At 41.8% G+C, this 264,732-nt stretch overlaps 1 protein-coding gene across 2 annotated transcripts; it reads right to left on the bottom strand.

Moving 5' to 3' along the window:
* Window positions 1-21,346: 21,346 nt before the first annotated feature.
* Window positions 21,347-196,820, bottom strand: VOPP1 (VOPP1 WW domain binding protein). 2 transcript variants are annotated; one of them, XM_061395686.1, is made up of 5 exons: window positions 196,433-196,809; window positions 116,533-116,591; window positions 61,856-61,933; window positions 55,353-55,489; window positions 21,347-23,816 (listed from the first exon to the last, which is right to left on the bottom strand). In XM_061395686.1, the coding sequence occupies exons 1-5, from the start codon at window positions 196,484-196,486 to the stop codon at window positions 23,626-23,628; spliced, it is 519 nt and encodes a 172-aa protein (XP_061251670.1). In that variant the 5' UTR covers window positions 196,487-196,809; the 3' UTR covers window positions 21,347-23,625. The 2 variants fall into 2 exon arrangements, with proteins under 2 accessions (XP_061251670.1, XP_061251671.1); XM_061395687.1 differs by lacking the exon at window positions 61,856-61,933 and having other exon boundaries at window positions 196,433-196,820.
* Between the last annotated feature and the right edge of the window lie 67,912 nt (window positions 196,821-264,732).

The following is a 264,732-nucleotide window of genomic DNA, read 5'->3' as shown; positions in this document are numbered from 1 at the left end:
AGAGCAGCAGCATGGGAATCACCCCACTCAGCAAGAGGGAGCTGCTCATGGAAACCCAGGTTCTGGCCACTTCTCCTGACCAGAAGCAGTGAGGGTGACCCTTATTACCTGGGCATCTTGCCTGTGTGTTCAACTTGCTTCTGCCTAACATACTGAGGGAAGATAGAGCATTTGTGAGGTGAATGGAGGATATGTTATTTACAGGGCTTGTTTGGAAGCCTGCTTGCCTGCTACATGTGTTAACACAGCACAGGCTGTGACTCCTGGTGGTGACACAGGCTCCAGTTCCCAGTTCCCCGGAGAAAGAGAACACCCACAACTGATGTAGTGGTTCTGATAGTGTGTGAATTTGGTTTTCAGAGCATTTCAGTGATTTCTTAGATTTGTTCGTTTTCTCCAAAATGCGTCTAAGCTTTTAAAATAATGTGTGTGCACAATTCCATTTTAAAATTTGAAAGAGAAAAAGTTGATGTCCACAAAAAGTGTGTGGGGTACTCTAGTTCCGTACTAAGTAAAAACGGTTTTGTTGTGACACTTGTGGAGTCTTCCTCTGTTCTCACCTCTCTCTACCTTCAAGAGCGATGGTTGGGAGCCTTGGTCACCATTGTGAAGGTTGCCTTCCTCATAAAACATGTGGCAACTGCTTGTGTTGTGATGTCCTAGATAGCTCACTAGAATAATAGCTCTCTTTTTTGACTCCGAGGCCCTCCAGAACCTGGGTAATACTAAGAGAAGCCTGTCTTGAGCTTGCATGTGTAACAGGCCTTTTCATCCACAGTTGCCCCGAACAGTCAACAGTGTGTCGGCATCACGGCATGGCTGGTTGGGGGGAGTGGGTTATGGCATGGCTGGGGGGTCACTGCATGCCTGCGGGTGGGCACTGTACTCATTACTATTTTCCAGTGAGGAAGCTGATGGCCTGCCATGGTCACAGCGTGGCCAAACTTGTGAGTTGTACTCAGCACTTTCTCTCCTATGTGCCCGATACAGAAGGTGAGAAAGTGAAGCCTGAGAGAAGCCCTGTCGTCTCTCCCCTGCTTTCTGGGCCCCTTGAACCATTCAGTGCAGTCTCAAACTATTCTTAACTTTATAAGGCAATCTTAGAGCTGTTATTTCATTTGCTAAATTCACAAAAGCAATACTCAGGTGTGAAGTCCAGGTTCCCTAAACATTTTTATAGACTGTCTTTACTCCTTCCCAGTCTCTTTGCTGAAGCTTAAAAAGGGCCCTTCCAAGTCTGAATTTTTCCACATCACGTCTGGAGGAGAGCCAGGTGTCATTTCCAGCATGATTGTCACCGTGATGCCTGTCACCCTTCTGTCAGACTGGCCAGTGGCCCTGGCAGGCTGTGCTGCATCATTGCTTTTCCTGATCAGAGGAAGACTGCAGGCTCCTTCAAGGCCCCTGCTCCATGGAGATAGGTCACTGGATCAGGGGGGCTATAAAGGTGTCCAGTCTGCATCCTAAGTGTCACTGCTACCCCCTTCCTTCTCCAACTTGGAGGTGGGAGGCTCAGTTCGTCCCAGCGAATGTTCGGTTCACATGTGCGGCATGCCAGGCCTCATGCTCACTGCTGACAGAGAAGTGCTAACCCACCTCTTGCAGCTCACCATCTCTGTTGAGCACCTGCAGGAAGTGAGCAGGCTGGAGCTCAGGCTCAGTTCTCGCCCTCCTTTGGCAGGACCTCGGACAGCTCCTCGGTGTGTGGGCAGGGCTTGTGACCTGAGTGCACTTCCGGGTCCCAGCAGGAGGGGACCACAGGTAAGCTGACCAGGTCAGTCTTGCAGTCTGATGCCTCTGGCGTGAGGTTAGGCTGGTCGTTGTCATCCATTACCCTGTGGAATGGAAGTCAAGAGCAGACACTGTGGAATCTGGATGTGTGGAATCTGGGCTCTGCTACTTGTATGAATTCGGACAAGGAATTTCCTACTGAGCTTTTCTGTGTAATCAGGCCAACCTTATTTGGTTAGTGGGAGAATTAGAATGAAACAACAAATGGAAGAAGCACCTAGCACATGACAGTGCTCTTGTGATGGGGTTCACGAAGGATGGGTGTGGTGCTTTTGTGTGGAGAAACGGGCTCACTCTCCTGAGTAAAACTGAAAATCCCAAATCCCAAGCCTCCCCTCAGTCCCCTTCAGCCAGCTGTTTTGTACACTGTGTGCGGGTGCCCGCTGTGCCAAGGTCCTTCAAGGGGAAGAGTTGCCACAGGGGCAAGGAGGAGCCAAACCACAATTTCAGGCTTACACCAAACCTAAAAGTTCAGAGAGGCTGGGTTTTCTGTTTCTCTGGCCTGTTCTTTGTTCAATGGCCCTGGAGATCTTCCCGCTTCTGTACCAGGTAGATTCTTGTGGCTTTCATGGGATCATCCAACAGATGCAGTCCTGGTCATGTGTTAACGGGGACCCTACCGCATTCCTTAAAGTATCATTCATGAGAGAATAAAACATGTACCAAAGTGGCATAAACATAAATCTACCCATAATCATGTAAATAACCCCCACAGTCCCAAGAACTGAGGAGGCCTGCTTTTCAAACCGTTTTCTCAGGGAGGCCATAGGGAAGTTACCAAGAGCTTCATGCTCGGCTGTGGGACACTGAAAGGGAGGGTTGTGAACAGGGACAGACTTGCTCCCAGAGCCTCTCCAGTAACAAGGACCACACTGCCTGCAGCTGAATAGAAAGTTCTGAGACCTTTTCTGCCTGAAGCATGTCATTGTTCTGACACTTAAATCAGATTGCTTAGAGAATTCTGCACTGGAAGTCACTTTCCTCTTGAGATTTCAGGGTATCATACGGACTTCTAGCTTGCAGTGTTATCTCTGAGAACCTCAAAGTCACAGTGATTCTTGTTTCTTTGTGCTCAATCTTGTGTTTTGATGTGATTACTTTGCAAGTTGTAGAATTTTTCTCTCTGTCATGATAATGAGCTTAGTCCTGGGTTCTTGGTAGGTCCTTCCCATCTAGAAACTCTGTTTCAAGTCTAAGAAATTTTCTTGAATACTTTCTTTTTAAAAAAATTATTATTTTTTATTTTTTGCTTTTTCTCCTCTGCCTTTTGCTTTCTTTTCTAAGAGATGGCAACTTTGTTTTCAAAGCCTTCTATTGTGTCTTTATTTCCAGGTGTTTTTCTTGTCCTTAGGATATCTTTTGTGTATGTCTTCTTATTTCTTATTGCAGTATCTTATCTCTTTGAGGATGTTAATTTATTTAGCAGATAATCATTATGTGCTTATTCAGTGCCATACATTTTTCTAGGGACTTGGAATCCATCAATGATCAAAACAGTCAAAAAAAATCTCATCTTGTGGAGTTTGTGGTATAGCAGAGAGACAATAAGTCTAGATAAGCAAATTTCTCCTATGTTGTAAGATATTAAGTAATAATAGGATATAATAAAGCAAGAGACTGACGTGGTGGAGAGAACACACATTACTGTTTTAAGCAGGATGGTCAGAGTGAGACTAGAGACAGTGACAGCCAAGACTTGAAGAAGTTCATGGAGTTGGCCAGACGAGTGTCTGGAAAGAGCATCAGACAGATGGTGTGCCCTGCTCAAGAGCAGAGACAGGACAGTGGGGAGGGAAGGCCATTCTAAAGACTCTTGACTTTTACTCTGGGTGAAGCACAGTCACTTGAAGGTTTGTGCAAAGGAAGGATATTACCTAATTTATGTGTTGACTCCTGAGAAAATGCCAGGAGGATACAGGGAAACCAGAATGCTGGTCCAGGAGAGAAACGATGTGGCTTGGCAAGAATGGTGGGACTCTCAGTTCAGTTCAGACCCTCAGTCATGTCCAACTCTTTGTGACCCCATAGACTGCAGCAGGCCAGACCTCCCTGTCGATCACCAACTCCTGGAATTTACTCAAACTTGTGTCCGTCAAGTTGGTGATGCCATCCAACCATCTCATCCTCTGTCGTCCCCTTCTCCTCCTGCCCTCAATCTTTCCCAGCATCAGGGTCTTTCAAAATGAGTCACTTCTTCTCATGAGGTGGCCAAAGTTTTGGAGTTTCAGCTTCAGCATCAGTCCTTCCAATGAATATTCAGGCCTGATTTCCTTTAGGATAGACTGGTTGGATCTCCTTGCAGTCCAAGGGACTCTCAAGAGTCTTCTCCAACACCTTAGTTCAAAAGTATCAATTCTTCGGTGCTCAGCTTTCTTTATAGTCCAACTCTCACATCCATACATGACTACTAGAAAAACCATAGTCATGACGGATTGGACTAGACAGACCTTTGTTGGCAAAGTAAAGTAACATCTCTGCTTTTTAATATGCTGTCTAGATTGGTCATAACTTTTCTCCCAAGGAGTAAGCCTCTTTTAATTTCATGGCTACAGTCACCATCTGCAGTGATTTTGGAGCCTAAGAAAATAAAGTCAGCCACAGTTTCCACTGTTTCCCCATCTATTTGCTATGAACTGATGGGACCAGATGCCATGATCTTAGTTTTCTGAATGTTGAGTTTTAAGCCAACTTTTTCACTCTCCTCTTTCACTTTCATCAAGAGGCTCTTCAGTTCTTCTTCACTTCCTGCCATAAGGGTGGTGTCATCTGCATATCTGAGGTTATTAATGTGTCTCCCAGCGATCTTGATTCCAGCTTGTGTTTCATCCAGCCCAGTGTTTCTCATGATGTACTCTGCATATAAGTTAAATAAGCACAGTGACAACATACATCCTTGACGTACTCCTTTTCCTTTTTGGAACCAGTCTGTTTTTCCATGTCTAGTTCTAACTGTTGTTTAGTGACCTGCATACAGATTTCTCAAGAGGCAGGTCAGATGGTCTGGTATTCCCATCTCTCAGAATTTTCCACAGTTTATTGTGATCCACACAGTCAAAGGCTTTGGCATAGTCAATAAAGCAGAAATAGATGGAACTCTCTTGCTTTTTCAATGATCCAGCAGATGTTGGCAATTTTATCTCTAGTTCCTCTGCCTTTTCTAAAACCAGCTTGAACATCAGGAAGTTCATGGTTCATGTATTGCTGAAGCCTGGCTTGGAGAATTTTGAGCATTACTTTACTAGCGTGTGAGATGAGTGCAATTGTGTGGTAGTTTGCGCATTCTTTGGCATTACCTTTCTTTGGGATTAGAATGAAAATTGACTTTTTCCAGTCCTGTGGCCACTGCTGAGTTTTCCAATTTTGCTGGCATATTGAGTGCCAGCAATAATCATCTTTTAGGATTTGAAATAGCTCAAGTGGAATTCCATCATCTCCACTAGCTTTGTTCTCTAGATGTGTCCTTAGAGCCAGTAGGATTCCTGACAGCCAGGTGCAGAGCATGGAAGAGCCAGCAGAGTTGGAGTGCCCAAGCCTTGAAAAGAACGTTGCCTGCAGCTGAGATGTGGAAGAGGCTACAGGGGGGATCAGAGTCTGCTTAGGCATGTGGAGTGTGAGGTGGCCTGACTGCTGGAGTTGGGAGGGAGATCTGGGAGGGAACTGTCACTTTGGAGTCATTTGCATATTGATTATTTACACCTAAGAGCTGGATGAGCTCACCCAGAAGGTGAGGATAGAGGGAACAGGGAAAGCAGAGCCTACAGCATTAAGAATCCAAAGGAGTTTGCTCCAGCAAAGGAGGGTAAGAAGAAGTCTCTGGGTAGGGGGTCTGTGTTCCTGGAGCCAGTGAGGAAAATACAGTGTGCAGCAGAGTGATTGGCTGTTTCAGATGATCCTAAGTGAAAACCTCAGAATTGGCCATTGCATTCATCACCCCGAGGTCCTTAATGAATTGGGGAGCAGAATGGACAACACTAAAGGGGTTTTGTTGCAAAAGAGAGGAAAGAAATGGGGCCATAGTTTTCAAGAGAAATAGGATCAAGAAAAAAATCTTTTTTATTCAGAAAAATAACAGCATGTTTGTAAATCAGTCTGATCCAATGAGGGCTTCTTTTAAAAGTGATGCAGAACAGAAAGGGATGTTGTGGAGTGATGTCTTCAGGTAAGCAGAGGAGACTGGAGCTAGCACCAGGCGGCTGCTCAGCCAGAGAGGAGCCTGTGGGTAACAGATGGGCACGGAGGCAGAGCGTGGGTGGTGGCGGGGGGAGCTTGGAAGTCCTCTGGCTTCTTCACTTGTCTTGGTGAAGTGAGAAGTGAGGCAGCATCTGCTGAGTGAAGATGGAGGAAGATGAGGTGTAGGATGTGAGGAGAGGAGAGAAAGTGTGAATGTTGCCCAGGAGAGTGGGAAAGGGGAGGAGGGGCTCAGACTTCACTCGGCAGTTCCAGGAAGGGTTTGTTAGGACATGGATTGCTGGGATTGTCTGATTTAGTAGAGCTGGGAATTAGTTTCTAACAACTGCCAGGCTGAGCTTCCCTGGGGACCCCATTCTCCTCTTGGTTGCTTCAGAAGGACCAGTGTGGATGTGCTGCGATGAGTCAGCAGGAGGGGAAGAGCAGTTTTTCCAGCCATGTCCCACTTGCTTTTTAGTTTATCTGAATTACTTTTCCTGTTTGTTGGCTTTAGTTTCTATCTTTCAAGTTAGAGGTTTGGTCTACTAGTTTTATGCTGCAGAAGCTGATTGGAAATTCTGGTCTGAGTTGTGTTGAGTGGCCTGGATCATCCAGTTGGGGAAGCACTGGGATTGATGTCTGGGATCCATCAGTCCCTGCTGAGCAGCTCCCCAGTGAGGAAGAATGGACAATCACCCTCTCTGATGGTACTGCAACCATGACCTAGCTCTCCTATCCTCTGAGTCAAAGGTCAGAACTCTATACCGAAAAGAAGGCTCCAGTTTGTCTCAGGAAGGGGAGGAGCCCACTGCTGGGCAGGTAGGGAGGCATCATGGTATCTGGGGGCCCAGCCTCTTCCCCACCCTCCAGATGCCCTGGTGCTGCTGAGATCCCCGCAGTACGCAGGATCTGGGCAGCTGCCGGGAGGCTTCCTCAGGATGTGGCTGTTTCCTCCCCCTTGACTTCATGCTCTTTGGGCATCAGCTGAGCACAGGCTGCTTGCTGACCCTGGGAGGGCCCAAGTGCTCAGACCACAGCTCCTCTCCCCAGCTCCCCAGCAAGTTTGCAGGGCCCGGCATGGCCCAATGCTTCTGAGCTCACGAGAGTGTTGAGGGACTATTCCTGAGCTATACTGAGCGACTACCCCATGCCATAATCACCACACCCGGAGCAGAACTGAAATGTCCCATTAATGTACCAGCCCCTTTACTACCACCGGTAGGTGTAGGGTCTAGTGAGGGGTGAGTGCTGTTTGTACCCAGACTGTTTGTGGAAGTTTCCTCACCTTGAATTGTCTTACTAACTTATTTTTTATTTTGTCCCATATAGAAAACCATTAGAAAAAATACGTAATGGAAAAATGTTAAGCATTTGTAAAACACCATGGTTTCTCAGTTATTTTACCATCACAAATATTTGCCATCTCTGGAAGAATAGACCTCAAAGGTCACCGAGAGCAGCGGTGGAAGGAGGGAAGAGGAGGACAGAGAGGGGCCGGGCCTGCTGACATGGCCCACGCCGTGTCCGGGGAGAAGTGGGGAGACTGAGTGGTCTCTCACACCAGCCTCACTGAGTTCCAGTCTGAGCTCTGCCACTTTCAATAAAGAATGAAGGGTTGTGGGGAGAATTAAATAATTCTAGCACAGTGCAAATATTCAATAAAATTGTCACTTTTACTATAAGCAGGGATTAGTAACTGACATCAGATCATTTTCCAGGGAAAAAAGTTTGTGATAATGGACTGGCTGCTTCTGTGCTAGCACCACCTCGGAGAGCAGTAGGCAGCCCGGCCACCAGGCAGAGCAGCTTTTATCAGTTCTTCCTGCTGTTGTCACAGGAGGTGCTTGCCCTCCCACTGTAGCATGCACACGTCCACAGCATATTCTAGTAATATTGTTTTAATAACTTTAAATGGACGATCATCTATAAAAATACTGACTCACCAGTTGTATACCTGAAATTATGCTTGGGGCTGGTGCACTGGGATGACCCAGAGGGATGGTACGGGGAGGGAGGTGGGAGGGGGGTTCAGGATGGGGAACACGTGTACACCCGTGGTGGATTCATGTTGATGTATGGCAAAACCAATACAATATTGTAAAGTAAAATAATAATAATGAATAAATGATAAATGGTTAAATATAGATATAAATAAAAATAAAATTGGCACATCTTTGAGTCAGTAGTAGTGTTCCCAATAACCTGCTTGAGGGCTGCAGCAACAGGGTATTCTTCACACTTTTATTCTAGGCTCTCATACATCTACTGGGTTTAATTGCTTGAGTGCATTTCATTTCTAATGTATGATGATGATGGTGATGACATGCTGGGCTGGACTGTATGAAACACTTAGAAGCAATGTCACGTTCATTGACCATCTTTATGATGCCTTTGCAGAGGCTGCTCAGCCACGTTTTTCATGCATGCTAAGTTATTCAGTTGTGTCCAGTTCTTTGCAACCTTATGGACGGTAACCTGCCAGGCTCCTTCATCTATGGGATTCTCCAGGCAAGACTGAGAACAGGAGTTGCCATGGAGCAGCATGTCATGCCCTCCTCCAGGGAATCCGTCTGACCCCGGGATTGAATCCACATCTCTTACATCTCCTGCATTGGCAGACAGGTTCTTTACCATTAGCACTGCCTGGGAAGCCCAAACTATGTTTTACTACAAGGCTTGAGCTGCCCAAGCTATGAGCTACTGAGGTGTGGACAAGAGATTCAACGAGACACAAATTTATGGGTGTTGCATCAGACATTTCAAAGTCAAGGATAAAAATGGAACTGATTTCCATTCTCACTGAGAGGTGAGGGTAGTGTAGGAAGATAGGCCATTAGAATAGATAGCGGAGTGACATCACATTTAAGGTTTAGTGGGCAGAGATGGCAAGGCTGTGGCCAGAAAATGTTCTCCAAATCTAAGCATTTATTCACGCACATGAACTGGATGGTTCTTATACTCTGTTCTTACAAGTGCCGTCCTCAGTGTTCCAGCTTATGATACTCTTGAAGGAATAAGAGAATGAGAATTGTACTACTTTGGCCCTTAATTAATTAGTCTCATCAATGATAGTTGCTATCTGGAGACAAGTGGACATCATGTATCTCCTGATTTGAATATACACCATTACTTCTGAAGCTGACCTTCAAAAAAATTGAGAAAACAAAACAAAACAAAACACTCTGCCTATCAGTTTACAAGAAAGACACACATCACAGAGATACTTGAATCACTGTAATGATGGAGATATGACCAGAAAATTCCAGACTATGGCTAAGCCTGCAAGACAAACAACCTGGTTTCGTTTACAGCATTTAAAAAAAAAAAAAAAAGGCGAAGGGATTAAAAGAAACGGAGGGAAAACCTAGAGGTACAAAGAGATACAGAAATCAATATGATGTGACCTTATTTGGATACAAACATGATTTTTTTTTTTAAAAAAAAAACTGCAAGAAAATAAAAAGAAATGTAAATATTGATTGTACCTTTAACAATATTAAAGAGCTATTATTAATTTTAATTGTGTGATAATGCTACATGTTGTAATACTTATGGACAAAATGTTTGAGATTTACTTCCAAATAATTCAAGGAAGGATCAGAAGAATCAGAGGTAGAGGAAAATAAAATTGGCTGTTGAACTGAAAGCCAATTGTTGATGCTCAGTGATGGCTACATAAGAGTTCCTTATCCTAATCTCTGTTCTTTTGTATATTTCGAAGTTTCCTGTAATTGGGGCCTAATTGAAACCGGAACCATGGGAGTACCATGGTCTGGAAAGGCCCATTAGAACCATGACTGTGGCGTGCAGTAGTGACTGCGCAAGAAGGGCTGAAGAGAGAGCCCTATGTCTTGAAGGGAATAGGAAGAAAGGCAGTGTGTTCAGGGGGCATGAAGTATCAGGGTTCATGCCCTGTGGAATGAAAGTCTGGATTTTCAACCACTTTTAAGGCCATCAGTTCAGTTCAGTTCAGTCGCTCAGTCGTGTCCAACTCTTTGCGACCCCATGAACCGCAGCACGCCAGGCCTCCCTGTCTATCACCAACTCCCAGAGTCCACCCAAACCCATGTCCATTGAGTCAGTGATGCCATCCAGCCATCTCATCCTCTGTCATCCCCTTCTCCTCCTGCCCTCGATCTTTCCCAGCATCAGCGTCTTTTCCAATGTGTCAGCTCTTTGCATCAGGTGGCCAAAGTATTGGAGTTTCAACTTCAACGTCAGTCCTTCCAATGAACACCCAGGACTGATCTTTAGGATGGACTGGTTGGATCTCCTTGCAGTTCAAGGGACTCTCAAGAGTCTTCTCCAGCACCACAGTTCAAAAGCATCAGTTCTTCAGTGCTCAGCCTTCTTTATAGTCCAACTTTCACATCCATACATGACCACTGGAAAAAGGTGGTTGAAAGGCCATACCATTTCCCAAACCACTACTTCAGTCTGATAATCTCTGATTTAAGTTGATTGCTCAAAACAAGCCTCCAAAGCATCATCAGAGTTCTAGACCAGAGTAAATAAACTGTGAACTAAATAAGTAATTTATTCATTGATTCAAGTGTATGGCCTTTCCCCAAGATCTGTGCAGTGTTAGTCTTAGCTGTATAACCAGATACCCCAAACATCAATTAAAATAACAGTAAACATGTCTGTTTTTATAGGACAGAAATTGAAGAACAACCCAGTCAGCATTTCTAGCTCAGAGTCTGTCATGAGGTTATAGCTGAAGGGAGACTTCCAAGATGGGTACCCACTGGGCTAGCAAGCTGGCGTTGGCAGCAGGAGGGCTCAGTTCATCTCTGACATTTCCTGGGGCCACCATACAAAGTTAAACATTCTGGCTTGAAACATTCATTGTCTCAGTACTTGGAGTCGGACGTCTGGAATCACGGTGTTGTCGGAGTCACTCTCTCAGGATCTGGGGGAGGATCCATCTGTTCCATGCCTTTCTCATAGCTTCTGGGATTGCCAACCACACCTGGCCCTCTTCCTCGCTGATACGTCACTCCAATCTCTGTCTACATCTTCACACATGTCCTCAGCTGTATGTGTGTTTCTGGGCTCTTTCTATTCTTCTGAGGATATCAGTCATACTGGATTATGGGCCCACCCTACCCCAGTTATGGTCTCCTCTTAACTAAGACCCTATTTCTAAATAAGATCTCATCCTGAAGTTCCAAGAAGGAGATGAAGGAGGGGAACACTTCCAACCCAGTACACTCACCATATAGCTGCCTGAGAGTCCAAATGACACAGTGGCCAGATGCCCCAGAGCATTTAGGAGAGACCAAGATCATTCTTCCATGCCAGATATCAGTCGTACACCATCACTTCTATAGTACTGTATTCAGAGCAGAAGGACTGGTGAGAGCACATATCTCAGGATGTGGGGGTCAATAAGGCCATCCTGGAGGCTGGCTACATGCTCCACCTGAAAAAATACACTCAGCCCTATCCAAGGCTCCCCAGATGCTCACCCCACATCAATGTCTGGGCTATGGAAGCACAAAGCCCTTTTGTTTATCCGAAGAGTTTGTTGTGGCCCAACTGTGTCCTCTAACAAAACTCTTAGTGAAAGATTTCACAGCTATACACTTGCCTTCATCTGTATCATATTTTCCTGACAGTCCCCTGAGTTTTATCTTTGACTGAAAGCCATTTCTTCGTTTTAGCATCATTTGCCATCTGAGGGTCTGAGAATTTTCAGAACCAGCAACTCTGACTCATCTGTGGTTAAGAGCCTCTCCAAGCATCTCTTCAATCATGCGTTTCGCTGTAAAGAGTGGAAAACAGCCAGATAGCATCTTGAGCATTCTGCCTGGAAATGTCTTGTAAGTCACTCAGTTCAGTAAGTACATATTCTACTTTCTTGGAAGAAGTATCATGCATGACAGGACTGTTTTTAAAACATTTGCCGTATCTGCTTTAGCACTCTCTTTCTCTCTGTCCTCCGCCTGCACCTCTTGCATCATTAGAAAGTTGTCAGCACTATGACCCTTTACTCATACTTCCTCACGCATCTTCTAAAAATAATAATGTGCTGCATAATCACAATAGTAGTGTCAATCCTGAGAAAACTACAATGATTCTGTAATGTTACGCTGCATCCAGGCCATGGCTTGTGCCCCTCCCGACTTAGCAGTGCTTTAAGTCTGTGTTGTTTTCAACTGAGATCCATCTAGGTTTGTGCTTTGTATTTTGTTAATCTTTTCATAACCTTGGACAGCCCCCGCCTCACCTGCTTTTTCTATTTTTTTAATGACGCTGACTTTCTGAAGACTCCAGGACTGCTGTCCTACAAATCTCCCCCTTGAGTCTGTCTCTTTCCCATGGAAACTTGTTCTGCCATCTCCCACTTCCTGCAACTTGAAGGTTAGGTTTGGATTCTGGAGCTACATTGTCCAGCATGGTAACCACTAGCTACAGATGATTATTTGAATGTAAATTAGTTTAATGAAGATTAACTTAAATTTTTATATCCACTTTCTGCATCTCTCTAGCCTCATTTCAAGTGGCTTAGACAGTAAAGAATCCACCTGCATATCTGTGCTCATTTCACATGGTAGCAAGGAGATCAAACCAATCAATCCTATAAATCCTTCAAGGTAGGCTTCAACAGTATGTGAACCGGAACTTCCAGATGTTCAAGCTGGTTTTAGAAAAGGCAGAGGAACCAGAGATCAAATTGCCAACATCTGCCGGATCATAGAAAATGTAAGGGGGTTCCAGAAAAACATCTACTTCTGCTTTATTGACTATGCTAAAGTCTTTGATTGATCACAACAAACTGTGGGAAATTCTTAAAGAGATGGGAATACCAGATCATCTTACCTTCCTCCTGAGAAACCTGCATGCAGGTCAAGAACCAACAGTTAATACTAGACATGGAACAATGCTGCAGCTACTGCTGCTAAGTCGCTTCAGTCGTGTCCAACTCCGTGCGACCCCATAGATGGCAGTCCACCAGGCTCTGCCGTCCCTGGGATTCTCCAGGCAAGAACACAGTGGACTGGTTCAAAATTGGGAAAGAAGTACGTCAAGGCTGTATTTTGTAACCCTGCTTATTTAACTTCCATGCAGAGTATGGAAATGTGAAATGCCGGGCTGGGTGAAGCTCAAGCTGGAATCAAGATTGTTGGGAGAAATATCAATAACCTCAGATATGCAGATGACAGCACCCTAATGGCAGAAAGCGAAGACAAATTATAGAGCCTCTTGATGAAGGTGAAAGAGGAGAGTGAAAAAGCTGGCTTAAAACTCAACATTCAAAAAACAAAGATCATGGCACCCAGCCCCATCACTTCATGGCAAATAGGTAGGGAAACAATGGAAACCATGACAGACTTAATTTACTTGGGCTCCAAAATAACTGCAGATGGTGACTGCAGCCATGAAATTAAAAGACGCTTGTTCCTTGGAAGAAAAGCTATGACAAACCTAGACAGCATGTTAAAAAGCAGAGACATTACTTTGCCAAAAAAAAGGTCCATATAGTCAAAGCTATGGTTCTTCCAGCAATCATGTATGAATGTGAGAGTTGAACCATAAAAAAGGCTGAGTGCCGAAGAACTGATGCTTTCAAACTGTAATGATGGAGAAGACTCTTGAGAGTCCCTTGGACTGCAAGGAGATCAAACCAATCAATCTTATAAAGGAAATTAACCCTGAATATTCTGAAGCTCCAATACTTTGGTCACCTGATGCAAAGAGCCAAATCATTGGAAAAGACTCTGATGCTGGGAAAGCTTGAGGGCAGGAGGAGAAGGGGATGACAGAGGATGAGATAGTTGGATGGCATCATTGACTCAATGGACATGAGTTTGAGCAAACTCTGGGAGATAGTGAAGGACAGGGAAGCCTGGTGTGCTGCAGTCCATGGGGTCACAAGAAGTCAGACACGATTGAGTGACTGAACAACCCACAACAGTATTCTTGCCTGGGAAATTCCATGGGAAGGGAAGCCTGGCAGCCTGCAGTCCATCGGGTCACAGGGAGTCAGACACGACCTAGTGACTAACACTTCAACTAGTGTGTTGGTAAAAAGTGAAAGCTGCTCACTTTCTGACCTATACAGTCTGTGTATAGGTTGTGTTGTGTCTGACCTATACAGTCCATGGAATTCTCCAAGCCAGAATACTGGAGTGAGTAGCCTTTCCCTTCTCTAAGGGATCTTCCCAACCCAGGGATCGAACCCAGGTCTTCCACATTGCAGGCAGATTCTTTACCAACTGAGCCACCAGGGAAGCCCAAGAATATTGGAGTAGGTAGCCTATCCCTTCTCTAGCCGGTCTTCCCAACCCAGGAATGGAACCGGGGGGCTCCTGAATTGCAGGTGGATTCTTTATCAACTGAGCTATCAGGGAAATATACTGGACAGTGGCAGTATTTCCATTCATCATAAAAACTTTTGTCAAATAACACTGCTCCAGATGCTATTATATGAGCTGGACATTTTAGGCAAGACTATTTCTTAGGTGGGATTTCATACTCCATACTGCATCACCTGCAGAGGCCTACCTGGGAGTCCCGGGGTGCCCTGAGGGACTTGTAAACTGCACATGTAACTAGGAATATCAAATTTCCTCCACATCATTCTCTGGTTGTCAGCTGGGATCCCACACTCTGTGATGGCAAGATTTCTAAAAAACGAAAATAAAATCAAAGACTTTTAGATTTGAGAGAAAACTTCGATATTATTTTATAAGCAGCTCAGGAAACTGAAGCCCACAGAGGCTCAAGACTTGCCCAAGGTCACTGATACTAGCTGGAAGTAGATAATGACCTTCAGCAAGCATCTTCTTGCTGCTAACCCCTTAATTGAAAACACCCTGTGATAACTGAGATCAGCTGGTACTAACACTACTAAAATAATTAGAAAACAGCTTTTTTGAGTACTTATCAGTATTAGATACTGTATTTAGTCTTTAAAAAAATTACTTTAGAGACTTCCGTGGTAGTCCAGTGGCTAAGGCTCTGCATTTCCAATGCCAGGGACCTAGGTTTGATCTCATCAGGGAACTAGATCCTACATGCCGCAACGAAGACCGAAGATCCCAAGTGCCACAACTAAGACCAGACACAGCCAAATAAATAAGTAAATAAATAAATATTTTTAAAAAATTACTTCACATGCTTCTTACAACCATCTCACAAGGAAGGCTACTTAGAGAAAATCTCTGATTAACAGGAATTTATTTTTTCAGGTAATAAGAAACCTAGAAATGGTTCAGCTCTAGGAAAGCTGATCTCTCTCTGATCATTGTGGCCTTTCCAGCATGGTTGCAAGGTCGATGCTGCAGCTCCAGTTATCACATCAGTGATAAAAGCAGGCTGAGCCTGCATGTGGCGGTGCCAGCAATCACAGTCTCATTTACGGCAGAAGCGAAATCTTTCCCAGAGGCCCGGAGTGGACTTCTGTAGTACTTATCATGGGCTAAGACTGTACCTGCGTTGCAAAAAGACTGGGAAAATGAGTATGATGTTTGACTCTTCGGGCTTCTGTAGAAGAGACAGGGAAGGGAATGTGGGTCGGATTAAACCAAGCAACAGTGGAGGTGTCCCTATCCTCAAGGTTCAGTTGAGGAAGCCAGTGTGCTCAGGCTTCCTCAACTGCTGAGTAAGCAGCAGAGATGCTTAGACTCCAGAGCCCATGGTGAGTATGACATGCTCACTGAAGAATGCGATGAGGACTCTGATGTTGCCAGCTGTTCAGACACTTCAGAGGTAGAATGTGTGTGTCCTCAAAGAATAGGAGTGAGGCTGCCCTAGTGTGTCACCACCTGAATAAAAAACTGAAGAAAGACATTCAGGAGAAGAATGCCACAGGTGTTTGGGTTGGACAGCTCAGAGAACTTTTACTTACTCCACTTGTAATATATATTTAAAGCTACATTTGAAGTATCTACATACTTAACGCTAAATATATTCAGTGCTTTGTTTATATATCATAAATATATTTATGCTGTATTTCATTTTTCTTCCCAACCTTCTCTTTACCATGGGAGCTTAGTCTTGCCAGCCTGGTCTTGTCAATCACACACCATTCAAGGTGTTTCTTATAGTTGGTGAGAGATCCGTGTAATAAATGATACAAATTAAAGAAAAATGGGGCTTCCGGCTCCTCCTCAAGTTGGCAGCTACACATGGACCCATGATCATAGGCAGTGTGGCAAAGGCTGGTGGGACAGTGAATGCAATCTTGCTAATGGTAATATGTACCAAAAGCCCTAAACATGCTCTGACCCAGCAGTTTAAGATTTTATTCTGAGGAAATAAAGTGGATGAACATTAAAAATGGTCACAAGCAGGCTCAGCATAGCATTGTTCATAGTAGGGAAAAATTAGCAAAAGCTTTGAGGGAGGAGGGAGGAGGGTTCAGGATGGGGAACACATGTATGCCTGTGGCGGATTCATTTCGATATATGGCAGAACCAATACAATATTGTAAAGTTTAAAAATAAAAAAAGAAAGTTGGAGAAATGTATTAATATTATAAAGTTAAAAGTGAAGCAAAACATGTTTGTAGGAAAATTACAAAGAAAAATGTAGGTATTGGTAGGCGGTGCAATGGAGCAGATTCGCAGGGAACTCAGTCCGGTGTCCTAAGTGGGAATGTGTGTTCACGTGGGTATAGTTGGTATACATTATCCACAGTTGTTCCAGCAAACCGAGCGGCATCACAACAGAGCCTGATTTTTCACGGCAGCCATCGTTCTGGGGGTTTGCTGGAAATCTCGGCCGCACAGTCACACAGGACCAGGCTTCCCCAGCCAGGGGTACTTTCCTGAACTCTCGGCGGCAGAGCTGGCGCCGGAGCGAGAGCATCGAGGCCGGCGGGTGTTCAGGGCGCCCCGGCCGGCCCGACCCCGTCCACTCCGACCCCGTCCACTCCTGAGCTCTCTCCGGCATCCACCACACGCCTTATGCAAAAGTCACACTCACGATTCTGAGTCTGTAGAATATTTTGTTGTTTAACAATGAAAAATAAAATGGAACGACCCCCCAAATTTGATCCGACTGCGTGGGTTAAATCAGCTGCTGAGCAGCGGTGTGGCGGGGCGCTACCGAATCCTTGCAGGGAAGAAGCAGGCGGAGGGTTGAATGTCAGAAAAAGTGCTAGAGAAAAGCTGGTGACAAAAGATGGCTCGCTGTGTGTCGTCAGAGCCAGGGACCTAGAAAGCGACGGAAACACGCACCTGCAGAACTAGGATGCCGGGGTCGCAGGATTTCTAGTTTTCCTTTGCCTTGTGCTTTCCTGTAAGGTCTGCAGTTTCTGCAGTGAGCTTGGATTACTTTCGCAATTAGATTAAGAATCAAGTTTAGTTGTGAGTAAAAAATATCAGCAGGGACTTTGCCAAGAAGGGCTAAGCAGGATCCCCTCCTGGAGCCTCTCCGGGGGGCGTTCCAGCCTCTTCACGCGGGTGTGGTGCTTCCGCGGGGCTCCGGGCTGGGTCCTGGGAGAAGTGGGGTCCGAGGGGGCGGAGCGGGGCCGGGGTCTCCAGTCCCCACTCGGGCGGTCGATCTGGGCTCAGAAGCCGCGGCCCCGGATCCCGGGCTCAGCGTGGGGCTAGTGCGTGAGTCGCTGGCTGTCCAACCCGCACCACAACACTGGGCGCCTCCGAAACCCCTTTCCAGACGGAGAGCCGAGGACACCGGACACCGGGACGTCCCGTGACCCCAGTGGTCTGGACGACTCCGGGGTAGAGCCTTCGGGACGGCCATCCCCGTGTATGCACGGTTCCCTCCGTGCCCACCAGGACCTGAGGAGACAGGAGCTCCCTGCCCTCCAGACTCTGTCCTCAGTAGATTCTGTCACCCTACCGCCCCCTCACCCCTCCCACTCCTGCGCCTGCAAACTAGGGCCAGGTCCTAGATTCAGCTGAGACAAGTCCTAGCCGCCTGTGCCTACATCCTGATCACATTTGAGAGGAGAAACTCATTCAAGGGCATGCTTAGCAGGTTTGAAGGGATGAGCACTCTGACCAGAGAACACGACTTATGTATCTGCATCTCTCATACTGCTGAGTTCCTCCTGATAACGACGGGCATGAAAAAGATAATGCTGCCTGTGCTCTCTTCCCTGGCCTGGGAGCAACTCACTCCACCCAGGATTTCAGTTTCCTTGGAGAACTTGGTGAGAACAAAGGAGTGACAGCTGGTAACGGGGGGACATTTGGGGCAGAAGACCCCAGGGCTAGTCCTAGCACCATCTACCAGAGCTGAACACCTGATCTTGGGCACAATTTCCAGGTCCTGCTAGACCTGCAGTCTCTCCCCAGGGGTGTTTTCTAGCAGAGCCACTGGGGCTGAGCTGCAATGGGGGCAGCACCCCTCATGCCAGGAGCTCAGGAAAAACTCTCCCCGGTACTTCTCAAGGCCCTTGACTTATAACCTTAACACTCTTGAGTTTTGTTACAGAATCTACAATATCAGATGTTTTAGAGAATAGGTTGGTTCCCTAGAAGCTGTAGATTGTCACCTGAGGTTGAACTTTACCTTTAACCTTTTTATAATTAATTGCCTTTTAACCTCACTGGATTTTGTTGCAAGTGACCAGCCAGAACAGGAGGGGAGTATTTTCTTACTAACTCACCCCACAGTGTCCCATAAAGCAGCCGCTGGCTGTAGAGTTACTGTGCACTTGGGAAGCAGCTGTTCCAAGTTCACTGTGCTGGTGAATATAAAATCCACATTGGATTTGGAAGACAGTATGGAAAAAGAATGTAACATTTCTTATTAATATATTCTATATTACAGGTTGAAATAATATTTTGATACATTGGATGAGATCAAAATAAATTTCACCTTTTTAATATAATTAATGAAAATTTAGTATACTTAGCTGATATGTTTTTAATGGACAGTCCTGGTCTAGAAAGTGAAAGTGAAAGTGAAGTCGCTCAGTCGTGTCCGACCCTCAGCGACCCCATGGACTGTAGCCTACCAGGCTCCTCCGTCCATGGGATTTTCCAGGCAAGAGTACTGGAGTGGGGTGCCATTGCCTTCTCCGCCTGGTCTAGAACATACAGCTAAAAGCATTTCTCCTTGTAAACTTTAAAGCAAGATGAAAATTTTCTTTCTTCCTTAAAAACATGAGGGATCGTTTATGCCCAGGCACTTTTCAAAGGTACATATTTGGTTCAGTTCAGTTCAGTTCAGTTCAGTCACTCAGTCGTGTCCGACTCTTTGCGACCCCATGAATCACAGCACGCCAAGCCTCCCTGTCCATCACCAACTCCCGGAGTTCACTCAGACTCACGTCCATCAAGTCAGTGATGCCATCCAGCCATCTCATCCTCTGTCGTCCCCTTCTCCTCCTGCCCTCAATCCCTCAAGTATCCACCTCCAATTCCTGTACAATGAGCACCAGGTCTGTGGCAAATATGACTTATGGGCTTCAGGACCTCAAGGCTGTTTGTGGTTTCAAGTCCAGAGAGGAAGAAAATGCAGCGCTCCCATGCACCCCTGTTCCAGCTGAAAGGGTGGCTCTCCTCTACCCTCAGTACACTATTGCTCATCACAAGATCAGGAGCCTTTCCTCACAGAAGGAAAGCCAGTCCTTTGTGGCTGGAGTCAGAACTCGAATCTCCTAGTAGGGAGATCCAACAGGACCCAGCTTTAACGGAGGGGGCTTGTGTTGATAATCATACCCACTCCCATCATACCATTTTGAGAAAGGCTTTGAGCAGGATCTTCCCCGGACACTTTGGCACAGCCGGTGAGGCAGGGGCATTATAATAAACAGCTGGGGTGGGGGTGGGGTCAAGGAATGGCAAAAGATACACCCCAGTAATGATGGACAAAATACTGCTTATCATTCATGGCTGGATCTGGGGCACTCACAGATCTCATTCTACATGTAAATGGTAGGGAAAAAAAGTTGCCTGAGGTTTCTCCTTCCCAGCTCTGGTGGGCTCTACACCCATGACTGAGCAGCACACACCAACATTTCAGGATGGTAAGGTGACGTAGGGGCAGTGGCAGTGAATGGGGCCCTGTCAAGTCCCACCTTCGTATCTTGGATGTATTCAAAGGGAATTTGCTCCTGTCACACCACGGAGCTCATCTCCTGATGGGCAAAGGACTAGTTGGGAACGCATTCTCTCTCTCCACTTCAGTTTCTCTTGCTCAGGGAAATGTGGAGTGAAGAACAGAGGATTTCTAACATTTGCTGAGTGACCATAAAGTGCCTGGCACAAGCCTGGTATAAGCAACAAGTAGTATGACCCTTGGACTGTGAGGAGATCCAATCAGTCCCTCCTAAAGATCAGTCCTGAATGTTCACCGGAAGGACTGATGTTGAAGCTGAAACTCCAATACTTTGGCCACCTGATATTAAGAGCTGACTCATTTGAAAAGACCCTGAAGCTGGGAAAGATTGAAGGCAGGAGGAGAAGGGGACGACAGAGGATGAGATGGTTGGATGGCATCACCGACTCAATGGACACGGGTTTGGGTGGACTCCGAGAGTTGGTGATGGACAGGGAGGCCTGGCATGCTGCGGTTCATGGGGTCACAAAGAGTTGGACATGACTGAGCCACTGATACTGAACTGAGTATGACCCCCGTTTCGCAGTTGAAAAAACTGAGGTTTTGGATTCTTTGAGTCACTGAACTTCTCTTTACAGTTTCAGCTCCCACCTTCTCAGATGTGGGTTTCTTCCTCAGTCCCACACACCACCTTCTGTTTCAGAAATTTCAATTTCTGATCTTGTACTTCTTTTGCCTGGAGGACTATTAACATTATGGACTTTTGGAGTTCGGTGAAATTTGGGTGTGGGGACAGATGAGACTGAGTACTCTGTTGGCTACCTTTAGTCATGACCTTTGATGTGTAAATGACCCTGCTCCCATTTCATTGGGGGGAAGTTGATGACCCGAGGCATGTCCAGTGAGATGTGTGAATTAGCTCTGAAAGTCTTCTACCTGATTTCCTGTCCTATTTTAAGACAGTAAATTATGAAACACTTCTTGATAAATATTATCTCAGTTAGAAATTCATCTAAAATACAGCCTAACTGTAGCAGCTATAGATATGTGAGAGAAATACAGTTTCTGACCAAATAGAGTCAGATTTAAAAATCAAGGCCCCCCTACCTATACAGAGCACAGGCAGCCCCGCAGATAATTAATACCAGTACTACCTATGACTTTATGTAATTAGGGTTTCTGTCGTCCTACTTACTTCAGATATTTTTTCCTTAGCTAGAGTTTTTTAATGTGTCGGTGAAACAAAAGTTCCTTATATTCTCGGAAAGCATATTATTTCCAGTTCTCCTGAGACTGCATTCCCACCTATTCCACCCCCACTCAGCTAACCTCAGAGCCTGCTGTCTGTCCTTCAGAAACTTCATCTTTACCCTCTTTGCTACTCCCCAGCGAAACATTCAAAGCACACGCCCAAATTTATTTTTATTGTGCATACATAGGAAACATGACCCTATCAAAAGAACAAAAAAGACAAATGAGCCAAGTGTTACAAGAGGAAAAGCATGCATAGATCTACTCCCAGTTCACTCCTAGCCATGGACTCTATGGGACTTCACACACCAGAAGTTGGCTTGGACTGGCTCCAAGCAGTGGGCACTGTCCACCGACAGCATGGGGGAACAGTGGGCAGGAAATATCACTGTAGAAGGAATTTCCACACACACTGACCACTGAGTGGGTTCTCACCAATGTTCAAGGGAAAACAGAGTTTATCTCACACAAGCATGAATATAAAATAGTTGAGTGCTACCTAAATCATCTAGTCTCTTAAGATCATTTGCTATAAAAAAAAAAACAAAAACAAAAAAAACCCAAAACAAATTTCATCGTGGACATTTGGGTGCCTATGTAGCTGCACCAACTCCAACTTGGGACGCTTCCTCATCAGAACTGTAAAGGAAGAAACTGGAGCTGAAAATGCCAAACGAATGGCCTGGAGGAAGAGAAACTTCTGGACCCGTGTAGTTATCCTGGGTTGTAAACAGCAAATGTTGTGCTTTGTTGCTCATTCAGATCAAGGAATTGAGTGTGGGGAGGGACTGAAGTTGGGGACAGGAGTTCAGAGGTCACGCTCAGTGGTCAAAAGCACCGGCAGCAGCATCTATGTTCAGACTATTTCCAGTGTTCATCTGGCTCCAAGAGTGTCCCGTGGAGTCCCTGGGGAGGCTCCCAGATTCTCCATCCTGACTCCTCACTCCTACTCCAGCAGAGCAGGGACATGGAGACAAGGAATGGGGAATGAAAACACTCAGTATCACTCTAGTGAGATGTCCTGATGCTCAAGTTCAATGACTGACAACCTCTCAAAAGGCTCTAATTACTTCATTTCAAAAATAAGCACCCCACCCCCACCCCCACCCCATTACTGTACATACATGTCTCCGCTACGATGCTTTGCCCTTCCTACACATGACCCATCAGGTCTCAATCTGGGTTTACGTACATGATGGTGGGCGTAACCTACGTAGAGGAGCAGAACTCCAGTCCCCTAACAATCCAGGACTGCCTGTGATTCGAGGGCCAGAGAGGTTTCTGAGCCAGTTTTGCATTTCCAACCACATCTTTATTCTAATTGTGATTAACTCGTGAGTAAAATCTATTCGTTCCTTTTGGAAGAGATCTATTTACAGTCCCGGGGTTTTGTGTTCCTGTCTTTTTCTTAGCAAGCTTCTCCTCTGCAGAGCCTGGCATACACCCGCTGAGATCAGTCAGGCAGGGCCAAGGCTTGCCCACCCAGGCTCAAGCCACTGGCTGTGCTCCGCTGGGACACTTTTCTCCAGGGGCCGAGGTGGCTTCCCAGCCGGATGTACCTCTCTGCTTTGAAGGTGTCCATTACAACACACTGTCAGGCCTGTCTCAGGGGAGGGTGCAGAGATGCCTGGCTGTGATCACAGGCCAGAGAACTACTGACACCCAGGAAGGACTCTGAGTCTGACCTCAGAGCACGACTCCACACCACCTTCCCCAGATGCACTGAAAACAGCTCCATTTTCCTCCCAGGTCAGACCAAGAGCTCATGGAATGCAATGTCCAGTTTGAGGCAGGAGGCAATTTCCCATGAATTTAAATACCTTCCCTTAGTGATTTTCGGGGAACTACAGACATCAACTTGGCCTGATTCTAGAGCCCCATCTCCCTGAGGTACAGCACACCAGTGCTCTCCCAGCCCTGGCGGTACCAAGGGCAGCGCTCTGGTCTTCAGGAAGGGAAGGGGAAGAAGGGGCTCAGAGGCTGCACCCCGTCATCATTTTTGGAAGAGGAAACTGCTGGCTCTGCGGGGCCTGGTTTTAGCCGGCAGCCTGCCGTGTGCAGGGTGCCTGGGCTACGTGCCCCCCTCACGTTCCCAGGCACTCACCCGTATTGCCTGGCCTTCCGCCGGGGTCTCCCCCCATGGGCCTGGGCAGCCAGCTCAGGGGGGCAACCCTCAGGACTGTCAACTCAGCCAGAGCACAGATTACGTTGGAAACAGAAGCAACAGAGGAGACATAGGGTGAATTGAAATATTGGTCCTCCAAGGAAAACTCGAGAGGAAGCTGTGCTTTGAAGATATCAAAAAGGAACTTGCCCTCAGTGGCTCATAAGACCTTTCCTGGAAGTGAGCAGTGATGGAGCAGGGAGAGCAAGCGACAGCCTCGCCCTGCCTCCCGGCCACGTCACACAGGCAGGTGCTGGCAGCTCCCCCGGCTACTTGGTCTTCACCACCTGCTCATATGGGGGTGGGGGCGTGTTGCAGTAGGAAGGAGGTGGTGGGTAGGCCGTGCTTCCCTGGGATGAGTTGGGCTGGACCTGGAAAGCCATCGCCACGGGGTTCCCAGCAGGATTCATCCCTGATCCTCCGGGGTCGGTGTAATATGGCAGCCCCAGCGGCTGGGCTCCTGAAAGACAAACAAGCAGATGAGAGCACGGCCCGGCCGGGTGCCCCGGTGAAGACCACTGCCTCGGTCATGCACTTAGCGGACGTGTATCGCAGGCCAACAAGCCCAGACACAGGAGGGCACCAGGGTGCAGGGAATGAGCAAAGGTGAGATGCTGGCCCAGCCTCCTGAAGCGGCTCCTTCACAGGGCAGACGGCCAGAAAGCACCTCAGTCCACGAGGGTGCCCGAGTGTTGGAGGGATGATAGCAGGGTCAGGTGCGGTGGAGGCCAACCCACAACTGAGGGACAACCAGAGGAGCTTTGCCAACACTTGGGGACATGCACCAGAAAATTATCAACACAGACGGCCCAGCAGCCCTGAGAGCCTGGAAAACCAGGATGCCGAAAGGTAAGCCAACTTAAGAGAGAACTGAGAAGAGGACCGGGGGTTCCCAGCTCTTGGCTAGAAGCACCACAGGCCCCTCCACAAAGTTTCTGAGAACAGTGTGCTGAAGTATGAGCTGTGCTCACACCTGCTGGGTAACATTTACTCTGGGCAGAGCACCTGTCATCCAGGTGAACCAAATTCCCAGACAGGGAGACAGCCTAGGGGCCTGAAGTCAGTGGGGTGCGTTGACAGGTCTGTGGGCTCTCCCCTGCCCTGGGTGCTGCAGAAAGATGCCGCTCCCTTGTCTCAGGGAGAGGCTGTACATGCAGGCTAAGCCCTGCTGCAGCCCAGGGTGCAGGACACAGGAGGCAAGAGTGCACAGATGGTGACAAGAGGGAATATCTAGCCCCAAATCTCGTTTAACAGTAGAAATACCCGAGCTGCTGTGTTGAGCCTATTTCTTGGATCTGCATTTTCTGATCATGTTGATAATGTGATAGGAAACTGACTAAATAAAGAATCAAGAAAGAAATCGTGGGCTGCGGGCTTTTCGTGGGCTTAGCTAAGTTCACGAGTGAATCAGATGCATCTGAATTAGGCCTCATTCAATCCAGGGGATGCTCGGGCACCAGAGAGGTAGTGTCTGCCTGTATATTATGTGGGGTCTTTTTTTGTGCAAATCTCCCTCTGCTACAGTTTAACTGAATAAAGTTCAGATTCCTGGAAAGATGCCCACCAATGTGTGCAGGATGTCTTGGAAATCTACAAATGTGCTGAAGGAGAGCAAAGGACAGAAACATACAGTCAAAGAGGCATTTGGGGTGTCAGGAGGAGCGCATCAGCCACAGATGGACCTCGATCCGCTCCTCCTCTCAAACAGGCTTTTAGTGGTGCGTCTTCCTGTTGCCAGGAGATGTGTTTGTTCACAAGCCCATGACTAGCCAGGACCGTCTACCTCTCAAGGGCAAAGATAGTTTATTATCTTTGAATCTCTGTATATTTAATACAAAGAAAAAGTTAAAGATAAAAAAGAGAGGCTAATGTAATAGCCTAGGAAAGACACAAAAAAAACCTTTGAATATGAGACAAGAAATGAGGAGAGACCGAGGGGTTCAGGAGGCGTATCCAAGGACCGGGGACCAGCTGAGTGTGAAGACCATGGGGAGGAGAGGCCTGCCTACGAAAGACCCCGCTTCCAGTGTTGAGGAGGGGCCACCTGGCAAGAGAGGGGACAGAAGGGCAGGGTCTGGAGGAGTCCGAGCAGCTCTGGGAGCCTTTGGTATGGAAGTGGTAGCAGAGACGTGGCCGTGGCCAAAACCACCCAAGGAAGAGCGTGTGGAGGGAGCCAGAGGGCGACTGAGGAGAGGACCAAGACTCCGGACAGGAGAGACACAGGTGGTTCAGGTGGACGAGGAGAAGAAGAGGAGGCTGGGCGGAAAGTGGAACGGTGAGGCAGGAGCTTTGTCACCAGGAGGAGGAGGAGAGGGCAGAACGAGCAGTACTACATGTGCTCCCCGAAGAGGACCCTCATACTTCTTGCCAGTAGTCTCAGCACTGAGGCTGGCACAGAGGCCCAGCTGCTGGGGCAGAGAGCTGCTCCAGGGTAAGGGGCAAAGACCAGAGAGGGGATGGGTGTTGGCTAAAGGGGTGCAGGATAAGGGAAGGTGTGTTTCTTTTATTCTTTAAAAACACTTTTAAATTAAGGTATAGTTGATTTAGGGCTTCCCACATGGTGCTAATGGTAAAGAATCTGCCTGCTAATGCAGTAGACTTAAGAGATGCAGGTTCGATCCCTGGGTTGGGGAGATTCCCTGGAGGAAGTCACGGCAACCCACTCCAGTATTCTTGCCTGGAGAATCCCATGGACAGGAGAGTCTGGCAGGCTACGGTCTAAAAGGTCGCAAAGAGTCAGACACGACTGAAGCAACTTAGCATGCATGCATGTGCTGTACTTAGTCGCTCAGTCGTGTCTGACTCTTTGTGATCCCATGGACTGTAGCCCGCCATGCTCCTCTGTCCATGGGATTCTCCAGGCAAGGACACTGGAGAAGGTTGCCATGCCCTCCTCCAGGGGATCTTCCCAACCCAGGATCAAACCACGGTCTCCTGCATTGCAGGCGGATTCTTTATGGTCTGAGCTACCAGGGAGGCTTGCATGCATAGTTGATTTAAAGGTTATGTTAGGTTTCAAGTGTACAACATAGTGATTCAAGATTTTACAAATTAGACTCCATTTAATGTTATTACAAAATAATGGCTATATTTCACTGTGCTGTACAATATATCCTTATTGTTAATTTTTTAGGCAGTTTGTTCCTCTTAATCCCCTCCCCTACCTTGGCCCTCCCTCTGTCCCTCTCCCCACTGGTAAGCACTTATTTGTTATCTAAGTCTGTGAGTCTGCTTCTGTTTTGTTATATTCATTCGTTTTATTTTTTGGATTCCACATACAAGTAGTAACACACAGTATTTGTCTTTCTCTGACTTGCTTCACTAAGCATAATATTCTCCAGGTCTATATCCATGTTGTTACAAATGGCAAAACTTCATTCTTTTTTTTATGAGTGATAAAAAAAAGAATTTTATTTTTATATGAGTAATAGCCCATATTGTGTGGGTACACACACACACACCAGGTCTTCTTAGCCGTTCATTTGTTGATGGACACTTAGGTCAATTCCATATTTTGGCTACTGTACACAGAATATTGGGGTGCACGTACTCTTCAAGTTGGTGTTTTCATTTTCTTTGGATGTTTACCCAGGAGAAGAACTGCAAGGTCATGTGGAAGCTCTAGTTTTAGTTTCTTGAGGAAGCTCCATGCTGTTCTCCATAGTGGCTACACCAACTTATACTCCCACCGATAGTGAACAAGGCTCCCTTTTCTCCACATACTTGTCAACTTAGCCATTCTGACAGGTGTGAGATGATACCTCAGGGTGGCTTTGATTTGCATTTCCCTGGTGACTGCTGATGTAGAGCATCTTTTCATGTGCCTCCTTGGCCATCTGCGTATCTTCTTCTTTTTTTTTCACGTAATTATCTTTATTTTTTAATATAAATTTATTTATTTTAATTGGAGGTTAATTACTTTACAATATTGTATTGGTTTTGCCATACATCAACATGAATCTGCCATGGGTATATATGTGTTCTCCATCCCGAACCCCCCTCCTACTGCCCTCCCCGTACCCTCCCTCTGGGTCGTCTCAGTGCACCAGCCCCAAGCATCCGGTATCCTGCATCGAACCTGGACTGGTGATTAGAAAAATGTCTATTCAGATCCTCTGCCCATTTTAAAGTCAGGTTGTTTGGTTACTTGTTTGAGTTGTATAAGCTCTTTATATATTTTGGATATTAACCCCTTATCAGATATATGATTTCCAACTATTCTCTCCCATTCAGAAGACTGTCTTTTTGTTTTGATGATGGTTTCCTTCACTGTCAAAAGCATTTTAGTTTGATGTTGTCCCATTTGTTTATTTTTGCTTCTGTTTCCTTTGCCTTAGGAGACAGATTCAAAAAAATGTTTTGCTGTGATTTATGTCAAAGACTGTCCTGCTTCATGTTCTCTTCTAGGAGTTGTATGATTTGGGGGTTTACATTTAGGTCTTTAATCCATTTTGAGTTTATTTTTACATATGGTATGAGAACATATTCTAATTGCATTCTTTTACATGTAGCTGTCTAGTTTTTCCAGCATGACTTATGGAAGAGACTGTCTTTTCCCCATTGTATATTCTTAAGACAGAAGTATTTTTAAGGACAGGAAGTGCTTGAACATGTTTATACAGTTAGGGACAAAAATATAGTAAAGAGAGGATTTCTGCTGCTGCTGCTAAGTCATTTCAGTTGTGTCCGACTCTGTGCGACCCCACAGATGGCAGCCCGCCAGGCTCTGTTGTCCTTGGGATTCTCCAGGCAAGAACACTGGAGTGGGCCATCATCTCCTTCTCCAATGCATGAAAGTAAAAAGTGAAAGTGAAGTTGCTCAGTTGTGTCCGACTCTTAGCGACCCCATGGACCGCAGCCTACCAGGCTCCTCCATCCATGGATTTTCCAGGCAAGAGTACTGGAGTGGGGTGCCATTGCCTTCTCCAAGAGAATTTCTAGGGAGAATATAAGCTCAATGAAGGTTAGGGACCTTATATGCCTGGTTCAAAATTTGAACCCCACTGTCTAGCAAAGAGCCTGGCACACAGGAGGGCACCTAGTATTTTCCGTCGAATGGGCAGAGGAGCACAGGCAGTAGCTCAGAGCGGCAGCACAGGGACCCACAGCCCCCTGCGTGAAGGAGGCCCAGGTGCTCACACAGGCAGCCCGTGCACTGCAGGCCATGGGGGTTGGTGATTTGAGCAGACAGATTCCCAAGTCCTCAAAGAAGAGATGGTCACAGATGGTAGCAAAATGGTGTTAGAGAATGGAAGAACCAGTTTGTTTGGGATTCAGTGTGTGGTTTGGGATTCTTGGGACTGTAAGGACATAAAAGTGAAGGTCAGGAGCCAACGGGACACCAGGACCATCCCTCTATCTTACAGGGGGTGGAATGTGGGGGAAGAGAACTAGCCCTTACATTCTGAAGCCTTATGGTAGATGGTTTAATTAGAGAAAGAAAATAGAGAATCTGTGAAGAAGCAGAGTCAGAGGAAGACTATTTCTCCAGGAGACAGAGAGGAAAGGATCAGGAGATGTGAGTAAAACAACTGCAGCCACTCAGTTGCCCAGCTGTCTTCTCAAGTGTTAATGCCAATCTGCATCGTACCTCTATCACGTGGGAAGGGCGTGGTGTGGGCACAGCAAGGGTATTGCTATTGCATCCATATTCTTGAAGACACTGAAGCTCAGCAAGACATAACCTGCCAAGGTCACACAGCTACTATGTGGAGGCACCAGAATTGAACCGAGTACTGTCCTGTGAAGCCCAAGCTCTTTCCACGGTGACACGTTCTCACAACAGGGTGATGAAATGGGCCTCCCTCCAGCTGCAGAGGGACAGCAGACTACGGAAGGCTGGGGATACGCTAGACCTGCATTCTGAGCAGCATCCCAGGACTGAGGGCTTAGTTCAGGGCTGTCACCAGCCAGGCTGCGCTGGGCTGCACTCTATCCCAACCACACTGTGCTTCTCGACAGAGCAGAAGTCATTTTACTCCTTACTGCCATCCTCTTTCCTCCCTGACAGTCTGGGTGAGATCTGAGAGGGAACCCCAGATTCAGCAAACATTAGTCAATTATAGCAGCTCCACCTGAGGGGAACCATTCCACTGATGCTGCCACGCTTTCCTCACAGTGACCCTGCTGCCACTCCACCAAGCTCACTGGCCACTAACGGAGGAGGAGATGAGCCAGGCCAACCTTTTCTTGGGATGCAGAAGAATCCGGCTCGCCATAAAGAAAGGAGGGGTGATGACCACCTGAGAAAGACCAAGTGGCTTGCAAGCCCAGGGCCACCAGGTCTCTGCAGCTCTCCTAAGTGACTCCATCTGTTCCCTGTGTCTGTACAACCAGCTCAGCTCAGAGTGGGCTCTAGTGTTCTCTCCTCCATACACTACCTGCCTCACACAGTTTAATCAGAGCTCAGATCCCAAATTCCTACATCCACCTCCTCCAGCCAGGCTGCTTCTCAAGGTTTAGACAGGTTTCTCAAACACACTCTAGCAGACACGCAGCTCATCTTCCCACCCATGACTTGAACATCCTATGTCACCACAGCCACCAATTCACTCACAGGGCTGTGAGCTGAGTTCCTGTACTAGGGGTGAAAGGCCCTCCATCCTCAGGTCCTTACTTATTTCAGTCTCATTTCCCACTGTCCTGCCAATAACAACCAACTGCTTGTATCCTGCTCACCTCTTCCAGACCCTCATCAGAAAGCAGCTCCTAGTGTTAAAACATGCAGATCATTCCTCCTGCAAAGTCTTGGGCCATCTTCACACCACCATCCCCAACCCCTCAGCCTCTCATCTGACTAATTCCCATTTATCTTTCAAGCCTCAGATCAGAATCACAGCTCACTGACTATCACCACAATCCTGACTGGACTAGGACCCCTGTCCTCTTGGCACTCAGAAAAGAATCCACATATTGGGCACCACTGTGTAGTAGAACAGTTTGAACTTCTGCATACAAGGAGAGGATTTAACTCACCTGGGACTCTTAGAACCCAAACCAGCATCTGGCATTGCGACAGACATCCCATCCATGAGACAGATAAGCGATGGAAGGAGGGAGGGATGGTGCCTGAACTCGCCTCTGCTACACCACGCTGAACACGTGTGGCAGCTTCCTGAGACATGCCTGCTTCTGATGCCCAGCAGGCCTGCATCAAGCCTACCTGCTGCCCCTGAGGATAGAAGCATTCGAAGGGACGACTCCACCTCCCCATCACAAGCGATGGGGGTGGGGGCAGGCTAGGGCTGTGGTTTTTGTACCAGAGATGTGCTGAGGGCATGTCTGGAACATTCGTGCAGCACCGTCACTCACACTGGAGGGTAATGAGAAACGATGACAAGTGTGTCTGACTTAACTGGACAGTTATGTTAGCAGTCTCATCACATGGGAACCGGAAGGGTGGGGTTAAAACATCTGAGCATGGAGATGGAGAGGTACTTAGAATAGTAAAGAAACAACAAATGGGAGGTGGATAAATTCTGTACTTGTCAAGAACATAAACCCTCAAGTGAACAAATACAAGGATGAAACTGCTAGAAAGACTGGTTGAGGGCACAGACAGCAGGAGTGGAGGCTGCACTCTCCTGGGGTGGCATGAGGCTCCTGGGCTAGAGGGGGCATCGGCTGGCATGGAGGATGTGTGTGTCCCAGACGCTCACTACGCTTGCTGATTTGGCTAAAGCAGAACTCCTGACAACATACTGATGTGGCAGAATATCCAGGATCTCGCAGAGAAGAGACACAGAGAGGAGACACACTCAGTTTTGACTCATTCAGGGAGGTGGAGTGACGGAGACGTTGTATATGTGAAAACCACAGAAAAAAGGCCAGGCAAGAACAGGTATGTGCCACAGATGAGAGAGATCATTTCAAAAATGTCCCCCAAACATACACATGATTCCATGGCACATGACTCTGGAGTTCAAAGCATTTTAAAATCATAATTCATCAATGGAGCAGGATAGGAAGCCCAGGGATAAACCCAGGCACCTATGGGCACCTGTGATCTGTGACAAAGAAGGCAAGAATATACAATGGAGAAAAGACAGTTTCCTTGATAAGTGGTACTGGAAAACTGGACAGTTACATGTAAAAGAATGAAAAATAGAACACTACCAAATGCCGTACACAAAAACAAACTCAAAATGGTTTAAGGACCTAAACGTTAAGGCCAGGCACTATAACACTCTTAATGGAAAACAGGAAGAACACTCTTTGACATAAATCTCAGCAAGATCTTTTTTGACCCACCTCCTACAGTAATGAAAATAAAAACAAAAATAAAGCAATGTGACCTAACTTAACTTACAAGCTTTTGTACAGCAAAGGAAACCATATAGAAAATGAAAAGACAACCCTCAGAATGTGAGGAAATACTTGCAAATGAAGCAATGGATGAGGGATTAATCTCTAAAATATACAATGCAGCTCAATATAAAAAGCCCAGTCAAAAAATAGCAGAAGATCTAAATAGACATTTCTCCAAAGAAGACATACAGATGGCTAACATCTCTAATTATTAGAGAAGTACAAACCAAAACTATAATTAGGTATCACTTCACATCAGTCAGGATGGACATCATTAAAAAATCTAAAACAATAAATGCTGGAGAGGGTATGGAACAAAGGGAGCCCTCCTGCACTGTTGGCGGGAATGTAAATTGGTACATCCAGTATGGACAGCAGAATGGAACTCCCTTAAAAAGCTAAAAACAGAACTACTGTATCAATCAGCAATCCCACTCCTGGGCATATACCCAAAGAAAACCATTATTCAAAAAGATACATGCACCCCAATGTTTATGGCAGCATTATTTACAATAGCCAGGACATGGAAGTAACCTAAATGCCCATCAACAGAGGAAAGGATAAAGAAGATGCATTACATATATACAATGGAATATTCAGTTCAGTTCAGTTGCTCAGTCATATCTGACTCTTCAGCCATAAAAAAGAACAGAATAATGCCATTTGCAACACAGATGGACCCAGAGATTGTCCTACTAAGTAAGTCAAAGACAAATACCATCTAGAAAAAGAATACAAATAAAATTATTTACAAAAGAGAAATAGAGTTACAGATTGGAGAAAACAAACATGGTTACCAGGGAGTAAGGGACAGGGAGGGATAAATAGGGAGATTGGGGTGCTATACATAAGATAGATAACTAATAAGGACATCCTATATAGCACAGGGAATTCTAATTAATAATCTGTAATGGCCTATATGGGAACAGAATCTTAAAAAGAGTGGATACACGTATAACGGATTCAATTTGTTGTATAGCTGAAACTAACACAACATTGTAAATCAACTATACTCCAAGAAAAACTTTTAAAAAATAGAAAATAATATAAAAATACCTCAAATCTTATTCTCTATCAAAGAGAATAACTTTCAAACTGAAACAGAGATTAAAAAATGAGAGAAAATGAAACTCCAAGATAAGTAAGGGCTGGGCTTTGGGGAAAGCATTCACATGTCCTGGTTGACATAGTACCACAGTGAAGAAATGAATAAAACCCATACTTAAGCTCTACAGTAATACTTGCTTCCCTGATGGCTCAGATGGTAAAGAATCTGCCTGCAATGTAAGAGACCCACGGTTAGATCCCTGGGTCAGCAAGATCCCCTGGAGGAGGGCATGGCAACCCACTCCAGTATTCTTGCCTGGGGAATCCCATGGTTAGAGGAGCCTGGAGGACTACAGTCCACAGGGTTGCAAAGAGTTGGACATGACTGAAGCAATTAAGCATGCATGTATGCCCGTCATAGTGATACTATACATGCATGCATGCTAAGAGTCGGACACAACTGAGCAACGAAGCATGCATGCACGTGCAGTATCAGAGTGACAGGCATACATGCATGCTCACTCGCTTCAGTCCTGTCCAAGTCTTTGCGACCCTGTGGACTGTAGCCTTCCAGGCTCCTCTGTCCATGGGATTCTTCAGGCAAGAATACTGGAGTGGGTTGCCATGCCCTCTTCCAGGGGATCTTCCCGACCCAGAGATCGAACCCATGTCTCTTACATCTCCTACCCTGGCAGGAGAGTTCTTTACCATTAGTACCACCTGGATACTATGAGATATATATTACTTTTCTCCAATTTATAGATTTTTGGTTGATGGCCAAATGCCAGAGTCCAGCTCCAGCAGCCAGGGATTCAACCTGAAGAGATGGACAGTGTCGGCGATGATATGTAGCCTCTCACTCATAGTACGGGACTACATCTTGATGTAGCCTCTCCGGGACTACATGTTTATTTCAAGTTTCAGGTTCTCTTTTATACTTTGACAAAAGCATTAGGTCAGAGGTTTGACGTTTTTAGTTTCCCCCACCCAGATTTACTGTACTTAACTTGTGATTACATTGTAACTCATGCTACATTCCTCAGTTTATTTCCTATCTTTCTAAATCCTGTTTCCCCCTAGCATCTTAAGATCATTGTCTCCTAAAAAGGCTTCTAGCTATTCTTAATTAATCCTAAACCCTAAACTCAGCAAACTTCTTTTGCCATAAACATTCCCCTCACAAACAGGTCTCAGATAATAATCCTTCCCATGGCCTCAAGCCTACATGCTTATCCTGGAACATTCTTTTTTTGTTTGTTTGTTTTGTTTTTTTCTTTTTTTTTTTATTAATTAAAAAAAATTATGTGTTCCCCATCCTGAACCCTCCTCCCTCCTCCCTCCCCATACCATCCCTCTGGGTCGTCCCAGTGCACCAGCCCCAAGCATCCAGCATCGTGCATTGAACCTGGACATTCTTTGTAAAGATCTTTGAACAGATTATTTTCTAGGCACAACTGAAAAAGGCTTTGTGCTTTCTCATGTTTCTCTCAAGAACAATAAGCACCTTAACATTCTTTCCAGTCAACTCAACCAAAGAAAGGAAAGAACAAGTCAGAATCACAAGGCCTAACATCTTCATCCCGGGGCCGTGCCTGTGAGATGAGGAGAGGGGGTTGGGGCCGTGCCTCCATTTTGTCAGTAAAGCCTAACGCGGCTCCCGACAGCCAAAAACGTTATATATCAGTAACTTGCCTGGGAATCTTTTTCCACTGGACACTTCTGGGTCTTAACCCTTGAGGGGTCCGTCCTGCAGCCCAGGACACATGGATATAGCAGAGCCAAAAGATGGCCAGTGGGGGTGGGGGACCTGAGCTTCTGCATGCCGCTAAGCATGGAGGTAAACCAGGAGCCCCTGTCTTTGTGATTTTTTTGTCACAAGAGGTAACTCTTATAAATGATTTTAACCTGGCTGATTAGGGCGTGTGTTACTTGCAGCCAAAACACTTGAACTAATTCTTGCAGAGAACATTCTCATCATCAACAGACAAGTCTTCCCACTTCATAACTTGCTCCCTTCCTTTTCTAAGCCTTCTGGTTTTTAATTTCTTTTTATGTTGTATCCATTCATTTTCCAAAATTGTCTCAGCTACTAAAAATATTTTTCAGTTCATCCTTCAGGAGTTTTTTAGGTATATATACTGATACATTGTTTACAAAGAGAGACAGTTGTGTTTCTCCTTCCTGATGAATAAATGTTTTCGTGTTAATGCTTTGACCAAGAATTTCTAGAACAGTGTTAAACTTTGTTAGTAAGTATCCTAATTTTAATAGCAATACTTGTACTGTTAAACTAAGTATGTTGTTGGCAGCAGGTCGATGGTACAAAGTGAGCTTAATAGACAACTACTAAACATTTCCATTCAAAAGTCACAGCTGGTAACACTAGGCTTAGGTGTACCACTGAGAACTTGGTCCTCACCTCCAATGACCCCAAACACATAGTCTAAGGCTTCGTTATACTAAGAAAAAGCCTTATTTTGCTAGATATATTACACTTTACATCAGTACTTTGAGTTTTGATAAGAAATGTATATTGAATTTTATTACCATTTTTCTATCATCTACTGAGTTACTCAGTGATCTTTTTAAAAATTAAGAAAAACCTAGAGAGAATGTTTATTGGTTATAAACTAATGACTTAAAACTGAGATTAGTCGATGGACATTTTAGGTTCACACAAAACAGCACGTTCACAGCTCCATGTTTTCTATACAGTAAGACCCCTACATACAAAGGAGTTCCATTCCAAGAGTAAATTATGGAACATGAAATCTGTTTGTAAATCCAACAAGCTCAGGTACCCAACTAACACAATCAGATGTATAGTACTGTACTGCAATAAGTTTAAAATATTACTACTTTTCACATAAAAATACATAAGAAACAAACACAAAAATAAAGAAAACATTTAAATTGAACCACACCTTCAGAAGTTCAATAGTACAGTACAACACCTGGCATACGGGGTCTGGCATCGAGTGAACAGGCAAGAAGAGCTGACTGGAGTAGGGAGAGGAGGTGTGAGATGGCAGCGCTGAAGGGTCATCAGCAATAAGAGACGGAGGGCGAGCTGCACTCTCACCCATGCCTGACGCCGAGGGCATTGGTCTGGTTCTTTGCTGGATTTAATTCTACCTACCCTTCCTACCCTTTTGGAAAAACGATCCAGTGCCTCTTTTTTCTCATCATAGATGACATGGTAGCACTGGATTGAGTTCCAAATGGTTGCTACAAGCTTCATGTTCCATATTACATCTGGGTCCCATGCCTCAAAAACTACCTCTTCAAATAAAGAAAACCCCTTCCCATTTCCCATGTCATGAATCCTTTCAGTTCTTCAGTTACTTCTGAAGAACTAAGCCAGTTGCTTCCAGACAACCTGGGCTTGAAATGAATGTACTGTACTATTGTACTATATGCAGCACTGCAAACTACACAAAAGCACAGCCACTTGTGGAGGATGGACGGACACGACAGTGCACACCAGACATATGAAATAACTTATGTGACTGGACGTGAGAATGAACATTCTCATCTTTGAAAGTTCGCAACTGGAAGGTTTATATGTAGCGGACTTACTGTCCTACAAAGCGCTGACCTCAAGTCTAGTCTCCATCCATCACCACACTGTTGACCCCTTCACCCAATTTGTCCACACTACTTCCCCTCTGGTAACCATTAATCTGCTCTCTGTATCTAAAATTTTGCTTTTTTTTATTGTTTGCTCATTTGTTTCATTAGACTTTACAGGAGTGAAATCATATAGCATTTGTCTTTCTTCATCTAAGTTATTTCAAATACCATACTGTCTTCAAGGTCTTCCTATATTGTCACAAATGGCAGGATTTAATTCTTTTATATGGCTGAACTGTATTCTGGTGTGTGTGTGTGTGTGTGTGTGTGTGTGTGTGCACTTAGTTGTGTCCGGCTCTTTGCAATCACATGGACTGTAGGCAGCCAGGCTCCTCTGTCCATGGGATTTTTCCAGAAAAGGATACTAGAGTGGGTTGCCATTTCCTCTAACAGGGGATCTACCTGACCCAGGGATCAAATCAGCATCTCCTGCACTAGCAGGACTCTTTGTGACCCCATGGACGCCAGGCTTCCCTGTCCTTCACCATCTCCCAGAGCTTGCTCAAAATCATTGAGTCGGTGATGCCATCCAACCATCTCGTCCTCTGTCATCCCTTTCTCCTCCGGCCTTCAGTATTTCCCAGCATCAGGATCTTCTCCATTGAGTCAGCTCTTTGCATCAGGTGGCCAAAATTTTGGAGCTTCAGCTTCAGCATCAGTCCTTCCAATAAATATTAAGGATTGATTTCCTTTAGGATTGACTGGTTTGATCTCTTTGCAGCCCAAGGGACACTCAAGATCTTCTCCCACACCACAGTTCAAAAGTATCAATTCTTCAGTGCTCCACTTTCTTTATGGTACAATTCTCACATCCATATATGACTACTGGAAAAACCATAGCTCTGACTAGATGGACCTTTGTTGGCAAAGTGATGTCTCTGCTTTTGAATACACTGTCTAGGTTTGTCATAGCTTTTCTTCCAAGGAGCTAGCATCTTTTAATTTCATGGCTGCAGTCACCATCTGCAGTGATTTTGGAGCCTAAGAAAATAAAGTCTGTCACTATTTCCATTGTTTCCCCATTTATTTGCCATGAAGTAATGGAACCGGATGCCATGATCTTTGTTTTTTGAATGTTGAATTTTTCTTTCTTTTTTTTTTTTTTCACTTTACAATATTGTATTGGTTCTGCCACACATCAACATGAATCTGCCACGGGCATACACGTGTTCCCCATCATGAACCCCCCCTCCCACCTCCCTTGAGTTTTAAGCCAGCTTTTTCACTCTCCTCTTTCACTTTCACCAAGAGGCTCTTTAGTTCTTCTTCTCTTTCTGCCATAAGGGTGGTGTCACCTGCATATATGAGCTTATTGATATTTCTCCTGGGAATCTTAATTCTAGCTTGTGCTTCAACCAGCCTGGCATTTTGCATAATGTATTCTGCATATAAGTTAAATAAGCAGGGTGATAATATACAGCCTTAATATACTCCTTTCCCAATTTGGAACCAGTCCGTTGTTCCATGTCCAGTTCTAACTGTTGCTTCTTGACCTGCATACAGATTTCTCAGGAGGCAGGTAAGGTGGTCTGGTATTCCCATCTCTTTAAGAATTTTCCACAGTTTGTTGTGATCCACACAAAAGCTTTAGTGTAGTCAATGAAATGGAAGTAGATGTTTATCTGGAATTCTCTTGCTTTTTCTATGATCCAGTGGATGTTGGCAATTTGATTTCTGGTTCCTCTGCCTTTTCTAAATCCAGCTTGAACATCTGGAAGTTGTTAGTTCATGTACTGTTGAAGTCTGCCTTGGAGAATTTTGAGCATTACTTTGATTGCATGTAAAATGAGTGCAATTGTGTGATACTTTGAACATTCTTTGGCATTGCTTTCTTTGGGATTGGAATGAAAACTGGTCCTGTGGCCACTGCTGAGTTTCCCAAATTTGCTGGCTTATTGAGTGTAGCACTTTCACAGCATCATCTTTTAGGATTTAAAATAGCTCAGCTGGAATTCCATTACCTCCACTAGCTGTGTTCATAGTAATGCTTCCTAAGGCCCACTTGACTTCACATTCCAAGATGTCTGGCTCTAGGTGAGTGATCACAACATTGTGATTATCTGGGTCATGAAGATCTTTTTTGTACAGTTCTTCTGTGTATTCTTGCCACCTCTTCTTAATCTCTTCTGCTTCTCTTAGGTCCATATCATTTCTGTCCTTTATTAAGCCCATCTTTGCATGAAATGTTCCCTTGGTATCTCTAATTTTCTTGAAGAAACTTCTAGTCTTTCCCATTCTGTTGTTTTTCTCTCTTTCTTTGCATTGTTCACTTAGGAAGATTTTTTTTATCTCTCCTTGCTATTCTTTGGAACTCTGCATTCAGATGGGTATATCTTTCCTTTTCTCCTTTGCCTTTTGCTTCTCTTCTTTTCTCAGCTATTTGTAAGGCCTCCTCAGACAACCATTTTGCATTTCTTTTTCTTGGGGATTTCAATCACTGCCTCCTGTACAATGTCATGAACCTCTGTCTGGACTTTATGAGGTACTTTCTTTCTCTTCCTAGTTTGCTGAGTGTTTTGATGATGAAAGTGTGTTGCATTTTGTCAAGTGCTTTTTCTGCATCAATTGAATAATCATTATTTTCCTTCATTATGCTGACATGATGTATTACTTTAATTTTTATATGCTGTGAAGTGAAGTGAAAGTCGCTCAGTCGTGTCTGACTCTTTGCGACCCCATGGGCTATACAGACCATGGAATTCTCCAGGCCAGAATACTGGAGTGGGTAGCCTTTCCCTTCTCCAGGGGATCTTCCCAACCCAGGGATCAAACCCAGGTCTCCTGCATTGTAGGTGGATTCTTTACAAGCTGAGCCACCAGGGAAGCCTGTTGAACCATCCTTAAATTCCAGGAAAAATCCAAATTGGTGTATAATCCTTTAAAATGCTGAACTCTGTTTGCTACTATTTCGTTTAGGATTTTTGCATCAACGTTGATCAAGGACAAGGGCCTATAATTTCTTTTTTCTTGTAGTGTCTTTGTCTGGCTTTGGGATCTGAATAATGCTGGCCTCACAGAATGAGTCAGGAAATGTTCCTACCTTTTTGATTTGGGGTGGGGGGTGGGGAGGATTGATATTACTTCTTCAAATGTTTGGTAAAATTTACTATTGAAGCCATTAGGTCCAAGGCTGTACTTTGTTTGGAATTTTCTGATGACTGATTCAATCTCCTTACTAGTTACAGGACTACTCAAAATTTTTATTTCTTCATGATTTAGTCTTCGTAGATTTTGTTTCTAGAAAGCTGTCCTATCTAGTTTGCCCATATTTTTTTGCTCTATAATTGTTTTCACATAATCCTTTTTATTTCTGTAGAATTGTTGGAATGTTTCTACTCTCAGTATGATTTTAGTAGTTTAGGCCTTATCTTTTTTTTTTTTCTTTAAGAAAAAAAATATAGACAGCCTGCTCTTTTGATTACCATTTAAAGATAAGGAATATTTTTTCCTTCCTTTCATTTTCAACCTCTTTGTGCTTTGGGGTCTGAAATCTACGATGGAGTGAAAGTGATACAAATTCAGCAGAAACCATACTTTGAATTTCAATCTTTTTCTGGGCTAGTGGTATGTGATAAGATCTATCATGATTCTGGGTAGTGGCAGCAAACCATAACTCCCAGTTAGCACTGTGATCACAAGGATAAAGAACTGGTTCACTCACAACCATTCTGTACCCAGACAACCAATGTTTTTCAATATAGCAGTCAATAAAATACATGAGATACTCATACTTTATTATTAAATAGGCGTTGTGCTAGATGATTTTGGCCAGCTTAGGCTAGTGTACCTGTTCTGAGCACCCTTAAGATAACTAGCCTAAAGCTAAGATATTCAGTAGGTTAAATGCATTTCCGACGTACACTATTTTCAATTTAAGATGGGCTTATCGGGACCCCATCATAAGTTGAGAAAGATACGTATCTGGATCTTGTTTATCCATTCTGCAATCTCAGTGTTTTGATGGACAGTTTAATCCATTTACATTTGAAGTATTTACTGACAAGGAAGGATTTACTTCTGTCATTGTGCTATTTGTTTTCTACATGCTTTACAGGTTTTTTTGGCCCTCATTTTCTGCATTTTTACTTTTTTGTGTATAGTGGCTTTTTTGAAGTGCAATGTTTTATGCTTAGTGGGTCTTTTGAAAGCAAAGTTTAATTCCTTTCTCATTTCTTTTTGTGTATTCTATAGCTAATTATTTGTGGTTAACCAAGGAGATTACATTAAACATCCTACTGTTGTCACTGTTCAGTCATCCATCAGCTCCAGGAGCCCCTGAAGATATGAACAACTGTGGATGCTCAAAGTCCTTTACGGAAAATGATGTAGTATTTGCATATAACTTATGCACATCCTCCCATTTAAATCTTCTTTAGATTACTTATCATACCTGCTGCTAAGTCGCTTCAGTCGTGTCCGACTCTGTGCGACCCCATAGACGGCAGCCCACCAGGCTCCCCGTCCCTGGGATTCTCCAGGCAAGAACACTGGAGTGGGTTGCCATTTCCTTCTCCATTATCATACCTAACATCATGTAAATACTCTGTAAATAGTTGTCATCATGTGTCTAATCCAAGTTTTGCATTTTGGAATCTTCTGGAAATATTTTTGATCTACAGTTGGTTGAATCCATTGACACAGAAACTGTGGGCATAGAGGGTTCGCTGTAATTTGAATTTATACCAGCTCAGCATCAATTACTTACAAAAACTACTCCTTTAAAGTTCTGTCCCCACCCCATTCAGTGGCTGATGTCACAAAATTATGTCTTCATATGTTGTCTGATCTCCAAAACATAAACTAATAATTCTTTTAAATATATTAGTTTCTTATATTATGTAGAAAAGATTTGGGAGTTAAAAAGCAACATTATAGTAATACTAGATTTATACTAATAACTTTTCTTCTTTATATGTAACAGTATCTTAAGTCAAGTAGAAAACAAAAAGTAAAGTACAAATCACTGGTACATTAATATTGGCTTTATAATTTCCTAAGTACTTACTCTTATTGAGATCTTCCTTTACCCACACAGCTTTGAATAACTATTTATTGTATTTCCATTTCACCTGCAGGTCTCCCTTGAGCATTTCTTGCAGGGCAGGTCTAATGGTTATGAACTCCTTTGCTTTGATTTATCTGGGAATGATTTAATTCCTCCCTCAACCTGAAGGACAGTGTTGCCAGATATCAGATTATTGATGGACAGTTTTTATTCTTTTATTTGAATATATTGTCCCACTTCCTTCTGGCCTCCATGATTTCTAATGAGAAATCTGCTTATAATTATATTGAAGATCCCTTATTTGTGATTTTCTTCTCCTTGCTACTTTCATGATTTCTCTTTGTGCCTGGCTTTTCAAAGTTTGATTATGTGTCTTGGTGTGGATCTCTGAGTTCCTCTTACTTGGAGTGGATGCTTATATGCATGCTTTCCATCAAATTTTTGACATTTTCAGCCATTATTTCTTTAAATATTCCCTGTTCCTTTTTTCTCTTTTCTCCTTCTGAGACTCCCATGATGCCTATGTTGATTTGCTTGATGAGGCCCCACAGGTCTGAGGCTCTGTTCAATTTTCTCAATCTTTTTTCTTTCTGTTCCTCAGACTACATAGTTTCCATTATCTAATCTTCAAATTTCCTGATCCTTTTTCTGTCTGCTCAAATCTGCCTTTGAATCATGTAGTGAATTTTTCATTTTTGTTATTGTACTCTTCAGCTCCAGAATTTTTTGTTCATATCTTCTTAGGATTTCCATCTCTTTACTGATATTTCTATTTTGTTCACACATTTTTTTTTAAGTTCTCTCCACATCTTACTTTAGTTCTTTGAGCATCTTTAAGAGAGTTGCTTTAAAAGATTTGTCTAGAAGATGTGCTATAGGTCCAAAAAATTTATTTATTTTAATTAGAGGCTAATTACTTTACAATATTGTATTGGTTTTGCCATACATCAACATGAATCTGCCATGGGTGGCATTGAAACATGCTATAGGTCTTTTTCAGGGACAGTCTGTTGATTTGATTGTTTACTTTGGATGAACCATACTTTCCTTTCTTTCTATGCATTTTTTGATCACTGGACATTTGAATTGAACAATGTGATAACTCGGGAAATCAGATTCTTCTGGAAATTACTTCCCCAGTGTTCTACTGTTTTTCATTTTTGTTTTTGCTTACTGTTTGGGTTTTTGTTGCTGTTATTGTAGGCTGTCTCTGTGCAAAGGAAAAGCCTGAGGTATAAATTTAAGGTGTTCTTTGGTCTTTTCTGAGCCTTTCCCTGGGGATGTGTAGTCACTGAGTAATTTTTTTTCCATATGAAGTTGTTTTTGAATGTTTTCATCTTTAATTACTGGCTCCCAAGAGGGGGAAAGGTGAAAAACCAAGGCGCGTGGGGAAGGGCACCAGGCATTCACATCTCCTGGAGGTCACTTCAGCTGGAGGGAGAAGGGCTTGCAACAGTGTGGCTGCCCTCTCTTTAATAAGAAGCAGCAAACAGCAACCAGAGCACAGATCCCCGATATTTGGAGGACAGGGTCCTTTTTGCTTCTGGCTCATACAAGCTGCCCCAGGATCATGTGCACAGCTGCCTCCCATATGGCCTAGGGTCAGGGGTTAGGTAGCTGCTACTGTGCCAAGAGTTGATAAAGACCAAAATTAACTTCAGTTTGCCCTCTAAGTCTTCCCCTGGAAGTTCTAAGCCTTCAACAGACTTCTGATTACCAAAATAGTTACATCAGACAGATTCTGCCAGTACAATTTTTGTCTAGGTGAGGGAAAAGAATTCTGGTGCTTCTGATTCCACCTTCTCCCCAGAATTCTCTGCCAATCATTGCTTCTTGATGCAACTTGCACTGTTAACAGCTTGCTCTGTGGTAGACTGATGGACATGGTAGTTTACTTCTTTGACACACTGTTTAATTCAGTCTCTCAAGATTTTTGTATTTATGCTCATTAAACATGATTCAAAAGAATTTTATTTTGGTGTTCATTTCCAAGTTACAGTAGCTGTACAAAATAAATTGCTTTGTTTTTTATATAATTTCTATAATTTTTCTACATTTCTATAATTCTCTATACTTGCAGTAACTCATAAGCACTCAAATGAGCTGTTTCTTAAAAAGTTTCAAAGATACCATATGAATTTGGAGCTGAACATTAACTCTCTGCAAACTTCCTCAAACTCTTGCTTGCTTTTTGGACCACTTACATTTTCAGTATTCTAATGCATCTTTGGTAATATACATTTCTTATCTTACCAAAATTTTCCATTTCAGGTATAGTTCTTTGTCATTTTTAATCTCCTATGGATATGTAATGTTTTCAGTTATCATTTTATATTTTCTTTACCTAGTTTTACCAGTTAGATTTATTGGGATGGGAATGGCATTGTAATTTACTTTTGAAAATTTATTTTATGGATGTATAGACGACAGAGGATGAGATGGCTGGATGGCATCACTGACTCGATGGACGTGAGTCTGAGTGAACTCCGGGAGTTGCTGATGGACAGGGAGGCCTGGTGTGCTGCGATTCACGGGGTCGCCAAGAGTCGGACACGATTGAGTGACTGGACTGAACTGAACTGAGTTGATTTACAATGTAGTGTTAATTTCTGCTGTACAGCAAGGTTTTCCATTCTTTTCATATCTTTTTCCATTATAGTTTATTACAGAATATTGAATATAGCTCCCTGTGCTATACAGTAGCACCCCGTGGTTTATCCATTCTATTTATAATAGCTTGCATCTAGAAGTCCCAAAGCCCCACTCCATCCCTTCCCCATTCACTTCCCCCTTGGGAATCACAAGTCTGTTCTCTGTCTCTGAGCCAGTTTCTGTTTTGTAGATAACTTCACTTGTGTCATATTTTAGATTCTACATACAAGTGATATCATGTGATGAATGTCTTTCTCTTTCTGACTTACTTCACTTAGTATGAGAAGTCCATCAAGGTGGCTGAAAATGACATTATTTCATTCTTTTTATGGTAGAGTAGTAGTATATATATGTACAACATCTTCTTTATCCATTCATCTGTCAGTGGACATTTAGGTTGTTTCCATGTCTTAGCTATTGTAAATAGTGCTCCTGTGAACACAGGGTACATGTATATTTTACAATTATAGTTTTTTTCTGAATATATATTGGCAATACCATTTACTTTTATTGTTTTTTACAAAGCACTAACTTTGAGATCTGCAAATCAATTTTTCTCTTTGCTTTGTTTAACTTACAGTTTTTATTATGTATACATTACTGCTTTTTATGACTTTATTTTATTAATTTCAGAACCTCTTTTAAGAAGGGGGTCAGCTAACTCGCTTTCTTATTTTAAACTTTTAACAAAGATTAAGGCCATGAATTTAAGTTTGAATGCCAGCTTACTTACACTGCATATGTTTCTGTATTAACTTTTCATTGATACTTAATTCACTTGTTAATTACATTAATACTTAATTCACATTGATAATCAAACAAACACTGAAGTTTTACTATTTACCAGTCAAGGCTATGGTTTTTCCAGTGGTCATGTATGGATGCGAGAGTTGGACTATGAAGAAAGCTGAGCAACGAATAATTGATGCTTTTGAACTGTGGTGTTGGAGAAGACTCCTGAGAGTCCCTTGGACAGCAAGGAGATCCAACCAGTCCATTCTGAAGAAGATCAGTCCTGGGTGTTCTTTGGAGGGAATGATGCTAAAGCTGAAGCTCCAGTACTTGGCCACCTCATGCGAAGAGTTGACTCATTGGAAAAGACTCTGATGCTGGGAGGGATTGGGGGCAGGAGGAGAAGGGGACGACAGAGGATGAGATGGCTGGATGGCATCACCGACTCGATGGACATGAGTCTGAGTGAACTCTGGGAGTTGGTGATGGACAGGGAGGCCTGGCGTGCTGCAATTCATGGGGTCACAGAGAGTTGGACATGGACTGAGCAACTGAACTGAACTGAACTGAGCACTGTTATGAACACCTAGGACACAGCAATGATGAAAACAGAAATTCTCAAATCCTTATGGCACTTGCAGTTAAGAGAAATAAAAAATATAAAAACAAAAGTATGTAGTATGTTACTGATGACAGTGTTAAAGATAGAAATTAAGTGGGGATAAAAAGAGAAAACAGAGTACAATTTTTCACTGTTTGCAAAGGGAAGGTCTTTGGGAGGTGAAACAGCTAGAAATAAATGAAGGAGCCAAACTTGAGCAGATGTGTGGGGGAGAAGGGGTTGGAGGAGCTGCTACATGTACAGGGGGAGCAGGTGATGGAGAAGCAGCATGTGTACAGGGGGAGGAAGGTGCAAATGCAGAGGGAATCACAGTATGAAGGCATCAGCATGGCAGTCTGGAAGTTCTGAGGAAAATCACAAAGTCCATGAGCAGCGAGAGTGGAACGAGGGCCAGGAGGACAGACAGCAGGAGACGTGGGTGAGAATGGAGCAGGCAGAGGTGAAACGCTCAGTTAGAAATGGCCTATGGCCACTGTGAGGACTTCTGATTGTGAACTGTGCTCTGACTTCTGTTTTCACTCTGGTTGCTCTTCTGGAAATCCATAGACTGAAGTAGGAGCTGGGGAAGCAGGATGACTAGTTAGGAGGTCTTCTGATCATCTCCATCAGAGGTGCAGCTCTGGAGGCAGAGCTGGTGGAAACCTCAGAAGGGCTCTGAGAAGCCGTGGAGCTGTGGTTCACCCTGATAGGAAGGTGGTGCGGGAGGTCTGGAGTGAGGGTGTGGGAGCAGGTCAGGACTTCGGGGTCTTCCCTCATCCTATACTTCATTTACTCAAGGAGTAATTTAGGGGGGTATTCTTTCATTTCCAAGTGGATTAGAAGATGATTAATTTGCTTATTTATGTTGAATAGATTTCTTAAAACTATAAGTTTTAGTAATATTAGTAGCAGCAACCACTGCCATTCACTCTGAGGTCTCAGGCACTGTGCTAAAGCACGGTGCTGCATCATCTCACAGGCAATCACCCTAGACAGTCGCCTAAGAGCTCAGCCTCACAGTTCAGATGCTGGAGGCTTTGCAGAATGGAGTCACTTCCCAGATGTGCCACAGGCACAGGTTAGAAATGGCCCCCAGAATGTCGTAGTCCAGACACCAAGGTCTGTTGCTTCTGTTCTTGCAGACTTATTCAGATTTTATTTGTTGTGGACAATTTGATAAATTCTTTTGAATACTCCATTCACTTTTGTATTTTGAGCAGATTAATAACAATGCATTGACATTTGACAGTTTCCATCATACTTCCCTATTTCTTGAGTTTTTGTTTTACATACTTTGACGTTATTCAATATATGATGACTCAAGTTATATCCTCATTATCCAAAGTTATTTTTATCAGTATTAAAAAGATGTTCATTTTCATATATATGTTAGGACAATCATGGATAATTTCTTGGAAGATACACAAAAGACTGGTCATACTGGTCAGTCCAAGGAGGGAGCAGGAAGACCTGACCCTTTGCGTTTTCTCTTACAAGGATCAGCGATCACAAAGATGCCCTTCTTTTACTGCTTCGTTGGGAGGAGGGGAAGAAGGGAGTTGCAAGCTGTCTCTGTATTAGGTACCTGGTCTTTCAGGCTGACCTGTCAGTGTTTGTAGATTATATAGCTGAAATTCTGCCAACACAAAGATGAACACCGGGGCCCTCACATCCCACCAAAAAAGGCAAACACAGCTTATCTTCACAACTGAAGCAGCCCTGTGTGTGTTTCAGCTTTGATTTGGAGGGTAAAAAACTGTCAAAACATACTTCCTACTGTTTCCATTCTCCTTCATTTTTCATCATTTAATCAGGCCACTACCATCACTTGCCTAGAGAATCCTAAGGACAGAGGAGCCTGGTGGGCTACAGTCCGTAGGGTTGCAAAGAGTCGGACACGACTGAAGTGACTTAGCATGCACACACGCACCATGACTGCAGGTTGACCGATTTAGTACAGGATTGGGGCACCAGAACAGTCAGAAAACCATCAACAAACTCACTAATGGAAAGGAAAGAAAGTATCTCCCAGTGGGAACACTCCATCTACTTCTAAGTATCTTAAAAATCAGTACCGGTCATATGAAAGGAAACCACTGTTGAGGACAGTTAACACTGCTAAACCATATTAACATCACAGATGTCATTACCAACTGTTCTCTCCGGTCTCCGCACCTGTGTCATCACACAAGGGACCACTCTGTAACAGAGGGCCCAACCTTGTCCCTAAATACAGCTTCATGCTTGTCCTGCCACAGTTCCACAGCCCTCATCTTGACTATCAATTTGAGTGCCACATAATATGCCATAAAGAAAAGAGACCGTAACACCATCATCTTTTTCTTTGTGGCCCCAAACGCTCTCCCCACGTTCAGTCTCAAGAGTACAAGTTCAGGCCCTGCTCTGATCACCCTGAAATCTAGCCCTACTCTCCTCCGGGCCCATAGTTCTGCTGTAGCCAAGGTTTTACATTCTTCCCACTGTTGTAAATGTTCTCCAGTTTTATTGAAGTATTAATGACATATAACATTGCATGGCATAATGATTTGGTAATCATGTACATTGTGATTACCACAAATGAGTTATCACCCATCACCACATAGTTAGACATTTTTTTCCTTTATGATAAGAACTTTTAAGATCTACTCTCTTACCAGCTTTCAAATATAGAGTTCCGCATGGCCACTAGGCTGTGTATGACACTGTCAGTCAGCCAGTGTTTTCTGAATGAACAAAGTCCACCTTTCCTCAATACCCAGAAGGGCATATCCAGGACCCTGCCAGGGGCGTGGGAGGCAGGAGGCTAAGCCTCTTAGGGAGCTCTAACTATCTCCAGTCACACTCTGGCCACCTCTGGACATAAGACAATAACTGGGACCGCTTTTCTTTATGCAACTTCATTTTGCAGACAAGGCACAGAGGCTCAGAAGAGACAGTGCCTAGCCTAGGCCCAACAGACCTCAGTCCTTCTGGCGCCCCATCCAGCTGCCTCTCCCTGGTCCCCAGACCAGCTTCGCTGCACGCCTCTGCTCTCTATGCTGGCAAAGGCCCTAGTGAGCTGATGCAGGCCTCTGCCTTTGACCAACAGCTTCAACCTGTGTTTCTTGGTTTCTGGGTGGTCTCAAAGCCCCACCTCATCACCTCAGCTTTCATACCTAGTTAGGCAGTTTCCTTCCCCCCAGTCCTGTTCCAACACGCAGCAGTCCACAGAACCACGGAGGGGCCAGGCCCACCCCAGCTGTGAGCATCTTGATCATGTGCAGGTCTCTGCTCTTCTGTACTCAGCCTTGTTGGGCTGGGGAGCTGGTCCTGCCAAAACGCTAGCATGTGCCCCTCTGCACGCAGGACATGAGTGCGCCCTCCTGCAGCCCTCCAGGGCAAGAGTGCTGGTTCTTTAAAAGTTGCCTTTTGAACACAACTCTTCAGGCAGAGTTGTTGTGGTGTTGCTGTGGTATTGCTGTGGTGTTGGAGAAGACTCTTGAGAGTCTCTTGGCCTGCATGGAGATCCAACCAGTCCATCCTAAAGGAAATCAGTCCTGAATATTCATTGGAAGGATTGATACTGAAGCTGAAACGCCAATACTTTAGCCACCTGATGCAAAGAACTGACTCGTTGGAAAAGACTCTGATGCTGGGAAAGATTGAAGGCAGGAGGAGAAGGGGATGACAGAGGATGAGATGGTTGGATGGCATCACCAACTTGATGGACATGAGTTTGAGTAAGCTCAAGGAGTTGGTGATGGACAGGGAGGCCTGGCATGCTGTAGTCCATGGGGTTGCAAAGAGTCAGACACAACTGAGTGACTGAACTGACTGAACTGACTTACGGCAGAAATTCTCTGGAAGATAATCCCTGGGTATTCCCAAGCCTTTCTCAGTAAGTGAGATGATTAGAGAAGACAATTGACAAATTCAAAGAGGTCCTCAAGACCCATGGATTCCTATGCTGAGCCCAATAGAATTGACTGTTTATTCTTAAAAAAAAAAAAAAAGAAGAAAACTTGCCTTTTCTTCTTCATGAATAAGCACAACCCACCAGAATCCACTTCCCTTCCCCTAGATCAGCAGCAGAGGGAAAACAGAGCACCTGGCAGATGGGCAGATGTGCCCCGTGCTCCCTTTGCTGATCCCATCTCCCTCCACACCCTCCAGGCTCCTCCAGGGCCTGAGCGCCTACCTCGCGCAGTCAGCACACCCATCAGCGCAAGGCTGCCTTCCCAGTCTGGCCCCGCAGCCTACCCTTACCACCTCCCACCCCACCAAAGCGCACAGCTGAACCCCACCCATGGGAAGAGGTGAGTCTTCAGGCCCCATTAGAGAAACTAACAGATCCTATTTTTTCATCATTATCACTGATTGTAAAAAATCAAAGTAAATTCTTCCCAAACACCCCACTATTAACTAAGGACACAGCCCTGGATCTGGTGGTGAAAGTATGGGAACTGTATACTTCCATGGAACAAAACGAGCCTTCCTATGATGATCTGGTACATTTGGGACTGAACTTTTCATACTGTACGCATGGAGGGGGATGGTAGATCCCTGCAGACTCCCACACCAGCACCTCCCAGCAGAAGGTGAGGATACTTCCACAGGCCCCACAGGTGGCTGCATTATGAGATGGCAGTGGAGGAGAATTAACAGCCCCCATTTCTCTGAGGGCCCCAAACTGCAGGGTAGAATCGGGCCAAACTGAACTACCAGAGAAGTGGGAGACACTCTGCTGGACCTTGATCGTGACCCCCAGTCTCCCCAGGGAGAGTCAGGATTGTTGATGTGGCATCTCTGCTGCATTAGACGCCTACGTCCGCCTTGCCTACAAAAGCAGCAGCCCTTGATGCCGAAGTTACGGGACTGACTAGAGCCACCTGGACTCTGTGGCTCAGAGGTCTCAGTGGGCAGACATGTGAAATTCGGGCAGCAAAGGAAGGTACAGGACCCTTGCTGGCTGCTCCTCAGTCTCCAGCCCTCCTGCCTTACTTCCACTTAAATATACTTACAAACTCTGAGGTTCCTTCCATCCATACAACAGATTGTGCTTCCCATTTACTTGGCTTGCCAGCATCCTGAACTTTCTCCACATACCTCTCATCACAGTCAGTGACTTTACAGTTACTTGTGCAATGACACAGTGTTCCACATATGGTTGTGTGAAGCCTACAGAGCACAGCGGGGTGAGTGAGGGCTGGAACCCAGGCTGCAGTCTGTGTCCCAGGCACCTGCAGCACCTGAGCAAGCAGGAAGTAAATATGGATTGACTGAGGCTCCAAGTGTGGCCATGGAAAATCCTTGCCCCAGGGTGACCATTCACTCAGCTGGCAGATGTAAATCACCCTAGTGCCTAAGGCGTGAGTCCTGGCACTCAGGGCTCAGCCCAGTGGGGAGCCCAAAGTATACATAGAGATTTGAACTCACCATGATACAGGAAACCCTAAGGACTCCAACAAAAAATATTAGAGATAACAAACAGTAAAGTGGCAGGGTACAAAATCAATACACAAGCATCATTGTTGTTTCTATACACTAACAATGAGCTAGCAGAAAGAGAAACTAAGAAAACAATCCCATTACAACAGAAAGAATACAATACCTTGGAATAAATTTAACCAAGAGGTAAAAGGCCTATGTAAGACACTGATGAAAGAAATTGAAGATAACACAAAGAAACTGAAAGATATCCCGTACTCATGGATTAGAAGAATTAACACTGTTAAAATGTCCATATTACCTAAAGCAATCCACAGATTCAATGCAATCACTATTAGAATCCTGATGACTTGGAAGCAACCTAGATGTCCATCAGCAGATGAATGGATAAAGAAAGCAGTGGTACATATACACAATGGAGTATTAGCCATTAAAAAGAACACATTTGAATCAGTTCTGATGAGGTGGATGAAACTGGAGCTTATTATACAGAATGAAGTAAGCCAGAAAGAAAAACACCAATACAGTATACTAACACATATATATGGAATTTAGAAAGATGGTAACAATAACCGTGTATATGAGACAGCAAAAGAGACACTGATGTATAGAACAGTCTTTTGGACTCTGTGGGAGAGGGAGAGGGTGGGATGATTTGGGAGAATGGCATTGAAATACGTATAATATCATATATGGAACGAGTCGCCAGTCCAGGTTCAATGCACGATACTTGATGCTTGGGGCTGGTGCACTGGGACGACCCAGAGGGATGGTATGGGGAGGGAGGAGGGAGGAGGGTTCAGGATGGGGAACACATGTATACCTGTGGCGGATTCATTTTGATATTTGGCAAAACCAATACAATATTGTAAAGTTTAAAAATAAAATTTAAAAATAAATAAAAAAAAGAACAAAAAATTCTAAAATTTATATGAAACCCAAAGACCCCAAATAGCCAAAGCAATCCTGACAAAAAAAGGAACAAAGCTAGAGGTGTATCACATGCCCCCTGATTTCAAATGATACTACAAAGCTATAAGAATCAAAAGAGCATGGTACTAGCAGAAAAACACACACAGAGATCAATGGAATGGAATTAAGAGCTCAGAGATAAACTCACACAGACATAAACAATTAATTTACAAAAAAGAGATGAAAAACATGCAGTGAAGAAAGGATAGTCTCTTCAACAAATGGAGTTGGGAAAACTGAACAGCCACATGCAAAAGAATCACACTAGACTACTATCATATACCGCACACAAAAATTTACTCAAATGGATTAAAGACTTGATTGTAAGACCTGAAAACATAAAATTTCTAGAAGAAAATATGGACAGTAAGCTCTTTGTCACCAGTCTTAGCACTATCTTTTTGGACATGTCTCCTCAGGCAAGGGAAACCAAAGCAAAGACACACAAACACACGGTGAAGGAAACCACTGTCAAACAAAAAGGCAACCTTCTGAATGGGAGAAAATATTTGCAAATCATATATCTGATAAGGGTTAATATTCAGGATACAAAGAATTCTTACAACTCAACAACAAAAACCCAAACAACCTGATTAAAAATAGGCAGAGGATCTGAATAGACATTTTCCCAAAGAAGGTATCTAGATGGCCAATAGGGACATGAAAAGGAGCTCAACACCACTGACCACCAAGGAATGCAAATAAAACCATAATGAGCTATCACCTCACACCTGTCAGAGTGGCTATTGCCAAAGATAAGAAATAACAAGTGTCAACACTTGTTGACAAGGATGTGGAAAAAAGAGAAGCCCATGCACTATCTTAAGCAGGAGAATAACATGACCTATGTGCTTCTTTTGTCCCCAGAGAACTTTCTAGTGGCAACATGGAAGACAGAGAAGAGCTGGCAGAGACTAGTGACTGGAAAATTTTTAGTAGGCATTGCTCGGGGGTGAGGTAAGAGTCTGAATGAAGGAAGACTTGTAGGGTCGATGACATTTTTATTATAGGGGGAATGAGGACTCCAGTCAGAAAGACGTGTGGACTGCAATGCAGAAAAGAGGTGGGGCCGAGGAGAGAGGGTGACAGAGGCTGCAGGGTCTCCGTGTTTGGAAACACTGAAAGGCTGAGGACATTCAGTGGGAGCTGTGTGCCCTAGACCAGCCCAGGCCTGACACCACAGGCCAAGCACACAGAGCACCTTGCATCTCTGGCCACATGGGACACTCAAAATCCATGTTATGAAGGTGGAAGGGAAAGGAAATTCATTAGTCTTTTACCCACTTCTCTGCTCTATTCTCTGCTTCTTGAAAAAAGAAATCAAAGCACTCAAAAGTCAGACTAATCTTGATAAACTTTAGGTTTGGCCTCTCATTTTAAGTGAAACTTTTCACTTTGCCATACGTTGGAGCAGATCTGAAGCTATACAAACATTTCCAAATAGGAAAGAATAAAAATCCACTTATGCATGAAAAGTGGTACTAACCTTGAGAGAAAGTTTAAGGTACAACAACCTCTGAACTGTTGTGAAAAATACATATTCAGATTTTTAGTAACATTTTAAACAATAATAAAGGTGATTTTTTAAAAAATCCCAGAGAGTATCTGGTGGAATAAAACTATAAAAGAACAGATCAGCAAATGACCATCCCCATATCTTTGTCTAAAGCACAGAGAGAGAGAGCTCTTGTCACACTCAGTCTCCAACTTCTTTTTCCTTTGAGGTTTGATCGACATACAAAAAGGTGAACATATTTAATATCTACAACTTGATGACTTTAGAGATAAAAATACACTGTGAAGCCATCACCACAATATATGCCATAAACCTATGGATACCATGAGGGGAAGTGGGATGTGGGGTGGATTGGGAGACTGGGATTGCCACCGCTATGCATGGAACAGATACTAGTGAATAGTGCAGGAACTCTACAGGATGCTCTGTGGTCACCTAGATGGAAAGGAAATCCAGAAGGGAGAGGATATGTGTATACATATGGCTGATTCACTTTGTTGTAAAACAGAAACAAGGCTGTCAAGCGACCATCCTTCAATGGGGGAAAAAAGATCTCCACTTTTAGCAAATTTGTGAGTATATGATAGTGTCATTAACTACAGGCCTCACTCTGGGCAGCAGACCTTATGACTGATGTTATAGGACTGAAATTCTGTAAAAACCCAAGCAGAACTTGCTCCTAGACCTCTGACTCCCTCTACAGTGTATGAGGAATAGAGAAACCCTGCCCCTCACCCTCAAGGCACCAGGGAAGCCATGCAACCCCCAGCCCACCACATGGCGAAAGACAGGAGCTCCAGGAGCATGACCTCCCCAGGCCTGCAGAGCCCCACAAACCCCCTCCTGAAATGGAATGTCAAGACAAGGAACGGGGCCTGTGTCCCCAGGGAAACCGGAATTCACCCACTACAGCATGTCTGAGTTAAGATAGTTAGAGCAGTGTTTTATAAGAATTAAGAAACCACAGATTCTTTTTGACATTGGGGCACCACTCTGGGTAATGTTTCATAAATAGGCCAAATGTAACTTGTGGAAAATGTCTATAGCAGCACAATTAACAGGTACTCGTGATACTACTAATAAATGCACAGTACATGCTTACTGAGTGAAGGAATAAAAAGCAAAACAAAGAAAACAAATGATCAGTAATGACAGACTACTTTTCACTTTCCTGCATTGGAGAAGGAAATGGCAACCCACTCCAGTGTTCTTGCCTGGAGAATCCCAGGGACGGCAGAGCCTGGTGGGCTGCCGTCTATGGGGTCGCACAGAGTCAGACACGACTGAAGTGACTTAGCAGCAGCAACATGATTAATGGGCTTCCCTGGTGGCTCAGACAGTAAAGAATCTGCCTGCAATGCAGGAGACCCAGGTTTGATTCCTGGGTCAGGAAGATCCCCTGGAGAAGGGCATAGAAATCGACTCCAATATTCCTGCCTGGAGAATTCCATGGTCAGTGGAGTCTGGTGGGCTACAGTCCATGGGGTTTGCAGAGTCAGATATGACTGAACAACTAACACACACACACACAACAAGATTAATATTTAGTCCAGAAGCATTAAGAATGGCAAGAATATTACACTTTCTACATAAAAATTTAAATGTGAAATAATTTTTGAGAAAATAACGTGCATATATGAACCACATATGCATGTATGTGTGCATGCTCAGTTGTCTGACTTTGTGACCCCAAGGACTGTAGCCCACGAGGCTCCTCTGTCCATGGGATTCTCCAGTCAAGAATACTGGAGTGGGCTGCTATTCCCTCCTCCAGGGGACCTTCCCAACCCAGGGATCTAGCTGGTATCAACTGTGTCTCTTGTATTGCAGGCAGATTCTTTACCACTGAAACCTGGGAAGCCCCCATGAACTGCATAATCATGCATAAAAGATGCACCAATAATAAGGTAAGAATATGAGGTGATAGACATATAATACAACAGACAATGAATTTCTTATTAGCACAAATGCATCAGAACTTAAATGAATAAATGTGGCCTGAATTTTTTCTTCCAGCATAGTCCATGGCGGTGCTCTTATCAAATGCTTACAGAGGACATGTAAACTGGAAGGAGGACAGACAAGGGCAGAGGGCTTGGCTGACCTGGAGTGGGGTTTTGGGGCTGCCTGGTGTAGGACACGTTGAATGCCGGCTCCTCAATCAGCGGTGGTGGGTACATGCGCCTCCGGATGAAGAAGCCGGCTCCACAGCAGAAAAGCACACCCATCATCAGGAGGAACCTGGGCGAGAGCACAGGGTGAGGCCTGGGCAGACGGCAGGGCTCCCCTGGCTGGTTCTACCCAACCGCTCTCCCCGGGAATGGTCCCAGTGGAGGAACCAGGGAGACACCTGGCATCAGAGCTCTGGGGGCCCCTGGCTGGAGGCCACTAGCATGGAGAAGCTCTCAAAGTGAACATTTTGCCTCAGAAGCTCCAAATGGCCATTGACCTCAAAGGGTTGGTACAGCTCTTCCCTGTCCATGGCCCTGACTTCAACCCAACATTTAGCGAAAACAGAAGATGCCTTTTCAGTCCTGCTTGAAGACTACTGCTGGTTCTCACTGGCCTCCTCCTTCCCCGCCTGCTGCCCACCCCCTGCAGTTTTCTTTTCTGTTTAAGCAAGAAGAGTAAGCATGGGATCCTTTCTAACAGTTTTCTCTCCATTATTATATGAACATCTATAAAAATTTTTTAAAGTGCCCTTTCCAGAGCACATCTTAATTTTAGAGAAACTATAGGAATAGAGAAAATACTCACAATTCATTTTAAAAGCTTACAATTCTATATTATCTATTTCTTCCTGGTCCAGTTTTGGAAAGTTGTACTTTTCTAAGAATTTGTCCATTTCTTCCACGTTGTCCATTTTATTGGCATATAATTGTTGATAGTAGTCTCTTATGATCCTTTGTATTTCTGTGTTGTCTGTTGTGATCTCTCCATTTTCATTTCTAATTTTATTGATTTGATTTTTCTCCCTTTGTTTCTTGATGAGTCTGGTTAATGGTTTGTCGATTTTATTTATCCTTTCAAAGAACCAGCTTTTGGCTTTATTGATTTTTGCTATGGTCTCTTTTGTTTCTTTTGCATTTATTTCTGCCCTAATTTTTAAGATTTCTGTGGGAGAGGGAGAGGGTGGGATGATTTGGGAGAATGGCATTGAAATACGTATAATATCATATATGGAACGAGTCGCCAGTCCAGGTTCGATGCATGATACTGGATGCTTGGGGCTGGTGCACTGGGACGACCCAGAGGGATGGTATGGGAAGGGAGGAGGGAGGAGGGCTCAGGATGGGGAACACATGTATACCTGTGGCAGATTCATTTCGATGTTTGGCAAAACCAATACAATATTGTAAAGTTTAAAAAAAAAAAAAAAAGGAAGTTGTGGTACAGATACACAATGGAATAATACTCAGCTATGAAAAGGAACATAAATTTGAGTCAGTTCTAATGAGGTGGATGAAACTGGAGCCTTTTATACAGAGTGAAGTAAGTCACAAAGAGAAACACCAATACTGTATATTAACGCATATATATAGAATTTAGAAAGACAGTAACAATGATCTTAAATGCAAGGCAGCAAAAGAGACACAGATGTAAAGAACAGACTTTTGGACTCTGTGGGAGAAGGCGAGGGTGGGATTATTTGAAAGAATAGCACTGAAACATGTATATTACCATATGTAAAACAGATAACCAGTGCAAGTTTGATGCATGAAGCAGGGCACTCAAAGCTGGTGCTCTAGGACCACTCAGAGGAATGAGGTGGGGAGGGAGATGGGAGGGGGTTCAGGATGGGGGGACACATGTGCACCTGTGGCTAACTCATGTTGATGTATGGCAAAAACCATCACAATATTGTAAAGTAATTATCCTCCAATTAAAATAAATTAATTAATTTTTTTAAAAAGGAAAAAAAAATAAAAGCTTATAATTCATTTTAAATCTCTAGGTTCTAAGTATGGCTGGACCATTTATTGTGACCCCACAGTCTAATGGACAAGAGCTGACTCCTTGAAGGATTGGATGTTTGTTGAAATCATCTGAGGATTCTCAGTGACTACTGGATCACTGTCATTCAATAAAAAATGAACGAATGGCACTTCCCATCTCACTTCAGCATTCACCTAGTTTTTCTAGCAAAAGGGGAAATCATTTGAAGCAGGGCCAAGTTGACTGTTCCACACAGACATAGCTGAGAAACTTGTCCATCTCTAAACTGATATGATGATGGGACTCACAGAACCTGTGAGAACCTCAAATAACACACACATTCTTGTGAAGGATGCACACACAGCCCAGCTGGCCATGTCATGGTCAAAGGCACCTGTCCACACACGAATGTAATTTAAGGAAAGAGCAGACAATAAAGCCTTTGAAAATATAAACATGATATTAAGAGTTAAGGCTATTAATCAATAAGTATTTACCAGACACCTTGGAATGTTGAGAAGGAACAAAGATCAGGGGCACCAGACAGGAAATGATTCAGAAGTGGACTGAAATCGTGGTTTTCTAATCTTTCGTCTAATTCATTAGTAATTCAACAAAATTTCTGAAGCATCTGCCAGGCTCCCAGCACCAATCTTTGCATTATAAGGAGTAAGACAGGTGGGGCCTCACCTTCACTGAACTTGAGTTGTCATAGGGGAGGAGGACAGTAAATGACAAACAAAATTATTTATTTACAACTCTGATAGTGCCAAGAAAGAAGAGGAAGGGTGCATCATAGGTTGGGGGGAGGAATGCATATAACACACAGCCGTGTTTATCATTTCAAGGGTACAGTTCAGTGCAACAAGAGGTATAAGGAGGGTATCTGCCAGACTAAGGGAGATCACAAAAGCTTCTTTTCCTTCAAAGCAACATCTGAGCTGAATTCTGAATGATGGAAAGAGACAAATTGAAGGGAAGTGAAGATGTTTCTGGGTAGAAAGGAATTGCATAGGTGCGCCAACAGGAAAAGTTGGGTGGGCGAGAGGCCTGAGGAGGACAGCTATGAGCTGCAGATGGGGAAGGGGTTAGAGGGGTGCAGTCCTGGGGAGCAGTAAAAATCCAAATAGTGCAAAACAAAGCCCCCACTCCCAAGTCAGAAGCTGGAATCTAAGATGGACAACTTCGTCTGGACTCCATGATAGTCCTACATTCAACCCTGGGTCCAACTGTAAATATCTGAGCAGAAATGCAAGGCACACAGAGGTGACTGTGCATAAGGTTTTACACCCCTGCTCACTCCCAAAGGTCCAGGCTCCCGGTGTTGGACATGCAGAAGCCATGAGAGATTTTGGTCTCTTCCATGAGATAACCCAAAATGATAGTTTTGGCTTATCTGTCAAACGGAAAGGGCTTCCCTGATGGCTCAGTTCGTAAAGAATCTGCCTGCAGTGCAGGAGACCCTGGTTCATTTCAAATGGAATACACGTTTTTCTGGACAAATATAAGCGATATGCACCTCACAGTGTGGACTGCTGGAGAGCAAATAGGTGCAAGCAAGTAAGAGCACAGTCACGTGGTAGGAGGCCCACTCCCGGCTCCTGGGGCAGTCATCATCACACTTGTTCCTTATTGAAACAGCAGTCTGAGAAGAGAGGGGCAGGGGGAATGAGTTTCTGGTAACAAAGAGGAAAGGGGGGGTCAAGGTAAGAAAAGCAATTCTCGAAGTTCTCTTTCATTGCTGAGCAGGTATGGGGAGCATTCCTGGGATTAAGAGAGGAAGTTTGTGTCTTTTTATCATTAAAAGTAATCTGGCTTCTTCAATTTGTTTTTTAGTCTCTTCCTGCCTTCCTCCCCAGCAGTTTTCAGGTCTCAGGCAGCAGCAGAGCCTCCCTGGGCCCGCATCCCCCAACTCTGCAGGAGCCCCACAGCAGGCAGCACTTACCTGCCAGACTGCACTGTGTCGCAGTGTGCTTTTCAACTCTACAGCTTTCCAAATCCTGGGGCCTACATTAGACTACCCTAGGTAAGGATTACTTAAGATATTAGAGCTGACTTCCAAAAGCATTCTCTGCCAAAACCTCTGTGCTATGCTAAGGAACCCCAAATCCTCCAAAGTCAAGGGGAGCCAGGTTGGAGAACAGCCCTCCATTCGCTCCATGCCCAGCTCCCTCCTCCCAACCTCCTACCTCTCCCCCCAAACTTCCCCCCAACACCAGCTCCCCACCATCCCTCTCTCACCAGGTCCATTCTTAGGGCCCTGGCCCTAAAATGTGCAGGTCCCTTTGCCAGGAGGGCCCTCTTCTCTGAGACCCAGACAGAAGCCATGAGCTTTCCCCAACTTTTCTGTCATCAGAAGTTGCATGCTTTGTTTCCAGAACACTGGCTTAAAATTCTCCATGTGTTTAGACATCTGTTCTACGAGCCCAGCTGCCATAGGGCCTCTCCACAGGACCCTGGTACGTAACAGACACATTACCGAGAGAAGGAACATATGGAGTGAAAACCAAGCGCCCTCAAACTTCAGCTGGGACTTGCATCTCAGGGTGTTCTCTGGCTGTCTCCCTGGTTTTGTTGTTGTTCATTCGCTCAATCGTGTCCCTATAGGTTGCAGCACGACAGGCCTCCCTGTCCTGAAGGAAATAGTGAACTACCTCCCAGACTTTGCTCAAACTCATGTCCATTGAATCGGTGATGCCATCCATCCATCTCATCCCTTGTCATCCCCTTCTCCTCCTGCCCTCAATCCTTCCCAGCTTTAGGGTCTTTTCCAGCGAGTTGGAGCTTCAGCCTCAGCATCAGTCCTTCCAATGAATGTTCAGGGTTGATTTCCTTTATGTTGACTGTTTTGATCTCCTTGCAGTCCAAGGGACTCTCAAGAGTCTTCTCCAGCACCACTGTTCGAAAGCATCAGTTCTTCAGCACTCAGCCTTCTTTATGGTTCAACTCTCACATCTGTACATGACTACTGGAAAGACAATAGCTTTGATTATATGGACCTTTGTTGGTGAAGTGATGTCTCTGCTCTTTAATACACTGTCTAGGTTTGTCATAGCTTTTCTTCCAAGGAGCAAGCATCTTTTAATTTGATAGCTGCAGTCACCGTCTGCAGTGATTTTGGAGCCAAGAAAATAAAGTATGTCACTGTTTCCATTGTTTCCCCATCTATTTGCCACGAAGTGATAGGACCAGATGCCAGATGCCTTTGTTTTTTGAATGCTGAGTTTCAAGCCAGCATTTCCCCTGGTTTAGAAGCTGGTATCAGAATCTCAACCCAAAGAACTAGACCAAACCTTCTGGTATCTGGCATCCCGAGCGTGGAGACATGCCCTCCTTCCACGGCGCTCATGAGATGCCTCTGTATAGGGGCCCATTGGCTTGCTGAGGTGCCCTGACCCTGACAAGGGACACCGGCAAACAGCTCGGAAGCACCAGCTGCCAGTTCAGAGGACGCTTCCAGGAAAGGTCAACAGAAGCTGCTCTGGCAGCCAGGCCTGCAGAGTTCTCCTGGACTCTCAACTTTTCCTTCTTTCTAATCACATAAGACCTAGACTTTGACAAGTTTTCTCCTCTTGGCAGCATTTTCACAGCTTCATCATCATTCTCTGGTGCTTCAGGCCAATGTGAAGCACTGCTGATCCCTTACGGGACCCTTAGCCACAAGTTCTGAGGGAACACGTGGGTGACGCCAGGCAAAGCTCTGAAATGCCAGAGGTGTTTACATTCCAAAAGTCTCAGGCTAAAAGATTTTTTCTTCTACTATAGTTTGAGGTGCTAGCAGCCAGAAGGTGGGGAGAAGCCAGTGACAGCCTGGCACCATTCAGGGCCCCACATGACAGCTGAGTCCAGCCCCCAAATGGCCAAGGCCTGGCCACAAGGCAGTGATGGTCAAATGAAGAGGCTCTCCCATTACAGAAAGCAGCATGTGGAGTCCCCGATGGTGCTGGTTTCCCTAATCAAATATTAGGAACAGTTATCAGGAGGCCAATAGAAAAATCTCACAAAAAAGCCAAGTGGCTCCTGCCACGGGGTCAGGAAAGGCCTGTCTTCAGACATTCATTATGTCTAAAGGCATTCCTTACAGGCATCCTCTGAGGACAGCAACTCACAGGAGGTTCCTCTCCTTACTGGAAACTCTGCACCCATCCTTCCAGGACTCTGTCAGCTTTACTCCCTCATTCTCTCCTGAGCTACAATCTTACAGATGCCGGATGGCTCTTTCAAGTTCCTCCAGTGGATCTGGAAGATGGGCAAGGATGTAGGCTGTCTTGAAAGTTAGGATTCAGCTGACACAACATAAATATGGAAGATTTCCAGGCAGCAAAAACTCTATAGCAAGATCTGCCGATTCTCCAATTAAGACAGGCAGCCTCAATCCATTTCAGACATTGGTGGAAGAGCTGCTGAAGGCTGAAGCTGCTGTACAGTCCAGCTTCCCAAAGAATAACTCTTCTTTCCCAGCCACAAGCCTGAGGAAACAGGGATGAGCTTTCTGCAAACTCTGGGAGCAGAAGCACTTGATACAAAGCCAGCCCAAACATATCTGCTTGCTTGATAGGCCACCCGGAGACCACGACCTCAGGTGGAGGTGATGTCACCCTGGCTGAGACTGACTGGGCAGAGCCCTGGGGAAGGGGGGAGCATCTGAGACCTGGAAGAGTCATGACCTACCAAAAGTACCACAGCCTCTGTATGGAGAGGGCCCGCACACAGCACCTGGAGCCACAGCAGTCCTCGTAAGGGCGGCATCTGTGGGAGAGAGGGCACAGGCTGTCAGCTTCCTGCAGAAGAAGGGCTGGACCAATTGGGAGGTCCAGGCAGATTTCAGTGTGAAGGACAGAACTGCCACCACTGCATTTTATGAAACTAGCAGAGCTGTGGTGGCCCAAATAGTAGGCGCTGAGAGGGACAGTGTCATTCAAAGCATCTGTTTGCTACACATCCCGGTGGGCAGAATCACAGTGGTTTCCTTCTGGGGAGGCCCTATAACTGGATGAGCAAAGACCTGCATGAAACCAGAGGGGAGCATCAGCACCCTGCAGATGCTGGGCAGTGCTGACCAAGTCAGAAGATGGGGACCTGCATCAACAAGGCCAGAGAGCTGAAGTGCAGAGGTCATGAAGCTGGACAAGTTCTGTGCTTTAGTCCTGGTCTTACCACTTACCGGCTGCAAGACTGCTAGCAAGTTACTCAACATCTATGAGCCTGTTTCCCCATAAGCAAAAGGCATGGGAGGGCAGGGCCTCCTTATAGCACTGCTTTAAGTCTGAAGGCCTCACCCTCACCTAAAGTGCTGACAAGGGCCACGGCTGCTCACACCTGTCCTGCCCCCTTGATGCTGCAGTCATGGTGCTCAGCGCCCTTCCTCCCTGAGTAGAGCCCTGAGAAAGGCCCTCACTCTCCAAGGACAGGCCCAGAACAGGGCCAAGGTTCCCAGGGGTCAGCTCGGACTCCTCCAATATCCCCACTCTTCCCCAGACCCGCTTTCTTTAAGAAAAGAGAGAAGCGATGAAAGCTTCTGCACTTTGGCTTTTATAGACACACTTTCACTACAGCAGTTTCAGTCCAAGTGGCAGTGGGTTGGGTGTGTGTTGAGGGGTAAGGCTGTTTCTCAATAATATTAAATGATCACAGAATTATGATATATCAAGTTCCTGCCAATTTTCTAATTAAAAAAAAAAAAACGTAGTTGGGAGAAATACACAATTTGATCCAAGACTTTGGACACTGAATTTTTAGGTAATTACAGTACAAATTGACTTGCTTTATGTAGAAAAATATGTAGAAAATAGCTCCCTATAAAATATTAGCTAAGATGGAGTATTATGAGTTATAACGGAACCCCACACATTTGAGCTGTAGTGCTGTTTCTCCCTGGTTGGCTCCCGGGGCTTCGAGCTCTTTAAACATTCAGCACCCAATCACTGCTATATCCTCTATCATTTCAAGGATAAACTGAGCAGAGAGACCCCCACCAAACCATGCCATCACACACACACACACACACGCCCATTCCTCCTATAGACCACAAACATGAACTTCTGTCTACTAGGTAGAAATTCTTGATTTTGATGGGATGCTCCTACATGCTGGAGCATAAGCTAAAATCTGTTTAGCTTCTTTTATCCAACCAACAGCTAGCAGAGCACCAAAATATGTGCTTAAAAACACTACTGGTTCTCACAACCCAGGCATCCAACACAGAGTCACCGAGCTGCCACTCTGAACTCAGCCTGTGCTGGGTCTGGGGGGAGCCATAAAAACCCTAACAGAAGGACATGTGGGAGCTTTCTTTCTAGAAGAAGGGGACAAACAACAAGCAAGAGAAACATGAATGGGGTTAGATGGCAGTAAGTTCCACATGGTGAAAACTAAAGTAGAAGCTGGCAAGTTGAAAGCAGTGGGAAGGAGTGGTGGATGATACAATGTAAAACCAGGCATTCAAGGATGATTCACTGACAGGGTGACATCTGAACACAGACCACGCAGACATCCAGCCTGGCTGTGACGTGAACTGCACGAGGGCCTCAGTGTTAGGAGAGGATCGCTGGCCCCAGGGCTGCGAGCCCTCCAGCTGCAGTGTGGAGAGGAGGCTAAGCACAGCGAGGAAGACAAAAGGAAACGCTGGGGGCAGGCCAGCCAGGGACTAGGCCAGGGTTGGATGGGCACTGCACGAATAGCATCATCTGCTGATACTACACAGAGCACCATCCACAGTGACTCCTTGGGTGTGTGTGTGTGTGTGTGTGTGTGTGTGTGTGTGTAGGGAGGGGGGCACTCAAAGGAGATAAAGGGCTTCTGCCTTCCAAAGTACATGGAATTCAGACAATTAATTGTACACACAGAGATGGGACCATTTTTGACCACGAATTTGCAAAGACAAGAGTCCTTAGCAACTAAGTTAGATCCAAAGATAAATGTGATGATGTGGTAGAGAGAATTCAAAGACAGCCCCAAGATGCCTGCCCCTCTAGAATGCACAGACTGCATGATTTCCTCCCCTTGAGTGTGGCAGGTCCTGCGACTATGATGGGACCGTCACTCCCATGATTATGAAACATTAAATAAAGTAGTATGTTATGTAAGACAGCTGTAGCAGACCAGGGGGGCCTCTGTGGCTTTGAAGAAGAGAGCTAGGACTAAGGGTGGTCTCCAAGAGCTGAATGTGACCCCCAGCCAACCAACAAGGAAACTGGGACTTCAGTCCTACAACATGAATGCTGTCAACAACTGAATGAATTTACAAAAGGACACAAGCTCCAAAAGAGAGCACAACCCAGCCACCCCTTGGTTTCAGCTTTGTGATATCCAGGACCAAAGGACCCCTCAATGCTGTGTCCAGACTTGTGATCTATAGGAACTGTAAGAAAATAAACACAAATGGTTTCAATCTGCTCACCTGGCAGTGACTAATGACTAAGCAATAGAGAACTTACACAAACGAGAACAAAGGTTATATGCTTTGGTCACATCTTACATTCAAGATGCCAGGTCAGTGCCTCACAACTGTCTTATTTAACATGCAAGTAAAATATTATCAACTCCATGTTTGAAATAAGCTCAGGTAACAAGGCGCCGGGGATGTCACACCTCCCACACACACACCTCCCCAGGCCACTGTCTGCTGAAGCCAAGAAAGGATTTGGCAAATATTCCAGGAAGGTGTTTTGCACAGACACTGATTCTGCAGTAACACTGAGTCTTTTGTCACCAAAGGGCTACCTTCTTGGATCCCACTTGATCTTCCTATTCTTCTGCTTGGACCAAGTCATCACCACGATGGTGTGTCGTGATCATGCTCATGAACAGTGACTGTGTAAGACTCCACAACCGTTTACTCATGCAAATAAACCAACTGCAAAGGACTGAGAAGTAGGGCAGTGGCAGGATGTCTAGGAAAGTAAAGGGGTTGAGAAGGTATAGAGGGGAAGGCGAAGTTTAAGGTGGCACAGTTTAAAGCTTAACGTTTCCCAAAGAGCAAACCAAGCCCAGAAGAAACAGGAGGTAAAGGTGAAAATTCAGCAGATGGTAACAGAAAAGGTGAAGGAAGCATAGACTTCTTGGGCAAATGGTGGGAGATCCCTGTGATGGAGTTACAAACAGAAATTTAGCAACCACTCTTTAATAATAGGGCTTCCCTGGTGGCTCAGAGGTTAAAGCGTCTGCCTGCAATGTGGGAGACCTGGATTCGATCCCTGGGTTGGGAAGCTCCCTGGAGAAGGAAATGGCAACCCACTCTTTAATAATACCTGAGGGAGTTCTTGCTTTAACATGGAACTGCATATTGACCAGACTTCCTATACCATTGCATGCCAAGAACTCTCTACAATTAGCAGATAATGTAACCATAAAGACAGAACTAACATAGGAAGATGAGACACTGGGTAAAAGTACGGTGATGATTTGGGAAGAACTACCAAAGTTCCCGGTTTGTGACACTGTACAGGACACAGGGATCAAGACCATCCCCATGGAAAAGAAATGCAAAAAAGCAAAATGGCTGTCTGGGGAGGCCTTACAAATAGCTGTGAAAAGAAGAGAAGCGAAAAGCAAAGGAGAAAAGGAAAGATATAAATATCTGAATACAGAATTTCAAAGAATAGCAAGAAGAGATAAGAAAGCCTTCTTCAGCGATCAATGCAAAGAAATAGAGAAAAACAACAGAATGGGAAAGACTAGAGATCTCTTCAAGAAAATCAGAGATACCAAAGGAACATTTCATGCAAAGATGGGCTCAATAAAGGACAGAAATGGTATGGACCTAACAGAAGCAGAAGATATTAAGAAGAGATGGCAAGAATACACAGAAGAACTGTACAAAAAAGATCTTCATGACCCAGATAATCATGATGGTGTGATCACTGACCTAGAGCCAGACATCCTGGAATGTGAAGTCAAGTGGGCCTTATAAAGCATCACTATGAACAAAGCTAGTGGAGGTGATAGAATTCCAGTTGAGCTATTCCAAATCCTGAAAGATGATGCTGTGAAAGTGCTGCACTCAATATGCCAGCAAATTTGGAAAACTCAGCAGTGGCCACAGGACTGGAAAAGCTCAGTTTTCATCCCAATCCCAAAGAAAGGCAATGCCAAAGAATGCTCAAACTACCACACAGTTGCACTCACCTCACACGCTAGTAAACTAATGCTCAAAATTCTCCAAGCCAGGCTTCAGCAATATGTGAATCGTGAACTTCCTGATGTTCAAGCTGGTTTTAGAAAAGGCAGAGGAACCAGAGATCAAATTGTCAACATCCGCTGGATCATGGAAAAAGCAAGAGAGCTCCAGAAAAACATCTATTTCTGCTTTATTGACTATGCCAAAGCCTTTGACTGTGTGGATCACAATAAACTGTGGAAAATTCTAAAAGGGATAGGAATACCAGACCACCTGATCTGCCTCTTGAGAAATTTGTATGCAGGTCAGGAAGCAACAGTTAGAACTGGACATGGAACAACAGACTGGTTCCAAATAGGAAAAGGAGTTCGTCAAGGCTGTATATTGTCACTCTGCTTATTTAATTTATATGCAGAGTACATCATGAGAAATGCTGGGCTGGAAGAAACACAAGCTGGAATCAAGATTGCCGGGAGTAATATCAATAACCTCAGATATGCAGATGACACCACCCTTATGGCAGAAAGTGAAGAGGAACTAAAAAGCTTCTTGATGAAAGTGAAAGTGGAGAGTGAAAAAGTTAGCTTAAAGCTCAACATTCAGAAAACAAAGATCATGGCATCCGGTCACATCACTTCATGGGAAATAGATGGGGAAACAGTGGCAACAGTGTCAGACTTTATTTTTTGGGGCTCCAAAATCACTGCAGATGGTGACTGCAGCCATGAAATTAAAAGACACTTACTCCTTGGAAGGAAAGTTATGGTCACCCTAGATAGCATATTCAAAAGCAGAGACATTACTTTGCCAACAAAGGTTCATCTAGTCAAGGCTGTGGTTTTTCCTGTGGTCATGTATGGATGTGAGAGTTGGACTGTGAAGAAAGCTGAGCGCCGAAGAATTGATGCTTTTGAACTGTGGTGTTGGAGAAGACTCCTGAGAGTCCCTTGGACAGCAAGGAGATCCAACCAGTCCATTCTGAAGGAGATCAGCCCTGGCATTTCTTTGGAAGGAATGATGCTAAAGTTGAAGCTCCAGTACTTGGCCATCTCATGCGAAGAGTTGACTCATTGGAAAAGACTCTGATGCTGGGAGGGATTGGGGGCAAGAGGAGAAGGGGACGACAGAGGATGAGATGGCTGGATGGCATCACTGACTCGATGGACGTGAGTCTCAGTGAACTCCAAGAGTTGGTGATGGACAGGGAGGCCTGGCGTGCTGTGATTCATGGGGTTGCAAAGACTCGGACACTACTGAGCGACTGATCTGATCTGATCTGATCTGACCAAAGTTCCCACAATATTATACAACAGAGTGTTTTCAGATATTGTCACCCACTAGTGGATTATGAAATCAAGTTATTGGGTTGTAACATCATGTATTTTACAAAGGTAAAGATTTTTTAAAAATCAGAGGGTATCCCACAAAAAGAATGTTCTGTAAAACTTAGGTTTTGGTCACATACAGCCACATAGATATACACATTGCTTCAAACCTACTGTTGTGGAAGCCCCAGGTCAAAAGTGAACAGGCTCAAGTTTCTGTTGTGTCTAGAAGGGATTCTTTCATCCTCCTGGTAGGTGCTGGGCAGCTGCAGGCCCAAGTCTCCTGACTAGCAGATCACTTCCTGCTGTTAATGGTGCTGGGCTAAGTCTGGTCCCCTATGACTTCTGTCTGGGTCACACTGATGCTGCTCCTAATTCTACTTGATGTCCTGCAATGATCACATTCTAGAACTCTCGTGGAGAGTTTTGTCAGTAAGAGATATCCTTGCTCATCTGCTTCTTATGGACAACCTCTGAATGAGGGTAGGAGGTGGCTGCCCAGGATGGAGAACACAGACGGCAGACACCTGCAGCTTAGGAGCAGTGAGACTGTGACCTTCCAAGCTCAGAACAGTTTCTTTCTCACTGTTCTATCACCTTCACCATCAAGATGTTTCCTGCGGAATTAGCTTGACTCTTGACTATAACTAGAGCTACCCAGCTCTGGGCACATTGAGGGCTGAAGGGTAACCTGTCCAGTGATCACGAACTTGGTACAAAGGCGGAAAGCAGATATAAGAATAAAAATTTAGGAGGGAAAAAGATGGCGGAGGAGTAGGTAGACATGGAGTACATCTCTCTCCACAGATACATCAGGAATACACCTTCAGACACAGACGTGCATGCAGAACACCAGCTGAGAGTGGACAGGAGAACCTGGCCGGTGGAAAAGAATATATAGAACCACACAAAACTCGGTAGGATGAAGGAACTAGGGGGAAAGACTGGAGTGTTAGTAGGACTGGACCTGCCCACAGCAGGTAGGGGAACTGAAGCAGGGGTCCGATCCCCACAGTGGGGCAACTGTCTGAATCAGAGGAGAAATAGTTAAGGCTGAGGGTGAAACAGCTGATCTGCATCAGCCTAAATGGAATGAGAATCAGACAGTCCTTGCTGCAGCCATACATACCCCAGACAGGAATGCTGGTCTCTTGGAAAGCACAGAGGCTGGGAGCTGGAGTTTAGGGAATGTGGAGCAATCCCAGGGCGAGGGCTGCTGTTGACTGCAGACAGATGGATCGAGGGGATGTTAGGGAGGAGACTGTGGCAGGAAATGATGGAAGAGGAAAGGCAGGCAGCCATGGAAGCAAGGCAATACTGCTGAGTCACACCATAGTCTCTCTCTTCCCACACGCCAGCATCAGCAGCTGAACAATAGACAGGCTGGCCCATCAAACGCCTGATGTCCTGAACCACAGAGTAGGATGCCAGCCAGGGTGCTTCTTTCAGTGACTGATGCCCTGAACTCCAGAGTAGGACCCCACTCAGGGTGCCCCTTTAAGTGCCTGACACACCCAAACGACAGACAAGGACTCCAGGCAAGGGAGCCTTCTAAGTGCCTGAATGGGCAGAGCTATGGAGAAAGAGTGGCCAAAGAGGCCTTCTGATTGCCAGCTACAAGAGGCTCAAAAACAGACTCTGACAGGGCCATAACTCCTGCGGCAGAGGCAGTCTGTGCTCCTGCACACTTGGTGCTGTCAGGGTCCCCGCAAGCCAAGCAGCTGCTCCACCTTCAGGCTCAACTAAGTGTCTTATGTCTATGCGCACAGGGTTGCTTCGGTTGTGTCCGACTCTTTGTGACCCTGTAGACTGTAGCCTGCCAGGCTTCTCTGTCAGAGAGGGAGTTCTCCAGGCAAGAATACTGGAGCGTATTGGCCAATACTGGTTGCCATATTCTTCTAGAGCACTATATTTCCTGCTGCCCTAGCCACCAACTCCCCTGAGTACCTGGTGCTGCCAGAATCCCTGCAGACCCAAATCCTGCAGTGCAGCCTTAGGAGCTAAACCCCAGTGGACGACCCACATGTAGAGGTGGAAATAAAACCACAGTTGAAACCCAGGGGTACTGTGGCTAAGGAAGAAGACCCAAAACCTTTCCACTAGCTGTACAAGCTGCAGATTAAATCCACATGATCAACTAAGCAGACTCTGTGTCTAATGGAATATATAAAAGGCCACTGAGAGCTCCCACAAAAGAAAATGCTCTAGCTCTGATGGCTGTGGACACTGAAGGCAAGAACACACAGGAGTAGGACCAGATTAGAATCTGAGCTGCCTCCACAGCAGGTCCAGAGATCAGCACAGTGTTGGAGGGCATCCTAGGGAGGTGAGGGGGACTGTGACTCCCAGCGAGGGAAAGGATTCTGACAGCAGTGACTCAAGAAAAACATTTATTCTTCTTCTTTTTTTTTGACTTGTTCTGTAGATTCTGTTGGATTTTTCCCCCCTTTTTCCTCCTCTGTTGTAGTTGTCAATTTTATTGGCACTAAGACATCCAACTAAGCTTTTGAGCTTTTTTTCCCCCTCAGTTACATTTTTTATTGTTGTCATAAACCTCTGCCTCCTAGTTGGGCTTTTGCAGTTCTGTGGAGTTTTCCTCTTTTTTTTTTTTTCTTTTCTCTTTTTTAATTTTAATTTTTTAAACCTATTATTATTTTTCTACATTTATTCCTTTGTTTGCTTTTCCTACTGTTCTTTTCTCATTGCAGTTAATCTTTAACATACATAAATCTTCTTTATCTACCTGAACTCTGCATATCTATTCTTTCTTTACTTTCTCTGCTTTCCTGTCAATATATTTGCTAGTTTTATTTTCATTGCTTTATTCCCCAATTGGCACCTTGCTTTAGTTTTCTATTCCAGTTTGTGCTTTAATTAGTTTTGTTCTGGTAGATATAATTTTTGGTTTCCTTTGTTTGCTGGGTCAATCTATTGTACTTTATTTTTGTTGGACTGTTTTGATTTTGCTTATGGGTGTGTATATGCATATATGTATATTCAGTCACATTTGCTAATGTTGTTATAAACCTCTGCCTCTACATTGGGCTTTTGCAGTTCTGTGGAGTTTTCCTTTTTTATTCTTCTGTTTTGTTTTTTTCTTTTCTCTTTCTTAGAATTTTAATTTTTTAAAACCTATTGTATTTTTCTACATTTATTCTTTTGTCTGCCTTTCCTATTGTTCTTTTCCCATTTCAGTTAATTTTTAATGTATATAAATCTTCTTCATCTACCTCTATTTAATTTTGCATATCTATTCTTTCTTTCCTTTCTTTCTCTTCTTTCCTCTCAACATATTTCTTAGTTTTGTTTTCATTGCTTTATTCCCCACTTGGCACCTTGCTTTAGTTTTGTTTTCCAGTTTGTGCTTAAGTTAGTTTTGTTCTTAACTGGTCAACATAATTTTTCATTTCCTTTGTTTGCCAGGTCAATCTACTGTACTTTATTTTTGTTGGACTGTTTTCACTGCTCATGGGTGTATATGTATATATGTATATTCCATTATTTTAATTATTATTTGCCTGATTTTGTAACTGCTGTTTGTCTGGGGTTCATCTTTGGTTTCTCACTTTTGGATATTTGTTTTAACCTCACTTAATGCCATAACAAACCACTTGTGGAATCTTTGTTCCTGACCAGAGATCAAGCCCTGAGCCTTTGGAGTGGGAGCACTGACTCCAAGACCCTAGACTACCAGAGAACTAACCCTAGGGAGGATCAAACAGTGAGAACTCACACAAAGGAAACCACTTGAATACAAGACCTGGCATCACCCAACCAAAAGTAGCATCCTATGCAGGATGCCTCACCTAAGTAAGAAACAAAACAAAAAAACAAACCCAATCATCAGCAGACATGATTACCACCTCATTCAACCTTGCCCATAAGAGGAAAAATAAACAAACAAAAACTCAGCACAAATTTCACCCTAAACAAAGCTCACACAAACCACTGGACCAATCTTAGGAGGGCAGAAACCAAAAGGAAGAATTAATTCAACCTTCTTCAAGGAAATAATTCAACTTTCTTTGAAGCCTGCAAAAGGAGACCTCAAACACAATAACTTAAAAATAATAATAATGATGAAAAACCAGAGAAATACTGAACAAATGAAGGAACAAACTAGAAACACAGAAGTCCAAATAAATGAAGGGGAAATAGGCAAACTACCTGAAAAAGAATTCAGAATAATGATAGTAAAGATGATCGAAAATCTTGAAAACAAAACGAAGAAAATGCAGCAATCAATTAACAAAGACCTAGAAGAATTAAAGAATAAACACACAGAGACAAACAACACAACTACTTACATTAAAAATACTCTAGAAGAGTCAATAGCAGAATATCTGAAGCAGAAGAACAAATCAGTGAACTGGAAGATAAAATGGTGGAAATAAATTCTGAAGAGCAGAATAAAGTAAAAAGAAGGAAAGGAGCTGAGGACAGCCTCAGAGACCTCTGGGACCATATCAAACACACCAACATTCGAATTATAGGGGTCCCAGATGAAGAAGAGAAAAAGAAAGGATATGAGAAAAATTTTGAAGAGATTATAGTCGAAAATTTCCCCAAATGGAAAAGGAAATATCAAGTCCAGGGGGCACAAAGAGTCCCATACAGGATAAACCCAAGGAGAAACATGCCAAGACACATACTAATCAAACTAACAAAGATTAAACACAAAGAAAGAATATTAAAAGCAACAAGGGAGAAGCAACAAGTAACATACAAGGGAAACCCCATATGCTTAATAGCTGATCTTTCAGCAGAAGCTCTGCAAGCCAGAAGGGAATGGCAGGATATATTTAAAGTACCGAAAGGGAAAAATCTATAACCAAGATTCTGAACCTGGCAAGGATCTCATTCAGAACTGATGGAGAAATAAAAAGCTTTTCAGACAAGCAAAAGTTAAGAGAATTCAGTACCACAAAATCAGCTTTACAACAAATGTTAATGGGACCTATAGAGTCAAGAAATACAAGAGAAGAAAAAAAGATCTACAAAATCAACCCCAAACAATTAAGAAAATGGCAATAGGAACATATATATCAATAATTACTTTAAATGTAAATGGATTAAATGCCCCAACCAAAAGACACAGACTGGCTGAATGGATACAAAAACAAGGCCCATATATATGTTGTCTACAAGAAACCCACATCAGACCTCAAGACACATACAGACTGAAAGTGAGGATGGAAAAATTCCATGCAAATGGGAAGCAAAAGAAAGCTGGAGTAGCACTCCTCATATCAGCCAAAATAGGCCTTAATATAAAGAAGATTACGAGAGATAAGGAAGGACTCTACATAATGATCAAGGGATCAATTCATTAGGAAGACATAACAATTGTAAATATCTATGCACCCAACATAGAAGCACCTCAATACCAAAGACAAACACTAACAGGCATAAAAGGAGAAATTGACAGTAACACAATAAAGTAGGAGACTTTAACACCCCACTCACACCAATGGACAGATCGTCAAAATAGAAAATTAATAAGGAAACACAAGTCTTAAATGATGAGTTGGATCTCCTTGATATCTTCAGGACATTCTATCCAAATGAGGAAGAATACACCTTCTTCTCAAGCACACATGGAACATTCTCCAGGATAGACAACATCTTGGGTCACAAGTCAAATTTCAGTAAATTTAAGAAAATTAAAATCACAATCAAGCATCTTCTCTGACCACAATACTATGAGACTAGATATCAATTACAAGGAAAAAAAAATGTAAGAAATACAAACACATGGAGACTAAACAACATGTTTCTAAATAACCAACAGGTTACTCAAGAAATCAAAAGGGAAATCAAAAAATTTCTAGAAACAAATGACAATGAAAACACGACAACTCAACACCTATGGGATGCAGCAAAAGCAGTTCTAAGAGGGAAGTTTATAGCAGTATAATCCTACTTCAAAAAACAAGAAAAACATCAAATAGACAACCTAACTTTACACCTAAAACAACTGGAAAAAGAAGAATAACAAAACCCCAAAATTAGTAGTAGAATAGAAATCATAAAATCCGAATAGAAATAAATGAAAAATAAATGAAAGAAACAATAGTAAAGATTAATAAAACTAAAAGCTGGTTCTTTGAGAAGATTAACAAAATTGACAAACCTTTAGTGAGACTCATCAAAAGAAGAGAAAGAATCAAATCAACAAAATTAGAAATGAAAAAGGAAAGGTTACAACAGACAGTGCAGAAATACAAATGATTATTATAGACTATTATGAACAACTATATGGCAATAAAATAGATAACCTAGAAGAAATGGACAGATTCTTAGAAAAGTTCAATCTTCCAAGACTGAACCAGGAAGAAATAGAAATTATGAACAAACCAATTACAAGCATTGAAATTGAAACTGTGATCTAAAATCTCCCAAGAAACAAAAGCCTAGGATCAGATGGCTTCACAGGAGAATTCTATCACACATTTAGAGAAGAGCTAATGCTATCCTTCTAAAACTCTTTCAAAAATTGCAGAGGAAGGAGCACTTCCAAATTCGTTCTATGAGACCACGTGGCATCACCCTGATACCAAAACCAGACAAAGACAACACAGAAAAAGAAAACTACAGGCCAATATCACTAATGAATATAGATGCAAAAATCCTCAACAAAATTTTAGCAAATAGAATTCAGCAACACATCATAAAGCTCATACACCATGATCAAGTTGGATTTATTCCAGGAATGTAAGGATTCTTCAACATATGCAAATCAATCAATGCAATATACCATATTAACAAATCGAAAGATAAAAACCATATGATAATCTCAATAGATGCAGAAACAGCCTTTGACAAAATTCAGCACCCATTTATGATTAAAAGTCTTCAATAAATGGGCATAGAAGGAACCTACCTCAACATAGTAAATGCCATATATGGTAAGCCTACAGCAAACATTACTCTCAATGGCAAGTAACTGAAAGTATTCCCCACTAAGATCAGGAACAAGACAAGGGTGTCCACTTTCACCACTATTATTCAATATAGCTCATGAAGTCCTAGCTAAAGCTATCAGAGAAGAAAAAGAAATAAAAGGAATCCAGATAGGAAAAGAAGTAAAGCTCTCACTGTTTGCAGATGACATGATACTGTACCTATAAAACCCTAAAGATAGTATCAGAAAATTACTAGAGCTAATCAGTGAATTTAGCAAAGTTGCACGATACAAAATCAATACACAGAAATCACTTGCATTTCTATATACTAACAATGAAAAACCAGAAAGAGAAATTAAGGAATCAATCCCATTCACCATTGCAACAAAAAGAATTAAATATCTAGGAATAAACTTACTTAAGGAGACAAAAGAATTGTACACAGAAAATTATAAGACAATAATGAAAGAAATCAAAGACAATATAAACAGATGGAGAGATATTCCCTGTTTCTGGGTAGGAAGAATTAATATTGTGAAAATGAGTATACTACCAAACACAATCTACAGATTTAATGCATCTCTATAAAATTACTAATGGCATTTTTCACAGAACTAGAACAAAATATTTCATAATTCATATGGAAACACAAAATACCCCAAATAGCCAAAGCAGTCTTGAGAAAGAAGAATGGAGTTGGAGGAATCAACCTCCCTGACTTCAGATTATACTACAAAGCTACAGTCATCAAGACAGTATGGTACTAGCACAAAAACAGAAATATAGACCAATAGAACAAGATAGAAAACCCAGAGATAAACCCATGCACCTATGCGTACCTTATTTTTGACAAAGGAGGCAAGAATATACCATGGGGCAAAGACAGCCTCTTCAATAAATGGTGCTCGGACAACTGGACAGCTACATGTAAAAGAATGAAATTAGAACACTCCCTAACACCGTACACAAAGAAAAACTCAAAATGGAGTAAAGAGCTAAATGTAAGACCAGAAACTATAAAATTCTTGAGGAAAATATAGGCAGAACACTCAATGACAGAATTCAAAGCAAGATCCTCTTTGACCCACCTTCAAGAGTAATGGAAGTAAGAACAAAAGTAAACAAGTGGGACCAAATTAAACTTAAAAGCTTTTGCAAAGCAAAGGAAACTATCAGATCAGATCAGATCAGTCGCTCAGTCGTGTCTGACTCTTTGCGACCCCATGAATTGCAGCACGCCAGGCCTCCCTGTCCAGCATCAACTCCCAGAGTTCACTTAGACTCATGTCCATCGAGTCAGTGATGCCATCCAGCCATCTCATCCTCTGTCATCCCCTTCTCCTCCTGCCCCCAATCCCTCCCAGCATCAGAGTCTTTTCCAATGAGTCAACTCTTCGCATGAGGTGGCCAAAGTACTGGAGTTTCAGCTTTAGCATCAGTCCTTCCAAAGAAATGCCAGTGCTGATCTCCTTCAGAATGGACTGGTTGGATCTCCTTGCAGTCCAAGGGACTCTTAAGAGTCTTCTCCAACACCACAGTTCAAAAGTATCAACAAGATTAAAAGATAACCCTCAGAATTAGAGAAAATAATAACAAATGAAACAACTGACAAAGGATAATTTCCAAAATATACGAGCAGCTCATACAACTCAATACCAGAAAAACAAACCAATCAAAAAGTGGGGAAAAGACCTAAACAGACATTTCTCCAAAGAAGATATACAGATGGCTAACAAACACATGAAAAGATGCTCAACATTACTCATTATTAGAGAAATGCAAATCAAAACTACAATGAGATATCACCTCACACCATCAGAATGGTCCTCATCAAAAAGTCAACCAACTATAAATGCTGGAGAGAGTGTGGAGAAAAGGGAACGCTCTTGCACTGTTGGTGGAAATGTAAATTGATCCAGCCACTATGGAAGATGATACGGTAATTCCTTAAAAACTAGGAATAAACCACATATCACCCAGCAATCCCACTCCTAGGCATATACCCTGAAGAAAACAAAATCAAAAGAGACTATGTATCGCATTCTTCATTGCAGCACTATTTACAATAGCTAGAACATGGAAGCAACCTAGATGTCCATGGACAGATGAATGGATAAAGAAGTTGTTGTAGTTAAACACAATGGGATATTACTCAGCCACAAAAAGGAACACATTTGAGTCAGTTCTAATGAAGTAGATGAACCTAGAACCTATTATACAGAATGAAGTGAGTCAGAAACAGAAAGATAAATACTGTATTCTAAGGCACATATACAGAATCTAAAAAAATGGAACTGAAGAATTTATTTACAGGGCAACAGTGTAGAAATAGACATAGAGAATAGACTTATGGACATGGGGAGAGGGAAGGAGAGGGTGAGATGTATGGGAAGTGTAACATGGAAGCTTACATTACCATATGTAAAATAGATAGCTAACAGGAATTTGCTGTATGGCTTAGGAAACTCAAACAGGGGCTCTGTGTCCACCTAGAGGGGTGGGATGAGGTGGGAGATAGGAGGGAGGTTCAAAAGAGAGGGGACATATGTATACCTATGGCTGATTCATGTTGAGGTTTGCAGTAAACAATGAAGTTCTGTAAAGCAATTATCATTCAATAAAAAAGAATTAAAGAATAAAAATTCAGTGAGGCTTTTTCTCTCCTTTTTTTGGTGTGTAGAATTCTGTGGGCTACACTCAGAAGCTGTGGGATGTGATGCAGAGGAACGTTGTTAGGATTGAACTGTACCTCCCCAAAGTGCCTGTGTTTAAGTCCTTACCCTCAGTGTGACTGAATTTAAAGATGGACTCTCTAAAAAGGTAATTACGGTTAAATGAGGCTGTAAGGGTGGGGTCCTGATTTGATAAAACATTTCCCTTCAGAGGTGTATTCATCAGGAAATATCTACTGCTTTGAAACCTGAACTCCTGCAGCAAACTAGCTCCCATTGAAGTGCCATGAAGTGAAAGTCACTCAGTCATGTTCAACTTTTTGCGACTCCATGGACTGTACAGTCCGTGAAATTCTCCAGGCCAGAATACTGGAGTGGGTAGCCTTTTCCCTCTCCAGGGGATCTTCCTAACCCAGGGATCAAACCCAGGTCTCGTGCATTGCAGGCGGATTCTTTACCAGCTGAGCCACAAGGAAAGCTCCTTCTTCCAATGAACCTGCTGGTAAACTGGGGCCCTAAGCATACCCCTGCTGACATTCCAAATAATTTCAATTATAAAAATAATGTTAAATGTAATACGGAGCTTAATTAAAAGTAGCCAACATTAGCAGGCAGTCTAGCTACTAAATCAGTCATCATCTGCCACACCCGGTCTTGTGCTTCCAGTGCACAAGCCTTGAGATGGCATTGGTGTTCCAAAGGACAGCTGAAGACTGACTTAAGCCCATGACCTTCTCTCCGCTGTGTGCAGAGCTGCTTAGGAGGAGACAACAGAACTGTGTTTTCCTTCTTGTCCTACTCTGTGTGCCAGATCTTCAAACTTGCAGTAGAAAGGAAGTCAGTGCTTTTCAGTACCATTAATACATCTACTCCCAGATCCCAGACATTTCGAATTATAGGTCTAAGGCTCTGAAATACACGATTGCTTTAGAAGAGTGAAAAGAGCATGTACATTAGCTGAAATGGGCCCCTGGGTCTGCTTCTTGTTAACCAAGTATTCTCCACTGTATCCCAGGATCCAGCACAAGTTGCTACAAGGACAGAAAAAGAATGGTCCATTCTAAGCAGGTATGAACACATAGGTAACATCAGGGTGTTTCCCTCCAGGAAAATGAAAGGTGATGTAGTTTTGAGGATACTTCTGCCTGCAAGACTGTCTGCCCCAAGTTAGAGATTTGTCACAGCAGGGATTAAATGCAAATATAACAGGATGGCCCTTTGGGAGTTCAAGGAGCCTAAGAGGTAAACACGTGCCATCTCAGCACTGCCCAGGAAGGGAAGGGTCTGCACACCAGACACATCCATTCTCGGCTTTTGAGTCACATAAACCTCAAGAGTAGAGAGAGAGCAACATCAAGTCAGAGAGTGTCCAGTATTTATAAAGTTACAAACTCTATTAAAAAAAATAGCCAACTGTTGGTGAAGAGATTTTTTATTGTGCTGTAAAATGGTAATTTATGTTTAAATTGACTCATGGAAAATCATCCCAGCATTTAGTGCAGCCACTTCAGAGCCACTGAAGACTCTGTGAGAAGAGTCTTCAAGGTAGAGGACTAGACATGGAGTTCATGGGGGATGGTTTTGTTTGTTTGTTTTGGTGTTAAAGAAAGGAGCATGGCTGAAATAAGGACATTTTAGGGTTTTAAGTAAATTCCCATCAATCCCATCTCAAGCACAAGGCCAGCTCTTCCCAAACATGCTGGAATAAATCTCAGTGGGCTATTTTCTCCCTTCTATGTATCAGCCAGAACATTTTTTTCCTCTTAGTTTCTTAGTTTGACGGTTGGTCTGTTCTCCTCAGTTATATACCATATGGATCTTGACACCTGGACCTGCTTCTTACAGGACCATTATTATCTGCATTTTCCCACAGAGCAGAACACAAGGCAGATGCTTAAGGACTTCCTGAGCTAGAATCAGGAAGTACATTCAAGGTTATCAGAGGTTTTCAATTCAACTGTGAGAAACTGGGCTCCTGGAAAACACTCAACACAACCCCACAGTATGAGAGAAAACTCCAAAGGCGAAATGAAACTAGGGACAGAGGCAAGGCCGTCGGTCCCTCGGCATACAATGCCCCTGGCAGGTCCCCACCAAGAACCTGAAGAGCTCTGCTCCCACTCCCATGTATGGAGGAACCCACCCCCCTCTCCCCGCTACATCACTGACTCACCTTCCCTCTCAACTTCCCCATTAGAGGCTGGCTGCCCACATCTTCCACAGCCATTCCAGTAAGAGTACACCCTCCATCATCTGAAGGGGTCCTCATGTTTCTGGAGTCTTCTTACCTCCAGGAAAGCATGCCCAGTTTCCATACAATTGGCTCCCCATCATCAGGAAAAAATGCCCATTCACTCTTACCACTGCAGCTTCAGACAGTATTAACATTTTTAGCAACCATAACACAACTGAGTCATAAAGAACTTTCTGTCAACTAAGCTTCCAAGCTTTTCTCAGTCAGTAAGTTCTATCTTCCCACCCTGTACTGGTACACGGCTCAGGAACCTAAATATAGGATCTTACAGTTATTCATAATAAAATTTAAACGTATGAATCTGGTTCATTATTCTAGCCAGTCAGGAGCTTTGGGAGCCTCATTCTGTCACTCAAGGTATTCACTATTCCTCCCAGATTCCTGTCACTTAAATCAAGAACCAAGTTTTGTTGGCCCCAGGAGTGCAGAATATATCCTGCTCCTCTTCTCTGCAATGACCATAGCATAGCCCCACAGGAAGGTCAGGTGTAACCATGAGGCTTGGGCCTGAACAGACAGGGGGATCTTTCACATCCTAAACCACAGCCCAGAACCTGACATCTTCCACAGTCAGACAGGCTACCTGGAGTAAGAAACTCAACGGAAGAGAAAGAGAGAAGGCCACTCCACATAAAGAGTCTTGGCCTAGCTCATGGAAAGTCAGAGAGGAGAGGGCCAGGAGGATAGGCAGAAAGGAAGGACCCTGCTGGAAGAGAGGGGGCATGTGCACCCACGCACGTTACCCAAACACTATCTGGTGTTCTCTGATGAGCTGTCTTGGACAGATCAGTTCCATTAAAGACCTTCCTTCCATGTTGGTATTTTATTAATCATACTTTTATATGTACAGCTATTACACCAGCCACAAATCTACCTAACTGGCCTGTTTATTTAGACCAGAACTCCCTATCTTATCAGTTGGGATAAGAGACCTGCTATTACATGTCTCCATGCATCTCAGGACTGTCAAATCATAGTCTCGTGATTCCACTGAAACAATGAGTCCAACCTCACAGGATGTTAGCAGGCAAATCCAAATTAGCTCCAAATGATCACAAAAGGCCCCATTAATCATTTTTTTTAGATTCTCCTGAAGCCTTCACATGGGTTCCCTACTATTTTGCACTTAAAATCTCAGTAGTCTTCTTGCTTCAGTAGGCTGCTTGCTTTCTTGACATCCTGGGAATTCCTGCCTCTTCTCTCCTTAAACAAAGTCTTCTGTGATTTTCATGACATTTCAGGTTTCCCACTAATTCCCCGAAGCACTCTTCCTGTTCAGATGGATATCCATGTGTCATATCCATCTCTTTCCCAATATTGAGTCTATCATCCAAAATATATTACTTACCACCAATTCTACCTTCCTATAACAAGGTTTTAAAATATTATTTAATGCATTAATTTATTTTTAGCCTTATTATGGCATAACACAGAGAAGGCAATGGCACCCCACTCCAGAACTCTTGCCTGGAAAATCCCATGGATGGAGGAGCCTGGCGGGCTGCCGTCTATGGGGTCGTACAGAGTCGGACACGACTGAAGTGACTTAGCAGCAGCAGCATGGCATAACATGGCAGATCATATTTCCAGCCTTTCCTCCCAGACCTGCCTTGGGAAAGTTCTTCATTTCAACAAGGCAGCAGTAAGTCCTCCCATGCAGAACCCTTTACCTGTGGGCCTCTAAAGAGGAAAGGAGGCAGCCCAGGAGGAGCCCCTGCAGCTTCAGGTGGACACCCTGTGATGAATGGTCGAGAAAACAGTGGCTTTCCACTCTGGTTCACTCCCAATTACTGGGCAATTTCAGATACACCTCTGAGACCTGTGGATTTGGAATCGCTGCTCAGGTGAGTCCAGAGAAGGCAATGGCACCCCACTCCAGTACTCTTGTCTGGAAAATCCCATGGATGGAGGAGCCTGGTGGGCTGCAGTCCATGGGGTCGCTAGAGTTGGACACGACTGAGAAACTTAGCAGCAGCAGCAGCAGCAGCTCAGGTGAGTCCAGAGCACGGCCAAGATGGGGAACCAGGGCCCTGCGCTGGGAACACGTGCCTTGGTCCTTGCTCTCAGGGCACCCGACAGGAGCACTGCAGGGGAGGAGACAGTGCCTTGGCTTTCTTGATCTGTATTCTTTTTTAAATAGCTTTACTAAAGTATAATTAATATACAAAGAACTGTGTATATTTAATATGCAGTTTGTTGATTTTGTACACATACAAACCCACATATAATACCACCATCACAAACAAGGTAACAGACATATTCTGGTAAGTTTCAGTATTGAATATCTGTGAGAAAAAGTCTTTTCAGAAGAATTTTCACCTCTCCAGTCACAGGCTTTAAACCTTATATGTCTAATATGCTGGCTTATATGTCTTATATGCTGGCTGTCATGTCAAAATCTTCACACACCTGAGGAGTCAACTTCAGCTGAGGAGTCACATGTTAGAATCTTTTCCTTCCTAGTCTGACTTGGTTTCCCTGACAGGCAGAGGTTTGCCCATCTGTGGAGATAGATGGCTACAGTTTGATTACGTTTCAATACCTCATGGTGAAGTCACACATATCTGGGCTGTAAAGAGGGGGGTGCAGTGGCTGTTACAAGACCAACCATGAGCCTCTGGGGTGGGAGGAGGTGCCCTGAGGTGCCCTCCAATGACACATCTTTTACCAGAAAATATTTCAAACCCGAATAAACCAAAATCTGTTGTACTTAGGGTAGCATATGGGCTTTACGTAGGGAAATTCATGCTACTTCCTCCATGGAGAAAACATTATAAGTGCTTATTACAAGACATAAAATATAACAGACTAAACAGGCTAGAAAGTGCTCGTTTCCCTGCCACCTCCAAGCCCAGCTGCAGCCAGAGCTGAGTAAGCAGAGGAGGAAAGATAGCCTGAGTGGCTTCCCCACAGGTACTGGGCTCTGCTGGCTCCAGATTTTGAAACTCTGCCCTTGTGTTTCTGTAGTAGAGGTTTCTCCTCTTCCCTCCTTTCAGTAAATTGCTGATCATTTAATATCAATTCTATCCAAATCTATCCTGGAAAACAGAAAACTTATCCTTCTATAGCTTGGGTAAATTAACTCTCAGATTATAAAGTAAATTCTGACCAGTCAGGTAGTATTGAAAATGAAAATCAGAAGGCCTATTTTAGAATTAAAGAAATCTGATACTAAATTTCATTTCATTGAAATAACACAAGCAAGGCATAAACAGAATGATGAGTGTGACCAAGAGCTCTGGAAAGCAGATAGATTATAGGACCCATCAGCTCAAAAATCTAGAAACTTGGATTCGGATTGACACCCAACTTACTTTCTCAGCTTGACTTTTACTTGAGTTGGTTTAACTCTTCCTTACATGTTCAGAGCTCCTAAATTTATATTCTGTCTCTGGAACCTCCTGAACTGCAGAATCAAAGCCTCCATTGCTGGGATGTTGTGCAAAAACTTCCAACTCGATATCCCCCACACCCTCTTGCCAAAACCCTTACTGAGCCTGTTTTCTTCACACTTGCTCTCACTGTCTGAAAGCAGAGACCTCTAAGTTCCTGACTCCCTTTGTCCCCACCCTGATTCTTCTAAGGTACATTTGAGCCCACTGACCTATTTCTCAGCCCAGCTTCACTGAAGGAGTCAGACCCACCACCCTGTGCCCTCAGTGCAGGGCAATCTCCTTAGCTCAGGGCTGCACTGGTAGCCTTCTCAGAGGCCAAACTGGTGCCGTAGACTCACTTTATGCAGAAGGAGGTCTCAGCTCATCAGAAGGCCACTGACACCCTCTCAGTGTGCCACACCCTCCTTCTTCACTTCAGCCCCTGCCGTCAGCAAGGTGGGCTAAACTCCAGCCTTGTGGTTTCCCAAATACACTCTTACCAGAGCCTCTGAAACTGCTCCTCGGCTGTCAAAGGTCAGCTTTGTGGGGACTTCCTCAGCACCACCCCTTGTTCTCCCCCTAGGACAGAATCCTCCCATTGCTATCTTTCCACTTCTGACCATGTACAATATCTGCTCATTGCTAAAGGAATCTATCCCCCTCAGACCATGAGCTTAAGAGCAACCCTAGCACATTCTTCTATGCATAGCCCAGGTGCTACCACAGTTCCTGGCACATTACAAGTGTTTGCCTTTAGCAGAGGTGATGCCTTTAGCAGAGTTCCCCATGATATAACAACACATAACTAACAGGAACCCAAAGTACAAAGTGTCCTCTGATCAGAGCGTTCCACCCAGTGGTGCTAAGGAAGGTCAGCTGCTCCCACACTCTGATGGCCAATTATATCATGACATTTGGGAGACTAAGAGTATTTAAAATATATATATAAAGCAAGCATAACTTGTGCCTCAGCAATCCAGAGATGGATTTTTTTTCAAATCCATCTCACAACAAAGTAAGTTCCAGTACGTGTAGGAAAATGTTTATTGAGCATGGGGACATACCAGATTCCTTTCTCCAAACTCCTGGGACTAGATATGTGGAGACTGAAAACTGTCTGGAATTACAAATGATAAGATATGTAACACAATGTGCTACATAACACTGCCAGCAAAATCTGCATTGAAATACACAAAACACCTGTTCAAGTGTTCACCTTCACAAATAAGGTCATTAGCCTGAGGTGGGCTCTCATGGCGGGCTGCCAAGCCTAGTAAGCAAGCTGAAACCTGAGCCAGATTCCTGGGAATGCCTCAAGGTTGGGGAGGAAATCAATAGCCAACAGTACTTTCCCAGACTAGGCAACTTCTTAAACTGTAGCCAATCAAATCATTTCTTTGTTTGCTTCTCTATAATAAACACCTGGCCCCTGGCTCCTGGAGGTGGAATGTTCCTCACCACTGCCAGGATGGTGCTGCCCAATTTGAATCGATATTTCCTCCAATAAACTCTTGAAAATTTTAATACATCTCAGTTTATATTTTAGCACATCACAATAAATGGAATTCTAAGAAGAATTTTAAAAGCCTCAAGTTGTTCAAATCCATTCTTGCTACCAAGTGAATTATTTAAAAATTTGTTTATGAGTACTGTTTCAAATTTTAAAATAATAGATAAGGAAAGGCAGACCTTCAAAACAAAAGTGGCACTCCTGAATGTACAATGATTATAACGGAATGTATAAATGAATTATGGTACCTCCTCAAGGAACACTCTGTCACTGTGAAAACCAATGAGGTTGCTTTGTATATTGATTTAGAAGAAGATTTACAATAGATAGTTAATGAAAAAATCAGGTTACAGAATACATATAAAACGATATTTTAGAGGTTGTCTTAGTTTTTTTTTTTTTTTTTGGACAATATAACAAAATACTACCAACTAGTTGGCTTATGAACAACATAAATTTACTTCTCACAGGGGAGCTGGGAAGTCCAAGATCAAGCCTGTGGTTGTGTTTTGGTGAGACCCCTCCTGGTTCACAGCCTTCCCACTGGGTCCTCACATGGGAGATGTGGTGAGGGAGCTCTCCAAGGGCTACTTTCCAAGAGCACTGCTCCTCCCTCATGACCTCAGCACGTCCCAAAGGCTTACTTCCTAACACTATTATCTTTGTACATTAGGAATCAACGTGGAAATTTGGGGGTGGGGCACAAACATTCAAATCATAGCAGCAGTCTAGATATCTGAAAGGAGAGTTACAGTGGCATGTTTCTCCCTGTTCTAAGGACATGAAAATGCCCTCAACTTACACCAGGAGTCTTCATTGAGAAGCCCAACAACAAGAATGAGTGAGAAGAAAAGTTCTTCTTTAGTGTATCTGTCCCTGGACCAGATACCTCCCCCATCCCAGGCTGCTACCAAAGGCTGTGCTCAGCTGCTTCACCAGCTGAAATCCCCTTGCCCTGCCCTATCCCCACCTGGCACAGACCTCAAGCTCCCCAAGCTGCTGGGGGCACTGGGCACAGACAGTCATAATGCAGGGTCCCTGAGCTGATACTGACACCAACCTCCTAGCTGGGTGCAGGCTCTACAAAGCCTGTTTCTGGGATCTTGATCTGATACCTTGGAAACAGTTCACCCACTTGCATCTTTGATTATTTAGAGCAGAGAAATGAACCCAGAGAGGCGTGATAAACCAGGTAAACCAGCTTTGTATTTTGAACAAAGCTTCAACACTCCAACGGGAAACTTGGAAACAGGGTCTGAAAATGGCCTGGTCGAAATCAATAGCCAGAGAAAAACAGTGCTGGAAGTAACGGCCCCTCCTAAAGCTGCAGGAGATGGGCCTCAGTGGTGGTATGCAAATAACAGGTACTCAACAAAGGTTGCAGGAATCCGTGCATGATCCTGATGTGTGTCCTCACTACCTGTTTATGCATCCTGTCTTCCATTTATATTCCTTCTGTTCCCTTTGTTCTCTGCTCTGAGCTGGGTGGGCAGTTGTAGATTCCCTCAAGTCTCAGTGGAGATTTTTAGAGGTTCTTAGTTTGTTTCAGTAGATCACATTCTCTATTTCAATGGTACTTAGAGATGAATCCAAAACCAAAATAGGTACACAAACACAACACCCAGAACCCCAATGTCCTACAGCTCTGTTGGCGGCTGTGTGGTGTGGCGGCTAGAGGTGTGACCCAGTCATACAAAAAGACCCTTGAAGACACTGAGGGCCCAGATGGATAGCTTGGCATCTCCTGCATCAGTTACTTCATTTGGAAAATTAGGCAGGGATGGTCTTAAGGTTTCCTCAGTATTCCACGAGAGTAAAGGTACAAAAAGGAACTTTTGTGTCCGTTCCCACTTGCCAGCTCTACAGAGGGCCACAGGGTCCTGCTGGTTTTAAATCACTGGTGTCTAGTTAAGGGGACCCAACCTATTTCTAACCTACCTTCAATTTTCTGGAAGGAATGACCAGATCCATTTCTATTCATAAAGAAGAGGAAACAAGACATCTAAATCACCAGCTTTCTCTGGCTTGTTTAAAATCAAATGAAAATAGTCACAGTCTAGATAAACATCTATGTACCTGAGGGTCGCAAAGCTCCAGCTCAGCACTGAATAAAGACATCTCAGAAACCTCAAAAACTGGAGCAGTGGGTGATCACAGGCTTGCAGATCCATTCTACCATACGACTGTGTGACTAACATCTCTTCCCCACTGTTGTGTTGGTACTAAGAACTTCAGAAGAAAGATGACTCATGCTTAGAAAGAAAATGTTAGGTGGTTGCTTTCTACTTGTCAAGGAGGTTGCAACTTTAATGCACTGAAATCCATTTCATTATGTGTACCCTTGTCTCTGTTACAACACATTAGCCTGCTTGGTTGTTCATCGTTTGCTCTCTATTTTCTAAATTATTCTGTGTAGTCAGCCAGAGGGTGTCATAGAATTAAGTAGTATGAGGCCTTAGAGATTACCTATCACAGGAAGTTGGGCCCAGAAAGGTTAGGAGATTGACCCAGATCACACAGCAACCTGGGGCTTCCCTGGCGGCCCAGATGGTAAAAAATCTGCCTGCAACGTGGGAGATCCAGGTTCCATCCCTGGGTCAGGAAGATTCCCTGGACAAGGGAATGGTTACCCACTCTAGCATTCTTGCCCGGAGAATTTCAAGGATAGAGGGGTCCAGTGGGTTATGGTCCATGGGGTTACAAAGAGTCGGACAAGACTGAGTGACTAACAACAACAACAACAACACAGCAACCTAATGGCAAGGCAGGACTAGAGAAGGTCTCTGGACATGAAGTCCCTAAAACAATTTCCATGACTGAAGAATGAGTCACTCTGTCCTTCTGCAATACTGCTTGAGGCCACCACATATGTTACTAAATGAGTACAATGCTTCCATGTGCAGGCAGTGTGCCAGCACCGAAGACAGAACGTGTGCCCTCAATGAATACCCAGTTGAGAGAGGAAACTGAATCTTTTCTTTCAGCAACAGCAAGTCTGAGGAAGAAGCGTGGTATACAAGTACCTCAGAGAAATGGAGCGAAAGGAAGGGAAAGGAGGGGGGCCATGATCAAGAGCTCTCTGAAGAGTATACATGTAATAAGCACTATGTGAATGTCAACTGGTATTCTTCTTAGTAGTCCACTGGAGAAGGGAATGGCAAACCACTTCAGTATTCTTGCCTTGAGAACCCCATGAACAGTATGAAAAGGCAAAAAGATAGGACACTGAAAGATGAACACCCCAGGTCAGTAGGTGCCCAATAGGCTACTGGAGATCAGTGGAGAAATAACTCCAGAATGAAGGGATGGACACAAAACAAAACAAAACAAAACAAAAAAACCCACCCAGTTGTGAATGGCACTGGTTATAGAAGGAAGATTCGATCCTGTAAAGAGCAATATTGCATAGGAACCTAGAATGTTAGGTCCATGAATCAAGGCAAATTGGAAGTGGTCAAACAGGAGATGGCAAGAATGAACATCGACATTCTAGGAATCAGTGAACTAAGATGGACTGGAATGGGTGAATTTAACTCAGATTACCATTATATCTACTACTGCGGGCAGGAATCCCTCAGAAGAAATGGAGTAGCCATCAGAGTCCACAAGAGTCTGAAATGCAGTACTTGGATGCAATCTCAAAAACGACAGGATGATATCTGTTCCTTTCCAAGGCAAATCATTCAAAATTACGGTAATCCAAGTCTACATCCCGACCAGTAACACTGAAGAAGCTGAAGTTGAACAGTTCTATGAAGACCTACAAGACCTTCTAGAACTAATACCCAAAAAAGATGTCCTTTTCATTATAGGAGACTGGAATACAAAAGTAGGAAGTCAAGAAACACCTGGAATAACTGGCAAATTTGGCCTTGGAGTACAGAATGAAGCAGGGCAAAGGCTAATAGAGTTTTGCCAAGAGAACGCACTGGTCACATAGCAAATACCCTCTTCCAACAACACAAGAGAAGACTCTACACATGGACATCACCAGATGGTTGACACTGAAATCAGATTGATTATATTCTTTGCAGCCAAAGATGGAGAAGCTCTATACAGTCAGCAAAAACAAGATGGGGAGGTGACTGTGGCTCAGATCATAAACACCTTATTGCCAAATTCAGACTAAAATTGAAGAAAATGGAGAAAACCACTAGACAATTCAGGTACGACTTAAATCAAATCCCTTCTGACTATACAGTGGAAATGAGAAATAGATTTAAGGGACTAGATGTGATAGACAGAGTGCCTGATGAACTATGGATGGAGGTTTGCAACATTGTACAGGAGACAGGAATCAAGACCATTCCCAAGAAAAAGAAATGCAAAAAAGCAAAATGGCTGTCTGAGGAGGTCTTACAAATAGCTGTGAAAAGACAGAAAGCAAAAAGCAAAGGAGAAAAGGAAAGATATACCCATTTGAATGCAGAGTTCCAAAGAATAGCAAGGAGAGATAAGAAAGCCTTCCTCAGTGATCAATGCAAAGAAATAGAGGAAAACAATAGAATGGAAAATACTGGAGATCTCTTCAAGAAAATTAGAGATACAAAGGGAACATTTCATGCAAAGATGGGCACAATAAAGGACAGAAATGGTAGGGACCTAACAGAAGCAGAAGATATTAAGAAGAGGTGGCAAGAATACACAGAAGAACTGAGCAAAAAAGATCTTCACGACCCAGATAATCATGATGGTGTGATCACTCACCTAGAGCCAGACATCCTGGAATGTGAAGTCAAGTGGGCCTTAGGAAGCATCACTACGAACAAAGCTAGTGGAGGTGATGGAATTCCAGTTGAGCTATTTCAAATCCTGAAAGATGACGCTGTGAAAGTGGTGCACTCAATATGCCACCAAATATGGAAAACTCAACAGTGGCCACAGGACTGGAAAAGCTCAGTTTTCATTCCAATCCCAAAGAAAAGCAATGCCAAAGAATGCTCAAACTACCACACAATTGCACGCATCTCACACACTAGTAAAGTGATGCTTAAAATTCTCCAAGCCAGGCTTCAGCAATACATGAACTGTGAACTTCCAGATGGTCAAGCAGGTTTCAGAAAAGGCAGAGGAACCAGAGATCAAATTGTCAACATCTGCTGGATCATCTAAAAAGCAAGAGAGTTCAGAAAAACATCTATTTCTGCTTTATTGACTATGCCAAAGCCTTTGACTGTGTGGATCACAACAAACTGTGGAAAATTCTGAAAGAGAAGGGCATACCTGACCACCTGACCTGCCTCTTGAGAAACCTATATGCAGGTCAGGAAGCAGTAGTTAGAACTGGACATGGAACAACAGACTGGTTCCAAATAGGAAAAGGAGTACATCAAGGCTGTATATTGTCACCCTGCTTATTTAACTTATATGCAGAGTACATCATGAAAAACGCTGGGCTGGAGAAAGCACAAGCTGGAATCAAGATTGCCAGGAGAAATATCAATAACCTCAGATATGCAGATGACACCACCCTTATGGCAGAAAGTGAAGAAGAACTAAAGAGCCTCTTGATGAAAGTGAAAGAGGAGAGTGAAAAGTTGGCTTAAAGCTCAACATTCAGAAAACTAAAACCATGGCATCTGGTCCCATTATTTCATGGCAGACAGATGGGGAAACAGTGGAAACAGTGGCTGACTTTATTTTTGGGGGCTCCAAAATCACTGCAGATGGCAATTGCAGCAATGAAATTAAAAGGCACTTACTCCTTGGAAGGAAAGTTATGACCAACCTAGACAGCATATTAAAAAGCAGAGACATTACTTTGCCAACAAAGTTCTGTCTAGTCAAGGCTATGGTTTTACCAGTGGTCATGTACGGATGTGAGAGTTGGACTATAAAGAAAGCTGAGCACCAAGGAATTGATGCTTTTGAACTGTGGTGTTGGAGAAGACTCTTGAGAGTCCCTTGGACTGCAAGGAAACCCAACCAGTCCATACTAAAGGAGATCAGTCCTGGGTGTTCATTGGAAGGACTGATATTGAGGCTGAAACTCCAAACTTTGGCCACCTAATGTGAAGAGCTGATTCATTGGAAAAGACCCTGATGCCAGGAAAGATTGAAGGTGGGAGGAGAAGGGGACGACAGAGGATGAGATGGCTGAATGGCATCACTGACTCGATGGACATGAGTTTGAGTAGACTCTGGGAGTTGGTGATGGACAGGGAGGCCTGGTGTGCTGTGGTACATGGGGCCGCAAAAAGTCATACACGACTGAGTGACTAAACTGAACTGAACTCATTCTTCTTAGTCTTGATGTTATAATTAATTCCCTCACAATTTCCATGACATAATGGAGAAGGCCCTGCCTCAGCCACAGTCTGGGAAAACTCAGGGGCATGCTCTGCTCTGCCTTGATATGAGGTTGACGTGGTTTGGTCTTGGTGATTCTCAGAGGCAGCAGTAGGGCAGTGAGGCCCTTCCACCACTGTCAACTTTAGAGAAAGCCCAGAGGTTTCTGGTCCCCACACTTGAAAACTCCCACAAGTCCAAGTGCCCAACACAGCCATGGCACCACCACCTTCCACCTGGTTCTGCCTCATAAGCTGCTCCCTTGGCACTCATGTCCTTCCACAGATGGATGATACAGGTGAATGAGTCTCTGGAACAAGCTGAGCAGTCCCGAGCTATAAATCTCAGCAGAAAGGTCGACATTTCTCATATACAGAGAAACACTGCAAATCAGAGAGGCTGCCCCTCTGCCCACAAGAGAGTCAATTACAGCTGTGGTGGAACCCACAAAGGCACCACTGGATCTGCAGACAAGCAGAAGGGCCCTCCCCATTACCAAGAGCTGGCCCAGAGAGGTTTATCCAGCATTCCTGCCCTTCTTTGAGGCAGAAGTCCCTACATTAAAGTCAGGGCACCCATCTGGTCACCTCTGGACACAGATCCACTGACTAAGCCACCATGAAACTGCAAATACTGGTGATGATATACACACTAGGGACATGTAGGGTAGTAACCACCCTCCAAGAAACTGAATGTGGTAGTAACCATTCCCACAGCTACAGGACACTGAAACCAAGACCTAGAGGCCAAGTGATCTGCTGGTGCGTGGGTAGCTCAGTTGGTAGAGAATCAGAATTTTTTTTTTAACTTCTCTTTTTAAAAAAATTAATTTAATTGGAGGCTAATTACTTTACAATATTGTGGTGGTTTTTGCCATACATTGACATGAATCAGCCACTGGTGTACATGTGTCCCCCATCCTGAATCCCCCTCTTACTTCCCTTCCCATCGCATCCCTCAGGGTTGTTCCAGTGCACTGGCTCTGAGTGCCCTGTTTCATGCATTGAACTTGGACTGGTGATCTATTTCACGTATGGTAATATACACGTTTCAATGCTATTCTCTCAAATCATCCCACCCTCTCCTTCTCCCACAGAGTCCAAAAGTCTGTTCTTTATATTTTTGTCTCTTTTGCTGTCTCGCATATAGGGTCATAGTTATCATCTTTTTAAATTCCATATATATGCATTGATATACTGTATTGGTTCTTTTCTTTCTGACTTACCTCACTCTGTATAATAGGCTTCAGCTTCATCCACCTCATTGGAACTGATTCAAATGAGTTCTTTTTAATAGCTGAGTAATATTCCATTGTCTATATTTACCACAGCTTTCTTATCCATTCATCTGCTGATAGACATCCAGGTTGCTTCCATGTCCTAGCTATTGTGAACACTGCTGTGATGAACATTGGGGTACATATGTCTCTTTCAATTCCGGTTTCCTCGGTGTGTATGCCCAGCAGTGGGATTGCTAGGTCATATGGCAATTCTATTTCCAGTTTTTAAAGGAATCTTCACTCTGTTCTCCATAGTGGCTGTACTAGTTTGCATTCCCACCAACAGTGTAAGAGGATTCCCTTTTCTCTGCACCCTCTCCAGCATTTACTGTATGTAGACTTTTTCATAGCAGCCATTCTGACCAGCATGAGATGGTACCCCATTGTGGTTTTGATTTGCATTTCTCTGATACTAAGTGATGATGAACATCTTTCCATGTGTTTGTTAGCCATTTGTATGTCTTCTTTGGAGAAATGTCTGTTTAGTTCCTTGGCCCATTTTTTGATTGAGTCATTTATTTTTCTGGTACTGAGGTGCAGGAGCTGCTGGTATATTTTTGAGATAAATTCTTAGTCAGTTGCTTTGTTTGCTATTACTTTCTCCCATTCTGAAGGCTGTCTTTTCACCTTGCTTATAGTTTTCTTCATTGTGCAAATGAAGTTTAAGTTTAATTAGGCCCAATTTGTTTATTTTTATTTTTATTCCCATTACTCTGGGAGGTGGGTCATAGAGGATCCTGCTGTGATTTATGTCAGAAAGTGTTTTGCCTATGTTTTCCTCTAGGAGTTTTATAGTTTATGGTCTTACATTTAGACCTTTAATCCATTTGAGTTTATTTTTGTGTATGGTGTTAGAAAGTGTTTTAGTTTCATTCTTTTACAGGTGGTTGACCAGCTTTCCCAGCATCACTTGTTAAAGAGATTGTCTTTTCTCCATTCTATATTCTTGCCTCCTTTGTCAAAGATAAGGTGTCCATAGGTGTGTGGGTTTATCTCTGAGCTTTCTATTTTGTTCCATTGATCTATATTTCTGTCTTTGTGCCAGTACCACACTGTCTTGATGACTGTAGCTTTGTAGTAGAGCCTGAAATCAGGCAGGTTGATTCCTCCAGTTCCATTCTTCTTTCTCAATATGGCTTTGGCTATTCGAGATTTTTTGTATTTCCATACAAATTGTGAAGTTATTTGTTCTAGCTCTGTGAAAAATACTGTTGGTAGCTTGATAGGGATTGTATTGAATCTATAGATTGCTTTGGATAGTATACTCATTTTCACTATATTGATTCTTCCAATCCATGAATATGGTATATTTCTCCATCTATTTGTGTTATCTTTGATTTCTTTCACCAGTGTTTTATAGATTCTATATATAGGTCTTTTGTTTCTTTAGGTAGATATATTCCTAAGTATTGTATTTTTTTGTTGTTGCAGTTGTGAATGGAATTGTTTCCTTAATTTATCTTCCTGTTTTTTCAGTGTTAGTGTATGGGAATGAAAGGGATTTCTGTGTATTAATTTCATATCCTGCAATTTTACTATATTCATTGATTAGCTCTAGTAATTTTCTGGTGGTCTCTTTAAGGTTTTCTATGTAGAGGATCATGTCATCTGCAAACAGTGAGAATTTTACTTCTTTTCCAATCTGGATTCCTTTTATTTCTTTTTCTTTTCTGATTGCTGTGGCTAAAACTTCCAAAACTATGTTGAATAGTAGTGGTGAGAGTGGGCACCCTTGTCTTATTCCTGACTTTAGGGGAAATGCTTTCAATTTTTCCACTGAGGAAAATTTTTCCATTATCCTTTGAGGATAATGTTTGCTGTGGGTTTATCATATATGGCTCTTATTATGTTGAGATATGTTCCTTCTATGCCTGCTTTCTGGAGGGTTTTTATCATAAATGGATGTTGAATTTTGTCAAAGGCTTTCTCTGCATCTATTGAGATAATCATATGGTTTTTATCTTTCAATTTGTTAATGTGGTGTATCACACTGATTGATTTGCAAATATTGACGAATCCTTGCATCCCTGGGATAAAGCCCACTTGGTCATGATGTATAATCTTTTTAATATGTTGTTGGATTCTGTTTACTAGAATTTTGTTAAGGATTTTTGCATCTATGTTCATCAGTGATATTGGCCTGTAGTTTTCTTTTTTTATGGCATCTTTATCTGATTTTGGTATTAGGGTGATGGCGGCCTCAGAGAATGAGTTTGGGAATTTACCTTCTGCAATTTTCTAGAAGACTTTGAGTAGGATAGGTGTTAGCTCTTCTCTAAATTTTTGGTAGAATTCAGCTGTGAAGCCATCTGGTCATGGGCTTTTCTTTGTTGGAAGATTTTTGATTACAGTTTCATTTTCCATGCTTGTGATGGGTCTTTTAAGATTTTCTATTTCTTCCTGATTCAGTTTTGGAAAGTTGTACTTTTCTAAGAATTCATCTATTTCTTCCAAGTTGTCCATTTTATTGGCATATAGTTGCTGACAGTGTCTCTTATGATCCTTTGTATTTCTGTGTTGTCTGTTGTGCTTTCTCCATTTTCATTTGTAATTTTGTTGATTTGATTCTTCTCCCTTTTATCTTGATGAGTCTGACTAATGGTTTCTCTATATCATTTATCTTCTCAAAGAACAGCTTTTAGTTTTGGTGATTTTTGCTATAGTCTCCTTTGTTTCTTTTTCATTTATTTCTGCCCTGATTTTTACTATTTCTTTCCTTCTACTAACTTTGGGGTTCTTAATTTCTTTTTTTTTTCTAGTTGATTTTGTATAAAGTTAGGTTATTTATTTGATTTTTCTCTTGTTTCTTGAGGTAAGTTTGTATTGCTATGAACCTTCCCCTTATCGCTGCTTTTACTGAATCCCATAGGTTTTGGCTGTCGTGTTTTCATTTTCATTCGTTTCTATGCATATTTTGATTTCCTTTTCGATTTCTCCTGTGATTTTTGGTCATTCAGAAGCATGTTGTTTAGCCTCCATATGTTTGTATTTTTAATCTTTTTTTTTTTCCTGTAGTTGACATCTAATCTTACCGCATTGTGATCAAAAAAGATGCCTGAAATGATTTCAATTTTTTAAAATTTACCAAGGCTAGATTTATGGCCCAGAATGTGATCTATCTTGGAGAATGTTCTGTGTGCATTTGAGAAGAAGGTGAAATTCATTGTTTTGGAGTGAAATTTCTGATAGATATCAATTATGTCTAACTGGTCCATTGTATCATTTAAAGTTTGTGTTTCCTTGCTAACTTTCTGTTTGGTTGATCTATTCATAGGTGTGAGTGGGGTATTAAAGTCTCCCACTGTTATTGCATTACTGTTAATTTCCCCTCTCATACTTGTTAGCTTTTGCCTTATGTATTGCAGGGCTCTTATGCTGGGTGCATATATATTTATAATTGTTATATCTTTTTCTTGGATTGATCCTTTGATCATTATATAGTGTCCTTCTTTGTCTCTTTTCACAGCCTTTATTTCAAAGTCTATTTTATCTGATGTGAGTATTGCTACTCCTGCTTTATTTTGGTCTCTATTTGCATGAAATATCTTTTTCCAGCCCTTTACTTTCCATCTGTATGTGTCCCTTGGTTTGAGGTGAGTCTCTTGTAGACAGTATGTATGGGGTCTTATTTTTGTGTTCATTCAGCCAGTCTTTGTCTTTTGGTTGGGGCATTCAACCCATTTACATTAAGGTAATTATTGATAAGCATAATCCCACTGCCATTTACTTTGTTGTTTTGGGTTTGAGTTTATAAACCTTTTCTGTGTTTCCTGTCTAGAGAAGATCCTTTAGCATCTGTTAAAGAGCTGGTTTGGTGGTGCTGAATTCTCTTAGCTTTTGCTTGTCTCTAAAGCTTTTGATTTCTCCTTCATATTCGAATGAGATCCTTGCTGGGTACAGTAATCTGGGTTGTAGGTTTTTCTCTTTCATCACTTTAAGTATGTCCTGCCATTCTCTTCTGGCCTCAAGAGTTTCTATTGAAAGATCAGTTGTTATCCTTATGGGGGTCGCCATGGGTGTTATTTGTTGCTTTTCCCTTGCTGCTTTTAATATTTGCTCTTTGCGTTTGATCTTTGTCAACATGATTAATGTGTCTTGGGGTGATTCGCCTTGGGTTTATCCTGTTTGGGACTTTCTGGGTTTCTTGGATTTGGGTGGCTATTTCCTTCCCCATTTTAGGGACGTTTTCAACTATTATCTCCTGAAGTATTTTCTCATGCCCTTTCTTTTTGTCTTCTTCTTCTGGGACTCCTATGATTTGAACAGCATCAGACTTTTAATCTGAGGGCCCAAGGTTCAAGTTCCTGTCCAGGAGCCAAAACCAAATAAATTCTACAAGTATCAGCTGGTGAGAACAGCTGACCCAGAACTAGCCCCAGCAGTGTGGCTGCCCTCCTGCATACACAGGAGCAGATCACAGGTGCACTTTGGAGCAGGACAGCTACCAGAGTGCCCGGCCACTTCAGGATGGGAGATGCATCAGGATGCATCAGGACTCTTCTCCAACAACTGCCACCTTGGTCTACGGTGCTCTCTGAATTCTGAACAAACAGGAAGGAATGCAGACTCTGCGGACTCAGTAGCAAGAGCTGTTTGGCAGGTAGTTCCCCATCTGCTCACCTCTTACCAGCTCACCTCGTCACCTTCTGCTGCAGACAAAGACAGCTGAATGACCGAGTCCTTTGCAGAACAACTCAGGGCCAGAGTGAAAGCAAAGGAATGGAATTCGTGAGGACATGGTGACCTCCCTGGTATTTTTAAAATCACACTGTTGCTAAGAGGAGGTATCTCCAGTGAGCCCAGAACCAAAGCACAGGAAAAGATACATTGTAATTAAAAGCTTTTTAAAAGGCCCCCTGTAGAGCGGAAAGAAAAGTGGTGAAGCATAGGTGAGAAGAAAACATCATTTAAAGTTAAGTGTTGCTTCTCTGTTCTGATTACAAAGGGATTTTTTTCTTCCAAAATGACAACATATTTTGTTTGTACACACATCTGCTGTAAATTAATAAATTAAAGAAATAAAAAATCCTAATGAAGAGAAATGGAGGAGGCAGATTATAATATGGATAAATAAACAGATCAAGGGAAAGTCATTTTGCATGTCCAGGTAGCTACAATGGAAACCTAACTATCATTTAAAAAAATTAGCCTCTAATAGCTTGATGGCTGTAACATTAGAATGAAATTCAGGAACATGCAGAGAGACAAGAGAGTGTCATATGGGACTTCTGGTGAGACAAATGAAATTAGATTTAAAAAGTAAGAGTAAAATCTCTAAAATAAGTATGTGACCCAGATGTTCTCTCCCCATTGTGCTCTAAGGTAAGCTATAAGCACAAAATAGAGGTGTCCTTTTAACATATTTTCCACAGGGCAGGGAAAACCCCAAAACAGAATAAAAACATTCCATCTTGAGTCAATATATCCCTAAGGAATTATGTACTTAGGAGAATCTTACACAAAGCACTTTACCCAGTAGAAATGAAAGGCAGAGTACTGGAATTTATTTGTTAAATGAGATCTGTTAATAACTCATGATTTTTAAATTTAATGTTAAAGATGCTTCAAAAAATTAACTGGTCAGTCACACATAGTTTTCACAGCTCTCTGGGGCACAAGCACCACCTCTGACCTGTACAACCAACCCCCGACAACCAGCATGTGGCAGACACTCAACGGGCATTAGTGGATTGAACAAAGGAGGTGTAGCATCCCAGGTCCTTGAGTAGTAAGCACATGGCACCTGACGTGTGTCCTAAGGCAGGTCTGGCATCCTGTGCAGACCACAGCACCAAACCTTGCCACTCAGAACCCCAGCAAGGGCAAGCTTGCACTGGACGCGAGTCTCCTTTACCTTCTGTGCCATGTCCAAAGAAACCATGATGGGGCTGGCTTCCAGGAACAACACACAAGGGCAAGTGCTTGTAGCCAAGCCAAGGTTGTGATCTTTCTGCAGTTGGTGTCTACCTGCAGCAAATCAACCCTTGAACAATATAAGCTGGGCCAGATTAGAATGCATCCAAATCACTGCTCCTCACTCCCCTGGGATAAAAGTTTTCCTTTGCCCCAGTTGGATGGAAAGCAGGGAGAAGAGCTTTCACATGTTAATTGACCCGGATGGTAAAACCAAGATCTTTTCTTGGTGCCAAACTGAGCCTGTGGGTATGTCTGGACACCGACATGCCTCAGGGGTGCAAGCAAGCGGCAAGGCCCTGAGCCACAATCCAGAAGGTCAATACTCCTGTTTACAGTTCACAATGAAGCTAATTGAGAAGGTCAAGGGGCTAGCAAATGATGGAGCCCTGATGGAAACGTCTGGAACTGGACAAACACAGTGACTTCTCAGCACCGTGACTATACTGGATGCCACTGTGCTGTTCACTTTGCAATGGTTACTTTTGTTATGTAAATTTCACCTCCATTTTTTAATTGAAGCATAATTGATTTATAATGTTGTGTTAGTTTCAAGTGTACAGCAAAATTATTATACATATATATTCTTTTTCAGATTCTTTTTCCTTAGAGATTATTATAAAATATTGAATAGAATTCCCTGTACTATAAAGTAGATCCTTGTTGAATATATATTTCATATACAGCAGTATGTATCTGTTAATCCCAAACTTCTAATTGATCCCTCCCCCACTTCTCCCTGTGGTAACTATAAATTTGTTTTCTAAGTCTGTTGGTCTTATTTCTGTTTTGTATTTAAGTTCATTTGTATCATTTTTTTTATATCCCACAGATAAGTGATATTATATGATATTTGTCTTTCTCTGTCTGGCTTACTTCACTTAGTATGATAATCTCTAGGACCATGCATGTTATTTCATTCATTTATATGGCTGAGTGATATTCCATTGAGTGTTTATGTATGTACGTGTATATATATGTGTGTGTGTGTGTGTGTGTGTGTGTGTGTGTGTATGTGTATACACCACATCTTCTTTATCCATTCTTCTGCTGATGGACATTTAGGTTGCTTCCAGGTCCTAGCTATTGTAAACAGTTCTACAATGAATAGTATATGTATCTTTTCAAATTAGAGTTTTCACCTTTTCTAAGTACATGCCCAGGAGGGGGACTGCTGGATCACATGGTAGCTCTATTTCTAGTTTTCAAAGAACTCCCATACTGTTCTCTATAATGGCCGTACCAATTTACATTCCCTCCACACCCCCTCCAGAATTCACTATTTGTAGGATTTTTGATGATGGCCCTTCTGACCTGTGTGAGGTATTTTTGATTTGCATTTCTCTAATAATTAGCAATGATGCCTCAATGGCAAAGAATCCACCTGCAATGTAGGAGACACAGGAGGTGCGGGTTCAATACCTGGGTCAGGAAGATCCCCTGGAAGAGGAAATGGCAACCCACTCCACTATTCTGCCTGAAAAATCCCATTGACAGAGGAGATAGATGGGCTATGGTCCAAAGTGTCACAGAGTCAGACACAACTGAGCAACTGAGAATGCATGTCTTCTTTGGAGAAATGTGTATTTAACTCCTCTGCCCATTTTTTGATTGGATGTCTTTATATTGATTTGTATGAGCTGTTTGTATATTTTGGAGATTAATCGTTGTCAGTTGCATCATTTGCAAATATTTTCTCCCATTCTATAGGTTGTCTTTTCATTTTGTTGATGGTTTCCTTTGCTGTGCAAAAGCTTTTAAGTTTAACTAGATCCCAGTTGTTTATTTTTGTTTTACTTTCATAACTCTAGGAGATGGATCCAAAAAGATACTGCTTCAATTTATGTTAAAGATTGTTCTGTCTATGTTTTCCTCTATGAGTTTTATAGTGTCCAGTCTTACATTAAAGTCTATAATCCATTTTGAATTTGTGTGTCTATGTGTGTGTGTGGTGTTAGAGAATGTTCTAATTCATTCTTTTACATGAAGCTGTCCAGTTGTCCCAGCACCACTTATTGAAGAAGCTGTCTTTTCTCCATTGTATATACTTGCCTCTTTTGTCATAGATAAATTGACCATCAGCACATGGGTTTATTTCAGGGCTTTCTCTCCTGTTCCAGTGATCTATTTTTCTGTCTTTGTGTGAGTGCCATACTGTTTTGATGACTGTAACTTTGTAGTATAGTCTGAAGTCAGGAAGCCTGATTTCTCCAGTTCCAGTCTTCTTTCTCAAGATTGTTTTGGCTATTCAGGGTCTTTTGTGTTTCCATACAAATCTGAAAATTTTTTGTTTTAGTTCTGTGAAAAATGCCACTGGTAATTTGATAAAGATTGCACTGAACCTGTAAATTGCCTTGGGCAGTATAACCATTTTGACAATATTGATTCATATAAATCCAAGAACATGGTATCTTTCCACCTGCTTGTGTGGTCTTCAGTTTCTTTCACTATAGTCTTATAGTTTTCAGAGAGTCTTTTGCCTCCTTAGGTAGGTTCATTCCTAGATATTTTATTCTCTTTGATGTGATGATAAAAGGAATTGTTTCCTTCATTTCTCTTTCTGATAGTTTGCTGTTAGTGTATAGAAATGCAGCCAATTTAAGTACATTAATTTTGTTTCCTATAACTTTACCAAATTCATTGATAAGCTCTAGTAGTTTTCTGCTAGCATATTTAGGATTTTCTATGCAAAAAGTGACAGTTTTACTTCTCCCTTTCCAATTTGGATTCCATTTATTTCTTTTCCTTCTCTGATTGCTCTGGTTAGGACTTTCAAAACTATGCTGAATAAATGTGGCAGTAATGGATGTCCTTGGCTTGTTCCTAATCTTAGAGGAAATGCTTTCATTTTTTCACCATTGAGTATGATGTTAACTGTAAATCTGTGATATGTCCTTTATTATGTTGAGGTAGCTTCCCTCTATGCTCACTCTCTGAAGATTTTTTTTTTTTTATCATAAATGGATGTTGAGTTTTATAAAAGCTTTTTCTGCATCTATTGAGATGATCATATGGTTTTTATTTTTCAATTTGTTAATGTGACATGTCATACTAATTGACTTGTATATATTGAAAAATGTCTTCACCTCCCTGATATAAATCCTACTTGATCATGGTATATGATCCTTTTAATGTGTTGTTAGATAAAGTGTGCTAGTATTTTGTGAGGATTCTTGCAAATATGTTCATCAGTGATACTGGCCTATAATTTTATTTTATGGTAAATTCATCGCAGTTAAAAAAAAAAGTAATAGAGCAAATATTTGAACCCTGATCTTCTGGACCCCAAAACATTTCAAAATCTATGATTAATGACAAGGTGCCACAATATGTTAAATGAAATCAAGAGTGAAACAAGCTGGTAGTAAACAAACTGCAAAGGTGAAGGTAAGTATCGAGTGCCACTCATATGCCATGCACTCTGCTGCACACTCAGTCAAACAGATGCACATGTCATGGCCCCATCATACAAGCACTCAAGGGATTTACAGCACTGTGTGAGGACTCTCCAAGAGGCTGTGTCATAGCCAACAGGAAGGAGGAACAGGTTCTGAAGGAAAGAGGAATTGAGAAGCCTTCCAGGCAGAGAACATGGAAATGCCTGAGAGGAACCAGCAGAGCCAACACCGACATGTGGTGAGCACTGGGTGGAAAAGCATCCACTCAAATCCACTCAACATTCAGGGATGTCCCCTGTGTGCCAGGCACTGTCCTAGGCATTGAGAATTCATTTAAAAGTTGTGGGTAAACAACAAGGTCCTACTGTATAGCACAGGGAACTCTATTCAGTATCTTGTAGTAACCTACAATGCAAAAGAATCTGAAAAAGAATATATATATATATATATATATATAAATATATATAAACTGGATCACTTTGCTGTACACTTGAAACTACAGCATCGTAAGTAAACTATACTTCAACTTTTAAAAAAGACAAAAATACTTAAAAAAAAAAAATACAGTTGTGCAGCTTGCCTTCATGAGGCTCAAAATAAAGAAGACAAAACCAGACAAGTATCTGGAAACCTACTGTTTACAGCTGGCCAAGGGTTTGAACTTTTTCCTAATGGCTCTAAGTAGGAAAATGACACAAAACTTTCAGTAATCTAGAAAGAAGTGAGAACTTGATGGGAGAAGAGAATGAAAGGAGATCTATCACAAAGTCATCTAGAGCTGCAATGCAATTTCTATTAAAATTTCAATGGTATTTTCACAGCAATAGGTAAAACAATCCTAAAATTTTTATGGAATCACAAAAGACCCTGAATAGCTAAAGCAATCATGAGAAAGAACTAAGCTGGAGGTATTACACTGCCTAACTTTACACTACGTGACAAGCTACCGTAATAAAACAATTTGCTACTGGCATGAATATAGACACACTGACCCATGGAACAGAATAAGAAGCCCAGAAATGAACCCTTGCACAAATGGTCAACTAATATTTAACACAAGAGCCAAGAGCATCCAGTGGGGAATGGATGGTCTCTTTAACAAATAGAGCTGGGAAAACTGAAGAAACACATGTAAAAAAAATGAAATTGAACCCCTATCTTACACCACTTAAAAAAATTGATTTGAAATGGATCTAAACCTCCTAGAAGAAAATGTTGGGAAGAAAATCTTCAACATTGGTCTAGGCAATGACTTTGGACATGACACTAGAAGCACAAATGACAAAAACACAAAAAACAAAAGGGACTACATCAAACTAGAAAGCTTCTTTTCAGCAAAACAAACACTCAACAAAATGCAAAGGCAGTCTACTGAATGGAAGAAAATATTTGCAAACTATATATCAGATATGGGGCTGATATCTAAAATATTCAAGGACCTCATATAACTTAACAAGAAAAACAAATAATCCAATTTTAAAATGGGCAGGGGAAATGAATAGATTATTTTCCAAAAAAGACATAAAGATGCCCAACAGGTACATGAAAACACGCTCAATATCACATATCATCAGTAAACGCAAACCAAAACCACACAGGGGTATCTATCATCTTACACTTGTTAGAATGCTACTGCTAAGTCACTTCAGTCGTGTCCGACTCTGTGTGACCCCAGAGACGGCAGCCCACCAGGCTCCCCCGTCCCTGGGATTCTCCAGGCAAGAATACCGGAGTGGGTTGCCATTTCCTTCTCCAATGCATGAAAGTGAAAAGCAAAAGGGAAGTCGCTCAGTTATGTCCGACTCTTAGCGACCCCATGGACTGCAGCCTACCAGGCTCCTCCATCCATGGGATTTTCCAGGCAAAAGTACTGGAGTGGGATGCCATTGCCTTCGCCAACTTGTTAGAATGGCTATCATTAAAAAGACAAGAAGAATATTGGTATGGAAAATGTGAACCCTGTACACTACTGGTAGGAATTGAAATTGATGCAGCCACTATGGAAATTAAAAATAGAACTGCCGATTATTCTTCCAGTATATATGCAAAGGAAATGGAAATAAGATTTTGAAGAGACATCTGAAATCCTATGGTTCAGCCTTATTCACAACAGCCAAGAAATGGAAACAATCTGAGTGTCTGTCAACAGATGAATGAATAAAGGAAATGTACATATACACACAATGGAATTTTATTCAGTCCTGAGAAAGAGGACTTGCATTTGTAACAACATAGACAGACTTTGAAGAAGGCTGAGCACCAAAGAATTGATGCTTTCGAACTGTGGTGTTGGAGAAGACTCTTGAGAGTCCCTCGGACTGCAAGGAGATCCAACCTGTCCATTCTAAAGGAGATCAGCCGTGGGATTTCTTTGGAAGGAATGATGCTAAAGCTGTAACTCCAGTACTTTGGCCACCTCATGCAAAGAGTTGACTCATTGGAAAAGACTCTGATGCTGGGAGGGATTGGGGGCAGGAGGAGAAGGGGACGACAGAGGATGAGATGGCTGGATGGCATCACTGACTTGATGGACGTGAGTCTAAGTGAATTCCGGGAGTTGGTGATGGACAGGGAGGCCTGGCGTGCTGCGATTCATGGGGTCACAAAGAGTCGGACACAACTGAGCGACTGAACTGAACTGAGACAGACTTTGAAGGCATTATGCTAAATGAAATAATACAGATAGATGTATGATCTCACTTAGGCTTCACAGGTGATTCAGCTGCAAAGAATCCTCCCTGCCAAGCAGGTGATATGGGTTCAATACCTGGGTCAGGAAGATCCCCTGGAGAAGGAAATGGCAACCCACTTCAGTATTCTTGCCTGGAGAAACCCATGGACAGAGGAGTCGGGCAGGCTACAGTCCATGGGGTCACAAAGAGCCAGACATGATTTGGTGACTAAACAACAACAACAATGCTCTCATTTATATGTGGAATCTAAAAAGCAGAAGTTATGGAAAAAGAGGGTAAAATAGTGGCTTTAACCAGGCAATGGGGGCAGACAGGGGTATGCAATGAGGGTGTGTCAAGGAGTACAAACTTCCAGTTATAAGATGAATGTTTTGGGGACCTAAGGCCTGTGTCTTAGGTGATTCCAGTTAATACTATTTTATCATATACTGTAAAATTACTAAAAGAGTAGATCTTAAATGTTCTCATCACCAAAAAAAAAGGTAATTCTGTGATGTGATTAGGTGTTAGCTAACGCAATGGTGGTAATCATTTTGTAATGTATGTGTATCAAATTACCGTATTATATACCTTAAATCTATACAATGTTATATGCCAATTATATCTTAATAAAACTAGGGGGTAGTTTGTAACAATGGTTTAGATGAGTGTTAACAGAGGTATGGATTCAGGTGAGGCATGGGAACAGAGAGAAAAGAAAGAGAAAAATCAGAGATAGATTCAAGAACTAGGTGTGTGTGGTTAGAGTTTTCAAGTGGCTATGGGGTTGAATGACATAAATTCATGTGAGGTGCATAAAACAATGCCTAGACTGTATTAAGTGCTCAATGAATGTTACATTTTTTATTTTTATACAGAGCATTAGTATTCTAAAAAGAAAGTGATGTTACTTTTCTATTTTTAGGACCCTTCTCCTCACTATCAGCAGAAATGAGAGGGCCAAACTAGACCATCTGAGTGACAAAACAGGGCTTGTCTTTCTTTGTGTGTTTCCATCAATGCAAAACACTTACAAAATATGTAGTGAACAAATAAACGTATAAAAGAACAAAGGAGCAAGGACCTCTGACTACTAAAAATCAGGAAATGGTTCATCAGCTGATCTACAAATTAATTTGAGCAAGATCCACTTTCAAGAAAGAACACACAAACAAAATCAAGAATACAAAGGAGCGCTGAACTACAGTTCCCAGTAGGTGTGACCGCGCCGCGCCACACTACTTCCGGCTGCTAAAGATGGCGGCTTCCTAGCGGGTCGGCGGATAAAAAAAAAAAAAAAAAGAATACAAAGGAAGACAAGGTTGATCCACATCTGCATAAGAAGCTGAATCAAGAACTAAAGCAAGATGGTTATTTTGAGATATCAGTCTGCCATCATCTTGGTCAGCCAACTTTCTGAATAAAATCAGATTCCTTGCTTCAACACCTTATCTCTTATCATTGGCCTATCATGTGGTGAGCAGAGTGAGCCTGGACTCAGTAAGAAATGTAATCTGAAGGCCTTAATAGATGTCCAAGAAAATAAAGAGAAAACAAAGCAAACCAAATCACTGACATGCAGAGAGATTGCGGAGTCTTGGTTCCCCAGTAAGAGCTTGGGTCTCAGCCTTTGGAGTGGGAGTGCTGAGTCCAGGACCCAAGATTTCCAGAGAACTTCTAACCCCAGGGAATATTAATTAATGAAAACTCCCACAAAGGCCTCCACCTGTATCCAACACCCAGCATTACTCAACACCCAGCACCCAGTGCAGAACACCTCACAAAACAGGGAAGACAACAACACAAACCCAATCATCAGCAAACAGATACCCTAAAACATAACACCTCACACAGCACTGCCCATCCAGAAGGAAAAAAACTCACCTTCTACCACCAGAATGCAGGCACAAGTCCCTCCCAACACCAAGCATACACAAACCACTGGACCAATCTTTCTCATTGATGGCAGAAACTAAAAGGAAGAAGGAATATGACCATAAAGCCTAGGAAGAGGAGACCTCAAACACATTAAGTTAGAAAAAAAAGAGAAATGTTGTAGAATGAAAAAACAAGGTAAAAACTCACAAGATCAAATAAATGAAGAGGAACTAGGCAAACTATCTGAAAAAGAATTCAAATTAATGATAACAAAGATGATCCAAAACATCCAAAACTGAATGGAGAAAGTGCAAGAATCAATTAACACACTTAACAAGGACCTAGAAGAAATAAAGAACAGAGACAAATAACACAGTTACTGAAATCAACAATATTCTAGAAGGAATCAATAGAAGAATATATAAAGCAGGAGTATGGGTAAGTGAGTTGGAAGATAGAGTGGTGGAAAAAACTGCTGAAGAGTAGAAAAAAGGAAAAAGAATGAAAATAATTGAAGATAGCATCAGAGACCGCTGAGAAAATATTAAACACACCAACATTTGAATTATAGGGTTCCCAGAAGAAGAAGGGGCTTCTCGGGCCCTAAAAAGGTGGCTGAGTGGGTAAAAAAGTGCCTGCAATGCAGAAGGTAGAGGAGACATGCATTCAGTTCCTGGGTCAGGAGGATCCCCTGGAGGAGGGCATAGAAGCCCACTCCAGTATTCTTGTCTGGAGAATATCATGAACAGAGAAGCCTGGTGGGCTACGGTCCATAAGGTCAGAGTTGGACATGACAGAAACGAATGAGCATGTGTGCATGCACAGAAGAGAAAAAGGTCTAGAAAATCTTTGAAGAGCCTATAGTCAAAAACTTCCCTAACATGGAAAAAGAAATAGTCAAGTCCATGAAGCACAGAAATACCTGTACAGGATAAACCCAAGGAGAAACATGCTGAGACACATACTAATCAAACTAACAAAGATTAAACAAAACAAAGCATATTAAAAGCAGCAAGTAGCATACAAGGGAACCCTCACACAATTAACAGCTGATCTTTCAGCAGAAACTCTGCAGGCTAGAAGGGAATGGCTGGATATATTTAAAGTACTGACAGGGAAAAAAAATATACAACCAAGATAACTTTACCTGGCAAGGATCTCATTCAAAATTGAGGGAGAAAACAAAAACTTCACAAACAAGCAAAAGATAAGAGAATTCAGCACCACCAAACCAGCTTTATAATAAATATTAAAGGGACTTCTATAGGAAGGAAATACAAGAGAAAGAAAAGACCTACAAAACAATTCAAAACAATTAGAAAAATGCCAATAGGAACAAATATATCAATAATTATTTTAAATGCAAATGGTTTAAACATTTCAACCAAAAGACATGGAATGGCTGAATGGATAAAAAAATAAGACCCACATATATGGGCTATCTACAAAAGACCCGCTTCAGACCTAGAGACACATACAGACTGAAACTGAGAGTATGGAAAAAGATATTCCGTGCAAAAGTAAGTCAAAAGAAAGCCAAAGTAACAATTTTCATATAAGAAAAAACAGAAATTAACATACAGACTATTACAAGAGATAAGGAAGGAAATTCAGTCCACTTCTGTTCAGTCGCTCAGTCATGTCTGACTCTCTGCGGCCCCATGGACTGCAGCATGCCAGGCCTCCCTGTCCATCACCAAATCCCGGAGTTTACTCAAACTCATGTCCATTGAGATGGTGATGCCATCCAACCATCTCATCCTCTGTCATCCCCTTCTCTTTCTGCCTTCAATCTTTCCCAGCATCAGGGTCTTTTCTAATGAGTCAGTTCTTCACATCAGGTGGCCAAAGTATTGGAGTTTCAGCTTCAACATCAGTCCTTCCAATGAATACTCAGGACTGATCTCCTTTGGGATGAACTGGTTGGATATCCTTGCAGTCCAAGGAACTCTCAGAGTCTTCTCCAATTCCACAGTTCAAAAGCATCAATTCTTCAGCACTCAGCTTTCTTTATAGCCCAACTCTCACATCCATACATGACTACTAGAAAAACCACAGCCTTGACTAGATGGACCTTTGTTGGCAAAGTAACATCTCTGCTTTTTAATATGCTGTCTAGGTTAGTCATAACTTTCCTTCCAAGGAATAAGTGTCTTTTAATTTCATGGCTGCAGTCACCATCTGCAGTGATTTTGGAGCCCAAAAAATAAAGTCTGACACTGTTTCCACTGTTTCCCCATCTATTTGCCATGAAGAAGGGACCAGATGCCATGATCTTAGTTTTCTGAATGTTGAGCTTTAATCCAACTTTTTCACTCACCTCTTTCACTTTCATCAAGAGACTCTTTAGTTCTTCACTTCCTGCCATTAGGGTAGTGTTATCTGCATATCTGAGGTTATTGATATGACTCCCACCAATCTTGATTCTAGCTTGTGGTTCATCCAGCCCAGCATTTCTCATGATGTACTCTGCATACAAGTTCAATAAGCATGGTGACAATGTATAGCCTTAACGTACTCCTTTTCCTATTTGGAACCAGTCTGTTGTTCTATGTCCAGTTCTAACTGTTGCTTCCTGACCTGCATACAGATTTCTCAAGAGGCAGATCAGATGGTCTGGTATTCTCATCTTTTTCAGAATTTTCCACAGTTTGTTGTGATCCACACAGTCAAAGGCTTTGGCATAGTCAATAAAGCAGAAATAGATGTTTTTCTAGAATTCGCTTTCTTTTTGGATGATCCAACGGATGTTGGCAATTTGATCTCTGGTTCCTCCATCTTTTGTAAAACCAGCTGGAATATCTGGAAATTCATGGTTCACGTATTGTTGAAGCCTGGCTTGGAGAATTTTGAGCATTACTTTCATAGCATGTGAGATGAGTGCAATTGTGCAGTAGTTTGAGCATTCTTTGGCATTGCCTTTCTTTGGGATTGGAATGAAAACCGACCTTTTCCAGTCCTGTGGCCACTGCTGAGTTTTCCATATCTGCTGGCATATTGAATGCAGCACTTTCACAGCATCATCTTTCAGGATTTGAAATAGCTCAAGTGGAATTCCATCACCTCCACTAGCTTTGCTCGTAGTGATGCTTCCTAAGGCCCACTTGACTTCACATTCTGGGATGTCTGGCTCTAGGTGAGTGATCACACCATCGTGATTATCTGGGTCTGAAAATGTTTTTCTGTACAGTTCTGTGTATTCTTCTCACCTCTGCTTAATACCTTCTACTTCTGTTAGGTCCATACCATTTCTGTTCTTTATTGAGCCCATCTTTGCATGAAATATTCCCTTGGTGTCTGTAATTTTCTTGAAGAGATCTCTAGTCTTTCCCATTCTATTGTTTTCCTCTACTTCCTTGCACTGATCACAGATGAAGGCTTTCTTATCTCTCCTTGCTATTCTTTGGAACTTTGCATTCAAATGGGTATATCTTTCCTTTTCTGCTTTGCTTTTTGCTTCTTCTCTTTTCACAGTTATTTGTAAGGTTTCCTCAGACAGCCATTTTTCTCTTTTGCATTTTTTCTCTTGCAAACAACCTCTTCCAACAAAACAAGAGAAAACTCTACACGTGGACATCACCAGATGGTCAACACCGAAATCAGATTGATTATGTTCCTTGTAGCCAAAGATGGAGAAGCTTTATACAGTCAGCAAAAATAAGACCAGGAGCTGACTGTGGCTCAGATTAAGAACTCCTTATTGCCAAATTCAGACTAAAATTGAAGAAAGGACGGAAAACCAGCAGACCATTCAGGTATGACCTAAATCAAATTCTTACAATTATTCATTGAAGTGAGAAATAGACTTAAGAGACTAGATCTGATAGAGTTCCTGATGAACTATGGATGGAGGTTCGTGACATTGTAAAGGAGACAGAGATCAATACCATCCCCAAGGAAGAACACTACATAATGACAAGGCATCTATCCAAGAAGAAAACATAACAATTGTAAATATTTATGCATCAAATAAAGGAGTACCTCAATACCTAAAGTAAACACTAACAGACATAACATGGGAAATTGGCAATTACACAGTAGTAACAGGGCACTTTAACACTGAACTTACACCAACGGACAGACCATCAAAACAGGAAGGCATTACGGAAACACAAGCCTTAAATGGCACATTAGATGAGATGAGCATAATTGATATCAGGAAATTTCAGGCAAATGCAGAAGAATATACTTTCTTCTCAAGGGCACATGATCAATCTCCAGGATAGACCACATCTTGGGTCACAAATCAAACCTCAGTAAATTTCAGAAAATTTAAATTGTATCAAGCATCTTTTCTGACCACAACGATATGGAACTAGATACCAATTAAAGGAAAACAACTGTAAAAAGCACAAACACATGAATATTAAATAACACATTTCTAAATAAGCAACAGGTTGCTGAAGAAATATAAAGGGAAATGAAAAAATCCCTAGAAACAAATGACAACGAAAACATGACAACTCAAACCTATGAGATCCAGCAAAAGCAGTTCTGAAAAGGAAGTTTATAGAAATATAATATTACCTCAAGAAACAACAAGGGCATCAAATAGACAACTTACATTTATACCTAAAACAACTAGAAAAAGATAAAGAAATAAACCTCAAAATTAATAGAAGGACAGTAATCATAAAGATCATAGCAGAAATAACTGAAAAAGAAATGAAGGAAACAATAGTAAAGCTTAATAAAATTAAAAGCTAGTTCTTTGAGAAAACAAACACAATTGACAAACCATTAGCCAGACTCATCAAGAAAAAAAGGGAGAAGACTGAAATCAATGAAATTGGAAATGAAAAAGGAGAGGTTACAACAGACAATGAGAAATGAAAAGGATCGTAAGAGACTATTATGAGCAATTATATGCCAGTAAAATGGACAACCTGGAAGAAATGAACAGATTCTTAGGAAAGTCCAAACTTTGGAGACTGAACCAAGAAGAAACTGAAATGATAAACAAGCCAATCATAAGCGCTGAAATAGAAAAACAGTGATTTAAAAATCTCCCCCAAAACCAAAGTCCAGGGCCAGATGGCCTCACAGGTGAATTTTACAAAATTTTAGAGAAGAGCTATTGTCTATCCTTCTGAAACTCTTTTAAAAAATTGCAGAGAAAGACAGACAAATGGATAAGAAAGCTGTGGTACATATACACAGTGGAATAATAGTCAGCTATTAAAAAGAATGTATTTGAATCAGTTCTAATAAGGTGGATGAAACTGGAGCCTATTATACAGAGTGAAGTAAGTCAGAAAGAAAAACACCAATACAGTATATTAACACATATATATGGAATTTAGAAAGATGGTATCAATGACCCTATATGCAAGACAGCAAAAGAGACACAGATGCAAAGAACAGACTTTTGGACTCTGTGGGAGAAGGCGAGGGTGGGATGATTTGAGAAAATAGCATTGAAACATGTATATTATCATAAGTGAAATAGATCACCAGTCAGGGTTTGATGCATGAGAAAGGGTGCTCAGGGCTGGTGCACTGGGATGACCATGAGGGATGGGATACAGAGGGAGGTCAGAGGTGGGTTCAGGATGGAGAACACATGTACACCCATGGCTCATTCATAGCAATGTATAGCAAAACCCACTACAATATAAAGTAATTAGCCTCCAATTAAAATAAATAAATTTTTAAAAATAAAATAAAGTAAAATAAATAAAGGTTTTAAAAAATAAAATAATTAAAAAATAAAAAATTGCAGAGGAAGGAACATTTCCAAACTCATTCTGTGAGACCACCATCACCATGATACCAAAACCAGATAAAGAGAACACAAAAAAATTACAGGCAAATATCACTGATGAACATAGATTCAAAAATCCTCAACAAAATTCCAGGAAACAGAATTCAACAACACATTAAAAAGATTGTATAACCATGATCAAGTTGGGTTTATCTAAGTGATGCAAGGATTCTTCAATATACACAAATCAATCAATGGGATATACCATATTAAAATTACCATATTAAGAAATTAAAAGATAAAAATCATAGGATAATCTCAATAGATGCAGAAAAAGCTTTTGACAAAATTCAGTACCCATGTATGACAAAAACTCCTCAGAAAATGGGCATAGAAGGAAACTACCTCAAAGTAATAAAAGCCATATACAATAAACCTACAGCAAACGTTTTCAAAGGTGAAAAACTGAAAGTATTTCCACTAAGATCAGAACTAAGACAACAGTGCTCAATCTCAATATTGTTCAACATAGTTTTGGAAGTCCCAGCCATGGCAATCATAGAAGAAAAAGAAATTAAAAGAATCCAGTCTGGAAAAGAGGTAAACTCTCACAGTTTGCAGACAACATTCAGTTCAGTTCAGTTCAGTTGCTCAGTCATGTCCGACTTTTGCGACCCCATGAATCGCAGCACGCCAGGCCTCCCTGTCCATCACCACCTCCCGAAGTTCACTCAGACTTCTGTCCATTGAGTCAGTGATGCCATCCAGCCATCTTATCCTCTGTCATCCCCTTCTCCTCCTGCCCCCAATCCCTCCCAGCATCAGAGTCTTTTCCAATGAGTTAACTCTTCACATGAGGTGGCCAAAGTACTGGAGTTTCAGCTTTAGCATCATTCCTTCCAAAGAAATCCCAGGGCTGATCTCCTTCAGAATGAACTGGTTGGATCTCCTTGCAGTCCAAGGAACTCTCAAGAGTCTTCTCCAACACCACAGTTCAAAAGCATCAATTCTTCGGCGCTCAGCCTTCTTCACAGTCCAACTCTCACACTATACATTAAAAACCCTAAACATGCCACCAAAAAATTACTAGCGCTAATCAGTGAATTTGGTAAAGCAGCAGGATACAAAATCAATACACAGGAATCACTTGCATTCCTATACACTAACAATGAAAAATCAAAAAGAGAAATTAAGGAAACAATCCCATTCACCATTGCAATAATAAGAACAAAATAAGTACAAATAAACCTACTCAAGGAGATAAAAGAGCTATATACAGAAAACTGTAAGGCACTGATGAAAGATATCAGAGATGACATAGACAGATAAAAGGATATTCCATGCTCCTGTTTTGGAAGAATCAATACTGTGAAAATAACTCTACTAACAAATGCAATCTACAGGTTCAATACAATCCCTAATTTACCAATGGCATTTTTCATAGAATTAGATAAAAAAATTTCACAATTTGTATGGAAACACAAAACACAAAGCAATCCTGAGAGAAAAGAATGGAGCTGGAGTAATCAACCTTCCTGATTTCAGACTATACTACAAATCTAAAATCATCAAGACAGTATGGTACTGGTATAAAAAAAGAAATATAGACCAATGGAACAACATGCAAAGCCTAGAGATAACCCACACACCTATGGGCATCTTATCTTTGACAAAGGAAGCAAAATATACAATAGAGAAAAGACAGTCTCTTCAATAAGTGGTGCTGGGAAAACTGGACAGCAACAGGTAAAAGAATGAAATTAGAACACTTACTAACACCATACACAAAGATAAACTCAAAATGCATTACCTAAATAAAGACCAGAAGCTATAAAACTCTTAGATGAAATCATAGGCAGAACACCCTATGACATAAATCACAGCAAGGTCCTTTGTAACCCATCTCCTAGAACAATGGAAATAAAAATAAACAAATGGGAACTAATTAAACTTAAAAGATTTTGCACAGCAAAGGAAACTATAAACAAAGTGAAAAGACAAACCTCAGAATAGGAGAAAATAGTAGCAAATGAAACAACTGACAAAGGATTAATTTCCAAAATATACAAGTAGCTCATTCAACTCATCAGAAAAACAGCTAATCAAAGAGTGGGTGGAAGTCCCAAATGGACATTTCTCCAAAGAAGACATACAGATGGCTAATAAACACATTAAAAGATGTTCAACATCACTCATTACTAGAGAAATGAAAATCAAAACTATAAGATATCACCTCACACTGGTCAGAATGGCCATCATCAAAAAGTCTACAAACAAAAAATGTTGGATAGGGTGTGGAGAAAAGGGAACCCTCTTGCACCGTTGGTGGGAATGTAAATTGATCCAGCCACTATGGAAGACGGTATGGAGATTCCTTAAAAAGACAGGAATATAACCACCACATGACCTAGCAATCCCACTACCAGGTATATACCATGAGGGAACCAAAATTGAAAAAGACACATGTACCCCAGTGTTCACTGCAGCACTATTTACAATAGCTAGAACATGCAGGCAAGCAACCTTAATGTCCATCAACAGATGAACAGATAAAGAAGTTGTGGCACATATACACAGTGGAATATTACTCAGCCATAAAAAGGAATGCATCTGAGTCAGTTCTAATGAGGTGGATGAACCTAGAGTATATTATACAGAATGAAGTAAGTCAGAAAGAGAAAAACATCGTATACTAATGCATATACGCGGAATCTAGAGAGATGGTACTGATGAACCTCTTTGCAGGGCAGCACTCGAGACACGGACATAGAGAACAGACTTACAGACACAGAGGCGGGAGGAGAGAGTGAGAAGTGTGGAGAGAGTAACATGGAAACCTATATTATCATATGTAAAACAGATAGCCAATGGGAATTTTCTATATGACTCAGAGAACTCAAACAAGGGCTCTGTATCAACCTAGAGGGGTGGGATGGGGAGGGATATGGGAGGGAGGTTCAAGAGGGAGGGGATATATGTATACCTATGGCTGATTCATGCTAATGTTTCACAGAAAACAACAAAATTCTATAAAGCAATTATCCTTCAACTAAAAAAATAAATAAATGTTTAAAAATCTACAAAAAAAAAAAAAAATGCTGGAGAGGGTGTGGAGAAAAGGAAACCTTTTTGCACTGTCCGTGGGAATATATATTGATACAGCCACTATGGAAGACAGTATGGAGATTCCTTTAAAAACTAGGAATAAAACTACCATATGACCTAACAATCCCACTACTGGGCATATACCATGAGGAAACCAAAACTGGAAAAGTCATACATACCCCAATATTCATTGCAGCACTATTTACAATAGCTAGGACATGGAAGCTACTACCTAGATGTTCACTGACAGATGAATGGATAAAGAAGCTATGATACATGTATACAACGGAATATTACTCAGCCATAAAAGACCACATTTGACTCAATTCTAATGAAGTGGATGAACTTAGAGACTACTACATAGAGTGAAGTAAGTCCGAAAGAGAAAAACAAGTATCGAGGATTAATGCATATATATGGAATCTAGAAAGATGCCACTGATGAACCTATTTGCAGGGCAGCAATGGAGACACGGACATAGAGAAAAGACTTGTAGATACGGGAGAGGGCGGAGCAGAGAGTGCGACAAATGGAGACAGCAGTGTGGAAACACATACACTACCATATGTGAAATAATAGCCGGTGGCAATTTGCTATATGATTCAGGGAACTTGAACCGAGGCTCTGCGACAACTTAGAGCGGTGGGATGTGATGGGGAGTTGGGAGGAGGTTCAAGCGGGAGGGGACATACGTACACCTATGGCTGATTTATGGTGATGTATGGTGGAAACCAACACAATATTGTAAAGCAATTTTTTAAAAAAGCACTAAAGCTTTGCAAGGAAAATTCACTGTACTAAGAACCAAATCTTTCATCTCCCTGTTATCCCACAACCACTTTTCTTCAAGATGACAACTCTGTAATTAGAACCAAAACCCCTTTGCTGCTGCTTTATCTTTCAAGTACATTTTGTCTTTCTGCGGCTGCAGAGTATTTCTGCCAGGACTACACCCTGTGGGGCACTAAGGACTCCTGCTTTTCGATATGAAACCAAGGCAGAAAAACTGGCCCTTTACCTGTATTCCATTCCCATTCACAGCCCAGCAACTTTCTCTACACACACTGATCTCTTCAAGATTAAAAACTGAAGAAAGACAGGTAAGAAAAATATACATCTTGGCCAGTTAAGAAATAACCCTCTTGGCTGTTATGTATAGTATTCCCTGCCCAATCTCCCCATATACAAAAAGAAAATAGTTTCTGCTATAACAATTATATGCATTACTAAAATTTTTCATGTTTAACAAAATTCAATACAAGGGTTTTTGGGGAAAAATTGCTTTGACGCATTCCACTTGAAACTTACGGAACTTCAAAACATAATAAAAAATATTAATTGATAATCTAGACAGTTAATCTAGGTGTGTCAGTGGAGCTAGTGGCTTCCATAGCAGATATTTAAAATACAGCAAAACAAATACAGCAATGCTTTAATAAAAGCAATACTGGCAGGGGCTGAGGGCACAGGAAGAGGCGTACCCTGCAGACATGCAAGGCTGACTGCACCTGCCTAGAGAGGTGCCAGGGCCAGGTGACCTTTGTGATCACTCTCATCTCTCCTTCTCTTTCTCTCACACTCACAGCAGAGCTAAGTACTTTTTCCTGCCCTATTCAAATACAAAATACTTTCCTACCACCTCTGCTCCCTTTGACTAGGAAGATTTGTATAAATCAATATAATGTTGGCCTTGTTTAGACATTCTGCCCTCACCAATCACATACAAGCTAACATGCCTCACAGAACAGAGCACTCAGGATTCTACACTGTCCTTAGAGCAGCTGGTCTGAATCCTTAGGGAGGCTGCCTGCTCATTCAGGGGCACAGGCAAGTGAAACCAGGGCTAGACGCCTCCCAAGGCTGGGTTTGCCCCATCTCATAACCACTCCTGTGATCTATGAAAGAAATAATTCTCAGAGAAAGATGTGATCACAGATAAGTGCAAATACTTACATATAATAAGTGGGATAGAGTCCTTCAAAATACCAGCAATGTTTTTTGGCCTCTGTGCACTGGAAATAAAAGGAAGAAAAGATTTGTCAGTGAAAACTCATTTGCATACTGTTGAGAAGATCTCACGCAAAAAAACAAGGAAGGATGAGTGAAAGCAGCTTAAAGTGTGAGAAGCACACATTGGCGGGACAATGAACCAGAGGGAGATTTACCTGCTATGTGACTTTTTATTTCTTCAAAATTTTTGAAAGAGAAGAAAACATCTCTTTCCCTATCATTTTTGTAGCTTTTCTAAGTACAAGGGGATGAATACTTCATTAAAATGCAAATTTAAAACAATCCATTTTTAAAAATTCACATGGTATGATACTTCAAATATCTAAAGATGCTATAAATAATTACACAGATTCTCCCTAATTTTTGTTTTTGAAAAACATCTCCCAGAATTTTAACATTTCTAGATCTTTATATTTCAGGATATAATGACTCTCGAACAACATGGTGGTTCGGAGCACCCACCCTCCACACAGTTGAAAATTCACGTAGAACTTATAGGTCAGCCCTCCATCACCATGGCTCCACAGATCATATAGTGTTGTTGTATTTACTATTGAAAAAAAAAAAATCACGTGTAAGTGGAGCCATGCAGTTCAAACCCATATTGTTCAAGGGTCTCAGTTCAGTTCACTTCAGTTGCTCAGTCATGTCCGACTCTTTGTGACCCCATGAGTCGCAGCACACCAGGCCTCCCTGTCCATCACCAACTCCTGGAGTTCACTCAGACTCCCGTCCATCGAATCAGTGATGCCATTCAGCCATCTCATCCTCTGTCATCCCCTTCTCCTCCTGCCCCCAATCCCTCCCAGCATCAGAGTCTTTTCCAATGAGTCAACTCTTCACATGAGGTGGCTAAAGTATTGGAGTTTCAGCCTCAGCATGTCCTTCCAATGAACACCAAGGACTCGTCTCCTTTAGGATGGAATGGTTGGATCTCCTTGCAGTCCAAGGGACTCACAAGAGTCTTCTCCAGCACTACAGTTTAAAAGCATCAATTCTTCGGTGCTCAGCCTTCTTCACAGTCCAACTCTCACATCCACACATGACCACTGGAAAAAACATAGCCTTGACTAGATGGACCTTTGTTGGCAAAGTAATATCTCTGCTTTTTATATGCCATCTAGGTTGGTCATAACTTTCCTTCCAAGGGTCTACAGTATTCCAAAAGGCATATTGCCCAGTGGGCACCTATGCCTTCCAGACTCTGTGAGACAGAATTGATCTGATACAATCAGTGGGGGTCCTGCCCTCGTTCATTCCCAGGGATGAGAAAGATGGAAGAGGGGGACAAGGAGGGACTTCTCTGTGCTTTCCAAGGAAGTTGAGGCTGAATCTTCCAGATGGCAGGGCTGAGCAGATATGATACCACCCTAGGGGGTTCAGTATCTCAAACACCTGACAAGTGACAGGAAGCCAGTGGCACCAACTGCAAGTAAGAGCTCCAAGCAGAAATGCTCTGACCGAGTTGAGCAAGGCTTTTCTAAAATTACTCGACTCATGCCATTATTTTAAAAAAATACACAACTTCCTACCTTCATGACCCAGTTCATTAGCTCCCATATGTAACTAACACCTTCAAAATATTACAATGCAAAAGTACCAGCAGGAAAAGGCACAGTGAAAACAAAGCTTTCTTTGGGTAAGGCAGGGACCAACTGTGTTGTTCACCCCCGTTTCCCAGGGTGTATGCTGATGTCCTTCTACCTCAGTCTGCCTGATAGCTGTAGAAGGTCAGAAACACACCCCAAATCTACAGCAGAACGCCAAGGGAGAGGTGAGTATGAATGTTATGTGTTAGGCTGGCTAAATTCAATGAGTTATGAAGAGAGCGTGAAACACTGGATTTTAAATATATATATATATGCTTTAAGACACTCAGAAGCACATTGGGGCAGCTTGAAATGACCCAGCTTTATTAATGGAAAATGAGTTTAATTTAGACTAGGTTAGCTCTTGTCTAATTCAAGAAACGAAGTTCAGACAGCTAAAGAAATCAATTTATTTTGTCAAGGAAGAGCAATTCCAGGTCTGTACCCTAAGTTCCAATTCATTTCACTAGAGACTTCTATGATAAACTGAGAAACCAGGTCTCATTTCCAGGTGGCATTTCCAATGTCTCTTCTTCATTCTCCATCACCACTAGAGACAGACACACTTTCTTGGAATTTGACACTCAAGATCCACACACAGTCAAGAAATGGTGTCCCTAATGCCAGTCCTAAAACTCGGGACACCAGAGCCAAGTCTAAGCCCCCGCTTATTGCTGCTCTGGTCACCCACATGGGCATCTCACTGGAGACTCAGACCCACGGACCCAGGAGCAAGGGCCAGCAATGCCTCAGCAGTCAGGGCATGAGATGCTGTCCTCGGTGTCTGCTGTGGGACAGCCCTTTACCTGAAGACCTCATATTCAAAGCAGCCACATTTTTGGACCCAAGCACCACATCTCCTAACTCTTAAGGTAACAACAAAAATAGTATCATAGTTGCCTTTTAGGATTTTTTTCTTGGTGTGTCAATATGAGGAATGCCATTTTATAGATTAAACACTGGGACCCCTCATGGGTGTCTTGCTCAAAGCCACATTTCTTTACAGCGTGGTTTCTCCTAGATTAATCAACATTACCCTGAAGAACTTCCTTCCAACCTCCCATGTCCCCATGTTGTATGACTGGAGGACATACTGACATTAGATCTGCTCCCAGTTCCACCATCAGCAGGTGAGAGGCTTGGGAAGGCAGGTTCCCAGTTTGGGCCTCCTCTGAACTTAGCAGCAGCGCGGGTGGTAGGAAGATGCACACCCATGTCTAGCAGAACCCATGGGAGCATGAGCTTCAGAGCTACCGCAGGTTAAATAACAACTTGAACTGTGAGACAGCACAACTCTCAGACACTCCCACATGTGGCTGTTGGGAAAGGAGAGCAATCTCTGCAAAACTATGGTTCCATTTCTCTTTCACGGATTCCCTCTCCACAAAGATGGAACACCACATGCACAAGGTTATGTACTGTGGCATTATTTCTAATAAAGAAATTCTGGAAACAATGTAAATACATACTCATATCAGGCTGATCAGATAGAGAACAGCATGTCCATACAATAGAGGACTAAGCAGCCAACAAGAATGAAGTTTCTCAGAACCTGAATGAAATGATTTCTACAATGCAGTGCTGTGAAAAAGCAATATTAAGAAGGGCACATGTAGCACACTAATTTTAATGGAAAAGGAAACTTGTACATTTGGTTAATTTTTTTACAAAAAGAACCACAGGAAAGGTATAGTGAAAAGTAATGAGAATACTTGTCCTGTAGGGGAGGTGTTAGAGGAGTGGCAGAGGCTGGGGCAGGAATGAGGATTCTGTGAGTATACTTTTCTTTTTTTGGCCACACTGCATGGCATGCAGGATCTTAGTTCCCTGACCAGGGATCAAACTTGTGCCCCCTGTAGTAGAAGTACGGAGTCTTAACCATTGGACCATCAAGAAAGTCCCCAAGTATACGGTTTTATATAGGTTGATTTTCAAATCATGTAAATGTTTTTCATATTCAAAAAACAAAGTCTGGAGAAGGAAATGGCAACCCACTCCAGTATTCTTGCCTGGAGAATCTCATGGACAGAGGAGGCTAGCAGGCTATAGTCAGTGGGGTTGCAAAAGTGTCAGGCACAACTTAGTGACTAAACAACACAACGCTTAAATTGTACAATATGATGCATTTTAATATATGTGTGCAACTATAATATCACAAAACTAAGGTGATGAACATATCATTACCCACAAAAATTTTGTTATGCCCCTTAATGATCTCTTCTTGTCCTCCCTATCCAGATGCAACTATTGATTTATTTCATTTCATAATACATTAGTTTGAATTTTCTAGAATTTTATATAAATGTAATACAGTATGAGGTTTTTTTAACCTTCTATCAGTAAGCATAATTGTTTTGAGATTATTTACTGTTGTTGGGAATATCAATATATTATTCCTTTTTGCATTGAGTAATGTTTCCCTGTGTATGGATGTTATACAGTTGCTTATCCATCAATTATTAACAAACATTTAGGTTGTTTCCATGGCTTCCCTGGTGGCTCAGATGGTAAAGAATCTGCCTGCAATGTGGGTGACCCAGGTTCAATCCATGTGTTGGGAAGATCCCCCGAGAAGGAAATGGCAACTCACTCCAGTATTCTTGCCTGGAGAATTCCATGGACAGAGGAGCCTGGTGGCCTACAGCCCATGGGGTCACAAACAGTTGGACACAGCTCAGTGAGTAACACACTAGGTTGTTTCCAGGTTCTATCTTTTAAAAATAAAGCATATTTGAAACAAAAAGAAAAGAAAAAAGTAAAGTCAAAAAAGGATTTTTTAAAAACCCACTTTCCCAAGCTTGAAGCAATTCCCTGAGTTCCATCATGGAGTTCCTCCTACACAGGCTACCACTTTGTTGGGAGCAACCACACAGAGGGAGCTGGGATTAACACAAGAGACTTACAAAAACACCCTCCCCTCCTGCTGCCCAAAGATGCCAAGGTCGCCCTTTTCTGCCCACTCTTGCTCAGACCATCTCTAGTCTCTTCTCAGCATTTTCTGGGTGTCTAGTAAATCCACTGGTGCTTGTTGACTATTTTGGCGATGACCTTTCATCACTCATCACTAAAGTCACTCAAATAAGATCTATTTTTTAAATAGTAACCCACTTTGTTCCTTTATAAAATATTCTCTAAGAAAATGTTGCAGTTATATTTCCTAAGACAGAAGAGAAAAATCTCTGTTAAATTGAGCTAGCTACCTAACATTTAAATTCTTGAAATTTGCTAATATCCAGGCAACTTCTTCACTACTTTTGGATGCCAGACTTTCACAACAGCTTTTATCAATAGAGCAACAACACATATATATGGTACCTCACAAAAGTTAACACATCATTATATCATTTTACAGCTGAATAATATGAAGAACACAGGTCATGTTTCATTAATTGTAAGACAGTTTCATTAACTGTAAAACTCAATGAGGACTGGGGAGTCCTGATCCTTTCCACTGTTGAGTCTCTCCTCCAGTAAAAGCTGGTTAACTGAGCACCAGTGTTAAAGTCACCTTGCACAAGCACCTGAGAGACCCAGCGGTAAAAATGGAGATTAGGCTCTCCAGGGAGGAAGTGCAGAGAGAGATTTCTGCTGGAACCCTCCCAGGATGGAGAGCCAGGTTCTACCAAGTGAACGTCTACCAGCAGAGCCACAGTTAGCCTACTGATTCCAGTTTCCAAATCAGCATAAACACCAAAATTCAGGGTGTTTCCAGATAGCTCAAGCGTTGCAGATGTGGTCAAAATGGGCATTTGTAAAGTGAGGGTGCTTTCCAGAATGCTCCCCAACAGTGCTGGGCTGTCAGAGGCAACCCCATAGACAGGCAGATGGCAGCATGGCAAAAAGTAGGAAGAAGGCACTGTGCCAGGCTCCACTGCACCGGGGCCAGGATGAATCCACCCATAGAGGAAGGATGGATTAACACCTAGAGAACTGTATTCCAATTCTGACGGCCACTCACCAACCACGCTGTCAGTTGGCCTGGCTCTCAGCATCCTCTTCTAAAGTAGGATGGACTCTCATCCCTGCTGGATGCATGAGAGAGCTTGATGAACTAATTGAGACTGAATACCTCAAAATGCCTGGCCAGACCAGGGAATGGCTCCAGGAATCCCACAGCCAGTTAGCACTCTATTTGGAAATATGCATCCTGAAGCCAGCTTTCTTAATTCTCTGGAACAAATGACTTCTAAGGCTTATTTTCACTGTGATCATTTATCACTTAAGAAAAAGCAAAATGTCCTGAAAATAAAGATTCTAAATACATAAATACATTTTGGAAAACTGTGGTATGCAGTTTTCTAAAATCTCCTTAAAAGAATAAGCCCCTTTCCAAAAAGAGTTTGAAAAGTAAACAAGGGGGAAAAAAAAAAAAAAAAACTACTTCAAGGTTTTACGTCTACCTCCAAAAGTAGCTCAACCCATTCTATAAAGATATTACCATGACTTCTTAAAAACTGACCATCTACTGAAACAGAAAATACATTTGTTAGGAGATATCAGCCAGCTACTTGCTGTCACTGATGGTGTCCTCGACAGCCAGGATGCCCCACCATGTTCTGGGCAAACAGTGGGCCTTCCCTGAGCTCAGAGAAGCACTAATAGTAAAGCTATCTATTTCCTGAAGAGAGAGTGGAGAGTAGCAACATTCAATTTATAAACTATTGACAAAGTAGAACCTGCAGGAATGCAAGAAAACATTTACTGTCAAGCACAATCCAAGTGAGAGAATCTTAAGATTTAAACTGGAAAGGCTTGTAAGTTATCTGTACTCAGGAAAGAATCCTAGCGGTCTGTCATTCAAGGACTATGATATTAAAAATGTAGTTAAGCCCTCCTAAATATTGTTATCCATAGTGAGCCAAGAACAGGCCCCAAAGAACAAATCCTTGCTAATCTCAAATGATAATCCTCATATTGACAGAAATTATTCTACATCTATCTCCACTGTATAGGAAGAATCATGATGCCACTGTTTGATAAAATTGAACATCCTTTTTCTGTTCCAAATTCAAAGAATCAGTACCAAAATACTGATCAAGTTCAAAGATCAGTACCACAATACTGATCAACTTTAGAACTGACCTGTAACTTTGGACACATGGTGGTCAAGAGCAAGCTCTAAGGGATTCAAAGCACTGAGGAGTTTATCTAAATTCTACCCTCCTTCTGTTCAGTGGAGGCTGCATTGGGATCTCCGAATAGCAAACTGGCAAATGAGGGCTTCACTAACAGAACTAATCCCACCTGGAAAGTAAGTACCCTTGTTTCACTTATTGTGGTAATAACTTTAGGTGGTCTGTTGTTGACCAATAAGTACACAATCTGCTGTGAGACGGTGGCAGGGGGTCCCCAAGAAAATCAGCCTGATGACTCTCTCCATTCTGTGCTGGAACCTGGTGCTTCTTTTACTTTCATCAACATGCCTTGAGGCTGCATTCAGTTCAACCCAGTTAGCTTCAGCCCAGTTAGCTAGGGCATCCACAGTCTCATGGAGAAAGCCTCTGAGATGCTGGCTGGTCTTGTGCTTAGCACCAGAGACAGAGGCACAAGGTACGGAGAGGCCCTGTTGAAGTCTGATAAAAAATTTACAAAGGGAACGCTTGATCCTCACTGGGGCAGAGCTGCCAGAGGCTAGAAAAAACCCTAATAGTGCTATCTCCTGCTCCTGTGGCCACCAGCACTCATGTGTACCTGGTGCTGCCAGGGTCCCCACAATCCAAGCAGCTGTGCCACTTCCACGCATGGTCCTCCAACTCCTGTAGATGACCGACACACAGAAGTTGAGATAAAACCACAGTTAAACCCCAGGGGCAGTGTGGCTAAGGAAGAGGACTGAAAACCTCCCCACCAGCTGTACAAGCTATAGATCAAATCCATACAATCGAGGTGGACTCTATATCTATGGAATATATAAAAAGGACAATGAGTATTCTCACAAAAGAAAATGCCCTAGCTCTAGCAGGGGTAGACAGTGGAGGCAAAAACACATAGGAGTAAGGCAAGATTAGAGTATAAGCTGTCCCCATGGAAGGTCCAGAGACCAGCTCAGTATTGGAGGGCCTCCTATGGATGCAGAGGTGGGCTGTGACTCACAGTGGTGAAAAGGATACTGAAAGCTGAGAGCCAACAAAAATATTTATTATTATGCTTATATTTGGATTTGTTCTGGATGTTTTCTATTTTTTGTGTTCTTGTAGTTGCTGTTTCTTTTTATTATTATTATTAACTCTGTTTAACCTTCTGAGAACTTTTTTTTTTTTAATCACACTTTTTATTTCCATTACATAATTCTACCTCTATGTTGGGTTTTTGGGTTTCTGTGGGGTATTTTCATTTTCCTTTTTAAATTTTGTTTGTTTCTCATATTGTTCTTTTCCTGCTGTAGTTATTCTTTTATATATGTTTATATGTTACATATATATATAAATGTTATATTTTTATATGTATGTTTCTATATATGTTGTATATATGTTTATATATTTATTAGCTTATATGTGAAGTACATCATGCAAAATGCCAGGCTGGATGAAGTGCAAGCTGGAATTAAGATTGCCAGGAGAAATATCAATAACCTCAGATATGCAGATGGCACCACGTGGCAGAAAGCAAAGAGAAACTAAACAGCCTCTTGATGAAGATGAAAGAGGAGAGTGAAAAAGCTGGCTTAAAACTCTACAGTCAAAAAAACTAAGATCATGTCATCTGGTCTCATCACGTCATGGCAAATAGATGGCAAAATGATGGAAATAGTGACAGACTATTTTCTTGAGCTCCAAAATCACTGCAGATGGTGACTGCAGCCATGAAATTAAAAGACACTTGCTCCTTGAAGAAAAGCAGTGACCAACCTAGACAGCATATTAAAAAGCAGAGACAGTACTTTGCTGACAAAGATTCATCTAGTCAAAGCTATGGTTTTTTCAGTAGTCATGTATGGATGTGAGAGTTGGACCATAAAGAAAGCTGAATGCTGAAAAATTGATGCTCTTGAACTGTAGTGTTGGAGAAGACTCTTGAGAGTCCCTTGGACTGCAAGGAGATCCAACCAGTCCATCCTAAAGGAAATCAGTCCTGAATATTCACTGGAAGGACTGACGCTGAAGCTGAAACTCCACTACTTTGGCCACCTGATGTGAAGAACTGACTCATTGGAAAAGACCCTGATGCTGGGAAAGATTGAAGGCGGGAAGAAAAGGGGACGACAGAGGATGAGATGGTTGGATGGCATCACCAACTCAATGGACATGAGTGTGAGTAAGCTCTGGAAGTTGGTGATGGCAGGGAAGCCTGGCATGCTGCAGTCTGTGGGGTTGCAAACACAACTGAGCAACTGAACTGATATATATTTATACATGTTATATACTTGTATATATGTAAAAGAATAACTACAGTAGGAAAAGAACATGTGTATATATTTTTTAATATATAGTTCTATTTTTCTTTTGTTCTATTCCTTTTCTCTGTTTCACCATGTTTGTTAGTTTTGTTTTGTTTTTTTTTTTTTTTTGCTTTCTTTGCTCTATTCCCTAGTTGGCAATCTCCTTTGGTCTTGTTTTCCGGTTTGTGTTTTAGTTAGTTTTGTTTTTAATTGGTTGATATCATTCTTAGCTTTCTTTGCCTGCAAGGTCACTGTCTTGTACTTTGTTTTCTTTGGACTATTTTGGTGTTGTGTGTGTTTGTGTGTGTTCCTTTGGTTTTGTTATTATTAGCTGATTGTCCATTTATCTTTTGTTTAGGGTTCATTTTTTGTTTGTTTTTGTTTTTGTGTGTTTGTTTTAATCTTCTTTAATGCCGTAACAAATGGCTTGTAGGATATTGGTTCCCTGCCAGAGGTTGGGTTAGAGCCTTTGGGCTGGGGAAACTGAGTTCAGGATACTAGACTGCAGAGAACTCCTGACACCAGGGAGTGTTAACTACTGAGAACTCCCACGGAGGCCTCCACCTGTGTCCAAGACTTGACACCATCTAACTGTTAGCAGCACCCAGTACAGGATGCCTCACCCAAACAACAAGACAAAAACAGCAGACAGGCTTCCCACAGATACCCCAAAACATGCTACCTCACACAGCCCTACCCACCAGAGGGAAAAAAACACAACTCTTCCCACCAGAACACAGGCACAAGTCCCTCCCAACATGAAGCCTACACAAAGCACTAAACCAAATCCAGCCACTAAGGGTAGAGACCAAAAGCAGGAACTGTGACCCTATAGCCTGGGAAAAGTAGACCCCAGATACAGTAAGTTAGAAAAAATGAATTAAGACAGAGAAATACTCTGCAAATGAAGGAAAAAGGTAAAAACTCAGAAGGCCAAGTAAACAAAGAGGAAATAGGCAAACTATCTGAAAAAAATTCAGAGTGACAATAGTAAAGATGATACAAAACCTCGAGAATAGAATGGAGAAAATACAAATCAATTAACACACTTAACAAGGACGTAGAAGAAATAAAGAACAAACACACATAAACGAACAACAAAATTACTGAAATTAAACGTACTCTAGAAAGAATCAATAGCAGAGTAACTAACTGAAGCAGAACAGGTAAGTGAGCTGGAAGACAGAATGGTGGAAATAATTGCTAAAGAGCAGAATAAAGAAAAAAAGAATGGAAAGGACTAAGGACAGTCTCAGAGACCTTTGGGATAGTATTAAAAGCGCCAACATTCAAATTATAGGGGTCCCAGAAAAAGAAGAGAAAATGAAAGGGTCTAAGAAATTTTTTGAACAGACTATAGTCGAAAACTTTCATAACATGGGAAAAGAAATAGCCAATCAAGTCCAAGAAGCACAGAGATACCAATCCAGGATAAACTCAAGAAGAAACATGCTGAGAAACATAAATCAAACTAACAAGGATTAAAAACAAAGAAAAAATATTAAAAGCAGTAACAAAAAAGCAACAAGTAACACACAAGGGAAACCCCACACAATTAACCACTGATCTTCCAGCAGAAAATCTGCAGGCTAGAAGGGAATGGCAGGACACAGTTTAAGTACTGCAAGGGAAAAATCTACATCTAAGAATATTCTATCCAGCAAGGATCTCATTCAAAATTGAGGGAGAAAACAAAAGCTTTACAGACAAGCACAAGTTAAAGAGCACCACCAAACCAGCGTTATAGCAAATGTTAGAGGGACTTCTATATGGAGGAAATACAAGAGAAGGAAGAGAACTACAAAAACAAATCCAAAACAATTAATAAAATGCCAATAGGAACATATATATCAATAATTACTTTAAATGTAAATGACTTAAATGCTCCAACCAAAAGACATAGACTTATTGAATGGATACAAAAAGAAGACCCGTATACATGCTGTCTACAAGAGACCCAGTTCAGACCTAGAGAGTGAGAATATGGAAAAAGATATTCCATGAAAATAGAAATGAAAAGAAAGCTGAAGTAGCAATTCTCATATAAGACAAAATAGACCTTAAAATAAAGACTATTATAAGAGATAAAGAAGGACACTACATAATGATCAATGGATTAATCCAAGAAGACATACCAATTATAAATATTTATGCACCCAACACAGTAACACCTCAATACATAAAGCAAATGCTAACAGACAAAAAACTCAACAGATGCATAAAAAGCTTTTGACAAAATTCAGCACCCATGTATGATCAACTCTTCAGAAAATGGACATAGATGGAAATTACCTCAACATAATAAAGGTCATATATCATATACCAGAACTGACTCATTTGAAAAGACCCTGATGCTGGGAAAGATTGAAGGTGGGAGAAAAAGGGACAACAGAGGATGAGATGGTTGGATGGCATCACCAACTCGATGGACATGAGTGTGAGTAAGGTCTTGGAGTTGATGGCAGGGAAGCCTAGCATGCTGCAGTGCATGGGGTCACAAAGAGTTGGACATGACTGAGCGACTGAACTGAACTGAACAATAAACCCAAAGCAAACATTATTCTCAATGGTGAAAAACTTAAAAACATTTCTTCTAAGATCAGGACTAAGACAAGGGTGCAAACTCACCACTACTATTCAACATAGTTTTGGAAGTTCTAGCCATGGCAATCAGAGAAAAAAGAAATAAAAGGAATCCACTCTGGAAAATAAGTAACTCTCATGATTTGTAGACAACATGATATTCATTGAAAACCCTAAACATGTCACAAAAAAATTACTAGAGCTAATCAGTGAATTTAGTAAAGTTGCAGGATACAAAATCAATATACAAAAATCACTTGCATCCCTATATGCTAACAGTGAAAAATCATAAAGAGAAATTAAAGAAACAATCCCATTTACCACTGCAACAATAAGAAATAAACCTACCTAAGGAGACAAAAGAGCTGTATATGGAAAACTGTAAAATACTAATTAAATAAATTAAAGAAAACATAAACAGATGGAGAGAGATACTATGTTCCTGGACTGGAAGACTCAGTACTGCAAAAACAGACTGTATTACACAAAGCAATCTACCAATTAAATGCAATTCCTATAAAATTACCAATGGCATTTTTCACAGAACAAGAATAAAATATTTCACAATTCGTATGGAAACACAAAGTCCCCAAATATCCAAAGCAATCTTTAGAAAGAAATGAGCTGGAATGTGTCAAGAGGCACAAAGAGTCCCATACAGGATAAACCCAAGGAGAAACACACCAAGACACATACTTATCAAACTAACAAAGAAAGTTTAAACTAAACATAAAGAAAGAATATTAAAAGCAACAAGGGAGAAGCAACAAGTAACATACAAGGGAAACCCCATATGCTTAACAGCTGATCTTTAAGCAGAAGCTCTGCAGGTCAGAAGGGAATGGCAGGATATATTTAAAGTACTGAAAGGGAAAAGTCTACAACCAAGATTACCATACCAGGCAAGGATCTCATTCAAAATTGTTGAAGAAATAAAAAGAAATAAAAAGCAAAAATGAAGAGAATTAGTACCACCAAATCAGCTTTACAACAAATGTTAAACAGACTTATATAGTCAAGAAATAACAAGAGAAGAAAAACCCCATACAATTAAGAAAATGGCAATAGGAACATATATATCAATAATTACTTTAAATGTAAATGGATTAAGTACTCCAACCAAAAGACATAGACTGGCTGAATGGATACAAAAACAAGACCCATATACATGTTGGCTACAAGAAACCTACTTCGGACCTCAAGACACATATAGATTGAAAGTGAGAGGATGGAAAAATATATTCCATGCAAATGGGAAGCAAAGGAAAGCTGGAGTAGCAATTCTCATATCAGACCCTGAAGGATGGGATAGGGAGGGAGGGAGGAGGGGGGTTCAGTATGGGGAACACACGTACACCCATTTTTTTTTAATAAAAAAAAGAAAAAATAAACCTTAAAATAAAGAATATTACAAGAGATAAAAAGGACACTACATAATGATCAAGGGATCAATCCAAGAGGAAGACATAACAATTGTAATATCTATGCACCCGACATAGGAGCACCTCAATACCCAAGACAAACATTAACAGACATAAAAGGAGAAATTGACAGTAACACAATAATAGTTGGAGACTTTAACAGCCCAACCATACATGGACAGATCATCAAAACGGAAAATTAATAAGGAAACACAAGTCTTAAATGATACATTAGACGAGTTGGATCTCACTGCTATCTTTAGGACCATCATTCCAACCAAATGCTGAAGAATACCTCTTCTTCTCAAGTGCACATGGAACATTCTCCAGGATAGACCACATCTTGGGTCACAAATCAAACCTCAGTAAATTTAAGAAAATTGAAATCATACCAAGCATCTTCTTCAACCACAATGCTATGAGACTAGATATCAATTACAAGAAAAAAACTGTAAGAAACACAAACACATAGAGATTAAAAAACATTTTTCTAAATAACAAGCAGGTTACTTTAGAAATCAAAAGGGAAATCAAAAACTTTCTAGAAACAAATGACAGCTAAATCACAACAACTCAATACCTATGGGATGCAGCAAAAGCAGTTCCAAGAGGGAAGTTTATAACAGTACAATCCTACCTCAAGAAACAAGAAAAATATCAAATAGACAGCCTAACTTTACACCTTGTTACAACTGGAAAAAGAACAACAACAACAAAAAAAAAATTAGTAGACGGAAAGAAATCATGAAGATCTGAGCAGAAATAAATGAAAAAGGAATGAAAGAAACAATAGTAAAAATTAATTAAACTAAAATCTGTTTCTTTATGAAGATAAACAAAATTGACAAACCTTTAGCCAGACTCAACAAGAAAAACAGAAGAATCAAATCAACAAAATTAGAAATGAAAAAGGAGAGGTTACAATAGACAGTGCAGAAAAACAAGGGAGTATAAGAGGCCATTATGAATATGGCATTAAAATGGATAACCTGGAAGAAATGGATTCTTAGAAAAGTTCAATCTTCCAAGACTGAACCAGAAAGAAATAGAAATTATGAACAAACCAATTACAAGCATTGAAATTGAAGCTGTGATAAAAAACCTCCCCAAAAACAAAAGCCTAGTACCAGATGGGTTCACAGGAGAATTCTACCAAACATTTAGAGAAGAGCTAATGCCTATCCTTCTAAAACTCTCAAAAAACTACAGAGGAAGGAACACTTCCAAACTCATTCTATGAGACCACCATCACCCTCATATCAAAAGCACACAAAGACAACACAAAAAGAGAAAACTACAGGCCAATATCACTGATGAATATAGATGCAAAAATCCTCAACAAAATTTTAGCAAACAGAATTCAGCAACACATCAAAAAGCTCATACACCACGATCAGGTTGGGTTTATTCCAGGAATGTAAGGATTCTTCAATATATGCAAATCAATCAATGTGATATACCATATTAACAAATCGAAAGACAAAAACCATGCGATAATCTCAATAGATGCAGAAAAAGCCTTTGACAAAATTCAGCACCCATTTATGATAAAAAACCCTTCAAAAAATGGGCATAGAAGGAACCTACCTCAACATAGTAAAGGCCATATATGATAAGCCTACAGCAAACATTATTCTCAATGGTGAGAAACTGAAACCATTCCCCCTAAGATCAGGAACAAGACAAGGGTGTACACTTTCACCACTATTATTCAACATAGTTCTGGAAGTCCTAGCTAGAGCAATCAGAAAAGAAATAAAAGGAATTGTGATAGGAAAAGAAGTAAAGCTCTCACTGTTTGCAGATGACATGATACTATACATAGAAAACGCTAAAGATAGTATCAGAAAATTACTAGAGCTAATCAGTGAATTTAACAAAGTTGCAGGATACAAAATCAATACACAGAAATAATTTGAATTTCTATATACTAACACTGAAAAATTAGAAAGAGATATTAAGGATTCAATCCCACTCACCATTGCAACAAAAAGAATTAAATATCTAGGAATAAACTTACCTAAGGAGACAAAGTAGGGAAAACCACTAGACCATTCAGGTATGACCTAAATCAAATCCCTTATGATTATACAGTGGAAGTGAGAAATAGATTTAAGGGACTAGATCTGAGAGAGTGCCTGATGAACTATGGACAGAGGTTCGTGACATTGTACAGGAGACGGGGATCAAGACCATCCCCATGGAAAAGAAATGCAAAAAAGCAAAATGGCTGTCTGGGGAGGCCTTACAAATAGCTGTGAAAAGAAGAGAACTGAAAAGCAAAGGAGAAAAGGAAAGATATAAGCATCTGAATGTAGAGTTCCAAAGAATAGCAAGGAGAGATAAGAAAGCCTTCATCAGCGATCAATGCAAAGAAGTAGAGGAAAACAATAGAATGGGAAAGACTAGAGATCTCTTCAAGAAAATTAGAGATACAAAGGGAACATTTCATGCAAAGATGGGCTCGATAAAGGACAGAAATGGTATGGACCTAACAGAAGCAGAAGATATTAAGAAGAGGTGATGAGAATACACAGAAGAAATGCACAAAAAAGATCTTCACGACCAAGATAATAATGATGGTGTGATCACTCACCTAGAGCCAGACATCCTGGAATGTGAAGTCAAGTGGGCCTTAGGAAGCATCACTATGAACAAAGCTAGTGGGGGTGATGAAATTCCAGTTGAGCTATTTCAAATCCTGAAAGATGATGCTGTGAAAGTGCTGCACTCAATATGCCAGCAAATTTGGAAAACTCAGCAGTGGCCACAGGACTGGAAAAGCTCAGTTTTCACTCCAATCCCAAAGAAAGGCAATGCCAAAGAATGCTCAAACTACAACACAATTGCACTCATCTCACACGCCAGTAAACTAATGCTCAAAATTCTCGAAGCCAGGCTTCAGCAATACGTGAACTGTGAACTTCCTGATGTTCAAGCTGGTTTTAGAAAAGGCAGAGGAACCAGAGATCAATTTGCCAACATATGCTGGATCATCAAAAAAGCAAGAGAGCTCCAGAAAAACATCTATTTCTGCTTTATTGACTATGCCAAAGCCTTTGACTGTGTGGATCACAATAAATTGTGGAATATTATGAAAGAGATGGGAATACCAGACTACCTGACCTGCCTCTTGAGAAACCTATATGCAGGTCAGGAAGCAGTAGTTAGAACTGGACATGGAACAATAGACTGGTTCCAAATAGGGAAAGGAGTACGTCAAGGTTGTTTATTGTCACCTTGCTTATTTAACTTATATGCAGAGTACATCATGAGAAACGCTGGACTGGAAGAAGCACAAGCTGGAATCAAGATTGCTGGGAGAAATATCAATAACCTCAGATATGCAGATGACACCACCCTTATGGCAGAAAGTGAAGAGAAACTACAAAGCCTCTTGATGAAAGTGAAAGTGGAGAGGAAAAAGTTGGCTTAAAGCTCAACATTCAGAAAACTAAGATCATGGCATCTGGTCCCATCACTTCATGGGAAATAGATGGGGAAACAGTGGAAACAGTGTCAGACTTCATTTTTTTGGGCTCCAAAATCACTGCAGATGGTGATTGCAGACATGAAATTAAAAGACGCTTACTTCTTGGAAGGAAAGTTATGACCAACCTAGATAGCATATTGAAAAGCAGAGACATTACTTTGCCCACAAAGGTCCGTCTAGTCAAGGCTATGGTTTTTCCAGTGGTCATGTATGGATGTGAGAGTTGGACTGTGAAGAAAGCTGAGTGCCGAAGAATTGATGCTTTTGAACTGTGGTGCTGGAGAAGACTCTTGTGAGTCCCTTGGACTGCAAGGAGATCCAACCAGTCCATTCTGGAGGAGATCAGCCCTGGGATTTCTTTGGAAGGAATGATGCTAAAGCTGAAACTCCAGTACTTTGGCCACCTCATGTGAAGAATTGACTCATTGGAAAAGACTCTGATGCTGGGAGGGATTGGCCGCAGGAGGAGAAGGGGACGACAGAGGATGAGATGGCTGGATGGCATCACCGACTCGATGGACGTGAGTCTGAGTGAACTCCGGGAGATGGTGATGGACAGGGGAGGCCTGGCGTGCTGCGATTCATGGGGTCGCAAAATGTCGGACATGACTGAGCGACTGAACTGAACTGAAATGAACTGAAGGAGACAATAGAACTGTACACAGAAAATTATAAGACATTGATGAAAGAAATCAAAGACAACATAAAAAGATGGAGAGATATTCCATGTTCCCTGGTAGGAAGAATCAATATTGTTAAAATGAGTGTACTACCAAATGCAATCTACAGATTCAATGTGATCCCTATAAAATTACCAATGGCATTTTTCACAGAACTAGAACAAAATTTCACAATCCTTATGGAAACACAGAAGACCCCCAGATAGCCAAAGCAGTCTTGAGAAAGAAGAATGGAGCTGGAGGAATCAACCTTCCTGACTTCAGATTATGCTACAAAGCTATGGTCATCAAGACAATATGGTACTGGCACAAAAACTGAATTATCGACCAATGGAACAAGATAGAAAGCCCAGAAATAAACCCATGCACCTATGAGTACCTTATTTTTGACAAAGGAGACAAGAATATACAATGGGGCAAAGACAGCCTCTTCAGTAAATGGTTCTGGGAAAACTGGACAGCTACATCTGGTCCCATCACTTCGTGGGAAATAGATGGGGAAACAGTGGAAAGAGTGTCAGACTTTATTTTTGGGGGGGCTCCAAAATCGCTGCAGATGGTGATTTCAGGGATGAAATTAAAAGACGCTTACTCCTTGGAAGGAAAGTTATGACCAACCTAGATAGCATATTCAAAAGCAGAGACATTATTTTGCCAACAAAGGTCCGTCTAGTCAAGGCTATGGTTTTTCCAGTAGTCATGTACTGATGTGAGAGTTGGACTGTGAAGAAAGCTGAGCACCAAAGAATTGATGCTTTTGAACTGTGGTGTTGGAGAAGACTCTTGAGAGTCCCTTGGACTGCAAGGAGATCCAACCTGTCCATTCTAAAGGAGATCAGCCCTGGGTGTTCTTTGGAAGGAATGATGCTAAAGTTGAAAGTGCAATACTTTGGCTACCTCATGTAAAGAGTTGACTCATTGGAAAAGACTCTGATGCTGGGAGGGATTGGGGGCAGGAGGAGAAGGGGACGACAGAGGATGAGATGGCTGGATGGCATCACCAACTCAATGGATGTGAGTTTGAGTGAACTCCGGGAGTTGGTGATGGATGTGAGTTTGAGTGAACTCTGGGAGTTGGTGACGGACAGGGAGGCCTGGCGTGCTGCAATTCATGGGGCCGCAAAGAGTCGGACACAACTGCATGACTGAACTGAACTGAACCTGTAAAAGAATGAAATTAGAACACTTCCTAACATCATACACAAAGATAAACTCAAATGGATGAGAAACTATAAAACTCTTAGAGGAAAACATAGGCAGAACACTTGATGACATAAATCAAAGCAAGATCCTTCTATGACCCACCTCCTAGAGTAATGGAAATAAAAACAAAAGTAAAGTGGGGCCTGATTAAACTTAAAAGCTTTTGTACAGCAAAGGAAACTCTAAGCAATATGAAAAGACAACCCTTGGAATGGGAGAAAATAATGGCAAATGAAACAACTGACAAAGGGTTCATTTCCAAAATATACAAGCAGCTCATACAACTCAATACCAGAAAAACAACCAACCAAATCAAAAAATGGGAAAAAGACCTAAACCGACATTTCTCCAAAGAAGACATACAGATGGCTAACAAACACATGAAAAGATGCTCAACATCGCTTATTATTAGAGATATGCAAATCAAAACCACAATGAGATATCACCTTACAGTGATGACTTACATTCTGAATGATGGCCAGTTAGAATGGCCATCATCAAAAATTCAACAAACAATAAATGCTGGAGAGGGTGTGGAGAAAAGGGAAGCTCTTGTGCTTTTGGTGGGAATGTAACTTGATACAGCCAATATGGAAGACGGTATGGAGATTCCTTAGAAAACTAGGTATAAACCGACCATATAACCCAGCAATCCCACTCCTAGGCATATACCCTGAGGAAACCAGGGTTGAAAAAGACACGTGTTTCCCATTGTACATTGCAGCACTATTTATAATAGCTAGAACATGGAAGCAACCCAGATGCCCATCAACAGATGAATGGATAAAGAAGTTGTGGTACATACACACAATGGGATATTTCTCAGCCATAAAAACGAACACATTTGAGACAGTTCTGATGAGGTGGATGAACCTAGAACCTATTATAGAGTGAAGTGAGTCAGAAAGAGGAAGATAAATACCATATTCTTATGCACATATACAGAATCTAGAAAAATGGTTGTGAACAATTTATTTTCAGGGCAGCAGTGGAGAAAAAGACATAGAGAATAGACTTATGGACATGGGGAGAGTGGAAGAGGGTGAGATGAATGTAAAGATTAATATGGAAACTTACATTATCATATGTAAAACAGATAGCCAACAGAAATTTGCTGCATGGCTCAGGAAACTCAAACAGGGCTCTATATCAACCTAGAGGGGTGGGATGGGGAGGGAAATGGGAGGGAGGTTCAAAAGGGAGGGGATATATGTATATCTATGGCTGATTCATGATGAGGTTTGACATTAAACAACGAAGTTCTGTAAAGCAACTATCTTTCAATAAAAATATATTAAAAAATAAATAAAAACAAAAATAAATAAGTAGTATCTAATTAAACTTAAAACATTTTGCACAGCAAAGGAAACTATAAACAAAGTGAAAAGACAACCCTTAGAATGGCATTGAAACATGTATAATATCATATAAGAAATGAATCATCAGTCCAGGTTCGATGCAGGATACAGGATGCTTGGGGCTGGTGCACTGGGATGACCCAGAGGGATGGTAGGAGGAGGAGGTGGGAGGGGGGTTCAGGATGGGGAACACATGTACACCGTGGTGGATTCATGTTGATGTATGGTAAAACCAATACAATATTGTAAAGTAATTAGCCTCCAATTAAAATAAATAAATTTAAATTTTAAAAAAGTACATGACTAATAAAAGATAGTTTCTTGCACAGGAAAAAAAAAAAAAAGAATGGGAGAAAATAATAGCAAATAAAACAAACACAACAGACTAACTTCAATAATATACAAGCAGCTAATGCAACTCAATACCAGAAAAACAAAAATCCAATAAAAATTGGGTGGAAGACCTAAACAGACATTTCTCCAAAGCAGATATGCAGATGGTTAAAAAACACATGAAAATATGCTCAACATCACTCATTATTACAGAAATGCAAATCAAAATTACAATGAAGTATCAACTATGAGATGGGAGATGGGAATATCAGACCACCTGACCTGCCTCTTGAGAAACCTATATGCAGGTAAGGAAGCAACAGTTAGAACTGGATATGGAAGAACAGACTAGCTCCAAATAGGAAAGGGAGTATGTCAAGGCTGTGTATTGTCACCCTGCTTATTTAACTTATATGTGGAGTACATCATGAGAAACACTGGGCTGGAAGAAGCAGAAGCTGGAATCAAGATCGCCAGGAGAAATATCAATAAACGCAGATACGCAGATGACACCACCCTTATGGCAGAAAGTGAAGAGGAACTAAAAAGCCTCTTGATGACAGTGAAAGAGAAGAGTGAAAAAGTTGGCTTAAAGCTCAACATTCAGAAAACAAAGATCATGGCATCTGGTCCCATCACTTCATGGAAATAGATGGGGAAACAGTAGAAACAGTGTCAGAGTTCATTTTTGGGGGGCTCCAAAATCACTTCAGATGGTGACTGCAGCCATGAAATTAAAAGATGCTTACTCCTTGGAAGGAAAGTTATGACCAACCTAGATAGCACATTCAAAAGCAGAGACATTACTTTGCCAACAAAGGTCCGTCTAGTCAAGGCTATGGCTTTTCCAGTGGTCATGTATGGATGTGACAGTTGGACTGTGAAGAAAGCTGAGGGCTGAAGAATTGATACTTTTGAACTGTGGTGCTGGAGAAGACTCTTGAGAGTTCATTGGACTGCAAGGAGATCCAACCATTCCATCCTAAAGGAGACCAGTCCTGGGTGTTCATTGGAAGGACTGATGCTGAGGCTAAAACTTCAATACTTTGGCCACCTAATGTGAAGAGTTGACTCACTGGAAAAGACCCTGATGCTGGGAGGGATCAGAGGCAGGAGGAGAAGGGGATGACAGAGGATGAGATGGCTGGATGGCATCACTGACTCGATGCACATGAGTTTGGGTGAACTCCAGGAGTTGGTGATGGACAGGGAGGCCTGGCGTTCTGTGATTCATGGGGTCACAAAGAGTCAGACACGACTGAGTGACTGAACTGAACTGATCAACTCATGCTGGTCAGAGTAGTCATCATCAAATCTATAAAAAGTAAATGCTGGAAACGGTGTGGCTAAAAAGGAACCCTCTTGCACTGTTGCTGGGTATGTAAATTGATACAACCACTATGGAAGACAGCATGAAGATTCCTTAAAAATCTAGGAATAAAAGTACCATGTGCCAGTAATCTCACTGCTGCTGCTGCTAAGTCACTTCAGTCGTATCCGACTCTGTGCGATGCCATAGACAGCAGCCCACCAGGCTCCTCTGTCCCTGGGATTCTCCAGGCAAGAATACTGGAGTGGGTTGCCATTTCCTTCTCCAATTCATGAAAGTGAAAAGTGAAAGTGAAGTCGCTCAGTCGTGTCCGACTCCTAGTGACCCCATGGACTGCAGCCTACCAGGCCCCTCTGTCCATCGGATTTTCCAGGCAAGAGTACTGGAGTGGGGTTCCATTGCCTTCTCCGAGTAATCTCACTACTGGGCATATACTCTGAGAAAACCGTAATTGAAAAGGACATACATACTCTAATGTTCATTGCACCACTATTTACAATAGCTAGGACATGGAAACAACCTAGATGTCCATTGACAGATGAATGGATATAGAAGCCATGGTACACATATACAATAGTACTCAGCCATAAAAAGAAACTCATTTGAGTCAGTTCTAATAAGGTGGATGAATATAATGCCTATTATACAGAGTGAAGTCAGAAAAAAAAAAAAACAACAAATATCACATATGCGTATATAAGGAATCTAGATTGGAGACAGAAATGGCAACCCACTCCAGTATTCTTGCCTCAAGAATCCTATGGACATAGGAGCCTCGTGGGCTGCTGTCCATAGAGTCGCATAGAGTCGGACACAACTGAAGCGACTTAGCAAGCATGCATGCATTGGAGAAGGGAATGGCAACCCACTCCAGTGTTCTTGCCTGAAGAATCCCAGGTACGGAGGAGCCTAGTGGGCTGCCGCATATGGCGTCGCACAGAGTCGGACATGACTCAAGCAACTTAGCAGTAGCAGCAGCATGGAATCTAGAAAGATGGTACTGATGAATCTATCTGCAGGGCAGAAATGGAGATGCAGACACAGAATACAGACTTGTGGACATAGAGAGCAAAAGAGAGGGTAGCATGTAATCATACATTACTATATGAAAAACAGATAGCCAGTGGGAATTTGCTTGTGACACAGGGAGCTCAAACTGGTCCTCTGTGACAACCTACATGGGTGGGATGTGGGAAGGAGTTTCAGGATATAGGTACACCTGAGGCTGTTTCATTTTGATGTATGGCAGAAACTAACACAACACTGTAAAGCAAGTATCCTCCATTGTGTGTTGTATGTTAGTCGCTCAGTCATTTCCAACTCTTGGTAACCCCATGGACTATAGTCCATCAGGCTCTTCTGTCCATGGAAGTCTCCAGGCAAGAATACTGGAGTGGGCTGCCATTTCCTTCTCCAAGGATCTTGCTGACCCAGGGAATAAACACAGGACTCCTGCATTGCCGGCAGATTCTTTACCATCCGAGCCACCAGGGAAGTCAATTAAAAACAGACAAATTTTTTAAAAAATTTACAGAGTGAGTGACAGTTAATTATATCAAGATCCCAAATAATATTTTGAAATGATAATTCCTTAAACTCCTGTATCAAAATTTTAATCAGTTCCTTAATTGCTATTACTTAATCCTTGGGCTTATGCACATTCATTATTTTCAGGAAGAAATCTCCAAGGAACCTTGCTCTTTTTTCTTTATTTTCTTTTTCTTTTCTTTCTTTTCTTTTCTTTCTTTCTTTCTTTTTTTTTTTTTTTTTTAGCAATAAGAGTATGAAACTTCTGAGGGAATGGAAAAAGCTTTCTAAAGGGAAAAAAAAAAAAAAAAAACAGAGAAACTAAGAAACAGAAACAAAAAATCCTCCAGTGTCTAATACAAGGAAACCACACCACACTAGGAATTCATAAATGGCCAGCAAATAACCAGAAAGATATAGCACTATCTACTAATATCCTGAAAATTCCAGGATCATAGAGATTATAAGACATAATTAATCCCAGTTAATATCCCTGGGAAAATTCTGGGAACTGTCATCAGTTCAGTTGCTCAGTAGTGTCCGACTCTTTGTGACCCCATGGACTGCAGCACACCAGGCTTTCCTGTCCATCACCAACTCCCAGAGCTTGCTCAAACTCATGTCCATCGAGTTGGTGATGCCATCCAACCATCTCATCCTCTGTCTTCCCCTTCTCCTCCCACGTTTGATCTTTCCCAGCATCAGGGTCTTTTCCAGTGAGTCAGTTCTTCACATCAGGTGGCCAAAGTATTGGAGTTTCAGCTTTAGCATCAGTCCTTCCAATGAATATTCAGGACTAATTTCTTTTAGGATGGAGTGGTTGGCTCTCCTTGCAGTCCAAGGAACGCTCAAGAGTCTTCTCCAACACCAGAGTTCAAAAGCATCAATTCTTTGGTGCTCAGCTTTCTTTATGGTCCAACTGTCACATCCATACATGACTACTGGAAAAAACCATAGCTTTGACTAGATGGACCTTTGATGGCAAAGTACTGTCTCTGCTTTTTAATATCCTATCTAGGTTTGTCATAGCTTTTCTTCCAAGGAACAAACATCTTGTAATTTCATGGCTGTGGTGATTTTGGAGCCCATGAAAAGAAAGTCTCTGTTTCCACTGTTTCCCCATCTATTTGCTATGAAGTGATAGGACCAGAAGCCATGATCTTTGTTTTTTGAATGCTGAGTTTTAAGCCAGCGTTTTCATTTTCCTCTTTCATCTTCATCAAGAGGCTCTTTAGTTCTTCTTCATTTTCTGCCATAAGGGTGGTGTCATCTGCATATCTGAGGTTATTGATGTTTCTCCAAGCAATCTTGATTTCAGCTTGTGCTTCTTCCAGTGTGGCATTTCACATGATGTACTCCACATATAAGTTAAATAAGCAGGGTGACAATATACAGCCTTGATGTACTCCTTTTCCAAATTTGAGACAGTTTGTTGTTCTATGTCCAGTTCTAACTGTTGCTTTCTGACCTCCATACAGTTTTCTTCAGAGGCAGGTAAGGTGGTCTGGTATTCCCATCTCTTTAAGAATTTTTCACAGTTTGTTGTGATTCACACAGTTGAAGGCTTTAGCATAGTCAATGAATCAGAAGTAGATGTTTTTCTGGAATTCCCTTGCTTTTTCTATGATCCAACGGATGTTAGGAATTTGATCTCTGGTTCTTCTGCCCTTTGTAAATCCAGTGTGTACATGGAAGTTCTCAGTTCACATACTGTTGAAGCCTAGCTTGAAGGATTTTGAACATTACTTTGATAGCATGTGAAATGAGTGCAATTGTGCAGGAGTTTGAACATTTCTTGGCATTGCCCTTCTTTGTGCCTGGAATGAAAATTGACCTTTTATAGTCTTGTGGCCACTGCTGAGTTTTCCAAATTTCCTGATATATTGAGTGCAGCATTTTAATAGCATCATATTTTAGGATCAGAAGTAGTTCAGCTGGAATTCCATCACCTCCACTAGGTTTTTTTTGTAGTAATGCTTCCTAAGGCCCACTTGACTTCACACTCCAGAATGTCTGGCTCTAGGTGAGTGATCACACAATCTTGGTTATCTGGGTCATTAAGAACTTTTTTGTACAGTTCTTTGTATTCTTGCCACCTCTTCTTAATATCTTTTGCTTCTGTTAGGTCATTGCTGTTTCTGTCCTTTATTGTGTCCATCTTTGCATGAAATGTTCCCTTGGTATCCCTAATTTTCTTGAAGAGATTTCTAGTCTTTCCCATTCTATTTCTTCCTTTATTTCTTTGCATTGATCACTTAAGATGGCTTTCTTCTCTCTCCTTGCTATTCTTTGGAACTCTGCATTTAATGGATTTATCTTTCCTTTTCCCCTTTGCTTCTCACATCTCTTCTTTTCTCAGCTATTTGTAAGGCCTCCTCAGACAGCCATTTTGTCTTGCTTCATTTCTTTTTCTTGGAGGTGGTTTTGGTCACCACCAAATACAATGTTACAAACTTCTCTCCACAGTGCTTTGGGAGTTGTGTCTATCAGATCTAATCCCTTGAATTTATTTGTCACTGTATAATCTTGTATGCAGGTCAGGAAGCAACAGTTAGAACTGCACATGGAGCAGCAGACTGGTTCCAAATAGGAAAAGGAGTATGTCAAGGCTGTATATTGTCACCCTGCTTATTTAACTTATATGCAGAGTATATCATGAGAAACGTTGGACTGGAAGAAGCAGAAGCTGGAATCAAGACTGCCAGGAGAAATATCAATAACCTCAGATATGCAGATGACACCACCCTTATGGCAGAAAGTGAAGAGGAACTACAAAGCCTCTTGATGAAGGTGAAAGTGGAGAATGAAAAAGTTGGCTTAAAGCTCAACATTCAGAAAATGAAGATCATGGCGTCTGGTCCCATCACTTCATGGGAAATAGATGGGCAAACAGTGGAAACAGTGTCAGACTTTATTTTTTTGGGCTCCAAAGTCACTGCAGATGGTGACAGCAGCCATGAAATTAAAAGATGCTTACTCCTTGGAAGGAAAGTTATGGCCAACCTAGATAGCATATTCAAAAGCAGAGACATTACTTTGCCAACAAAGTTTCGTCTAGTCAAGGCTATGGTTTTTCCTGTGGTCATGTATGGATGTGAGAGTTCGACTGTGAAGAAGGCTGAACACTGAAGAATTGATGCTTTTGAACTGTGGTGTTGGAGAAGACTTTTGAGAGTCCCTTGGACTGCAAGGAGATCCAACCAGTCCATTCTGAAGGAGATCAGCCCTGGGATTTCTTTGGAAGGACTGATGTTGAAGCTGAAACTCCAGTACTTTGGCCACCTCATGCGAAGAGTTGACTCATTGGAAAAGACTCTGATGCTGGGAGGGATTGGGGGCAGGAGGAGAAGGGGACGACAGAGGATGAGATGGCTGGATGGCATCACTGACTCGATGGACGTGAGTCTGGGTGAACTCCAGGAGTTGGTGATGAACAGGGAGGCCTGGTGTGCTGAGATTCATGGGGTCGCAAAGAGTCGGATACGACTGAGAGACAGAACTGAACTGAACTGAATCATAAATGATTTGATTTTGGTCATACCTGAATGGCCTAGTGGTTTTCCCAACTTTCTTCAATTTAAGTCTGAATTTGGCCATAAGGAGTTCATGATCTGAGCCACAGGCAGCTCCCAGTCTTGCTTGCTGACTGTATAGAGCTTCTCCATCTTTCGCTGCAATGAATATAAGCAACCTGATTTTGATATTGACCATCTGGTGATGTCCAAGTGTAGAGTCCTCTCTTGTGTTGTTGGAAGAGTGTATTTGCTATGACTGTTGATTCCCTTGGCAAAAGTCTGTTAGCCTTTGCCCTGCATCATTTTGTAATCCAAGGCCAAATTTGTCTGTTATTCCATGTATCTCTTGACTTCTCACTTTTGCATTCCAGTCCTCTACAATGAAAGGGAAATCTTTTTTTTTTTTTTTGGTGTTAGTTATAAAAGTTCTTGTGGGTCTTCATAGAACCATTCAACTTCAGCTTCTTCAGCATTAGTGGTTGAGGAATACACTTGGATTACTGTGATATTGAATGGTTTGCCCTGGAAACAAAGTGAGATCATTCTGTCATTTTTGAGATTACACCCAAGTTCTGCATTTTGGACTATTGTGTGAGTATGAGGCCTACTCCATTTATACTGAAGGATTCTTGCCCACAGTAGTAGATATAATGGTCATCTGAGTTAAATTTGCCCACCCATCCATTTTCATTCAGTGATTCCTAAAATGTCTATGTTCTCTCTTGCCATTTCCTGTTTGACCACTTCTAATTTACCTTGATTCATGGACCTAACATTCCAGGTTCCTAGGCAAAACTTCTTTACAGCATCAGACTTTACTTTCACCAACAGACACATCTACCACTGGGCATCATTTCTGCTTTGGCTCAGCCTCTTCACTGCTTCCAGAGCTGATTCTTTGCTCTTCTCCAGTAGCATACTGGACATCTACCAACCTGGGAGGTTCATGTTTCAGTGTCATATCTTTATGCCTTTTCATACTGTTCATGGGGTATTCAAGGCAAGAATGCTGAAGTGGTTTGGATTTCCTTCTCCAGTGGACATTTTTGTCAGAACTCTCCACCATGACTTATCCATCTTGGGAGGCCCTACACAGCATGGCTCATAGTTTCACTGAATTACACAAAGCTATGATCCATGTGATCATTTTATTTAGTTTTCTGCGATTGTGGTTTTCTTTCTGTCTGCCCTCTGATGGATAAGGATAAGAGGCTTGTACAACTTCTTGATGGGAGGGACTGCTGCTGCTGTTAAGTCGTCTCAGTCATGTCCGACTCTGTGCAACCCCATAGAGGGCAGCCCACTAGGCTCCTCTGTCCCTGGGATTCTCCAGGCAAGAATACTGGAGTGGGTTGCCATTTCCTTCTCCAGTGCATGAAAGTGAAAAGTGAAAGTGAAGTTGCTCAGTCATGCCTGATTCTTAGCAACCCTATCGACTGCAGTCTACCAGGCTCCTCCATCCATGGGATTTTCCAGGCAAGAGTACTGGAGTGGGGTGCCATTTCCTTCTCCGAAGGGAGGGACTGGCTATGGGGAAAATCCAGTCTTGCTTTGATGGGCAGGGCCATGCTCAGTAAATCTTCAATCCAATTTTCTGCTGATGGGTGGGGCTGTGCTCCTTCTCTATAGTTTGGCCTGAGCCCAAACTATGATAGGGGTAATGGCAACCTCCTCGAAAAGAATTTATGCCAGCATACTGTGTCTCCCAGCACTGCTGCTGTCAGTGCTCCTGGTCACACAGCAAGCCACTGTCAATCCATGACTTCACCAGAGATTTCAAAACACTCACAGGCAAGTATGGCTCAGTCCCTTGTGGGCTTTCTGCTCCTGTCTCTTGGGTCCTGGAGCACACAAGGTTCTGTTTGTGCCCTCCAAGCATCTCTGGCAGGTATGAAGTTTGATTAAACACAATTGGGTCCCTCCAACCATCTTGGTGAGGCTGCTCCTTTGTCCTTGGATGTGGGGTATGTTTTTTGGTGGGTTCCAACATTTTGCTATTAATCGCTGTTCAGCAGCTAGTTGAAAGTTTAGTGTTCTCACAGGAAAAGATAAGCATATGTCCTTTTACTCTGCCATCTTGGAGTGGATTAAATCACTGGCTGTTGGTAAATGGACTCAATTTCCCACTCTTGTCCCTTCCCCTGGAAATCTGGGGGTGGAGTGAAAGTTCCAGTCTTCTGATCACATGGCTGGTTTCCCTGGAAGCAGCCCCTATTCTTAGGTTGCCTAGGGGCTTTCCAAAAGTCACTCCATTAATCTAACAACAGACATCTTTACTGAATACATATTTCTCATTACAAAACACAAAATTATATCTGTAGATATCATCCATTTTCTTTTTTTTTCTTTTTCTTTTTTTTTTTTTTTTTGTAGCTATGCTGTACTTCTTGTGCAATAGTTTCCCAACCAGGGATTGAACCTGGGTGCTAAGCAGTGAAAGCACAAAGTCCCACTGCAGCCCAGGCAACAATGACCAATTCTATATCATTATAGCTTTGCCTTCTCTACAAAGGTTCAATTAAATAAAAATCATATGACTTACAGTCCTTTATATCTGGATATATCAATGTTGCATTTATCAGCAGTTGACTCCTTTTTAGTGCTAAATACTATTCTACTGAATGGACATACCATATTTTGTTTATCCATTCATTTGGGTTGTTCTTCTAATTTTGGCTACTATGAATAAGGCTGCTACAAACACTTACATGGAGGTCTTTGTGTGAACATGTGTCTTCATTTCTTGGGAAGGTACCTAGGAGTGGAATTGCTAGGTCATATGGCAACTCTGCTTTTAACTGGGTGAGGAACCTGCTGTTTCCCAAACTGCTATACTACTTTACATTCCAACCAGCAGTGTATGAGGCTCCAGTTTCTCCACACTAATCGTCTGATGTTCTGGTACCCCACTGTGGTTTTAATTGGCATTTTCCCAACAATGAACACCTTTTCACTCCAGCTCAATTGTAAGGTAAACATAGCAGCTGCCATTGGTGGAGAATCTATCATCCTCCAGGGGCTCTTCATATGAAATTTCATTCAACAGCATAACAACCCTGAGAATCAGGAGCTCATATACATACAAATGAGTAAACTAAGTCTCAGAGAGGTAGACTAACTTGGCCAAGGTAACACAAAAAGTAAGCAGAAAGCTGGGTTTGCAGGAGGTAAGGTGGTTTCTATGTCTGTTCTTTCCCTGGCAGTGAATAGAAGATGCAGTTTCCTGTGCCGCAATAATCCACAGTCTTATTCTGTGGAACATCTGACACAGCTCTCACAGGGAGTCATATGAGATTTATTTTAGGCATGATTTCACTGTCAAGAAGAAAATGAAAATGACAACTGAAACCACATGGAAGAGTCTACCTCCATCTCCTTTTATAGGTTATTAGGAATTATTCTTCAGATATCTTAGCTGTCACCGCATCTCTGAGAGCAAAATGAAAACAAACGTGCTCAAATTGGGTGACCTGCCAAGAACAACTGCAGCATAAATGGACCCAAAATCCATCTTGGAGGCAAACCACAAAACCACCCCCCTTGCCCTTAGAGGCACCTACTACAAATTGGCATTTGCTGGCTCAGTAGTAATGCAGCCAACACAGGAAATGTGGGTTCGATCCCTGGGTTGAGAAGATTTCCTGAAGGAGGAAATGGCAACCCATTCCAGTATTCTCGCCTGAAAAATCCCATGGGCAGAGGAGCCTGGAAGGCTACAGTCCACAGGGTCGTCAAGAGTTGGACATGACTGAGTAACTGAGTGCACGCGCGCGCACACACACACACACACACCTACCTCTACAAGGATTAAATCATGTGCTACTGCAGCTGCTGACCTTCAACACTCCTTGAACGGAGTTCAGGGTGGAGAGCAGAAGTGAAGCACTCTGTGCTCAAGGGGCAAAAACTGGCAGGACAGGTCCTCAGATAGTTGGATATTTTCAGGAGTAGAATCTATGAGCCCAATTCTTGTATCTCCCCATATCTAGAAAACCAGTAATATCCTTCAAGGTGATGTTCCTTGCGATTAGCAAAGCTTTAGAAGACTAGCTGAAAACTTATGGGAAAATATGTGCTTGATTGCATGTATTCCTCCTTCACCAAAATCACATATATCCTAACCTTTTTCCCCTGCCTCTTTAGAACAGTTCCTCAGAGCTATCTGAAGTACTATCTCCCAGGCTTCAGCCCTCATTTTGCCCCAAATAAAACTTAACTCTCAATTCTCACTTTGTACAAATTTTTAAGGCAACAGAAGAGAGTTCTTAGCTACTAAAGATACTCAGAGGTGCAACTTCATGGCACAAAACAACAGGAAATGAATGCATGGGCTGCAGCCAAAAGGGTTTCTGTGACAAATTTTCCAAATATCACAAAACATAATTCATTCAGAAACTGATGACTAGGAGAGTTAATTAGAATGATGTGAAAGCAGTGGTAACAGATGGAAAATCAGTGCTATTTGGTGGCAAATATAAACTAATATAACCAACCTTGGTTATGGGCCCAATTTCAACAAAAGCCCTAAAGAAAGTTCAGGCTTTTGATGATTTTCCCAAAGGCCTAGTCCAGGAAAGGCATCCCTTTGAGCAGCACTGCTTGGAGCACACGAGCTGCAATGTGAAAAGCCCAGCAGAGCAGCTCTGCAACCAGAGTGGGGGCACAGGTGGGCAAGGGTCTGAAATGTAGCTTTAAGGACCACAAGGGAAGTCAGTGAGAATGGGAGAAAGAACTGTTGTTTCCAACCACATCACATAGGCCCCTCAAATTCAAAACCAGATACTGGTTCTAAGTCTTCACCAGCAGACCCAAAACTTAGCCACCAGACAAAGGAGAAAATATCTACTTATCAACTTTTGTTAACAGAAATGCCTTAGATTAGTAAGACCAGCAGCTTTAAGAGCAAAAAATGCCAAAATGAGTAGACAAGGACTTCCTAACTTAACCTGTGTACTACCCCTTCCTATTTAACTTATATTTTGCAAGAAGAGTGTATTGGGCCGTATGATGACATATACATCTCTAAGTCTGGATTCTAACTGTAAGGAGGACAGGAGATGAAAAGAAGCTGAGATCTGACTAAAACATGTCTAAAGGCTGAACATATGGTGGCCCCCGATGTTCAGAGGCACTGTGACCTACCCCTCACCCTGGGTCAAGAGCTCAAGTCCTGTCTTGTTCTTTCCTGCAGCTTCAACTTACCAGTGTGTCTCCATATCAGCCCCATAGTGCCTGGCACTTCTCCTTCAGGTCTCAACTTAAACATGAAGTTTCTCCTAGATCTGAGTCTATCAGGGGGAACTCGGCTGAACTGACTACTCTGTGCCATCTGAGCCCTGTGCCTGCATGCCCTGGACTCTACTCTGTGGCTACAATGAGCAGAGTACTTGGTGTTAACTGCTGCTCCCATCCTTGCTCCCCTAGACAGGATGGCAGGAATACATGGGTGTGACTCACACTTGGTCCTTGCATGCATAGGCTGCATAATAAATGAGCTTAAAGAATGAAAAGAAATGTGTCCTGAAACAGTCCAGGGCATGTGGTCTGAATGACCTGCTTGCCCACATCTGACAGTGGCTACAATTAATGACCTCATGGAGACATCACCCTCTCAATGTTCTGTTCTGGGTGACTCCTTGCCTTTTCTCCTACTGAGGATGTGGGTTGGGGTGGGCTAGGGTGCAGCAAAACACCCATTGGGAGGAGGATAGCAGAACTCAGTTAAAAAGGAAAACAATTTGTTAAGAATTATAGACACCCATGGCTTTCCACCCAATGCAACACATTTCTGGAAGACTATCAGCAAACGTTTTATAGCTCTGTCTCCTAGCTCTCAGTTCAGTTCAGTTGCTCAGTTGTGTCTGACTCTTTGAGACTCCATGGACTGCAACACACCAGGCTTCCCTGTCCATCACCAACTCCTGGAGCTTACTCAAATTCATGTGCATTGAATCAGTGATGCCATCCAACCATCTCATTATCTGTCGTCCCCTTCTCCTTCTGCCTGCAATCTTTCCCAGCATCAGGGTCTTTTCCAATAAGTCAGTTCTTCGCATCAGGTGGCCAAAGTATTGGAGTTTCAGCTTCAGCATCAGTCCTTCCAATGAATATTCAGGACTGATTTCCTTTAGGATGGACTGGTTGGATCTCCTTGCAGTCCAAGGGACTCTCAAGCATCTTCTCCAACACCACAGTTCAAAAACATCAATTCTTTGGCACTCAGCTTTCTTTATAGTCCAACTCTCACAACCATACATGACTACTGGAAAAACCATAGCCTTGACTAGATGGACCTTTGTCGGCAAAGTACTGTCTCTGCTTTTTAATATGCTGTCTAGGTTTGTCATAGCTTTTCTTCTAAGGAGCAAGCGTCTTTTAATTCATGGCTGCATCAACTATCATTTCTAATAGTTTTCACTGTGTCTTGCTTTTTAAAATCTGTGATGGAAGTTTCTTTGTGTGGGTTTTTTTTTTTCCCCTTAAGGGAATGGAGAATGAAGGGAGAAATGGAAGACCATATGGTGGTAAAAAAGCAAATACAAGCAGATGACAAATTCCACTGGTGGACTCAGCTTCATTTCTCATACAATCTTCTGCTCTGCAGTTTTGACAAAGGGCCTGGTCCTGCGACAGTTGCCTGCAGAGTGCACCAATTCTTACTCCCCTGGGGTAACTGTTTGGGAAGCTGGGACTGCCCATAGCCTCATTCTGCATCTCTGCCTCTCTCTCACTCAGAACCCAATTTCAGAATTTCCCAAAACAGAGTTTCTGCTTGTGCGTTTTCTCTGCAGCTTCCCCAGTTTTGACCTAAGGTCTCCCTCATTTCTCCAGTGCAGCCCTCTTACAGGCATCCTGAGCATGACAAATGCCAGGACACAATACTGTGGAGGGTTCTCTACTGACCTGGGGACCTTCTTCCACCTCTCCCTGGCATCTAGACACCATATCAGATACAACCTCATGGTAGCATACCAGCAGAGAGCCTCCACTGCCTCCAGCTCCAGGGGGTCCTATTTGGGAACAACAGCACCCCCATGAGAGCATGCTAGCCACGCAGGCCAGCTTTTCCTCTTATTGCCACACCAGCTACCTGGTCAGCAAGCCATGTCAGGTGTCAGGAGTTGAATAGAGAACGTAGGAGCTTGCCAGCAGTAAAGAGGATAAGGATGACAAGGGAGACAAGTGGGGACAGAAGAGCAGGGCCCCAGGCTGGACAGACCAAGGCCACTCCTGTATTCTCCACAGCCTTCATGAGCTCCTGCACCCAAGAAGGCCAGGCTGGGGGCACAGCTGGTACTACGCCTGCCTCCCTCCTTTCTCACAAGACCTAACAAGGCTCAGGGGGCTACACCAGGCTCTGTAGAGAACAACCCAATAGGATGGAGAGCAGCACACCAACTCCTTGCTTGCAAACCTCCAGTGACTTCCCATTCATTGCATGTTTCTTCCTTTTTTCCCCCTGGAGGTTACAAAACCCTTCCTTTGGAATATAATTTTATCCTACACAGGACTGCATTATATGAACAAGAGAAAGCAGTGGGGCTCAGAGAGCCTACCCTGCACAGGTTTCCCCTGAATCCCTGAAAATTCCTCATGACAGATTAAACTCCAGACAACCAGGGAAGGTCTCGCCTTGGCCTGGCCACATGCCCAACATGACAGACCTCCAGGCTCAGCCACTCCCAGGGCTACTTTCCATTCCCTGCCTTCTACCTGCCTCTGGACCACAAGCTCCTGAAGGCAAATCTAGATCTTTATCTCCACTGGAATGTTCTCCCCTGCAGTGCCCACTGTTTGGGGTCAGGCTGTGTTACTTAGATGAAAATTTCCTGAATTTTCAGAAAATGAGATGTTAGCATTCTCTTTGGGGCTCCAAATTTTTCTAAAATCATTAGTATAAGAAATTTCATTTACATTATCTTATTCCTAAAATTATCTTATCTTACATTATCTTATTCTTAAATTACATTATCTTATTTCTCTGGAGAAGGAAATGACAACCCACACCAGTATTCTTGCCTGAAGAATCCCACGGATGGAGGAATCTTGTAGGCTACAGTCCATGGGGTCACAAAGAGTTGGACACAACTGAGTGACTTTGCTTTATTCCTTAAATGTGCGGTGTGGACATCTGTGTGGACTACCACACAATTGCACTCATCTCACTTTCATGCATTGGAGAAGGAAATGGCAACCCATTCCAGTATTCTTGCCTGGAGAATCCCAGGGACGGGGAGCCTGGTGGGCTGCCGTCTATGGGGTCACACAGAGTCGGACACGACTGAAGTGACTTAGCAGCAGTAGCAGTAGCACATGCTAGTAAAGTAATGCTCAAAATTCTCCAAGCCAGCTTCAACAGTACGTGAACCATGAACTTCCAGATGTTCAAGCTGGTTTTAGAAAAGGCAGAGGAATCCAGAGATCAAATTGCCAACATCCACTGGGTCATCAAAAAAGCAAGAGAGTTCCAGAAAAATGTCTACTTCTGCTTTATTGACTATACCAAAGCCTTTGATTGTGTGGAACACAACAAATTGTGGAAAATTCTTAAAGAGATGGGAATACCAGACCACCTGACCTGCCTCCCGAGAAATCTGTATGCAGGTCAAGAAGCAACAGTTACAACTGTACATGGAACAATAGAAGGGTTCCAAATCAGGAAACGGGTACATCAAGGCTGTATATTGTCACCCTGCTTATTAACTTATATGAAGAGTACATCATGCAAAATGCCAGGCTGGATGAAGCTCAAGCTGGAATCAAGATTGCTGGGAGAAATATCAATAACCCCAGATATGCAGATGATACCACCCTTATGGCAGAAAGTGAAGAACTAAAGAGCCTCTTGATGAAGGTGAAAGAGGAAAGTGAAAAGGTTGGCTTAAAACTCAACATTCAAAAAACGAAGATCTTGGCATCCAGTCCCATCACTTCATGGCAAATAGATGGGGAAACAGTGACAGACTTTATTTTCTTGGGCTCCAAAATCACTGCAGATGGTGACTGCAGCCAAGAAACTAATAGACATTTGCCCCTTGGAAGAAAAGCTATGACAAACCTAGACAGCATATTAAAAAGCAGAGACAGTACTTTACCAACCAAGTTCCATCTAGTCAAACCTATGGTTTTTCCACTAGTCATGTAGGGATGTGAGAGTTGGACTATAAAGAAAGCTGAGCACCAAAGAATTGATGCTTTTGAACACTGGTGTTGGAGAAGACTCTTGAGAGACTCTTGGACTGCAAGGAGATCCAAGAAGTCAACCCTAAAGAAAATCAGTCCTGAATATTCATTGGAAGGACTGATGCTGAAGCTGAAACTCCAATACTTTGGCCACCTGATGCAAAGAACTGACTTATTGGAAAAGACCCTGATGCTGGGAAAGAGTAAAAGTAGGAGAAGAAAGGGAAGACAAAGGATGAGATGGTTGGATGGCATCGCCGACTCGATGGTCATGAGTTTGAGCAAGCTCTGGGTGTTGGTGATGGACAGGGAATCCTGGTGTGTTGCAGTCCATGGGGTCGCAAAAGTCAGACACGACTAAGTGACTAAACTGAACTGAACTGATTCCTAAAAATGTATCAATGGGTAGATTGCTGAGCCTGGAGGGATACTTAGTGTGGTGTGGGCTCCCCATGATGTGATCAGGGAGGGACCATCCTCAGTATGTCAGGGAGCATGTGGTGCCCACCTGGCAGCTGGTATGAAGCTGTCTCCAAGGGCCCATATTCTTTACCTGGGGATTCCACTCTTCCATACTCCTGCGCACCCACTCCTGGGGTGTTTGGTCCCCAGCCCTGCTCACTTTCCAATTAAGATTCATCACAGTGAGGACAGGAACCCGAAAGCACAACACGCTGTGGGGGCTGCTGAGGGAACAAGGTGAGACGAGATCCCAGGGCACCTTTGAGTGACGGGAAGCAGATGACGTGTGCAGGACTAAAGAGTAAGACTGATATGAGAGTAGAACACTGTTAGTGGAAGACACTGGCTGGGGCACTGGGGAGAGCAATGGCAGGGCAGCAGCTCTGATGACTGGATGTCAGCAGTAGGAAAGGCACACTTTCCCTGGATCAATAAAGGCACATCGCGCCACTCCCTGCCAGACGGGAAATGCACTCTAACTAGGCAGAACCGTCACAAAAAGTGAACAGAACAGAATTTGTAGTCTGTGAAACATAGCTCCTGTGGCAGAACTGGGGAAGGAGGCAAGAGAACTGGCAGAAGAATTGGATTTTAAAGTTGTGCCTAAGAAGTTTGGAGGGTTTAATAGAAACTTCAAGTCAACAGAAGCATGTGGAGGGAAGAGTCTGGCCATTTTCGGACAACAGGCTGAATGTCAATGGTGAGTCAAAGACCTTTCAACCTAACCCTGTCTAATTCCCTAACTGGAAAGGACTGTCTGTCAGGACTTCTTCTGGAGCCAGCTGGACTTATAGGGAAAAAAGGTTGCTTCCCCATGCTCAGTCTGTGTGCCCTGAGCACCCCAAGTACTCAGCAAAGCCATGAAAGACAGCCACGAACCTCATCAAGCATCTCTCAGGTGAGGCAGCTCACACAACATTCCTGAGCATGCTTTCACTATGAGAAAATAGACATGAACCAAACCCAGCAGGAAGAATTGATCACGCCATCATTCTTTGAGCAAGCAGAAGCATATAAGTCAGACAAGTAGCTTCACATTCAAGTTCTTGGGAGGATAATGTATAACACCCCAACAATACTCTTCCGGGAACAGAAATCCAAACTTTGGGCAAGGCTTCAGCAAACTCAACCAACAGCCCCATGACCGCTCTAATGAGTGTTCAGTTCAACATCACACTGGACCCCAGGAAAGACACAGAGCAAAAAAGTGCAGTCAGTGGAAGGCCTACAGTTACCTTCCATCTATAGCTCACAGAAATGAAACCAATTACAGGTCAACCATCAGTAAAACTCTGACTCCACTCACACCCTCATCCGTTAAAGGTAGATAATGGCAAACACCTCACTGAGGATATTATAAAGATTCTATGAGATAACGTGTGTAAAAGCATGAAATTGGGTCTGCCGCCCTTTCACTGGCCATCAAGAAACAATCACCTTCCTTTCTCCCAGGTCCTCCCACTCCAACTACTCCAAAGCATTTAATGAAAATTCAACTCCCAAACTACCCACAAAAGTTAATTCTCCCAAAATCCACTTAGTAAGCACTAGTAAGTCCTGACTGTCATGACAGGTGGGGATGGCAGTGGCCGGATGGATCAAAGTCTTTACCTGCCCACATCTTTTGTTTGTCTTGCTAGCTCTTCTCCACAAGCCAACAAGAAGGTCAACAGCTCTGCTTGGGAAACTGTAGTCTGAGCAGAGAGGTTTGTACAGTCAGAACCAAATGCCCAACCCCTGTCCAGCTCAGTCATGCCAAGCTGCCCTCTGCCACACTCCCATACATCCAGACCTTGCACTTCAAGAAACCTGTCTTCACCATCTGACACTGTGAGAACTTTTAATGTTGATCCACTCCACAGACCATGTCTCCATCTCACTGCAAAAGTACTTCTAGAACAGGAAACATTGAGTGGTCTTTTCCTATAGACCAGAATGAGTGGGTGCAGTTCACCAGTTCTGCCCCTACTCCCCTGCTTGGGACTGTATTCTCTAACCAAGCTACTCCCTCCAGTCCATCTCCACATCCAGGCAAAGCTAATCAAGGTCCTTTCAGCCTCCAAAGCATTACAAAGACACAAAATGTAAGCATAAATGTTTGAGCACTACAAAACAGACAATAATGCTTGGGTCCTTTTTGAACTTAATGCTCAAGTATCTTCTCAAAAATAAAATCTGAATTCTATTCTCTCCTATCAGACTGCTCCCAAACCATATACAACAAATCAGTCTACAACCCAAAGCCTCATGATTCCATGGCCCAGTTAAGAATCACTGGAAACCAGGACCTTTTATGGTTTAAGGGCAAATATAATAATCCATTAATTCAAACTTACAAAAGATAGACACTTGCCCAAGAGTTTCATGGGGCACTGTATTAGCAAAAAGTGAGAAACTACCTAAATGTCTATCAAGAGAGCAGATTAAGAGTCACAACCATTCATATAAAGGAATATTCTGCAGTTCCAAGGGGGATGCAGGTCTGTGCATGCCAACATGGAAACAGTTTCAACAAATACCTCTTATGAAAAAAGAAGAAAAAAGATGCACAAGACTGTGTATAATATGATACCATCTGTGCACTTTTAACAAACTATCTAATATATAAATACTTTAAAAATTCACAGGGAAACAAAAGAAATTTAACAGTAGCTACCTCTGCAGAGAGTCTAGAGTTGGGGAGGTAATAGGGAGGGGGAGAGGCCATCATGTTCAGTTTCACACTCCTTTTTAACCATACGTATGCATTCATTTTGTTTTAAAAAATCATATCAATTCTCTATGAAAACGTGGAAAAAGATCAACACAGATAAAATCCCTAGATAAATTAACAATGCCATTTCAGTTGATATCCACCACTTTTTAAAAAGCTCCAGTTTCTCCCTATTCATGTTTCCCTGCCCATCCTTAAAACAAAACTAATGAGCCATGAAACAACCAAATGTGAGTTTGGAAGGAAGAGAAAAAAAGAGCTCTAATTCACATTTGGATAATCAGCTCTTCATGAGAAAGGGCTACAGCCACTCAGACCAGCCTCTGGCCGAGCTCACGTTCTCCCTTGACAGGCTGTGGGGTCTGAATGGGGATGGCCACCCTGGGCATGCTGCCTTACAGCCAGGATCTTAGGATAGTAATGCTCATAGGCAGACAAAAAAATGGACATAAAACTGCACACACACACACACACCCCATGGGTGGAACAGCTACCGAAAAGAACACCAACGAACAGGCACAGGTAGAACCAACTTAGAAACAGAGCACTTTTTAAAAGTCTATTTCTGAACTGATGATTTAGAATCTAGGGCCTGTTTTCTCACAGAAATAATGGTGCACATGTGGCTAACTACCTGGTAGCCAACCCATTTCTTCTGAGCTCATAACATAAATGAACTTCCCTTCCATCCTTGTAAGTGGTTCAGAGCTGTCTGCAGAATGATCCCAGTCTGTGCTCTTCAGACCCACCTACGCATCCCCCCACCCCGCCACCCCAAGCATGAGCGAAGGGGTGAAGGGGACAGTCCTGGATACTGTTTCAGGGGTTCATCAAGTTTCCTCCAGTTTCTACCTGCTGCCCAGCCCCACACCAACCTGAGAGAGGGGTTGAAAGAAAGATTTAGGGAAGCATAGCTGAAGGCAACTGATCCCTCCAGACTCTAGAAAGATCCCTGCCTCTACTGAGGCTTCAACATTAAAAACTCATTACTGATTTCCCTGCCGAGATGCATGTGGACAGAGTTCATGCCATTGCCACACAACTTTCTTATTTATTTTTATGAATGACTTTGATCTCAAAAAAATCTGAGGAGACTACAGAAGTAAACACCAATTAAAAACACAAGACAAAGACACCAAAAACAAATGTACCAAAAGAAAAAGTAAAATAAACTACTGCTGCTGCTGCTGCTAAGTCACTTCAGTCGTGTCCGACTCTGTGCGACCCCATAGACGGCAGCCCACCAGGCTCCCCCGTCCCTGGGATTCTCCAGGCAAGAACACTGGAGTAGGTTGCCATTTCCCTCTCCAAAGCATGAAAGTGAAAAGTGAAAGTGAAGTCGCTCAGTCGTGTCTGACCCTCAGCAACCCCATGGACTGCAGCCTTCCAGGCTCCTCCGTCCATGGGATTTTCCAGGCAAGAGTACTGGACCATATCAAAATTGTAAACTGTTTTGCTGAAAACAACACCATCAAGAAAATAAAAACACAACTCACAGAATGGGAGAAAATATTTGCCAGTCTGACAGTTGATAAGCAACTTGTATAAAGAAGTCTTAAAACTCAACAATAAAAAGACAACTTATTAAAAATGGACAAAGGAATAACTGTTAATGGGTACAGGGTTTCTTTTTGGGGTGATGAGAACTAGTCTAACTTCTCAGACTTACTGTGGCAATAATTGCACAATTCTGTGAATGTTAAAAACCACTGACTTGTTCACTTTAAATGGGTGAACTGCATGTATGTCGATCATAACTCAATAAAACTGTTCTTTAAATGGGCAACATTTGAATAGACATTTCTCCAAAGAAGATATACAGATGGCCAATAAGCACATATAAAGATGCTCAACATCATTAGTCATTAAGGAAATGCAAGTGAAAATCACAACGAGACACCACTTCACACTCACTAGGATGACTATGATTAAAAAAAAAAAAAAGACACAATTACAAGGATTTGCTTCTGAGAATATAAAATGGTGCAGCCATTCTCAGACTTTGAAAAAGTCTGGCTGATTTCAAAAGGCCAAACAGCATATGACTCAGCAGTTTCATTCCCAGGTATATACTTAACAGAGATTAAATCATACATCCACATAAAAAAATACTTGTATACAAATATTCACAACAGCATTATTTATAGTAGCAAAAAAAAGTGGAAGCAAATCAGAAGCACATCAACTGTTGAATAAATACTCTGATCTATTCCTGGGCACCAGGGAAGCCCAGTGAAAAAGGAAAGAAGTACTAATACATGCTATAACAGGGAACAAGCCAGTCACAGTAGACCACATATTGTATGACTCCATTTATTTAACATGTCCATAATAAGCAAATTTAGAGAGACAGAAAGAAGATTAGCAGTTGCTCAGGGCTGGCCATAGGATGGGGCAGAATGGGGAGTGATTGACTATTAATGAGTTATGGGGTTTTTTCAGGAGGCAAAAAATATTCTAAAATTAGATCACAATGATGGTTGCACAACACTGTGAATATACTAGAAAATATTGAATTATATATTTAAGCAAGCAAAGTGTATGATACGTGAATTACATCTCGATAAAATTTCTTTAAAAATATAAGAAAAACAAGCATGTATTCATTTATGTTCATTTCTAAGACACATTTTTAAAAAATGACAGCTGAGTAAAAGGGGAACAGGAAGAGGAAAATATGATGAAACTGGAATGAAATACATACACAAAATAACACAGTGTTGGTCGTTGCGGCAGTGTGGCAAGTGGGGGAAGGAGATAGGCCCCCAGCTTCCAGAAGCTGAGAGGGTAACAGGCAGGAAGGCGGAGGAAATAGCCTGCAAGTGTCAGACATTTTTATCTCTCATAAGCGGCAGGAGGAAACAAACTAGCGAAATTTTTTTTCTTCTCTATACAAATTTAAAAGAAGGTTTCTCTTGAAATACTGTTGCCATAAAGACACCTGGTTTCACCTGAAGTTAACTACTCTCAAACCTGGAGTTAACCAATGCATTTTTGTTATGGAAATGTTTGTCTTAAGCTATGTTAATGTACTATGCATTTACCCCAGACTCTGTCTTCAAGTCAGTTCCGCTTAATGGCTCAGAACCTTCTTGACAAACCAGAATGTTATACTCAGACATTGTTCCCCTAATCTATGTAAATGAACTATTTGTATGGTAATCTGCCCTTCTATAAGATTCAAGTTAATTTTATGGCCCGAGATGAATCATCTGGTGCCAAGATTATCCCAAAATGCATCTTATGAGTGAGGGGCCTGGTGCCGTTTTGAGTTTTAAGGCATTCCTTTCTTTCATTAACAAACTGCTAGTGACTATATAACATCCAGCTGAAGACTAGCAGGTGGGTACTCTTTCTGCCCCCTTCTGATGCTTATGTCAGAAGCTTTCTCTCTCCTTTATACTTTAATAAAACTTTATTACACAAAAGCTCTGAGCGATCAAGCCTCGTCTCTGGCCCCGGATTGAATTCTTCTCCTCCGGAGGCCAAGAATCCTGGTGTCTTTTTGTTCAGCAACAACCTTTCAAAGCCAAGGCAGAAAGAAACAATATTAGCCATAAGACCCCATGATCCATCCAACGGAAAACAATTTAGAAAACAATCATCATTCTCATATTGGCATGCTCTTCCCAAGGAGGACACAGTGTGGTTGGCATGAAAGAGAACTCAGAGTTCCAGGGAGGATCTCCCCAGAAGGGAACTGGGACTGACAAATGTCATCTGATGCTAATCTCTGAAAGATGCTATTGAGGATTTCTACAGAGCTGGTGGAGACCTTGGGAGCGCAACCATACAGTCTAGATGAACAAAGTTAATGAAGACATAAGGCTGTTTTGAACTCAAGGAAAAACAAAAAAGCAGTACAATAAGAGATGCAAAATATCAGTACACCATATGTCTACTGCTATAAGGTAGGCTGCCGTCTATGGGGTCACACAGAGTTGGACACAACTGAAGTGACTTAGCAATAGCAATAACCAAATATACTGAGATGCCAGAGGGAGAGAGCCTGAAACCTAACGTCCAACACTGCTAGGAGTCTAGAGTCGAGAGCTAGAAGTATATGCACATTATTTTTAACTTTGGAGGCAAATATTAAAAGAACCAACTTAAAAAGTTGAAGCTCATTGCCTTTCAGACATCAATGGCAGAGGCATGAGGGGGCTGTAATTAGTTTTAAACTCTAGTACTACTGAACTTTTCCATTGATATGCATGTTAGTTTCTTAAAAACAAAAAATAATAAAAATAAACCCACTACATACAGCAAACGTGATTTACAGTCAGCTGTGAACATGGCTTCTTCCAAAGAAGGTACTAGCCGAGACTGGGTGAGGAACCTGGGGCTCTGGTGGCGAAGCCTGCCCGTCCGTGCCTGGCCACGGCCTCTCCCGTGTCCCCCAGCCTCAACACAGCCAGTGCTCCTGAGCTCGGGCCACAGTGTCTTTTCCCGCTCCCACTTTCTGGCTGGATGGGCACAGCTGACTTCACCTAGAGATAAACACAGGTATGATGACACCTTGGTGTGACTGGGAAAATAAAGCAGATATGACTGCAGCTGGAGTCCAGGCTCATGAGCCACGCTGGTTATACACTGACAGAGTGTGGGGTCGCAGAGCTGTGTCTGAGCAGCACCTGCTCCTGCTCTGCTTCAGAGGCGCTGAGAAGCCCCCACCCACGTCTGTGTTAGCTATACACCTTCCAAGCTGACAGTTCTATCATGGGGTGGGGATTAAAGCTCTCGTATTTCAAAATTAGCCTGCAAATGAGCACATAATCTCTCGTGGGGAATTCACCAGGTTGAAAATGGTTATACAAACAGAACGTGTAAAGAAAAGGGAAAGGCAGGCAGGAAACTGGGGCAACACCAAACACTGAAGCCTAAATTCAACATGGAGTCCTGGAACAGGAGAAAACTCAGCAGGAAAACTAGTGAAATTCACATAAAGCCATAAGTTTAATTAATACCAACATCATCTATGTAGGTTTGCTTTCCATGAGCAAATATAGTGAGGTAATATCAGACGTTAATTAATTAATAGTAACATTATCAATGCAGGCTTGTTTTTCTTCAGCAAATATAGTGAGGCAATATCAGATGTTAAATCAGTGGAAAATGGGTAAGCGGTATACAGGGATGTTATATTAGCTTCACAACTTTTCTATAAATCTAAAATTTTCCTAAAGACTGATTAAAAACATAGAAATGTACTATGCCAAAACAAATAAACAACCACAATGACAACAAAACCTGAATTAAGGCTCCTGGCTTTCAAACACAAGGAGCAGAGGCAGCAGGGGTGGGGAAGCGCTGTAGTGGGGTGACCAGCCCTCAGCCCGGCCCTGAGGATTCTGGCCTCTGTTAAGAGGTGGAGAGGAAGCTTCTAGGGCATGGCTGATGGGCAGGTCTTGGGGTGCAGATGAGTGAATCCACACATGAGCACAGAAGGAAGTGGAGGGCCAGCTCTGACCCACATTGTGCCAAGTGCCCAGTGTGGCAGAAGGCTGGGCAATTCTTAATTCCTCTGACCCAGATTTCAGCAGCCCCAGGTCACAGATCTAGGAAGCAGAGCTGGATATTGGTACATTGGGTATCATTTCAATCCTCTCGGTTAATGCCTATTAACATCCAGGTCAAACCCTGCCCCAGCTTTGAGGCTAGAGAGGAAGACAAAAGAGACTCCAGGGATTTCACAAATAGATCCCAGTGGATGCCTCGAGGCAGGAAGAGGAGAGGGGTGCCCAGGTGCCTCTGAGGTTCTGTCTAACTGTGATGCCACATGGAGAACTGAGGCAGGACATTTTCGCTAATTTTATAGTGAAGTCCTTATCTTCTGCGACATTTAAATGCAGGGATCAATAATTTACACTTAAGTCTCTGCATCCTGATAAATCCTGCCAGCTTCTTGCGAGTTACAGAACCATGTAAACTTGAGAAACAGCAGGAAAATTCCTTTAGTGACCTCTAAAGACCTGGAAATAAGTATACCAATCATTCAAGCCCTTACTAGAAGCTGAGCTGAGAACAGTTATCTCCAACCAGCGCCCATGTATGTGTTTTGTTTGGCCCACAGTAGTTTTATGACAAGGAAATTTTACAGAAAAAGCAAGATTTTTCAAACTTTTGTGAAAAAGCCCAAAGGCCTATCAACAATTAACTAGGCCTTGAGTGGTACCTACCCTGTCCCTCCTCCTGCCGCCACTGACTTGTCTGTCATGCGATGAGACTGTTCTGGATCACCACCTTCCTTCCCATTACTTAGGATGAGGTGAAGCTGGGAGTAAACAAAATATGAGGAAAAGCTGGCAAATACTATGGGTTCTGAAATAGGTACTACAGAATAATGAAGAAGCAGCATCTCCCAATAATCAACAAAGTCTACGATCTTAGGAAGGAGATGGGGGCATCTTGTTTTATCACCGTTTATGTCTTGGATGAGCCTGGAGTGACAAGAATGGGACTGGCCAGCTGGAAACATGGGGCCTTGTAGGAACTGGAAGTGGATTCTGTGGGTTCTGCCTGACAGAAAGAAAGGACATCTGAGAGGTTTGCCAGCACATAAGGGATAGTTCAGGCAGTCGGAGACCAGGTGTTCCAAATGGACCTTAAATTACCTAAAGGCTTGATAAAAGAGATAGGACTCAGTTCAGTTCAGTTCCTCAGTCGTGTCCAACTCTTTGAGACTCATGGACTGCAGCACACCAGGTCTCCCTGTCCATCACCAGCTCCCGGAGCTTGGTCAAACTCATGTCCATTGAGTGGATGATGCCATCCAACCATCTCATCCTCTGTTGTCCCCTTCTCCTCCTGCCTTCAGTCTTTCCAGGACCAGAGTCTTTTCAAGTGAGTCAGTTCTTTGCATCAGGTGGCCCAAGTATTGGAGCTTCAGCTTCAGCATCAGTTCTGCCAATGAATATTCAGGACTGATTTCTTTTAGGATGGACTGGTTGGCTCTCCTTGCAGTCCAAGGGACTCTCAAGAGTCTTCTCCAGCACCACAGTTCAAAAGCATCAATTCTTCAGTGCTCAGCTTTCTTTATACCCAACTCTCACACCCATACATGACTACTGGAAAAACCATAGCTTTGACTAGACGGACCTTTGTCGGCAAAGTAATTTCTCTGCTTTTTAATATGCTGTCTAGGTTTGCGATAGCTTTTTTTTCCCCCCAAGGAGCAAGCGCCTTTTAATTTCATGGCTGCAGTCACCATCTGCAGTGATTTTGGAGCCCAAGAAAATAAAGTCTCTCTCTGTTTCCACTGTTTCCCCATCTATTTGCCATGAAGTGATGGGACCGGATGCCATGATCTTTGTATTTTGAATGTTGGGCTTTAGCCAGCTTTGTCACTCTCCTCTTTCACTTTCATAAAGAGGCTCTTTAGTTCCTCTTCATATAAGGGTGGTGTCATCAGTTTATCTGAGGTTATTGATATTTCTCCCGGCAATCTTGATTCCAGCCTGTGTTTTCTCCAGCCCAGCGTTTCTCGTGGTGTACTCTGCATATAAGTTACATAGGCAGGGTGACAATATACAGCCTTGACATACCCCTTTCCCAATTTGGAACCAGTCCATTGTTCCATGTCCAGTTCTAACTGTTGCTTCTTGACCTGCATACAGATTTCTCAGGAGGCAGGTCAGGTGGTCTGGTATTCCCATCTCTTCAAGTATTTTCCACAGTTTGTTGTGATCCACACAGTCAAAGGCTTTACCATAGTCAATGAAGCAGATGTTTTTCTGGAATTCTCTTGCTTTTTCTATTGAGAGGGTAACAGGTAGAAAGGCTAAAGGTCCCCAATCTGCAGGAGAAATAAACTGCAAGTGGCAGACTTCTCCTTCTCTACACAAAATTAAGAGAGTCTTCTTTTAATTCTGTGTTGAGGACACCTGGTTCTGACTTGAGCTAACCAATGTGTTTTCCTTAAGGAAATGTTTTTCTTAGGCTATGTTAATGAAACTATTTATTTGCTTTGGAATCTGCCTTTCTTCAAAATGGTTCCCCCTAAGACTAACTACTTTCTTTTCTCAAACCTTGGGTTGATAACGGCTCAACAAACCAGTATTCATTCCAGTTGTTTTATGGCTGGGGGATGACATACCTTATGCCATCTTATCTCATAAATGCATATTGTGGGAGAGGGGCCTGGTGAAACTCCCTCAGCCCTGAGGTCTCTCTTATCTGATTAATAAGCTTGCTAACAGATATAAAACACCTTGCTAAAAACTATCAAGGGGGCATTCTTTCTTCCCTCTTCTGATGTCTATGTCAGAAGTTTTCTCTATCTCTCTCATACTTTAATAAAGCTCTGTTACATAAAAAGCTCCATTAGTCAAGCCTGGTCTCTGGCCCTGGATCAAAATCCTCTCCTCTGGAGGTCACAAATCCTGGTGCAGCACATGGCTCACAGCAACAACCTTTCACTATGATCCAACAGATGTTGGCAATTTGATCTCTGGTTCCTCTGCCTTTTCTAAATCCAGTTTGAACATCTGGAAGTTCTTGGTTCACGTACTGTTGAAGCCTAGCTTGGAGAATTTTGAGTATTACTTTGCTAGCATGTGAGATGAGTGCAATGTGTGGTAGTTTGAGCATTCTTTGGCATTGCCTTTGTTTGCGATTGCAATGAAAACTGACCTTTTCCAGTCCTGTGGCCACTGCTGAGCATATTGATTTCAGCACCTTCACAGGATCACTTTTAGGATTTGAAATAGCTCAGCTGGAGATAGGCGAGGAGATAAGACTAGTTCACCGTAAACCATTCCCAAGCATTAAAAATATCCAGGTTCCTTTTCACAAAGATGGTGCTGAAGGTGACAAAGGAAGCCCATGCCCCTCCTAAAGCCAAAGCCAAAGCAAAGGCCTTAAAGGCCGAGAAAGCAGTGTTGAAAGGCATCCACAGCCACAAAAAGAAAAAAAAAAAAATCCAAATGTTACCCCCCTTCTGGCAGCCTGAAACACTGGCTCAGGAGGCAGCCCAAACATCCTCAGAAGAGTGCCCCTAGGAGAAACAAACTTGACCATTATGCCATCATCAAATTCCTGCTCAGCACTGAGTCAGCCATGAAGAAAACAGAAGACAATAACACATTGGTATCCATTGTGAATGTTTAGGCACCAAATTAAACAGGCTGTGAAGCAGCTCTGTGACATTAACATGGCCAAAGTGAAAATTGTGATCAGGCCTGATGGAGAGAAGAAGGCATATGTTCGAGTGGCTCTTGACTATGATGCTTTGGATGTTGCCAACAAAATTAGATCATCTAAACTGAGAAGGCAATGGCAACCTACTCTAGTACTCTTGCCTGGAAAATCCCATGGGTGGAGGAGCCTGGTAGGCTGCAGTCCACGGGGTCGCTAAGAGTCAGACACGACTGAGCGACTTCACTTTCACTTTTCACTTTCATGCATTGGAGAAGGAAATGGCAACCCACTCCAGTGTTCTTGCCTGGAGAATCCCAGGGACAGGGGAGCCTGGTGAGCTGCCATCTATGGGGTCGCACAGATTCAGACACGACTGAAGTGACTTAGCAGCAGCAGCAGCAGCAAACTGAGTCCAGCTGGTTAATTCCAAATATAATAAAAGTTTTCATTATAAAAAAGAAAAAGAAAAAAAAAAAAAACACCCAGGCTCTTAAAGCAAAGGCCCATTTATTAAGACAGTCATGGGACAAAAAGGTTAGCAAGGGCTCAAGTCCTTTTACCATTTGTCCTTCCCTCAGAGCAAGTGGCCCCCAGGTCAGGGATCCATACTTCATGGAACATAGACTTGGTAATATGGCTTAATTTCTACCCAAATCCTCTAATCTGTGACACAACCAGACAGAAACTAAGGAAGGCAGTGACCCTCAAACATCATTTTTGCAATTGGGACAGAACCAGAGATCCATGTTCTTAGAGATCTTTTCATGTTTCCCACCCTAAGAAATAATCTATTCAACCTTCACAGTCTCCCCAGGGCGGCTGGGAGGAGCAGGGCTGTACTGGCTAATGCTCTGTGCTCAATAAACAAAACGATGAGGCATCTGCCTATGCATGCAAGGCTTCATACTTCCTTTAATCCAAACACTACATTCTAAACAGACACACATCCAACTATATGAAGAACACTTTGCTTCTTTCCAGACAAGAGAGTAAGGGATTGTTCTAAAAGAAATCTTCCCTTAAAAAAAAAAAAAAAACCCTATATATTTAAAAGCCTCCACTCCTATTCTTTCTGAAGGAAAAAAAATGGTGCTCTCAAATCAGGGCAATGCTCATTTTCACCCACTCCCATCAGGGTAACTGCAGGGACGGACTCCTCTGACCAGGGAAGCAGTGCCTGAGTCATCCATATCAAAACTGGCTGCTTTCCAGGATGCTCCCAGAGCCCACGCCGCTGAGGACCACAGGGCTGGAGTCAAGGGGCCAGAACAGCCAAGCAGAATGAAGGAGGACACCAGAAAACACCACGCTGGGGAGAGGGCACAGCACTAGACCAAAAGCTCCTGGAAGAATCCCACTTCCTATCACTGCAGAACTCAGCCATCTGGATTGACATTCCAACCCAACACCAACTGAGAGGTTGATCTACCTGGCGTGAAAGCTGGGACCAAGGAGTGGATTGTCAACCCACCTCCAAGAGACGACATCTGCAATACCCAGTAAATGCACACATGTGCTACAGTCTTAATCCTCCAAGTCTCATAACATGGGGAAAATATATTTTTGTTCAAATAGCAAACATATAATATGTGACCCTGTAGTCACATACACTGCTGAATGTATAAATTTGGGAGTACAAATTTGTTTTAAAAAGCAAACTTTCTGAAAGTCAGTTTGCTAAGATATAGCACATACTTTTAAATCTGTCAATAAGCTCTGATCTGGTTATTGCATTTCTAGAAATCTATTTTTTTTTAAAAATCCAAAATGCACAAAGATGCTTATCTTAGGATTCTTAAAACACAGAAAAATGGGGGAAGAAGCTAAATATTCCACATCAGGAGAATGGATCAGCCAATCAGGAGCCACATCATAAGATATCATACAGCTTCTACAATGTTTAAAGGAAATGTAAAATAGAATAGAAGTACTTATGACAGGAGAATACAAAATTTTATGTATGTTATGACCACTGTATGAAGGATGCAAAGAAAATGGCAGGAAGGAAAACATCATTCGATGTAAATAGTTCTTGTCTTGGTGTAATGAGAGGTGGTTTTGTTTCTTCATGTATTTCTCTACTTTAAAATTATTCTATTATTAGAATGCATTATTTTTATTTTCATAATAAATACAGCAATTTTTAATTATGAAGTTTAAAAGTCAGAGATCACATTGTTTTGCGACAGGCTTCTTAAGGAGGCTGTCTATGAAATGAGAACAGAAAGACAAGGAAAGAGGGTGTTCCCAGAGGAAGAAACAGCACCACCAGAAGCAAAGGGAAAGGTTCTTCTGTGTAAACACTTAGCACTCCAGTTTGGCTGGCAAATTACCTATAAATTTCCTAGAGGGCTGAAACAGTTCAAGATGTGTTCTGTGCTAAATCAGTTTCTGAGCACTTTCTATATCTCAAAGGTCAATTTTCCCACCCACACACAAAAATAAATGAAAGGATGTGTTGTACCTTCCTCCCAAGGGAAACCCTGAATGGGGAGGGTCCATGAGGTGGAGAAGGAGGGCCTGGTTTCCCTTTAGAACAGAAGGAAGGGAAAGGGAAACCCAGTGAAGGAGTGAATGGAAGCTGGAGCAGGAGGACAACACAAAGTGGGTGCTGAACTAAACAAGGGTGCAGAAGTAGAGGGAGAGAACTGGGAGCCAGGTCAGAGACATGGCCAGCGACATGGCGGGGACTGCCATGGGGGGACTCACTGCATTTGAGGGCTGTGCCTTCAGCTAGTTTTTAACATTCATTGTATGGATAAGGTGGGCCATTTAAGAACCAGATGAAATGGACACATACTAGCAACTTCTGGATTTAGAAACAGCAAGGACAGAGGTTGGGCTTGCCTGAAGGGTCAGTAGTAAAGAATCCACCTGCCAAGCAGGAGACTCAGGTTCAATCCCTGGGTCAGGAAGATCCCCTGGAGAAGGAAATGGCAACCCACTCCAGTATCTTGCCTGGGAAATCTCATGGACAGAGGAGCCTGGTGGACTACAGTCCATGGGGTTGCAAAGAGTCAGACACAACTGAGTGACTGAACGTAAGTATGAGCAAGGAGAGAGTTTAGCTGATTTCAAAAGCTCTGCACAAAATGCCTTTCCCCATAAGAAGCTTAAATTGCCTTCAAAGGCTGTTGTCTTCACACTGTCTCTAGGAACACGGTGGCAAATATTTTCATTCCCACCTTAAATTGAATGGCTTCCCTGATAGGCAAATGACATATCAAGGACATCAGGCATTATCAGATGTCTCTCACCTGGCAGATGTCCACATTCCACAGGACTGCTAAGCTCATACCCTTCCAGATACACAGGAGTTTCCCTGTGCTACAAATAAAGTCCAGGAGAGCTAAGCGACATGCCCCCAAACATAATGCTGGAATCAGTTTAAAACTCAGGAATGTCTGGGTCCAAAGCTGCCTTTTTCCTACCACATTACATCACCTCCAAAAACCGAGGGAGACCTCAGGTCATGGAGTCTGAATACACCAGACGGCTGATGGGGATTTACTCATAGAAGAAAGTGATAAGGCAGCTGGTGGAGACATTCTCCCAGGAGACCTCCAGGTGTCGACCATACTAAACATAGAAACTTGACCATACTAAACACTGTGGAGACAAGACACAGGACTTCCTACACTGTACTCTTGAACCCAAGGAAACAAATATACACAGCACTGGCTGCAAACTGCTGATGAATACTGACATTTTAGCAAAGACATGCAACCAAGACCTGTGCCTCATATTAGTCAGTCGGGGTGGAGCTTTCTGTCTGGACATCAATGTTGGTGCTACAGCAAAAAAGGCAAATGACTGACAACATGATTACAACTGTCAATTTTCCTACAAGGAACTGAACTTGGAACCATTCGGTGAGTGACAATATACGTGCAGGAGTTAACTGTATCTCATAACCTCACTCCTAGTACATGTTATTACACTACCAGGAGGTACTGCCGGAGAGGAACCAAAGTTCATCTGTTGTACCAGCTAATTTAAATTTTTGAATTCAGGACATTTTTTTGCAAAAATGAGGTTAAAAGGAAAAAATTTTAATGCCCCTAGTTTCTAGTTCCTAGCAACTAGTTCCACCACTGAGCAAAATTTAATGGGGATATATTCTCATTTCTGCTTTTGCAGCACTTGGGAGGAGCAGTCAGGAATACACTGACTGACAGCTTTCTCACCAGTGGAAAATCTTGGTAAGACGCTTGCTTTCAAAGTGAGGGTAATAAAAGACGAGCCTAGGGAGCCAGAGGCTGTTTACCAATGACACAGACCCTAAGGCGAGGGTATGAGGCTTGGCTATAAGTGCTGATTCATCAACTGCAAAACATAATATCCAGATTACAGATCTAGGCCTAAAGACTGAGGTTTTGCTTTAAATATTCCCTTAACAAAACCAATGAGATAAACTGGGGCTCCCCTCAACTCTACCAGGTGCCCCCACTCCCTGTTCTCAACCCCAACAGCTCCACTCCCCCCTACACACACAACATGGCTACTTGAGTCATTCATCACCACAAAAGAAGCCCCCCACCCCAATTCCACTGGTTTCACTGTGCTCCCTCTCCTCCACCCTAAGCACACACACACAACTGCTCACACACACTCTTCCTCCTTGAGCCTGGAGCCTCATAGCAGGGCTGCTCCCAAGGCTGTCCTGCTCGACAACAAGGATGACACAGTGCACAACACAGTGGGGGCCATTTAGAAAGACACGGCTCTGGCAGGCATGTCCTGGTTGCATCTTAGCAATGCTGCCTACTCTGTTCAAAATTCACAATCTTGGATATCTTTCCCTCCAACCCTTTGTGATTTCCAAAATGTGAAACTTTACCCAGAACTGTGATCACTGCTAAGGAAGAAAGACAGAGAGAACTAGCCATTCAAAGGCCCTCCTCACTCACTCACTGCTGACGAGCCAGGCTCCAAAACTTGTAATCAGTTAATTCTCATAAGATAAAACATACTTAGACATGTGTGATCTCTGCTACCTCACTCTTAGATGCAGCACCTGCATAGGGCAATGGTGTATAGAGTCAGAAAGGCTTGGGACAGGACAGCCACACCACCTAAAGAGTGGACAGGGCACCAATGGGCACTCTGAACTTAGCTAAGACTGAGTGGAATTTTTAGGTCCATTCATGGATTTCAAACAAGGAAGTGACAGCTTGGGTTACGCCTTAAGAGAGCACACAGAAGAAAGAGGGCTGTCCACAGAAGAATGGCCTGGACTGAGGCAAGCACACAGGTTGGAGGCCTGAGAGAGGCGAGTTCCAGAAACTTGGAAGAGTAAGAGTCAACAGGACTGCAGAGAATGCAGAGTAGGTGGTGTTGGAGTAGTCCAGGCTTCTGGAGCAGCATTCTGGGTGAGTGGTGAGGCCATTTACTGGGGAAAGGATGGTCTCTATTTCAGATATAGGCCCTGAGAGATTTCTATTAGACAACCAGAGCAATAGGAGCTGGCACTTAGCAGGGAATTCCTGGGCTAGAAAAACATATTTTGGAAACATTAGCATAAACACTGTAATTGAAGATTTAGGCATGAATGAGATTTATCATGATCGTTCAGAGAATGAGAAGAGGATGAAGTGCTCAACCAAGGGGAGAAGACATAAACACGGAAGGTGCAAGACAAAGTGTGGAAGGGGATGATGCTGACTTGAAACAATCACTGACCTTTAGTGTTTCAGTTTTCCCATACACACAAGAAAGGTGAAAAGAAAGCTCTTACCATCTTCATTTACTTCACACATGACCTTTAATAAACCACTTAACTTCTCAACCTTAGTTTGCATCCTGTAGAGTAATGATATTTACAAGGTTCCTGTGGGGAAACAAGTAGGCCACAACAATTGAAAGGGTGAGCAGCAAACTGTGGGTGCAGGTGACATCCAGCTCTCATGGGTGGGAGTGCCATCCTGGTTCAGTGTATTGTTCTAGGCGGCTCTTTCCCTAAGTGTCCAAGCGCCAAAAGCTCTCCAGGTGTGAGCTCCTCATTTCCCTGCCCCACAGTTCATTATTAGAGTAGTAGTGGCCCATTATTTTCACAGCAGTGGCATGCCTTTGGCTGACAACATAATTCTTTAGGATGAGTTTTAAAAAGAAAACCAAGTTTCACTCACATAATTTCTACCTACAAAGGACTTTCATGGATTATAATCCTACTGACTTAAAAGACTGCTTGGGACTTCCCTGATGGTCCAGAGGTTAATACTCTGCTTCTACGGCAGGGGTCATGTGTTCAATCCCTGGTCGAGGAACTAAGATCCCATAGGCCACACAGCCAAATAAAAAGACTGCTTGTACTAGAAATACTTCAATGAGTTCTACTAATGAAAATATAAGACAGAAAATAAATACGAATTAGTGAATAATGCCAAATGGTTCATAAACCAAAACCTACTTGCTTGTTTTATGTGTTCTAAGACATTTTCCAAGAGATTTGCATAGTTTTTACATGGCAATGACAATGTGTATGTGTGCCCACGGCCTCCCAGCTCACCTGTGCAGGGACCAACCAGTCACATTTATGAAGCACAAGGCACTCACCTGGAACCTCTGCAGCCTGCTTCTGAGTCCTCCACTCTCACAGAGCCTGTCAAGTCTCCTTAAACTTGCCCTGACCCACTTTGGCACAGGGCACCAGGCCAAACAGGTTGGGCCCCTGACTGCAGCCTACCTAGTGAGGTAGGTAAGGGTTTGGTGGGGGTTGGTGAGGCAGCCCAGCAGAAGATGTGACTCAAAGGCCACAGAGACAAGCCAGTGAGGTCACTGGTTCCTGAGTCGCCTTCCAGATCTTAAGCTTGTTTATCCATTTCTGGATTCCATGAACCAAAATCCCCATCTTCCCCATTTCCACATTCTATTTAAAATAAAGACACATCACTTAAGGTAACATGACTGAATTTCTCAGACTTTAAGAATGGAAAAGCCCTACATGTGAACCATCCACCAAGAACTCCTTCCATGTCAGGCCACCCAGGAACTGCAGAGAAGAAAACATTATTATTATATGCATGTAAACACTTAGGGGAGGGGAACCACAGTATTTAAGAACACAAACTCTGAAGTCAGTCTGAAGAAGTTGGAATCCTGGCTCCAGCTAGAAAACCTTGGACAAGCTTCTTAATCTCCTGTGCCTCATTTGGTTCACCTGCAAAATGGACATAATGCAGCAGTAAACTCAGAGAAGTGTTGTAGAGATGAAATGTCAAGTGTTTAGCAGGATATCAGCAAGATGGTTGAATAGGTGGTGCCAAGCTCACATCTCCCACACAAAGAGCAACCTGGCATCCCTCCACAGACAAAAGGGGCTTCTTGGGAGTTTGGGGATCCATGTATAAAGTTGCAAAACCCTGATAAGCCCAAGACCAAGAAGAACTGCTTGGAGAAGCAGGCTTGCTGACAGTGGCCCTGGCTACAGACCAAAAACAGCCCTTTCCCCCACAGACTTGGCTCTGGCCCAACCTGGCCATGGTGCACACAGCCAAGCTGCCAAGGGACCAGGAGATGTCACACACATTCATGCCTCTGTTAACACGACTTCCAATTTCAGACTGAACTGCAGGCTTGAGGCAGTCCTGTGACCTGGCCCCAGCCCCACTCTGAAGTGGTTTGGAGTCACTCCGGCTGGCCCAGGGATCCAGCAACACCAGTCTTTGCCCCTGAGGAGGAAATGGCAACCCACTCCAGTATTCTCACCTGGGAAATCCCAAGGACAGAGGAGCCTGGTGGGCTACATGTGAGTGAGTCCATGGGCTCACAAAGAATTGGATGTGACTGAGCACCCACCACCAAAACCATTATGTGTGTGAATGAAGGTATAGCTAAACCAGATGCTTACTTCCCAAAATAACAAGTCAATAATAAATATATAACAACAAAATCAATCAAAAACTTTAGGAGAAGCATTCTATTTAAGTTATAGACTTAAATATTAGAAGAAATTTCTATCAGTGTTGAAAATAGCAGGTCTGCTGACTTCAGTCCCAGCTGTAGATGCTCAAGGGGCCCTACCACTTGATTCCAAGCCCAACCTGCCATGATCCAGAGGCAATACTGCCCACTCAGGAAACCAGTGTAAGACACACTGGTCTGAACCCCTAGTGGCAGGTCTGCTGACCTCAGTTCTGATGGTAAATCCTGAAGCAGCCCTGTGACATTCTAACCCCACTCTGCACTCTGGTCCCAGAGGCAGTGCTGCCCACCCAGAGACCTGGTGGGAGAATGCTCAGGGACACAGTGGATACCACACTATCCATGACCCTGGTAAAAGGCCTTTCAACTGTGGACCTAGATATGGCACCATGACTAGGCTATTCAACCATAGTCCTGCAGGCAGTCCCAGCACCCAGGGAACAGACAGGATTCAAACCACTTGCATCCCCAATTATATACCTGCCAAAGGTGGACACAACTGAGGACCCAGCAGCAGCCAAGAGACCAGGCTCTAGCCCTGCTCAAATTTAATCTGTGACGCAGTTCCATCAGCCTGAGGACAGAGCAGCAGAAGGCCTTAATCTACTAAAGCCAGCCTGTGAAGACAGGAAGTGGTGTTTGCTTCTTCAAATGCACAGACATCAACACAAGGCTACATGCATCAGGCAAATATGACCCACCATAGGAAACTAATAAAGCCCCAGTAGCTAAACACAAAGAACCGGAAATCTATGACTTGCTTCACAAAGAATTCAAAGTGATTGTCTTAAGGAAGTTCAGCAAGCTACATGAGAACACAGGCAGACAGCTCAATAAAATCAAGATAAAAATACATTAATTAACAAGAAGAGAACTTCAACAAAAAGATAGAAATCATTAAAAAGACCCAAACAGACATTCTAGAGCTAAGGAACACAATGAATGAAATGAAAAATCCAATATATTTCTTCAACACTACTTTACCAAGCAGAAGACAGAATCTGTGAAATTATCCAGTGGGGTTGGGCAGGGGGAGGTGAGAATGAAATACAGTGAAGAAAGCCCATGGGATTTAAGGGACACCATTAAGCAGATCAATAGATGCACTATGGGACTTTGCAGAGGAGAAAAAATTACAGGCAGAAACTTTCTTTAAAGAAATAATGGCTGAAACTTTTCCAAATCTTGAGAGCGATAAGCCCATCCAGGTTCCTGAAACTCAAAGGTCTCCAAAATATCAACCCAAATCCTCAAAGGATCAACCCAAAGAATGTTACACAGAAATATAATTATCAACATCCAAAGACAAAATTTTATTATTTTTTTTCCAAAGACAAAATTTTAAAAGCAGCAAGAGAAAAACAGGATTTATGATATATCAAGGAACCCCTACAAGGCTATAAGTGGATTTCTCAGCACAAAACTTACAATCCAGGAGACAGTAGGATAATACATTCAAACTGACAAAAGAAAAAAAAATGACCAATTGAGAATACTATATTCAGCAAAGCTGCCCTTCAGAAATGAAGATAAGACAAAGACTTTCTCAAACAAACAAAATCTGATGGAATCATCACCACTAGACCTATCTTACAAGAAAAGCTAAAGGGAATTTTTCAAGTTAAAATGAAAGCAGGCTAACATGTAACATGAAAACATACAAAAGTATAAAACTCACTGGTAAAGGTAAACACATAATCAAATTCAGAATAATATGCAATGCTGATGGGTAAATAATTTTCAACTCTAGTATAAAAAAGTAAACACAAAAATATTAAAAATAAATACACTACAATAATTTGTTAGTGGATATACAATATAAAAAGAAGTGTGACATCAATAGCATAAAATGTGTGGGGTAGTAAAAGTGTAGAAAGCAATGAAGGTAAGTTACTGGCTTAAAATAGACTGCTATAAGACATTTTATGTAAACCTCATGGTAATCACCAAGAAAAAACTTACAGCAGATGCACAAAAGCTTAAAATGATTCAAAGCATGTGTATGAACTCAATTGCTCAGTTGTGTCTGACTGTTTGCAACTCCATGGACTGCAGCCTGCCAAGCTCCTCTGTCTATGAAATTTTCCAGGCAAGAATACTGGAGTGGCAAGTTGCCACTTCCTATTCCAGGGGATCTTCCTAACCCTGGGATCAAACCTACAGTCCTTGTACTTCCTGCAATAGCAAGTGGATTCTTTACCACTGTGCCACCTGGGAAGCCCAATTCAAAGTGTACCACTACAAATTCCAAAGGAAGAAAAGCAAAAAAGGACACAGAAACTTGAAAAAAGAAGTCACAAAATAATGAACCAAATCACTTTAGAAACAGATGAAACTATCCAATCAAAAAAAACAGAACGGCTAAAGAAACTCAAGCTTTAAAGGCACACATAGACTAAAAAAGATGGAAAAAGATAATCTATGCAAATAATAACAAAAAAAGAGCAGGGGTGACTGTATAGCTGTCCCACTGCACCAGTGTTGAACAGTGAGAGTCCATTTTTACGCAGATGCTTTGTGATAAATATGTACTCTAGTATTACATGATTCAGTTGGTTGAACTTGTGAAGGCAGAATCTTGAATACAAAGGGCTCACTATAATGTTGCATACAAATTTTCAAATGCTTGGGCAGTTGACACCCCTAACTCCCACTGTTCAGGGGTCAATTATTCTTATATTAGACAAAACTGACCTTAAGTTAAAACTGTCAAAATAAACAAAGAAGGTCATTACATAGTGCTAAAAGGCCAGTTCAACAGGAAGCTATAATAGTTATAAATATGTATTTACCCAAGATCAAAGCATCTAAATACATAAAGAAAATATTATCAGATCTAAAGAGAGAAATACACAGCAATACAATAAAAATATGAGAGTTCAATATCCACTCTCAAAATGGATAAATCATCAGAAAATACCAATAAGGAGACAACAGAACTGAACAACACTATAGAATCAAATAGACCAAACAGACATATATAGAACTTTGCATCAACAGTAGAAGAATACACATACTTCTCAAGTATACACTGAAAATTCTGCAAGATTATATTAGTTCACAAAACAGGTCATAAAAATTTCCAACAAATCAAAGTATCACAAGTTCAAACCCCTAAATGTAAGAGCTACAACTGTAAAACCCATAGAAGAAAACATATGGGAAAAAGCTCTTTGACATGAGTCTTTGCATTATGATACCAAAAGCAGAGACAATAAAATAAAAAATAAACAAATGTGACTACATCTAACTAAATAACTTCCACACAGCAAAGGAAACAATCAAAGTGAAAAGGCAACCTATAGAGTGGTAGACAATACTTGTAAACCATACATCTGATAAGGAACTAATATCTAAAATATACAATGAACTCATTAACAAAAAAATGAAACACAAAAAACAATAAATAACCCAATAAAAATAGGCAAAGTACCTGAAAATATGTTTCCCCAAAGAAGATATATTCTCCCCTGTAGCTCAAACAGTAAGGATCTGCCTGCAACACAAGATATCCACCTTCAATCCCTGGGTCAGGAAGATCCTCTGGAGAAGGGAATGATACTCTACTCCAGTATTCTTGCCTGGAGAATATAATGGACAGAGGAGCCTGGGATACAGTGTGGGATAACAAAGAGTCAGATATGACTGAGTGACTTAAGCAAAAGAAGACATACAGATGGTCAACAGACACATGACAAAACTGCTCAACATAACTATCAGTTCAGTTCAGTCACTCAGTGGTGTCTGACTCTTTGTGATCCCATGGATTGCAGCACGCCAGGCTTTCCTGTTCATCACCAACTCAGGAGCTTGCTCAAATTCATGTCCATCGAGTCAGTGATGCCATCCAACCATCTCATCCTCTGTCATCCCCTTCTCCTCCCACCTTCAATCTCTCCCAGCATCAGGGTCTTTTCCAGTGAGTCAGTTCTTCACATCAGGTGGCCAAAGTATTGGAGTTTCAGCTTCAGCATCAGTCCTTCCAATGCATATTTAGGACTGATTTCTTTTAGGATTGACTGGTTTGATCTTGCAGTCCAAGGGACTCTCAAGAGTCTCCTCCAACACCACAGTTCAAAAGCATCAATTCTTCAGTGCTGAGCTTTCTTTACAGCCCAACTCACACATCCATACATGACTACTGGAAAAACCATAGCTCTGACTAGATGGAGCTTTGTCGGCAAAGTAAGGTCTCTGCTTTTTAGTCTAGGTTCGTCATAGCTTTCTTCCAAGGAACAGGCATCTTGTAATTTCATGGCTGCAATCACCAGCTGCGGTGATTTTGGAGCCCAAGAAAATAAAGTCCCTGTTTCCACTGTTTTCCCATCTATTTGCCATGAAGTGATGGGACTGGATGTCATGACCTTCATTTTTTGAATATTGAGTTTTAGGCCAGCTTTTTCACTCTCCTTTTTTACTTTCATCAGGAGGTTCTTCAGTTCCTCTTCACTTTCTGACATAATGGTGGTATCATCTGTGTGTCTGAGGTTATTGATATTCCTTCTGGCAATCTTGATTCCAGCTTGTGCTTCATCCAGCCTGGCATTTCACTTGATGTATTTGCACATAAATTAGACAAGCAGGGTGACAATATACAGCCTTGATGTATTCCTTTCTCAATTTGGAACCTGTCTGTTGTTCCATGTCTCATTCTAACTGTTGCTTCTTGACCTGCATACAGATTTCTCAGGAGGCAGGTGATTCCCATGTCTTTAAGAATTTTCCACAGTTTGTTGTGATCTACACAATCAAAGGCTTTGGTGTAATTAATAAAGCAGAAGTAGACGTTTTTCTGGAATTCTCTTGTTTTTTTGATGATCCAGAGGATGCTGGCAATTTGATCTCTGCTTTCCTCTGTCTTTCTAAATCCATCGTGAACATCTGGAAGCTCACGGTTCACATACTGTTGAAGCCTGGCATGGAGAACTTTGAGCATTACTTTGCTAGCGTGTGAGATGAGTGCAATTGTGCAGTAGTTTGAACGTTCTTTGGCACTGAACTTCTTTTGGATTGGAATGAAAACTGACCTTTTCCAGTCCTGTGGCCACTGCTGAGTTTTCCAAATTTGCTGGCATATTGAGTGCAGCACTTTCACAGCATCATCTTTTAGGATCTGAAATAGCTCAATGGAATTCCATCAACTCCACTAGCTTTGTTCATAGTGATGCTTCCTAAGACCCACTTGACTTCATGTTCCAGGATGTCTAGCTCCAGGTGAGTTATCACACAATCGTGGTTATCTGGGTCATTAAGATCTTTTTTGTATAGTTCTTCTGTGTGTTCCTGCCACCTCTTCTTAATATCTTCTGCATCTGTTGGATCCATACTGTTCCTATCCTTTATTGTGTCCATCTTTTCATGAAATGTTCCCTTGGTATCTCTACTTTTCTTGAAGAGATCTCTAGTCTTTCCCGTTCTATTGTTTTCCTCTATTTCTTTGCATTGATCACTGAGGAAGGCTTTCTTATCTCTCCTTGCTATTCTTTGGAACTATGCATTCAGATGAGTGTATCTTTCTTTTTCTCCTTTGCCTTTAGCTTCTCTTCTTTTCTCAGCTATTTGTAAGGCCTCCTCAGACAACCATTTTGCCCTTTTGTATTTCTTTTTCTTGGGGATGGTCTTTAATCACTGCCACCTGTACAATGTCCCAAACCTCCATCTATAGGTCTTCAGGCCTATTAGATCTAATCCCTCTATTAGATCTAATCCCTTGAATCTTTGTTACTTCCACTGTATAATCATAAGGGAATTGATTTAAGTCATACCTGAATGGTCTAGTGGTTTTCCCTACTTTCTTGAATTTAAGTCTGAATGTTACAATAACGAGTTCATGATCTGAGCCACAGTCAGCTCACGGTCTTGTTTTTGCTGACTGTATAAAGCTTCTCCATCTTTCGCTGCAAAGAATATAATCAATCTGATTTAGGTATTGACCATCCAGTGATGTCCATGTGTAGAGTCGTCTTTGTGTTGTTGGAAGAGGGTGTTTGCTATGACCAGTGCATTCTCTTGGCAAAACTCTGTTAGCTTTTTCCCTGCTTGATTTTGTAGTCCAAGGCCAAATTTGCCTGTTACTCCAGGTAACTCTTGACTTCCTACTTTTGCATTCCAGTCCCCTGTGATGAAAAGGACATCTTTTTTGGGTGCTAGTTCTAGAAGGTCTTGTAGGTCTTCACAGAACCATTGAACTTCAGCTTCTTCAGGATTACTGGTTGGGGCATAGACTTGGATTACTGTGATATTGATTGGTTTGCCTTGGAAATGAACAGAGATTCTGTCATTTTTGAGATTACACCCAAGTACTGCATTTCGGACTCCTTTGTTAAGGAGGCTATGCATGGCTACTCCATTTCTTCTAAGGGATTCTTGCCTGCAGTAGTAGATACAATGTTCATCTGAATTAAATACGCCCATTCTAGTCCATTTTAGCTCACTGATTCCTAAAATATCGATGTTCACTCTTGCTGTCTCCTGCTTGGCCACTTCTAATTTACCTTGATTCATGGATCTAATATTCCAGGTTCCTATGCAATATTGCTCTTTACAGCATCAGACTTTACTTCCATCACCAGTCACATCCACAGCTGGATGTTGTTTTTGCTTTGGCTCCATCTCTTCATTCTGGAGTTATTATTAGGGAAATGTAAATCAAAACCACAATGACATATCACCTCACATATGTTTTAATGGCTGCTATCAAAAACATAAGAGAATAAGTGTTGGCAAGGATGTAGAGCAAAGAGAACACTTGCACACTTTTAATGGAAATATAAACTAGTATAGCCATTATGAAAACAGTATGGAGATTCCTCAACAAATTAAGAATAGAGCTGCCATATGATTCAACAATCCTATATCTGGCTACAAATCCAAAGGAAATAAATCACTATCTTGAAGGGATATCTGAACCCTCATGTTCACTGCAGTAAAATCTGTAATAGCTAAGATAAGGAAACAACCCTAGTGTACATCAATGGAAGAATAAAGAAAAAATATGTACATATATAATATTAATATGTTATACAGTATACGTAACATATTTATATATAATACATATATAGGTGAAATAAAATTTAATATAGTAATTTACATTCTATGTATTTACATATATGTATATTTATTTAAATAAATATATGTGTTAAACAAAGTTAACTTATTTAAATTTATTTATTTAAAATATACAACATTTATGTATAATGGATTATTCAATCTTAAAAAACAATATTTTGTCATTTAACATCTACATGAACCTGAAGGACACTATGCTAAGTGCAATAAGACAACTCACAAACATAAATACTACATAATCTTACTTATATGTGGAATCTAAGAAAGTCAAACTCATAAAAGCAGAGAGTAGAATGGTGGTTGCAAGAGTTGAGAGGATAGGGAAATAAAAAGGTGTTGGTAAGGGTATAAAAGTTCAGTTACACAGGATGCATAAGTTCTGGAGATCTAATATACAGCATGATGACTGAAACTAATAAAATTGTACTTGAAATTTTCCTAAAAGAGTTTATCTTAAATGTTCTTACCACACACACACAAGGTAACATGAGGTAATAAAGTGTCAATGAACTTGACTGTGGTGATCATTTCACAAATATACACATATCACATCATCATATTATACTCCTTAAATATATATCATTTTAATTTGTCAAGTATACCTCAGTAAAGCCGAAAGAAAAGAGAACAAGAAAATTTGAAAGTATCAAAAAATTTTTTAAATAGTCTTTGACACATAGTAAAAACACAGTAAGTACTAGTTACCACATCTTCACCATCATCACTTATAAATTAGAGAAAGTAAATAACGTTGGAGAGTTTTAAAAATACTCAAATGTAAGAGGTTTCAAAAAGTAATTAACGCCACATGCTAGCAAGTTTTCTATATCTGAGTGTTAATATCTGAATCACTGTGTAGATTTTTGACTTGAAAATGCTGATCCAATACCATCCTCATCCAAGAGTTTCACATTGAGAAATACTGGGCAGGGGGTTGCGGGGAACAAGTCATACTGCTGGTCCAGAACAGAAAAAATACATCTATGTCCTCACAGAGAGCTGTGGAAGTTGGTTTATTTGCATAACATGAAGGATTGCTACAACCCACAATGCAGCCACAAAGACAGAACCCTGTTACTCAGGGTTATCAAGGCAAGAATGCTGATGTGGTTTGCTATTACCTTCTCCAGTGGACCAAATTTACAACTGATGCTTTTGAACTGTGGTGTTTGAGAGTCCCTTGGACAGCAAGGAGATTGAACCAGTCATTCCTAAAGGAAATTAATCCTGAATATTCATTGGAAGGGCTGATGCTGAAGCTGAAGCTCCAATACTTTGGCCACCTGATGCGAAAAGCTGACTCTCTAGAAAAGACCCTGATGCTGGGAAAGATTGAAGGCAGGAGGAGAAGGGGACGACAGAGGATGAGATGGTTGGATGGCTCCAGGAGATGGTCAAGGACAGGGATGCCTGGCGTGCTGCAGTCCATGGGGTCACAATGAGTCGGACATGATGAGCAACTGAACAACAACAACACTTAGGGTTGAAAGCATTCTAATCAATATAGTCTAATTAAAGGACTCTAATTAGAGGCACACAAGAGAATCCTATTATTTTCTCAAATGTTTACTTTAAACTTTCCCCAGGGAAATAAATGTAAACACATACAAATTATGTGAGTGTTTCATACCTGCTAACTTGTTTCCTTGCACGAAACCTCATGGGAGGTTTCTGCTTTCATCAGTGGATGGGCCCTGCCACCTGTAAATGCTCTGCTAATGCCAATTCCAACCATGTACAGAGACAGCATGACTGTGCATTGCACTGAAAAATTCCCCACCTCCCACCTTCACCCACATAGCCATTCATTCTTTCACTCCAGCCCCCTTGTAGCCAATGACCCCACAGAGTAAGGATTTCAGACCATGGCCTAAAACACAGTAGGCTAAAGGGACAATGCCAGACCCTGGCATCACTGGTGAAGCTGACTATCAAAGAAAGAGCTGTTTTAGTGTCCTAAGACCTTTTCAGCAAAGATAGTGCAAACTTGCTAAAAATCAGAGGAGAAAGCAAAGGGAAGGTTAATGTTCAAGCTCAGAGAGGAGCTGGCTTCATTGAAAAGCTTTACACCTCTTTAAGTTTCCTTCTGAAGACTTAACGGTATTAATTACATTTGTGCTCAAAGTATTAATACACAGACGACTTAAGTCAGGTGGATGTTAGGTGTTAAGTAGATAGTAAAAGTTTCCTGTATTCTGGTCCCTTACCTCTTTGAGATGGTGGTTTCAATGAGATCCTGAGCCAGCTACCAAAAATAGAACTAGACACACTGTTGTAGCCTGGTGGAGCAGAGACCAGAACCTGCCCCATGACTCAAGGGTAAGGCAAACTGCACCCTCGTAACTGTCCTAGTAAGCATGCCGAACGGGACATCTTCGGGCTGGACATGCTCGCTGCTCCACTTCACTGCCTACCCCTGCGTCCATCCCCATGGAAACAAAAAAGATATTCCTGATCAACAGCAGAGCCTTAACTTTACTCCCCTTTTACGGTGTGCTAATCAAGCTCCCCAGTATAGCTATTCCCTAATAATCTCATGTAACTGCTGCCAATAAAAGTGCGGGCTGAAAGGCCCATTTTGTCCTCCTGCCATGGAGAGCAGGAGGGCCCCCTGACTCCCCACTTGCCAATTACATGTGTCTGTCTTTTCATTATGTGCTTGCCCCTGTTTCAGGTCTTTCTCACCCACTTTGCTAGACCAACACACAACCGAATTCTGATCGAAAGGGTGGGAGTGAAATAAAAGAAAATAAACAAACCTATCTCTACTCTAGGCAGTTTCATGAAATACATCAATAGCAGGTCATGGTGACACTTGGAAAGGGACCAGACAGAGGCCTAATGAAGAGGCTGACCCCTCCAGTCCTATGAGAGAAGCATGACCCTGTCCAGGATGAAGTCTAGAAGAACAGCCACTGCCCACAGAGCTGACCATACAGCAGCCTGACCAGCCATCTCAGTGATGGCCCCTCACACCCTGCTCAGCTGACTGAAGCCCAGGTGTCATGACTGTGGTCACCAGTTCCTTTCCTGCAAGGAAGTGGTAAACGCAAGTAACCTGTGGTCTCAATTTCACATACTGTTAAAAATGTAATCTCTAGACCTTCTTATGGGCCCTCTTTCCTGAAACTGACCTTCCTAAGAACACACGCTCTGGGGAAGATGCTGGGCCAGTGGCCGTGCCAGTTCCCCTTTCAGAATCCCCCTTCTCCTCTCTACAAAACAAGGCACACCTCCCACTCATTCCTACTTTTACAGGCTCTACTGGTCTAGAACTGAAAACTGTTCAGGTATCTGTCTAAGGCCACTGCACGTACCGGTATCAACTCTCTTAAAGAGAAATTCCTCTGACACATGTTAGAATGTTAAGAAAGACTTTATTCAAGACTATGAGCCCAGGGGAGAGTGTGATGGAGCTGAATCCCAAAATCAACAAGGACAAGTAGGGGGTTTATAGCCAAGGAGCAGAGTGAGGGAGTCAGGGGATGGAAAATCACTAGCAAGGGGAGGGGCATTCTTGCTAAGTTGACTTAAGAGAATTCTTGCTGAAGGCAGGGCAAAGTAATTGGATATCAAGGTACCCTTATCCCTTGGGGGATAACTTAGCAAGATTCTTGCTAAATGGGGGTCAGTGCAGACAGATGTGCAAGGCCAAGGACAGGGCTGGTCAAGAAGACAGCTCAAAAGAACCTCGCTGAAGTCCCATCAAGGAGACTGCATCGTCAATGCATACTTTACACCTCGGGTGTTCTCAAATATTTCGCTCGTCAATGCATACTTTACACCTCAGGTGTTCTCAAATATTTCGCTTTTAATTAAATTGAAAAGCAGCCTGATCATAGTTTAGTATGAGGCTTGGGCACATTACTCAGAGGAAGTTCAACATGAAACTTCTCCCATTTCTACCAGTGATACATGATCTAAATGAAAAACAAAAACAAAAAAACCCTCATCCACCTCACTCAGAAATGTATTGCCAGTAAATGTTTACTGTTTAATAATGGTTTTCTGTTTAATAATATTCAGTTTGTAATATATTTATATTGTTTCAATCAAATGGATAGTAATAGCTGTAATAATAACTCTTTAATCTTTTAATGATTTATCTGAGGAAATGTTTCAAAAATTAACTCAAGATATATATTTTTGCTATAAAAATGGATATCAGAAAAAGACTATTAAGCATAGATTTCATTAGAATAAAGTTCTGTGGGGGAAGTAGAATGGAAACAGAAGATTAAAGAGAAAAGTATATGATATAATATTTCCAAATGTTGTAAGATGAACTCATTTATTTTTAAAGGAATTATAAGGCACAACCTAGAAATTGAGAATTGTTTTATTCAGCAGATATACTGAGGACGTAAGCCCTGGAGACAGGTTCTCAGGTAGCTAAAAGACTTTCAAAGAGGTAAGGGAGGAGCCAAAATATGTAGTTAAGAGTATTAAAAGATTACAGAAGAAAACCAGGCATCTTGGGACTTCCCTGGTGGCCCAGTGGTTAAGACTCTGTGCTCCCAACGCAGGGGGCCTGAGTTCAACCTCTGATCAGAAAACTAGATCCCACATGCCGCTACTAAAGATCTCACAGGCTGCAACAAAGACACTGCATAAATAAATATTTTTAAAAAAAGAAAACCTGGCATCTCAAGTTAATGAATTTACTACTTTTCTAAGTATGAGAAGATGCAAGTGTCTAGGTTCTTTGAAATCCTTCCTTTGCTATGCATTTTAACTATTTAGGGCCAGTATCCTGTTTTTCTCTATCGTGAATCCCCTTAGGGTGCACAGTCTGGGAGGCAGCAGTAGCTGCTGGCTTAGAGGCCGCAACATCCTTTGTTTACTGATACCGCAGGTGACATTCTTCCTCCACAATAATCTGTATCAAATTGCTACTGGTATTTTTTTTTTTTTCGGTTGTACTAGGTCCTCAAGGCTGTGCACAGGCTTTCTCTAGTTGTGGTGAGCAGGGGCTACTCTTCTAGTTGTCGTGTGTGGATTTCCCACTGTGGGAGCCTCTCTTGTTGCAGAGCATGGGCTCTAGGTGTTGCAGAAACCACTACTCAAGAAACCAAGCACCACACTCGGAGAGTTAGAGAACTCAGGTTTACTACGCCAGCGGGCCCAGAGGAGTTAACACTCCAAGCTCTGAGCCCTGAACAAAGGGGTTACAGAGTTTTTATAGACAGATTATAGTGGGCAACACTGGCTGTTAATAGGCTGGTTTAAACTAAAGGGTTTCGCATGTGCAGGAACAGCAGTCAGGATGGGGAGGGGGATGCCTGGACCTTTACACAGACAGGCATGATTAAGCAGGTTTGCAGGGGCCAGGCGATTGCAAAGAGCAGGACAAGGGCGAGTGAGATAAGCTCCTGTTCCTAAGTATTATTAAGTCCCCACTTTCTGAGACTACATGACCTACATGATCCAGACTCCAAGAAGCAAGCTGAGTTACAGAGGCAGAAAGAGCAGGAGGTTACGGAAAATTTTAATTTTTCCTCTTTGTAGGCACACAGGGTTCAGGAGTTAAGGCACATGGGCTTCGCTGCACTGCAGCACGTGGGATCTTCCCAGACCAGGTATCGAACCAGTGTCCCTGCACTGGCAGGCAGATTCTTAACCACAGAATCACCAGGGAAGTCCTGGCTACTGGTATTTAAATTTCACTGTATACAATGAGTGCTATTCTAGTTTAATTTTCAATAGCTAACTTTCACAATAGACAAGAGATCAAATCCATTCATCTCATTGAATCCAATTCATTAGTCATTTAAAATCTGTAATAAAAGACTGCATGTCAAGTTAAAAAATATGTGCAGGTGTATATAGTTTCTGAAAGTTCCTTAAGAGAGTATACAAACAAAAACTTTGACACACTCTGAGCTAGAGAAAAATGGTCAGGTGGAAAGTGACCAGAAATTAGTAAAAAAGAACAACAGAAAGAAACCAAGGTTCCTGAAAAGAATCCTGAATTGCTTGAAATACATAATGTCAGTAGAGAGCAGCTGAGGTAGCAGAGACTTTAACTAAGGGCAGAGACCCTGCAGCAGTGCAAGAACAATGGGGCTATGGGCCTTGTTTCAAACACCCCGCACCCTTGTCATCCCCGCTTCTCATGCCGGCTTTTTTTCTAACTAAGGAAACAAGGTGGGCTTCCCAGGTGGCACAGTGGTGAAGAATCTCCCTGCCAGTGCAGGAGATGCAAGAGTCACGGGTTGGATCCCAGGGTCAGGAATATTCCTTGGAGTACGAAATGGCAACCCACTCCAGTATTCTTGCCTGGAAAATTCCATGCACAGAGAAGCCTGGCTTGCTACAGTCCATGGGGCTGCAAAGATTTGGACACGACTGAGCACACATACACACATGGAAACAAGGTACTATGAGTACGAACTTTTAGAAACCCTCAGAAACACACTCCTCAGAAACACTCCTCAGAAACACTCAGAAACACTCCTCAGAAACACTCAGAAACACTCCTCAGAAACACTCCTCAGAACACTCCTCAGAAACACTCAGAAACACTCCTCAGAAACACTCCTCAGAAACACTCCTCAGAAACACTCCTCAGAAACACACACCTCAGAAACACACTCCCCACCCGCACTCTCTCCAGGAAGCGGTAGTTTGATTCTTTCGAAAAAACTGTCACAAATTACAAAACACCAAGAGACCAAGACAAGCTAAAGAGCCAAAGGGTTTCACTCATCTTTACTTCCCAGTTAGTCCAGGTGTGACCTGTGTGGATGCTGCTTTCTGCTCCTCCATCCAGACAGCATAGAAGGGGGAAGAGAACATTTATTTGCACTCTTTCATTGCTTTACCCAGGGCAACAATGAAGAGCCAAAGATGACAATAATCACAATCTTCCTTTCACTTTTTTTGAACAGTTGGGACAATGGAGGATGACATCGTTTTGATGGCATCACCGATTCAATGGACATGAGTTTGAGCAAACTCCAGGAGATAGTGGACGACAGGATGACATGCTGCAGTCCATGGGGTTGCAAAGAGTTGGACACGGCTGAGAGACTGAACAACATCAACGAAAAGGCAAGAAAGCACAATTTTTAAACAAAAACGTATTTTGGGGTCTTCCTTGGTGGCTCAGTAAAGAATCTGCCTGCCAATGCAGGAGATGTGGGTCTAATCCCTGATCCGGGAAGGTTCCAAGTCTCAGAGCAACTAAGCCAGTGCTCCACAACTGTTGAGCCTGTGCTCTAAAGTCTGGGAGCCACAACTACTAAGCCCATGTGCTGCAATGATTGAAGCCCATGTGCCCTAGAGCCTGTGATCTGCAACCAGAGAAGCCACCTCAATGACAAATCTGCACACCGCAACTAGAGAGTAGTCCCTACTGACCCAAATTAAAGAAAAGCACATGCAGCAACAAAGACCCAGTACATGCAAAAATAAATAAATAAAAGTACACATTCTTTTAGAAAAGGTATTTTTTGGAACCCTCTCTCCATTTTGGCAGGGAACCTGGGCCAAGAACCTTGCTTAGAAACAAGTGACGATATTCACAACCTGCTGGTCTATCCTGTGCGGAGAGCTAAATTTCAAGTGGTGAATTTTCCCAGACCTTCTCTCTGGGAAAGCTGGGGCACTTCTTTTCTTACAGGTGACTCAATTGAGTTGATGAGAACCTAAGTAATTCACTCAAAAGCCTGCCAGACAATAGACAAAGAGCTGAGATTCCACAACACATCACCATGTTGCCATCTGCTATGCTCTGAATGTTTATGTCCCCTAAAAATCATGTTGAAATCCCAAAGCCAGGGTGGTGGCATTAGGAGGTGGGAACGCTCAGAATGTGATTAGATCACAGTGCAGAGCCCTCATGATTGGGATAGATGCTCTTATAAAAGAGACTCCACAGAGACTGCTTGCCCCTTCTACCAAGTGAAGACACAGACAGAGGTGCCAGCTGTGAACCAGGAAGAGAATCCTCACCAGAAATGGACCTTGCCGGTGCCCTGACTGACTTGCCAGCTTCCAGAACTTTTGTTGTTTATAAACTACCCAGTAGGTAGTATTCTGTGTATTGTTATAGCAGCTCAAATGGACTAAGAGAACATCTAAACAAGAAACTAACTACTATCACATGTCTTATTTCAAATCTGATTTAGAAGATACTACTTCTTTATTCTGGTCTGAGGATATTGTATTCTTCAAGAACTTTGAAGTACGCAGATGTACTTCTTAAAAAAATATGTATATTCATATTCATTGCCTCTCTGTATTCGCTGACTACTTGACTCATTAACCCCAACCAGCAAAGGCCACCGTGTCCAACTCACCAAGCACAGCAGCTTTGCATAAAGCTCTCAATTGCTCTGCAGCATGAGCACAAAATAACTCCCAAATTTAGATATCTTGCTGGAGTTCTAGACTTTCATTTGTTGTCTCTTTCCTCACCAAGGAAACACTTCAACACTGCATATTTAAAGCTAAATTGTGACTTTTTAAAATTAAGGACATCAGTATTCTCCAAGTCAAAATCTCAATCTACTTCAACCCAGATAAGAGTCTCCACGTTTGACTTGGCTCAGTTTAATATTTTTAATACTCCATTGGAAAAGCTGAAAATGGTATGATAATGAAATCTATATATGGCACAAAACCATAAAGGACACCTGATTTTAAAAAACAGTATTTAAACAGACTTAAGAAGATGAGATGAAGGAAGTAACATAAAATATAATTAGAATGAATATATAGTCCTCAATTCAGGTTTTAAATATTATACTAAACGCTCTACAACTATTATGAGGATCTGTGGGTTACCACCAGTTGATGTTAAAAAGATTTAAGTGTCACTGCAAAGTCAAGGTGAACCTCTTGGATTATTTTATCTGCATAACGAAAAGGTCTAAACAAGGGCTGTGACAGTGCCAGCGAGGGCACACCTACAGAACAGGGTGTCCTTATTGTTCAAACAAGTCCCAGTGGGGAAGAGATGGGAGTCAAGCCAAAGGCCGCATGACAAAATGCACACAACACTGAACTCACTCCTTCTAGAAAGTGCACCAACACCCCAGCTCACTTAACAAGAGCAGCTCCATAGGCAACCTCCCATGCCAGGATCACAGGCAAGTAAGTACAACACCAGTAACACACAGATGGGCGGCAAAGTGACCTTGCAGATCTTGACACAGATCTTACAAAGATACACCAAGCCTATGGAAGAGACAAAAAAGTCTGGAAGATACCTGTTAATAATGCCCCTGATGCTGCTAAGTCACTTCAGTCGTGTCCGACTCTGTGTGACCCCACAGATGCTCAAAACAGAATGATATTAATAATAAAAAAAAAGACCAAGAGAAGCTGGAGATGGCCCTCCTGCCCCCACCTGGAGATGGTGGGATTGATTACTCAAGCAAGTAATTCTGGAAAAACAGAAAAAATTCTTAATATGATCATGCCACTAACTTCCAAAGTCAAGTGAGGACTATGCTATTATGCATCGCAGACTTTTACCAGAAAAATAATTCCTCCCTTCACCCATTGATTCAATTCTAAAAATGAGTACTTAGAATAAAATTAACTTATTTTATAATCTGGGCTTTGCTTTTTCCAAATAAAGCTAAATCAAACTTTTTCCCAGTATGAAACTTTGAACTCTGTTTTATTCACTCGTGAGTGGTCTTTTTCTCATTTTAGTTCAGTCACTCACTTCAGTGTCCACCTCTTTGAGACCCCATGGAGCTGCAGCTTCCCTGTCCATCACCAACTTCCATCACCAAGATCCAGAGCTTGCTCAAACTCACATCCATTGAGTCGGTGATGCCATCCAACCATCTCATCCTCTGTCGTCCTGTTTTCCTCCTGCCCTCAATCTTTCCCAGCATCAGGGTCTTTTCCAGTGAGTCACTCTTTGCATCTGGTGGCCAAAGTATTGGAGCTTCAGCTTCATCATCAGTTCTTCCAATGAATATTCAGGTCTAATTTCCTTTAAATTCACTAGCTGGATCTCCTTGCAGTCCAAGGGACTCTCAAGAATCTTCTCCAACACCACAGATCAAAAGCATCAATTCTTCGGCACTCTACTTTCTTTATGGTCCAACTCTCACATCCATACATGACTACTGGAAAAACTGTAGCTTTGACTAGATGGACTTTTGTCAGCAAAGTAATGTCTCTGCTTTTTAATATGCTGTCTAGGTTGGTCATAGCTTTTCTTCCAAGGAGCAAGCACCTTTTAATTTCAGGGCTGCAGTCACCATCTGCAGTGATTTTGGAGCCCAAGAAAATAGTCTCTCACTGTTTCCACTGTTTCCCCATCTAATTGCTATGAAGTGATGGGACCGAATGCAATGATCTTCATTTTTTTAATGTTGAGCTTTAATGCAGCTTTTTCACTTTCCTCTTGCACTTTCATCAAGAAGCTCTTTAGTTCTTCTTCACTTTCTGCCATAGGGGTGGTGTCATCTGCATATCTGAGGTTATTGATATTTCTCACGGCAATCTTGCACATCCAGCCCAGCATTGGACATAATGTACTCTGCATAGATGTTAAATAAGCAAGGTGACAATATAGTCTTGACATACTCCTTTCCCAGTTTGGAATCATTCCATTGTTCCATGTCTGGTTCTAAAAGTTGCTTCTTGACCTGCATACAGATTTCTCAAGAGGCACATTAGGTGGTCTGGTATTCCTATCTCTTGAAGAATTTTTCACAGTTCACTATGATCCACACAGTCAAAGCCTTTGCTGCTGCTGCTGCTGATGCTGCTGCTAAGTCACTTCAGTCGTGTCCGACTCTGTGCAACCCCATAGACTGCAGCCCACCAGGCTCCCCCGTCCCTGGGATTCTCCAGGCAAGAATACTGGAGTGGGTTGCCATTTCCTTCTCCAATGCATGAAAGTGAAAAGTGAAAGTGAAGTCACTCAGTTGTGTCCAATTCTTGGAGACCCCATGGACTGCAGCCTACCAGGCTCCTCCATCCACGGGATTTTCCAGGCAAGAAAGAGTACTGGAGTGGGGTGCCATCACAAAGGCTTTAGTGTAGTCAACAAAGCAGAAGTAGACATTTTTCTGGAACTCTCTTGCTTTTTCAATGATCCAACAGACGTTGGCAATTTGATCTCTCGTTCCTCTGCCTTTTCTATATCCAGCTTGACCATCTGGAATTTCTTGGTTCACATACTGTTGAAGGCTAGCTTGGAGAATTTTCAGCATTACTTTGCTAGCATGTGAGAAGAATGCAATTGTGCAGTAGTTTGAACATTCTTTAGGATTTTCTTTAGCCTTTCTTTGGGATTGGAATGAAAACTGACCTTTTCCAGTCCTGTGGCCACTGATGGTTTCCAAATTTGCCGGCATATTGAATGCAGCATTTTCACAGCATCATCTTTTAGGATCTGAAATAGCTCAGCTAGAATTCCGTCACCTCCACTAGCTTTGTTCGTAGTGATGTTTCCTAAGACCCACTTGACTTCACACTCCAGAATGTCTGGCTCTAGGTAAGTGATCACACCATCGTTGTTATCTGGGTCATTAAGATCTTTTTTTGTATAGTTCTGTGTATTCTTGACACCTCTTCTTAATATCTTCTGCATCTGTTGGGTCCATACTGTTTCTATCCTTTATTGTGCCTATCTTCTCATGAAATGTTCCCTTGGTATCTCTAATTTTCTTGAAGAGGTCTCTAGTCTTTCCCATTTTATTGTTTTCCTCTATTTCTTTGCATTGATCACTGAGGACGGCTTTCTTATCTCTCCTGATATTCTTTGGAACTTTGCATTCAGATGGATATATCTTTTCTTTTCTCCTTTGCCTTTCCCTTTCACTTTTCTTCTTTTTTCAGCTATCTGTAAGGTCTCCTCAGACAACCATTTTGCCTTTTTGCATTTCTTCTTCTTGGGGATGGTTTTGATTGCTGCCTCCCATACAACATTATGAACCTCCGTCCATAGTTCTTCAGGCACTCTGTCTATCAGATCTAATCCCTTGAATCTATTTGTCACTTCCACTGTATAATCATAAGGGATTTGATTTAGGTCATACCTGAATGGTATAGTGGTTTTCCCTACTTTCTTCAATTTAAGTCTGAATTTTGCGATAAAGAGTTCATGATCTGAGCCACAGGCAGCTCCTGGTCTTGCTTTTGCTGACTGTATAGAGCTTCTTCATCTTTGGCTGAAAAGAATATAATCAATCTGATTTCAATACTGACCATCTGGTGATGTCCATGTGTAGAGTCGTCTCTTGTGTTGTTGGAAGAGGGTGTTTGCTATGACCAGTGCATTCTCTTGGCAAAATTCTGTTAGCCTTTGCCCTTTTTCATTTTGTATTCTAAGGCCAAACTTCACTTTGTACTCCAAGGTCTTTTTCTAGGACCAGTTTTTCAGTGATAATTTCCTAAGCACTGTCCATCCAGTTTGGCAGTTTTCAAAGGGTAGCTGTGAGGATGATGCGATGATTCAAAACCATGTCTTGTGAGAAATGACAGAAGGAAATGAAACCTAGAGAAGAACACATGGAGACCAACACAGCTGTGTTCAATTGAAGGGCTGTCATTGTGACTATATTTCTTCTGAAAAGCACAAGGATATAGAACTAGGACCAGGTAGAAACAATGCAGACATTTCTACTCAATACAACTGAAAACTTTAACAACTAAAATTATCCAAAATTTTGATACATTGCTTTAGAGATAGTGAGTTTCCATCTCTACAGGTGTTCACATAATGATTAGCTCTTTGTGTGATTAGCACACAAAGACCCTTCAGAGTCATAGCTAATACATTACCTTCCCTTCTCCTACTGAAGTTGTATTCAGCTCCCTCCTCCAGGGTCATTACCCATGGTTCTTTTCACTTGTTCAAATATTTATGGAATCCCTGCTGTATGCCAGGCACTGTTCCAGGAGTTTGGGATATTTCAGTTAACACAAGTGAATCAAAACCTTTGCCTTTATAATGTGTAGATTGTGAGAAGTAAATTCCGTCATATTTTGAAGTGAATAAATACATAGAAAAGAGGAAATTGTTTAGGTTAGAGCCAGTGTGCTGGGAAGAGATTTAGGTTGGAATTTTATATAGAGTGATCAAGGTAGGCCTCATCAAGAGGGTGACATCTGAGAGACCTCATTGAGAGGATAAATGTAGGTTCTAAGAGAATGACTTGCCAGCCCATGGCTAAATAATCCAGTGGCCACTAGCTTAATCTATGTACTTCTAGAGTCACTGCCATCCAGCTGGTCTTCACAGGTTTGCACAAGTCAAAGAATGCAAGGTTAATTAGGGCCCCAGAGTCTGCGCCCAGAGCCCCAGGTCCTCTTCTTACACCAGGAGCCAGTTCCCGCAGTTCCGAGTGGAGTCCTTCCCACCAGGTTCATTTACCACTGCCACCTCTCATCCTCATCACCTAGCCTCCAGAGAGCTTCCAGAGATAACAAACTCCCTACAGTCTTCTCTTTCATTCAAACTGCATGTTGCTCAGGGACAGCTGCACTGGTTTATTTCAGAAAATTGGCATCCAGGGGCTGCCACATTCATTGCAATTCCAGGGTACAAAAAACAGATGGCATGAGACAAAAAACACTCTTAAACATGAGTTGGTTCTAATTTCAAGACTCCTGGGTGTCAAAATACAATGGACTTGGAAAAATACTCAGTAATCCTGTTAATTTCCCTGGTTTCAAGAGACAATGTTCCCTTTCCAACTGTCTCTAAGAGAAGACCACTCCTTTTTCTAGCCCAAGAAGGGATGTTCTTTGGCCAGAATAACTTGAAACACATGGCGGCCTCACTTAAAGGTTTCCGGCTTTTGGTCCAGGGGAGGATCAGAAAGATACTGATGCCAGTCTCTTAAATAAAATAACAGTACAGAGTTTCTTCCCTTGTGAATGGATGCCTACAGTCCCCAGCCCTGGCACGGGGGTTATTTTATACTGAATAATATACTACACATTTCTGGGCTCATTTCAGAAAGGACAGAACCCAGAACAAATACTACTCAGTATCTAACAAAGTGTCAACAACCAGACCTCTAGAAAGAGATTGCAGTGATATCCAGAAAACCACACAGCCTGACAAAAGCCCATATGCACATATGCTCAGCACCTAATGACTCCCCAGGTTCTACTAAGGCATAATTAGCTTTGAAACTGCTTTTCTTTTTCAGTTTCTAAGGTGCTGCTGCAGCCCAGTGAAGGCCACTGGGAATTAATTCACCAGAGTTACTAGGGGACAGCTCACACCATCACTCTTCCTGCAGGCATTGTTAGCAGGGCCTTCCAGAAACCAGAGAACAGAAGAAAAACACAGAAGTTTAGAATTTCATGACCCTCAAAGAGCTTTGGGATTCCCCTATTCTGTGGCCTCCCCCACGGCCTATGTGCCTGGGATCTACAAGGCTGGCATAGAGTGGGGAGGAGAAAAGATGTAACAAGGGTCCTCACTGGCTTCCCATGCAGTTCACAGGCAAGTCCAAGTTGACGGAAAGAAAAGGTCACTTGAGTAATGAGCTCCCTGAAGTCTCCCGGGGAAGGGATAATGCCACCCCCAGCCTGTTTCTACCAACAGCTGTGCCTGGGATTTCAGGTGAGCACATACTGGGGCTTCCAGGACAGTCCTGCTGCTGCCTAACTGTGCAGACATGACTGCTGACAGTCCCCACCTTCACTCTCCAGTGTCATAGCTTGGATGCTAAATTATATGGTCCCCGAAGGAAATGTAACTGAGTTCCAATGGGAATTTTGTTGGCTTACCCATTTCATGAGACAATACCTCTCCAAGTCCATCACTGGCCTCAGGACAGACCTGTACAAATTCTCTGCACGTCTCTGTGTCCAGCAGTGGGACAGGCAGCAACACAGCACTGGGTGGTCAGGCCACTGCTAGTGCTGACATCTCAAGCCCTCATATGTCACAGCAGTGAGACTGTGGACAAGCTCTCTATCATCTCCCATTTGAAACAAAAAAGGGAATTAAAGTAATTGCTAAGAAGATTAATGAGTTAATATTTGTTAAATGCTTAGAACAATCCCTGACACAGGGTAGGCACTCTGTGTTTGCTAATTAAAAAACAAACATCCAGTCTAGCTCTCTAACAGGTAAGTGAATTTCTATTTAAGGAAGTGAAGCAGCTGGAGGAAATCCCTTCTTAAACAGCTTAAACAGCTTTTAGATACTCTCCCTGCTCAAGGACTTCTCTCAAACACACTTCCCCACCCTCGCCCCAAGCAACCCAGAGTGACTCTGGCTTGGAAGAGGATCCCAGAGGGCAAAAAGGCCGCCAGGTGGTTTATGGTCAACTACACTACAACCGCAATGAAACCAGTGCATGCAGAACAAAGAAACAAAGAGGAAAATCCCAGGTTGCAGCTGGCTGTCAGGCTTCCCAACATCTCCCTTAATTGTCTTATACCCTCAAATTGAAAACAGCTCTTTGCTTCCACATACTCAGCAACAGAAATCGCACATTTAAGTATGTGATTCAGGACTTCAAAAACATCAAAAATGTCCTGATAACCAATATTAAATGAAATTCAGAGCAACACACTAAAGATGAAAACATCTCAGATACATAACTCATGCGTTAAGATTCCATGTGATAAATTAGAAAGAAATCTCCTTAATGCCACAGAGAGACACCCCTCTACCACAAACAAAATAGCTGCTTGGGACAATCATGTAAAAATGGGTTACACTGCATGATCCCATGAAAACAAAAATTACCAACCATCTAGATAATCGACTTTGTGAAAGCATCAATTCAGTTATTTAAATTTTAGTGTAAATTATTTCACCAAGTGCTGATTTTTAAGTTGGGGGGGGGGGGCGGATTGCACGTGTAAGTACAGATGCATGCCTTTTTATGTGAACAGTGGTGTCAGATTCACTTCTCCATTATCTGTCTGGTGATCACAGAAAGGATGTTATTCCTAAGGTCATAAAATTCTGAATAACCGAAGACAACTCAAGTGGAGGGCACGCCAGGAAAATTTTAACCACTTAGCCAGGGGACACAGGAACAAAAACAGGAAGTCTTGCTATGGTGGCGCCTGGCATAAGAAACTTTTCCATTAACCTTTCTTGCAGGAGAGCTAAGGCTCTCCCTCCCAACATTTTATAACTTGTATTTCTTTACAAATGAAGAAAACCAAGGAGTCATTTCCAGAGATGTACTACCTAAAATAGAAAACGTAAGATACTCATCCTCCATTTACTTAGACTTCATTAACAATAATTTCCTTTAAAATAATGAAGCCAGGCAAGGAATGGAACAAGCCCTAATCCACACTGCACCCCAGTACCTACCCCCCAGCTCACATTTTAAAGAATCCGTTTTATCAAGGAGGGGGTGACCCCATCCGAGGGAGCCCCTTTCCAGCAGTGGGCAGTCGAGGTCTCCACGAGGTTGCGGTTACCGGCGCTTCCTCCGTAGTCGCTTCAACAAGTCCCGGGTCTCGGCGCCAAAAGGCCACACCCACCACGCCATCTCTTCGGAGGTTTTCTCTCGCATCTGAAGACTGCGCTCCATTTTCACAAGCGAGGACTTCTGCTCTGTCCCGCCATTTCACTCGTGCTTCCGTGACGTTTCCCACAACCACGCATCCGCGCGGTCGCACCTGGACCCGGCGGCGCCCCAGCCCCAAGCCCCAAACCACTGGGCGCCTGGAATCTCTGCCTGCACCGCACCCGAGACCCTCACCCAGACCAGAGCCGAGGCCCCGGGGGGTGAACCGGCGCACAGCGCGCAAAGGGTGCTCCTGAGTCCTCTCTACTCGCGAGAAACGATAAATGCGGGGCGGGGGGACTGAGGGCCATCAGAAGAGCGGGGAGGGCTCGGGCGACCCTGTCACCAGGGCCCAGAGCCTTCCGCACCGGGGCTCTTGCGGGTCGGTGAGCCTTTGGCTCTCGTCCCTCGGCCCCCAGGGCTCCTGAGGACGGTCGGTGCTGCTCCCGCTTACCCCGCCCGGCCCGGCCCTACCTCCACCAGCAGCCCGAGCAGCAGTGCCGCCACTCTCCAGGCCAGGCTGTCCATGGCTGCACGTCCTCCTGGTCACAGGCGCGGGTCAGTAGCACTTCCCCTGCAAGGCGGCCAGCGGGCTGGCGGGCGGGATCCCAGCCTGGGGACCCAGAGGCACAAGCGGGCGAGCGGGGACCCGGGATGAGCCGCTCCGCCCTCGCCGCGCTCCGCCCCCGGCTCGCGCGCCCCCGGCTCAGCTAAGGAGTGTCAAGGGTCCTCCCCTCCAGAGTGCACGCGCCAGGAGCCAGGAGGCAAGTCGCGCGGCAGGGCGAGTGGAGGGAAGCTGCCAGCCGTTTGCTCCCTCCGAAGACACCGTCGTGTCACCCCTGAATAGACCTGGTAAGGTTTATAAAAGAAGCAGTCTCCGCCGTGTGAGGCTTGTTCCAAGGAGGCACATGAACCTATTGTGTGCCTGCAGGTTCTTCGTCCCTCTCATCCCTGCGCTTACCGTGGGATGGTACACCCTCCCCACGTGTGACTGCAAGGATGGCCAAAGGATGAGGAGGCAGACCGAGAATGGAAGGCTCCCTATGCCTCATCTCTCACTTAAATGTGGTGCTTTCATGCCCATGTCCCCCTGCGCTGTCCCTGCATGCACACCCTCTACATCTGGACCATGTTGAAGCCCACCGTCCCCTTGGTAAGCTTGCAATGTCCTTCGCCTCTGCTGAACTGACTTTCCACCCCTCAGTACCACGTGAAAAGAAAGAAAGAAAGTTCAGTCGTGTCCAACTCTTTGCGACCCCATGGACTGTACAGTACATTTAATTCTCCAGTCCAGAATACTGGAGTGGGTAGCCTTTCCCTTCTCCAGGGGATCTTCCCAAAGCAGGGATCGAACCCAGGTCTCCTGCATTGCAGACGGATTCTTTACCAGCTAAGCCATAAGGGAAGCTTCCAGTACCACGTACTTACCGTATTTCCGCCCCCCCCCCGCCCCCCCACATCTTGGCTCAGATTGCATCTCATTTGTACAGTTATTCAACAAGTATTTATTGAGCTTGTAAGTTGTACCAGATCATGAGCTGGAGAGGCAGTTCGTGGGGGAGGTGGGGAGGGAGGCGAGAAAACTCTGGCTGGTGTCTAAAGGGAGAGATAGTCTCTTGCACCAGTAGGATGCAAAGTGCAGAGACCTGGGAGTACTGAATAGGAAAAGACGTAACCACACCTGGTTGTTCAGCAGCCCCAGGCGTTACTAAATAAACAATTGAAAGAATTGCAGACTTCTGTCTCTGGGTTACCTAATCACTTACAAGGTAGGTGCAACATAACTGAGCCCTTAACTACTGATGTTTTAGTTCAGTTTTTCTGTCTGAAGCATTACTTGGGACCCTTTAGAAAAGAAAAGGTCTTCAACGAGAAGGGGTATGCTAGTCTCTGAGTTAACCCACCTCTTCTTCCATAAAAATAGGCCCCCAGGGTTTAGAATACTGAGGATTTCACTTTTCAGTTTCCTTTGCTCTAGGTGTTTGCTTAGGCTTCAATAACAAAGTACCAGACTGGACGACTTAAGCAACAGAAATTTATTTTACTCATAGTTCCAAAGAGAAGAAGTTCACAATCAATGGGTCAACCAGGTTGATTTCCTTTGAGACTTCTCTCCGTGTCTGGCAGGTAGCCACCCTCTTGTTGCATCTTCACGTGCTGATCCTTCTGTGTACAGGGCCCTCGTGGCCCTGTGCAAATTTCCTCTTGTAAGGGCACCACCAGATTGGATTCAGGTCCACAACAATGGCCTTATTTTACCTCTCTCACCTTTTTTTTTTTTTTTTAACTTCTCCAGGCCTCAGTTTCTTTTTCTTTTTTATTTATTTATTTTTTAACTTTACAATATTGTGTTGGTTTTGCCATATATCAACATGAATCCGCCACAGGTATACACGTGTTCCCCATCCTGAACCGTCCTCCCTCCTTCCTCTCCGTACCTTAAGGTTCTGTCTCCAAACAGAATCACACTCAGAGGTACTGATGATTAGGATTTCAACATATGAATTGGAGAAGATACAATTCAGCCCACAATATTCCACCACTGTCCTTCCCGAATTCATGTCCTTCTCAAACACGTGGACATAGAATATTACCTGCCAAAACACTAAACAAAGGATGATGTGGGCATCAGGCCCTCAAGCACTGTGCTCCGCCAGACTGCACACCCTGAAAAGATTCAGGATAGAGGAAAGCAGGACAGTGGCCATAGATAGTTAAGGTACATAGAAAAGGAGTTATTTCAGTGAGCCCAGACTCTTGCATCTTCCCATACAGAGAAAAGTGCTAAATTTCTTAATTTGAGGTGCCTGGTTTTTCATTATTAGTAATCTTTTGATGTTCACACTACCTAATTTTTGGTTTTCTTCTTTTTTTTTTTTCCAAAAACTCCTATATATCCTGGTACCTCCCTCCTTCCTTACCTCTTTGGAACAGTCCTTCAGAGGTATCTGAGAGGCTGTCTCCCAGGTTTAAGTCCTCAGTAAGTCCACAAAAAACATCATTTTCAACTTTTAGGTTGTGTGTTTTTTTTTAAGTTGACACACACAAAATACATTCACCTCCAACCCAAGAGCCCAAAAGTCTTACCCATTATAGCATCAACTCTTAAATCCCAAATCTCATCTAAATTCCATCTGCTTCACGTGTGCGTGAGACTTGAGGTGCCACTCATCCTGAGGGAAAATTCCTCTTCAGCTGTGAACTTATGAAACCTGACAAATTATTTACTTCCAAGATACAACAAGTGGGACAGGTGTAGTACAGACATTGCCATTCCAAAATAGATGTATAGGAGAAAAAGGAAGCAGGGATGGATTCCAAACAAATCCAAATCCAGCAGGAAAAATTCTTAGATTTTAAGTCTTGAGAATAATTCTCTTTGCCTCAGTGCTATGTTTTCTGGGCTCACTAGGGTTGAATCTCTGGCATCTGGGCCTACTGACAGGGTGCAGCAGAGGAAAGCTTGCCTCCTCAGCCCTGGATGGTGGCAGCGTGGCCCACTGGAACCTAGTAAGTGGCCCTGCTCTCTGAAACTGAAGAGACAGTTCCACCTGAAGGTCATTTCCCTCTTTTCTTGAAGAATAACGCACGTTCAAAGCCAAATAGTTCTGTTGTCCCATCCTGAAGAATCCGCAATAGTCTTCCCTCATTTTATCCTATTTCTGTCCCCTTTAGTTCAAGACATTGGTGTTCCTGCTGTTACAACCCCATTGTGTGTGTGTGTGTGTGTGTGTGTGTGTGTATTACTTACTTTATTTAAAAATAAAATTTTGAGTTTTTAATACAAATGTGATAGAAAATAGAAAAATATAGAAAGGAAAAATAAAGTCACCATTGAACCTACTATCCAGACATAATCTTGATAACATTTTGGTGCATTTCCTGTTGGTAAATTATTTGTGTGAGTGTGTATGTGTATTTATTTTAATTGGAGGCTAATTGCTTTACAATACTGTAGTGGTTTTTGCCACACATTGACATGAATCAGCCATGGATGTACATGTGTCCACATCCTGAACCCCCCTCCTACCCCCGTGCCCATCCCATCCCTCAGGGTCATCCCAGTGCACCAGCCCTGAGCACCCTGTCTCATGCATTGAACCTGGACTGGTGATTCATTTCACGTATAATATACATGTTTCAGTGCTATTCTCTCAAAAATCATCTCACCCTCACCTTCTCCCACAGAGTCCAAAAGACTGTTCTATACATCTGTGTCTCTTTTGCTGTCTTGCATATAGGGTCATCGTTACCATCTTTCTAAATTTCATATATATGCATTAATATACTGTATTGGTATTTTTCTTTCTGACTTACTTCACTCTGTATAATAGACTCCAGTTTCATCCACTTCATTAGAACTGATTCAAATGTACTCTTTTTATGGCTGAGTAATACTCCATTATGTATATGTACCACAGCTTTCTTATCCATTCGTCTGCCAATGGACATCTAGGTTGCTTCCATATATTGGCTATTATAAACAGTGCTGCGATGAACATTGGGATACACATGTCTCTTTCAATTCTGGTTTCCTCAGTGTGTATGCCCAGCAGTGGGATTGCTGGGTAATATACAACCCCATTTATATTGCCAGTTTCTGCTGAGACAGTGGACTAGATCCATAGGTCATGCTGAAATCTCTTTATTTTTTAACCATTTTTTAATTGAAGTACAGTAGATTTACAATGTTGTGTTAGTTTCACATGTACAGCAAAGAGATTCGTATATATATTCATATGTATATGTATCTTCAGATATATATATATATGTATATAATTTTTCAGATTCTCTAACCTATAAGGAGAGAGAATCTGAAAAATATTATAGATATTGAGTATAGTTCCCTGTGCTATATCGTAGGTAACTAGTTGGTTATCTATTTTATATATATGTAATCTGTGTACAGAATGATTGTCTAACCACTCTTGGGATTCTCTCTAAAATATTATATTGACTTTAAAAGTGCACAATATGAGAGTTTCGAGTTAAGTTGTATTTGGAGCAAAATGAGGACTGCAGCCCGAAGGACAGTAACTCAGAGAGCTCTGAGAAACTGTTCTAAAGAGGCAAGGGGCAAGGTCAGTAAATATGTCATCTTGTTGCAGGGGGAACACATTCAATCAACCAAATAATTTTCCAGAAAATTTCTCCTAGTCTCATGAAGCTTTCTGCTAGTCACAAGGAACAGTCGTCACCATGAAAGATTTTAGTGCTTTTCTACATATGAGGAGATAAAATAATTGGGCTCATAAAATCGACTCCTGAAAATACCTATCTAAAGATCTATCTTTCCAGTTTTCTCCCCAAAGACAGAGTGCCTCATTTCTGCTTTCCACCTTGAACTCCCTTCAAGTATTGTTGAAGGTCAGCAGCTGCAGCAGCACATGACTTAATCCTGTAGAGGGAGATGGCAAGTGCCCATTTGTTGTTGTTGTTCTAGTGCTAAGTTGTGTCCATCTCATTGTTACCCCCATGGACTGCAGCATGCCAGGCTTCTCTGTCCTTCACTATCTCGAGGAGTTTGCTCAAACTCATGTCCATTGAGTTGGCGATGCCATCCAACCATCTCATTCTCTGTCGCCCCCCTTCTCCTTTTGCCTTCAATCTTTCCCAGCATCAGGGTCTTTTCAATGAGTAGACTTTTCCTATCTGGTGTCTAAAGTATTGGAGCTTCAACTTCAGCATCAATCCTTCCAATGAATATCAGGGTTAATTTCATTTAGGATTGACTGGTTTGATCTCTTTTGCAGTCCAAGGACACTCAAGAGTCTTCTCCAGCACCACAGTTCAAAACCATCAATTCTTTGACACTCAGCCTTTTTTCATGGTCTATTTCTCACATCCATACATGACTACTGGAAAAACCATATATGGACCTTTGTTGGCAGAGTGATCTCTGCTCTTTAATATTCTGGCATTCAGTCCCATCACTTCATAGCAAATAGATGGGGAAGAAATGGAAGCAGTGACAGACTTTATTTTCTCGGGCTCCAAAATCACTGCAGATGGTGACTGTAGCCAGGAAATTAAAGACACTTTCTGCTTGGAAGAAAAGCTATGACAAACCTAGACAGCAACCATAAAGAAGACTGAGCACTGAAAAAATGATGCTTTTGAACTTTGGTGCTGGAGAAGACTCCTGAGAGTCCTTTTGACAACAAGGAGATCAAACCAGTCAATCTTAAAGGAAATCAACCCTGTCACTGGCAGGACTGATACTGAAGCTGAAGATCCAATACTTTGTCCACCTGATGTGAAGAGTCAACTCATTGGAAAAGACCCTGATGCTGGGAAAGATAAGGCAGAGGAAGAAGAGGGCAACAAAGAATGAGTTGCTTAGATGGCATCATTGACTCAATGGACATGAGTTTCAGCAAACTCCTGAAGGACAGGAGATAGTGAAGGAGAGGAAAGCCTGGCATGCTGCAGTCCATGGGATATCAAAGAGTCAGACATGACTGAGTGAACAATAACAACTAGCTTTGTCATAGCTTTCCTACCAAGAAGCAAGCATCTTCTAATTTCATGGCTGCAGTCACTGTCTGCAGTGTTGTCATGAAGTGATTGAAACAAGTGCCATTAGTTTTTGAATGCTGAGTTTTAAGCCAGCTTTTTCACTCTTTTCTTTCACACTGTTCTTTAATAGCTCTTCATGTTTTGCCATTAGAGTGGTATCATCTGCATATCTGAGGTTGCTGATACTTCTCCTGGCAATCTTGATTCTAGCTTGTGATTCATCCAGCCAAGCATTTCACATCATGTACTCTGCATATAAGTAAGCAGGGTGACAATATACAGCCTTGACTGTACTCCTTTCCCAATTTTGAACCAGTCTGTTTTTACATGTCTGGTTCTAACCATTGCTTCTTTATCTGCATACAGGTTTCTCAGGAGAGAGGTAGGGTGTTCTGGTATTCCCATGTCTTTGAGAATTTTCTGCAGTTTGTTGTGATCCACACAGTCAAGGCTTTAGTGCAGTCAATGAAGCAGATGCAGGTGTTTTTCTGGAATTCTCCTACTTTCTCTGTAATCCAGCAAATGTTGGCAATTTGATCTTTGATTCCTCTGCCTTTTCTAAACATCTGGAAGTTCTTGGTTCATGTACTGCTGAAGCCTAGATTAATGGATTTTGAGCATTACCTTGCTAGAATGTGAAATGAGTGCAATTGTATGGTAGTTGGAACATTCCTTGGCATTGTCCTTCTTGTGATTGGAATGAAAATTTACCTTTTCCAGTCCTGTGGCCACTGCTGAGTTTTCCATATTTGCTGGCATATTGAGTGCAGGACTTTAACAGCATCGTCTTTTAGGACTTCAAATATCTCAGGTGGAATTCCATCACCTGCACTAGCTTAATTCATGGTAATGCTTCCTAAGGCACACTTAACTTCACACTCCAGGATGTCTGGCTCTAGGTGAGTGACCACACCATTGTAGTTATCCAAGTCTTCAAGATCTGTTTTGTATAGTTCTTCTGTGTATTCTTGCCACCTCTTCTTAATCTCTTCTGCTTCTGTTAGGTCCTTGCCATTTCTGTCCTTTATCATGCCCATTCTTTCATGAAATGTTCCCTTGACATCTCCAGTTTTTTTGAAGAGATCTCTAGTCTTTCCCATCCTATTGTTTTCCTCTATTTCTTTGCGTTCATCACTTATGAAGGCCTTCTTATCTCTCCTTGATATTCTCTGGTACTCTGCATCCAGTTGGATATACCTTTCCCTTTTTCCCTTGCTTTAGCTTCTCTTCTTTTTTCAGGTATTTGTAAAACCTCATAAGACAGCCACTTTGCCTTCTTGCATTTCTTTTTCTTTAGGATGGTTTTGGTCACCGCCTCCTGTACAATGTCATGGATCTCCATATTTCTTCAGGTACTCTGTCTACCAGATCTAATCCCTTAAATCTACTTGTCACCTCCACTGTATAATCATAGGGGATTTGATTCAGGTCATACTTGAATTGCCTAGTGGTTTTTCCTACTTTATTCAATTCAAGCCTGAATTTTGCAGTAAGGAGCTAATGATCTGAGCCACGTCAGCTCCCAGTCTTGTTTTTGCTAACTCTATAGGGCTTCTGCATCTTTGGTTGCAAAGAACATAATCATTCTGATTTTAATATTGGACATCTGGTGACGTCTATATGTAGAGATGTATCTTGTGTTGTTGGAAGAGTGTGTTTGCTATGACCATTGTAGTTTGTTGACAAAATTCTGTTAGCCTATGCCCTGTTTCATCTTGTACTCCAAAACCAAACTTGTCTGTTACTCCAGGTATCTCTTGAATTCCTATTTTTGCCTTCCAGTCCCCTATGATGAAGGACATCTTTTTTGGTGTTAGTTCTAGAAGGTCTTGTAGGTCTTCATAGAATCAGTCAACTTCAACTTCTTTGGAATTAGAGGTTGGAGCATAGACTTGGATTACTGTTTGGCAAGTGCCAGTTTGTGGTTGACAGGGGCCCCTCTTGGTCACAAATTTGACCATTTCATGACCATTTCATCCCATGATGCTAGGAAGGCTCATTCCCAGGTCTAGCAAAGATTTCACTGATAGGTCACTTAGTTTTCTCTTACTGGACTAGGTCTATCAATAGTAACCAAAGGAGCTCTGGACCAGCTGCCTTCCTCAATCTGTTATGGTCCAGGAAATATTCCTGCTTGTTGTATCTTCCCATATCTAGAATTACAGTATTACAATCATTGATCACTTATAGATCTATATATTGATCGACTGTTTCAAATCACCTAGTCATCATTATTTTCATTGGAGGTTCAGTCACATGTTTCATAATGCTAGAAACAACAACCTTGTAAAACAGACAAAGTACAAATAACATAGCTAGCAATATTATTAAAGGTAACAAAGAATTAAGCCAAGAACTTCCATTAGGTGCAACCCAGTATATCTGTTTTTTATCTTTCAGGGAAATTATCAGGTTAGTGCAAAAGTAATTGCAGTTTTACATTGTTGAACTTTGCTGTCTGATATTGGAATACATTCTTAAATGAGGTTATGTTATACATATATATATATGTTATATATCTTTATAATATGTATAATATATATATGTTATATATCTTTGTAATATATATAACATATATATGTTATATATCTTTGTAATGCACATTTCTCACTTTATGATTTTTTGCTAATGATGTATTACTTACTGTGTATTTTATATTTATTTGAGACTATGGAGATAATGTTAGACAAAAAACAAACTTGAGTGATTTTATTTGAGTTCAAAATGGGTGTTAAAGCAGCAGAGACAACTCACAACATCAACAACACATTTGTCCCAGGAACTGCTAATGAATGTACAGTACAGTTGTGGTTCAAGAAGTTTTGCAAAGGAGACAAGAGCTTTGAAGATGAGCAGCACAGTGGCTGGCCATCAGAAGTTGACAGTGACCAGTTGAGAGCCTTCATCGAAGCTGATCCTCTTATAACTGCATGAAAAGTTGCTGAAGAACTCAACGTGAACCATTTGAAGCATTTGAAGCAAAATGAAAAGGTTAAAAAGCTTGATAAGTGTGTGCCTCAAGAACTGACTGCAAATCAGAAAAAAAAAATTGTTTTGAGGTGTTGTCTTCTCTTATTGTATGCAACAACAATGAACTATTTCTTGATTGGATGGTGCCATGCAATGAAAAGTGGATTTTCTACGACAACCAGAGACAACCAGCTCAGTGGCTGGACCAAGAGGAAGCTCCAAAGAACTTCCCAAAGCGAAACTTGCACCCCAAAAAGGTCATGGTCAGTGTTCGGTGGTCTGATTCTGCTCTGATCCACTATAGCTTTCTGAATCATGGTGAAACCATTCATCTGAGAAGTATGCTCAGCAAATCAATGAGATGCACCAAAAACTGCAATACCTGCAACAGGCATTGGTCAGCAGAAAGGGCCCAATTCTTTTCAAAATGCCAAAGCACACATAATACAACCAAAGCTTCAAAAGTTGAACAAATTGGGCTACAAAGTTTTGCCAAATCCACCATATTCACCTGATTTCTCAGCAACTGACTACCACTTCTTCAAGCATCTTGACATTTGCAGCTAAAATGCTTTCACAACCAGCATGAGGCATAAAATGTTTTCCAAGAGTTCACTGAGTCCTGAAGCACAGATTTCTACACTACAAGAATAAAGAAACTTATTTCTCATTGCAAAAATGTGTTGATTTTAATGGTTCCTATTTTGATTAGTGTAGATGTGTTTGAGCCTAGTTATAATGATTTAAAATTCACAATCTAAAACTGGAATTACATTTGACCAACCTAATATATATTGGCACTATCCATAAGGCTCCCAGCCCAATGTCCTAGTGTTACTAGGCTGGTTATGCTTAGCATAATTTAATTGTTCACAAGATAAAGTGAAAGTGAAAGTCACTGAGTTGTGTCTGACTCTTTGTGATCCCCATGGACTATACAGTCCATGGAATTCTCTAGGCAAGAATACTGGAGTGGGTAGCCTTTCCCTTCTCCAGTGGATCTTCCCAACCCAGGGATCAAACCCAGGTCTCCCGCATTGCAGATGGATTCTTTACCAGATGAACCACAAAGGAAGCCCTCCTGAGATAAAGGGGGGTATTAACTCTTAAACGACCAAAGCCAAGTGTTAACCACTTGAATCCATCCCCTAACTGTGGGAAGTTTTATTCCCTGGCTAAATTTTTGCTTGTTGTTCTGATTGAGCTTGAGTAACTTAGAGGAAAATTCGTATTATGGACAGGGTCAGAGCAGGTATTATTAATTGACCAGGTAAGAGGATCCCACCTAGTAATATTAAAAGTAGCCTGAACAGGACTGAGCCTTCTTTCTTCTAAAATAAAATTTTAAGTGTCATCCAAATAGAGCCTTCAAGTGGAGAAATCCACCAAGGAAGTCTAGAAGTGCTAGGCATGTGTAATTGGCCACAACCCAACAATTGAATTGATTTTTAAAACTGGAATAGGATTTTGTCCGTAATAGGAAACATTTGATCCATATGAAAAGATCCAAAAGTCAAAAAAACCCACTATAAATGATCATACAAATCATGTCTAGCACCTTAGGTAAGCTGTCTACTTCTGATGTCATCTTCATCTCACCCTGGTATAATTGTGGTTTCCTCTGAGTGTCTTTTTAAGGTGAGTTTGAGGTCAGCAGTAATGCTCAAAATTCTCCAAGCCAGGGTTCAGCAATACATGAACTGTGAAATTCCTGATGTTCAAGCTGGTTTTAGAAAAGGCAGAGGAACCAGAGATCAAATTGCCAACATCCACTGGCTCATCGAAAAAGAAAGAAAGTTCCAAAAAAAAACACATCTATTTCTGCTTTATTGACTATGCCAAAGACTTTCACTGTGTGGATCACAATAAACTGTAGAAAATTCTAAAAGAGATGGGAATACCAGACCACCTGACCTGCCTCTTAAGAAACCTGTATGCAGGTCAGGAAGCAACAGTTAGAACTGGACATGGAACAACAGACTGGTTCCAAATAGGAAAAGGAAGACGTCAGGCTGTATATTGTCACCTTGCTTCTTTAAACTCTATGCAGAGTACATCATGAGAAACGTTGGGCTGGATGAAGCACAAGCTGGAATCAAGATTGCCGGGAGAAATATCAATAACCTCAGATATGCAGATGATACCACCCTTATGGCAGAAAGTGAAGAAGAACTAAAGAGCCTCTTGATGCACTTGAAAGAGGAGAGTGAATAAGTTGGCTTAAAGCTCAACATTCAGAAAACTAAGATCATGGCATCTGATCCCATCACTTAATGGGAAATAGATGGGGACACAGTGGAAACAGTGGCTGATTTTATTTTGGGGGCTTCAAAATCACTGCAGATGGTGACTGCAGCCATGAAATTAAAAGACGCTTACTCCTTGGAAGGAAAGTTATGACCAACCTAGACAGCATATTAAAAAGCAGAGACATTACTTTGCCAACAAAGGTCTGTCTAGTCAAGGTTATGGTTTTACTTTTTCTTTTATTTTTTAACTTTACAATATTGTATTGGTTTTGTTATATATCAACATGAATCTGCCACAGGTATACATGTGTTCCCCATCCTGAACCCTCCTCCCTCCTCCCTCCCCGTACCATCCCTCTGGGTCATCCCAGTGCACCAGCCCCAAGCATCCAGTATCGTGCATCGAACCTGGACTAGCGACTCGTTTCATATATGATATTATACATGTTTCAGTGCCATTCTCCCAAATCATCCCACCCTCTCCCTCTCCCAGAGTCCAAAAGACTGTACTATGCATCAGTGTCTCTTTTGCTGTCTCGTATACAGGGTTATTGTTACCATCTTTCTAAATTCCATATATATGCATTAGTATACTGTATTGATGTTTTTCTTTCAGGCTTACTTCACTCTATAATAGGCTCCAGTTTCATCCACTTTTTAGAACTGATTCAAATGTATTCTTTTTAATGGCTGAGTAATACTCCATTGTGTATATGTACCACTGCTTTCTTATCCATTCATCTGCTGATGGACATCTAGGTTGCTTCCATGTCCTGGCTATTATAAACAGTGCTGCGATGAACATTGGGGTACCCGTGTTTCTTTCCGTTCTGGTTTCCTCAGTGTGTATGTCCAGCAGTGGGATTGCTGGGTCATAAGGCAGTTCTATTTCCAGTTTTTTAAGGAATCTCCACACTGTTCTCCATAGTGGCTGTACTAGTTTGCATTCCCACCAACAGTGTAAGAGGGTTCCCGTTTCTCCACACCCTCTCCAGCATTTATTGCTTGTAGACTTTTGGATCGCAGCCATTCTGACTGGTGTGAAATGGTACCTCATAGTGGTTTTGATTTGCATTTCTCTGATAATGAGTGATGTTGAGCACCTTTTCATGTGTTTGTTAGCCATCTGTATGTCTTCTTCGGAGAAATGTCTAGTTAGTTCTTTGGCCCATTTTTTGATTGGGTCATTTATTTTTCTGGAATTGAGCTGTAGGAGTTGCTTGTATATTTTTGAGATTAAATCTTTGTCAGTTGCTTCATTTGCTATTATTTTCTCCCATTCTGAAGGCTGTCTTTTCACTTTGCTTATTGTTTCCTTTGTTGTGCAGAAGCTTTGAAGTTTAATTAGGTCCCATTTGTTTATTTTTGCTTTTATTTCCAATATTCTGGGAGGTGGGTCATAGAGGATCCTGCTGTGATGTATGTCGGAGAGTGTTTTGCCTATGTTGTCCTCTAGGAGTTTTATAGTTTCTGGTCTCACATTTAGATCTTTAATCCATTTTGAGTTTATTTTTGTGTATGGTGTTAGAAAGTGTTCTAGTTTCATTCTTTTACAAGTGGTTGACCAGTTTTCCCAGCACCACTTGTTAAAGAGATTGTCTTTAATCCACTGTATATTCTTGTCTCCTTTGTCAAAGATAAGGTGTCCATAGGTGCATGGATTTATCTCTGGGCTTTCTATTTTGTTCTATTGATCTATATTTCTGTCTTTGTGCCAGTACCATACTGTCTTGATGACTGTGGCTTTGTAGTAGAGCCTGAAGTCAGGCAGGTTGATTCCTCCAGTTCCATTCTTCTTTCTCAAGATTGCTTTGGCTATAGTTTTTCCAGTGGTCATGTATGGATGTGAGAGTTAGACTATAAAGAAAGCTGAGCACCAAAGAATTGATGCTTTTAAACTGTGGTGTTGGAGAGGACTCTTGAGAGTCCCTTGGACTGCAAGGAGATCCAACTAGTCCATCCTAAAGGAGATCAGTCCTGGGTGTTCATTGGAAGGACTGATGTTGAAGCTGAAACTCCAGTACTTTGGCCACCTCATGCGAAGAGCTGACTCGTTTGAAAAGACCCTGATGCTGGGAAAGATTGAGGGCAGGAGGAGAAGGGAACGACAGAGGATGATATGATTCGATGGAATCACCGACTCAATGGACGTGGATTTGGGTGGACTCCAGGAGTTGGTGATGGACAGGGAGGCCTGGCGTGCTGCAGTTCATGGGGTTGCAAAGAGTCAGACACGACTGAGTGACTGAACTGAAACGAACTGAGATCAGCAGTCCCTTCTATAGGTCAGTCTAGGGTCAGGGCCTTTGGAAGTGGGAATTCATCTAAGAGCCAGTTTCCCTTTAGTTTCATTGTGCATGAACTAGTTAAGAGTACCTGATGAAGGTCCTCCCATCCAGGTTAGAGACTCCTTTAAATTGTGCCTTTTCCAGTAGGCATAATCCCCTGGTTGCAGGTTATGGGCCATCTGATCTTCATCCAAAGATTACTGAGATAAACTTCAGAAGCAAAACTTAGAGTGTCCTTTTAATAATTCCATTAATTTTTACATTAATGTAGCATAACAGTAAGGAACTTTCTGGGAAATGAATCAGTAATACAGTCCTCCATTAACAAAACTGGGATAAACATTCATTGATACATAATCTTTTTCTCTCTAAAATTACCCTCCTTTCTACCAAATATATCCAATTTAAGCCTAATTTGTTGCAAAATAACCCTGGTCTCAGAAAAACTTGACCTGAGGTTAAAGCGTCTGCCTCCAATGCGGGAGACCTGGGTTCGATCCCTGGGTTGGGAAGATCCCCTGGAGAAGGAAATGGCAACCCACTCCAGTACTCTTGCCTAGGGAATCCGATGGATGGAGGAGCCTGGTAGGCTATAGTCCACGGGGTCGCAAAGAGTCGGACACGACTGAGCGATTTCACTTTTCACTTTCAGACTGAACCTTGGGGAAAAAACCTTTCAGGTCTAAGAAAGTCATGTCAAGGGCTTATCACATGGGTTCCTGAAATATCTAGGTGAATTCCTCCATTTATAAGATCCCCAAAATATATTGAGATTTCTGTATCTGTTAGTGAGGTAGCCTTCCTAACTTATCTGATAAAGCTGCTGAAAACCTAAGAGTTTACAATCTCTGGAGGGAGCAGATAGAGAAAAGGCATAAATGTTTCAATTCTGTTTACAAAAGTGTAATTTACCAAATTCCTATGAGTCATATTTAATTTGAGGGGAAGACTTTCCTTACACCTGTAACACAGATTCAAAAGAATAATTTTTCAGAGTAGCAACCATAAAAATTATCACCGTTTTTACTACTTCACTCAGTCCTTTTGTTAACTAACTCTTTAAAATATATATTGAAAATATTATTGAAGTATAGTTAAATTACAATGGTTCAGGTGCACAGCAAGGTGATTTAGTTATACACATATATTATTTTTTATTTTATTTTCTATCATAGGTTGTTATAAGATATTAACCATAGTTCCCTATGCTATATAGTAAACCTTTGTTGCTTATTGCATAATTAGAAATTAGCATTTTTCTTTTTTAGAAAAAAAAATTTTAATTAGGAATTTTTTTTTAGAATTTTTAATTAGAAATTTTAATTAGAAATCTAGCATTCTATTCATACTAAATCAAACAAGTGGAATCAAAATGTCATAATTTTTAAAATTAGGCAAAAATTCATTTTTCCAAAATATATATTATACCTATTTATATAAATGTATACAAAAGCTTTGCTGTTACACTTGATAAAGGCTTGAGAAAGAACATTAAAAAAAAAAAAAAGAGAGATGGAGAAATTGGAGAATGCAAACCAAGTGAAATGGAAGCCCTGAATATTAAATAGAAAAAGTGAAACAAGCTAGCTAAAAGTAAAAGATATCATACAGTTCAGGTGTTTTTAAACATAACTGCTCAATAGAAACATATCTGGAGCTCTGGAGAAAAAAACAGCTATACCTGAGGATTTGTATTTTTCAAAAAATTTCAGGATAGTTCTGATATGCATCTGATATGCATTAAAAAGTGATTACAGGTTTTTCTATTAGATCGCAGTTTTGGTGATACAGAGTTCTTTTATTTTTCTGTTCACCAATCATGATACAATGGTATTAAGTAATAGCTGCATAATCACAATGGTAAAAGATGTTTATAAGTTTTCACAATAAATAGCCAGACAAAAAAACAAAAGACAATTACAATTGCAAGCAATAATGGGAACATGATTAACAACAATATAAAATAATTGCATACAACTTGAGGGGGGCTCAAGCAGAGTGATGTGGGAAGCGGAAGTGTATACTTCATCCATCCAGCCTGTCTATGTCTTTTGGTTGATGCTTTTAATCCATTTACATTTAAGGTGATTATCGATATGTATGGAGAAGGCAATGGCAACCCACTCCAGTAATAGCAACTCACTCCAGTACTCTTGCCTGGAAAATCCCATGGATGCAGGAGCCTGGTAGGCTGCAGTCCATGGGGTCGCTAGAGTCGGATACGACTGAGTGTCTTCACTTTCACTTTTCACTTTCATGCATTGGAGAAGGAAATGGCAACCCACTCCAATGTTCTTGCCTGGAGAATCCCAGGGACAGGGGAGCTTCGTGGGCTGCTGTCTATGGGGTCGCACAGAGTCGGACATGACTGAAGCGATTTAGCAGCAGCAGCAGCAGCATGATCCTATTACCATTTTCTTAATTGCTTTGGGTTTATTTGGGGTAGATCTTTTCCTTCTCTTGTGTTTCCTGCCTAGAGAAGTGCCTTTACTATTTGTTGTAAAGCTGGTTTGGTGATGCTGAATTCTAACTTTTGCTTGTCTGGAAATCTTTTGAATTCTCCATCAAATCTGAGGGAGAGTCTTGCTGGATAGAGTGTTCTTGGTTGTGGGTTCTTCCCTTTCATCACTTAAATATATCATGCCATTCCCTTCTGGCTTGTAGAGTTTCTGTTGAAAACTCAGCTGATAGCCTGGTGGGAGTCCCTTGTATGTTATTTGTTTTTCCCTTGTTGATTTTAATATTTTATCTCTGTCTTTAATTTTTGTCAGTTTGATTACTACGTGTCTTGGTGTGTTCCTCCTTGGGTTTTTCCTTCCTGGGACTCTCTGTGCTTCCTGAGTTTTGTTGACTATTTTCTCTCCTATGTTCAGGGAAATTTTCAGCTATTATCTCTTCAAATATTTTCTCAGGTCCTTCTCTGTCTTCTCCTTCTGGGACCCCTATAATGTGAATGTTGGTGCATTTAATGTTTTTCCAGAGGTCTCTTAGGCTGTCTTCATTTATTTTCATTCTTTTTTCTATATTCTGTTCTGCAGCAGTGATTTCCAGCATTCTCTCCTCCAGGTCATTTATCCATTCTTCTGCCTCAGTTACTCTGCTATTGATTCCTTCTAATGTACTATTCAACTCTGTTTTTTAGTTCTTGTAGGTCTTTGGTAAACATTTATTGCATCTTCTCAATTTCTTCTCTCCATTTCTTTTTCCAAGATCCTGGATCATCTTCATTATCATTATTCTGAATTCTTTTTCTGGAAGGTTGCCCATCTCCACTTCATTTAGTTGTTTTTCTGGGATTTTATCTTGCTCCTTCATCTGGGACATAACTTTCTGCCTTTTCTTTATGATTAACTTTCTGTAATATGATTTTTGTTTTAGCCTCTGTGAGACTATGCTTCTTTTTGCTTCTTCTCTCTGCCCTCTGATGGAGGAGGCTAAGAGGCTTATGTAAACTTCTTGATAGGAGGGACTGGGGATGGTAAAAACTGGGTCCTGCTCTGGTGGGCAGGGCCTTGCTCTGCTGCTGCTGCTGCTAGGTTGCTTCAGTCATGTCTGACTCTGTGCGACCCCATAGACGGCAGGCCATCAGGCTCCCCCGTCCCTGGGATTCTCCAGGCAAGAACACTGGAGTGGGTTGCCATTTCCTTCTCCAATGCATGAAAGTGAAAAGTGAAAGTGAAGTCACTCAGTCGTGTCCGACTCTTAGCGACCCTATGGACTGCAGCCTACCAGGCTCCTGCATCCATGGGATTTTCCAGGCAAGAGTACTGGAGTGGAGTGCCACTGCCTTCTCCTTGCCTAGTACAGCTTTAATCCAATTATCTGCTGATGGGTGGGGCTGCACACCCTCCTGGTAGTTGTTTGGCCTGAGGCGACCCAGCCCTGGGGCCTACAGGATTTACACCAAAGGGGACCCTGTCCCTGTGATGAGCCCCTGCTGATCCATGCCTCCACAGGAGACCCTCTAACACTAGCAGGTAGTTTTGGTTCAGTCTCCTATGGTGTCATTGCTCCTCTTTTCTGGGTCTTGGTATGTGCAAAATTTTGTTTGTGTCCTCCAAGACTGGAGTCTCTGTTTCCTCCAGATCTCTGGATGTCCTATAATCACTCCCACTGGCTCTCAAGGTCAGATTTACTGGGGTTCCCAGTCCCTTTGTCAGATTCTTAAGCTGGAAAGCCTTATATGGGCTTCAGAACCTTCACAACAGTCTGAGAACTTGTTTGGTATTATTGCTCTCCAGTCTGTGGGTACAGGATTTTATTTTATAGTGATTGTGCCCCTCCTATTGTCTAACTGCAGCTTCTTCTTTGTCTTTGGATATGGGGTATCTTTTTGGTGGGTTCCAGTATCCTCCTGCCTATGGTTGTTCAACGACTAGTTGCAATGTTGGTGTTCTTGCAAGAGGACAGGAACACAAGTCCTTCTACTCTGCCAGAAGTAGAATTAACTCTTGAACCGGAAGCTAACTCTTTTTGTTAACAGTTTATGAAGCCATTAGGTTTCTCACTAGTGTTCTTTAATTTCTTACCCAGTTCAGCATGCATGCATGCTAAGTCACTTCAGTCGTGTCTGACTGTTTGTCACCCTTTGCAGCCCCCCAGGCTCCTCTGTCCATGAAATTCTCCAGGCAAGAATATTGGAGTTGATAGCCATTCCCTTCTCCAGTGGATCTTCCCTACCCATGGTTGAACCCATGTCTCTTATGTCTCCTACTTTGGCAGGTGGGTTCTTTACCACTGGCGCCACCTGAGAAGCCCAAGTTCAGCATTATGGTCTCAAAATCATAAACTCATAAACTTGTATTTATCCAAAGGTTCTTTCTACTAGCCTTCTTGAAGAGGAAACATTTTTGCAAAGACATCAGAATAAAACCATAACTGTCTATAATGACAAAAGACTTAAGACATGTTTAAAATCTGATTACAATGCAGTTGACAAAGAAACTTGGTTACTGCTGTGACACACAACACCTGAAGAAAGTAACTAGAAAGTAACAAAATGACTGGTAATATTTTGCCAGGACATGTCAGAATTTTAGGTTATCTGTATTAATAACATTTACCATACAGTATAATCTGAAAAGGTTTATTACTCATTAAACAATACTTTCCATGTAATTTAATGTACTAAGTGAGTGAGTGGAAGTTGCTCATTGTGTCCAACTCTTTGCTACCCCATGGACTCTACATTCCATGGAATTCTCTAGGCCAGAACACTGGAGTGGCTAGCCTTTCCCTTCTCCAGGGGGTCTTTCCAACCCAGGGATTGAACCCAGGTCTCCCACATTGCAGGTGGATTCTTTACCAGGTGAGCCACAAGGGAAGTCCTTAATGTACCAAATGAACCTGGTTTATACCTCTCTTTAGCATGTTTCAGGGGCCCTTTGAAGCATCCCAAAATTAGCTGTCTAGAACTACAAAAAGACTTCATTAGAATTTGATTTAGGAAATTTTTTCAAAGAATTCCAAAAAGGCTTAGAACACTCAGTCATATAGGATCATAGTCACTGTGAAAGCATTATTCACTTAACCAAGTAACAATAAAAGTTTTCAAAGACAAATACAGAACAGATCACAAGATGTAAAGAAATTTAAAATCTATTATCAAAAGACGTTCATCATCTTAAGAAAACTTGTACCACGCACAAAACTCTTTTCTCAGGGTCCACTTTCCAGAAACCTTCCTTACTTTCTGTAGCCATCACTTAACTTGCTCTTCCAGAAACAGCCACCTATAAACCATGCCTACTTCCTTTTCCCTTAATAAAATGAAATCCCATTCATCATGCCTTCTTTACTGAAAATACACATCCTATGATCCTTAAGCAACCGTGAACTGTTCTTTATATTAGCATTTTGTAGTTTGGTGAGCATAAATACTAGTGATAATTCTAAAAACATTTGCTTTCTTATAGAGAACATCTCTGGATGGCACCAAACATATTCATTAATAGTCCAAAATGTTTAGTTTCTCTGTAAGAAGAAGCTAATGTTTGGTAATTAATGTTTCACTCTCTTTTTTATTTGGGAATGACCTGCTGCTGCTGCTAAGTCGCTTCAGTCATGTCTGACTCTGTGCGACCCCATAGACTGCAGCCCACCAGGCTCCCCCGTCCCTGGGATTCTCCAGGCAAGAACACTGGAGTGGGTTGCTGTTTCCTTCTCCAATGCATGAAAGTGAAAAGTGAAAGTGAAGACACTCAGTCGTATCAAACTCTTAGCGACCCCATGGACTGCAGCCTACCAGGCTCCTCCATCCATGGGATTCTCCTGGCAAGAGAATTGGAGTGGGTTGCCATTGCCTTCTCCAGGGAATGACCTAGCTATTCAGTAAACTTCCATCACTTAATATTTGCCTCAACTCTAAATTTTAAAGTGTCAAATATCTGCAGAGACTAAAATAGAGATTCCTAAAGCATAATTATTCTTAACAGAGTTTATCTAAAGCTATCTCATTTAACTCTTTCCTAAAGGTTTTCTTCATATCAAATTGCTTTGCTGATGACAAATTTGAAACTGATATAACAAGATTTTATTTAACATATTAAATCTGGGCATGGTGAAAGTATTATACTTAATATTATTCTTAATCTTGATGATTCAAGACATGTCTATCTTAATTCAACCAATAAACTTAAGCATTAATACCAGCATTAATAATCATTAGTACTTAAGAATTAATTTAATGTTGAATATTTCCCAGTTCATGTGAACCTGGAATTCATTTAGCTTAATTTTTCTTATATTTAGAATTGTTTGATTTGTAAGCACTTACTTTTCTTTATGCCAATTAAATTAGAGTTCATTTATAAATTAACCTCAGTAATATTATCCAAAGACCAAGGCACATACTGAGACATATATATTCAGATAGACAGAACAAGAAATCTAGCTTCATTTTTTAAACTTAGTTATGAATCAGATATCACAATATAAAACTCACTAGTTTATAATAACAGTAAAGAAAAATTTAATTCATTTCGTTTTTTTCCTTCAGTTTCAGGAATTAGAGATGGTCTAGCTGCAGTCCATGGGGTCGCTAAGAGTCAGACACGACTGAGCAACTTCATTTTCACTTTTCATTTTCACGCATTGGCAAAGGAAATGGCAACCCAGTCCAGTGTTCTTGCCTGGAGAATCCCAGGGACAGGGGAATCTGATGGGCTGCCATCTATGGGGTCGCACAGAGTCAGACACGACTGAAGTGACTTAACAGCAGCAGCAGATAAGATAAGTGCTCCTGGGAGCTCTGGTCTCAAAGCATAAGGAGCAAAATTCAGGTTCTCCAAATAGGGCTTATTCCTTCAGGACTTATTATTATTTCTTTCAAGCTAATTTTCTCTGGTAGTTGAAATTAAACTGATTGGGGGTTGGTTTACCTTCAACTGGCATTGTGTATTTAACTGGCACTATTGAAAGTTCATAATTTTCATAGATACCCCCTTTTCTTTCTTCTAATGGTTTTGAAAAGTTGGTCAGCCAGTGGAACAAGGGTGTTTGTGTGTAACTCAGACCAACCTAGGTTTTCTTTTACTACGGTAGCCAAATCCTCATCTAATGATTCTAAAAAGTGGAGTTAAGCAAAGGATTGTTTGGTGGTTAGAGAATCACTCAGGTCTCAAGACATAATGTTGCTTAAAAGGTGTTTTTTTTTTTTTTTTTAAACCTTTCTTAAAGGCCAGAATTGATCCATTTGATCTTTGCTTGCACTGTTGAATCCCTGTCCAGTTGTACAGTTTTAGGAAAAAGCTTTGAAACAAGTTAGAGTAATTTTTAAGCTAATTCCTTGCATTTAGTGTGAGCCTCTGGACTATGTGATTCAAAGTTCATTAAGGGGTGTTTCCACCCTGCTTTCTTTAGTCATTCCCTTGCTTTGCTTTTAGAAGTTAACAGCTGTATTGATTGATGTAGATCTGAAAACCCAGAGTCATAGGACCAGATGGTTAACCTGAATTCCTTAGCGAATTCCAATGTATCCTGACTTGGATTGGAAAATTCTTTAGCCAAGGCTTTAAATTCTGCTCAGGTCCTGGGTGTATGTGTAAACAGAAAGGACAGCTCACTTCTTCGTGTAATAAGTTTCTCCTTAAGGGAGCTATAATTACCTTCTGATTTTTTTCCCCCTCCTTTCCTGGGAAAAGGGGAGTAGCATGAGGAAGAAGATTTGAAAGAAAAAAAAGAGGAAGCATCTGGTCAGGTAATACAGATAAAAGATGGTATATGGGAGAAGTAGAGGGAGAGACAGAGTCAATGACAGAGTGCTAGCAGTATTTTTGGCTCTTGATAGTTTCAAGAGAAGCTTCTAGATATCAATCAAAGTAAGCATTCCATTCCATTCATTCTGTTGATCTTATGGTCAGCTTTTTCTAATTGTAAGCACAAAAATATCAACTTTGGAATATCAAAAGAACCCCAATTTGGCCATTTTAGGTTCAGATCTTCTGTAGTATGATTTCCCCAGTTAAGTAGATACTTTCAAGTAAAAGTTTTGTACCTACATGACCCTGGCTGGGGTGTTAGAGGCTAGCTTTCTGATACCCCTTATAAAAACATCAGGTCAGCCTCTTACCTAACCCCTCAGTCTCCTACAACTAAGCAGCCTTGGTATATTTCAACCACACCCCACAGTGTCTTTCAACTGGGTAGGTATTCCCCTGTTACCTTTCAACTGAGCCCCACCCCAGTATCTTTCCACTAGGTGAGTATGGCCTGTATCTTTCAACCCCCCATCTCTTTCAACTGGAAGGGGGTTAGGTACCTGCTCCACCACCAAATAAAACTCAGGATCATCAACCAGTATGGGAGATCCATCAAACCAGGGAAGACTTACAGAATTCATCTGGACTCTCCAAGGAGGCAAACAGGCACAAGGAGCCTCGGCTGATACCAAGGCTCTGGTTCCTCATCGAGTTCAGACGAAGAAGAGTAGTCCACTCTGGGTCCCTTCTTCTTGGACACCATATAGCTCTTGACTGAAAAAATATGCACAATGTTAGAGTTGTGAGTTTTATGTTTTATTTGAGGAAAAATGAGGACTACAGCTCAAGGGACAGCACCTCAGACAGCTCTGAGAAACTGTTTCAAAGAGGCATGGGGGAAAGGTCAGTATATATGTGATTTTGGTGAAGGGGGAATACATGCAATCAACCACATATTTTTCCAGGTTTATTCTAGTCTTGTGAAGCTTTCTACTAGACATGAAGAATAGCCATCACCATGAAGGATTTTATTGCTTTTCTAGATATGAGGAGATACAAGAATTGGGCTCATAAAATCAGCTCCTGAAAATATCTAGCCATCTGAAGGCCTACTTTGCAAATTTTTCCCTAAGCACAGAGTGCCTCATTTCTACTCTCCACTCTGAACTCCTTTCAGGATGTATTGAAGGTCAGCAGCTGCAGCAGCACATTATTTAATCCTTGTAGCTGTAGATGGCAAATACCCATGGCAAGTGCCAGTTGGTGGTTGACAATGCTGTCTCAACTTTCTCAATATGGACAGACAGAATTTAAAATCTTCAAGTTATAGATCCTCTTTGGTTACCAATTGATTCTTCAATTTATCTCTCTCCACTCTCATTTTACTCTAAGCAGTAAGGAAAGCCAGTTCTGCGCCTGCAACATGCGAACACCAAGGACAGTTCACTTCCCCGTGTAATAGATTTATCCTTAAGGGAGCTACAATCACCTTCTGATTTTTAAGATTGTGATTGTGATTGTTTAGAAACCTCCTTAGCTATATATTGTCACTTATGATTTCTACTGTAACACACTAGAACACAATTCAATCAAGTTCTTTGCCACTTTATAATGATAGCTTATGGTGAACGGTGTCAGATTTGTGATCTCCAAAGATTTAGCTTCGGGACCATGGACCAGGCTTGATCACTCAAGAGCTTTTGTGTAGCACAGTTTTATTAAAATAAGAAAGGGACAGACAAAGCTTCTGACAGACATCAGAAGAGGGTGGAGAGTGTCCCCCTCACTAGTGTTAGGAGGGGAGTTATATACTTTTTAACTAATTATTACAATAAATCAAAAGAATGTCTCAAGTTTGTGAAAATTTTACCAGACTCATTCCCACAATTTACATTTAGGATAACATGATTAGCCAGGGTTTTAGGAAGGAGAAACTGTCCTCAAGCAGAATACATTGTTGTTATATAATCCTTCAGTCAGTTCAGTTCAGTTCAGTCACTCATTCGTGTCCAACTCTTTGCAACCCCATGAATTGCAGCATGCCAGGCCTCCCTGTCCATCACCAACTCCCGGAGTTCACTCAAACTCAGGTCCATCGAGTCGGTGATGCCATCCAGCCATCTCATCCTCTGCCGTCCCCTTCTCATCCTGCCCCCAATCCCATCAGCATCAGAGTCTTTTCCAATGAGTCAACTCTTTGCATGAGGTGGCCAAAGTACTGGAGTTTCAGCTTTAGCATCATTCCTTCCAAAGAAATCCCAGGACTGATCTCCTTTAGAATGGACTGGTTGTATCTCCTTGCAGTCCTTAGTACAGAGTTTAAACTGAGTTGTTTGTTGTGTAATCATTAGTTCTGGGCTTAAAGAAAAAATGTTTTATGTGCCTAAGACTAAGGAAGGTAGAGGAAAGAAAAAAAAAAGAAAGATGTTTGTCCTTTCCTCCTCCTTGAGAATTCCAGACCTCTATCTCCTCCTCAAGACTCCCAAACATCTCTCTCCTTGGGGACCCTGGACTTCTTATCAACCTGCCTAGGAATTGACTCTCTCAATAACAAGGATCACCTTTTCTCCACCGCCGGTAGCATTTTCCTCATTTCTGTCTGAGACTTCATCAGAGTGACCTATAATGTCCATATTTCATCTGCTAATATTCCCTTCAAGGTAATCTAGCCTTTTTTACTTCAAGGTAAAAAATCTAGGGTTTTTTTAACATGTACTTAAAACTCCTTGCCCCTACCTATTACTCAGTTCCAAAGTCACTTCCACATTTTTAGGTATTTGTTACAGCAACACCCCACTTTTCAGAATTAGTCTGTGTCAGTTTTCTAGGACTGCTATAACAAAGTACCATATACTGGGTGGCTTAAACAACAAAAGTTTATTTTATCCAGTTCTGGAGACTGAAAGTCAGCCCAAGATCAAGGTGCTACTGGCAGAGTTGGTTTTCTCTGAGGCCTCTCTCCTTGGCTTATAGATGGTCACCCTCTTGCTTTCTGTTCACATGATTGTTCCTCTATGCATATGCATGCCTGGTATCTATGTGTTCAAGTTCCCTCTTATTATGAGGCCACCAGTCATCTTGGATTCTAATGTCCTCATTTTAACTTAATCAGCTCTTTATGGGTCTTATTTCCAAATACTGTGACATTCTGAGGTACTAGAAGTTAAGGCTTCAACATACAAAATTGGAGGAAGGGGAACACAATTTGCTTATCAGCTTCCTTAATATATGACATCTTCCAGGAATCTTACTTAAGCAAGCAGTAAGCAGTACACTCTCAAGACGTGAGAGCTGACCAACCTTCCATGGGAATGGTCCCTCTCCTTTCAGCTTCCCTTTTCTAATCTTTTGTTTCTTCCTCTGAGTGGTCCCCAGAGCCTGATTGGTTGCACACTATGCAAAGGAGGTATGAGCCCAAGACCAATCAGGAAAGGAGGTGTGTTAAGCACGTTTTCCCGCTGAAGTCTTCAGTCTAGTCCATGGTTTTCCTTTTAAGTCGACTTTTTTTCCCCCCATTTGTTCAGCCTCTGTGTGGTTCTTCTAGCTGCTACTTCTTATGACCACTACTCTGGACCCCTTTTTCCCTACTCTAACTGCCTAACATTCCCCTCTCAAGAGATGGGAGACCCAGTTCTTTAGGAATAGGGACAATGAGTGATCTAGCTACTTCCTGCTGAGAAGGGGTGATGAAGGGTTTGAAGTCTCCCTTTCTTGCTACTACTTAGACTTCAAAACCAGGGTTGTGGTGATAATGTCCATCAAGGGGAGAATAGTAGATTCCTTCTGTGGTTGAGTGCAGTTCTACATGTCCTCATTGATCTAACACTGCATTCTGTAGCTTGTTGACCTGGACAGAAATAAGATAGGTTAAACAGTTGATAATGCATGGAGCAATCATAATAATATTATTAGTATGGTGACAACAGGGGTCAGCAGGAGCAGCAGCCAACTCCAAATCCCTTCTCTCCAAGAGAAGCCTGAGGAGGAACTGGAGCCAATCTGGAGGTCCCCTGCTTGATGTTTGAGATCTTAGATAATCTGTATATTCTTTTTGAGAATGGAAAGACTTTCTTCAACTTGGTTTGAGATGTTTACCCAAAAAAGCAAGTCTCATTCAGGATGGCACAGGTTCCTCCTTGTTCAGCAGTTAAAAGACCTATAGCCTGCCTATTGTGGAATACCACCCCTGCCAAGGTGTCAATGGATTTTTATTGATCCTCTAGAGCTGATGCTGTGTCTCTGTTGCATCATCAGTGAGATATTTATTATTGAGCTCTCAAGGAGGGGGATTCCCACAAACCAAAAAAACCCCTCTAGCTATCGAATGTCCTATTCCCAGTCTTTCCAAGATGGGATTATCATGAGCATGGCCTCCTATATCAGATGGTAATTGGTAAGAAGGGAAGGAATGCTTGTGCCAATACATGGCTTTAGCTATTGCCCATTCTAAGAATGAACTCAAGTTGGAGATTGCCCCGAGGTTGCTCCAAGTTGTTCAGCTGTAAGAAACCAAACCCTCATAACAGTCAGGGCTACTGTGCAAACCCCATATCATTGGGCCAGGAGGACGAGGTATAGAGACTTCCATTCCCACCATAGAGATTTCCCTTGATGTGGGCTGACCTGAGATGTTCGGTTTAGCCCTGGTGAGGTGAATTTTTTTCCCATACATTGTATGGGGGCCTGTGCTGGTTGATGGTACCCCCCATTTGGTGTAGTCTGTCACTATGGGGGAAGTTTTTGGCATGCGGGATGTGTTGTTGTCTTTTGACAAATGGTGTTTCGGAAGATGAGTGAAATAATATTTCCAGGGTGGTGCATGGACTATTTAGAGTAGCAATGTCTTACTGTGTGCCCAGCTCCACAATCTTGGTTAGGGTTACAGGGATTTGCTCCACATATGTCCCCAGATACTCCCCCAATCTCAGCTTGGACAGGCCTGTATAGCTGTATGTGGGCATCTGCAAACCAGATTCCATTGTCATTGTTAGGGAAGCTATTAGTGTTGTTGTAGGTCTTACAATCATAAATTTTTTTTATATTTCCCTTGATAAGGGATCCTCATTCCAAGTCCCAGGGGTTGATGGTCTGATTTTGGTGCCAATTGATTCCTCTTTAACCATCTGAGATGAGCCCTTTGAGGGTTCAGGTCCTGTTTTAAGGGTTTTGAACCTGGTGTCCCAGAGCTGGGAAGAGTTCCATATCTTCATAGTCCAGTTACAGTAGGTGGAGAAGTTAAGTTCTTCAGTGAAGAAATCACATGACACCTTCATGAGTAGTTTTCCATTTTGCCAGGGGCAACTTACAAAGCATACAGGGGCAACACCAGGCATTGTTTCAACTTTTCCGACCTTTGGAACATTATTTCCTTTTGAGTGAGTGGAACTTAGCCAGCTCCCATTGACCTGTGTTAGATTGGCATAAGGTACAAGGATGGCCACCAAGGGGTATTCAAGTAGTCACCATGTTTTATTGTCAACATTCTTCACTAGATGAGGGCACACCCAAAAGACTGGTTGAGGGACTTGGCAACCTTGGTGATGGCCAGGCTTAAAGGGTGTATGTACAAGTTGCCTAAGCTGATGAGACAGATGAGAAAGAGGTGTGGTGTCTAGGGTACAGAGTTTATGGGATCTGAGTATAACAAGTGAGGCAAGAGTTTCCTTGGGATAGGCAAACCAAGAGAGTGATAGTAACAAAATATAGACATAGCAGTATGCTTATCCCAAGAAGCTTAATTTTCTGGCTGGTCATCAGAATGGCACTTATCTGTAGCCTTGAATAGATATCAGAGATCTCCCAGGAACTTGCAGGTATACTGGGGGTCTTCTTTTTCCTTCCATGGTTTGACTCTGAGAGGTGAATGCAGGAGTCATGCCCTTGTACCTTGACTGCTGTGTGGGTAGAAAGTATTGGAGGGTAGGGGCCCTTCCATAAGGGCTGGGGTTGAGCCTTTAGGGACCCATTTTTCCAAATCTTGATTAGTACTTGGGTCCCTGAGACATATAGTGATAGTTTCTTAGAGTCTTTTGGGTCCTGGTTGAGACCCCATAAGCACATTTCTTGTTGGAATTGTCCAGTGGCCATAGTGTAAGATCAGAGGGCCTGAGTCTCTGGATCTAAAAAGAGGTTATTAAAATAAAAGACCTCCCATAAAGCATCTCATAAGGGCTGCTGCTGCTGCTGCTGCTGCTAAGTCACTTCAGTTGTGCCCGACTCTGTGCGACCCCATAGACGGCAGCCCACCAGGCTCCCCCGTCCCTGGGATTCTCCAGGCAAGAACACTGGAGTGGGTTGCCATTTCCTTCTCCAATGGATGAAAGTGAAAAGTGAAAGTGAAGTCACTTAGTCGTGTCCGACTCTTAGCGACCCCATGGACTGCAGCCTACCAGGTTCCTCCGCCATGGGGTTTTCCAGACAAGAGTACTGGAGTGGGGTGCTATTGCCTTCTCCGCTCATAAGGGCTAAGACTGACTTATTCTTTAGGAGCAATGCAGGTGTGAAGGAGGGCTATTGGCAAAGCCTCCTTCCATCTGAGGGAGGTCATCTAGGTTATCTTTTTTATTGTCAATTTTAAGAATTGGTTGGCTCTTTCTACTTTTCCTGAAGACTTAGGCCTTCATGCACAGTGGAGGTAATAAGTAATGCCCAATGCTTTGGAAACTCCTTGGGTGACTTTAGAAGTAAATGATGTTCCATTGTCACTTTGCAGCAACTTCGGTAGACCAAATCTTGGAATAATTTCATGGAGCACCTTTTTCATCACCTCTTCAGCCCTTTTGGTCCAGGTAGGAAAGCCTTCAATCTGCCCTGTGTAGGTCTCTATCATGACCAGTAGGTACTTATATCCTTGAGAGACTGGCATCTGGGTAAAGTCTGTCTGCCACTCTTTCCCTGGATATGCTCCTCACCAATGGACTGGTTGGGCCAACTGGGGCTTTTGAGCTCCTTGGGGGTTATTTAGTTGGCAAGTGGGACATGAGGAGACCACCTGCCTTATAGTCATTTGGAGGCCTATTCCCCTGAAAGATCTTTCCAGTAATCTTTGGAGGGCTTTGTCCCCTAGATGAGTGGTGGTATGTAGGGAGTTAGCCAGTTTCCATTAGAAGTACCCGGGCAGAAAGAAGCATCCCTCCTTTTGGAACTACCCCATATGATCTTGTTGAAAGCCCTCACTCTTAGCCTTGAGGGTTCCACTCTTGGTATATGAAGGGGTTTCTGGTAAGGTATCTTTAGGTACCTGAGGATGGCAAGTCCTATTAGGTCATTACTCTGTAGTGCCGCTCTCTTAGCTCTCTGATCAGCAGCTTGGTTTCCTTGTGCCACCTCCGTACTTCCCTTTTGGTGTCCCCTGCATTGGGAGACCAAAACCGCAGCAAGCAGATGGACTGCTTCCAAGAGGCTATGGATTTGGTCACCATACTTGGTTGAGGACCCTCGGTCAGGTGACCCCTTTCTTTCCAAATGGCAGCATGTGCAGGTAGCATCAGAAAGGCATACTCGGAGTCAGTGTAAATAGCTAATCTTTTCCCTTTCCCCAGCTCTAATGCTTGGGTCAGAGCTATGAGCTCAGCCAATTGGGCTGAAGTTCCTGGTGGTAAAAGTTTAGCCTCTTTATTCTCGTGAATGGAGACTATGGCATACCTTTCTCTCCTTTATCCATCTAAGACAAAGCTGCTCCCATCAGCTGCTCCCAAATTTCCTCAGGATTGGTCATAGGATCTTCTGATAATCCATCTTTGGGCTTTGCCCAATGGTCTGTGGTCTCTAGGTAAGAGTGAAGGGGAGAGACTCTTCCTGTAGGGGTGAGAGAGTAGCAGGTTTGAGTGTCCCACAGGGAACTATGGGTTTTCCTTTAGCATTACCTGGTATCCGAGGATCCTCTGGTCAGATATCCACAAATGACCTTTCCCACTGAGGAATTGATTCACCCAATGATTGGTGAATGTGATTAAATTCCCTCCCAATGGGAGCTTGATGGCATCTTCTAGTAAGAAGGCAATGGCAGCCATGTTGGTCAAGTCTTTTAGATAAGTATCCCACTGGCTGGGCTTCAGACCCCAAACTCTGAGTTAGGACTCCCAAGGCCATTCCTTCCCTCTCATAAATATACAGTTGAAATGGCCTCTCTTAGTCCAGTAATCTCAGTGCAGGAGCCCTAATTAACACCTGTTTAGGGTAGATATTTGGAGAAGGAAATGGCAACCCACTCCAGTGTTCTTGCCTGGAGAATCCCAGGGACGGGGGAGCCTGGTGGGCTGCCATCTATGGGGTCACACAGAGTCGGACATGACTGAAGTGACTTAGCAGCAGCAGGGTAGACATTGCCTTTTCCTGTAGTGGTCTCCATGTCAATGGGACAGTGTCATCTTGCCCTTTTAGGCTCTCATAGAGGGGTTGTGCTATAAGACTGTAATTGGGTATCCAGATTCTTCAGCCCATATCCACCTTGTCAGCCCCCAAAAGTTGTTTCTGAGGGCTGTTGTTTCTGGGTCGTGGGATTGGATAGTTGGAGTATTCCCTGTACTCGATCAGATGAGAGCCTTCTTGATCCACAGGCAATTTGTGCTCCCAAGTAAAATACTTCTGACTGGACTAATTTTGCCTTTGCATGGGAGATCTTATTTGGCCAGAAAGTTTAGAACCTGGACCATGTCATTGGGCTCCGTTTTTATTTGCTGAGCAAATTAATAAATCATCTACATACTGTATTATTTTTCCTCCTGGTCCCAAGTATAGATCTAGGAGGTCTTGACTTAAGGCCTGTCCAAACAGATGGGAACTGTCTCTGAACCCTGGGTGTCATACCATCCAAGTTAGCTGTTGATGCTTTTCTCCTGGGGCATCCCACTCAAAGGCAAAAAGACACTGGGGTTCTCTGGCCAGTGGTGTGCAAAAGAATGCATCTTTAAGATCTGGGACAGTAAGCCACCTGGCAGTAGGTGGGATCTGGCCCAGGATACCATATGACTTGGGGACTATTGGGTGCAGTTGGGACCATGGCCTCGTTTATGACTCTTAGGTCGTGTACCATACACCATGTCCTGTCCTTTTCCTTTACAGGAAGAATCAGGGTATTGCATGGAAAATTTGTGGGGATTACTAGACTGCAGGCAAGGAACTTATTTATCAGGGGTTGTAACCCCTCACTGGCTTCCTTTTTTGATGAGATATTATTTTCAACTTGGGAACCAAGTGGGGTCTTGGAGGGTTGTAATGACAGGCTTAGTTTGGTGCCCTCACCCGGGCCCCATGGTCCCGAACCCGGGGGTCAGTTTCATTTTCCCAGGGTTCCTCGGCTTTCCCTGTCAGAGGGATCATGATAGTTTCCCCTACTACCAGCAGAAGTTGTAAAGCCTTGGGGATCAAGACGCCACCCATGATGAGAGTAGTCTCCAAATTGTAAAGTATGTCCCTAACCAACGATGGGGTGGGTCACTCAGGAACTACCAGAAACTGGTAGGAGAATATCTGTCCACCCCAGCAACAGTGAAGTGCCTGTGTGAATCTTTTAGTAACTGTTTTTCTTGTGACACATAACATGGTACAGTATTTGGGGGAGAAGGCTCGGGAATAGGAGGTCAGGACAGAGTAGGCAACACTGGTGTTAATCAGAAAATTCTTGGACCTACCTGCCACATCCAGTTGCATCCTTGGCTCCAACCGCGTGATGGTTATCTGAGACATGGGGGCTGGCTGGAGTGGGCTGCTTCAGTCCTGCTGGAGCATCACAGGGGAGGGCTTGGTGCTTGATCTCAGGGCTTTTGGCTTCCTTGGGTCCCAGTGTCCCAACTGACAGCATTTCTGGCAGGCCATTTTAGGATGCTTGTCACGATTTGGACATTCTTTAGTCTAATGCCCCACCTGCCTACAGATCAGGCATTTATCTTGTGCCTTGTCCTTTAAGGACTTGGGGTTTGTTTGCCATAGAGCATCCCTGGAGGGTGGCTAGCAGCCAGGCATGCATTGTCTCCTTCCTTTTTCCTTTTCCTGGGCATTGGCCTCCCTTTCCTGCTCCTGATTATCAAAGGCATTAGTAGCTGTCTGGACCATCTCATCTACAGAGGCCACAAGGTCCTGTTGCTGTAACTTCTGTAACTTTATTCTTATATCTGATGCACTTCGGGACAGAAATTTGATCTTTAAAGTCATCTGTCCCTCATTGGTGAACATATAGAGAGCTTCTTTTAGTCTTTCCAAAAAGGCCATGGGGTTTTCATTGGGCTTCTGAGTTACTGTTGAGACTCAGGTGTAGCTGATTACTTTCTGCTGCTTTTAGTCCTGCCTTTATACAGATTACAAAATAGTCTCTTTCCCAATGTGATCAAGGTTGTTACAGTTCTAACTGGGATCTGAGGAGGGTACTGCAGTTTCCCCCACTGGATATTTATCGCTTGACATGTGAAGTCCCATAGCATATTTTTGGGCTGAAAGAAATGGCAACCCACTCTAGTACTCTTGCCCAGAAAATCCCATGGACGGAGGAGCGTGGTAGACTATAGTCCATGGGGTCGCAAAGAGTCAGACACGACTGAGAAACTTCACTTCACTTTAGTTTAAAATCCTAGTGTACTCAGGGTCAGATAAAGTCTGGTTAAATGTTACCATGACACCTTTCCATGTCAAGTCAAAGGCCAAAGTAATGTGTTGGAATGTATCTATATATTTGCTTGGGTTGTCTGTATAGCTTCCTAGATCTTATTTGATTTGTCTAAGTTCTAAGAGGGAGAAGGGCTTATGGACATGAGTCGGTCTGAATTCCTCTCTGATTTCAACTAAGGGACATATTCCAGCTGGCTTTTGTGGAGGGGGTGCTCTGAGGTACAGGGGAGGAGCAGTTCAGAAACCATGGGAGGTGAGCCTCATTAGGGACTTCTTTTTCTTGGTTGGCTATGCCCAATACCATTTGTCTAGCAGGCTCACATTTAGGGTATATGTCAATCCCATACTTAAGGCAAAGTTCCTTCATGTCTCTTCAGTTCAGTTCAGTTCATTCATTCAGTCATGTCTGACTCTTTGCAACCACATTGACTGTAGCATGCCAGGCTTCCCTGTCCATCACCAACTTCCAGAGCTTGCTCAAGCTCATGTCCATTGAGTCAGTGATGCCATCCAACCATCTCATCCTCTGTCGTCCTCTTCTCCTCCTACTTTCAATCTTTCCCAGCATCAAGGTCTTTTCCAGCGAGTCAGTTCTTCACATCCAGGGGCCAAAGTATTGGAGTTTCAGCTTCAGCATCAGCCCTTCCAGTGAATATTCAGGACTAATTTCCTTTAGGATGGACTAGTTGTATTTCCTTGCAGTCTAAGGGACTCTCAAGAGTCTCCTCCAACACCCTAGTTCAAAAGCATAAATTCTTCAGCGCTCAGCTTTCTTTACAGCCCAACTCACACATCCATACATGACTACTGGAAAAACCATAACTTTGACTAGACAGACCTTTGTCGGCAAAGTAAATGTCTCTCCTTTTTAATATGCTGTCTAGGTGGGTCATAGCTTTTCTTCCAAGGAAAAAGTGTCTTTTAACTTCATGGCTGCAGTCACCGTCTGCAGTGATTTTGGAGTCTAAGAAAATTAATTCTGTCAGTGTTTCCATTGTTTCCTGATCTATTTGCCATGAAGTGATGGGACTGGATGCCATGATCTTAGTTTTCTGAATGTTGAGTTTTAGGCCAGCTTTTTCACTCTCCTTTTCACTTTCATCACGAGGCTCTTCAGTTCCTCTTCACTTTCTGCCATAAGACTGGTATCATCTGTGTATCTGAGGTTATTGATATTTCTCCCAGCAATCCTGATTCCAACTTGTGCTTTATCCAGCCCGGCATTTCGCATGATGTACTCTACATGAGTTAAATAAGCAGGGTGACAATATACAGCCTTGACGTACTACGTTCCCAATTTGGAACCAGCCTGTTGTTCTATAACCAGTTCTAACTGTTGCTTCTTGACCTGCATACAGATTTCTCAAGAGGCAGGTAATTCCCTGGCATCCCTAGGCCTTCAGGCACCCCTATGCCTCCTGATGGTTCCATGCCATGCCTAATGGGAAAGGATCCCTGTTCTGCCACTTAATAAGGGTTGTAACCTAAGAGACTAGCATCCCCTGTGTCAAGATACAGATCCCAAGACAGACTGTGATGCTCCTTGGGATCCCCTTTACTGGAGTTGGGCATCCCCAGGGAACTCTAGCAGGAAGGATGTCTGGTAAGCCTGAGTGGAGATAGGTGCTGGATTCCTTGTCAGTTGTCTACCCTGAGTGGGAATAAATAGAATGATGTAGAGCAGTGTGCCCTGAGACTCAGAGGCTGCTGGAATAACTGCAGGTCTAATCCCTGTACTTTCCTGAGGAGATGTGAATTTTTTATTTCTTCCCCCAACCCCCCACAGTAATAGCTCAGGGTATTCCCAGTAGTAAACATATTTCTACCATGGGCCCATTCTAGGTAATAACAGAAGTAATGATAAAGGAGTGGGTTGTCTGATCCTGTGAGGGGTACTCAGAGTGCCTCAAGAGCTGGTCAGTTGGAGCAATTCTGCCCACAGAGAGTGCAAGGTTGTGATTGTAAGAGGTAAAGCATGAGATGGCTTAGGGACCAGGGACTGCCAAACTTACAAAGAATAATGAAGGGAAGCAGACTATGTTTGATAGAGTGGAGTGGAGACTCAATCAAGGGGATATGTTTATAACTTTAGGAGAAGGGCAGTAAGGGTTTGGGTTCGAATGGCCAAGAGGGCTAATTCCTAAAGCAGCAAACATCCCAGTAAAGCCAACTGCCCTCAAAGAGATGCACCAATAGGTGGACTTCTAAAAGACACTGTGTGCCTGCTGCTTGTTCTGATGGGTCCATTGAGAGTTGTTGCATTATACATGTCATAGGAACCACAGGAGATGAAGGCCTGAATCTTTGGACATAAAGGGGACTGTAGAATACCTCCCTCCTGAGGTAGGGAATTTCCATGCTTTCCAGGGCCAGCCAACCAATTTTCCCACTAAAAGGCTGCAGAAGTAGCATTGAGGGTTTGGACAGGACTTGCTAAAGGCATATACCCTCTGGAAATAGGAAGCTGATGATCCTCCCAAAATTTTGCAGAGATAAATAGAAGCATAGATAGAAGAGGAACCAGGAGGATGGGAGGTGAAAGCAATAGGAAAGATTTGCCAGGTCCACCTCATAGTCCTACTGGGGAGGCAGCAGCCAAGAAGTGGGATCAGTATTTTGCTTGAACCAATATATGCCTGGATTGCATGGAAGTTGTCTTGCTGGGGGTGGATATTAATTGTCTGGTCCATTCCATGACCCTCTCTTATCCTGTCACAGGAGTTTTCAAGCAGCAGGCCCCTAAAGGCTTGTATGTGCCTGACCCATGCCTGGACAATTATAATTGGCCTGTTCCTCAGCACAAGAGAGATAGAGGAAGGCGGGATCCTCGTCCACTTGGGCAGCAACTACTGGAGCACAGTGGGCAGTAGGGACTTTGGAGGATGCCAGGGGGTAACCCTGGTCAGAATTCCTCAATTTCTTCCATACCTGCTTGCCCATTCACAGAGGGTTTGAGGAGATAAGAAATGAGAAATCTCAGAGGAAGCCTTAGAGGGAGTCAAGGTCCTTCCAGTCATATGGGCGAGGAACCTTACCTTAACTGAAAGAGGTCTTAGATGTTAGTCACTGCACCAAAAGGTTGGGTCAGTTCTTCTCCCCCTCAGTTCTTATTTCCTCATAGGAAAGAATTGAAACAACAGACTAGGATAGCTCAGGCAGGCAAAGTTTATTGAGCAAGCAGTAAGAAGTACATTCTTGAGACGTGAGAGCAGAGCAACCCTCATTGGAGTGGTCTCATCTCATTTTGGCTTCTGTTTTTTAATCTTTTGTTCCCTCCTCTGGGTGGTCTCCAGAGCCTGATTGGTTATGCCTTATACAAATGAAGCATGAACCCAAGACCAATCAGAGAAGGGAATGAAAATAGGACATATGTCTGAGACCAGTCAGGGAAGGGGAGTGTTTTCCTGCTGCATGTCTTCACTCTGGTCCACAGTTTACCTTTTTCATGGGCTTTTTTTTTTTTTTTTAACCTTTTTTTGCCCTCTATGTCGGAGAAGGCAATGGCACCCCACTCCAGTACTCTTGCCTGGAAAGTCCTATGGATGGAGGAGCCTGGTCAGCTGTAGTCCATGGGGTCTCTGGGAGTAGGACACAACTGAGCGACTTCACTTTCACTTTTCGCTTTCATGCATTGGAGAAGGAAATGGCAACCTACTCCAGTGTTCTTGCCTGGGGAATCCCAGGGATGGTGGAGCCTGTTGGGCTGCTGTTTATGGGGTCGCACAGAGTCGGACACGACTGAAGTGACTTAGCGGCAGCATGTGGTTCTTCCAGTCCCCACTTCCTCTGACTGCCATTTGGACCCCTTCTTCCCTACTCTAACTGCCTAACAGAATGATTAGAAATTCTACATTTAAACATTTTTTAATTTATTTTTTATTGAAGGATAATTGCTTTACAGAATTTTGTTGTTTTCTGTAAAATCTCAACATGAACCAGCCATAGGTATACACATATCCCCTCCCTTTTGAACCTCCCTCCCATCTCTCTCCCCATCCCTCCCCTCTAGGTTGATACAGAGCCCCTATTTGAGTTTCCTGAGCCATACAGCAAATTCCCATGGCTATCTGTTTTACATATGGTAATGTAACTTTCCATGTTACTCTTTCCATACATCTCACCCTCTCCTCCCCTCTCCCCATGTCCATAAGTCTATTCTCTATGTCTGTTTCTCCACTGCTGCCCTGTAAATAAATTCTTCAGTACCATATTTCTAGATTCTGTATATATGAATTAGAATACAACATTTATCTTTCTCTTTCTGACTCACTTCACTCTGTATAATAGGTTCTAGGTTCATCCACCCATTAAAACTGACTCAAATGCATTCCTTTTTGTGGCTGAGTAATATTCCATTGTGTACCAAATTCTTTATCTGTTCATCTATCGATGGGCATCTGGGTTGCTTCCATGTTCTAGCTATTGGAAATAGTGCTGCAATGAACAATGGGATACATGTGTCTCTTTCATTTTTTGTTTCCTCAGGGTATATGCCTAGGAGTGGGATTGCTGAGTCATATGGTGGTTTTATTCCTGGTTTTTTCAGGAATCTCCATACCGTCTTCCATAGTGGCTGAATCAATTTACATTCCCTCCAACAGTGCAAGAGCATCCCCTTTTCTCCACAGCCTCTCCAGCATTTATTGTTTGTTGACTTTTTGATGAGGGCCATTGTGACAGGTGTGAGTGATATCTCATTGTAGTTTTGATTTGCATTTCTCTAATAATGAACAATGTTGAGCATCTTTTCATGTGTTTGTTATGTCTGTTTAGGTCTTTTCCCACTTTTTTATTGGGTTGTTTGTTTTCCTGGTATTGAGTTGTATGAGCTGCTTGTATATTTTGGAAATTAATCCTTTGTCAGTTGTTTCATTTGCTATTTATATTTCTGATTTTGTGCCAGTACCATACTATCTTGATGACTATAGCTTTGTAGTACAATCTGAAGTCAGGAAAGTTGATTCTTCCAGCTCTATTCTTCTTTCTCAAGACTGCTTTGGCTATTCAGGGTCTTTTCTATTTCCATATGAATTAAGAAATAGAAGAATAAATGAGGCAGAAGAATGGATAAGTGAGCTGAAAGAATGGTGGAAATCACAGTCACAGAAAAAATAATAAAGATAAAAGAATGAAGTGAGGACAGTTTGAAACCTCTGGGACATATGCACACATATTTGCTTTTTAGGAGTCACAGAAGGAGAAGAGAGAGAGACAACAGCCTAAGAAAATATTTGAAGAGATAATAGCTGAAAACTTCCCTAATGTGGGAAAGGAAACAGTCATCCAAGTCCAGGAAGAAGACTCCAATACAAGATAAACACGAGGGAATATGCTGAGAAAGATAGTAATCAAATGACAAAAATTAAAGACAGAGAAATATTCAGTGCAACAAAGGAAAAGCAACAAATAAAACACAGGAGAATCCTCATAACATTATCAACTGATTTTTCAGCAGAAATTCTGCAGGCCCGAAGAAGTGGTATGATACATTTAATGCTGTGAAAGGAAAAACAACTACAACCAAGAATAATCACCTAGTAAGGCACTCGTTCATATTTGATGGATAAATCAAAAGCTTTATAGACAAGCAAAACCTAACAGAATTCATTAAACCAGTTTTTGGAACTTCTCTAAGTGGAAAAGAAAAGGCCACAACTAGAAACAAAATAATAAATGGAACAAATGCACAGTAAAGGTAGGAAATCATCCACACACAAATATGATATCAAAACCAGCAATCATGAGGAGAGTACAAATGAAGGATATTGGAAATGCATTTGAAATTAAGAGATCAGCAATTTAAAACACCATACCATACCACTGTATCAAAACCTCATGGTAACTGCAAACCAAAAATCTGCAATGGATACACATACACAAAAGAAGAAGGAATACAAACATAAAACTATCAAATCAAAAGAAAAGACAACAAAAGAGGAAGTGGGGAAAACACCAACAAAAACAAATCCAAAACAATTAATGAAATGGCAATAAGAACATACACATTGAATTATCTTAAATGTAAATGGATTAAATGCTCCAACCAAAAGGCATAGAACTGGCTGAATGGATTAAAAAACAAGATCTATATATATGCTGTCTATAAGAGAATCAGTTCAAATCAAGAGATGCATATGAACTAAAAGTGAGGGGATGGAAGAAGATACTCCATGCAAATGGAAATCAAAAGAAAGCTGGAGTATCAATAGTCATATCAGAAAAAAATAGACTATAAAATAAAGACTGTTACAAGAAATAAACTGCTACTGCTAAGTCACTTCAGTCGTGTCCGACTCTGTGTGACCCCATAGATGGCAGCCCAACAGGCTCCACCATCCCTGGGATTCTCCAGGCAAGAATATTAGAGTGGGTTGCCATTTCCTTCTCCAATGCCGGAAAGTGAAAAGTGAAAGTGAAGTCAATCAGTCGTGTCCGACTCTTAGTAACCCCATGGACTACAGCCTACCAGGCTCCTCCATCCATGGGATTTTCCAGGCAAGAGTATTGGAGTGGGGTGCCATTGCCTTCTCTGACAAGAAATAAAGATACTACATAATTTATCAAGGGATCAACCCAAGAAGAAGATATAACAATTGTGAACATATGTACTCACCATAGGAGCACCTAAAATATACAAGACAAATGCTAACAGCCATAAAAGGAGAAACTGACAGTAACACAATACTAATGGGGGACTTCAACACTCCATTTGCCTTAATGGATAGGTGATCCAGATAATATCATTAAAGAAACACAGGCCTTCAATGACACATTAGACCAGATGGACTTCATTGATATATTTACAGCATTCCATCTAAAAACAGAAAAATACACATTCTTCTCAAGTGCACATGAAACATTTTCCAGGATAGATCATATGGTAAGCCACAAAGTGATAGTTGAGGAAGGAACCTCAGTAAATTTAAGAAAATTGGAATCACATCAATCATCTTTTCTGAACACAATGCTATGAAGTTGGGAAAAAGCTGTAAAAAACACACACACGAGGGGTAAACAATACTCTACTAAACAACCAATGGATCACTGAAGAAATTAAAAATACCTAGAGACAAATGAAAATGAAAACATGACACTTCAAAACCTATGGGACATGGCAAAAGCAGCTTGAAGAGGGAAGTTTGTAACAATACAATCTTACCTCGTGCGGGGGGGGGGGGGGGGGGGTGGCGGGTGGGGAGGACTCAAAGAAGCAAGCTAACTTTACACCTAAAGGAACTAGAGGAAGAAAAACAAAACTCAAAGTTAGTAGAAGGAAATATCAGAGCAGAAATAAATGAAATAGATATATACAAAACAATAGAAAAGATAAACGAAACTAAAAACTGGTTCTTTGAAAAGATGAGCAAAATTGATAATCTTTTAGCCAGACTCATCAATAAAAATAGGGAGAGAGCTCAAATCAATAAAACTAGAAATGAAAATGAAACAGTTACAACAGAAACAACAGAAATACAAAGGATCGTAAGAGACTACCAGAAGTAACTCTATGCCATAAAATGGACAGCCTAGAAGAAATGGACAAGTTTTTAGAAAGGCACTCTCTCTCAGACTGAACCAATAAAAAACAGAAAATATGAACAGATGAATTACAAGTAAAGAAAATATGAACAGAAAAATTACTGCTGCTGCTGCTGCTAAGTCGCTTCAGTCGTGTCCGACTCTCTGCAACCCCACAGATGGCAGCCCACCAGGCTCTCCCGTTCCTGGGATTCTCCAGCCAAGAAAAATTGCTAGTACTCTGATTTTAAACTGCCAACAAACAAAAAGCCCAGGACCAGATGGTTTCACAGGTGAATTCTATCAAACATTTAAATAAGAGTTAACATCTATCGTCTGAAGCTATTCAAAAAAATAGTTGAGGAAGGAACACTCCCATACTAATTCTATGAGGCCACCATTGTCCTGATACCAAAATCAGACAAAGATATCACAAAAAGAAAATTACAGACCAATATCACTGATGAATATAGATGCAAAAATCCTCAAAAAAGTACTAGCAAATCAAATGCAATAATGCATTAAACAGATCATGTACCATGATCAAGTGGGATTTATCTCAGGGATACAGGATTTTTCAATATCTACAAGTTAATCAATGTGATACATCACACTAAGAAATTGACCATCTCAACAGATGCATAAAAATCTTTTGACAAAATTTACTACCATTTGTACTAAAAACTCTCCAGAAAGTGGGCACAGAGGGACTATACCTCAACATAATTAAAGGCCATATATGACAAACCCACAGTTAAGATCATACTCAAAGATAAAAAGCTGAAAGTATTTCCTCTAAGGTCAAGAAAAACACAATGATGGTCACTCACCACTTTCATTCCAAATAGTTTTAGAAGTCCTAGCCACAGAAATCAGAGAAGAAAAAGAAAAGAAATCCAACTTGGAAAGGAAGAAGTAGCTGTCACTGTTTTCAGATGACATAATGCTATACCTAGAAAATCCTAAAGATGCTACCAGAGAACTGTGAGAGCTCACGAATGTATGTGGAAGATGTCGAAGTTTACAAAATGGAACAGGATAGATAGCCCAGAAATAAACTCACACCTATGATCAATTAATACGCAGCAAAGGAGCCAATACTATACAATGGAGAAAGGACAGCTTCTTTAATAAGCGGTGCTGGGAAAACTGGACAGTTACATGCACAAGGTGAAATTAAAGCATTCTCTAACACTATACACAAAAATAAACTGAAAATGGATTAAAAATATAAGACCAGATACTATAAAAACTCTTAGAGGAAAACATAGGCAAAATACTCTTTGACAGAAACGAGAGCAATGTGTTTTTGGATCCACCTCTGAGAATGATTAAAAATAAACAAATGGGATTTAATTAAATGTAAAAGTTTTAGCACAGCAAAGGAAACAATCAATAAAATGAAAAGAAAACCTGTGAAATGGGAGGAAATATTTGCAAACAATGCAACCGACAAGGGATTAATCTCCAAAATATACAAACAACTCATGCAGTTTAAGATAAAAAAACCACACAACCCAATCAAAACTTGGTTGATTGGTGGAAGATCTAAGTAGACGTTTCTCTAAAGAAGGCATACAGATGGCCAGAAAGCACAAGAAAAGATGCTCAAACACCACTATTAGAGAAATACAAATTAAAACTACAATGAGATATCACTTCACATCAGCCAGAATGGCTATTATCAAAACATCTACAGACGATACATGCTGGAGAGGATGTGGAGAAAAGAGAACCCTCCTGTACTGCTGGTGGGAATGTAAATGGGTGCAGCCACTATGGGAGAACAGTAACAGGGTTCTAATAGAGCTACTGCATCCCACTCCTGGGCATGTTTCTGGAGAAAACCGTAATTCAAAAAGATACATACACCCCAATGTTCATTGCAGCACTATTTACAACTGCCAAGAAATGGAAACAATCTAAGTATCCATCAGCAGATGAATGGATAAATAAAGTGTGATTCACACATACAATGGTATATTACTCAGCCATAAACGTAATGAAACAAACCATTTACAGCAACATGCATGGACCTAGAGATCACCATACCAGATGAAGTAAGTCACACACAGATGAATGTCCTATCACTTATATATGAAATCCAAAAAAGAAAAATGGTACAAATGAACTTATTTACAAAACAGAAACAACCTCACAGACATAAAAATCAAACTTATGGTTACCCAAAGGGAAAGATGAGGGAAGGGATAAATTAGGAGTTTTGGATTAACATACATATACTACTATATGGGAAGTATTTAATTAATAAGGACCTACTGTGTAGCACAGGGAAGTCTACTTAATATTGTGTAATAACCTATATGGGAAAAGAATCTGAAAAAGAATAGATACATGTATACGTATAGCTGAATCACTTTGCTGCATACCTGAAATTATCAAAACATTGTAGATCAGTTCAGTTCAGTCGCTCAGTCGTGTCCAACTCTTTGCGACCCCATGAATCGCAGCATGCCAGGCCTCCCTGTCCATCACCAACTCCTGGAGTTCACTGAGACTCACGTCCATCGAGTCAGTGATGCCATCCAGCCATCTCATCCTCTGTCATCCCCTTCTCCTCCTGCCCCCAATCCCTCCCAGCATCAGAGTCTTTTCCAATGAGTCAACTCTTCGCATGAGGTGGCCAAAGTACTGGAGTTTCAGCTTCAGCATCATTCCTTCCAAAGAACACCCAGGGCTGATCTCCTTCAGAATGGACTGGTTGGATCTCCTTGCAGTCCAAAGGACTCTCAAGAGTCTTCTCCAACACCACAGTTCAAAAGCATAAATTCTTCAGCGCTCAGTTCTCTTCACAGTCCAACTCTCACATCCATACATGACCACTGGAGAAACCATAGCCTTGACTAGATGGACTATACCCAAATATAAAATAAAAATTAGCAAAATAGACCCTGAACTAAAGCAATGATCCATAACATTATTTGACTTCCACACCTTTTCTTAAAATATACTGTAATACTGTTGTTACTATCCTGAGATGAAATTCATACCTCACAAAGACATAATTTAAAACAACATAGTAATCTTATTGTAAAAAGGAGAAAAAAATTTTTATAATTAAATAATATGTACCTTGATATGTAAATATTCAGCACTGGTTGATGCAGTGGAGTGGTTAACGAGTTGCCATTATATAGAGAATTACCATGAATTGGAAGAAAAGTGTATACCAAGATTGCCAGGTGTGCTATTTGGCTGAAGTGTCATGTGGCATTACTGTTGGTGATGGGAAGTGATTAAAAAAAATTTAGTGCAGTTATAAACAAAATGGTTATATGCTTTCCTTATATTTACAAAGAAATTACATTCCTAGAAAATTTAGTGTATATTTGCTGGCTCAAAAACTACATAGTGTTTATATGTAAAACACAGTTTCATTGTGGACTTAATTATAAACAGGTTTTTCAAGACGTGAATATCCACCAGATTGTCCTAAAGTAATAGTGCAGAGTTATTTTGTTATGTGGAATCGTGGAGTCCAACCTCTCAGATGGTCCTTATGATTCTCACCTTCTGAGATTCCCACTGCCACGTAATTTCCTCATGTGGTTATCAGTGGAAATGACGGTGTGTGACTTATAGCTAATCATAAAAGATATTAACACTCTTTGTTCTCTTAAATCACTCATTCTAGGGCAAGCCATTTATATAAAGCTATCATTTATATTTTTTAATTCTTTTGTTTTTTATTGAGAGACAATTGACACATATCATTGTGTAAATTTAAGGTATACAACTTGTTGATTTCATATATTCATGAGTTCCAAAGAATAGCAAGGAGAGATAAGAAAGCCTTCCTCAGCTATCAATGCAAAGAAATAGAGGGAAACAACAGAATGGGAAAGACTAGAGATCTCTTCAAGAAAATTAGAGATACCAAGGGAACATTTCATGCAAAGATGGGCTCGATAAAGGGGGCATGGACCTAATAGAAGCAGAAGATATTAAGAAGAGGTGGCAAGAATACACAGAAGAACTGTACAACAAAGAGCTTCATGACCCAGATAATCACGATGGTGTGATCACTCACCAAGAGCCAGACATCCTGGAATGTGAAGTCAAGCAGGCCTTAGAAAGCATCACTATGAACAAAGCTAGTGGAGGTGATGGAATTCCAGTTGAGCTATTCCAAATCCTGAAAGATGATGCTGTGAAAGTGCTGCAGTCAATATGCCAGCAAATTTGGAAAACACAGCAGTGGCCACAGGACTGGAAAAGGTCCGTTTTCATTCTAATCCCAAAGAATGCTCAAACTACCACACAATTGAACTCATCTCACACGCTAGTAAAGTAATGCTCAAAATTCTCCAAGCCAGGCTTCAGCAATACGTGAACGGTGAACTTCCAGATGTTCAAGCTGGTTTTAGAAAAGGCAGAGGAACCAGAGATCAAATTGCCAACATCCGCTGGATCATGGAAAAAGCAAGAGAGTTCCAGAAAAACATCTATTTCTGCTTTATTGACTATGCCAAAGCCTTTGACTGTGTGGATCACAATAAACTATGTAAAATTCTTCAAGAGATGGGAATACCGGACCACCTGACCTGCCTCTTGAGAAATCTGTATTCAGGTCAAGAAGCAACAGTTAGAACTGGACATCAAACAACAGACTGGTTCCAAATAGGAAAAGGAGTACGTCAAGGCTGTATATTGTCACCCTGCTTATTTAACTTCTATGCAGAGTACATCATGAGAAATGCTGGGCTGGAAGAAGCACAAGCCGGAATCAAGATTGCTGGGAGAAATATCAATAACCTCAGATATGCAGATGACACCACCCTTATAGCGTAAAGTAAAGAGGAACTAAAAAGCCTCTTGATGAAAGTGAAAGAGGAGAGTGAAAAAGTTGGCTTAAAGCTCAACATTCAGAAAACGAAGATCATGGCATCTGGTCCCATCACTTCATGGGAAATAGATGGGGAGACAGTGGAAATAGTGTCAGACTTTATTTTGGGGGGCTCCAAAATCACTGCAGATGGTGATTGCAGCCATGAAATTAAAAGACACTTACTCCTTGGAAGGAAAGTTATGACCAACCTAGATAGTATATTCAAAAGCAGAGACATTACTTTGCCAACAAAGGTCTGTCTAGTCAAGGCTATGGTTTTTCCTGTGGTCATGTATGGATGTGAGAGTTGGACTGTGAAGAAAGCTGAGTGCCGAAGAATTGATGCTTTTGAAACTGTGGTGTTGGAGAAGACTCTTGAGAGTCCATTGGACTGCAAGGAGATCCAACCAGTCCATTCTGAAGGAAATCAGCCCTGGGATTTCTTTGGAAGGAATGATGCTGAAGCTGAAACTCCAGTACTTTGGCCACCTCATGTGAAGAGTTGACTCATTGGAAAAGACTCTGATGCTGGGAGGGATTGGGGGCAGGAGGAGAAGGGGATGACAGAGGATGAGATGGCTGGATGGCATCACCGACTTGATGGACGTGAGTCTGAGTGAACTCTGGGAGTTGGTGATGGACAGGGAGGCCTGGCATGCTGCAATTCATGGGGTGGCAAAGAATTGGACACAACTGAGCGACTGGACTGACTGACTGATTGGATTGCAATATGATTACCACCATAGAGTTAGGTAACATGTAACATAATTATCATATCATGTAACATAATTATCAATTCTTTTTTTGTGGTGAGAACATTTAAATCAAGTCTCTAGGCCACTTTGCAATATATAATACAGTATTGTTGGCTAAAAATTTCTATGCTGTGCATAAGATTCTCAGAACTTATTTATGTCCTAGTTGTTTGTTTGTATCCTCAAAAAACATCTCCCCAACTCCCCATAACACCAGCCTCTGGTACCTACCATTTTGTTTCTACAAGTTCAGCTTCTTTAGATTCCACATATAAATGACATAATACAATGTTTGTTTTCCTCTGTCTGATTTACTTCACTTAGCACAATGCCCTCAACATCCTTTTTTCTCATGGCTAAGTAACATTATATTGTAATAAATGTGCCACTTCTTCAATATCCATTCAACCACTGATGAACACTTGGATTGTTTCATTGAAACAGTGAATCCGTTTCATTGGAACACTGTTTTATTGAAACAGTGCCATAATATACAAGAGGGTGCAGATGATATAGAGTTTTCATTTCCTTTGGATATATACTCAGAGATGGAATTGCTGGTAATTATATTTTTAATTTTTTTAGGGATTCTTCATACTGTTTTCCATAGTGACTGTACCAACTTACCTTCCCACAAAGAGTACACCATTGTCTTCTTTTCTACACAGTCTCATCAATGCTTGGTATCTGTTGTCTTTTTAAGAAATATTTATTTATTTATTTACTTGACTGTGCTTAGTTGCAGCATGAGGATCTTCAGTCTTTATTGTGACATGCAAACTCCTAGCTGCAACATGTGTTATCTAGTTCCTTAAAGTGAAAGTGAAAGTCAGGTCGCTCAGTCGTGTCTGACTCCTTGCAACCCTGTGGACTGTAGCCCATGAGGCTCCTCCGTCCATGAAATTCTCCAGGCAAGAATACTGGAGTGGGTTTCCTTCTCCAGGGGAATCTTCCCGACCCAGGGATCAAACCCAGGTCTCCCGCATTGCGGGCAGATGCTTTAACCTCTGAGCCACCAGGGAAGCCCTCTAGTTCCTTACTGCTACTGCTGTTAAGTCACTTCAGTCGTGTCCGACTCTGTGCGACCCCATAGACGGCCTCCTACCAGGCTCCCCCGTCCCTGGGATTCTCCAGGCAAGAACACTGGAGTGGGCTGCCATTTCCTTCTCCAATGCATGAAAGTGAAAAGTCAAAGTGAAGTCGCTCAATCGTGTCCGACTCCTAGCGACCTCATGGACTGCAGCCCACCAGGCTTCTCCGTCCATGGGATTTTCCAGGCAAGAGTACTGAGTGGGGTGCCTTAACCAGGGATCAAATCCAGGCCCCTGAATTGGGAGTGTGGAGTCTTAGCTACTGGACTGCCAGGACAGTTCCTCTTGTCTTCTTAATGATGGTGATTCTAATCAGTGTGAGGTGATATTTCATTGTGGGTTTGATTTGCACTTATTTCCCTGGTGATTACTGATATTGAGGCTCTTTTCATACACCTGTTGGCCATTTGTATGTCTCCTAATTTTGGAGAATGTCAATTCAGCTCCTCTGCCAATTTTTTAATCAGATTGTTTTGTTTTTGTTATTGAGTTGTATGAATTCTTTATATATTTTGGGTGTTCACCCTCTCTGATATATCTTTTGCAAATACTTTATTCTGTTCCACTTTATTGTTTCTTTTGCTTTCCAGAAACTTTTAAGTTTGAAGTCATTCACCTACTAATTTTTGGCTTTTGTTACATGTACTTTTGATGTCATTTCCAAAAAAAAAAAAAATTATTGCCAAGACCTATATTGAGGAGTTTCTCCTCTACGTTTTCTTCTCACAGTTTTATTGTATCAAGATTTATGTTTAAGTCTTAAAATCAGTAAATGTGATATCTCCAGTTTTGTTCTTTTTCAGGATCGTATTGACTATCCCAAGTTTCTTACAATTTCATACAAATTTTAGGATAGTTTTTGTCTATTTCTGTGAAAAATGTCATTGGAAACTTGTTAGAGACTGTACTGAATATAGATGGCTTTGGGTAATATGGATAGTTTAGCAATGTTAATTCTTCTGAACCATAAACATGGGACAACTTTCCATTTGTTTATGCCTTCTTCAATATTTTTTCATCAAACTCATGTAGTTTTCATTGTACAAATCTTTCACTTCCTTGGTTAAATTTATCCCTAAGTATTTTTTTGTTTTTGATATTGTGAAAGTCTTTATTTCTTTGTCAGATATTTCATTTTTAGGGTTTATTAATCTAACTGATTTCTGTATGTTGACTTTATATCCAGTGATTCTACTAAAATTGTTGACTATTTCTAATAGTTTTATGGTTAAACCTTTAGTATTTTCTGCAAATTAGATCTTATCATCTGCAAATAATGAGTATTTTGCTTCTTTCTTATTTAGACGCCTTTTAATTGTTTATTGTGTCTGATTCCTCTAGTTAGGACTTAACAGTGAAAGTGAAAGTCATTCAGTCCTGTCTGACTCTTTGCAACCCCACGGACTGTAGAGTCCATGGAATTCTCCAGGCCAGAATACTGGAGTGTGTAGGCTTTCCCTTCTCCAAGGGATCTTCCCAACCCAGGGATCAAACCCAGGTCTCCTGCATTGTAGGTGGATTCTTTACCAGCTGAGCCTCCAGGGAAGCCCAAGAATACTGGAGTGGGTAGCCTATCCCTTCTCCAGTGGATCTTCCTGACCCAGGAATCGAACTGGTGTCTCCTGCATCGCAGGCAGATTCTTTACCGTCTGAGCTACCAGGGACTTTACAGTACTACGTTGAATAAAAGCTGTAATAGTGGACATCCTTGTCTTGTTCCTGATCTTAGAGAAAAAGCTTACAACCCTTAAAACCTTTCAGTTTTTGATTCTGATATTTGCTGTAGGTTTGTCTATATGGTCTTTATTATGTTGATGTATGTTCCTTCTATATCCAATTTGTTGATGGTTTGTATCATGAAGAGATGTATTTTGTCAATTGCTTTTCCTGCATTTATTTAGATGACCATACCATTTTTATGTTTCATTTCATTAATATGATATCACACATTGATTTACATGTGTTGAACCATCTTTGTATCCCAGGGATAAGTCCCACTTGATCATGTTATATGATCCTTTTAACTTGTTGGTGAATTTGGTTTTCTAATATATCATTTAGAATGTTTAAGTCTACACTCATCAGGGATATTGGTTTATAGATTTATTTTCTTATTTTGTCCTTATCCATCCATGGTATCAGGGTAATACTGGCCTTGTAAAATGAATTTGGGAATGTTTCCTCCATTTCAATTTTTGGAAGAGTTTGAGAAAGATTGATATTGTTTGGTTGATTTCACAAGCTAAAGCATCTGGTCTCGGACTTCTCTGTGTTGGGAGGTTTTTGATTGCTGATTCAGTCTTCTTGTTATTAGTCTGTTCAGATTTTATATTTCTTACTTATTCAATCTTTGTAGATAATGTGTAGGATTTTATCTATTTTCTAAGGTACCCAAATTTTTGGCATACAGTCATTTATAGTAATCTCTTGCAATTATATGTGTTTTTATGGTATTTTATGGTATTAGTTGTTATGTCTACATTTTGAGTCTGATTTTATTTGAGTTTTCTCCCTTTTCCCCTTAGTTATATAGCGAAATATTTGACAATTTTTTTTATCTTTCAAAAACCAAGATCTTTCTTTTTTTTATCTTTTTTATATTTCTATATTTCTTTGGGATCAATAGCTGGAAATTTTTGTGTTCCTTTGGTGGTGTTATTTTCCTTGGTATTCCATGTTCCTTAAAGTCTTGTGTTGCTGTCTTCACATTTTAAGAAGCAATCACCTCTTCCAATCTTACTGTTTTCTTTGAGAGAGAGATAACTTCCCCCAGTCAGTTCAGCATGGAATCCTGAGAGTTTCTCAGACCTTTCTTCTGTAGATGCACTTGCTCTATTCTTCTAATGTCCTCCGATGATGGGGATGGGGGTGGAATTCCTGATACTATGTGCCTAAAGCCAGGCTGGGTGCTGACAACCTCCCATTTGTTTTCTTTAGAATGGTTTCCTGAATTGCTGCTGTTTTTGATTCTTCTTCCAGTTACATAGAGCTGGGCTGACTCTCTGCATTTGTTTGCTGTCTCTCTGCAAAGGCTTGTACTTTCTTAATTGCCATTTACGGGAGTGTATTAGGGATCCAGCCATAGTGTACTGATATTAATCCAAGAATGTTCACTGCTGTACAATTGTGCTCATTTCACATGCTAGCAGGGTTATGTACAAAATCATTCAAGCTAGGCTTCCACAGTATGTGAACCAAGATCTTCCAGATGTGCAAGCTGGGTTTCGAAGAGGCAGAAGAACCAGAGATCAAGTTGCCAACATTCATTGGGTCATGGAGAAAGCAAGGGAGTTCCAGAAAAACATCTACTTCTGCTTCATTGACTACATTAAAGCCTTTGACCATGTGGATCACAACAAACCATGGAAAATTCTTAGTGATGGGAATACCAGACCATCTTACCTATCTCTTGAGACACCTGTTTGCAGGTCAAGAAGCAACAGTTAGAAGTGAACATAGAACAACTTACTGGCTCAAAATTGGGAAAGGAGTGCAACAAGGTTGTATATTGTCACCCCGCTTACTTAAATTATATGCAGAGTACATCATCATAAAGGAAATCAACCCTGAATATTAATTGGAAAGGCTGATGCTGAGCTCCAATACTTTGACCACCTCATGCAAAGAGCCAACTCTTTGGAAAAGACCCTGATGCTGGGGAAAACTGAAAGCAAAAGGAGAAGAGGGTGGCAGAGGATGGGATGGTTAGATAGTACCTCTGACTCAATGAACATGAATTTGAGCAAACTCCAGGAGATAGTGAAGTACACAGGAGCGGGGCCTGCTAAGAACATGGGGTTGCAAAGAGTCAGTCATGACTTAACAACTGAACAATAACAACAAAACTAATCAAAGAGGAGAGAAAGAAGAAGGACTCACACCATCATGATACTGATGTCGAGTCACTACTCGCTCTAGTTATTTTAATGCTCTTTACTTTGAACCTATAGATATGTTAATATACCACCCAATTATAGAATTAGATTGCTAATTCATTCTTGTTATTATGCCATAGATATGTTAATATACCACTCTATTATAGAATGAGATTGTTCTAAACCTGACCACATGGTCTTCATCTTTAACAGTGTGATGGGTACTTTCATATGTTTTTATGTTGCTGATTATCATCTCTTCATTTCAGTTTGAGGAACTCTTTTTACTACTCCTTGCAAAGTAAGTCTAGTTGTGATGAACTCCACCTGTTTGTCTTTGTCTGGGAAATTATTTCTCCTTCCTATATGAACAATAACATTGCCATGCAGAGTATTCTTGGCTAGCTTTTTCTTTTCTTTCAATGGTTTGAATAAAGTATTCCACCCTCTACTGGCCCATAGAGTTTCTGCTGAAAAATTCATTGGTAGCCTAATAGAGGTTCCTTTGTAGATTACTTGCCCCTCTTCCCTGCTGCCTTTAATATTCACTTATTTTTGATTTTTCATTTCAGTTTTATTATAATGTGTCTTGAAGATGGTCTTTTGGCATTGAAAATAATAGGATGACCTATTAGCTCCTTAAGTGGATGTCCACGTCTTTGTCCAGATTTGGGAATTTCTCAGCTATTATTCCCTAATTTTTTCCTTTATTTAAAAAAGCAAAGAAACAAACAAACACACTTTTGGCTATGCCACACAGCTTGCAGGATCTCAGTTCACCTACCAGGGACTGGCAGGCCATGGCAGTGAAAACCCGAACTCCTGATCACTCGACCACCAGAGAACTCCCTATTATTCCTTTAAATAAATTTTCTATAATCTTTTACTTTTACTCTTATGGAATATAGATTATTCTAATATTTGTCTTTTGATGCATTCCCATTGGTCACACAGGCTTTCTTCACTCTTTTTAATTCTTTATTCTTTTTTTTTTCTGTTATTTCAAAAGTCCTGTCATCTAAGTCCTTGCTCTTCTCTTCCATCTGCTCTACTCTACTACAGATGTTCTCTCTTCATGCTTTATCTCATTCAATAATTATTCAGCTACAGAATTTCTGTTTTATTTTTTATGGTTTCTATCTATTTAGTAAAGAGCTTCCTGATATTACTGAACTGTCTTTCTGAGTTTTCTGGAAGCTTATTGAGTATCTTCAAAACAGCTATTTTGAACTCTTCATTAGCCAGCTTGCAATATTCTGTTGTTTGGAGCTTGATTGTGTAGTTTTATATATCTTTTGGTGATGACATATTTTCTTGATTTTTCTTTTTCTTTTTTTTTTTGTATTTTGCATCGCTGCTTTCACATTTGAAATAGCAGATGCTTCCTTAAATCTTTATTGCTTGCCTTCAGATAGATTAGTTGGTGTAGCTCTTTCTGAGGTTTCCTAGATTATGCATAGATAGTCCTTCTCTGGGCTTCCCTGGTGGCTCAAATGGGAAAGAATCTGCCTGCAATGCAAGAGACCTGGGTTTGATCCCTGGGTTGGGAAGATCCGCTGGAGAAGGGAATGGCAACCCATTCCAGTATTCTTGCCTGGAAAATTCCATGGGCAGAGGAGCCTAGCGGGCTACAGTCCATATTGTCACAAAGTCTAACACAACTGAGCAACTGACACTTCACAGTCCTTCTCATTCTTTTTGCTCCCTCTTGTGGCAGATTTATTAGACTTTAATGTCTTCTCTTATTCTTACAAATCATGAGGCTAGCTGCTGGAAATCTTTTTTTGTTTTTCAAAAAGTTGTGCTATAGCTCCAGTTTGTGGCTTTCTTTTTGCCCACAGACCCTGGGAGTACTGTGATTTTTCTGGGAGCACTATGATTACTGGACCTGCTCTAGCTTCTGCACCTGGGAGCTCTTTCTTATAAGGATCTGGACACAGAGCAGTTGCAAGTTGGGGTTTAGTGTGGGGTGTTTTGTGTACCTTGAGACCATATGGGGAGATGCTCAGTTGGGATACTCCCAAGAGGCTTATGGGGCTGACTTCCTGCCAAAGTCCTAAAGCAGTCAGCAGAGTCCACGCCCTTTAATCTTGTGAATCCTTATCTGCTTCTCTCTTTCTCCCTTACCCCACTTGTGGGTTTCTCCAGACAAAGCCCATATAACCAGGATAGTTGGGAACTCACTCACTGCTTTCAAACTCTCCTGTGGGAAGAATTTGCCCACACCAAACAGCTTGGTCCCTTGGAGTGTTGCTCTGCACAGGGGAGTGGGGAGCAGCCTTGCTAAAATCCCTTCCTCTCCTCTGTGTTTCCAAACTTTCATCCTCTCTCTCTGATGGGTGTTAGACACTGTCCTTGGGTATGCTGGACTTCTAAAAATTCTCTTGCCCATGGGTGTCTGCCCAAGTAGTACTCCCCATGTTTTTTCTCCAATCATGGTAAGAAGAGATGGGCAGGTTTACCGACTCTGCTTGATGTACAGTTCTTCCCAAGGTTCTTTTGTGTACTTTAAGATATACAGGTGAATGATAGTCCTCCAGGATCCCTTGATATATGATGCTGTGTCCTACAGCTCCCTCTGAGGCACTTTTGTTCATAGATCAACATCTGATTAGTTGTTAAAAATGGGGGAGTATATCTTAATGCTACCACGATGCTATTGTCAATCACCATTCATCCACTTTTAAATTGATTACTGATATGAAAGAACTTTTTATTCCCAATTTGTTTTCTAGCTTTCTTTATCTCTTCATTCATTTGGTGGCTCAGAGGTTAAAGCATTCTGCCTCCAATGCAGGAGACCCGGGTTCGATCCCTGGGTTGGGAAGATCCCCTGGAGAAGGAAATGGCAACCCACTCCAGTATTCTTGCCTGGAGAATCCCATGGACAGAGGAGCCATGTAGGCTACAGTCCACAGGGTCGCAAAGAGTTGGACACAACTGAGTGACTTCACTTTCACTTTCACTTTGTGTTTTATTGATTTTTTGTAGCAGTGTGCTTTGATTACCTCATTTCCTTTTGTATGTGTTCTATAGACATTTTCTTTGTAGTTATCATTGCATTTATATAAAAACATCTTCAAGTTATAACATTCTATTTTAAATTGATAACAATATAATTTGAATCACAAATATCAATAAAATGCCTACTTCATATGGTTTTTAAAAATTTTTTTTAGGACTTCCCTGGTGGTCCAGTGGTTAAGAATCCACCTGGCAATGTAGAGGACCTGGGTTCAATTCCTGGTCTGGGAATATCCCAATGCCATGAGGAAACTAATCCTGTGTACCACAGCCACTGAGCCTGCCCTCTAGAGCCCATGGTCTGCAATAAGAGCAGCCACTGAGATGAGAAGCCTGCTCTCCACAACCAGACAAAGTCCACATACAGCAACAAAGTCCCAGCACAGTCAGAAATAAATAAATGAGTAATTTAAAAATTAAAAATGTTTTTATTATTCAAACTCTGTGCACCAAGTTACAATAGTATAGGTTACTATATGTCCATGTGTTTACATTTACCAAGAACCTAGTGTTTTTGTATTCTATTTTATTGCTTTCTAGTATCCTTTCATTGTAATTGAACACCTCAGTTTAGCCTTTTTTTTTTTTTTACAGGTCAGATCCAGTGATGATAAACTCCCTCAGCTTTTGCTTCTCTGAAGAGTTTAAATTCTTCAATTTCCAAGGAAAATTTGCTAGACACAGTATCTTTGGTTGGTAGATTTTTGCCTTCCTTACTACTCTTTCAGAGAAGGCAATGGCAACCCACTCCAGTACTCTTGCCTGGAAAATCCCATGAACAGAGGAGCCTGGTAGGCTGCAGTCTATGGGGTCGCGAAGAGTCGGACACGACTGAGCGACTTCACTTTCCCTTTTCACTTTCATGCATTGGAGAAGGAAATGGCAACCCGCTCCAGTGTTCTTGCCTGGAGAATCCCTGGGACGGCGGAGCCTGGACGGCTGCCGTCTGTGGGGTCGCACAGAGTCGGACACGACTAAAGCGACTTAGTAGTAGTAGTAGTACTGCTCTTTGAATATATCATCCTACTTCCTTCTGGCTTGCAAGATTTTTTTGTTTTGCTTTTGTTTTTAAATTTTTAAAACTTTTAAGGAGATTTATTTATTTTTGGCTGCACTGGGTCTTCATTGCTGCACACAAACTTTCTCTGTTTTCAGTGAGCAGGGGCTAATCTTCGTTGATTGAGGGGGCTTCTCCTCGTGGTGGCTTCTCTTGTTACAGAGCATAGCTCTGGGCTTGCAGACTTCAGTAGTTGTGGCACATGGGCTTTGTTGTCTTGAAACACATGGGATCTTCCTGGACCAGTGATTGAACTTGTGTCCCCCGAATTGGCAGGTAGATTTTTAACCACTGGATCACAGGGAAGCTTCCTGGCTTGCAAAATTTTTCATAAGAAATTTGCAGGTAATCTTATGGAGCTCACTTTTTGCATGTAATTTCTGACATTGAATAAAATGTGTCTTTGTGTGAAACTCTTTGGATCTATCCTTGTTATATACTGTTAAGCTTCTTAATTTGTATGCCTGTTTTACCCCTCAGGTTTGGAAAGTCTTCTATTATGTTTTCAAATAAGCTCTCTGTCCCTTTGTTTCTCTGTTTTCTTTCTAGACTTCTGTTGTGCATGTACTAGTCCATTTGATCATATCTCATTAGTCCCTTAGGCTCTCTTCACTGTTTTCTTCCAGTTTTATTAAGATATAACTGATATGCAGCATTGTATAAGTTTACAGTATACAGCATAATGATTTGAATTACATATATTATGAAATGATTATCAAAAGTTTAGTACATTTATTCTCTCACATAGATACAAAATTAAAGAAATAGAAAAAAAATTTCCTTATGATGACAACTCCAGGATTTACTCTCTAAACAACTTCAATATAGAATATATAGCAGCATTAATTACATTTATCATGTTGTCCATTACATCCCTAGTACTTACTTATCTTAAAACTGGAAGTTTGTACCTTTTGACTGCCTCCATGCAATTCCCCCTTCCCCTATCCTCTGCCTCTGGTAACCACAAATCTGATCTATTTTTCTATAGTTTGTTTGTTTTTGAAGTATAATTGATCTATAAGACTGTGTTAGTTCCTGTTATACAATAGAGTAATTTGATATTTCTCTATATTAATATTTTCAAATAATTACTATGATAAGGCTAGATAATGGTGTCACTGTACACATATATTACATGTTTATTGACTGTATTCCCCACACTGTTCATTTGATACCCACAACTCAATCATTTTGCAACTGAAAGTTTGAACCTCTTAATCTCCCTCACCAATTTCTTTCCTTTTCCTGTCAACTTTCTTTCCTCCTCCTCTGTCAAACACTGATTTGTTCTCTGCATCTATAATTCTGTAGTTGTTTTGCTATTTGTTAATTTGTTTTGTTTTTAAAATTCCACATATAAATGAAATCATACAGAATTTGCCTTACTTGGTCTGACTTATTTCACTTTGCATAATACCCTCAAGGTCCATCCATTTGGTTGCAAATGGCAAGATTTCATTATTTTTTATTATATCTAAGTATATATACTCCACATCTTTACCCATTCACCTATTGATAAACGCTTAGACTGCTTCCAGATCTTGGATATTGTAAATAGCGCTGTGAAGAACATGGGATATTCATTAGTGTTTTTGTTTTCATCTAAGAAATACCCAGGAGTGAAATTGCTAATCATGTGGTAATTCTGTTTTTAATTTTTGGAGGACTCTCCAAATTGCATTCTATAGTGGCTGTGCCAATTTATGTTTCCAACAACAGTGCATAAATGTTCCTTTTCTTCACATCTTTCCTGACACTTATTATTTGTTTTGCTTTTAAAGGTAAATCCCATGATAATGTGAATTTTAAAGATATTTATTGATGTGCCTGTGTTGGGCCTTAGCTGTGGCCATGGGATCCTCATTATGGCATGTGGGCTTCTCTCTGATTGTGGCACATGGGCTCCAGAGCTCAGGAGTTGCAGAGCATGGGCTCAGTAGCTGTGGTGCATGGCTTTCTAGTTGTGACACATGGGCTTAGTTGCCCCTCAGCATGTGGGATCCCAGTTCCCCAACCAGGGGTCAAACCTGCATCCCCTGCATTGGAAGGGAGATTCTTAACCAATGAACCACCAGGGAAGTCCTTGGTGTTTTTTTGATAATAGCCAAGTATGAGTTGATAACTCATTGTGGTTTTGATTTGGCTGTCCCTGATGATTAGTGATGCTGAGTATCTTTTCATGTGCCCATTGGCCATCTGTATGTCTTCTTTGGAAAAATGTCTATTCAGATCCTCTGCCCTTTAAAAAAAATATTTAGTTATTTATTTGGTCATTCTGGGTCTTAGTTGTGGCACATGGGATCTTCAATCTTCATTGTACCATGTGGGATCTTTAGTTGTGGCAGGTGGGATCTAGTTCCCTGAAGGGATTTAACCTGGGACCCCTGTGTTGGGAGCACAGAATCTTAGCCACTGGATCATCAAGGAAGTCCCTTCTGCCCAATTTTTAATTGGGGTGTTTGCTTTTTTGATATTAAGTTGTATGAATTGTTTGTATGTTTTGCATATTAATCTGTTATTGGATATATTGTTTGTATATATATTCTCTTATTTAGTACATCTTACTTAGTTTCCTTCATTGTGCAAAAGCTTTTAAGTTTGATGTAGTCTCATTTGCTTATTTTTGCTTTTGTTTCCCTTGTCTAAGGACAGATCTAACACCATTTATTGAAGAGACTTCCTTCCCCCCATTGTATACTCTTGCCTCCTTTTTCATGAATAATTGGCCACATATGTGTGGGTTTATTTCTGGGCTTGTTATTCTGTTCCATTGATCTCTGTGTCTGTTTTTGTGTGAGTACCATACTATTTTGATACTGTAGCTTTGTAGTATAGTTTGAAATCAAGGTGGTTGGTACATTTAGCTTTATTTTTCTGTATAAAAATAGTTTTGCTATTCGTGGTCTTTTTGTGTTTCCTTACAACTTTGAGAATTATTTGTTCTAGTCCTGTGAAAAATGCCATTTGTGTTTTGATAGAGATTGAATTGAATCTGCAGATTTCCTTGGGTAGTCAATTAATGAGCATAGTTTAACTTTCTCCCTGTTTGTGTCATAATATTCAATTTTTTATCAGTGTCTTATAGTTTCCTGAGTACAGGCCTTTTACCTCATTTATTGAATTTATTATTTTCTTCATTTCTCCTACTTCTATTGTTTTCTTCATTTCTCCTTTCAGTAGTTAACTGTTAGTGTATAGAAATCCAACAGGTTTCTGTATATTAATTTGTATCCTGCAATTTTACCAGATTCACCAATGAGCTCTAATAGTTTTCTGGTAGCATCTTTAGGATTTTCTATCTGTAGTATCATGTAATCTACAAACAGCAACAGTTTTACTTCTTCCTTTCCAAATTGGATTCCTTTTATTTATTTATTTTTCTTGCCTAATTGTTATGGCTATCACCTTCAATGCTATGTTGAATAAAAGTGGTAAGAGTGGACATCTTGGTTTTCTTTCTGCATCAGGTCCTAAGGTCTCCAACTGCATGGCCCTGGAAGTTCTGGAGTTGGTGTTTTAGCCCACTGGTGTGAAGGGCTGGAGTCCAGGTATGCCTGGGGCTTGATGCTTATCTGCTAGTAATTGAGGCTAGGTCCAGGGCCTGCTGGTAGGCAGGGCTGAGTCCTGACACAGTTATGGACTCAGGGATTCTTAAGGCAACAGGCCTGTTGCTGTGTCCCCTCACAGCCAGTTACTTGGCCTGAGGTGTCCCAGTATTGGTTCTGACAGGTAGTGCCAGATCTCATCACTAATAAGCTTGAGGGAGGATTCCAAAATGGCTCTTGCTACACCACTGTTCTTGTGGTAGAATTGAGTTTCACAAAATAGCTGCCCCAGTGTCTATGTGCGCAGGGTGAGATCTAATGGCTTCCTGCCTCCCCAAGGGTCTCTCCAAGATCAGTAGCTGGGTCTGATTCAGGTTCTTTTTAAGTTACTACTTCTGCCCTGGGTTCTGAACTATCTGAGGTTTTGTGTGCAGCCTTGAAGAGTAGAGTCTGAGGACTTCCCTTGTGGTCCAGTAGTTAGAAATCCACCTGCCAATGCAGGGGATATGGGTTGGATCCCTGGTCTGGGAAGATCCCACCTGCTACAAAGCAACTAAGCCCATGGGCCACAACTACTGAGCCTGTGCTCTAGAACCTGTGAATGAAAACTACTGAACCCATGCACTGCAGTTACTAAAGCCTGCATGCTCTAGAGCCTGTCTTCTGCAACAAGAGAAGCCCCTGCAATGGGAAGCCTGCATACTACAACAAAGGGTAGCCCCCACTTGCCACAACTAGACAAGCCCATGCACAGCAATGAAGATCCAGTGCAGCAAAAATTAAAGCAATAAATAAATAAATATTTTTTAAGTGAGTCTCTATCTCCCACAGTCCTCGGGCTCTCCTGAAAGTAAGCTCTCCTGGCCTTCAATGTTGTATGTTCTGTGGGCTTGTCTTTCCAGTGCAGGAGTCTCAGGCTGCAGAGCTTGCTCCTGGGGAAGTACTTCTGGGATTGTAATTATTCCATTTGTAGGTTGCTTGCCCCAGGTTATGGGTCTTAACTGCACTGGGTCTCCACTCTTCCCATCCACCTTGTTGTGATTCCTTCTTTATATCTTTAGTTGTAGAAGATCTCTTCTGCTAGTCTTCTGATCTTTATCATCAATAGTTTCTTTGTATATCATTGTCATTTTGGTGTTCTCGTGGAAGGAGGTGAGTTCAGGGTCTTCCTACTCTGCCATGTGGACCATACCATCTCTCTTTACATTTTATTCTTTTTTTCCCTCACTCAATGATTTGAAATGAACTCTTTTCAAATTTGCTGATTTTTTCTTCTGCCAGATTGCATCAGTTGTACTGTTTGTGACTTTTTCAATTGAGTTATTGTATTTTTCAACTCCAGAATTTCCTTTTGGTACTTTTTTTAATACTCACTTTTTGTTAATATTTTCATTTTGTTCATGAATTATTTTCTTTATTTCATTTCAATTCAGTTCAGTTCAGTCACTCAGTCGTGTCTGACTCTTTGCGACCCCATGAATTGCAGCACGCCAGGCCTCCCTGTCTATCACCAACTCTCGGAGTTCACTCAAACTCACGTCCATCAAATCAGTGATGCCATCCAGCCATCTCATCCTCTGTCGTCCCCTTCTCCTCCTGCCCCCAGTCCCTCCCAGCATCAGAGTCTTTTCCAGTGAGTCAACTCTTCTCATGATGTGGCCAAAATACTGGAGTTTCAGCTTCAGCATCATTCCTTCCAAAGAAATCCCAGGGCTGATCTCCTTCAGAAATGGACTGGTTGGATCTCCTTGCAGTCCAAGGGACTCTCAAGAGTCTTCTCCAACACCACAGTTTCAAAAGCATCAATTCTTCGGAACTCAGCTTTCTTCACAGTCCAACTCTCACATCTATACATGACCACAGGAAAAACCATAGCCTTGACTAGACGAACCTTTGTTGGCAAAGTAATGTCTCTGCTTTTGAATATGCTATCTAGGTTGGTCATAACTTTCCTTCCAAGGAGTAAGTGTCTTTTAATTTCATGGCTGCAATCACCATCTGCAGTGATTTTGGAGCCCCCCAAAAATAAAGTCTGATACTATTTCCACTGTTTCCGCATCTATTTCCCATGAAGTGATGGGACCAGATACCATGATCTTCATTTTCTGAATATTGAGCCTTAAGCCAACTTTTTCACTCTCCTCTTTCACTTTCATCAAGAGGCTTTTTAGTTCCTCTTCACTTTCTGCCGTAAGAGTAGTGTCATCTGCATATCTGAGGTTATTGATATTTCTCCCGGCAATCTTGATTCCAGCTTGTGTTTCTTCCAGCCCAGCATTTCTCATGATGTACTCTGCATAAATAAGAAGTTAAATAAGCAGGGTGACAATATACAGCCTTGACGTACTCCTTTTCCTATTTGGAACCAGTCTGTTGTTCCATGTCCAGTTCAAACTGTTGCTTCCTAACCTGCATATAGGTTTCTCAAGAGGCAGGTCAGGTGGTCTGGTATTCTCATCTCTCTCAGAATTTTCCACAGTTTATTGTGATCCACACAGTCAAAGGCTTTGGCATAGTCAATATAGCAGAAATAGATGTTTTTCTGGAACTCTCTTGCTTTTTCGATGATCCAGTGAAAGCTGTCTGTATATGTTTTGTTTTGGGCTTCCCTAGTGGCTCAGATGGTAAAAAATCTGCCTGCAGTGCGGAAGACCTGGGTTTCATCCATGGGTCAGGACAGTCCTCTAGAGAAGTGAATGGCTACCCACTCCAGTATTCTTGCCTGGAGAATTCCATGGACAAAGGAGCCTGGCAAGCTCCATGGGGTCACAAAGAGTCAGACACAACTGAGTGACTAAAATGCACACGCACGTACACACACACACACATTTTCTTTTAGCTCATTCAGCACCTTTAAAATAGTTACTTTAAATTCTGAGAGGGTAACAGGCAGGAAGGCCAGGGGTCTCCAAATAGAGGAAATAGCCTGCAAATGTCAGACATTTTTATCTCTCTTAAGCGGCAGGAGGAAACAAACTAGCAATATTTTTTCCTTCTCTATACAAATTTAAAGGGAGGTTTCTCTTAAAATACTGTGTTGCCATAATGACACCCGGTTTCACCTGAAGTTAGCTATTCTCGAGCCTAGAGATAACCAATGCCTTTTTCTTATGAAAATGTTTGTCTTAAACTATGCTAATGTACCATGCCTTTACCCCAAACTCTGTCTCCAAGTCGGTTCCGCCTCTTGGCTCAGAACCTACTTGACAAACCAGTATGGATATTGTTCCCCTAATCTATGTAAATGAAACTATTTGTATGGTGGTCTGCCCTTCTTCAAGATTCAAGTTAATCATTTTATGGCCCAGGATAAACCATTTGGTGCCAAGATTATCCCCAAATACATCTTATGGGTGAGGGGCCTGGTGCCATTCTGAATTTTAAGACATTCCTTTCTTTCATTAACAGACTGCTAGTGACTATATAACATCCAGCTAAAGACTAGCAGGGGGTACTCTTTCTGCCCCCTTCTGATGCCTATGTCAGAAGCTTTCTCTATCTCCTTTATACTTCAATAAAACTTTATTACACAAAAGCTCTGAGCGATCAAGCCTCGTCTCTAGCCCCGGATTGAATTCTTCTCCTCCAGGGGCCAAGAATCCTGGTGTATTCGCGTGATTCAACAACAACCTTTCAATTCCTAGTGAGTCAACTCATAGACTTCCAATTTCTTTAAGGTTAGTTTCTCTAGTATTGGGTTTCCCTTGTGGCTCAGCTGGTAAAGAACCTACCTGTGATGAGGGAGACCTGGGTTCGATCCCTGGGTTGGGAAGATCCCCTGGAGGAGGGAACAGCTACCCCCTCCAGTTTTCTGGCCTGGAGAATTCCGTGGACAGTATAGTCTGTGGGGTTGTAAAGAGTCGGACACAACTGAGAGACTTTCACTTCACTTCTCAAGTATTATTTTGTTCCTTTGGGTCATGTTTCCCTGTTTCTTTGTAATTTTTCTTTGTGACATTTTCTTGAGATCTGTGTATTTGGAAAAAACAAAAAACAACCACTTATTTATGTCTTTATGAATTGGACTTGTGCTGAAGTAGCTCTTCACCAAGGAATACAGATAGAGGTTTTAAGAGTTCTCAAATGTTGACTGATCCCTTGCTTCCCTTGGGTCTATCTCTAGAACTACAACTCTAATATTTCCAGGCACTGTCCTCTGTTTTAGAAATTTCCAAACTATGTCATCTTTAGGGCTAGGGCTCCAGTTTAGGTGATACAGGTATCAGTCCCTTAAGCAATCCTCAGACAAGCCAGAACCTTGAACACTTTTGTTTCCACCCTGAGGATGAAATCCCATTATGGAAGTTTCCTCCTAGTTGAGTGATGCTATGCTTGGTAGAGGAAGGGGCATGGGTGTTTAAAATATTACAGATTTCTCTACCTCTTGCTGGAATCCTTGTTGGATTTGCAGAGGCTTTGGCACTGCATTTTTTCAACTTGTCTCTATAGTTCTCACAAAGGTATTCTAGGCTAAATAGTGTTAACCAAGTGTCTCTATGGGCTTCCCTGGTAGTTCAGCTGGTAAAGAATCTGCCTGCAATGCAGGAGATTCCAGTTCAATTCCTGAGTCAGGAAGATCCCTTGAAGAACGGATAGGCTACCCACTCCAATATTCTTGCTTGGAGAATTCCATGGACAGAGAAGCCTACAGTCCTTGGGGTCCCAAAGAGTTGGACTTGACTGAGCGACTTTCACTTTCACTTTCTTTTTAAGTGTCTCTATGGGGTACATGTGTCTGTTTCTTCCTTGTCTGCCAGCCAGTTGAAATCCTCAGAGATGACTTTTAGTTCCAGATCTTAAGAGGATTTCTCTTGCCTCCAATATTGACATTAGTGGGAATTCATATTCCACCACTTTCTCACAGTTGGAATTTCTTAAAATGATCTCTAAATTTTCAGTTGCTTCCTAATGGAAACACAGTGGTGAAATCAGTGGATTAAATCATAAGCTTAATATTTACAATTTTTTTGAGAAACAGCAGGTAAAGCAGGAAGTAATTTCTGAAGGCAATTCTGCTTCAAATGGCATCACTTAGATGGATAATCATTTACCCTTTCTATGGCAGCAAAAGAGTTTATATATGACAAAAGATACTTAAACATCTTCTTTGAAGTTTTAATGGTTGAATGTTATTATCTGGCCATTCACAGTTAGCTGTATCTGTAATGAATATAACAGGCACAGTGCTTTTTAATCCTAGACGTTGTTAGCATCCTGTGCAAGTTTGACGTATGAAGCTGGGCACTCAAAGCTGGTGCTCTGGGACAGCACAGAGGGATGGGGTGGGGAGGGAGGTTGGAGGCGGGGGTTCAGAATGTGCACTCATGGCTGATTCATGTCGATATATGGCATAAAGCATCACAGTATTGTAAAGTAATTATCCTCCAATTAAAATAATTTAAGTAATTTTTTTTTAAAAACTGCACCTTTATATGTAAACTAATCAAGCCAAAACTCATAGCTCCTACCACCCTCTTCATCTAACTCTCATACAGCAAGCCAATATTTCCTCTAAGTCACTCCAGGACAACAAGATGGCAGAGGAGTAAGTGGACATAGGGTAGTTCTCTCTCCATGGATGCATCAGGAATACATCTTCAGATGCAGAGGATCTCACAAAAGAAAAAGCCCTAACTCTGGCAACAATGGACATTGGAGGTAAAAACATGCAGGAGCAGGGCCAGATTAGAGTCTGAGCTGTCCCCACAGCAGGTCCAGAGAAAAGCCCAGTATTGAAGGGCCTCATAAAGAAGCAGAGGTGGAACTACCACTCTGCTTAAGGAGAAAGCAGACACAGAGCTATTTTTATATTTTTTTCCCCTTTTTCTTGGTTCTTTCTTTTCTTTTTCATACTTTTATCATATTCTGTCTTTATTAACCCTTCGATTTTTATTTTTTATAACCTATTATTTCCACTTTTAAAATGCCTTATTTTTAAATAAAGTCCTTTTTCCTGTTTTTACATTCTTGATTGCTCTCCTCTTTTTTGACCCCCATTTTATCCTTTTTTCCCTTTTTTTCTCTTCTCTTTGTAAGTGTGCAAGTTTGTCTCAGTGTTCTTGGTTGTTGAGTATTTCTTTCACCATTAGTCATGGGGTTTTGTCTCCTGTGCTGTGAGGCCTGTGAAGTCTTCACACTACAGTAAGGGACTGGGCCTGAGCTCCCAAAGTAGGAGACCTGAGTCCAGGACTTTGGACCACCAGAGAATCCTTGACCCCATAGAACATTAATTAATGAGAACTCTCTTAAAGGCCTTCATCTCAACACTAAGACCAAGTCCCAGCCAAAGGCTAGAAACCTCCAGTAACAGATGCCTCACACCAAACCATTAGCAAAACAGAAACACAATCCTGCCCATTAGTAGACAGGCTGCTCAAAGCCATACTGAACCCATAGACACCCCAAAACACACTACTGGATATGGCACTGCCCTTCAGAGAAACAAGATCCCACTCCAGTCACAGGAAAATAGGCACAAGTCCCCCCAACCAGGAAACCTGCATGTGGCACTGGTCCAACCCCACTCATGGGGCCACACCCCACAATCAGGAGGAACTACAACCCTCCAACCTGCAGAAAGAAGACTCCAAACACAGTAAATTAAACAAAATGGAAAGACAGAGAAACATGTAGCAGATGAAGGAACATGATACAAACCCACAAGACCAAAAAAATGAAGAGGAAAAAGTCTACTTGAAAAAGAATTCAGAGTGATGATAGTAAAGATGATCCAAAATCTTATAAGCAAAATGGAGGCAGAGATAAATAGACTAGAGGCACAAAGCAAGAAGTTATGAGAAATGTTAACAAAGACCTAGAAGAAGTAAAGAATCGACAATCAACAATGATCAACACAATAACTGAGATTAAAAATACACTAGAGGGAAACAATAGCAGACTGTCTGAGGCAGAATAATAGACAAGTGAGATGGAAGATAGAATGGTAGAAATAACTGAGGCAGAGCAGAATAAAGAAAAAAGAATAAAAAGAAATGAGGATGGTCTCAGAGAACGCTGTGACAACATTAAGCATATAAATATTACAGTTATAGGGGATCCCAGAAGAAGAGGAAAAAAGGTATGAGAAAATATTAGAGATTATAGTCAAAAAGTTCCCTAACATTGGAAAGGAAATAGCCACCCAAATCCAGGAAGCCCAGAGAGTCTCATATAGGATAAACCCACAAAGAAACACAAGACACATACTAATCAAACTAATCAAAATTAAACACAAGGAACAAATATTAAAAGCAGCAAGGAAAAAGCAACAAAGAACATATAAGGGGATCCTCATAAAGCTAACAGCTGATCTTTCAACAAAAATACTGCAGGCCAGCAGGGAGTGTCAGGACATACTTAAAGTGATGAAAAAAGTTACAAACAAGATTACTCTTTAGCAAGAATCTCATTCAGATTCGAAGGAGAAATGAAAAGTTTTACAGACAAGGAAAAGTTAAGAGAATTCAGCATCACAAAACCAGCTTTACAACAAATGCTAAATGAACTTCTCTAGACAGGAAACACAGTGAAAGAAAAGGCCTAGAAAAACAAATCCAAAACAATAAAATAAATAGTAATAGAATCATACATATCAATAATTACCTTAAATGTAAATGTAAATTAGTTAAATGCCCCAACAAAAAGAAACAGATTGACTGAATGTAGAAAACGACACCCCTATATATGCTATCTACAAGAGACCCACCTAAGAACTAGGGACACACACTCACTGAAAGTGAAAGGCTGGAAAAAGATATTCCATGCAAGCAGAAATCAAAAGAAAGCAGGAGTAGCAATACTCATGACAGATAAATAGACTGTAAAATAAAGTCCGTTACAAGAGACAAGAAGGACACTATGTAATGATCAAGGGATCAATCCAGAAGAAGATATAACCATTATAAGCATATATGCACCCAACTTTGAAGCACCACAATACATAAGGCAAATGGTAACAAGTATTAAAGGGGAACTTGACAGTAACACAATAATAGTGCAAGACTTTAATACCTGACTCACACAAATAGACAGATCTTTCAGATAGAAAACTGATAAGGAAACACAACTTTAAATGATACATTGAACCAATTGGACCTAATTGATATCTATAGGGCATTTCATCCAAAAACAGCATATTTCACTTTTTTCTCAAGAGCACATGGAAATTTCTTCAGGATAGATAACATCTTGGGTCACAGATCAAGCCTTGGTAATTTTTTTTTTTAATTGAAAGAATTTCAAGCATCTTTTCTAACTAGACTAGATATCAAGTACAGGAAAAAAGTACAAAAACACACAAGCACGTGGAGACTAAATAGTACACTTCTGAATAACCAACAGATCATTTAAGAAATCAAAATACACCTAGAAACAAATGATAAAGAAAATATGACAACTCAAAACCTATGGGATGCACTAAAAGCAGTGCTAAGAAGGAAGTTTATAGCAGTATAAATCTACCTCAAGAAACAAGAGAAACATCAAATAGACAACCTAACCTTACATCTAAAGCAACTAGAAAAAGAACAAAAAAACCTCCAAAATTAGTAGGTGGAAAGAAAGTATAAAGATCAGAGCAGAAATAAATGAAAAGAAAATGAAGGAGACCATAGCAAAGATCAATAAAATTGTAAGAAAACTAGTTCTTTGAGAAGATAAACAAAATTGACAAATAATTAGCTAAACTCATTAAGAAAAAAATGGAGAAGATCAAAATCAATAAAAGTAGAGCTGAAAAAGCAGAGGTTACAACAGGCAATACAGAAATACAAATGATCATAGGAAACTACTGCATGCCATAAGAAGCAACTATATGCCACTAAAATGGACAACCTGTAAGAAACAGACAAATTCTTAGAAAATTATAATCTTCCAAAACTGAACCAGGAAGAAATAGAAAATATGGAGACCAATCACAAGCATGGAAATTGATACTGTAATCAAAAATCTTCCAACAAACAAAAGCCCAGAGCCAGATGACTTTACAGGGGAATTTTACCAAAAGTTTAGAGAAGAGCTAATACTTAACCTGTTCATCAAACTCTTTCAGAAAATCTCAGAAGAAATAAGACTCCCAAACTCGTTCTATGAGGCTACCATCACCCTGATACCAAAATCAGACCACAAAAATGAAAATTACAGATCAATATCACTGATGAACATATATGGAAAATCCTCAACAAAATTCTAGCAAATAGAATCCATCAATACATTAAAAAGATCATACACCATGATCAAGTGGGCTTTACACCAGGGATGCAAAGATTCTTCAGTATACACAAATCAATAAATATGATACACAATATTAACAAATTCAAAGCTAAAAATCATATGATCATTTCAGTAGATGCAGAGAGAGCTTTTGACAAAATTCAGCACCCATTTATGATAAAGAAAATAATAATAATAACTCTCCAGAAAGTAGACATAGAAGGAACCTACCTCAACATAATAAAGGCCATATATGACAAATCCACAGCAAACATTATTCTCAATAGTGAAAAACTGGAAAGCGTTTCCTCTAAGATAAGTAACAATACAAGGGTGCCCACTCATAGCCACTATTGTTTAACATAATTTTAGAAGCCCAAGCTATAGCAATCAGAGACAAAAAGGGATAAAAAGGAATCCAGATTGGAAAAGAAGAAGTGAAACACTCATTGTTTGCAGATGAGATGGTACTATCTATACATAGATAACCCTAAAGATGACACCAGAAAATTACTAAAGCTAATCAATGAATGTAGCAAAGTCTCAGGATATAAAATTAACACAGAGAAATCTCTTGCATTCTTATAAACTAACCATGAAAAATTAGAGACACTAAGGAAACAATCCCATTCACCACTGCAACAAAAAGAATAAAATACCTAGGAATAAACCTACCTAAAGAGCCAAAACACCTGTATGCAGAAAATTATAAGACACCAATGAAAGAAATCAAAGATATACAAATAGATGGAGACATATACCATGTTCCTGGATTGTAAGAATTAATACTGTGAAAATGACTATAGTATCTGAAGCAATCTACAGAGTCAATGTAATCTCTATCAAAATACAATGGTATTTTTCACAGAAGTAGAACAAAAAATTTCACAACTTGTATGGAAACACAAAAGACTCCAAAGCAATCTTAAGAAAGAAAAACGGAGGTGGAGGAACCAACCTTTCTGACTTCAGACTGTACTACAAAGCTACAAGTCATGAATACAGTATGATACTGGCACAA

Source organism: Bos javanicus, chromosome 22 (genome assembly GCF_032452875.1).
Source record: "Bos javanicus breed banteng chromosome 22, ARS-OSU_banteng_1.0, whole genome shotgun sequence".
Taxonomy (NCBI): domain Eukaryota; kingdom Metazoa; phylum Chordata; class Mammalia; order Artiodactyla; family Bovidae; genus Bos; species Bos javanicus.
This window is presented reverse-complemented; position numbering and strand designations above follow the sequence as displayed.

Coding starts and splice junctions, on each gene's coding strand:
- VOPP1 (XM_061395686.1), bottom strand. CDS start 196,486: ATGGACAGCCTGGCCTGGAGAGTGGCGGCACTGCTGCTCGGGCTGCTG. Junction 61,934..116,532: donor CTCTATCCCACTTATTATAT/GTAAGTATTTGC, acceptor TCTCTCCCACAG/ATGCCGCCCTTACGAGGACT. Junction 23,817..55,352: donor GCCCCAAAACCCCACTCCAG/GTCAGCCAAGCC, acceptor TTTGTCTTTCAG/GAGCCCAGCCGCTGGGGCTG.